General features: G+C 43.5%; 1 protein-coding gene across 1 annotated transcript; it reads left to right on the forward strand.

The window, feature by feature from the left end:
• Positions 1 to 69,902: 69,902 nt before the first annotated feature.
• Positions 69,903 to 229,004, forward strand: LOC140209487 (protogenin-like). The gene is made up of 20 exons (XM_072277734.1): positions 69,903 to 69,987; positions 73,322 to 73,624; positions 140,443 to 140,587; positions 142,723 to 142,856; positions 148,482 to 148,619; positions 148,928 to 149,086; positions 150,521 to 150,683; positions 152,431 to 152,678; positions 153,773 to 153,937; positions 155,006 to 155,311; positions 162,878 to 163,066; positions 211,080 to 211,175; positions 213,774 to 213,960; positions 215,447 to 215,574; positions 217,180 to 217,350; positions 224,332 to 224,523; positions 225,443 to 225,566; positions 225,909 to 226,074; positions 227,737 to 227,847; positions 228,468 to 229,004. The coding sequence occupies exons 1-20, from the start codon at positions 69,921 to 69,923 to the stop codon at positions 228,870 to 228,872; spliced, it is 3,597 nt and encodes a 1,198-aa protein (XP_072133835.1). The 5' UTR covers positions 69,903 to 69,920; the 3' UTR covers positions 228,873 to 229,004.
• The last annotated feature ends 59,354 nt before the right edge of the window (positions 229,005 to 288,358 follow it).

Raw genomic sequence — 288,358 nt, forward strand, 5'->3', positions numbered from 1 at the left:
ATTGAGCCAATGTCTAATCCAATTTACCACCTCTCCATGTATACCTAGCGACTGAATTTTCCTAACTAACCTCCCATGCGGGACCTTGTCAAAGGCCTTACTGAAGTCCATGTAGACAATATCCACTGCCTTCCCTTCATCCACTTTCCTGGTAACCTCCCCAAAAAACTCCAATAGATTGGTCAAACATGACCTACCACGCACAAAGCCATGTTGACTCTCCCTAATGAGTCCCTGTCTATCCAAATGCTTGTAGATTCTGCCTCTTAGTACTCCCTCCAATAACTTACCTACTACCGACATTAAATTTACTGGCCTATAATTTCCCGGATTACTTTTCGATCCTTTTTTAAACAATGGAACAACATGAGCCACTCTCCAATCCTCCGGCACCTCACCTGCAGACAGCGACATTTTAAATATTTCTGCCAGGGCCCCCGCAATTTCAACACTAGTCTCCTTCAAGGTCCGAGGGAACACCCTGTCAGATCCCAGGGATTTATCCACTTTAATTTTCCTTAAGACAGCAAGCATCTCCTCCTTTTCAATCTGTACGGTTTCCATGATCTCACTACTTGATTCCCTTAATTCCATAGACTTCATGTCAGTTTCCTTAGTAAATACAGACGCAAAAAACCTATTTAAGATCTCCCCCATTTCCTTTGGTTCCGCACATAGCTGATAACTCTGATCTTCAAGAGGACCAATTTTATCCCTTACAATCCTCTTGCTCTTAATATACATGTAAAAGCTCTTTGGATTATCCTTCACTTTGACTGCCAAGGCAACCTCATGTCTTCTTTTAGCCCTCCTGATTTCTTTCTTAAGTATTTTCTTGCACTTCTTATACTCCTCAAGCACCTGATTTACTCCCTGTTTCCTATACATTTCATACAACTCCCTCTTCTTCTTTATCAGAGTTGCAATATCCCTTGAGAACCAAGGTTCCTTATTCCTATTCATTTTGCCTTTAATCCTGACAGGAACATACAAACTCTGCACTCTCAAAATTTCTCCTTTGAAGGCTTCCCACCTACCAATCACATCTTTGCCAGAGAACAACCTGTCCCAATCCACACCCTTTAGATCCCTTCTCATTTCTTCAAATTTGGCCTTCTTCCAGTTCAGAACCTCAACCCTAGGACCAGATCTATCCTTATGATCAAGTTGAAACTAATGGTGTTATGATCACTGGAACCAAAGTGCTCCCCTACACAGACTTCCAATCCTTGTCCTAACTCGTTTCCTAACAGGAGATCCAATATTGCATCCCCTCTAGTTGGTCCCTCTATATATTGATTTAGAAAACTTTCCTGAACACATTTTACAAACTCTAAACCATCTAGACCCCTAATAGTATGGGAGTCCCAATCAATATATGGAAAATTAAAATCCCCTACCACCACAACTTTATGTTTCCTGCAGTTGCCTGCTATCTCTCTGCAGATTTGCTCTTCCAAGTCTCGTTTTCTATTGGGTGGTCTGTAATACAATCCCACTAATGTGGCCATACCTTTCCTGTTTCTCAGCTCCACCCATAAGGACTCAGTAGACAAGCCCGCTAATCTGTCCTGCCTGAGCACTGCTGTAATATTTTCCCTAACAAGCAATGCTACTCCCCCACCTTTCATTCCTCTGCCTCGATCACATCTGAAACATCGGAACCCTGGAATATTAAGCTGCCAGTCCTGCCCGTCCTGTAGCCAAGTTTCACTAATTGCTATAACGTCATAATTCCACGTGTCAATCCACGCCCTCAACTCATCCGCCTTCCCCGTAATACTCCTAGCATTGAAATATATACACCTCAGAAGATTTTACCACCACTCACAACCTTTCTATTAGCGGATTTCTTGAACTTTTAACATCATTTATTTTCACCCCAGCCACACTGTCAGCTCTGGCACTCTGGTTCCCATCCCCCTGCAAATCTAGTTTAAAGCCTCCCCAATAGCACTAACAAACCTCCCTGAAAGGATATTGGTCCCCCTGTGGTTCAAGTGTAACCCGTCTCTCTTGTACAGGTCCCACCTGCCCCAGAAGAGGTCTCAATGATCCTGAAATCTGAAACTCTGCCCCCTACACCAGTTCCTCAGCCATTTGTTCATCTTCCAGAGCATCCTATTCCTACCCTCACTGACATGTAGCACAGGTAGCAATCCTGAGATTACCATCCTCGAGGTCCTGCTTTTCAACTTCCTACCAAGCTCTCTATACTCACTGTCCAGGACCTCCTCACTCTTCCTTGCTATGTCATTGGTACTGATGTGCACTACTTCACTTTTTTGTTTTTGCACTATTTTAATCTATTCAATATACATATATTTACATACTGCAATTGATTTACTTATTTTTTTATCTCTCTATATTATCATGTATTGCATTGAACTGCTGCTGCTAAGTTAGCAAATTTCATGACACATGACGGTGATAATAAACCTGATTCTGGTTTTACCTTGTACCTCTGCAATGCACTATGTAATGATTTGATCAGGTGAACAGTATGCAATATAAAGACCAGCTTTTTATTGTATTTTAGCACATGTGACAATAATAAATCAATTTCAATTCCAATTCCAGTAGAACTCTCTACATTTTGAAAAAGGATCTAGTGCTTTCCGGGCTTCCAGCCAGGCACAGGTATTGATTTTAACTTACGTTTCAATGACAAACTCTGCCACTTTCATCAGGGTTGATGCCTGGTCATGTCTAGTCTGGTGGTGTATATATACACACACACGTGTGTGTATGTGTATATATTATATATATATATATATATATATATATATCCCTGACATCTATCCCTCCTGATTGGTTAGTCCTCGTCCAATTGAATTCCAGTTCTTAATCAGAGCGTCTTCATTAAAAGTTTTTTTCTCTAGTTTTATTTCAATGCTTCCTTCACCAGGCAGTCCCAAAAGCCATTGGCATGGCACAGTAGTTCTGTGCCGTTGAAGTCAATCCTATGGCCAATGTTTTGCTTCCGCCAATTTCTCAATATTGGGAAAGTTAAAATCCCCCTGTGTTATAACCCTATTGCCCTGAAATCTTTCTGTGATTTGCTTCTATATTTATTCTACTAATTCCTGCTAACTGGTGGGAAGCTATTGTATGACCCCAGCAAAATGATCTCTTATTCCATATGGCTTCAATGGATCATCCATCCAGAATATTTCCTAAGTACTGCTGTTATGTTCTTCCTAATCAGCAGTGTGACTCTCCTTCCTCTTTTGCATTTCTCTCTGTCATGTCTGAAACATCTATTCCCTGGAACATTAAGCTGATGGTCCACCCCTACCCTACGCTCAATATCAGTGTGATTGAAATATAATCTTACATGCAAATCATGCTCTAAGTTCATCTCAAAGATTCAAATTACAGTACATTTATTATCAAACAATCTATAAATTTTACAATCTTGAGATTTGTTTGCTTACAGGTAGCCACAAAACAGGAATCCTGAAAGGACCCAATTAAAGAAAAAATAATTAAAATAAAAGACCAACACCCAATTCGCAAGAGGAAGAAGAACACTATTGAACCATTTGTGTATTTTCCCTTTCCTTGCACATTGGGTGTTAGTCTTTTATTTTTATTACTTTTTCACCTAACTGACCTATGAGGTTCCTTGCATTAAGTAAATGTATTTGAACCTACCAGCCCTCTCACTCAAGTTCTCTAACCTGCCTCTGCCTGCTCTGCTCAATCTATCCCCTACATTGTTCTCCCCAAGCCCTCTGCCAAATATTGGATAATGAAAGGGTGACTCTTTGTTTTTTGTCTTCTTCATTTAGGCAAAGACACCACTGAACAGGAGAAGGCCCAACTGGATGGGAATGGAGCTTCTTTAATTTTTATTTTTTCAGCAGGCTGGAGGAAAAGGTACTCCTTGTCGGCTGAGGTGTCAAAGAGGCTAAACGAGCACTTGAGTAGAGGATTAGCAATTTGTCAAGAGCAACACACACAAAATGCTGGAGAAACTCAGCAGATTAGGAAGCATCCAGGGGAATCAGTATTTTGGGGTGAGACCAAGGAAGGGGGAAGGAACCAGAATAAAATGATAGGGGAAGGGAAAGGAGTGCAAGCTGGCAGGAGATTGATAAGTGAAACCAGGTAAGGGGAAGGTGTGTGGGTGGGGGATAGAGGGATCTACATTTGCCACTAGCCCAGGCAGTGCTTTCCAAGCACCCACCACTCTCTGTGTAAAAAAAAAACTTACTCCTCACTTCTCCTTTGAACTTATCCCCTCTGACCTCAAATGCATGCCCTCTGGTATTATGTCACCTTTCACCCTTAACCCATAACCTCTAGTCATAGTCTCGCCCAACCTCAGTGGAAAAAAGCCTGCTTGCATTTACTCTATCTATACCCTCATTATTTTGTAAATCTCTATCAAATCTCCTCTCAATCTTCTACATTCCAGGGAATAAAGTTCTAACTTATTCAGTCTTTCCTTATAACTCAGGTCCCCCCGTCCTGGCAATATCCTTGTAAATTTTCTCTGTATTATTTCAATCTTATTTATACCTTTCCTATAGATAAGTGACTAAAACTGCACAAACAATACTCCAAATCAGGCCTCATCAATGTCTTATACAACTTCAACATAACATTTCAACTCCTGTACTCAGTACTTTGATTTTTTAAGACCAATGTGCTAAAAGCTTTCTTTACAACCCAAACAACCTGTGACACAACTCTTAATGAATTATGGATCTGTATTCCCAGATCCCTTTGTTCTACCACACTCTTCAGTGCCCAATTATTCACTGCGTAAAACCTACCCTGGTCGGTCCTCCCAAAGTGCAACACCTCACAGTTCTCTGCATTAAATTCCATCTGCCATTTTCCAGCCCATTTTTCCAGCTGATTCAGATCCCACTGCAAGCTTTGATAGTCTTCTTCACTGTCCATTATCCCCAATCTTGGTGTCATCTGCAAATTTGCTGATCTAGTTAACCATATTATCATCCAGATTGTTGATATAGATGACCTACAACATTGGACCCAGCACCGATCCCTGCGGCACACCACTAGTCACAAGCCTCTATTCAGAGAGGCAATCCTCCACTACCACTCTCTGCCTTCTCCCACAAAGCCAATGTCTAATCCAGTTTGGACCCCCCACAATTCACCTACTGACACAATTGATCAACAGATGACACAGTAGCCACTGCTCTACACACCATCCTTACACATCTGGAGAAGAAGGATGCTTATGTGAGCATGTTGTTCTTGGACTACAGTTCAGCATTCAACACCATAATTCCCTCCAGGCTCGACAAGAAGCTCAGAGACCTACCTTGTGTAGCTGGATCCTGGACTTCCTGTCAGATCGTCAGCAGGTGGTAAGAGTGGGCTCCCTCACCTCTACTCCTCTGACTCTCAACACCGGTGCCCCTCAGGGCTCTGTCCTAAGCCCCCTCCTTTACTCTCTGTATACCTATGACTGTGTCATCACTCACAGCTCCAATCTGCTAATTAAATTCGCTGATAATACTATATTAATTGGCCTAATCTCAAATAGTAATGAGGCTGCCTACAGAGAAGAAGTCATCACCCTGACACAGTGGTGTCAAGAAGACAACCTCTCCCTCAATGTCACAAAAACAAAGGAGCTGGTTGTGGACTACAAGAGGAATGGAGACAGGCTAGCCCCTATTGATATCAATGGATCTGGGATTAGGTTCCTCGGCATAAACATCATCGAGGATCTCACGTGGTCTGTACATAATGGCTGTGTGGTGAAAATAGCACAACAGTGCCTCTCTCACCTCAGACGGTGGAAGAAGTTTGGTATAGACCCCCAAATCCTAAGAACTTTCTCTACAGGGACACGATCGAGAGCAACCTGACTGGCTGCATCACTGCCTGGTATGGGAACTATACTTCCCTCAATTGCAGGACTCTGCAGAAAGTGGTGCAGACAGCCCAGTGCATCTATAGATGTGAACTTCCCACTATTCAGGACATTCACAAAGACAGGTGTGTAAAAAGGGCCTGAAGGATCATTGGGGACCCGAGTCACCTCAATCACAAACTGTTCCAACTACTACCATCTGGGAAATGGTACCGCAGCATAAAAGCCAGGACCAGCAGACTCCGGGACAGCTTCTTCCACCAGGCCATCAGACTGATTAATTCATGCTGATACAATTGTATTTCTATGTTATATTGACTTCCTGTTGTACATACTATTTATTACAAATTACTATAAATTGCACATTTAAACAGAGACATATGTAAAGATTTTTACTCCTCATGTAATAAAGTCAATTCAGTTCAATAACTACCTCACCTTGAATGCCAAGCTACTGAATCTCCTTGACTACCCTTCCATGCAGGACCTTGTCAAAGGCCTTGCTGAAGTCCACGCAGACAACATTCACTGTCTTGACATCATCAACGTTCCTGGTAACTTCCTCAAAAATCTCTGTAAGATTGTTTAGATGTGACCTACTATGCACAAAGCTATGCTGACCATCCCTGTCTATCTAAATACTCATAAATCCAGTCCCTAATAGTGATGTCAAGTTCACTGGCCATAATTTCCTGGTTTATTCTTAGAGCCTTTCTTAAAAAGTGGAAGAACATTGGCTATACTCCAATCATCCAGTACCTCACCTGCTGCTAAGGATGATTTAAATATCTCTCCTGGGCCCCTGTACTTTCAGCATTTGCCTCCCACTGGATCTGTCAGACCCTGGGGATTTGTCCGCCCTAATTTGCCTTAAGGCAGCAAACTGTCCCAATACACACTTGCCTGATTGTTTCTAATACCATCAAAGTAGGCCCTTCTCCAATTTAGAGAACCACACCCATTCATTTCCATAAGGACTAATTGCAGAGTTCCCCTACATTAACTTTTGTCACCTGCCCTGTCTCATTCCCTAATAGGAGATCAAGTATTGCACAGTCTCTCATTGGGACTTCTATGTACGACTAAGGAAACTTTCCTGAACTCAATTAACAAACCCTGTCCCATCTAGTCCTTTTACAGTATGGGAGTCCCAGTCAATATAAAATCAACTACTGTCACAGCCTTGTTCATGATGGCAGCAGCAGGAGAAGGCATGGCCCGGGTGTTACATCTAGGGTATTATTTGAATGAGTATGCAGCAGCTAAGCAGTGATACAGACACACTTTGATGGCTTCAATAATTTTTAATCATTTCACAAAGCACTCGGTGAGATCTTCTACAGTCAACAAAATGAGAAAATGAGAATTTAGTTGTCCTGAGACTGTTACATGTTGGCAGTTCTCTGGGTTGAAATGTGGAGTGTATGATTATTGATGTAATTGTGAATGTACCTATTGTGAGGAAAGCAACTGGCATGCTAACTTGCATGACAGTACCTGATTCAGTTTCATGGTTCATGCAATTTCTTACAATTGATTTTTGGATCAAGCAGTGCTGAAGTGAAGTGTGTTTAGTGATCCAATTTCAATGCAGTGACCCTAACTTGTGATGCACATCCTACAAATTCATAAGCTATTGTTTGAGCTGACTCTCCATACAACTCCTTGCAACTATCTGACCGGTGTTTTACTGGGTGTCGTGGATTTCGAGTTCTCCTCTGCTCTGAAGGTTATGGGTTCAAGTCCCTCTTCAGTCTTCACTAATGTCCTAATGTGAGACCCTAAAGTGATCAAAAAAAAATTTAGAGCGCAGTTGTAAAAAATTGGGGAGTGTCCCAGCCAACATTCATCGCTCTATCAACATCATAAGATATATAATTTAGTTGTTATCACACTGCTGCTTGTGGTCCTTTCTATGTGCAAAATTGTTTTCTACAACAGTGATGGTAGTATTTTGATGCCTATAAAATGACAGAATGACATGTAAATACTAACCTTTTTTCATATTCAATTTTTATTCTTCATGGTTTGAATGGCAACAGGAACCATCTTATATAACGTATTAAAATGTGGTATTATAGTATCTGTGTCAAGTGAGAGGATTTGCCATAATTTTAGAATAGGGAACAGTACAGCATGTTGTGCTGACCTTTTGACCTGCTCTAAGATCAATCTAAACTTTCCCTCCCTTTTTTTTTGTGCCTATCTGAGAGTTGCTTAAATGTCCCTAATATATCTGCCTCTATCACCACCCCTGGCAGGGCGTTCCACACACCCACCACTCTCTGTGTAAAAAAAACTTACTTCTGCTATCCTCCTATACTTTCCCCAAACACCTTAAAATTATGCTTTTAGCTATTAGTTTTAACAATAAGATTCTGAGGAGAACAGCTTGGAGGTAGAGGGAATGGGGGGAAAAAAATCACATTGTAGATCTCAAGCCCTAGACTGTTCCTGTAGAAACAGCATCATCACTCTAACACAAAGCACCTCATGTGAAAAAATACCTCATCTTGTAATTAAGTGGAAACTAGATATATTTTACAGTGAAGTAATGTTGCAAAATACGTGCTCTTCAATCTCTTCAACTGTAATAATCCTAAAATGGCTAAATCTAGTAGTAGTGGACAAAGCATTTAAATTACTCCACTTAAATATTTCCTGGGGCTCTTCAACCAACTGCAGCTTTTGTCACTATATCTTCTGCAGATGTCCAAGCTACTTAATCATATGTTGACACTAAAATTACTTTTGATTCAAGCTCCTTGCATCCGTTTTAAGACATGAAGAACTGAAGGGATATATTAATTGAAAGCTATAATTAATGATGTAAAATAACCCCAGTATTTAATAAAGGTCATTCTATACTTCTAATTTGTAACTTTAAAAAGTTAAATATTCTATTTAAAGTAAGATCTTTGTTTTCAATACACCCAAAATCCTATTAAAATAGTGTAGTATTTAACATCAATGTATTTGAATCTTTGAATTGATTTCACTGAATATGTATTTTAAATGAAATGTTACTTGAGAAAAGTAGTTGTATATATTGATAATGTTAAAGTTTCTGTTCATTGAATGCAGCTTTGCTGCAGTGGACAGCTGTTTCCACTGACTTTTTCCCTGATTTAATTCAATAGCAAACTACATCCTACTCCACTTAAGTGCAAACAATAAATGTACAATTCTGAAGTGGTGGGGCTACCAGAACTTATTCAAAATAGAATAACATTTATTCTTATTCAGCCACCTGCCTCTTGAAGGCACCAGGAAACAACACTGCATATGGTCACTTAAGGGAACACATCAGCTTTAAAGCCTGAATGGGTTCTCTTTTAAATGCTGTAGGTTATTGTGCAGCTGCTGCATGTTTTTATTGTTAATTATCAAATGTTAATTAAAAATCCTGAAACCTGTGCAGAGTGGTTTCTAAAGTTTCCACTTTAATTGTCCAGTCAACTTTGAAGCCGCTATGCTTGGTTGATTAAGTGGTGTGGCAGGCAGTGTAATTATAACCTGCGTCTGTGGAAACAGTTGCAATGGAATTTTTCTGTGGGCAGGCGTGAGGGCTTACTGATGAGGGAATTAGTTCTGGTCACCAGGACACCAAGACACTACTTAACTTGTTGAGAAACAAATTAAGTTAAAGAGCTTAATTTTGACCTAACTATTTGTTATCTATTATCATCTTCAGTGTCACCAGAATTTATGCTAAAATATACATCAGATCCAGAAGGAAATTATACAAAGTAGCAAAGAATTAATGAACGCTTGATGCAGTAAGTTAACACACAGGCCTTTCACCTCTGTGACCTATGAACAGATCCAGCCTAGACTGAAATTACTAAACCTCTCCTCTCTCTGCTGGCTGTTTAGCTGCTATGCGAAGCAAATTTAAATGAAACCAATTGTGGCAATCTAATTCGGAAGAACAAAACAAATCTCTGCTGTAGGAATGAAAACAATTTGCAGCAACATACCAAAGGAGATTTTTTTTAAATTTTTGAATGAGGCTAATTTGTTGAATTGGAGAAGAGGGAGCTGACCTGGGATTAATCATAATGCTATTAAGAGCCAAAGATGGAAAAATCTCCATTCATAAGTCCTGACCCTCCTTGAGCTCAACATTTCATACAGCATGCATATATATTCATAACAATTCTGTCTGATTATTCCCCTTTGAAGCACTTTGGAATGCTTTTAATTTTTAAGGATGCAATAGAAATACATCCTCCTTCGTGTTGCTGCATGAGAGGTGTTGGATAACACAAGTTTTAAGATACCAGTGATGTCAACCCCTCTAATGTGGAATGCAATATTTTAATCAAAAGCCCATTAAAAGGTCATGCATTTAAAACAATATGTAACCCAGTCCGTAAATCACATTAGGAAATTTTATAGTCCACAAATGTTATCCAATTTTGTGAAAATTTAAATAAATGATCTTGGGATTCTAGTATTATTGAACATGTGTTTAAGCATTTCCTTTGGGGCACATATTGAATAATGTTCACAATGAGCCGGTTCACAAGGCTGTTTGAAAAGGCAATCTAAGGATATGTTTTATATCCATCGGCTGCACTGTTTGTTCCATCGATATAACCCAACTGGATGATGTGCCTCTGCTGTCTATCTAGCACCTCCTGGACAGTGGGCACATTGGTGGAAAGTAATGTGACAAATGGATATCTGTGGGAGTGCCCTTGAAGCACTGATAGCTTACACAATTAGTCAAAAATTAGAATTCAGTTTAGAGAAGAAGGTGATATAATGGGGTATTTCTAGCATTTAAGTCAAATAGTCAACAGTGACAGAGCTACAATGGCGCTAGAGTGGTCATCTGTGGAAACAGCTTAATTTCTACCTTTAATGTCTCTTTTTTTTCCCTTTTCAAGGTGGATGGGTTCTGTCAGTGCCCTTAGAACATAGAAATCTACAGCACATTTCAGGCCCTTCAGCCCACAATGTTGTGCCGACCATGTAACCTACTCTAGAAACTGCCTAGAATTTCCCTACTGCATAACCCTCCATTTTCTAAACTCCACATACCCACCTAAGAGTCTGATAAAAGACCCTATTCTATCCGCCCTTGACCTGCAGCTGCACTCAAACTGTGGCTCTTTACGGTGATGGTTCTTGTTCCCGGGGCTCAGCCACCACCTGTTTTTCGGCATCCCAAGGGCGTGGCCTGGAAGACAAGTGCGCCTTGCTGAGGCTTTGTGGTCCTGTGGACAAGCGATTCCTGGCCAGTGTCGCTGACTGAAGTGTTGTGGGAGGAAACGGAGTATCAGGAATGAATCAGCTGTTGGAGGTCTCAGTACTCGGTGAATCGCTCGCGCGCTCTCTCTCTCTCTCTCTCTCTCCCCCCCTCCTTCCCCCTCCCCCCCCTTTCTTTTGTTGGTGGGGAAGATTTTGCTGTTGATTCTCAAGTCGTAGAACTTGTAAGAATGCGATGTGGCAGACTTTAACACCGCAATCAGTGAGTTGTTCTGTTTTTGTTGGTCTCCCCTGTTTGGGAGAGATGGAGTCTGTGGCATGTTGAATCGTTGAGTGAACGATTAGTTTTTGTTGGACTGCAGACATGATCTCTCTTTGGGGGCTTTGGTGGGTGGTGGGTGCTGATGCTTTTTGCTGAAGTAAGTGGGGGAGGGGGAGGGTTGATGCCTTGCTGCTGCTTGTGCGGGGGAGGAGGGGAGAGTGGGGGGGAGTGGGGGTGCTTTCAGGTTCTAATGTTTTTACTGTCAGTCATTCTTTGGAGCAATCTTCTGTTTTCATGGATGAGTGCAAAGAGCAAGAACTTCAGGTTGTACGTAGCATGCATTCTCTGATATTAAGTAAAACTATTGGACTATTGAACTATTTCTGAATGAAATCAACAACCTAGCTGGTGTCAGAAGATGGTCACAATACCACAGTCCAAACTCATTTCACTAGTCATCTTAGTATGCTTCAAAATACAGTACCTGATCATCACAAAAAAAATTAAAATGTGACTGTACTATTCAGATTAGTTTATCTGCATAATCTGTACATTAAGGTGCAATGAAATTCCTTGTTTACTCTAAGCTCAGAGTAAATGGTACGCATGGTAACAATAAATACAATGGTGAGCATAAAACAATGAAATAGTGCAAAGACAGTAGGGTAAAAAGAAATGCTAAAGTGACAACAATGGAACCGTTTGAGAACATGACAATTTCCAGGAAGGGGATGTGGAAGAGGTACTTGGTCCACAAGTCAGGCCAAAGAAAGAAATATGTAAGGAAAATAGCTCAGCATTGGACACAATCATTCCGACAGTCCTGATCGAAAAGCTACAGAACCTGGGGTGCTCTACCTCCTTCTGCAACTGGATCCTCAACTTCCTACTGGAAGACCATGATCTGTGCGGATTGGTAATAACATCTCCATCTCGCTGACAATCAACAATTGCACACCTCAGGGATGTGTGCTTCACCCACTGCTCTATTCTCTCTAACCCATGACTATGTGGCTAGGCACAGCTCAAACGCCACCTATAAATTTGTTGATAATAATTGGCAGAATCTCTGATGGTGACGAGAGGGTGTACAGGAGCAAGATGTACCAGCTAGTGGAGTGGTGTCGCAACAACCTTGCACTCAACGCCAGTAAGACCAAAGAGCTGATTGTGGACTTCAAAAAGGGTAAGACGAGGGAACGGACACCAGTCCTTAACAGAGGGAGAAGTGGAAAGACTGAGCAATTTCAAGTTCTTGGGTGTCAATATCTCTGAACACCTAACCTGATCCCAGCATATCGTTGGAGCTATAAGGAAAGCAAGGCAGTGGCTAGATTTCATCAGGAGTTTGAGGAGATTTGGAATGGCACCAAAAACACATGAAAATTTCTACAGATATACCATGGAGAGCATTCTGACTGGCTGCATCACCATCTGGTATGGGGGGATGGGGATGGCTACACAGGATCGAAACAAGCTGCAGAGGGTGGTAAAGTCAGTCAGCTCAGTCATGGGTACTTGCCTCCGTGGTGTCCAAGACATTTTCAAGGAGTGATGCCTCAGAAAGGCGGACCCCACCAACCAGGACATGCTGTTTCATCACTGTTACGTCAGGAAGGAGGTACGGAAGTTGAAAGCAAACACTCAGTGATTCAGGAAGTTTCTTCTCAGCCATCCGATTTCTAAATGGACATTGAACTCATGAACACTGCCTCGCTACGTTTTTATTCCTGCTTTTGAACTACTTATTTAATTTAACAATGATATTCATATCTATATACTTACGGTAATTTGCAGCTTCTTCTGTTATATTATCATGTATTGCATTGTACTGCTGCTGCAAAATCAACAAATTTCATGACATACTCCAGTGATAATAAACCTGATTCTGAAATCAATATTTTTCACTAGCATTGAATACAGAATTCTATTGTGTTTTAGCAATTTGTATAATTTAAATATTCCTGTGATAATGTGCTATTTTTCATAATTTTTATAGAAAGAGAAAAAAAACAATAAATAAATAAATTACAGTATACATGTATTGAATAAACTAAACTCGTGCAAAAAACAGAAATAATATATTTAAAAACTGAGGTAGTGTTCATGGGTTCAATGTCCATTTAGGAATCGGATGGCAGAGGGGAAGAAGCTGTTTCTGAATCATTGAGTGTGTGCTTTCAGGCTTCTGTACCTCCAACGTGATGGCAACAGTGAGAAAAAGGCATGCTCTGGGCGCTGGAGGTCCTTAATAATGGACGCTGCCTTTCTGACACACCACTCCTTGAAGATGTCCTGGGTACTTTGGCTAGTACCCAAGATGGAGCCGACTAAATTTACAACTCTCTGCAGCTTCTTTCTGTCCTGTGCAGTAGCCCCCCACCCCCAGTCAGTGATGCAGCCTGTCAGAATGCTGTCCACGGTACATCTATAGAAGTTTTTGAGTGTATTTGTTGACATACCAAATCTCTTCAAACTGCTAATGAAGTATAGTCACTGTCTTGCCTTCTTTATAGCTGCATCGATATATTGGGACCAGGTTAGGTCCTCAGAGATCTTGACACCCAGGAACTTGAAGCTGCTCACTCTCTCCACTTCTGATCCCTCTATGAGGATTGGTATGTGTTCCTTCATCTTACCCTTCCTGAACTCCACAATCAGCTCTTTCATCTTACTGACATTGAGTGCCAGGTTGTTGCTGCGACACCACTCCACTAGTTGGCATATCTCGCTCCTGTCCGCCCGCTTGTCACCACCTGAGATTCTACCAACAACGGTTGTATCATCAGCAAATTTATAGATGGTACTTGAGCTTTGTCTAGCCACACAGTCATGGGTATGGAGAGAGTAGAGCAGTGGGCTAAGCACACACCCCTGAGGTGTACCAGTGTTGATCGTCAGCGAGGAGGAGATATTATAATCAATCCACACAGATTGTGGTCTTCTGGTTAGGAAGTCGAGGATCTGATTGCAGAGGGAGGTACAGAGGCCCAGATTCTGCAACTTCTCAATCAGGATTGTGGGAATGATGGTATTAAATGCTGAGCTATAGTCGATGGACGGCATCCTGACATAGGTGCTTGTGTTGTCCAGGGGGTCTAAGGCCATGCAAGAAGCCTTTGCGATTGCATCTGCTGTTAACCTGTTGTGGCAAAAGGCAAATTGCAATGGGTCCAGTTTCTTCCTGAGGCTGAAGCCTCAGTGATAAATACAGAAGGTTAGAGGATCAATTAAATTAACGATAGATAATTGATCAAATAAAAACCCATTTGCTCCAATCTGTGAGTTTAAGAATAGGACCATAGTTTAAAAACTAGAACCAATCTACTCAATAATGAAATTATGAAGATAGAACACAGAAGAGTACAGCACAGGAACAGGCCAGTCAGCCCACAATGTTGCACCAAGCCAGCTAAAAAACAAATCAAAAACACCCGAACAATAATCCCTCCTTCCCACACAAACAAGAGAAAATCTACAGAAGCTGGAAATCCAAGCAACACACACAAAACTCTGCAGGAACTCAGGAGGCTAGAGAGCATCTATGGAAAAGAGTACAGTCAATGTTTTGGACCAAGACTCCAGCCTACACCATGTCCATATTCCTTCACCTTCTTTCATCTGTATGCCTATCCAAATATCTCTTAAAAGCCTCTAATATATTTGCCTCTACCACCACAACAGGCAGTGCATTCCAGGCATCCACCACTCTCTGAGTAAAGAACTCACTCCTCACATCCCCCTTGAAACTACCTCCTCTCACCTTCAGTGCATGCCACCTGGTATTAGACATTTCAACCCTGGGAAACAGGTACTGTCTACTCTATGGCTCTCATAATCTTGTAAAGCTCAATTAGATCTTCACTCAGCCTCCGACGCTCCAGAGAAAACAATCCAAGTTTATCCAGCCTTTCATGATAGCACATGCCCCCTAAACCCAGCAACAGCCTGATAAACCTCTTCTGCACCCTCTCCAAAGCCTCAACATCCTTCCTGTAGTGAGGCAATCAGAACTGTGTGAAGCACAGCTTCAGCCAAATGCGGTTCGAAGTTTGGAACTCTATCACAAATGACAATTGATGTTAAACAAGCTGCTTAGTTCAAACATAAAATGCCTATAGTCATTGTTTAACAAAAATATCGGTTATGTGTTCCCACAACCACTGGTCTCACTTTAAGAACTCTATCTTGTTATTTCACACTCATTATTTATTGATTTTTATTTATATCTGCATTTGCACAGTTTGTTGTTCATTAATCCTGTTTACAGTTATTGTTCTGTAGATTTGCTAAGTATGCCCACATTGTATGTGGTGAACTTTTGAACTTTGAAGAAATTGGGGAAAAGATAATGATAGGTTTAGGCCAGGGAGTCCCAACCTGAGGAACATGGACCCTTTAGTTAATGGTAGTGGTCCATGGCACAGTAAAAGGTTGGGGCCCTTGATTTAGGCAGTATATCAAAGTGGAAGAGGAGCTTGGTGGGGCTAAATGTTCTCCTGTTCGTAAAAGCATGATTAAAGTGGATAGATTACTCATGAGGACATATCATAAGCATTAGTTCCAATTCCCTCCATTAAGAAGCTTGATTTGCCACAGTGGATCTACATAGAATCAAAGAAGGGGTGGGTGTGTGTGTACACACAATAATCAATGGCATTTAAGATACTAATGGAAATAAAAACACTCTGCCTATGGTCCACTGTCTGATTTTGTAAAAAGAATGTGGCTTCAAAATTGGACCACTAGTATGTTTTTTTTTGGAGCTAGACACATTTCTAGTGTGATGGGCTAGTGGCTAAATTGTTTAGCACCATAGCATAGGAAGTGTGAAGAGTAAGCAGTTAGTGTTACCAATCCTTGTGCAACAATGCAGCTAAGTTGTTGTGATGATCTAGATAACACACTGTGTTAATCACACCTGGGAAGTTTGGACTGGTCAGCAGGAAGGACCCAATTCCCAACCCTTCTGTTCCACCTATTGCTGTTTAGTGGCATACCTAGTGGGACGGGTGGAGACTGATTAAAATGTTGCCATGTTTGTGAACACTGTGCTGTCTGAGTGCTTAAAGAAGCTGAGATCGAGCTCATGGAAGCCCTTTGTTGAAGAAACAGGAGCATGTATGGCAATCTTCTTCATGCTTCTGAAGACCTAGCTACAACAGAATGCAAAAAGGAGAACGACTCTGGTCAACATCCGGTCATCCTCGAATATACAAGGAGCACAGATCCAATTTGAGGAGCATTAGATACACCAGCTAAAGTTCACCAATGGGACTTCCCTGAAATAATTCAGGTAACAATGGACCATAATTTATCTCCATCCTGCCATACTTCCCAGTCTGCAGCAAACCAGAAGAGAAGGGAGGGGACAAATGCTCTTTACCCAAGGGAATTTCTTAGAGTAGAGGGCAGGAGGCAACATGGGCATGTAATTTTAACAGCTATAACAGGCTGAATATATGATTCAGACCATGCATGTGTTTTTTTTAAATGTTCCACAAAGGAACTGAAAAAGGTTTCACATTTTTAATATTCTAATAATAGGAAAACATCCACATCCATTTACAAATTTGCTGACGATACAACCATTGTGGGTAGAATCTCAGGTGGTGACAAGAGGGCGCACAGGAGTGAGATGGGTCAACTAGTGGCATGTTACAGCACGATTGAGCCAATCTGAACCCAGCAGAGTATGGATCTGGAAACTGCATTGGCTTACAAGGAACCAACTCTGGCAGACATGACAATATGCTTCAGGAAATCCTCACCACTCTCCAGAAATTTTCCGTGTCTGGTAGACAGGATCTGAGTTTGGCCAGAGTGGCTGCCAGTTGTGGGTATGCTCAAGCTGTGGAGTCTGTCAATACTCGTGAGGGATCACTGCAGTTACTGGCTCCTGAATGGTATGAGAGTAACCACAAAGTATGCTGAGGATTCCTGGTACAGTGCTCCTTGGCCTCTGTTACAGCCATCTACGTTTCTGTGGGAATGCAGTAAGGTAGCCTTTATCATCTCACTCCTTATTGGTCAAGCCCTTACCTGGGCCACTGCACTCTGGGAGAACAATTCAACTGTTTTGCCAATACAGATCTCTTTTCAGAGACTTTGAGGGTGTTCTATCACCCCTCTGAAGGACATGAATCTGTGATAAAGTTCCTCAGCTTGTGCCGTGGAGGACTACATCCACAGAGCTCTGGCCACATCTCCCACTGGGGCTGGGTTCTTCTTTGCCACAAAGTAGTATGGTGAACTAAGGCCCTGCATTGACAATAGGGGGCTAAATAAGATCACTGTTAAAAGCCAGTACCCGCTTCTTCTCGTGAACATGGTCTTTGAGATCTTCCAGGGAGCTACAATATTTACCAAATTAGATTTCTGTATTGCCTACAACATAATCTGCATTTATGAGGGAGATGATTGGAAAAAGCATTTAACATATCTATGTGCTACTATGAATATGGGGCATCCCTTTCTGGTTGGCAAATGCTCCAATGGTATTTCAAGCCTTCATCAATGGCATGTTCTGGGAGATGCTATACCAGTTCACCTTTGTCTATTTAGATGTATTCGTTTTCTCTTTGGCCACTCAACAACACATGCACCATGTTCAGCAGCTTCTGAAACAGCTTCTCAAGAATAAACCATCTGTCAAGCTTGAAGAAAGAATTCCACGTATCCACAGTCTCCTCCCTTGGGTGTGTTATATCTAATGGCACCCTACAAATGGACCCTGATAAGACCCAGACCATGCAGGATTGGTCATAATCCACCTCCATGAAACAATTCCAGCAGTTTCTAGGTTTTGCCAACTTCTACAGGTGGTTCATCCATAAATTCAGTTCAGTGTTGGCACCACTCAATCTTTCCAAGAAATCTAGATAATTAGACCATAAGATATAGGAGCAGAATTAGGCCATTTAGACCATTGAGGCTGCTTCGCTATTCAATCATGGCTGATCCTTTTTCTTTCCCCCATCCTTAGCGCCAGTTCCTGGCCTTCTCCCTGTAACCTTTGATGCTGTGTCCAATCAAGAGCCTATCAATCTCTGCCTTAAATACGCCCAGTGACCTGGCCTCCACAGCTGCCTGTGGCAATAAATTCCACAAATTCACCACCCTCCGGCTGAAGAAATATCTCCACATCTTTGTTTGAAATCTACCAGGCCCTTCTGCTGGACACTGGAAGCCAAGGCTGCTTTTGTACGTCTAAAACAAAGGTTCACATCTGTACCTATACTAGTTCCACCAGAATTGGACTTGGCTTTCATAATGGAGGCTGATGTGTAGAAAATGTGAGTAGAGAACATTTTGTCCCAATGACCCGTCTTGGACCACAAACTGCATCCCTGTGCCTTCTACTCAAGATGTCTTTCTCCTGCAAAATAACCTATGACATCGGGAATTGTTGGCCGTTAGATTGGCACTGGAGGAGAGGAGGCAGTGGTTGGAGGGGTCCAAAAATCCAATTATGGTATGGACTGATCCTGAAAACTGAGCCTACATCCAGGATGCAATGAAGCTGAATTCTAAGGCACGTTGGTCCTTATTCTTTAATGGGTTCAACTTCCTTGTGCCTTTCTGCCCAGGATCAAAGAATCAAAAACCAGATACTGCCTCTCAACCAATTGAAGCACCTAAAGGGGAAGGGAACCTTTCAACTATAATTCCCAGCTCCAAAGTGGTGACACATCCACTGCAAAATAGACTTGATAGTGGGCTGAGCCCAAGAGTAACAAGGGGCAGATCTGGGTAATGATCCCCCTGGGTGTCACAATGGGATGCTGGAAATGGACCCAAATGCAAGACACAGACACTGAAGTACAAGGAACAGGACTTGACTAGAGTAGGGACGTGACAGGATTCAGGCAAGGAACAGGGACAAGAACACAGACTTGGGCTAGGGAAAGCGGAACCAGGACTAGGAACCATGGACTAGGAGACAAGGCTTGGACTCAGAGCCCAAGACTGGACAAGGACACAGAACCTGGGTCTTGCCTCGGGCTTGGACCCCAGAACCAGGCAAGGGCATGACATGGCTTCAGGACAGGACATGGCTGGGGTCCAGAGGCCTGAGCTTGGAGACAGGCTGGGGTCTTTGCTCTTGAGGCTTGGGTTCTTGAGTCTGGGGCTTGGCCGCAGGATCCTTGAGGCTTGGGTTCTTGAGTCTGGGGCTTGGCCGCGGGATCGTCCAGGCTGGGGTTCTTGGGGCTTGGCCGCGGGATCGTCCAGGCTGGGGTTCTTGGGGCTTGGCCGCGGGATCGTCCAGGCTGGGGTTCTTGGGGCTCAGAGACAGACTGGGAACCAAACATCAACATAGAGCCAGGACTTATCCTTCAACAAGCTGGGACTCATCTTTAACATGACACTAACATGAGACATGACAGAACAGAGACATAGAGCTGGGACTTATCCTAAGACAAACCAGGACTTAACTTCTCCACACCAAGGTGGGACAGGTCCACCTGTTGGGTAAAGGCAGGACAGCCAGATTTACCCAGAGGCAAAGACAAGACATGTCCCCGCCACAGGGTAATAGCAAGACATCCTGACTTACCCCATGGAGGTGAGGACAAGACAAGACATGACCACCCCCCCCCCCCACAGGGCAACGGCAAAATGGCCTGACTTACCCACAGAGGCAAGGACAAGAGACAAACACCAAAGAACGACAGACAGATCCATCTCTGCTTCAGGGTTGCTCAGAGTCACAGTTACAGCCAGCAACCTCCACTGGCTACAGAAACAGCCAGATTCCCACCTAGCTCAGAGTGGCTGACGGCCACTCAGCTGGCCCGGGAAGCAGCCAAATCCATACCATAAAGACTACTCCAATGAGTGGCAACAAGGCCCCATGAACCAGTGGTCCTACAACCACATCTAGAGATCACAAATGGTTTCACTAGCCTTCCATCAGCAAGTTACTCCAAGAGGGACTGACAAGACAAACCAACAGCCCATACTTAATCCCAAGGCTACTTATATTGCAAGCCCAAAGAATGGGAATCAGGTGCCTATGATTAACTCAAACAAGGGACAGCTGGAAGACCTGGAGTCCTGAGTCCACGGACCGGACCATGAACCGGAATGCAGACTTCACGGACCGGACCATGACAGCAGGTGTATCTTTATTCCCAAGCCTGTTTGTTCAGAGGTGCTCAACCGGGGATATGCTTCAAACCTGGCTGGGCATCTGGGGTGGCTCGCACTCCAGAGCTTATCAAATGTTACAGGTGTTCAGGCATGATGAAAGGTGTCCATGAATACGTCTTAGCACGTGATGTCTGTGCACAGAATAAAGAACCTTAAGCAGAGCCTGGGTCTGCTTCAGCCTCTCCCCACTCCCACTCACCCTTGGTCCCACAGTTCTACGGATTTTTTCTCTAGCCTTTCAGCATTTTGAGGTAATTCAGTAACCCTGGTGTTGTAGACTGATTCTCCAAGGCCTGTCATGTCGTAACCATTCCCAAACTACTACTGGCTTCAGAGACCTTGTGAGCTCTTCGGGGGCCTCTGTCCTTCTGTTGTCAGAGTTCCATCCACAGACCGATGGGCAAATGGAGAGGGTCAACCAGGACCTAGGGAACACTCAGATGTCTAGCTTTGGGGAATCCTACCACCTAGGGTGACAACCTGATCTGGGAAGGTCTTGCTCACAACACACTTCAACATTTGTCCATTGGAATGCCAATTTGGGTAACATCCTCTGCCATTCCCAGAACAAGAAATGGAGGTGGGGGCTCTGTCAGCGGACTAACTGGTGCAGAGATGTCACCAGAAATTGGTTAAAGCAACAGATGATGTTGGCCAATTCACAGCAACGAAACCTGGCCAACTGCTGGAGAAGACAGGGATCAGCACTTTTTATTCCCCAGCCAGTGGGGCTGGCTCTCGACCAGAAATTTCCCAATGCAGGTTGAATCCAGAAAACCGGTCCCTTGTTACATTGGTCAATTCAAAATCCTGCAACGTGTCAACCCAGATACTTAACTTTTCCCAAGGACCGTGCCGATTCTCCCCACGTTCTCGTGAGTGCCAACCTCTCGGCTCCAGTTCCCAAACCTCCTCCACCTCCCAGAATTGTTGAGGGAATACCTCTGGTGACTTTTGGACATCCACATTGTCCGAGGTAAAAAGCAGTACTTCGCAGATTGAGAGAAGATATGGCCCAGAAGGAAGAAGCTGGATTCCTTCACGGGATATCCTGTACTCTACCTTGAAAGAAGACTTTCACCTGCACCATTCTGATCACCCTGGGCGGTCAGGAGCCAGCTGCAGGGGGTGGGGAGGGGGCTGGATCTGGTTCTGAAATGTACCTGCCTCTACCATTTCCTCTGGTAACTCATCCCATGTGTCTCCCCACCTCCCCCGCCATACCCTTACCCATTGTGAGAAAAAGTTGCGCTTTAGTTCCTTTCTAAATCTTTGCCCTTTCACCCTAAACCTATGCCTTCCAGTTTTATATACCCTGTTCTGAGAAAAGGGCCATTCACTTTATCTATGTCCTGCATGATTTTATAAACCCCTATGAAGTCACCCCTTAGCACCCTCCACTCCTGGGAAAGAATTCCAGCCTTTCCAGTCTCTCCTGATCACTCAAGTCCTTGAGTTACTGCAACTTCTGTTGAGCCTTTTCTGCACAGTCCTGAGCTTAATCACATCCTTCCTGTAGTACAGCGACAAAAGATTCCAGTTGTGCTCTCACCAACATCTTGTACTGATGCCTGAACTCTTGTGCTCTGGTGAAGATAAGCATGCTTCACCATCTTCACCACCTGGTCTACCCGTGTCAAACTGACATCTGCATTACACAAGTGCCAAGCAATATCCATCTGTAACAAGTGGAAGTCTAATAATTTCCACAGCCAATGCTTTAATGCTATAAACATCCTGGAGCTGGGGAGATGTCATCGCTGACTAGAAGCTTACTTGGATGAAATTTTATCTACCCTACTGTATGGAAAGAGTTAACCGATTCCTCCTTGGTACATGCCAAAATAAAATGGGTATCAAAAGGAACACTTTCTCTGTGCAGTAGGAGATTTTTGGTCTTGGGCTTGGTCCGGTGTTAGCGCTCAGAAGATAGGGACAAGTATATCGAGAGAGTTATAGTATGTCAATCCAGATAGAGAGAGAGAAAACAGGCTGTGCGTAAGATTGTCGGATTTGTGGCTCTCCTCTGACATTACTGAGATTGGCTTGTCCAGTGGATGATACAGTGCCTTATAAAAAGTATTCACTCCCTCCCCCCCGGAAGTGTTCACATTTTATTGTTTTACAACATTGAATCACAGTGGATTTAATGTGTGTCAAAGTGAAAACAGATCTCTACGGTGATCTAAATTAATTACAAATATAAAACACAAAATGATTGACTGCATAAGTATTCAGCCCCTTTAATATGACACACCAAATCATCACTGGTGCAGCCAATTGGTTTTAGAAGTCACATAATTAGTAAACTGGAGATCACCTGTGTGCAGTCAAGGTGTTTCAATTGATTATGGTAAAAATATACTTGTATCTGGAAGGTCCAACTGCTGGCGAGTCAGTATCCTGGCAAAAATTATACCATGAAGACAAATAAACACTTCAAGCAACTCTGCGAAAAGCTTACTGAAAAACACAAGTCAGGAAATGGATATAAGAAACAAGTCACTGAATATCTCCTGGAATACAGTCAAGTCAATCATCAAGAACTGGAAGGAATATGGAACAGCTGTAAATCTGCCTAGAGCAGGCCATCCTCAAAAACTGAGTGACTATGCTAGAAGGGGTCCAGTGAGGGAGGCCACCAAGAGACCTATGACAACTCTGGAGGAGTTACAAGCTTCAGTGGCTGAGATGGGAGATACTGTGCATATAACCACTGTTCCCAGGTGCTTTACCAGTCACAGCTTTATGGAAGAGTGGCATAGAGAAAGCCACTGATGAAAAAAGTTCACATGAAATCTTGCCTAGAGTTAGCCAGAAGGCATGTGGGAGACTCTGAAGTCAGTTGGAAGAAGGTTCTATGGTCTGATGGAACCAAAGTTGAGCTTTTGCTTTTCTTTCTGTATTGCAATTGTGTTCCTTCCAATAGTGTTTTCTTGTGGCCTTGAATGCAGGGTCTCCTTTGTTTGTGAATGAATACGTGAATATCCTCAGCTGAATTAAAAAAATACATAACAAATTTTAAGATAATTCTTATTACACCTCTTATAACCATATATACCCCTAAGAAGGGGTGCAGTTTTGGGCTCCGTATTTAAGAAAGGTTGTGCTGACATTGGAGAGGGTTCAGAGAAGATTCACTAGAATGAATCCAGAAATGAGAGGGTTAACATATGAGGAATGTTTGACCGCTCTTAGAACATACAATAGTACAGCACAGTACAGGCCCTTTGGCCCACTATGTTGTGCCAACCCTCAAACCCTGCCTCCCATACAAGCCCCCACCTTAAATTCCTCCATACACCTGTCTAGTAGTCTCCTAAATTTCACTAGTGTATCTGCCTCCACCACTGACTCAGGCAGTGCATTCCACACACCAACCACTCTGAGTAAAAAATCTTCCTCTAATATCCCCCTTGAACCTTAAAGCCATGTCCTCTTGTATTGAGCAGTGGTGCCCTGGGGAAGAGGCGCAGGCTATCCACTCCATCTATTCCTCTTAATATCTTGTACACCTCTATCATGTCTCCTCTCATCCTCCTTCTCTCCAAAGACTAAAGCCCCAGCTCCCTTAATCTCTGATCATAATGCATACTCTCTAAACCAGGCAGTATCCTGGTAAATCTCCTCTGTACCCTTTCCAATGCTTCCACATCCTTCCTATAGTGAGGCGACCAGAACTGGACACAGTACTCCAAGTGTGGCCTAACCAGAGTTTTATAGAGCTGCATCATTACCTCGCAACTCTTAAACTCTATCCCTCGACTTATGAAAGCTAACACCCTTTAAGCTTTCTTAACTACCCTATCTACCTGTGAGACAACTTTCAGGGATTTGTAGACATGTACTCCCAGATCCCTCTGCTCCTCCACACTACCAAGTATCCTGCCATTTACTTTGTACTCTGCCTTGGAGTTTGTCCTTCCAAAGTGTACCACCCCACACTTCTCCAGGTTGAACTCCATCTGCCACTTCTCAGCCCACTTCTGCATCTTATCAATGTCTCTCTGCAATCTTCGACAATCCTCTACACTATTTACAACACCGTCAACCTTTGTGTCGTCTGCAAACTTGCCAACCCACCCTTCTATCCCCACATCCAGGTTGTTAATAAAAATCACGAGAAGTAGAGGTCCCAGAACAGATCCTTGTGGGACACCACTAGTGACAACTCTCCAATCTGAATGTACTCCCTCCACCATGACCCTCTGCCTTCTGCAGGCAAGCCAATTCAGAATCCATCTGGCCAAACTTCCCTGGATCCCATGCCTTCTAACTTTCTGAATAAGCCTACCATGTGGAACCTTGTCAAATGCCTTACTAAAATCCATATAGATCACATCCACTGCTCTACCGTCATCTATATGCTTGGTCATCTCCTCAAAGAACTCTATCAGGCTTGTTAGACATGATCTGCCCTTCACAAAGCCATGCTGACTGTCCCTGATCAGACCATGATTCTCTAAATGCCCGTAGATCCTATCTCTAAGGATCTTTTCCAACAGCTTTCCCATCACAGACGTAAGGCTCTCTGGTCTATAATTACCCGGACTATCCCTACTACCTTTTTTGAACAAAGGGACAACATTCGCCTCCCTCCAATCCTCCGGTACCATTCCCGTGGACAACGAGGGTATAAAGATCCTAGCCAGAGGCTCAGCAATCTCTTCCCTCACTTCGTGGAGCAGCCTGGGGAATAATCCTTCAGGCCCCGGGGACTTATCTGTCCTAATGTATTTTAACAACTCCAACACCTCCTCTCCCTTAATATCAACATGCTCCAGAACATCAACCTCACTCATATTGTCCTCGCCACCATCAAGTTCCCTCTCATTAGTGAATATCGAAGAGAAGTATTCATTGAGGACCTCACTCACTTCCACAGCCTACAGGCACATCTTCCCATCTTAACTCTAATCAGTCCTATCTTCACTCCTGTCATCCTTTTGTTCTTCACATAATTGAAGAATGCCTTGGAGTTTTCCTTTACCCTACTTGCCAAGGCCTTCTCATGCCCCCTTCTTGCTCTCCTCAGCCCCTTTTTAAGCTTCTTTCTTGCTACCCTATATTCCTCAATAGACCCATCTGATCCTTGCTTCCTAAATCTCATGTATGCTGCCTTCTTCCACCTGACTAGATTTTCCACCTCACTTGTCACCCATGGTTCCTTCACCCTACCATTCTTTATTTTCCTCACTGAGCCAAATGTATCCCTAACATCCTGCAAGAGATCCCTAAACATCAACCACATGTCCATAGTACATTTCCCTGCAAAAACATCATCCCAATTCACACCCACAAGTTCTAGCCTTATAGCCTCATAATTTGCCCTTCCCCAACTAAAAATTTTCCTGTCCTCTCTGATTCTATCCTTTTCCATGATAATGGAGAAGGCCAGAGAGTAGTGGTCACTGTCCCCCAGATGCTCACCCACTGAGAGATCTGTGACCTGACCAGGTTTGTTACCTAATACTAGATCTGGTGTGGTATTCCCCCTAGTCGGTCTGTCAGCATACTGTGACAGGAATCCGTCCTGGACACACTTAACAAACTCTGCCCCATCTAAACCATTGGAACTAATCAGGTGCCAATCAATATTAGGGAAGTTAAAGTCACCCATGATAACAACCCTGTTATTTTTGCACCTTTCCAAAATCTGCCTCCCAATCTGCTCCTCAGTATCTCTGCTGCTACCAGGGGACCTATAGAATACCCCCAATAGAGTAACTGCTCCCTTCCTGTTCTGGACTTCCACCCATACTGACTCAAAAGAGGATCCTGCTACATTACCACCCTTTCTGTAGCTGTAATAGTATCCCTGACCAGCCCCCTCCCCGTTTCCCCCCCCCATCCCTTTTAAAGCACTGAAATCCAGGAATATTGAGAATCCATTCCAGCCCTGGTGCCAGCCAAGTCTCTGTAATGGCCACTACATCACAATTCCATGTATGTATCCAAGCTCTCAGTTCATCACCTTTGTTCCTGATGCTTCTTGCATTGAAGTACCTGCACTTTAGCCCTTCTACCTTATTACCTTTACACCCTTTATTCTGTTTCTCTTTCCTCAAAGCCTCTCTATATGTTAGATCTGGCTTTACTCCAAGCACTTCTTTCACTGCTCTATCGCTCTGGGTCCCATCCCCATTGCAAGTTAGTTTAAACCCTCCCAAACCAGGCCAGCAACCCTACCTGCAAGGATATTGCTCCCCCTCGAGTTCAGGTACAACCCATCCAATCTGTACAGGTCCCACCTTCCCCAGAAGAGATCCCAATGATCCAAAACTCTAAAACCCTGCTCCCTGCACCAACTCCTCAGCCACGCACTCAGCTGCCATCTCCTCCAATTCTTACCATCTCTGTCACATAGCACTGGCAGCAATCCTGAGAACGTCACCCTTGAGGTCCTGTTGTTCAGCCTTCTGCCTAGTTCCCAAAACTCACACTTCAGGACCTCATCCCTCTTCCTGCCTATGTCATTGGTGCCAACATGTATCACGACTTCTGGTTGCTTTCCCTCTCGTACCAGGATGTCGTGCACCCGGTCAGAGACATCCCGGACCCTGGCACCCCGGAGGAAACAAACCATGCGGGTGTCCTTCTCACGTCCACAAAATCTCCTGTCTGCTCCCCTGACTATAGAGTCTCCAATGACGAGAGCTCTCCTCTTCTCCGTCCCACCCTTCTGCACCACCAGGTCAGACTCAGTGCCGGAGGACCTGCCACCATGGCTCACACCTGGTCAGTTGTCCCCACCAACAGTATCCAGGACCGTAAACTTATTATTCAGGGGAATGGCTACAGGGGTGCTCTGCATCACCTGTCTGTTCACCTTCGCTTTCCCCCCTCTGACTGTCACCCAACAACCTGCTTCCGACAGCCTAGGTGTGACTACCTCCCTGTAGCTCTCATCTATGACTGCCTCATTCTCCCTTATGAGTCAAAGGTCATCCAGCTGCTGCTCCAGATTCCTTACACGGTCTTCCAGATCACCCAGCCGTATGCACTTCTGGCAGATGTGACTCTGTGGGAGAGGGGAGATTCTCCCAAGACCACCACATCTCACACGAGAGGCACATCACCGTCTCAGGAGGCATTGTAAAGACTAACTGGGAATAAGCTCATTCTCCACCTCTTCTCATCAAAACCTCACAACTCAAAGCTCCACTCCTTCACAGGCTGCTCTGCTTGAGCTACCCCTCTATTTATTTGTTTGAGCTTTTCAAACTACTTGGTCACATGACCTCGACCGACTGCCCAATCAGCTGCTTTCTGCTGAGTCTGAGCTATTCAAATCTTGATTGTCTAATCAACGGCTTTCTGCTGAGCTATTCAAATCTTGATTGACTTGATTGCACAGTCCAACTGCCAAAACTGCCAGAATCTCTCGAGTCAAAGCCTCAAAGTGTCACTCCTTCACTAGCCCACTCACGCACTGACTGCTCTTGGACTGTAGTCCTTGGAGTTTAGAAGAATGAGGGGAGACCTCATAGAAACATTTTGAATGTTGAAAGGCATAGACAGGGTGGATGTGGCAAAGTTGTTTCCCATGGTGGGGGTGTCTAGTACAAGAGGGCATGACTTAAGGATTGAAAGGTGCCCATTCAGAACAGAGATGCGAAGAATTTTTTTTTGCCAGAGGGTGGTGAATCTGTGGAATTTGTTGCAATGGGCGGCAGTGGAGGCCAAGTCATTGGGTGTATTTAAGGCAGAGATTGATCGGTATCTGAGTAGCCAGGGCATCAAAGGTTATGGTGAGAAAGCGGGGTAGTGGGATAAATGGGAGAATGGATCAGCTCATGATAAAATAGCGGAACAGACTCGATGGGCCAAATGGCCAACTTCTGCTCCTTTGTCTTATGGTCTTATGGAAGTCACCACTCAGCCTCCTGCTTTCTATGGAAAACAAGACCAGCCAATCTGCTGTCCTCTCTTTGAACAATGGCATTCTTCTTGCTCTTCCTGTCATTCAGTTCTTACTATATTACAGCCACTAATGGTGAGTTCTGCCATCTAAGCACTGATACTCTAAGCCATAGCAGATGCGCATTCTAAAGGAACCGCCTTTCCATGGCTTATTGTCAGTCCCTTGGGGAGCACTGTGTAGGAGCAGTGGAACAGGCAATGGTATGTGGAAATCAGGCACAAAGGGTAAGCACAAACATTATTCATTCTTGTTGGTCTGGCTTGTGACCCCAATGTTCACCTATGAGGAGTGATTGATAAGTTCATGGACTAAGGTAGAAGGAGTCAATTTTAGAAAACCTAGCACATTTATTTTTCCTACATGTACACACTTAGTCCAGCGGTCGTGGAGCATACGGATCCCTTCTTTGTAGATGTCGGCGTCTTGGACCTCCAGAAGTGGTCCACAGCAGGGGTGATTGATAAGTTCATGGCCTAAGGCAGAAGGAGATGAATTATTAACTTCAAACTTTCTGCATTTTCACTCAAAGAGTTGAACTGCATGTGCATATAACGAGAGCTGTATAACTCATCGATCCACGATTGCTGGACTAAGTGTGTACATGTAGGAGGGGACTATGTTGAAAAATAAATGTGCTAGGTTTTCTAAAGTTGACTCCTTCTACCCGAGGCCACAAACTCACAAATTTATCAATCACCCCTCATGTGTGTGTGTGTATGTGTGAGTGTATATATATATATATATATATACTTGTCAGGTTGATCAGGCCTGATTTGGTCAGGTGTTGCATTAAGAATTGAGGTCAAGTGAAAACTTGGATGATTGGCGATGGAACCAAAGTAAGATGGATTTAACGTTGTCGGGGGAATTTTACAGCTGTTGGTACTTAGTCATGGAATGGGGTGCTGGTGGCAAGTTAGCACTTACTGGTCTTCCCTAATTCACCTTAAAAACAGTCAGAGAACTTCCTTCTTCACCTTTTCTAAAGCATCAGGCCTACCTACTCTCACGGTTTTGTTTGGTCAGGAACTGCAAAGTTTTGATAGAGATAAAGAAGGCAGAGGTATCTTGCAATGTTGCAATGGTGTATGCTTTGCCAGCAATTTTGTAGTTGATGTGTATCCATGCAGTTACTGCTATAGACATTTCAGGTTTGTTATGTGTTCAAAAAGTCTTAGCCTACTTTCTTCTAGATCATCTACAACACCCAGGAGGCTGAGGGAGAGAGATGTTAATATTTGGTGGAAACAGTGAGCTGTGTTGTATTTGCTTTAGGTATTGAGTTTTTTCAATGTTGTTGCAATTGTACTCCTCCAGGCCAGTAGGAAATATTCCGTCACACACCTGATATGCCTTGAGGATCAAGATAAGGATTTAGGAATCAGGAAGTGAGAGTCTTGCAACACAATAATCTCTGATGTGCTTGAGCAGGTATGGAAGAGCCTGTTTCTGTGCTGTATAACTCTATGACTTTACCCAAGGGATTGAGCATAGTTTTGGTCTTCACACTTGGAGAAGCATGTACTTGGATTAGAGGTAGAGGAGAGAGGTTCCACTGGATTGATTCTTAGAATAAAGTGACACGTGTATGAAGAAAGAGTGAGCAGGATTGGTCTATACTCATTGGAGGACAGAAGGATGAGTGGCAATCATCTCGAAGCATATAAGATTCTGAAGAGGATTGAAAGGGTGAATGCTCAGAAAAGGTTTTCCTCAGTGAGGAAATCTAACAACAGGCATTGTTTTGGAATAGGAAATAAGGTATCTCATGGAAATGAAGGGAAATTTCTCTTCTAAGAACCTTTGGAGTTTGTAGATGTGAAGTTGTGGCAGAGACAAACAGACATTTAACATACAAGGGATTTGAGGGCTGTTGGATTGGAATATATAATTGTTATTTTCCTTGAGAAACAGTTTCTTCCCTCAGGCCTTTAGGCTTCTGAACTCCCTGCCGCATCGCATTCGAAGTGTCACCGGTTAATCTGTTCCTTATCCTACAATATTTAATTTATGTACTTTACTTTGTTTAGTTTTGTGTAATTCATCTGTTTATTTTAACCTTAGTTTCATACATTATTGTGTGTTATATATATGTTATGTGTACAACTGTGCTTTACACCCTGGTTCAGAGAAATGTTGCCCCATTTGATGGTGTATGTGTACATGTTTAAATGACAATAAGCTTGATTTGACATGAATTGACTAATGCTTGTTTGTATTTTTATATAGTTACGTATGTAATTGTTCAGTAGGTTTTCTAGTGGTTACAGTTACTCTGTATTTTTTTCCCTGGAAATGTCTTGGTTTTGGTGGTTAGTATCATCATGTTACTTGAATTGGTTAACTGTTAACTGTGGAAATTCAATGGAATAAGCAAACTGGTGCGAGGGTCTCACCCGAACTGTCAACTGTTTACTCATTTGCATAGGTGCTGAGTTCCTCCAGCATGTTGTGTGTATTGCTTTGGATTTCCAACATCTGCAGACTTTCTCATGTTTTTAAGAAGAGCAGATCACATTGGATCGGTCTCTTTGTCTTTTGTCTTTGTTCCTTTCTCTGCTGCTAGGGTTTTTATGTTCCCTGCTATCTGTCCCTTCCTTGTTTCTTCTTTGTTCTTGTAACGCTTAATAAATGATTGTAAGTAACAAGTTTCATGCCTCAGTCTTGATTTCCAAAAAATCTTGAATCAAAGACATCAGGATCCAACAGGGACAGGGTTACAAAGGTGATACAGCCAAGATTGGATCACCCATGCTTCTCCTGAATGAAACATGCTTGAGAGTCTAACTAACCTCATTGTTCTTATTCCTTAAACTCCTGTGTCCTTGTGAGGTGTTTTGAAATATTTTGCTAGATTAGAGATTCTACTTAAAGAAAAGTTGTTGATGTTGTTGTTATCCAGTGATTCATTCTGGGAAATATGTATCTTAATTCTGGGTGAAGACAACACCTGGTTCATCTATTATGTTCCCTGTCAGGATTGTGAATACTTATTATCTAAATGGATTTTGAAGGGCAAGGTGTCAGTGGTCAACCCACACACTCCATATACAGTATATTTTCACCTATCAGTAATAATGCATCTTTTATGTCGTTCTGTAAGCTGATAGGCTATGAGCAGTGTGCTCTTAATTGCTGAACAAGGAATAATCAGCTTATATCATAAACTATTGAAAATCAAAAAAACTGGAAACGTGGATTACCCTAAACATAAACAAAAGTCACATGGTAGATCAATCAGCATTTGTTGAGAAAAGAGAAAAAGAAGCAATGAAAGGCTGCATATCTGAAGCACACTTTATTTGTTACTTTGACTGATGCTAATTGATTTGCTATGCATTTCCAGCATGTATTCTTTATCTTTAGTCTTAAAGAAACAACAAGACTGGTTGAAGACACAACATGATGACAGGTAAATACTGTAAAACTAAGAATAGTATTAAAGTTGTTTATCTCAGGGATGTTAGAGCAAATTCAGAAGTTTAATAAAATGAAAACGTTCATCTGGAAAGATCTAAGATGTTTTTCTCTCTCCACATATACATAATATCAGACTGTACCATTGTTACAAAATCAGTGCGGATTTCCTTGATCTGATTGGTCTTTTTTAAACAGAAAACAACCTTATCATTCTCCAAGCATTGTTGTAGATTCAGCAAAGGTGTGTGAATAGTTTTTATCTCTTGTAAGAACATTTGGGCTGTTACTATTCTATCAGTAATGCTTGGTCCATTAATTGGATATCTATGTCACTGGTTTTGTGCAGTTTGTCTGGGATGTGCTACAGAAATGTTGATTTGAACAGCAGTGAATCTGAGGATTTGTACTGGCCTAAGAGATTACATTTACTTTTCGTTTGAGGACAAGCTTCTGCAGAAATTGGTGTGAAAATAAATCAAGCTAATTTTATATTGCTGTAATTTGAGTCTGACTCAAAGAATAGACAGAGTCCCTGGAACTTTGTATGCATTCTTCTGCAGGACATTTGATCCACTTCAGATACTTCAACCTATTAAACAACAGTTTAGTCTTGCTTGCTTTTGGAGGCTTTGTTGGTAATCAACACAAACCTCAGCAAAGTCAGGAAATATCATTAGTGGGTTTCTCAACAATTTTGCTAGCTCCAAAACCACATAAAAATGGTGAGCAACACACATCAAAGTTGCTGATGAACGCAGCAGGCCAGGCAGCATCTCTAGGAAGAAGTACAGTCGACGTTTCAGGCCGAGACCCTTCGTCAGGACTAACTGAAGGAAGAGTGAGTAAGAGATTTGAAAGTTGGAGGGGGAGGAGGAGATCCAAAATGATAGGAGAAGACAGGAGGGGGAGGGATGGAGCCAAGAGCTGGACAGGTGATTGGCAAGGGGGATATGAGAGGATCATGGGACGGGAGGCCCAGGGAGAAAGACAAGGGGGGGGAACCCAGAGGATGGGCAAGGGGTATATTCAGAGGGACAGAGGGAGAAAAAGGAGAGTGAGAGAAAGAATGTGTGTATAAAAATAAATAACGGATGGGGTATGAGGGGGAGGTGGGGCATCTTAAGATGAAGATGAAGCCACACTCAGGTTGGAGGAACAACACCTTATATTCCGTCTGGGTCACCTCCAACCTGATGGCATGAACATTGACTTCTCTAACTTCTGCTAATGCCCCACTTCTCCTTCTCCCTGGGCCTCTTGTCTCATGATCCTCTCATATCCCCTTTGCCAATCACCTGTCCAGCTGTTGGCTCCATCCCTCCCCCTCCTGTCTTCTCCTATCATTTTGGATCTCCCCCTCCCCCTCCCACTTTCAAATCTCTTACTAACTCTTCCTTCAGTTAGTCCTGACGAAGGGTCTCGGCCTGAAACGTTGACTGTACCTCTTCCTAGAGATGCTGCCTGGCCTACTGTGTTCACCAGCAACTTTGATGTGTGTTGCTTGAATTTCCAGCATCTGCAGAATTCCTGTTGTTTGCGTTTTTAAAAATGGCGAGGCTACTTTGCTTTTTAAGATGCAAGTCACCAATTTCACAAACATGTTTTCATTCTAATAGTGAATCAAAATGTTGACCTTTTCACTAAAAACTTGCTCTTAATTTTCCTTGGTAGGTTATTAGTAATTTTTCTAACAGAGTATAAATATTGTGAGAATTTTAGTTCAATTCTTTTCCTACAGTACCTTTGTTGTTAGAAGCAATATATTTTGAGTGAAATTGCTTTGTGATTAACACAAAATATTACACACAGTAATAGTTCCCTCATGAGGAAGCTTCCATCGATTGCCCCAAGCCTGAAAACCCCATGGATCATTTTTCTAACAGTAGCCCCTGTGCAATGTTTAGGAGCAAGATCTCAAGACCATCACTGCCAATCGTAGGATTCCTGTTTGTCCTGCAATTCAAGTCTTACACCCTTAATACTGAATTCGGCAACTTCAGATATTCAGCTTTCCTAACCTTGTATCTCACACCTCACATTCTTTGAGCAGCCATTATTTTGAGTGTGCCAGTCTTTAGAGCGGCTTTGGTTCATCAGGCTTGGGTGAGGTAAATTGTCTTGTAAGTTACTCTCTCTCTGTTTTTATTTGTTCATTCCTCATCTATTAGTGCCTAGAGGGGGAGTGTTCTGTACTGTGTGTGGGGTGTGGGAAGTCTGCTTGCTGCAGCTCCTGAGAGAACATATTAAGGAACTGGCGCTGCAGCTCGATGACCTTTGACTCATATGGGAGAATGAGGAGGTGATAGACAGGAGTTACAGGGAGGTAGTCACCCCTAGGTTCCAGGAGAAGGTAACTGGATGACTGTCAGGAGAAGGAGGGGAAATGCACAACCTGTGCAGAGTACACCTGTGGCCATTCTCCTCAATAATAAGTACAGTATACAACTTTAGATAATATTGAGGGGGATGATCTATCAGGGGAACCACGGTGACCAGGTCTCTGGCATCGAATCTGGTGCTGCGGCTCAGCAGAGAGGTGAAGAGGACTGCAGTGCTGATAGGAGATTCCTTAGTCAGAGGAACAGAGATGAGGTTCTGTGGGCACGATAGAGATACCCAGATGGTATGTTGCCTTCCTGGTGCCAGGATGAGGGATGTCTTGGATCGTGTCCATGGCATTCTTAAGGACGAGGGTGAGCAGAAGTAGTCTTGGTATATATTGGCACCAGTGACAATGACAAGGTGGGGCAGTCCTGAAAAGGGAGATTTTAAGGAGCTAGGTAGAAAGTAGAGAAACAGGACTTCCAGGGTAGTAATTTCGGGATTGCTGCCTGTGCCATGTGCCAGTGAGGGTAAGAATAGGATGATTTGGCAGGTCAATGCCTGGCTGAGGAACTGGTGCAGGGGGGCGGGGGTTCAAATTTATGGATCGTTGAGATCTCTTCTGGGAAAGGTATGATCTGTACAAAAGGGATGAACCCAACTGGGTCCAATATCCTTATGGGCAAATTGGCTAGAGTTGTTCAGATGGGTTTTAACTAATTTGGCAGGGGGATGGGAACCAGAGTGATTGTGGTAAAGATGAGGTAGTTGGTTTACAAACAGAGAAACAGAGGCAATGTTTATTGAGACTCCTAGCAAGGAGATGCTGATGATGGGTCAAAATTTCAATCAACAGGATGATTCGCAATATAAAAGGCAGACAAAATCAAAAAAGGTGAATACAGGACTAGAGGTGTTATATTTACACAGTGCGCAGTATACGGAATAAGGTCGATAAACCTGTAGCACAGTTACAGATTGGCATGTGTGATGTTGTAGGTATCAATGAATCATGTCTGAAAGAAGATTTTAGCTGGGAGCTTAATGCCCAAGGATACACATTGTAGTAGAAACAAGAGAAAATCTGCAGGTGCTGGAAATCCAAGCAACACACACAAATTGCTGGAGGAACTCAGCAGGATAGGCAGCATCTATGGAAAAAAGTGCAGTTGACGTTTCGGGCCGAGACCCTTCGGCAGGACTGAAACATTGACTGTACTGTTTTCCATGGATGCTGCCTGGCCTGCTGAGTTCCTCCAGCATTTTGTGTGTGTTGTTGCACATCATATTGAAAGCATAGGCAGGAAGGCAGAGGGGGTGCCATGGCTCTGTTGGTAAAATATAAAATTAAATCATTAGAAAGAGGTGACGTAGGGTCAGAAGGTGTTGAATCATTGTGGATACAGCTAAGGAACTGCAATGGTAAAAAGACGCTGATGGAAGTTATATACAGATCCCCAAACAGTAGTAAGGATGTGGTCTACAAGTTACAATGAGAGATAGAACATGAATGCCCATAGGGCAATATTACAATAGTCATGGGGGGATTTCAATATAAGGGTAAATTGGGAAAATCAGGTTGATGCGGGATTCCAAGAGGGGTATCTTTTAGAATGCCTACGAGATGGCTTTTTAGAGCAGCTCATGGTTGAGCCCACTAGGGGATCAACTATTCTGGATTGGATGTTGTGAAATGAACTAGAATTGATTGGAGAGTTGAAGATAAAAGAGCCCTTAGGGAAAAGTGATCGTAATATTGAATTCACCCTGAAAGTTGAGAAGGAGAAGCTAAAGTCTGTTGTCTCTTACTTCTAGTAAGATGGCAGCGTGTATACACGCAACGGCCACTCAGGGGCCAAACAAAAGTGCTTTTTTCCTTGTTAACTGAGTTTTTATAGATAGTAAGACTATTCTTTACTCCAATAACTACCTGTACAGTAGGTCCATTGCACCAGTAAGCTGTTCATTGTTTGGATAGCCGGCCGAGGTATCGTAAGAGCCAGCCGGCAGTTCAGACAAGGTGAGTTGGCCTGTCAGGCATGGGATGTCCAATTGGGCTAGTGGCCTATTGGGCCATTGGGCCGTCGGATCTGAGGATGTTGAGCCGGGCGGTTGGACCGGGGAATTCGAGCTGGGCTGTCGAGCTGCAGGAGAAGCCGGACTGGGTTCAGAAGAGTTAACCTGGGTGCAGACCATGCTGCTGCCTGCTACTCGGAGGCACCGCAGTCGGTGCCTTCAAGATGGCACAAAGGCGGTGTGTAGTGAAACCATGAGTGACTGTCCTGGAGGTTTCTTTTGCAATCACAAAACCCCATCGGACATTGATTGCTGCAGGCCTACTTCCCTTGTTTGGTGGTGCAACAGCTGAAGCTAGGACCAGGCGTCAGTGTTCAGGCTTGCATTGAGGCATGGCGTCCGGGCTCAGTTAGCAGTGACCTCTCCTGAGGTAAATCGGTATAATTACAGGCTGGACTGTCGAGAACGATCAATTTGTGGGACTCTGGAACTCTAAAAATTTGTTTGTCAGCATGGTTTCCTCAAGGACAACTCTTGCCTAACAATCTGTTGGAATTCTTTGAAGAAATAACAAGCGGGATAGACAAAGGAGAATCACTTGATGTTGTGTATTTGGATTTTCAGAAGGCCTTTGACAAGTTGCCACACATAAGGCTGCTTAATAAGTTATGAACCCATGGTATTACAGGAAAGATTCTGGCATGGACAAAGTAGTGGCTGATTGGCAGGAAGCAAAGAGTGCAAATAAAGGGAGCTTTTTCTGGTTGGTTGCTGCTGGCTAGCAGTGTTCCATAGGGGTCTATGTGGGGCCTGATTCTTCTTATGTTAAATGTCAATGAATTGGATGATGGAACTGATGGCTTTGTTGCAAAGTTTTCAGACAATACAAAGATAGGTTGGGGGGGGGAGTAGTCTTGAAGAAATAGGGAGGCTACAGAAGGATTTAGATTAGGAGAATGGGCAAAGAAGTGACAGATGGAATATAGTCAGGAAGAGTAGTGTCATGCACTTTGGTAGAAGAATTGAAAGGTTTGACTGTTTTCTAATTGGGGAGAAAATACAAACATCTGAGGCACAAGGGGATTTGGGAGTCCTTGTGCAGGATTCCCCAAAGGTTAATATGCAGGTCGAGTCTGTGGTGAAAAAGGCAAATATGATGTTAGCATTCATTTCAAGAGGACTAGAGTATATAAAAGCAAGGATATAATGTTGAGACGTTATAAAGCACTGGTGAGGCCTCACTTGGAGTACTGTCAGCAGTTTTGGGCTCCACCTCTTAGAAAGCATGTGGTAAAACTGGAGAAAGTTAAAAGCAGGTTCATAAAAATGATTCCAAAATTGAATGGTTTGTCATATGAAGAACGTTTGATGGCTCTGGGCCTGTACTTGCTGGAATTTAGAAGAATGAGCGGTGACCTAATTGAAACCTACCAAATGGTGAAAGTCCTTGATGGCATGGATGTGGAGAGGATGATTCCTGTGGGGGGAGAGTCTAAGACCAGAGGACAGCCTCAGAATAGAGCGGCATCCTTTTAGAATGAGAAGAGGAGGAATTCCTTTAGCTATAGAGTGTGGTGAATCTGTGGATTTCGTTGCAACAGGCAGCTGAGGAGGCCAGGTTTTTATGTATATTTAAGGCAGAGATTGATAGATTCTTGATTGGTCAGGGCATGAAGGGATACAGGGGGGGGAGGCACAGAAGACAGGAGATTGGGGCTGAGAGGAAAAATGGATCAGCCATGATGAAAAATGGCAGAGTAGACTCGATGGGTCAAATGACCTAATTCTGCTCCTATATCTTATGGTCTTATCTCCAAACTTGAGTTTTTTTTCTCTACTGGTATTTTCAGATTTCTTAGTACACCACTTACAGACAAATGCTTGTTCTTCATGAGCCTTTATTCCTCTTTCAGTAGGCACCACCCCCTCCTGCAGGGTTCATTCTCTCCTGGCCGTCATCCAGTTTCCCATTTGTTCCTTCCACCTCTTTATTGACCTGAAAAGTAATCCCCATTTCTCCCTCCACAGATGCAGCCTGATCTGCTGGGATCTTCCAGCATATTTGTTTTTCATTTGCCTTCAGTAATAGAGAACTACCAATCCTTTTAAATCTAGAGGTTCCAAGTCCCTCACTGGTGTATGTTAACTGCTCGGCCAAGGTACCAATGGGAATCCTACAAATCAAAAGTAAAATAGAGTAAATGATAATCCATTATCCGACTACTTAGAAATCCCTGTGGTTCAATATCTGGTTAATCAGGTGATATTCTCTGCACTCACCAGGGCATTAGTAGAACACTCTCTTTAAAATGATCAGTGTCCTGTTTCCTTGCTCCTTGTAACCCTACCACTTGCACTGGAAAATTATTATAATATCATGTAAAATCTAATAAAACAAAATAAAGAAGTGTTCCTTCAGCATTTGCTGAGGTCCTCCAGGGATGTGTGTATGTTGCTAAAGGCATGTTGCGGTATTAATGGGAATAACATCCAGAAAATCTGATAGTCTGGCATCACTAAAGTCCTAAATGTGCTGGATTATGAAAGTTTTGCTTCTAAATCTGAAATTAAAGCAAAACAGGAGACAAATTCTACATCATTACACATAAAGAAATGACAAAAAAGCTGCAAATGTTGGAAATCTGAAATAAAAACAAAAAATCTTTGAAAAACTCATTGATGGGCAGTATCTGTGGGAAGAGAAACAGTTAATGTTTTGGGAGCCAAAGAAATACAGTGCAGAACTTCATGACACTTTGTCAAATAATTTTTTAAATTGTTAAAATGAACTCACACACTCATTGTAGTTGAAGATAAACAATGTGCCAGGTAGTAGACCATAATAAGACCATGAGATATAGGAGTAGAATTAGTTAATTAAAGGATTTAATAACTAATTCCTTCAAAACAGAAATTACTTGATCAAGTGAATCTTAAAATATTATTTTGCTATTCAGCAATAACAAAGTTAACTTATGTTTTAAAATGTCTTCATTTGTGATAGAATGAAACAGGAAGAAGGTTTGTCCAGACTCTCATAATAGCACATGCTCTTTAAACCAGGTAGCATCCTGATAAACCTCTTCTGCACTCCCTCCTTCCTATAGTGAGGCACCCAGAACTGCATGCAATATTCCAGATGTGGCCTGACCAGAGTTTTATAAAGTTGCAAAATAACCTCTTGACTTTTGAACTCAATGCCTCAACTAATAAAAGTAAGCATCCTATAAGCCTTCTTAACCACCCCATCGACTTGTGCAGCCACATTCATGGAGCCATGAACTTGGTTCCCAAGAGCTGTCTGCTCCACAAAACTGCTAAGTGTCTGCTTGCATTTGCCCTACCTAGGTGCAGCACCTCACAATTATCTGGATTAACCTCCATCTGCTACTTCTCTGCCCATATCTGCATTTATATTGCACTGTATTCTTTACCAGTCTTCTACACTATCCACAACTCCAACAATTTTGGTATTATCTGCAAACTTACTAACCCACCCATCTACAGTACATTTTCATCCAGGTCATTTATATACATCACAAACAGCAGAGGTCCCAACACAGATCCCTGCAAAACTCCACTAATTATGGACCTCCTGCTCGAATAAGTCTCCATGACCACTACCCTCTGTCTTCCACGTGCAAGCCAGTTCTGAATCCAAACAGACAATTCACCGCAGACCCCATGCATCTTAATCTTCTGGATTAGCCTCCCATAAGGGACTTTGTCAAACACCTTACTGAAATCCACGTAGACAACATCTACTGCCCTACCCTCATCAATCTCTCTTGTCACCTTGTCAAAAAACTCAATCAACTTGGTAGGACATGAGCTTCCCCCCACAAAGCCATGCTGGCTCTCAAGGCCATGGATTTCCAAATAATCATATATCCTATCCCTAAGAATTTTCTCCAGCAATTTCCCTACAACTGACATGAGCCCCAGCTGTCTGTGGTTCCAAGGATTTTCCCTTGCTCCCTTCTTAAGTAGAGGTGCAACATTAGTCAGTCGCCACTCCTCCGGGACCTGGCCTGTGCCTAGAGAGGACATGAAGATACTAGTTAAGGACCCAGCAATCTCATCTCTTGCCCCCTTCAATAAATCCCATCAAGCCCTGGGGACTTATCACCTTAATACTCATTAGGTGGCCCAAAAATTCCTCTTCCTTGACCACTAAACACCCTAAAATATTTATAAACTCAGCACAGATCTCTTGGTCCTCCATGTCCTTTTCCTTGCTAAATACTGAAGGAAAATACTCATTAAGTACCTCACTCATATTCTCTGCTCCAAGCAAATGTTCCCCCCACTTTATCCTTGAGTGGTTCCACCCTCTCAATAGTTACCCCTTACTCTTGATGTGTCTATAGAATGCCTTGGGATTCACCTTAATCCTACTTGCTAAGGATTTTTCATGGCCCCTCCTTGCCGTCCTCATTCCATTCTTTAGCTCTTTTCTGGCTTCTTTATATTCTTCACATGCCACTTTTGATCCTAACTTTGGAAGCTTTCCATACCTTCCTTTTTCTTCTTGACTAAATTCATCATTCATCACCTTGCTGGACATCCAAGTTTCTCTAATCTTTCCACCCTTATCCTTCCTTCTAACAGGAACATAACTTTCCTGTACTCTGTGCAATTGGTCTTTAAATATCTTCCACATGTCTGATATTGAAGATGCTTGAAAAAAGTGTTCCCAATTAACTCTTCTTCGCTGGTGCCTAATAACCTCGCAATTTGCCCTGCTCCAATGTAAAGCTCTCCTGCAAGGACCATATCTGTTCTGTAACTGTTCAGCCACTGAAAGGTCAGTCTCCTGGCCAGGCTCATCACCCAACACCAGATCCACTATAGCCCTCCCTCTCATTGGACTGTCCACATATAATTTAATAAATCTTCCTTGATACACTTAACAAATTCTGCCCCATCTAAACCCCCTGCACGAAGAGGGTCTCAGTTTCTATTACGGAAGTTGAAATCTCCCATGACAACAACCATATTATTTTTACACATTTTCTTAATCTGTTTACACATCTGTTCCTCAATGTCCCAGTGGCTATTGGGGGGATAGGGTTGTAGTACAATCCCATCAGTGCTTTTGCACCTTTCCTATTCCTGATTTCCACTCAAATGGGCTCAGTGTCTAAAAGCTCCATCATGTCTCCCCTGAGAGCAGCTGTGATATGGTCCCTGATTAGTAGTGCAACTGCCCCCCCACCCCATTTACCTCCTTTTCTTTTTTGTCTCAAACTTTGAAAACCTGGTACATTAACCATCCATTCCTGCCCCCTCTCAACCAAGTTTCATTAATGGCCACAACATCATAGTTCCATGTCCTGATCCATGCCCTAAGTTGATCACCCTTACCCATAATACTCAGTGCTAAAATATACACACTTCAATCTATCCAACCCATCATACCTGTTATTTTGATTTTGCCTTTCAATACTTTCCCTGATATCTACCTTCCTGTCCAATCCTTCACTTACTGACCTGGTGTTCTGGTTCCCAGCCTCCTGGAAAACTAGTTTAAACCCTCCCGAGCAGCATCAGCAAAGCTTTCGGCCAGGATATTGGTTCACCTCCAGTTCAGGTGCAGCCCATCCTTCATGTATGAGTCACCCCTTCCTAGGAAAAGGTTCCAATGATCCAAGAACTTAAATCCCTGCCCCCTGCACCATCTCTTCAGCCACTCATTCATCCATGCTATCATCCCATTCCTACCTGCACTTGCCCATGGCACAGGGAGTAATCCAGAGATACTACCTTGGAGGTCCTTCTCTTCAGCCTCTTTCCGAACCCTATATACTCGCTGCGTAAGATCTCTTCCCCTTTTTAGCCTATGTCATTGATACCAATATGCACCATGACCTCTGCCTGTTCCCCCTCTCCCTTGAGAATATCCTGCAGCTGCTCCGATACATTCTGGACCCTAGCACCCAGGAAGCAACAAACCATCCTGGTGTCTCTTTTGCAGCCACAGAATCTCCCGTCTGTCCCCTGAAGCCCCTTCAATAACTCCAAAAGACTGAAGTAGAGTAAATACTGAAAGGCTTTTATTTGCTGTACAATACGACTTTCATGGTGAGTGTCTGCCCCCAGACTGAGGGGAAGGGGCAAGGCAAAATCACCTTTATTCAGGGATCTGTGGGAGGAGCCACGGGGCAGTCAGCAGAGGGGCATGTCCAGACAGTTAACCCAGTTACAACATATATATGGTTTACTACATCCCTCAAACTATTAAGTCTCCTATCACTACCACACTGCCTGACTTTACCCTTCCCTGATGAGTCCCAGACCTGGCCACAGTGCCACTGGTCTGGCTGCTGCTGCTGATGATGGCTTTTCTGAAATAAGAGGGTCCGTGTTTTCCAAAGTTTCATGATGTGTGTTGCAGTGGATGGAGGTTGGCAGAGGTTCAAAGTAAGTTGGTGTCTAGGTGCAACTTGAGTAGCAGCAGTATTCTCAATGAATACGATTAAATATTCCTGTTTCAGCCTGAGACAGCTGAAAAGCACTACTGCTTCCAAGGTCAGTACAGTTAACAAAGATGTCTTAATGCGTTTAAGTGAACTATCGCTGCTTAAAACCGACGGAAACAACACCGATTGTGGTCGGAAGTGCCCACGTAGGACATCTCGGAGGAAGCGCAGGTGTAGGTCTGGGTCACAAGTCCGTTTAAGGAAATGGGGTTTTAAACTTCCTTTACCGACTTGCAGCAGTCTCTGGTGAATAAAATCAATGATCTCAGAGGTAGGGTGCTGAATCAGAAGGACATTAGGACCACGTGTGTCCTTTGTTTCACAGAATCCTAGTTAACCCCTTCCATACCGGATGCAGCAATTCAGATCGACGGGTTTACTATACACCATCAGGATAGATCTATAGAGTCTCTCAAAAGCAGAGATTGAGGAGTATGCCTCATGATCAGCTCTTCTTGGTGCACAAATATATCAGTGCTGTCCCAATTCTGCTCACCAGACCTGGAATATCTAGCAGTAAAGTGCCGTCCTTTTTACCTACCACAGATGTTCTCTGGGGTCATTTTGGTAGCAGTTTACATTCCACCTCAGGCCAATGTCAGGCAGGCTTTTGATGACCTGAGTAATGGGATCAACATGCACGAAACAGCGCACCCTAACACCTTCACCATCATTTTGGGAGATTTAACCAGGCCAGTCTGAAAAAATCACTAAACAGCTACCATCAACATATCACTTTCAATACCAGAGGAAACAACACACTGGACCATTGCTACACCAGCATTAAGAATGCCTACTGTGCTATTCCATGCCCTCACTTTGGGAAGTCTGATCACCTAGCTGTACTTCTACCCCTTGAGACTGAGGACTGCAGCACTAGCAGTGAGGACCAAGAAGGTTTGGACAAGGAAACCACAGGAGCACCTACAGGACTGCTTTGAATTGTTGGACTGGACTGTATTCTGGGATTCATCTTCGAACCTGGATGAGAATGCTGCAGTTGTTACTGACTTCATTAAAACCTGTGTGGATGAGTGTGTGCCCACAAAGACTTTCTGTACATTCCCAAACCAAAAGCCGTGGATAAACCAGGAGGTACGCCGTCTGCTGAAGGCTAGATCTGTGGCATTCAAGTTTGGCGACATAGGCCTGTACCAAAAAAACCAGGTATGATTTGCGGAGGGCTATTTCAAGGGTGAAGAGACAATTTTGAATGAGGTTGGAGGAGACATCGAATGAACGGCAACTCTGGCAGGGTCTGCAAGACATTACTTCCTACAAAGTGAAACCCAATAGTATGAAACGCAGCCAACAACAGGAATTCTGCAGATGCTGGAAATTCAAGCAACACACATCAAAGTTGCTGGTGAACGCAGCAGGCCAGGCAGCATCTCTAGGAAGAGGTACAGTCAACGTTTCAGGCCGAGACCCTTTGTCAGGACTACAGTCGAAGACGAAGTAGTCCTGACGAAGGGTCTTGGCCTGAAACGTTGACTGTACCTCTTCCTAGAGATGCTGCCTGGCCTGCTGCGTTCACCAGCAACTTTGATGTTAGTATGAATGGCAGTGATGTTTCACTACCAGATGAACTCAATGCCTTCTATGCACGCTTTGAAAGGGAGGACACAACTACAGCTGTGAAGATCCTGCTGCACCTGATGACCCTGTGACCTCCATCTCAGAGGCCGGTGTTAGGCTGTCATTAAAGGGAGTGAACTCTTGCAAGGCAGGAGGTCCCGATGGAGTACCTGGTAAGGCTCTGAAAGCCTGTGGCCAACCAACTAGCGGGAGTATTCAAAGACATTTTCAACCTCTCACTGCAGTGGGCGGAAGTTCCCACTTGCTTCAAAAAGGCAACAATTGTACCAGTGCCTGAAAAGAATAGTGTAAACTGCCTTAATGACTTCTGCCCAGTAGCACTCATACCTACAGTGATGAAATGCTTTGAGAGGTTGGTCTTGACTAGACTGAACTCCTGCCTCAGCAAAGACCTGAACCCATTGCAGTTTGCCTATCGCCACAATAGGTCAATGGCAGGCGAAATCTCCATGGCTCTTCACATGGCTTTAGACCACCTGGACAACACAAACACCTACATCAGGATGCTGTTCATCAAATATAGCTCAGCATTTAATACCATCATTCCCACAACCCTGATTGAGAAGCTGCAGAACCTGGGCCTCTGTACCCACCTCTGTAAGTGGACCCTCAACTTCCTAACCGGAAGACCAGTCTGTGCGGATCGGTGATAACATACCCTCCTCACTGACGATCAACACTGGCGCACCTCACGGGTGTGTGCTTAGCCCACTGCTCTACTCTCTGTATACACATGACTGTGTGGCTGGGCATAGCCCAAATACCATCTATAAATTTGCTGATGATACAACCATTGTTGGTAGAATATCAGGTGGTGACAAGAGGACGTACAGGAGTGAGATATGCCAACTAGTGGAGTGATGCCACAGCAACAACCTGGCACTCAACATCAGTAAGATGAAAGAGCTGATTGTGGAGTTCAGGAAGGGTAAGATGAAGGAACACATACCAATCTTCACAGAGGGATCAGAAGTGGAGAGAGTGAGCAGTTTCAAGTTCCTTGGTGTCAAGATATCTGAGGATCTTACCTGGTCCCAACATATAGATGTAGTTATAAAGAAGACAAGACAGTAACTATTCTTTATTAGGAGTTTGAAGAGATTTGCCATGACAACAAATACACTCAAAAACTTCTATAGTTGTACTGTGGAGAGCATTCTGACCGGCTGTATCACTCCCTGGTATGGAGGGGCTACTGCACAGGACTGAAAGAAACTGCAGAAGGTTGTAAATCTAGTCAGCTCCATCTTGGGTACTAGCCTGCAAAGTACCCAGGACATCTTTAGGGAGCAATGTCTAGGAAAGGCAATGTCCATTATTAAGGACCTCCAGCACCCAGGACATGCCTTTTTCTCACTGTTACCATCAGGTAGGAGGTATAGAAGCCTGAAGGCACACACTCAGTGATTCAGGAACAGCTTCTTCCCCTCCGCTATCCAATTCCTAAATGGACATTGAATCTTTGGACACTATCTAACTTTTTAAAAAATATACAGTATTTCTGTTTTTGCACTTTTTAAAATCTATTAAATATACGCAATTAATTTACTTGTTTATTATTTTTTTTCTCTGCTAGATTATGTATTGCGCTGAACTGCTGCTGCTAAGTTAACAAATTTCATGTCACATGCCAGTGATAATAAACCTGATTCTGATTCTGAAAGACGTACATGTCACCATATACAACCCTGAGATTCAGTTTCTTGCAGGCATTCTCAATAAATCCAACAACCATAACAGAATTATTGAAAGTCCACACCAACAGCGCATAAAGCCAGTGTGCAAATACTAATGAAAGAAATAATAATAAATAAATAAGCAATAAAATATCCAGAATATGAGATGAAGAGTCCTTGAGGGTGACTCCAGAGGCTGTGGGAACATTTCAGTGATAAGGCAAGTAAAACTGAGTGAAGTTACCACCTTTAGTTCAAGAGCCTGATGGTTGAGACTAAACCTGGTGGTGTGAGTCCCGAGACTCCTGTACCTTCTTCCTGATGGCAGCAATGAGAAGAGAGCATGGCCTGGATAGTGGGAATCCTTGATGATGGATGCTAATTTCCTGGGACAACGCTCGTGCAGATGTGCTCAACAGTGGGGAGGGCTTTATTCGTGATGGATTGGGATGAACCCACTAATTTTTATAGGATTTTCCATTCAAGGACATCGATTTTTCCATACCTGACTGTGATGCAGCCAGTCAATATACTCTCCACCAGAAGTCTATAGAGGTTTGCCAAAGTTTTACATGTCATGCGGATATTTTGCAAATTCCTAAGGAAGTAGAGAAAATGCTGTGCTTTCTTCGTAATTGCACTTATATGCTGGCCCCAGAAAAGGTCCTTTAATGACAACACCAAGGAATTTAAAGTTGCTGACCCTCTCCACCTCTGATCCCCTGATGAGGACTGGCTCATGGATATCTGGTTTCCTCCTCCTAATCAATAATCAGCTCCTTGGTCTTGCTGACATTGAGAGAGAGGTTGTTGTTGTTGTTGTTGTTGTATGACTCAGTCAGAATTTCAATCCCCCCCCCCATATGCTGATTTGTCACCATCTCTGATTCCGCTAACAACAGCGGTGTCATCAGCAAACTTGAATATGGCATTGGATCTGTGCTTGGCCACACAGTATAATGCGTAGAGCAGGAGGTTAATTGCATAGCCTGTGCTGATGGAGATTGTGTAGGAGATGTTGTTGCCAATCCGAACTGACTGAGGCTTCAAGTGAGAAAATCAAGGATCCAGTTGCACAAAGAGGTATTGAGGCCAAGGTCTTGAAGCTTATTGATTAGTTTTGAGGGGATGATGGTATTGAATGCCGAGAATAAAGAGCATCTTGGCTGTCCAGAATTTCCAAGGCTGAGTGAAGAGCCAATGAGATGGCATTCGTTTTGGATCTGTTGTGCTGGTAGGCAAATTGGAGCAGATCCAAGTCACTTCTCAGTCAGGAGTTGATAGGTTTCATCACCAACCTCTCAAAATACTTCATCATGGTGTATGTAAGTAACTACTGGATAATAATCATTGAGGCAGGTTACCACATTCTTCTTGGGCACCGGTGTAATTGAAGCCTGTTTGAAGCAGGTGGGTACCTCAGACTGCCGAAGCAAGAGTTTAAAGATCTCAGTGAACAATCCAGCCAGTTGATCGGCACCGGTCTTTAGTACTTGGCAAGGTACACATCAGTCTCAGAGACTGAAATCACAGGATCATCAGGGGCTGTAGGAGTTTGTGATGGTTCCGAAATGTTTTGATGATCAAAGCGAGCATAGAAGGCATTGAGCTAATATGGAAGCGAAGACCTGTTGTCACCTATGTCACTTGATTTTACTTTATCAGAGGTGATACTATTCAAGCCCTGTCACAATTATTGAGCATCCTTCATTGATTCAAATTTAGTCTGGATAGATTCCACCTGGACCTCCTGTAATTTTCTTGGTCACCAGACTTGATTGCCTCTGATCTGGCCTTCAGCAGATTATGGATCTCATGGTTCATCCAGGGCTTTTGGTTGGTGAAGACTCTGATGTGTGAAAGACCTATCCACATTTAAGCCTCATTAAACTAATTAACAATGGTTTGGACTTCGGCCTCTGGCTGAACATAAATACCAGTATCATCAGGACTCTGCCTCTTGGCTTATCTTTATTGGCAGTTCTTCAGGACTAAAGCAGACACCATTCCTGATCTATCTGTGATAAGATTTGCAAAGGAAGGAAAAAGAAAAAGGAAGCTTTTGTAAGGTTTAGAAATCTGAAATAAAGGATGGGACCTTTGAGGAATATAAAGAAAGCAAAAAAGAAATCATCAACACCAACAAGGGGATATCTGCTGATACTAGAAATCTGAAGAACACATGCAAAATGCTTACTGGAGGGTTTCGGCCCAAAACCTCGACTGTACTTTTTTCCATAGATGCTGCCTGGCCTGCTGAGTTTCTCCAGCATTTTGTGTGTGTTGAAAAAGAAATCAAGAAAGGAATCAGGAGGCCCAAAATGGGATATGAAATGCCCTTGGCTGGTAGTATTAAAGAGAACCTAAAGATTTTTTACATGCATTAAAAACAAAAGAGTAACTAGGGATAAGCTAGGCTTACTGACGGATAACAGAGGGAATTTATGCTTGGAGTCTAAGGATGCCAGCAAAGTACTGAATGAGTACTTGGCATCAGTTTTCAGTAATAAAAAGATACAGAGGATAGCAAGATCAGTGTTAGGTATTCTAATATGCTAGACCAATTTGACATCATGAAGGAGATGGTGCAACGTACACAAATACTGAAAATGTCATGGTCTGGTCCATGAAGTCCGTATTCCGGTTCATGGTCCAGTCCATCGACCCTTGCTCCAGGTTTTCCTGTCTACCCTGTTTCTGTTCTTGTTGAGCTCTAATTGAGCCAGCTGATGCTCGTTGGGGCTGGCTGCATAAATACCTTCAGAGACCAGGGCGTGGCTGCTGGATTGTTCCAGTCTTTACTCCTTGTATCCCTTCCTCTGCCTTCTGTTTCCTCGCCTGAAGCCTCGCCTTGTCTTGCTGGTAACTCTCGCCTTGCCTGAAGTTCTCATTTCGCCTTGCATTGCCTGAAGCCTTGCCTTGTCTTGCTGCTAACTCTCGCCTCGTCTCGCCTGCAGTCTTGTCCTGGAGCCACCCCGTACCTAGCTCCCTTCCTGTCCCTTGCCTCCGCCGGGTAAGTCAGGCCGTCTTGCCATTACCCTGCAGTTGGTTCTGTCCCTTCCTGTCCCTTGCCTCTGTTGGGTAAGCCAGGCCGTCTTGCCATTACCTGCGGTTGGTTCTGTCCCTTCCTGTCCCTTGCTTCTGTCGGGTAAGCCAGGCCGTATTGCCGTTACCTACGGTTAGTTCTGTCCCTTCCTGTCGCTTGCCTCCGTTGGGTGGAATACTGCGCCCTGCCCAGGAGGAGCTTCCAGTCTCCTGCTTCCAGCCTCACCTCAGCTCAAGTCTCCTGCCTCCAGCCTCGCCTCGCCTCAAGTCTCCTGCCTCCAGCCTCCAGCCTTGCCTCGCCTCAAGTCTCCTGCCTCCAGCCTTGCCTCGCCTCAAGTCTCCTGCCTCCAGCCTCCTGCCAAGCCTCACCTCAAGTCTCTAGCATCTAGCCTCAAGCCTGAAGGCTCCAGCCTCCTGCCTCCTGGCAAGCCTCACCTCTAGTCTCTAGCCTCTAGCCTGAAGCCTGAAGACTCCAGCCTCCTGCTGCCTGCCAAGCCTCATGTCAAGTCTCCAGCCTCAAGCCTGAAGACTCCAGTCTCATCCTGCCTGCCAGCCAAGCCTCGTCCTTGCCTAATTCTGGGGTCCGAGCCAGAGGCAAGACCCAGGTACTGGGTCCTTGTCCAGTCTCTGGCTCAGAGACGAAGCCTGGGCTCCTAGCTCTCTTGTCCAGTCCTGTTCCGGGTTCCCGGTTTTCATGTCCATGTCCTTGCCCTCACCCTGTATCCTAGTCCTGTCCCTAGTACTTCAGTGTCTGTGTCTTGCACTTGGGTCAGTTCCCAGCCACCTCCTTATGACAGAAAAGCCCCATCCTGAGATGACAGTATAGATACCTGGACTATACCTCGTCCCACCCTGCTATTTGTAAAAATGCCATCCCCTTCTCTCAATTCCTCCGTCTCCACTGCATCTGCTTTCAGGTTGAGGCTTTTCATTCTAGAATGAAAAAATTCTCTTTCTTTTTCAAAGAAAAAGGATTCCCTTCCTCCACCATCAACGCTGCCCTCAACCACATCTCTTTCATTTCACGCACGTCTGCTCTTACCCTATCCTCCCACCACAGGGTTCCTCTTGTTTTCAGCTACCACCCCACCAGCCTCTGAATCTAGCGCATAATTGTCCGAAAACTCCTTCAACTGGATTCCACCACCAAACTCACCTTTCCTTCCCCCTTTCTGTTTTTCACAGGGATCGCTCCCTATGTGACTCCCTTGAACATTCATTCCTCCCCACTGATCTCCCTCCTGGCACTTACCCTTGCAAGCCGAATAAGTGCTTCACCTGCCCCAACACTTCCTTCCTCACTACCATTCAGGGCCCCAAACAGTCCCTCCTGGTGAGGTGACTCTTCACCTGTGAATCTGTTGGGGTCACTTACTGTGTCCAGTGCTCCTGGTGTGGTCTCCTGTATATCAGTGAGACCTGACATCAATTGGGAGATCGCTTCACCAAGCATCTACAATCCGTCTGCCACAACAAGTGGGATCTCCCAGTGGTCACCCATTTTAATTCCACTTCCCATTCCCATATGTCCATCCATGGCCTCCTCCACTGTAGGGATAAGGCCACACTTAGGTTGGAGGAACAACATCTTTTGGGTAGCCCCCAACCTGATGGCATAAACATTGATTTCTCAAACTTCCAGTAATGTCTCCACCACCCCCCTTCACCATTTCCTATCCCCTTGTCCATCTCTCATGTTATCTCCTTGTCCACCCATCGCCTCCTTCTGGTGCTCCCCCACCTTTCATCTTTCTTCCATGGCCTTCACCAATCAACTTCCTAGTTCTTTGCTTCATCCCACCCCCTCCAAGATTCACCTATCACCTGGTGACCAAGAAAATTACAGGAGGTCCAGGTAGGATCTATCCAAACTAAATTTGAATCAATGAAGGATGCTCGATAATTGTGACCGGACTTGAATAGTATCACCTGTAATAAAGTAAAGTCAAGTGACGTAGGTGACAACAGGTCTTTACTTCCAGATTAACTCAATGCCTTCTATGCTCGCTTTGATCATCAAAACATTTCGGAGCCATCACAAACTCCTACAGCCCCTGATGATCCTGTGATTTCAGTCTCTGAGACTGATGTGCGAGCATCCTTCATGAGGGTGAACCCATGAAAAGCATCCGGCCCAGATGGTGTACCTTGCCAAGTACTAAAGACCGGTGCCGATCAACTGGCTGGATTGTTCATTGAAATCTTTAAACTCTTGCTTCGGCAGTCTGAGGTACCCACCTGTTTCAAACAGGCTTCAATTACACCGGTGCCCAAGAAGAATGTGGTAACCTGCCTCAATGATTATCATCCAGTAGTTACTTACATACACCATGATGAAGTATTTTGAAAGGTTGGTGATGAAACCTATCAACTCCTGACTGAGAAGTGACTTGGATCTGCTCCAATTTGCCTACCAGCACAACAGATCCAAAACGAATGCCATCTCATTGGCTCTTCACTCAGCCTTGGAAATTCTAGACAGCCAAGATGCTCTTTATTGACTACAGCTCGGCATTCATCCTCTCAAAACTGACCAATAAGCTTCAAGACCTTGGCCTCAATACCTCCTTGTGGAACTGGATCCTTGAATTTCTCACTTGCAGACCTCAGTCAGTTCGAATTGGCAACAACATCTCCTACACAATCTCCATCAGCACAAGTGCACTGCGAGGCTATGTGATTAATCTGCTGCTCTTTACACTTATGACTGTGTGGCCAAGCACAGATCCAATGTTATATTCAAGTTTGCTGATGACACCACTGTTGTTAGCAAAATCAAAGTTGGTGACAAATCAGCATATGGGGGGGGGGGTGGGATTGAAAATCTGCTGAGTTTCTCCAGCATTTTTGTGTGTGTTGCTCAATTTTCAGCATCTGCAGACTTTCTCTCATTTGTGATGAAGGAGATGGTTTTGGGTCTCTCAAACAGCATAAGGTAGATAGCTTCCCAGGGCCTGATGAGATTTATCCCACATTAGTGAGACAGAAAATGGAGGAGATTGCTAGGGCTTTGTATCCACACTAGTGGCAGGTCCTGTTCCAGAGGATTGGAGAGAAGCTAATGTTGTGTAAGAAGGTAAATAGGGATAATCCAGGAAATTATAGACCAGTGAGCCTCACATCAGAGGTTGGGAAACTATTAGAGAGGACACTTAGGAATAGGATTTTCTCTCTATCATACGAGGGGACCCAAATGCAAGACACAGATATTGAAGTACTAGGAACAGGATGAGATGAGTCAAGCAAGCAAGGGAAATGGGGAAGAAACAATGCTGGACAAGACACAGGCTATGGACGAGGCTAGGATACAGGGCTTGGGCTAGGACTAGACTAGGGAAGTGGGACCTGGATGAGGAACAAGGAACTTGGAACCTGGACAAGGACTCCGAGCCAGAGACTGGACAAGGATCCAGAACCTGGGTCTTGACTCGGGCTCGGACCCTGGATCTTGGTGAGGACAAGATGTGGCTACAGGATAAGGAGTGGCAACAGGACTGGACGTGAGACTCCTGGACAGGACGAGGGAACCCCAGCACAGGGCTGGGCGAGGCACATGGACAGGATGAGAACATGAAGCCTTGACTTGGTCCAGGGAGAACAGGAACGCAGAGCTTTGGTCGAGCAAGAACAGGAACATGGAACACAGAGCCAGGACCCCTCCTTGGGAGCAGGACGTAGGGCCGGGACTCATACACAGAAAACTGAGAGACAGATCTCTGCTGAAGGTAGCTGCAAAGGGCAGACCTACCCAGCGGAGGCGAGGGCACAAAGAGACGGCTCCCAACACAAGGTAGTGGCAAACAGCCGGACCTACCTAGCGAAGGCATGGACACAGAGACGGTTCTTAACTCAAGGTAGCGGCAAACGGCCAGACCTACCTAGCGAAGGCGTGGAAACCGGCTAGTTCCCAACTGAAGGTAGCGGCAAATGGCCAGACCTACCTAGCAAAGGTGTGGACACAGAGACAGTTCCCAACTGAAGGTAGCGACAAACAGCCGGACCTACCTAGCGAAGACGTGGACACAGAGACAGTTCGCAACTCAAGGTAGCGGTAAATGACTGGACCTACCTAACGAAGGTGAGGACACAAAGAGACAGTTCCAAACAATGAAAGACAGTTCCTTATCTAGACACAGCAAAGCCCCGATCTTGCCCTGGTGGTTGAACCTGATGGCATTACAGGCGAGGACACAGGTGGAGGTAGCAGGCAAGGCTTCAGGCGAAGGTAGCAGGCAAGACTTCAGGCGAAGGTAGCAGGCGAGGCTTCATAAGGAAGGGGTAGGGGAGGGAACAGTCCCGCAACTGAAGCTGAACCCAGGAGCTGTTTATGTAGCCAGCCCAAAATGGGAACCATGTGCCTCAATTAAGGCACACAACAGGACAAGGGAAAACTGGAAAAACCTGGAATAAGGATCGATGGACTTCACCATGAACCGGAATGCAGACTTCACAGACCTGACTATGACACTTTCATTTGGAAGAAGATGGTCTAATTAGGGATAGTCAACATGGTTTTGTGTCAGGCAAGTCATGTCTTACCAACTTGATTGAGATTTTTGCGGAGCTACTTAATGAGGGTAAGACAGTAGATGTTGTTTACATGGAATTTAGTAAGGTGTTTGACTAGGTCCTTTATGGTAGGTTGATCAGGAAGAATAAGTTGCACAGGATCTATGGTAAATTGTTAGCTTAGATTCATAATTGGCTTGCCCACAGAAGACAGAGGGTAGTGGTGGAAGGGTGTGATTCTGGCTAGAAGCCTGTGAGCAGTGGTGTTCTGGAGGGATCAGTGCTGGAACCTCAGTTATTTGTGACATACGTAAATGACTCGGATGAAAATATAGCTGGTTTGCTTAGTAATTTGCAGGTGATACAAAAATAGTGGAATTAGGCCCGCTCAAGAAGTTCAATAGAGGATACAGCCATTATAGCTGGAGTGGAGTGCTCAAGGACTTGGAACCATAGAACCATAGAACATTACAGCACAGAAACAGGCCTTTTGGCCCTTCTTGGCTGTGCCAAACCATATTTCTGCCTAGTCCCACTGACCTGCACCTGGACCATATCCCTCCATACACCTCTCATCCATGTACCTGTCCAAGTTTTTCTTAAATGCTAAAAGTGAGCCCGCATTTACCACTTCATCTGGCAGCTCATTCCACACTCCCACCACTCTCTATGCGAAGAAGCCCCCCCCCCAATGTTCCCTTTAAACTTTTCCACCTTCACCCTTAACCCATGTCCTCTGGTTTTTTTCTCCCCTAGCCTCAGTGGAAAAAGCCTGCTTGCATTCACTCTATCCATACCCACATAATTTTATATACCTCTATCAAATCTCCCCTCACTCTTCTACACTCCAGGGAATAAAGTCCTAACCTATTCAACCTTTCTCTGTAACTGAATTTCTCAAGTCCTGGCAACATCCTTGTAAACCTTCTCTGCACTCTTTCAACCTTATTAATATCCTTCCTGTAATTTGGTGACCAAAACTGAACACAATACTCCAGATCCGGCCTCACCAATGCCTTATACAACCTCACCATAACATTCCAACTCTTATACTCAATACTTTGATTTATAAAGGCCAATGTACCAAAAGCTCTCTTTACGATCCTATCTACCTGTGACACCACTTTTAGGGAATTTTGTATCTGTATTCCCAGATCCCTCTGCTCTACTGCACTCCTCAGTGCCTTACCATTTACCCTGTATGTTCTACCTTGTATTAAACTCCATCTGCTATTTTTCAGCCCATTTTTCCAGCTGGTCCAAATCCCTCTGCAGGCTTTGAAAACCTTCCTCACTGTCTACTACACCTCCAATCTTCGTATCATCAGCAAATTTGCTGATCCAATTTACCACATTATCATCCAGATCATTGATATAGATGACAAATAACAATGGACCCAGCACTGATCCCTGTGGCACACCACTAGTCACAGGCCTCCACTCAGAGAAGCAATCCTCCACTACCACTCTCTGGCTTCTTCCACTGAGCCAATAACTAATCCAACTTACTACCTCTCCATGTATACCTAGTGACTGAATCTTTCTAACTAACCTCCCATGCAGGACCTTGTCAAAGGCCTTACTGAAATCCATGTAGACAACATCCACTGCCTTCCTTTCATCCACTTTCCTGGTAACCTCCTTGAAAAACTCTAATAGATTGGTTAAACATGACCTACCACGCACAAAGCCATGTTGACTCTCCCTAATGAGTCCCTGTCTATCCAAATACTTGTAGATCCTATCTCCCAATACTCCTTCCAATAATTTACCTACTACCGACGTCAAACTTACCAGCCTATAAATTCCCAGATTACTTTTAGAGCCTTTTTTAAACAACGGAACAACAGGAACTATCCTCCTATCCTCTGGCACCTCACCTGTAGATACCAGCATTTTAAATATATCTGCCAGGGCCCCTGCAATTTCAACACTGGTCTCCTTCAAGGTCCAAGGGAATACCCTGTCAGGTCCTGGGAATTTATCTACTCTGATTTGCCTCAAGACATCTTCAATCTCTTGCTGCTGCAGTCAGAGGTTCCCACCTGCTTCAAAAGGGCATCAATTATACTAGTGCCCAAGAAGAGCTGGGTGAGTTACACGATGATTATCCCCTAGATGTACTCATATCTACTGTGATGAATTGCTTTGAGAGTTTTGTCATAAGACCATATGGCACAGGAGCTGAATTAGGCATTGTGTCTGCTCTATCATGGCTTATTTAGGTCAAGGACAATGTCTCATTACTCCAAAATACTGTCAATAGAAAAAAATACATTAAGTAATGTCAATTTTGCAGATTTTATCCAAAGTGATCTAAGTTAAACATCTGATAAGCCCCTAGCTCAAACATATATACAGCTATTATATTGAAATTGTATGGAAGAACCTTCTGGAACGATTCACCTAAATAACCCAGTTGGAAATATTCACCATTTTTTATAGATACCTGGTACCATTTCTTCTATTTTATTCATGTCTAGAATTAACTCCTGCCTAAGCAAGGACCTGGACCTGTTGCAATTTGCCTATCACCACAATAGGTCTACAGCAGATTCAATCTCACTGGCTCTCGACTTGGCCTTCGATCAACTAGACAACAGCAATACCTACGTGAGGCTACTGTTCATTGGTGACAGCTCAGTGTTCAACACCATCATACCCACAGCACTAATCAACATGCTTCAAAAACTGGGCCTCTGTACCTGGATCCTTGACTTCCTCATCAGGAGATCAGAGTCAGTGCAGATCAGAAACAGCATCTCTTCCTCATTGACAACATCAATGTGTCTCAAGGATTCATGCTTACCCTGCTGCTCTACTCTCTCCATACCCATGACAGTGTGGCTAGGCACAGCTCAAATGCCATCTATAAATTTGCTAATGACACAACTGTTGTTGGCAGAATCTCGGATGGTGATGAGGAAGTGTACAGGAGTGAGATGGATTTGCTGGTTGAGTGGTGTTGCAACAACAACCTTACTCTCGACATCAGTAAGACAATTGATTGTGTATTTCAGGAAGTAAACATATACTAGTCCTCATCGGGTGTCAGCAGTGGAATGGGGGAACACCCTGGGTGTCAACATTTCTGAAGATTGATCCCAAGCCCAACATTTGATGTAATTATGTCAGTGGCTATGTTCCATTAGGAATTTAAGAAGATTTGGTATGTCACCAAAGACGCTAACAAATTTCTGTAGATGTACCATGGAGAGCATTCTAACTGGTTGCATCATCACCTGGTATGGAGGGGCCATTGCAAAGGTTCAGAAAAAGGTGCAGAGAGTTGCAAACTCATCCAGTTCTATTACCAGCACTAGTCTCCTCAGCTTCGGGGACATCTTCAAAAGGTGATACCTCAACAAGGCAGCCTCTATAATTAAGGACCCCTGTCAACCAGGACATGCTCTCGTTTTATTACTACTATCAGAGAGGAGCTACGGGAGCTTGAAAACACACACTCAACATTTTCCCTCTGCCATCAGATTTCTGAATGGAAAATGAGCCAATCCTTTAACACCGCCTCACTCACTATTTTTTGCTCTCTTTTTGCACTACTTAATTTAATTTTTTATATACAGTATATTTCTACTTGTAATTTATAGTATTTTCTACATATTGCACTGTAGTGCTGTTACAAAACAACAAATTTCATGACATACTGATATTAAACCTGATTCTAATTAATAGCAGGACCCTCAACAGCATAATGTACAGAGGGACCTTGGGGTCCCAGTCCATAGCTCCCTGAAATGCAAGTAGATAGAGAGGTAAGGAAGGCATATGGCATGCTTGCCTTTATTGCTAGGGGCATAAAATACTACAGCAAGGAAGTTATGTTGCAGTTATATGAAACTTTGGTTAGGCAGCACTTGGGAGCATTGTGTGCCATTCTTGTTACCCCATTACAGGAAGGATATTAAGGCTTTGGAGAAGTTCAGAAAAGGTTTACCAGGATGCTCCCTGGATTAGAGGTACTAGCTACAAGGGAAGGGTGGGCTTGGATTGTTTCCTCTGAGGTGGCAGAGGCTGCAGGGAGACCTGATAGAAATATACAGTATAAAATTGAGAGTCTAAGATAGGGTAGAAATCCAGAATCTTCTTCCCATAGTAGAAAGGTCAGATCCCAGAGGGCATAGATTTAAGGTGAGGGGGGAAAGTTTATAGACAATAGGTGCAGGAGTAAGCCATTCAGCCCTTCGAGCCAGCACTGCCATTCATTGTGATCATGGCTGATCGTCCACAATCAATATCCAGTTCCTGCCTTATCCCCATAACCTTTCATTCCACTATCTTTAAGAGCTCTATCCATCTCTTTCTTGAAAGCATCCAGAGACTTGGCCTCCACTGTTTTCTGGGGCAGATCATTCCACATATCCACCACTCTCTGGTGAAAAAGTTTTTCCTCAGCTCCTTTCTAAATGGCCTACCCCTTATTCTTAAACTGTGGCCTCTGGTTCTGGACTCACCCATCAGTGGGAACATGCTTCCTGCCTCCAACATGTCCAATCCCTTAATAATCTTATATGTTTCAATGAGATCCCCTCTCATCCTTCTAAATCCCAGTTTAAAATGGAGATGTTCAAGGCAAGTTATTTTCCCAGAGTGTGCTGTCACAGATTGTGGAGGAAGCAGGTACTCTGATGGTGATGAAAAGGCTTTGAGATAAGCACATTAAAATGCAGGAATGGAGGGATATCAATCAGAATGAGAATCAGGTTTAATGTCATTGGCATATGTTCTGAAATTTGTTGTTATGAGGCAATACATAATGATAAAAAACAGTAAATTACAGGTAATATACAAGTTAAATATAATTAGGTAGTGCAAAAAGAGACAAGAAAGTAATGAGGTATTGTTCATGGGTTCAATGTCCATTCAGAAATCTGATGGAATCTATTGCTGAGTCATTGAATGTATGTCTTCAGACTCCTGTACTTCCTTCCTGATTGGAGAAGAGAGCACGCCCTAGGTGATTAGGGTCCTTAATGATAAATGTGGCCTTTTTAAGGCATTGCTTCCTGAAGATGTTCTGGATGCTGGGGAGGCTAGTGCCCATGATGGAGCTGAGTGAGTTTACAACTTTCTGCAGCTAATTTTGATTCTGTGCAGTGCCTCCTCCCCATACTGTATGGTGATGATGCTCTCCATGGCACATGTGTAGAAATTTGCAAGTGTCTTTGGTGACATCCCAGGAGAGGAGAAGATGGCAGCGTGATGCAACACGCAGCGGCCACTCCGGTGATGAATATCTGTTATTTGTCAAGTAGGGTGCCATGCACAATCCTGATTTGATGGAGGTAGACATGAGAGCACCGAGAAACATCTGGTGAAACTTCCGAAATGCCTGTTTCGCTGCCACTGCTACTGTGTGATCCAGAATCTCCGGAGGGGAAGACCCCGAGTCCTCGGCTTTGCTTGTTGCTTGGCAGCCAGGGCGGGATCGAAGCGTTTGGCAGAGATGGTGCTCGGTGTCAGAGGCTCGAAGTTTTCGGACGGACTCAGAGTTGGCTGTGGTCGGGTGCTTCCAGGGTGCTGCATCGGCGAGTTTGCGGCACTGGAGGTTCATAGCAGGGAGAGTTTCTCCCTTCTACCGTCTGTGTGAGATGATGGGCTATATCGGGACTTTGAGACTTTTTTTACTGTGCCCATGGTCTGCTCTTTATCAAACTACGGCATTGCTTTGCACTGTTGTTAACTATATGTTATAATTATGTAGTTTTTGTCAGTTTTAGTCTGTGTTTCTGTGATATCATACTGGAGGAACATTGTATCATTTCTTATGCATTTCTAAATGACAATAAACGAGGGCTGAGTGTCCTCATAATCTAATCTAATCTAATCTGCTCAAACTCCTAATGAAGAATAGCCGCAATTGTGCCTTCCTTGTAACTGCATTGATATGCTGAGCTCAGAATAGGCCCTCAGAGATGTTGACACACAGGAACTTGAAATTTATCATCCTTTCCACTTCTGTTCCCTTGTGAGGACTGGTGTGTGTTCCCTTGTTTTACCCTTTCTGAAGTCCATCATCAATTCTTTGGTCTTACTGATGTTGAGTGCAAGGTTGTTGCTGTGACACCACTCAACTAGCTGATCTATCTCGCTCCTGTCTGCCTTCTTGTCACCACCTAAGATTCTGCCAACAATAGATGGGTCATCAGAAAAATTAATAGGTGGAAATTGAGCTGTTAACTACACAGTCATAGGTGTAGAAAGAATAGACCAGTGGGCAAAACACATGTCCTGGAGGTGCGCCGGTGTTGATCATCAGCAAGACGGGCATGTTATTTCCAATTCTCACAGACTATGGCCTTCTGATGAAAAAGTCAAGGATCTGGTTGCAGAGGGAGGTACAGGGGCCCAGGTTTTGGAGCTTTTTATGTTAAATGCTGAGCTTTAGTCAATAAACAGCAGCTGGACATAAGCATTAGTATTGTCCAGGCTGTATAAGAGCCAATGAGATCGCATTCACTGTAGACTTATTGTGAAGATGGGCAAATTAAGTGAGTCCAGGTGCTTGCTTAGGCAGGAGTTGATTCTAGCCATAACCACCCTCTCAAAGCATTTCACCACCGTAGATGTGAATGCTACTGGACGAGTCGTTAAGCAGCTTACCCTACTGTTCTTGGACACTGGTATGAATGTTGCCCTTTTGAAACAGGTTGGAAATTGTGACTGTAGCAATGAGAGATTGAAAATGTCTTTGAACAACCCAGCCAGTTGTTGGCACAGGTTTTCAGAGCCCTACCAGGTATATCATCAGGGTCTGTCGTCTTGTGAGAGTTCACCCTATTGAAAGACATTCTGATGTCGGCCTCTGAGATGGAGATCAGAGAGTCACTGGATTCTGTTAGGATCCTCATAGCTCTAGTTTTATTCTCCCTTTCAAAGCGTGCATAAGAGGCGTTAAACTCACCTGGGAGTGACACAACCCAGTCATTCGTGATGTTAGAGTTCGCTTTATAGGAAGCAATGGCCTGCAAACCCTGCCAGACTTGTCACTGTGCTTTTGCTCTTGAGCTAGCCCTCTGAAAGTCGTACCTGGCCTTCTTGTACAGTCCTCAATCACCAGACTTGAATGCCACAGATCTAGCCCTCAGCAAACTACAAATCTCCTGGTTCATGTACAGTTTTTAATTTGAGTATGTATGGTATACTTTTGTAGGCACACACTCATCCACATAGGCTTTAATGAAGTCAGTGACAACTGTAGCGTATTCATTCAGACTTGAAGATGAATCCCTGAATACTGTTGAGTCCAGTTATTTTGGCAAAATGCCCAGCCCAGATATTGTGGCCAAATGGACTTGCCATGCTGTACTCTTCTATATGAGGGTGTAGCAAGTACTAGAAAAGTGCCATAATTGTGTCCATCTTCAGGAAATGAGACTTGTCCAACTGTGATAACTACACAGGGGTTCCCTATGGTTTATCTGCCAGAGTTCTTTTCAGCAACCTCCTCCCAGTAGCTGAAAAGCTGCTCCCTATATCTTGGAGTTGTTGAGTAGTGAAGATTTTCTGTAAATTTGCATTAGATTTCATTTTCCTCCCCTGTTGCCTTTGGATCTTTTGCCAGTTTTTTCCATGTATGTCCCCATTCAAACATTATACTTATTGCTTTTTGATGCAATAAATCTTGTAGTTTCATGATATTTTTTCACTTGCTAAGAAATATATGTTCTATCTTCTTACTTGGTAATTCTTTTCCACTCCAAATTTCTACAACTGTCATTTTTCATACCGGATTGAAGGTGTGGTCAACGTCAAATACTTCTTAGAGAGGCTGTATGTATTATTATCTGACTACATGAACTCAATAAGTAAGCACCTTACCAATTATCTAGCAATACTCAGCATTTAAATCCATTCCAAAAGTAACTAGCTTCTACTTCAGGATTAAAATTGCAACACAACCACACTTCAATCCAATTCTTATTTTTATTGGTATTTTAATTGTATTTCATTATGCTATATTTGTGATCATTTGGCTGACTTTGTTCCTTTGCCACGAACCCTTCATCCTCTTTTTCCATTTCCCCACTAGTTTTGTATCTCTTCTCCTGTGTTCAGATGCCTACGCAGACAAATATCCAGTAAACAAAATGATAAAGATTAATTTGTCATGTGTACACCGTAAAATGCGCCGTCTGCCTCAATTGTGCTACACAGCCCGCAACTGTCGCCAACAGAGGATGCCCGCAACTCACTAACCCTGACTGTACTCTCTGAACTGTGGGAGGAAACCGGATCACCCGGAGCAAACCCATGTGGTCACAGGGAGAACGTACAAACCTTTACATGTGGTCACAGGGAGAATGTAAAAACTCCTTTTACATGTGGTCACAGGGTCAATATACAAACTCCTTTTACATGTGGTCACAGGGATAACGTACAAACTCCTTTTACATGTAGTCACAGGGACGATGTACAAACTCCTTTTACATGTGGTCACAGGGAGAACATACAAACTCCTTTTACATGTGGTCACAGGGAGAATGTACAAACTCCTTTTACATGTGGTCACAGGGAGAATGTACAAACTCCTTTTACATGTGGTCACAGGGACAACGTACAAACTCCTTTTACATGTGGTCACAGGGAGAACGTACAAACTCCTTTTGCATGTGGTCACAGGGACAACGTACAAACTCCTTACAAGCAGCGGCAAGAATGGAACCGCAACCGGTGATGACTGGCACTGCGATATTCAAAGAGGATAATGGAAGCAATAGTGCATGGATGGCAATAAGAAAGAATTGAAGAAAATTAGTGGTACTGCAATGGAGAGATCATTAACAAATAGAGGCACCACAATTTCACCCAATTTTATGCTAAACTGAGTTTTTGAAGTGTTGTATTCCTTTTTTGGTTGTCATCAGGTGGAGGTCAGTGAGAACACGGTCTAACTATATCCCCCACTGTTGGCAGAACATACCTAGATCAGCACATTATAGAAATCCAATGTGTGTCTATTCTGAATTGGTTAAAAATGACACAGAGTAACACTAAGGACAAGACAAAACCAGCAACTTTTAGATCACCATCTAGAAAGTAAATGTTCAATTAAAAGATGCAACTCATCTGAACCCTGCAAGGCAGAAAGTGGAAATGGGTGAGATGTTCTAGATATCTCAATACAACTTTCAGATGAGGTGTTAAACCGAAGCCTATCTGACAGCAGAAAAGATTCAATGGCACTATTTTGGAAAGTGGGGTGGTCTTAACTATTTCCTGGGCCAATGTGAATCCTTCAAACAAAATATCAAAACCATGTCACCTCACTGTTTGTTCAAAGTAAAACTTGTTATCAGAATACACACATGCCACCACATACAATCCTGAGATTCTTTTTCCTGCGGGCATGCACAGCAAATCTATAGAAATAGTAACTGTAAATAGGATCAATGAAAGAGCAAGGACATAGAAGAAAACAAACGGGAGGAGAGAGAGCAGCGTACCGCGCATGCGCAGACCTCCGGTGAAACATGATATTGTATCTGTTAAATAGGGGTCGTGGACAATTCTGATTTGATGGAGAGGGACGTGAAAATACAGAGGAACATCCAGAGAAATTTCTGAAACGATTGTTTGCTGCTGTCGTTACTGCATGGTCCAGAATCTTTTGGAGGGTAGGCCTCAAAATCCCCGGCTTTGCTTGCTGTTGGCAACCGAGATTGAGGTCAAATCGTTCGGACAGAGATGGTGCTCAGTAATTGGTGTCGGAGAGCTGATCAGTGCTCGAAGTTTTCGGATGACTCAGAGTCGGACTGTGGTTGGCATGGCAGGGAGAGTTCTTCCTTCTCCCATCTGCATGAGATGTGGGACATTTGAGAGCCTTTGAACTTTTACTGTGCTCATGGACTTCTTCATCAAGTTATGGTATTGTTGCACTGTTGTAACTATATGTTATAATTATGTGGTTTTGTCAGTTTTTTCAGTCTTGGTCTGTCCTGTGTTTTGTGATATCACACCAGAGGAAATATTGTATCATTTCTTAATGCAGGCCTTACTAAATGACAATAAAAAAGGACTGCGTGTCTTCATAATCTAACTGTTGAAATGCAACTATAAATAAATAGCAATAAATAACGAGGGCATGAAATAACAAAATAATGAGTTCTTAAAGTGAGATCATTGGTTGTGGGAACATCTCAATAGATGAGTTCAGCCATCCTCTTTTGTTCAAAAGCCTGATGGTTGAGGGGTAGTAACTGTTCTTGAACCTGTTGGCGCAAGTCCTATGGCTCTTGTTCCTTCTACCTGATGGCAGCAGTGAGAAAAGAGTATGGCCTGGGGCCTGGGTAGTGAGGATCTTTGATGATGGATGTGCTCAATGGTTGGGAGGGCTTTATCTGTTATATACTGGGCCAAATCCATTACTTTTATAGGATTTTCCATTCAAATGCTCCCATACCAAGCCGTAATGCAGCTAGTCAATACACTTTCCACTAAAGGTTTCTCAAGGATTTTGTTGTCATGCCGAATCTCTGTAGCCCTTTAAGGAAGCAGAGGTGCTGTTGTGCTTTCTTTGCAATTACATTTATATGATGAGTCCAGGACAGGTTCTCTGAGATAGTGACACCCAGTAATTTAAAGTTACTGACCCACTCTACCTTCGATGAGGATTGGCTCATTGATCTCTGGTTTCCCTCTCCTGAAGTCTGCAGTTAGTTCTTTGGTTACAATGCCAACATTGACTGAGAGGTTGTTGTTATGACACCTCTTAACAAATTTTTAATCTCCCTCCTGTATGCTGGTACGTCACCACCTTCGATATGGCCCGCATGTTGTCAGCTGACATCTGTGACTGCATTTCAGACATGTTGTTGTTGTTCGTCCTTCGTAGTCGAAGATGACCATGGCTTCAGAGTCAAATGGGAGATTGGTGGCTGTGGGTCCAGAGGTGACTGATGAGGCCAATCCGGGCCCTGAAGGCTCGCCCACATGTGGGACAGAAGTGGGTGGGTGCTGTCGTGGCAGTGGATGCTGCTCGGGCCTTGCGCACAGCACGCTTTCGTTGCGCCTCGATGATGCGCCTGACTTCAGCTGCACGGGCTCCTGTGGTGATCTTGCTGCGCCAAGCTGGACGGTCAAGGGCAAGCGTCTCCCACGTGTTGATATCGACACCCAGGCCTTTGAGGGACGCTTTCAGGCAGTCTTTGTAACGTTTCTTCTGCCCCCCCCGACTGAGCGCTTGCCCTGACACAATTCTCCGTACAGCAGCTGCTTAGACAATCGGCTGTCTGGCATTCTGACCACATGTCCAGTCCACCTGGCATGGGCTTTCAGCAGGAGGGTGCAGACGCTGCAGAGCCCAGCTCGTTCCAGGATTTCCGTGTCGGGGACTTTGTCCTGCCACCTGATGTGGAGGAGTCTGAGGAGACAGCTCAGGTGAAAGTGGTTGAGCTGTCTGGCGTGTCTGCTGTAGACAGTCCAGGTCTCACTGGCGTAAAGGAGGGTGGTAAGGACCACTGCACAGTAGACCTTCAGCTTGGTGGTAAGGCTGAGTCCTCTCCGCTCCCAGACGTTCTCACGGAGTCTCCCAAAGGCGGCGCTGGCTTTGGCAATCCTGTTGTTGACCTCAGCGTCTATGTTCACTGTGCGAGAGAGTATGTTGCCCAGGTGGGTGAAGTTATCGACTGCCTGGAGGTTCTGGCCCTCCACCGTGATGTGCGGCTCCTGGTATGGCTTTCCTGGGGCAGGCTGGTACATAACTTCGGTCTTTTTGGTGCTGATAGTGAGACAGAAGTTGTCGCAGGCTTGTGAGAAGCAGTCCATTTCACGCTGCATCTCCTGCTCTGTGCTGGCGTTGAGTGCACAGTCATTAGCAAACAAGAAGTCTCTGATGACAGTCTCTTGCACCTTTGTAACTGCCTAAGGTTGAACAACCTACCGTCAGTCCTGTACCTGACGTGGATTCCTTCTTTGTAGTTACGGAAGGCATCTGTCAGCATGGCAGAGAATACCATACTGAACAGAGTCGGGGCAAGAACGCAGCCTTGTTTGACGCCATTTGTCACTGGGAAGGCCTCCGACTCATCGCCGTCATCCAGAACTTTCACCATCATACCGTCGTGGAACTGCCGGATGATTGTGATGAACTTGCTGGGGCAGCCAAACTTCTCCATGATCTTCCACAAGCCTTCTCTGCTGACCGTATCAAAAGCCTTGGTTAGATCGACAAAGGTCACGAAGAGGTTGCTGTGTTGCTCCTGGCATTTTTCCTGGAGTTGGCGCACAGCAAAAATCATGTCCGCGGTCCCACGTTCAGCACGGAAGCCGCATTGGCTTTCTGGGAGCAGACCTTGCTCAAGATGTTGGAGAAGGCGGTTGAGCAGGACGCGGGCCAGAATCATCCCCACAATGGACAAGAGGGAGATGCCTCGGTGGTTGTCGCAAGACTGGCAGTTGCCTTTCCTCTTGTAGATGTGAACTATGCTGGCATCTTTCAGCTGTTGCGTGACCTGTCCCTTTTTCCACATGGACTGGAAGAGTACAGTCAGCTTTTGCATCATGACAGGGCTTCCTGCTTTGTATACCTCAGCAGGGATTGCATCGGGTCCTGGCGCTTTGCCACAGGAGGGTTGCTTCACTGCCTTCCTGACTTCATCTACTGTGGGGAGGGTGTCGAGATTCTTGTTGACCTCCACCTGGGGCAGGCGGGCAATGGCCTCGTCGTTGATGTTGGCAGGGCGGTTAAGGACATTGTTAAAGTGCTCAGCCCACCAATCCAGAATCTGCTTCTTCTCTGTCAGCAGCTGCGTCTCGTCTGCGTTGAGGAGGGGTGAGGAGCCGGAGGATTGGGGTCCGTATACAGCCTTAAGTGCATCGTAGAAGTGCTTAATGTCGTGGCTGTCTGCATAGCCCTGGATTTCATTGGCCTTCTTGCTGAACCAGCTGTCCTGCATCTCGCGAAGTTTTTTCTGCACCTTTTTTCTTGCGTTGGTAAAGGCATCTTTCTTGGCTAGCGACGTGGGGTCATTCTGATGCGCTCTGTAATGTTGATGTTTCTCCGTTAGTAGTACTTGTATTTCTTCATCATTCTCACCGAACCAGTCTTGGTTTCTTCAGGTTGTGGTCCGAGATGTTCGAGGGCGGTAGTGTAGACAGCGTCTCTGAAGGTTGTCCACTGTTCCTCAACTCTGGTCCCGTCATCCTGTGGTGTGTCTGGCAGTCTGCCTTCAAGGTCATCGACGAATTTTTCTGCAACCCTGCTGCTTTTCAGCTTAGAGTCATTCAGCCTTTTTGCAGTCTTCTGCCCTTGGGGTCTTCTCATGGGCAGAATGCGAAGCCTGAACTTGGACACAATGAGGCGGTGGTCGGTCCAGCAGTCGGCACCACACATGGCTCTCGTCACTCTAACATCCATCCTGTCCCTCTTCCTGGTGATGATGTAGTCAATCAGATGCCAGTGCTTCGAGCGTGGGTGCATCCATGACGTCTTCTTATGGGTGGGTAGGCGGAACAGGGTGTTGGTGATGACAAGGTTGTGTGTGGCACATGTCTTGAGGAGCAGAAGGCCGTTGTTGTTACACTTGCCAGTGCCGTGTCTTCCAATGATCCCTTCCCAGGTTTGGTAGTCTGTCCCTACTCTGGCATTGAAGTCCCCGAGAACGATGAGCTTCTCTGACTGTGGGATTGCTGAGATGAGGGCGTCGAGTCCTTCATAGAACTTGTCTTTAATGTCATCTGGGTTGGTCATGGTGGGAGCGTAGGCACTAATCAGCGTAGCACTCTTCTTGTTTGCAAGTAGGAGCTGAAGTGTCATCAGGCGGTCGTTGATGCTCTCTGGGTGCTTGGTGAGTTTACGGGCGAGGTTAGAATTGATGGCAAATCCCACGCCTGCTTCTCGTCGTTCAGCGCTGCTGCGACTGCTCCAGAAGAACGTGTATCCACCACTACGTTCTGTCAGCTGGCCCTTGTCTGCTAAGCGCGTTTCACTGAGAGCTGCTATGTCCACGTTGTAGTGAGCTAGCTCTTTTGTAACCAGTGCAGTTCTTCTCTCTGGTCTGTCTGCCTTGATGTTATCTCGCAGAGTTCTCATGTTCCATGTGCCAAGGTTGAGCACCATCACTTTCTTCTTCACTGTTGTAGGTCGACCGCTATGAGGGATCCCCACCAGCCGCGGTAAGCTGGCCAGGGTGAAGTGAAGCAGACTATGTTTGAGTCACCTTTTCCAGCCCCTTCCTCCATGGAGGTGAGCAGAGCGATCCTAAAGAGGGCTGCTCAGATACCCAGGGGGCTGCCGAACTCAACTGTTGCCTCGGTCCAGTAGAGAGCGACCCTATGCCCTGGGCCGCCTGTGTGCAGGTTTGTGACTACAGCTTCCAGTGTATCCGTACCTGCTGCTTCGCCGCTCCCCCATCGCCACAGGACTTTAGGCTGCATGTTGGGTTTGAAGTCATGACTTGTGCTTGACTTAGATTAAAGTGAGGGAGAGTTGCGCAGGTCGTCAGCCTCACTCTCTCGTCCCGGCCTATCTGGACCCAGTGGCAAGACATAGTCGAGATGGCTGGAGATAGGTCAGGATGCAGTGGATGGCCAGCAGTGTTCTGTGTGTCTCACTGTGCCCTCTTAGTGCTCCACGACGCATTGCTGAGAATCGCCTTTCTGCCCGTTGAACCAGTGATGGTTTCTTTCGCGCAGTCCGCCGAATCTGGGCTTCACATGCTAAGTAGACAAGCCCTGAGTGTTGTGGGTCTACGGCAGTTCTTGCGGCGTGCTCGCAAGCCTCCCTACCCATTGTTGGGCATCCTCATCCGCCTTTGCAGCCGTTGGGAGATGTCTCCTCTTCTGCCTGCTCCGCCGTTGGGATGATCACCTTGGTTATTGGCCTATGGAAGTGGGCTCGCAGCTCACCGCTGCGCTGGCCGTACTAGGCGGTGGGGGTGGTCGCGACGAGCAGCAGGCCAGCTCCAGGCCTTGGGCCTCGCCCCTTCCGCCCGCCGCCGCCTCACACTGGCTGCAGGCAGCTGACGGTGCGGTGGCAGCGGGCTGCCCGGGGCCCACCAAGAGGCGGCATCGCGCCTCCCCGCACCGCGGTGGCCGAAAGACGCACTGGCCCAGCCTGCTGCACCAGCTGCACCATCACCGGCACCACCAGTTGAAGACTACCCAGATGAAATATGACATGTTGTCTCCAACCTGCATTTGGTCTCATTGTGGCAGCGGAGGTGGCCATGGACAAACATGGGAAAGGAAATCAGTTGAAATGGGTAGCCGCTGGGAAATCCCACTATTTGCAGTGTACAGAGTGAAGGCGCTTAATGATGCATACTCCAAGCTGCGCCGGATCTCACCAATGTAGAGACATAAGGGAATGTCGGTAGCATTCAGCAGGCCAGGCAACATCCATGGAAGATGGAATAACAATCAGTGTTTCAAGTGGAAGTTTTGATGAAGGGTCTTTCACTTGGAACATTAAAACTGTTTCTCCCCCCACAAGTGCTGCCTGACTACTGAGTATTTTTAGCATTTTCTGTTTTTCTTTCAGATGTCTGGCACCTGCAGTTGTTTAAGAAGTACTTTGTCGGATGGAGAGAGTATCAGATGGGCCAAAAGCCATTTCCTCAGCACTATAACTAGTCCTGAGCACTGCAGGGCTTGTTACTGGACTCTGGTGACAACTGACCATGAGAAATTGTAGTTATGGACACAGCTCAGCACATCACAGGACCTTGCCTGCCTTCCATGGTCTCTACTCTTCTCACTGCCTTGGTAAAGCAGCCAGTATAGTCAAAGACCCCACCTACCAGGAACATTCTCTCCTCTCCCATGGGGCAGAAGCTGCTAACAGCTGAAAGTACCTACCACCAGGCTCAAGGACATCTTCTACCCCCCCCCATATGACTATTGAACCATCCTGTAGCACATGATGGACCCTTGACTTCACCTTCTATTTTGCTATGGCCTCCAACCTTATGGTCTACCTGCACTGCACTTTTTCTGCAATTATCAGATTTTATAATGCCCTGATACTGTTTCACCACATTATCTCAATGCACTGTTATAATGAAATGATCTGTATGGATGGAAGGCAAGGCAAGTTTTTCACTGCCGGTGAAGCAGTTTAGCTGAGGCCCGAAAGTTTTCCTGTTTTTCTCCAGTCAGCTCGTTTGGTGGGTCCCTCACAGGCCCAGGCCGAGGCTGACTCCGACTCCGGCTCCTCGTCCCCAGGGCTCATCCCATCAGTAAGGACTCGCTCACCTGGAGCTCCCGCTCAACTCTCTGGCGGAAAGTAGAGCGCGCGCCGCTGCAGCAGAGTCCTGTGCTTCGGTTGGCCGGAGCACTGCCGCGCATGTGCATGCACCGCCAGGAAAGAGTCCGCGCTGAGTGAAGGCAGAGGCATCTGGAGCCGCTGCAGATCAGAGCTGGGAGTTTGTGTAGGGGCGGGTGGGGGAGACTAGTATGAGTGAAGAAAGAGGATTAAATGGCGATTTTTAAACGGAGGACTTGTGCTGGGACAGTGCTGATAGTTTTACTGCTCCATTTTTCAGGTGAGTGGGTATTTTCTCTTTTTTGTGGCTCACGAAAAATAAGTGTTGGATAAAGAGCTTTGATGTCCGCGCTGTGTTTGAGTGACCACTGCAGTGTCCTACCTGGCCCTAACCTTTCCAGCCATTGTGGCCGGGCTCAACTACTCCATGGAAAACTCCAGATGTAGATCGTGGGGTCGATACCCGGTAGGGTGGGGGGGGGTTGCTTGTCGGTGCAAAAATGTGTTGGCGGTGTACTCAGAGAAAGGGGGGGGGGTTACTCATCTCTGCAGACACTTAATGGCCGGCAGTGTCCGCACAGACGAGCTTTTGTGTCGTCCGCCGCATTCATGCGCACCTTCAGTTACATTGTTGTAAAAGTTGAGTTGAGTTGCTCGCTACAACGTTTGTTACAAACGCATTGGTGCCGCGTCTGACCCACGTGTATTTATTTATTTCGCTTTCCTTCTCCCATTCACTTAGTGAGATAAGAGCGAATGCCCCTCCCCACCCCCTCCGACACAGCGTGGGGTCTCTGGCCACGCCGACTCCTTTTTATTAAGTTGATTCCTTTTTCCCACCATGGAGCGATTCAGCATCTTGTTTTGGATATTTGCTCCCCTGAAATTATATGGTGAATTGATCCCAACTGCAGGAGTTAATGAGGTGTCTTACTGATGTGGCGCACACGTTCGGTATTAGTAAACATTGTTGAGGGTCGCTTTAAATACAAGCCAAACGTTAATGAGATAAATTTATTCCAAAGCGAAAAGTTATCTTTTTAGTTTCAAAAATGTTTGAGGTTCTTGGCAAACTTTCTTTTGAAGACGCGAGAAATTGTCCTGGTGAAAGAAGCGAGGTGTTTTTTCCCTTTTCAACTGCGCTGTGTGATCTCCTGTCGCGTTAACGGAAGGATTCATTTGCATCCCAGAACCTGAACTGATTAATTCAAGTCGGGGAGGGAGTATTGGAGAGAATTGATCAGTTGATATGAGCTCTTCTCGATCACGTATGTTCAAATCCACTCGAGACCTGTAACTGATTTCCAACTGCTGTCACCTTAATGCTGACAAATACACGACAAATTAAAAATACGTTATATCTCAAAACGTTTTTACCCCTTCTGAGGTCACTACACCCCCCTCCCAGACGTGTACTTTGATCTCTGCGAAATTAGGCTGACTGCAGCATAACGGCTAGATTTGCAAAACTGCGTTGTTAAAATAAACAACAAACAACAGAAATTTTTAAAAATCGCAGTACTGAACTCTTTGGAGGAGCGGGCAGTCTGAGCGTGTTTAATGAAAATAAATGGCAGGGCTTGATCGCATGCACATAACACAGTCAGTCAGCACCCTTGAGTTGATGGTCGGTTTTAAGAACTGTTTGAAAGCCTTTCAAGTTGCATCGTCAGGCCGAAGTGGCGCTTATGTAGAGATGACTGTCCTTGGATGTTTGTGCTTGAAGAGTTGTGTCCAAAGTAGAGGTACTCAGTTCTTTACACGTGGTTAGTTGAGATGAGCTTAGAAAGAGTGGGAAACTTAAAAAAAACAGGCGACGAGAGCTTATTGATACACACGGGCTAATGTTGCTAATGATTTCTCGTAAAATCAGACTTTTACGACTTCGCCTGTTCAAACTCCTTTTTGACAAGCTTGTAAAATTAGCAAACATCTTGTGCGAAGTCCTGCCTGTATGGCAACCGGTGGCGACTTCAGGTTGGACCAAGTCTCTTCCACGGACATGGTGTTTAGAATCAAAATAATAACACGATTTTTACAAGTGTTGTCCTTTTAATTTCTGATTTTAATTGAGTTTTCTGCCCGCCTATAAAAGCTCAATGAAAGGTTACCGCCATTGTAGTGCGCCCCTGCAGTGATTTTATATCGGTTCTCCGGTGCTGTGGCTGTGTGATTTTGTTTGTACTTTGCATTGCCCTTTTGTCGCCTGTGGAAGTTGTGGTTGTAGGGATTCGGCGCTTGGTACCTTCAGCGCTCATGGTTGCTTGCGATACTGATTTCCCCATCACCCATATTTGAAGATTTGTTTTAAAATTAAAGTTTTAAATGAGTGATCCTGAATCTTGGAGGAATTGAGGCTTTGTTTGGTTCGTACCTGTGTGTGCTGTGACACCAAAATAACTGAAAACGCTGGAAATACTGGGCAAGTTGGGCTGTATCTATGGGAGGAGAAACAGCTAAAGTTTCAGTTCAAAGAGCCTTCCCCAGTACTGGGAAGGAGAGAGAAGTTCCTCAAGTTGCTGGGAGCGTGGGGGAGGGGATAGCTCCGATATTAAGTGTTTAACTCCGTACAACGCATGGAGACTTTGTGTCTCCGTTAATATAACAAAATTAAACAAATTCATTATTTGGTCTATTAAATTAATCGCAGCAACAGAATTTTACAGCTCATTGTAGTGGGAAGGTGTAAGGGAAGAGAAGAATAAAAACTCAAAGTATGTATCACTTGTTTAGTAATTGTAAAATAGGCAGATTTGGGGTTAGTGAATTATGACATAATCACCAGATTGCCCCATACCAGATGGGGCGACATGGTAGCATAGCACGTGTTAGCACAACACTTCACGACCCCAGCGACCTGGGTCTGCAGATTTCCTCGTGTTTGCGACCTGGGTTCAGTTCCTGCCGCTACTTGTAAGGAATTTGAACGTCCTCCTGTGTGCTCCAGCTTCCTCCCACAGTCCAAAAACGTACTGGTTGGTAGATTGAAAGTTGTCCTGTGATTAGGCTTGGATTAAATCGGGGGATTGCTAGGTGGCCTGGCTAAAAAGGCCTGTTCCCCACTACATCGCAATAAATAAATTTGTGGTCAGTAGCATTATTCAGCAAGAGATGAACAGACATGGGATTTCATTATTGTTCTGATGGAGATGTAATTGAGGTAAAAGCAAGATACTGGAGCTAATTAGGAACTATGACGTGATAGATTTTAATCTATTTAACTAGGACAAAGTTTCCAAACTGGAGGATCTAGGATGAGGAGAAATGGGGCAAATATTGGATTTAAGGTGACACTTGGATTCCAGATTCTTCAGAGTATCCGGTTAAGGTGAAATTCCCAATATTTAGCAACAATGGCTCCATTTAATATCAGAGAATGTATACAGTATACAACCTGAAATTCTTACTCTTCACAGACATCCACGAAACAGGAGAAAAATAAAGAATTTATCAAAACACTGTCAAACATTTTTGCCATGTTCCATTTTTCATTAGTGCGCATGATCAATGTGTTGCTGTAGGGAAGTTTTTTCTCTTGCCAAACACAATAAATATTGATACCTTGTTTTATTAATCTGTGAAAGGCTTTATTTTTGTGTTTTATTTCTCCCCAGGTATTTGGTGCTTCACTGAGCTTTTTTTCATGAGGGAACCACATGATGTTATTGCTCTGCGGAAAGACCCTGTGGTTCTTGATTGCCAGGCTCATGGAGAGTTTCCAATTACTATCGTGTGGCTAAAAAATGGGCAGAGGTTGGTGGATAGTGAGCGGACGTACGTTTTATCAAATGGATCACTTTACATCACTGAGGTTGAACATCGTAGAGGAGAACGATCAGATGAAGGCTACTATGAATGTTTAGCCCAAAATAAATATGGAGCCATTCTGAGTCAGAAATCCCACCTCTCCGTGGCCAGTAAGTACTTTCCTTGGATTCTGCTAATTAAAAACATCCTAACTGAGTTACTGTATACATTTGTCTCTCACATAGGCACATTTATGAACAATAAAACTGAATAGAATAGAGTTGAGGCAGGTATATCAAATTGTTACTGGAATTACATCTTCAATTGAACATGGATTATAAAGATAATGTTACTTGTCAAACATGTCATTCTACTTGAATTGAATGGAAATTGTTTAACCTTTGAAATATAAGGGGATTGTGATTTATTTGCTTTCACATTGAAGAAGTGTAGGTGTTTTCCTCCGGTTAGCACTGGTTTATAAGATGTGCAAACATACTTGGAATTGGTGAAGTGATTTTTTTTTTGTTTGTTTGCTTTACCCAACTAACAGAGTAAAGCATGTTACATCTTAAGTCCTGTTTTTTTTTTAAAAATAGCACCTTTTAATGAGGGTGGTGTTAAAGTCTGCCTCTCATTTCTCAAAGTTTGGAGCCTTTTGTATGACACTCAAGTAGTCTTGTTTTAATCTATAAGATGTATGTTTAATTATAGACAATAGATCTAAAACAGAATTTTGTAAGACAGTGATAAGATACTTGGATGTGCTATAAACAGATTACATTTATGTTTCCAGTCATGGTAGTGTTACTAGTATTAATATTCAGAGTGTGGTATATCTGGGCAAATTCAATGTGCAAAGGCAGTAATTGCTTAAATACGAGAGGGGAAATGGGAACGTGGCCATGTAGATTTCTAAAGTTTAATGTCATAGTCATCTTGAACTTTATTCTGGAACACATTTAATAGAATGAGATTTTAAAATGTTTGAACAAGTAGAATTCACCTCTGGTCCTTGTAACCCTGTTGAGTAATTTCTAGTTGATACGAATAACATTAATTTAGTTGGCAGTGACAACCATGTCACATGATTTTAAAGCTATCATAGGTTTTTTAAAGTATTTTTATAATTGTCCACTAAAGTCTAAGAAGTCTCTTCAATTTAAATGATCAAAGATGTCATAGAGCAGGAAAGTTCTGGATTTGATTGTTCTCACTGAATTTATCTCGGGTAGGTTAAGGTATTTAGAAATTCTAGTGAGGGGGTAAAATTGGGATGGTTTGAATGAGTTCAATATCCTAGTTTTGTTCAGCTTTTACATGAAGATTGTCAGCTGTAGAGTTATTTACACCTGTAAAACTCTTAACACAGCATCAACTTTACCAAGTATTGAGGGCCAAGTTTGGCTGCTGTGTTTTTTATATGATATTGCTGTGGTAACTCTTGTTATTCAGACTCAGATTGAAAAAATAATCTGTTTAAAACAGTTCCTATCCTATTGTACTTTGCTTTCAGTTAACAGGGTAAAAATTCAATAAGGTGAGCACTAAGGTACACGTATAGTACTTAAATCTGTATTTCCAGCCTCCTGTGACAAGGATATGACCTTAATTATTAAATTGAGATTGCAGTCATGCAGAAAGCACTTATGGCAAACTGTGAAATTGCAAGTTTTTAATCTGGGAGGGAAAAAGTGCATTCCAAGCTAAAGTTGGCAGTGAGGTATATGAATAGCTTCTTAAAGCGTTGCAGAAAAGGTTATCCTTTATCACAGATGTATAATGTCTGGTAAAGCATTTAAAACTTTTAATTAGTTCACCCAAGAAGTGTTAGACCTGAACACACAGGAAGGTGTCACTTATTCCAAAGTTTGAAGCTGTTATTTGCACCATGGTTGAGAAATTGATTATTCATGTGCAAATTAAGAATTCTTTGGGTTAAAAGGTTATAGGCTATGCAGGATGAGGTTTAGCCCTGTGATAAAGAGCAGATGACCCTTATTCATTGTCTGTAGCTTTCATGTTGTTCCTCCACAAAGTTTGTGATTGCCAGGAATTGTTCTTAAGGAATGCGGCGAATCGTATGGCTCGCCTTTAGTGTTACTGTGGAGTCTTATCATATAAGGACATCACAGCAGGTCTTTAGGGACAGTTTCTAGCTCCAAAGCCCTTAAGGCTCTGCTTTCTGTTGTTCACCCATGCGTAGAAGAATTTAACTAATTTTTGCTTTCTAGATTTCCCTTGAAGGAATTTTGAGTACAGTATTTAGGAAACTATAAGAGATATAAAGAGACAATTGTTTACTTAATAGATTTTCTTCTCGTAGCTAGGAGACAAAAGAAAGTTATTTTTCACTGCTGTTCTGTTCTTGGTGAGGCACCCAGCTGGGGAAAATGTCAACTGAACAATCGAGTTCCCAAATGGCTTGCTTCAGGTCTGAATAAGATTACAAGTGAACAGTCCTTTGCTATTGATAAGGAATATGTTTGCAGGGAAGGAGAGTTTCATTTTATTGTAAATAATTCTTGCTGTGATTTTGGAGAATATTATGATTTTTTTCTAAATGACAGAAAATTAAAATGGCCACGTGCAGTGCAAATCATAAATGCCACCTTGTTCTTTTGCTGAAGGAGTTTATTGTTGTTCCCTTAACACTGCAAGTTTTGGAAAGGAATATTATGAAGATTTGATTTGTAAAAAGTACAGTTATTTTTGAAAACAATTAAATTTAAGTATGTTTAAATTGACTTCTACAGAGAGTATCTTTTTTTTCATTAACCAAAGTTGATGATGTCAGGTTCATTAGTTTACTGTTGCAGCTTTGTACACTCTAGTTTTGCTTTTCACTGGTAATGAAAACATTTTGTCTGTTATGTTGCATAAGCATTTTTGTAGACTGGGTATTGACATGTATTTCGGAATTGACACATTCATACTCCTAACTCTCTATGAGAGTGCACATGCAAAATTTTCTTTCCATTACCCGTGAATGTTGAACTGGCTCATGTTAGAGTCGAATTATAGCGCTTATCGTGCCTTGAGAAGTATTCAGCCCCCAGTGCTTTGTTCAAATAAATGAGGGTTACAACCAGTGATTATTTTCAAATTAACGGAGAATTTTTATTCGTGAATTGCATGCTCCTTTTTCTCATGGATTCCCCCCCCCCAAAAAAAGAGAAATTTGTGAAGTATGAAAAACTAAAAATTCAAAAGCAAATATCAGCAGTTCAAAAGTATTCATCCTCCTTTGCTCAGTGCTTAGCTGAACTACCTCTCACAGCTATTACAGCCAGTAATCTTTTTGGATAAGTCTCTGTTAGCTTTGCACAACATGATGGAGTAAGATTTGCCCATTTCTCCTTGCAGAATTGCTCAAGCTCTGCTGGGTTAGTTGGAGAACATGGGGGAGAGCAATCTTGCCAGAGATTGGGTTAAGGGCAAGACTCGGGGCCACTGAAGGACATCAACTTTCTTCATCTGAAGCCACTCCACGGTTGCTCTGGCAGTGTGCTTTGGGTTGTCCCGTTGAAAGGTGAACTTCCTCCCCAGTTTCAGCTTTCTGGCAGAGACTTAACAGGTTTTTATCCAAGATCTCTCTATTTAGCAGTATTCACCTTCCCATCAATCCTGACCAGTGTTTCAGTCCCTGCTGCTGAAAAGCATCCCCATAGCACGAAGCTACCTCCACCTACTTTATGGTAGGGATGGTGTTACCTGGCTGATGTGTAGCATTAGATTTATACCACGTGTACCACTTGGTGTTGAGGCCAAAAAGTTCCGCTTTAGTCTCATCCATCCACAAGACCTTCTTCCACATCTTTACAATATCTTCTAAGTGACACTTTGTAAAGACTTTACAGACAGGGATATGCTTTTTTTAGCCAGGGCTTCTTCCTTGCCACTCTTTCATAAATACCATTTTTGTGCAAGGCCTTAGATTGTGGAGCCCTAAGATTCATCTTCAGTTGCAGCCACTGACTTCCACCACTCACTCAAGGGTATCTGTTGGTGTCACTGTAGTCTCTCTCACAAGTGCCATTCTTCTCTAGCAACTAAGTTTAGAGGGGCAACCTAACGTAGGCAGTGTGGCTGTGCTGTCATATTTTTACCACTTTTTCACCTGAGCTCTGAGGTATGTTCAGTGCCTTTGAGATGTTCTTGTACCCTTCCCCAGATTTGTGCTTCACTATTATTGTTTCCTTAAGTCTTGAATGCTTTTGCCTTCATTTTGGTTTGATCTGTTGAAAATCTACCATAGTGGTGGATCTTTGAAAGAGGAGGTATTTATTCTTACAGATTCATTGAAAACAGGTGATCCTTCAATTTTCTACATCAACAAATTGGGTGAGTTGGTAAGGTAATATTCAGTATTGCACCTGAGGAAAGTTAGCAAAGGGGATGAATTCTTTTCCAGTTTCTCAATTTTGGTTTTTAATTTTTTAGTAATTTTCAGAATTTTTATTTTGATTTGACATGAACAATGTTTTGTAGAGTAGCTCAAATATCCTACTTCAGTATGTTTTAATTTTAGAAAATGCGACAGTAGATATGAAAATAGTTGCGGGGGCTGAATGCTTTTCTAAGGCATTGTAGTTGCTATTCACTGCAATGTAGTCGTCACTGTATTCTTCAACATGTACTTCTATATATTATTGGTAGTGTTTGGTTTGGGGAATGCTTAACGTTCAACCTAACGGTGTTACAGGCATCTTTGCTTCTTCTGTCTAAAACCATTGAAATTTACAAGTACTCGAGAAATGCAGAGAGGGCAGAGTGTCTAATGTGTGTATCTTCCAGCTATATTACCACTGTTACATGTGGCTCGCTGTCCTGCCAAAAGTCGGTGTGTGACTAAGTGTCTAAATTGCCCTTCTTTATTGTGTGGCAGCTTACTGAAGACTGCCGTGGTTGTGCTGCTGCAATTGTTTTGCACTCTAATACTCCAGCAGTCTAGAGAAAAGAATTTGTTCTGGCCCCTTTGTCTCTCTGATAATACTAAATAAAAGCAATAGTTTGACTTTTGGTTGTGTTTGTGCAGGGGTTCTAAGAACTTGATAATTTAACAACTTGATCTATTGATTTTAAAGAGATACTTGGAAATTTTATGGGAAGAATTGAGATAAAATGATTTTAATTATTTAGGAAATGCAGAGTTTGAAGAAAATCAGATTGGAATAAACTCAATGTGAAATGTAAAGTTATGCACATGTAGGTTTTTTTGGCACTAATTTGGGCTCAATCTCTTAATTATGTAATGAGGGAATATGGATGCCTGGTGTCTAGTATATAAGGTAGATTCCAACAAGGGGTTCTACCCTCATTGTTACTGGTATACTTGCTGTTTGGTACTGATAAGCCGTGTGCTAGTGTTTGGGGTACAGATCTTCGTGTATTTCATTCAAAAGCAGTGTTCACTCATTTGAAGAGTTTGGAAACAATCCAGTTTGGCAATGGGTTTAATCTTTTGCTATTAAAGTGGCAAGAGTTGTAGGAGAATTGTGTGAAATGAAATCCAATTTGTTAGGTTTGAAATATAACACAACACACACTAGGTCTGTTTACACTCTGTTGTGTATCAAGGGTTGTGTGTGAAATGCACTTCTGCAATTGGAACTTAGTCATTTGGAAATGGATGCAAAGCACAAAATTGTTCCAGTTATGGTAAATCCATAAAGTAACATTGGCGTTCTTATTCATGGGGAGTTTTATGGATAGAGGAAATTGAAAAATGTGATGCAGTTTCAAATATAGAGACCAAAGTAACCAGTACGTGACATCTAGTCAGTTAAATAGACCACTCCCTACTGAGGTTACTTACCTTAATGGACACCTCATTTACAAAATAAAACAGGATTATATTTCTGACTGCATATTAAAGGTCAATTTTTAATGTTCCAGTAAAGGATTGGTATTTGGAGATTGTGAAGGGTATCCACTGTTGAAGTCAATCGACAGAGTTACTGAAGGGCTGTTGAGATAGCAAGAAAATCTGACAAATGAGAATTGGTTGGAAGAAATTACTGAATAGAGGTTGCATTTTCTGATGGAGATGAGACTGTAGTTGTTGGTATCTGGAGCAACACAAAGGAAGGCACTGGAGGAAGTTGGTGAGGCAGGCAGCATCTTCGGAGGGAAATAGATAGGTAGTATTTCAGGTTGAGACTCTTCATCTGGACATCAGTGAACCTTGAGTTGCTCCAGTGTCCTTTGATTTGTCTTTTCTCATTGTTTTGCAATTTGACTTATTAAAGAAGTTGTACTTGTAAACTGCAGGGAGCAATTGTATTGTTTATTTTGCTATAGTTAATGCTGTCTTCCATTTGATCCTAATGAAGGTGCTGTGCTGTGAAATAGGACAGCAAAGTGACACTGATTTTGAATTGCTGAGTTTTTTTTTATCTTCATTGGTTTGAAACTAGAAGCATAAGATGCTGATTGATTTTCTTTTTGGACTGATCTATTTACAGTGGGGTAACCATTGTCGCCGTTTATGCAGTGCATTTTAATTTAAAAGAACTGTAATCTTGTACTGCAAACTGAATTAGTAGCTGCCGTCTAGATTGAGTTATTAGATTAAATGTGAAGATGAGTCCGAAGCACTTGCTTGTTGTAATAACAAATCTAATTTCCTCTTGGATGGTATGGTGCCTGTTGGGATTTAAAACTTTTGCCTCTTTTGTGGTGATTCACAGCAAAGCATGATTACCAACCACATTTCCCTTCTTGATTTTCATTGTCACATGTGCATTGCAGTGAAACGCGTTGTTTGTTTCAAATCAAATCAGATGCGGACAGCCTGCAAGTGTTACTGTGCTTCTGGAGCCAACATAGCATACCCACGGTTCATTATCCCAGTCGTATGGCTTCGGAATGTGAGACGAAACTGTAGCATCCGGAGGGAAAAATCACACACTTCCGTGGAGAAAACATGCAGACTGCTTACGGACAGTGGCAGGGATTGAACCTCAGATAGTGGTCACTGGCCCTGTGAAGAGATTGCACTAACTGCTATGGTGCCATGCTGCCCTGGACAGCCGGGCAGCTGCTGCTGTTCCAATGAGTACAGAACCTAATTTCAGCACCGTTTTCAAAGAATAGCCTTTACATTAAATACACAGCAAAGATATGCCTATCAGCTGAACCAGTGTACATTCTGCATTTGAACCTTTTTCTATCCTCATCAGCATAACCTCGGCAGTTTTACAATTTTCTACGTCAGCTAGGGATTGGGTTGGAATGCTAGATATACTCAGTACGTTCAATGATCATGTATTACCTTTCTAATGAAAAGTTACTCACCTGAAATTTTCCTCTTTACTGATGTAGCTCTTTCTGTTCGGAAGCTAGATTCCCAGCATAGGCAGCTGGCTTCCTTTTGAGCAGTTCTAATCCAGGGTTGCGATCACTTCATTTTAAACTCTGGAACCACCTGATAGTGGAGACCTTCATTGAACTCAGTTTAAACCCAAGAGATAAAAACCAAGTGAATATCTGCAGTACAATCATACCTCTACCCCTGCTCCAGTCGTCAAATGTAGATAAATGAGTTTGTTCAGCCACCATCTGCTATGGATCCGAAATAAAATGTTTCTTGGAGAACATGGCTCTGTTTCTGGATTAGTGGCCAGAGAAAGATAAAAAGCAGTGAGTGTTTCAGATGGATAATAAACTACATTGACGTTAACTCTGCTAAATGTGAGATTCCCCATTCATTCACCTGGCCCCCTCTTCCATAACTTTGCAATGCCTTAGGTTTTTATAATCATTTGTGTGCTATTATAAATACAATTAATGCTTTTTTTAAATCTGCACTTGCTTGGGATGAAAGCAAAGTCTACTTGTGACCTTTTGTGTTAATTTTGGCTACTTTTTTTGGTAGGAGACAGAAATATTTTTGAAATTGAGGAAAACACATGAAGGGGGTTTCCTGTTAATTATTCAACACGTTTTCATTTACAAATGGCTTTGTGTTAATTTGCAAGATATTTTAAGAGCTGGAGTGTCAGAGGTATCCACTCTTGGAAGCTCATTTTAGCTAAATAATTATGGATGGTTTTAATCCTTTTAGTGAGACAGTGTTCAAAGACTGGCCAAAGTGATGTGTAATGTTCTTGAATGATGGCTTATTCTGGTTGAATCGTATTAGATATAACAGTATAATGCTCCATCAGTTAAAGGAATGGAGGGGAGTATTGCCAGAGCTGTGGAATGATACCAAAAGTCTCATTCTGTTTGAAACCCTTCCATGAATTGATGAATCCTGTCCTCATTTACTCCACTGTTTTGGAAAATGAACTGTTGATTTGAATTAGAATTCTTCTATATAAAAACTGATCCTTCTTAAAATACTGTCAACTGCGCTCAATAACCTAGAACAGGAACAAGAGAAGTTAGTATCTCCTATACCTTTCTTCCCCCATTGAAATTTTGGGTGAGCATTATGAATCATAGAGGCACGCAGAATAGAAAGTGGCTCTTTGGCTATGTAGGTATGGATCAAAGCTATTACTTTATACGCCTTACCTGAAGGAGAGCGGTTTGTGAAAGGTACTTCAGCCTGTCCCAGCTCAGTTCAGCAGCACGGAATGTTGGAAACTTGTTCGAAGAGTTGGTTTGACTTTGAAATCCAGCTTCTTAAAAAAAAAAACAGGGAAACAACATATAGGGAAAAAACCTCATTTATGTTTATGTATTTATTTTATTTATCAAAATTTTATTTGTAAAAATTATTTACAATTGTAATCTATACAATGCCTTTTCATTTTTACGTCATAAACAATGCATTAAGTAGCATTCAATTAAATTTCTTAAAATGGCCCCTTGGGTTTGTACACTACTATAATAATTGAGAGGCTTTGTCACCCTGTCCAGTAGTGGAAGAACCTTATACTGCAGTCCTTCCTCAGTAAACCCTTGTGGCTGCACCAAGCTTCTGTGTGTCCCACAGCGTGTAGTCCTGCAGCCTGAAAAGTGCTGGTAGGCAGCGTTCCTCCGCAGTCATCTCGATATGCTGGCAGACCAACAATATTCGGCCAAAAGGCATCTTTCACTGAGCTGATGATCTTCCATCAGCACTTGATGTTGTGTGTGTGTGTGTGTGTGTGTGTGTGTGTGTGTGTGTGTGTGTGTGTGTGTGTGTGTGTGTGTGTGTGTGTGTGTGTCTGACCCTGGGAACAGCCCATAGATCAGAGAGTCCACTGGTTTGCAGCTGCTTGGGATGAACTGTGAAACAAGTCCTTGCATTTTTCTCCACACCTTCTTTGCAAGCATAATCTGCAGAGTCTGGGAGTGCTTGTCTCCCAGCTACAGTCAGCACCTGGTTAGAGTGATGCTTCGGGTATGCAGGAAAATTTGACTGGGTGGGTCCCTCTCACTAACTGCCAGTCAAGGTCTAGGTGCTTGTTGGTGAGGTCTGGCAAAGAGGCACTCTGCCTGATAGTCTGCTCAGGGAACCACCCCACTGTGTCCATCGAGTCCTTCTGCACTTTCTGCATGATGTTCTGTGCTGACCACTTCCTGATGGACTTGTGTATTTGTCCAGAAGAACTTCTCCACGAAGGATAGGTAGTGTGGTAACATCCAGCCAACTGGAATGTTGTGTAGCAACAGAGCTAGACCCATCCTTTGCAACTCTGGGTACAGTTAGAACCCGGCACAGTGGCGTTTCCAAGACTAAGATAATGAAAGTTTCCTGACTGTGGTGGCTAAAAATGGTCAGTGAGCTGAATCTCAGCACTGAACCCACGTACTCTGGTGCATCTTTGAGTGTAACTGTCCAATTTCGATGTGAGTGTGGCTGCAGGTTTATGATTGAGGCCTAGGTGAATAGAGTAGGTAATGGAAATTTTAAACTGATTTGGTAAATATGTCTAGTTAGATTGTTTTACCTGACGTGAGAGTGTTATTACTGTAGGTAATCAGCTTGCTTTCAGAAAGGTTGAAAAAAAATCATTATCACCAGTCGTGACAAAATTCGTTGAGAGTTTACTTGGTTTTGGACCAGTGAGTATACTATCAATCTTGTAAGTTTTTGACAGCAAAAACAAAAATCATACTTCTCCTGTTTTCATTCAGTGCATAGATTCTAGCTAAGTTCTACTGGCAATGTCATGTCTGTTTGTGGGGGGGAGGGGGAGATTTTTTTCATTTATTTCCAGCTGGGTAATTATCTCTTAGTTTATCTGCTCGCCAAAGAGCTTGAAGCCATTTAGTGAATTATGCGGATAAGTGAACCAGATTTTTCACCTTTAGTTGGCTTTGTTAAGTTAGTTACAAAATCTATAACATTTTAGCTTTAGTCATTTGGTGAACTGTTTCCTGTACCGATCTTCATAAGACTAAAACAGTTAGATGACAGGATACCTAGCTTGAATTTTTCATAGCCTTGGGCTATCAGGTTACTTTGAATTTTGAGCACTCATAGGGTCATTGACACTTAATCAGTGTAACCTTTTGCCCTCCCCAGGAAAAATGGCTTCCGTTTAGAATGCTGACACTTTTGCAAAAGTATGAGACATTTGAAGTTGAAGTTGGGTGTAAAAAGCAAAGCATGGCAGCAGTGGTATATTTCCTAACTAGCTTTTGTGCTAGCATCACTATCATTCTTGAGCTGCATAACATTGACTTAACACACATAATTTGAGTTACTGTACTCATTTTTAAATTGTTTTTTTCCTTTGAAAACTCTCTCATCTTTGTTGGCTTAATAAGTGTAACATAGCCTGTAGGCTAAAACTTGTGTTATCGCTGTTTCGCCTCTATAGCAGTCATTGAGTTTATCCACACAATGACAAGCATTCATCAAATTATGTATAAAGCTTATGTATGTCATTCAGCCATGGGCAAAAACTGGAACCGTCAAGCTTTGTTAAATCATTCATCAGACCATCAAACTACGCTGTGGTAATATTCTCCCTGCATTTTTGAAATCTGGATACAAATGAATTCAATGAAAAAACATTAAGCTGTAATTCTGTCATTCACTGTAAACATGCAAACTATTGAAATGAAACCTCTTATTTAAAGGCAAAAGCTGGTCTGATGTGAACAAGGATGGTACAGCATTAATGAATGTTATATAGCTCCCTTTCTGCTTTGTGCTGGAGTCCAATCTCAACCCATTACTTAAAGTAATATTGTTCCTGATGTGTTGTCTATAGCTAGTGCAGTCTTTGTGCAAAATCTACATTACTGTTACATTAATAACAATTAATGTCAATTAGGCAGAAATAGGCATCGCATGGTGTGAATATTTTGAACAAATACTTGACTCCAGAAAGTTAAGTCTGTCTCTATTACCTTCCTTGTCACTGCTGAGGACAGACCCACGGGCACTGTACTTCAATGGGTGCATTAGTGGATTGCCTTTTTGAATACATTTCTAGGCTAGGTAGCTGTGACATGTCCAGATCCCCAGGACTTTATACCAAGGCATACCTTTGTCCCTGTACAGCAGTCAACTTTGTATCTATCTTGACTTGAATACAATCAATGAACAGACACATGGAGACAGTGTGATTCTCTGGTGTACAGAGCAGAGTTCTAGAGGGTCTGTTGCATATGCTGTATTTCATCTGTATGATTTTGTATAACAAAGAATCATTTTTAAAATGCACTAATGCTAGATGGCAAACAACAGGAATTCTGCAGATGCCTGACTGACGAAGGGTCTCTGCCTGAAACGTCAACTGTACCTCTTCCTAGAGATGCTGCCTGGACTGCTGCGTTCACTAATTCTAGATGGGATGGTTTAGAGAATTTGTGGAAGGAGAAATACCAATTTCAGAACTCAGGCTCTTTGTCAGAAAAGTTTTTTTTCTTCCACGGGTACTGTCTGACCAGCATTTCTTGTTTTTTGTCACAAACGAGAAAATCTGTAGATGCTGGAAATCCAAGCAGTGCACACAAGGAACTCAGAAGGCCAGGCAGTATCTATGGGGGGTGGGGGGGGGGGAAGCAGTCGACATTTCGCAGGACTGAATGACTCGGCCCGAAACGTCGCCTGTACTTTTTTCCATAGATGCTGCCTGGTCTGTTGAGTTCCTTCAGCATTTTACCTGTGTTGTTTTGTGTTTTAGTTTCAGATTTCCAGCCTCTGCAGTCTTGTTTGGTTTTGCTGTGGAGATCTGTTTTGTATGTAGCAGAAATAGTTGAAGATACTGGTTATATGATGGTAAATTATCCTGAGAATATTTTGGGTTAAACGTGTCTGACAGCTGGGAGAAGAGAGTTTTGTTTTGTTAAAATGTTTTTCTGGAGGCTGTTAAAGCTGACTGTGGCCTAAGATTTTATCACAACTTTACAGAGATGAAATTAAATAATGTAATAATTATTCTTCATAGCCAATTACTTCTACAATTTGATATCAATGAGGTGATAAGTTGTAGGACACTAAAAGTGGGAAAATATGCATTGCTCAGCGTTAAATTAACGATTAGTTAATTTTAGCATCCTTTTGATAAAATGTGTGTCCCTGATGTGATTTCTACCAAGTTCTGGAAACCTTTTCTTCTGAACAAAAGAGTTGAGGGAAAGTCAGTGCCTTGTCTCTGTGGCAGAGCATTGACATTTTAAAATGATAGGATGGTCAACACAATAACTTGAAAATTTAGAAGCTGCCACAAAGCCTTTGTGGGGCTACCCCAGTGACCCTAGATTCTGGGGCCAGGCTATTCATTGGAGAATTGGCTTTGTTATCTTTTGGCAGTGGTCAGTGAACTCTAGCAGGCTTTTGCTGGCCACCTTAGCAACAAATGATCAGCTGCATCTTTCTTTGATTAAATTAGTTTATTCTATTAGCACAGTCATGAATTCGAGCACTTTATATTGGATCTGTTTTTGAGAAACATCCATGTTGAACAAAAATAGTTTGATTAAATGATTTCTTTTCCTAGGTGCTGAAATTTTAAACTGTTATTAATTCTTTGCTAATCAGAAAGGCCTATTGTTAAAGGGGCAAAAAGTCTTTCCTTGGGGTAGTTTGTGTTTGCTCAGAACGATTGTCGTTGTATTGACGGTTAAGGTTAGATGGAATTTACCAAGTCACTAACCAGCCAAAAGACATCCTGCCTGCTTGTCATGTAGTATGTGTTCTCTGTCTGCTTGGCACTCTCTATTTCCCTTGATCACAGCATGTCGTAGGTTTATGGCAATTTGCATATGAAGTGATAAAATGATCCTTTTGAATCTGCTCTGATTTGTGGAGGAGCAGGCAGCATTCCACTGCAAAATGAACTCCGGTGGAGTCGGAAAAAGGCAGTAGCCTTAGCTTTTGCAGTGCTCGTGCTGAACTTTAGATTGTGGTGTTCATAAAGGAAGCAGGGTGCCAAGAGTCAGCATTCTGGTCTTTGTCCACTCTGGAATTTGATCAGAGCCATTCAAAAGTGTGAACCAAAGTACCGGACTACTGGACTGCTCCTGTGGAAAACTATTTTGTCGATTTGGGTGAATAGAATAAAAATGTTTAGGAATGATTAGGGGATCATTTGCAAAGAAAAGTAAGTTTTTCTGAATATTTTAACTTTGAAAAAGCCTAACATTGGCATTATAATTAAAATTGATAAATAACATTTGAAAGCTATTGCTTTCTTTGTGTGGATTTAACACTGAATTTGTTTAAAATTGGATCATCATTGTTCTTGTATTTGATTACTAAATTGTAATTCTGGAAAATGAAAGGTCATCCAAAACATTACCTGTCTCACACTAAATCTTCTCACCCAACATCTCTTCTTGCCATCATATTGGCTCGTGGTTGAGCAGCATTTAAGTTCTAAATTATCATTTCGATTTTAATCTCTTCAGTGCATGAAGAATCTGGGGAGTTGATGAGGATAAGGATATGGATTAATACACAACTGGGTGGTGGAAGGATCTGCTTCCTTTCTGTAACCCTGACCCCTCATTCCTCTCCAACATAAAACACAAACCAAGATACTGGAAGTATTCAGCAAGTCAGGCAGCTTCTGTGGAAAAGAGTTAATGGGTCAATGCCCTTCGTCAGACATTGAGGAAAGGACACAATCTAATGTCAGTTTCTCTTTACAGAGGCACTGACTGTCTGAGAGCATTTTCTGGTTTTAATTTTTTAAAGTTCAGATTTCCAGCGTTTGCACCTTTTCTGATTTTCATTTGTTCTTCCCTGTCTGCTCTTGGCAGAAAATCAGCTGAAGTATCCCCAGTAAGATCTGTGCTTCTGCAGGCAAGCACCGCAGTTTTGAATGTGCTGCTGCTGGTGGCTGTGCCATCAGCTGCCTGAACTCTAAGCACTGGAGTTCCTTCCCTTAACCACGTCCCCTTTTACCTGGCCTTTATTAAGAGGAAAAACCCCTTAAAGTATGTCATTGCGTCTTGAGGCTTGCAATCAAGTTTTCATTGAATTTTGCAGTGCTTTTATTCAGTAAGGGTGCCATACATAAATGTAAATTCTTGTATGGAGAAGATACTCCTTGCATTTTGCAGAAATGTTTATTTGTAAAACCCTTCAATAGCATTATTATCAAGTGTTTGGTTTACTTCAGGATGGTACCAAGTGGCTCAAGATGAAACCCTTGGTTTTTGCTTGCTTTGTTGATCTCAGCTGAGGAACCCTAAGACGTTACAAATGGCCTCAATCTTCCCAGTTGTCTGGATGTCAGAGCCTGAGGCAGCAACTCCTACATGTTCTGTTCCTACTTAGTGATCTGTAGTAATAAAGAACACACAAAAACAATTGGTAGAAACCAGTGTTCATCCCTGGCAATGTGTGTTGAACACTCAATGTAGAAGGGTGTGTTTGTTGAAATCTGCTTCTGAAATGCAGTTCCATTAACTTAAGTGGAATGAATTTTTGGAAACTGACTACTACACATTTATGCCTTTTATTTTGTGAATTGAGGCTGGAATGTAGTGGCTTTCATCACAAAGTTGCTCACAGATACTCACTTTGTAAGAGAAGAAATGACTACATTGGCAAATCACTGGAGGGCCACCTCTGCATAAAACACCATAGCTAGCTTGATTTGCCACTTTCAGTGGTGAAGAAATATCTTGACCAATGCCTGTGTTTCCATATAAGCAGAATCATAGGTAGCATAGTGGTTAACAAAGCACTTTACAGTACCAGTGGAAGGGCCCACTCTGCATTGTGTCTCAATAAATAAATAAAAGAATGCAATCAATGAAATAGTCATAAAAATAGCCATTAAGTTTGATGTCCTTAATTATGACGTACATGATCACAGAATAAATAAAAATCTCTCAATTAATTTTTTTAAAAAAGCTAACTCAATATAATCCAATTGGGTAAAAATTTATAATTTAATTAACTTAGATTGAGTAAAGCTTGTTAGGAAATGCTGTAGGTAACACTTTCTTTGGAAGCGAAATGATCTGTGGTTAAAGCCAAATTATATTGTTCTTTCATGTAGATAGATGTGGGCTGTAGATAAACCATTTCATTTTCATTTCAGTTTTTCCTCGGAAACCTGTGTTGAATGATCACAAATGTGGTTTTGTATAGCACTAAGAAAGCTGATGTTTTGCTTGGTGCCCAATCTAATGCTGATGTGTATTGATTTTCACAGATGGCAGATAAGCAACTAGCTTCCCCCCCCCCCCCTCCCCTTTTGTTAAGCCTGAATAAACGCCAATGGCACTATGCTACTTATTCACTGGTTAGAAATGGACAGTTGTCAATGATTAATTTCTCATTTAAGTGCTTTTTAATCTAAAGAGAAACTTTTAAAATTGAATAACACTTGCTAGGTATTTTTGAATGGAGTGCTTTTGAGTATGTGCAATTTATAAGACTTTTGAAAATCTAAGTATTCACTGTCAGAGTAAATTGCTTATTTTGAGGATCCCATTTCCTGCCACTTGCTTGTCCAATTGTTTTCCATTTTCCAGGGGGCCTGACATATCACTGCTGAGAGCACTGGTTTTGGATTTAAGGAACAATCCATCAGCAGTGTCATTTGTCAGCTATGAAGTGCTGTGGCAGCAGATAGTTTCTTTCTCTCTGATGTAGGTTTCACTCAAGCAAAACTTATGAGCTGCTGAAGAAAGAGAAGCTGGGTTTTCCATCTAGTGGACTTAATGAACATTAAAAGGCAGATCTAACCAGTTAACCTGCATTTCATTGAGTGAACATGACAGGCAACTCTGGATGAATTGTGATCTATGAGATGTTCTTTTGCTCCAACTTCATATAAGCAATTACTTTATTTAAGGCCATAAGATATAGGAGCAGAATTGGGCCTTTTGGCCAATCGGGTCTGCTTCGCCATTTCGTTATGGTTGATCCAGTTTTGCTCTTGCCCCAATCTCCTGCCCCCCCCCCATATCCCTTCTCATCCTGACCAATCAAGAATATATATCAGCCTCTGCCTAAATATGCACAAAGACTTTTCCTCCACAGCTGCCTGTGGGAGAGAATTCCACAGATTCACCACTGCCTGCCTAAAGCAATTCTTCCTCATCACTATTCCAAAAGGGCACCCCTCTATTCTGAGGCTGTGCCCTCTGGTCTTAGACTCTCCCACTATAGGAAACATCCTCTCCACATCCACTCTATCAAGGCCTTTCACCATTCGATAGGTTTCAATGAAGTCACTCCTCATTCTTCTAAGCCCCAGCAAGTACAGGCCCAAAGCCATCAAATCTCTTCATATGACAGATCATTCAATCCTTGAATCATTTTTGTGAACCTCCTTTGAACCTTCTCCAGTTTCAGCACATCTTTTCTAAGATAAGGGGCCCAAACTTGCTCACAATACTCCAAGTGAGGCCTCACCAGTGCTTCATAAAGTTTCAACATTACATCCTTGCTTTTATATTCTAGTCCTCTTGAAATGAATGCAAACATTGCATTTGCCTTCCTCATCACAGGTCCAACCTGCAAAATAACCTTTAGGGAATCCTGTACAAGGTATCCCAAGTCAGTTTGCAGTTTCTCAGTTTTTTGTATTTTCTCTACATTTGGAAAATAGTCTCCACTTTTATTCCTTCTAACAAGGTGCGTGACCATACACTTCCTGACACTGTATTCCACTGGCCAATTCTTTGCCCATTCTCCTAATCAAAGTGATTTTGTAGCCTCTCTACTTCCTCAAAACTACCTGCCCCTCATATGTCTTCATATTGTGTGCAAAGTTTGCAACAAAGCCATCAATTCCATCATCAAAATCATTGACATAAAACGTAAAAAATATTAATCCCACGTCAGACCGCTGTGGAACACCACTAATCACTGGCAGCCAACCAGAAAAGGCTCCCTTTATTCCCACTCTTTGCCTCCTGCCAATCACCCACTGCTTTATCCATGCTAGAATCTTTCTTGTAATACCATGGGCTTATAGCTTGTTAAGCAGCCTCATGGGTGGCACCTTATCAAAGGCCTTCTGAAAATCCAAGTACACAACATCAGGTGATTCTCCTTTATCCATCCTGCTTGTTGTTTCTTCAAAGAATTCCAACAGATTTGTCAGGCAAGATTTTTCCTCGAGGAAACTATGCTGACTATGGCCTATTTTATTGTGTGCCTCCAAGTTCCCTGACACCTCATCCTTAATAATCAACTCCAACATTTTCCCAACCACTGAGGTCGGACTAACTGGCCTATAGTTTCCTTTCTTCTGCCCCTCTCCCTTCTTGGAGTGACATTTGCAATTTTCCAGTCTTCTGGAGCTATTCCAGAATCTAGTGATTCTTGAAAGATCATTACTAATGCCTCCACAAGCTCTTCAGCCACCTCTTTCAGAACTCTGGAGTGTACACCATCAAGCCCAGATGACTTGCCTACCCTTCGGCTTCCGAAGAACCTTCTCTCTAGTAATGTTAACTTCACACACTTCATTATCCCTGACACCTGGAACTTCCATCATACTGCTAGTGTCTTCCACAGTGGAGATTGATGCAAAATACTTATTCAGATCGTCCACCATTTCCTTGCGCCCCCACCCCATGGCTAACTCTCCAGCATGGTTTTCCAGTGGTCTGATATCCACTCTCGTCTCTCTTTTACATTTTATGTATCTGAAGAAACTTTTGGTATTCTCTTTTAATATTATTGGCTAGCTTGCGTTCGTATTCCACCTTTACCTTCCTAATGACTTTTTTAGTTGCCATCTGTTGATATTTTTTAAAAAGCTTCCTAATCCTCCAACTTCCCATTAGTTTTTCCCCTATTATACATCCTCTCTTTGGTTTTGACTTCTCTTATTAGCCACGGTTGTGTCATCTTTTCTTTAGAATACTACTTCCTCTTTGGGATGTGTATATATCCTGTGCCTTCTGAATTGCTTTCAGAAATTTTAGCCATTGCTGCTCTGCCATCATCCCTGCCAGTGTTCTTTTTCAATCATTTCTGGCCAGCTCCTCTCTCATGTCTCTGTAAATCCCTTTACTCCACTGTAATACTACAGGTGCACATTCCTTTATCCGAAATTCTGAAATCCGAAAAGCTCCAAAAATTGAAGTTTTTTTGCCAACAGCTGACGTCACTCTGGTGTGACGTGGCAGCACTAGCAGAGGCCGCCAGACGTCAGTTGTGGTTCAGCGCTCGTACTGGTTACACGTGCATTTGCTGTTCGCTGATATTTTGTGTTCACCGTTGACTTTGTGTTTAATTTCACTGTGAAAATGTCAAAAAGAACTGCAGATACCCCTATGGGTAACAATGAGAAAAAGAGAAGGAAGCATCTATCATTATCAATAATGCAGAAAGTGGAGTTATTGCAGAAGTTTGATCATGGTGTGTCTGCAGCGTCTTACTAAAGAAAATAGTGTTGGAACTACCACTGTATATGATTTAAATAAACAGAAAGACAAGTTACTGAAGTTTTATAGTAACAATGACGTTCTACATTTGTTCCAATAAGTCATTTACCATGTGGTTGATTCGGTTCATTTGAAGCTGTATATTTTTATGTTTTATTGAATGTTTTTGTTGGAAATAAAAAATTCTTCTTGTCATTATTCCCTAAACAATGCAGTATAACAACTATTTACATAGCATTTACATTGTATTAGCTATTATAAGTAATCTAGAGATGATTTAAAGTATATGGGAGGATGTGCGTAGGTTTGGTGCGCCGCTGGTTCCTAAAGTCCACAGCACTGAGCCAGGTTAAATAAGGGACTTGAGCATACATGTTTTTTTGGTATCGGGGGGGGGGGGGGGGTTGGTCTGAAATCCGAAAAGTTCTGAATTCCGAAATGCAACTGGCCCCAAGGATTTCAGATAAGGGATTGTGGACCTGTAATACATTAGACTTTAGCTTCTCCTTCTCAAATTTCAGGGTGAATTTGATCAATTTATCACTTTCCCCAAAAGGTTCTTTTACCTTAAGCATTCTAATCAATTCTGGTTCATTGAACAGTACCCAATCCAGAACAGCTGATCTCTTGGGGGCTCAAGCACAAGCTGCTCTAAAAAGCCATCTCGAGGGCATTCTAGAAAATCCCCCTCATGATATCCTGCACCAACCTGATTTTCCAAAAATACCTGCATATTGAAATCCCCCTTGACTATTGTAACACTGCCTTTTGGCATGCATTTTCTATCTCTCGTTGTATTTTGTAGACTACATCTTTACTACTATTTGGGGGTCTGCCCTTGCAGTTCCTTAGCTCTATCCACAACGATTCAACACCTTCCAACTCTATGTCATCTCTTTCTAATGATCTGATTTTTTTCTAACAGAGCAATGCCACCCCTTCTGCCTGTCCTTTCAGTACAATATGTATCCTTGTACATTAAGCTCCCATTAATTTTATTTCAGCCATGATTCAGTGATGCCTACAACATCATACCTGCCAATCTGCAACTGTGCTGCGAATTTGTCTACCTTATTCTATATACTGCACACATTCAAATATAACACCTTCAGTCCTGTATTCACCCTTTTCGATTTTTGTCTCCCTTTTCGATTATGTTGCAACTCATCCTGTTGACTGCAATTTTGCCCTATCATCAGCCTCTCCTCACTACACATAGCCCCTGTTTGTAAACCAGCTACCTCATCTTCAGCACTATTATCCACCTTTCCTATGATTTTTCTTGCATTGAAATATGGCAGCTCAGGACATGTCGCACCATGCCCAACCTTTTGATTCCTAACTTTGTCTGGGGTCTTGCCAAAATCTGCCTCCACAATCTCTCCACCAGTTGTACTGACACTGGTTCCCATTTGGCTCACTTTAACGTGTTCATCAATAATTGCTGCAGCTGATTAACAAAAATGCTTAAAACATTCAAGAGTCTTGTTATGGGGCAGCTGTTGAGGGGAGGATATTAGGATATCTTTTGGTTTAAGTTTGATAGAATTGTCTGGCAAAACAAAATATAGCAATATAGTGTAGAGTAGGCCTTTGAGCCATGCCAAGCCAGTGACCCACAACCCCGATTACCCCCCAGCCTAATCTTGGGACAATTTGTATTGACCAATTAACCTACTCGGTTCTTTGGACTGTGGGAAGAAACTGGAGGACTCGTGGGGGGGGGGGGGTGGAGATATTCCATGGGGAGCATGTACACAGACTCCTTCCTTACAAAATGGTGCTGGAATTGAACTCAGAATTCTGGAACGTCTTGAGCTGGAAGAGTATTATGCTAACTGCTACACTACAGTGGGACCCAAGTTTACTTCCTCATTTTCCTGGGGTGCGGTTCTTTATTGGCTCTGGGACATACGGCCAAAACTTCACCGCTGTGTGTGTAGTTCCAATTACCATGGCAGATATTGCATAATATTGGGCTGGAATAAATACAGGCTCTTCTTTCCATCCCCAGAATCCTTACTCGGCTGTTATATTAGGTAATAGCACAAGCAGGAAATTAGGTGTTAATTTCTCTTAAATTTACTTTGTAGTTAGTTGGTTGATGAGTAACTATGGCTAGTGAAAGTGAGGGGGAGGAAGAACTGAAGGCTAAATATGTTTTAATGTCAGCTAGCACTGGGAGTTAATTTTTAAAAATTGGTTGCATGCAGTTTTTCAGTTACAAATGAAATTCCAACACATTTTCAAACCTTCTGCTAATTGTAGCATGTTTCCAAATGTCATTGCTTTTTGATGGAGGATTGAGTGAATGTTGCATTTTGTATATGAACTAGACAACGGGGTGACTCATTGGAGCACCCTTTGAGAGAAGGGTAGTGCAGTCTGATGTGACCAGAATGAATATTAAATTTTCTTGAATGCTATTGCTATCTCTTTGACTTGGAAATTAAAAGAAAAAAACTTAGCTTATTAAAGAAGAAAGACGCATAGCAAGACAAATATGTGACCAGAATGAACATTAAATATCCATGAAGTAAATTTGAAGGAATCGGGCTTGCTGGGTCGGGTCTGGAATCAAATGTAATGATGGATTTGGTCTTGAATATTCACAGGAGGATTCCATCGATTCCTAGTTGGAATGACTTCTTTGGCACCAAAAGATGTCATTTGGAAGAGGCAATTATATTGTCTGATGTTCTTCCTGAACTCGTTTGCAATAGGTTCATCATTGCTGTACAAATTGAGGAGTTCATTAGGTAGAGGCTGCAAATTGCCTATCCTGACCTTTCCCTTCATACAGCAGAAATGTGCGGTTTCTCCAGTGAATAGGAAGGCACGACAGTGAGGGCATACTCTAGTCATCGAACCAACATCAGCAGAAATGTGACTGTATGCGAGTCATGCATTTTCCCTTGCACTTTCTCTGTCGAGATATTGTCATCGAAAGCGGCCATTGTCGTCTTCAGCAACTCTCGCAATAATTACTCTGTGCCGCATATTCTCAAGTTGATCTTTCCTTTTCTCCTCTGTCTCTTCCTCTCTCCTCCTTCTCTGCCTGTTTTTGTCATTTTGGAGACGCGCAGCCCTTTCATCCTTCGTCTGTTCATCTCTTCTACCATTTGTTCTTTCTCTCTGATCCTGGAGTCGTGCGGCCCTGGCCTGATCGGATTCTTGTTCTCTCCTCCGTCTGTGCCTATTGTTGTCATTTTGGAGATTGCATGCCTGTCCTCCTCTGTCTCATCTTCTCTCACCTTTTTTGTCCTGACTCTTTGATCCTGGAGTCGTGCGGCCCTGGCTTCATCCGATTGTTGTTCTCTCCCTCTCCTTGCCGCTTCCCGACGACGTTTGGCGTCATCTCTTGACCATAATGTCCCTCTTTTCTTTCCACGCGGCATAATTAGGCTATCCATATATTTTTAGCCTAATGCTTCATAGAAGATAGGAAGCAGTAACACCAAAGCCTCCAAGCTGCTGAGGCTGGCTGTGCGCATGCGTCGGGCTGTGGCGTCCTGATTTCCATGATGGCCGATCGGGTCTCGGGTGAAAGGCAGCCTGTTGATTTATATTTATACTTTATTGTCGCCAAAAAATTGATACTAGAACGTACAATCATCACAGCGATATTTGATTCTGTGCTTCCCACTCCCTGGATTACAAATATTAAATATTAAAAGTAGTAAAAATTAGTAAATATTAAAAATTTAAATTATAAATCATAAATAGAAAGTAGAAAAAAATGGAAAGTAAGGTAGTGCAAAAAAATCGAGAGGCAGGTCCGGATATTTGGAGGGTACGGCTCAGATCCGGGTCAGGATCCGTTCAGCAGACTTATCACAGTTGGAAAGAAGCTGTTCCCAAATCTGGCCATACGAGTCTTCAAGCTCCTCAGCCTTCTCCCAGAGGGAAGAGGGACGAAAAGTGTGTTGGCTGGGTGGGTCGTGTTGTTGATTATCCTGAGGGTTTTGGGTGAATGAGCAATTTTATACGAATATATAATCCTGAACTTTGCCTACATTCTGTAAGTTAGTGCTTTTTAATTCGATTTGACCAAAAAAATGTGCTGCTGTAATGCACCGTTTGCGCTAATTGGAGGTCACAGACAGACACAGAGCATGAGAGTTTTAGTAGTATGTAGATGATGCAAACCTCCAGTTCATTGATTAAAGCATTCTGCCATTTATTAGCACAGTGTATCTTAGTACCTTAATTCGAGAGTTGTTGCACTAAGTTATTTTCATCCATTGTGATTATGAGAATCAACTTGGTCTGTTTGAACAAGTTGAATCTCAAATAAAAATTCTATACTATTGAGTCAGAAATGAGAGAGGAAAGAAGTTTTAAAAAGCTCAGTTTAAAAAGCAAATAGCTGGCCAAATTATGGAATTGTTCAGCATGTCACGCAGCATCTTCTGAGAATAAAAACATATAACTTTCATCAGAACTGGAAAAGTGAGAGAACAGGCAAATTTTATGTTGCAGTGTTGGGGAGGGGTAGAGAAGAGCTGTACAGGAAAGAGGACATAGTTGTCCAGGTGCCACCTCTGAGTGCCAAGTATTTTATTAATCATAATGTTCACCTTGAAGACCAAGTTGTCATGCTTTTGGATGCTGTAAAGAGATTTTCCTTTTGGTTAATCCCGTTTTGTGTCCTTTCAGGATATGTTAAACACTTAACAGCCAATGAAGTTCCTTTAAACTATAATCACTGTCATATTGTAGAAAACACATCAGCCAGTTTCACTCAGCAAGCTCCCAGGAAAAAAGCTGTGCAGTAATTACCAGCTTTGCTGACTTTGTGATGTTGATTGAGAAACACTAGGGAATAATTCCCCTTCTTCAAAGTAATAGCACAGGATCTGTTCCAACTTCAGTATAAGACAACCTCTGAAAGGCAGCATTCCTAACATTGCAGTACAGTAAAAGTCGGTTAATCTGGCATGCTTGGTCTGGATTGGCACATTTTCCAAGTTATCGGATGTACCCCATCACCTTTAGACACTACACACTTTTATGTTGGGTTTTCTAGTGTGTTGTGTAAGATTAAAGAGAACACAGGAGCTGGGGCTTGAGTGAGTAAAAAGGGAGTATGACAAACAACAGTTGTGAGCCCTGTGCCGAAACATAAGGGTGATGGATTATTAGATTTTTTTACTCTGCTGCATTCATACCATACTGAAGTTCAATCTACATTTTTGTGGACTTTGACCCCAAAGCCTTCTGATACAGGTAGGCAAATGTTCCCAGTGGAACATAACCAGCATTATTTACAAACCAGTTTACAATTGTTTGGATTTGAAACACTAGAAATCACTTGCCTTGCTATTTATTAATCTGAATTTTGTAAGGATCTTCAAATAACTTTGAATCCTTAGTACCTTAATCACCTGAAGGAGTGAATTTGAAGGGCTGGGGAAGTAGAAATAATTGGGTAACTCCTTGAAATGATGCCTTGTGCGTTATATCATTGTAGAATTCAGTGATACAGAAGGAATTGGGAGTTCCAGTTCTATGTAATGTAAAGTTGTTTTTTTTGGTTTCTGATTTAAGGGATGCTTTTTATACAAGAATGGACGAACTATTTTTGTTCATTTTTTTTCTATAATCCATCCTCTCCTATTCAGAAATATAACAGAAAGCATTAATTGCAAATATAAAGTGCTTTTCCCTTCCTCTTGTTTCTGAAGGCTCCATCTCCATGCTGATGTGCAATTTCATGGGTGCCAAATACACTCTCTGCTCTGGCCAGTGTCAACGGGCTGTTTGAATTCAGCCGATGTAATGACTCAGGCAGATGTTGTCTTGCTCAGTGCCCATGCTTTTCTGATGAGGTTTGCTGGACAACAAAGGAAGTTTGAGTTGCCAATTCCAAGCACTAAAAGCAGAATCAGAATCACTTTATTGCCAGTATGTGAAACTTACCAGAATTGATTGTGGTTCAGTACCAAGCATAAAACACAGGACAAATACCATAACAAACAACATAGTAGCAACCAACAGTTTACAAGAGAAGTGCAAACCGCCGTGAGCAATCAACAATGAGAACAGTCACATGCAGAAATGTCAATAATCAAACTTAAATGTGAACATATGAACAGACTCAATAATTATCAACAGAACAAGGAGAGCAGGAAGGACTATTCAATGGATGCCGTGCAGGCATAGTTACAGTAGTACACCTGAGTGAGTTTTGTTCAGAAGCTGGATAGCTACAGGGAGGAGCTTCAGAGATGATGTGTAGTCCGGGTGCTGATGGACTTGCAGTGTCTCCCTGATGGCTATTTGGTGAATAGGTCCTGCTAACGTGGGGTGGAGTCAGCAGTAATTTTTTCAGCTCCTCTTTGCTCCGGTGATGAACGGGTTTTCTAATGTTGGTAGCTGACAGCCAGTGGCCCTCTCCCCTGAGTGGACCACTCACTGCAACCTAGACTTCGAATGGGAGAAGGTGGTCTTCATGTTGGCTGAGTAAAGATTCACCAGGATTGACCCTGAGATGCTATGTTTCCTAAACTGGCGTAGAAAGAACAATTTCTGCTGTGCTTTTTTAGTGATGAGCGTAAAGTGCTTGTCCCACTTCAATGTATTGGTAATAATAGTCGCTGGGAACTTGAATGATTCGATCACAGACACAGCCTAACCATTAATTTCCAAGCGGGGTGTGGGTAGGAGGCTATCAGCACGTTAATCCTCATTTCCACTACCTTGATAGCATTAAGCTCCAAGTTGCTATGAGCACACCAAGACAGTCTACCCCTCTTTAGCAGCAGGTCACGTCATTATTAGAGATGAGACCAGCTGCAGTTGTGTCATCCGTGAACTTAAGGATTTTAATAGATTTGCCGTTTTTATGAAGTGAGGATGGTTGTAGTGTTATTGTTGGGTGTACCCTGTTTCTGCAGCATCTAGGGTTGGAAAAATTGATGGTCTATTATAAAAGAGACCTGGTAAGGAAATATAATTTTAAATATGGATGAGGTTCTCCATAAAATGTTTCCTTCTCTCGTATTATTTATTAACAGTGGCGTGTTTTCATGCAATTGCTCAAGTAATGTAGTTCTCCATTAGCTGACCCACCTGACCACCGTGTGAGCAGAGACACTCAATACAGTGACTCTAACTATGGAAGTATTGCAACTGATTTCTTTACCAGCAGATGTCACTGGTTAGTGGCCAGGAGCAGGGAATTTACTGGTTACCACGCTTGTCTACCTTTCTACCTTATTGTCAGACTCATTAAGCAGACTCCCTGAAATTGGGAGATAGGTAGGCAGTTGGTCTTGCTGTCTGTTTGATCAAGCAGAAGGCCTTCCCCATATTCCATTACATTCCACTAAAGATTGTTAAGTCCTGACGAAGGGTCTCGGCCTGAAATGTCAACCGCACCTCTTCCTACAGATGCTGCCTGGCCTGCTGCGTTCACCAGCAACTTTGATGTGTGTTGCAAAGATTGTTAAGTGATGATTTTTTTCATGTTTTCCTTAATACATTTTTTAAAAATTCAGAATCAGGAATAGAATATGTAAATTTTCCAATTTCAGGTAACCCAACTCCCAGTGTTCTCTCACACATACACATCTGTCCATGTAGTTTTCTCCCCGTCTGTTGACCTTTCCCATTTCCTCTCCACATCTGGTCCTTCTCACAACTGGGTCTGCCCATTGTATACTTCCAGCTTCCCCTTGGTCCCGATGCTGGGTCTCCTCCTGGAGGACTGACTCGCACCTTTTGCCTCCACAGACGCTGCTTGACCTGCTGAGTTCTTTGATTGTCCTGTTTTGTTTCAGATTCTAGCATCTGTAGACTCCAAGAGAAATACTTAGTAAAACCTTGCGTATTAAATTTTAAGCCTGTGATGTTTACTGCACCTATGCAGGACTGCAGAGTGTGGTTTATATGTGGAGGTATCCCCCACCTCAATTTTCCCTGAATAGAATTGACTCACTTTATGCACTTTTCTTGACATGCTTTTGAAGATGTTCAAATGGGATTGGGGTGAACTGTGGCATGGGGGCCAAGGGGAATTGTATTTGCTGGGGGGAGTCAGGGCAATCTGAGACTGGTTGCCAATGAAGAAGAATGGAGGTGGAGAGCCCGGTTAATTTGGGAGATGGGTTGCAGACAAAGGAGTAGGGAATAGGGTCTTTGCTAAGCTGATGGGCACTGAGGTGAATGGATGAAGCACATGGAGAGACTGGGAGAGGTCCTGCCTCCCTTCCCTTCCCTTGCACTATCATGTATCCAGAGCCCAGTGAGGGCACGTACACCTCCCAGTGCCTGACCATAGCAAGCAGGAAAGTCTGGAACTGATGTCTAAGCAATGCAGTCCAAGCTCCAATTGCTTTGCAGTGGAACTCACACTGAGACGGTCTACTGGAAATCACCCTCGCCCACTGGTCATGCTCCTGGTGTAGATGGGGCCTATCAAAAGGAGTCATAATATTAAAATCTGCTGGGGAGATCTTTCCCTGTGTCTTGAGGAGGGCACTCCTGGAAGAGGATCTGGCTGTTCAGTTCATTGTTAATGGATTAGATAAGCGACTTTTGTGTTTTACATTTTGAAGAGCTGCCTGCAGATGTTATTCTTGTGCAGTTTGCAAATGATGGAAGAGAATTTTATGTAGGCAACACCATTGTTGTGTTAAACGGCTTTTGAATCTCCGGGTGATTCCATGCACAGGAAAGACCCAAAAATGTAATTTTTACATTTGTAGAATTACACAGTAAGTAAGCTCAATCTGATTTAAAATGTTTTTAAAATTGTGTGTAACCTCCCCAAAAAAGTTGTACTATACAAAATTAATTACTGGAACAAACTTCACATTTAACATTGGGATGAGAGATCTTTCTAATCCTCAATATGCCGAGAATCTCGCCAGTTGTGCATTCTGCATTGTGACGATATTCTTGAACGACAAAAATGTGTTGATTGTTAAGCATATTCTTATACTTATAAAAATATCGAGAAGTCTTAATTATCCATTTTGAAATCTGTATGTTGGCCATCAAATGATTAAGCATGTTAGAGTCATAGCTAAGTGAAAACAAATTGCTCAATGGATTTGGCTTCATTGTAGTATTGTGGAGATTCTGATGAAACCATTATTAACATTGAATTATCGTTACAAACCCTTGTCACATGAGCAGCTCCAGCAATAACTTAAAGGCCCTGCTAAACAGACCAGACTGAATAAAAGCATGTGCTTTTTCTTGAATGAGTGAGCAGCAGCCACACAAGTAGAACTGCTTTGATGCAGCTGAATGTGGCTTATTGGGTGCCACCCTGGCTACTTCCTGCTTTCACAGGGAAGGAAAGAGCCAAAGGAATTCTTGATTAGTGTGTTAGTTTTATTGGCATACTAAGTGCCAAGATATGAATGTTTATTTGATGGACAGTAGTGAAGGAAAACAGTCAGATCAGGTATCTAAACTTTTATGGTTGTCATTTGTATCAAACTGTAGAAAGATTTGTTTCTTGCTATGTGTGGGAATATTATATGTAAAACTTCCTTTGGCACTTGTAAACCTCTTTTCCTTGTACAGCAACAGTGTAATCAGCTTGATATTGATGGCCATATCTAAATTTTCTTTAATGTAGGAGAAAAATGTGGGGAAAAGTTTAGTTCTTTTATGATTAACCAGCAAGGATGAGAAGTGTTCCTTGTGGTTGTGTGCTACTTGTCCTTTTTGGGTTCAGTACTGAGTATTTTTCTTCAGGCAGTACCTTTTGAGAGCTACTGAAGCAAGAACTTTCGAGAAATAGGCACGATGGCCAACCATTGAAAGAAGAATAATGAGATTGCATGTGACATATCTGAGGAAATCTTTGTTACATGCTGACCTGGTAACTGACCTCTTGTTTACTCTGTTGCTTTGCTTAGTATTACAGCTTCTCCGGTTACAGAACAGTTCAGCAAATTAGCAGTAGAGTTTCAATGGTGGAAAAATAACTGTTTTCTGTGTGAAAGTCTTAAAACCTGCCTCTTGCCATTTTCAAATCATGCAACCAATCAAAAAATTATGTTCAGCTGAATGTAACCAATTTGGATAGCTTGGCAAGACAACTTTTGATGATGCTTTTCTGTGGAGAAAAGGAAGGGAAACTTGTGATATGGACAGTGTGCTTAAGAATTCCAGTGGAGCTGGGGCCCTGCTTGTGACTGATTGGCAGGTATTTGGAAGCAAGGAAGCCTGCTGTAATAAGGCCTGCAAAACAACTCTGCCTGTGGTTTACTAAGCATCGCTTTGGCTAGGATTTGTAGAGGGCAGAGGTGATAGGGCAGGAGCAGCGGAAGGGGCAGATGGTTAAACCCTCTTTCATTGCAGATGGAATTTGCTAAATGATTACCTCTGAAAGGTTTCTGTAAAATATTTCTCAAAACCATGCTCACTTTGACCTTCTAATAGCTTTGAAATTAAACAAAATGCAAAACGTGTCATTACCCACCAAGTAGATATTTTAAATTTTACTTATTTGAAATAAACCTCATCTTGGAGAGTTTTCCACCCCTCAGCCACCCCTTTATCTGGTGGAAAATACTAGTTGCTGGAAGATTTTGAAGAAAATAGAATACGCAAACAGCTGAGTTAGTGGTTAGCCATAGAGAGAAAACATGTATTTTTCAAAGATACATCTCAGGACTTTAATTAGATTTCAGATTGTTTGATAATACAGCACACAAACATATCTAGCTCTTGCTCTGATTGTGGTTGTTTAGGCTGCTATCTTTCATTAGTGTGAATCTTCATCCTGTCTTGTATCTGTGAAGTTGTTCTGTAATAACATCCTTCTGTTACCCTCAGGGTCTATGCTGATTTGATACCTGCCTCGTGAGAATCTGTAGTTGTGCAGTAGCAAGGAATTTTCTTTGAAGTTGATTAAGGGTCTCTACCCGGTGCTTTACACAGAGGGATGGACTTGGGGGGCGGGGGGGATAGTCTTCTGTATATACTCTCCACAGTTACAATTTCAGGGTGCTGAGAGAAATGTAGGGCTTCAAAGATCACTGACAATTAGATGACGGATGACATTCAGAAAATCCAAAATGGCAGAAAAGTGACTTAATGCTTGACTGGCAGAGAACAGGCCATATGTCATCAATACGGCAGATACAGTGCCAGTCCAATTAGAGAGCATCCGTGAACTGGAACCAGAGCTTTCACCACAAAGTCATATCTTTATGTTTATCTTGCAATAGAAGTAGCATTTTTTTTTGGCTTTTGTTTAAGTAATGATATAGTAAACACAAATATGTGCTTTAATCATGTCATTGGACCTCCCAAACTCCAGCAAAGCTTTGCATAATACAGCATGGGAAGGAACAAAAGTGACTAGGGATCCTCCTAGCTTGCAGTAGCATTGATCTGAAGTCTCCGTACTTCAGTAGATATTGGTTCAAGTGTGAGGAATGTTACATAGTGTGGAGGGTTTTGTTCTGACAGTTTGTAAAAGAGATTATCTTACACGTACTTTAAACTGTAGAGCTGGTGAGTTTTTAATCTTCAGTGTTGCAATTATGGTTTAAATACACCTTGCATCTCCATTCGGGGCTCAAACTTGTATCGAGACAAAGACTTGTTCAGGGTTGGCATTGCTGCTGAGAGTCGTGCTTACTGTCAGTCCTTTATCACACTGGAGAATGTGATGCCTTGCTGTTAAACCATTGCATTCCCGAGTGAAGATGCTCCTAAACATAGGGACAGGACTGTTCAGAACTCCGATTCAGTGAAACTAAAGGAATTGTGATAGTTTCCGAATCAAGACGGTGACAGTACTGCCCTTGATTTTCCAGGTGGTAAGGTTAGATGCCAGTGAAACCTGGGTGAACTGCTGTGCTGTATTTTTTTTTCATTCCCATGGATCCCACAAAGTTGCCCTACAAGTTGATAGGGTGTTCAAGAAGTTGTAGTTAGTTGGGGAGTTGAGTCAAGAGTGGTGTTGCAGCTCCATAAAACTCTGGTTAAACCACACTTGGAGTATTGTGTTCAGTTCTGGTCACCAAGCTTCAGAGAGGGTGCAGAGGAGATTTGCCAATCTGCTGCTAGGATTAGAGGGCATGTCTTATGAGAAAAAGGTTGACTGAGCTGAGGCTTTTCTCTTTAGATTGAAGGAAGATGGGAGGTGACGTAACAGGTGTATAAGATGATAAGAGTCCTTAAGGAAGTCCTACATTGAGTTCAATGCTGACTGGCAACTCCTGTGATGCTGCTGGTACCAAACTGTACCAGTCTCTGCCGTTCCTTTGGGTTCATCAGATGCATGTAGAGGGGGAGCTTGCCATGTGTGCAACAGCTTGCTCTCCCTCTTGTACTGCCCAGGCTTGCATATCTAGACAGTTAGGACACACTATCCATGGTTACCTCTGCCGGAGGCCCTCGCTCATCAGTCAAGATGATAAGAGGCATAGCTTGATTGGACAGCTAGAGACATTTTCCCAGGAGAAAAATGGTTAATATGAGGGGGTATAATTTTAAGCTGATTGGTGGTAAATACAGGGGGAATATCAGAGGAATGCGTTGTACACAGAAGCTGGTGAGTGCTTGAAAAGCCCCGCTAGAGATGGTGGTAGAACTAGCTCCCTTTTCCCAGGCTGGAAAAGGCTAATATGAGAGGGGATTATTTTAGGTTGACGATTGAAAGATAGTAGAGAGCAGATGTTGGAGGTAATTTTTTTTACATAGAGTTGTGTGTGCATGGAGCGCGCTGCTAAAGATGGTGATGGAGGCAGATTCATTTAAGAGACTCTTAGATAGGCACATGGATGTTCAATCAGTTCAATGGGTTCATTTAATGTCAGAGAAATGTATACAATATACATTCTGAAATTCTTTTTCTTTGCAAACATCCACGAAAACAGAGGAGTGCCCCAAAGGATGAATGACAGTTAAACATTAGAACCGGAAAGCCCTTCCCCTCCCACGCACAAGCAGCAGCAAAACAGCGACCCCCCCCCCCCCCCCAGTTAAAAGAAAAGCACTGGAGCACTCAAGCGTGCAGCAAAGCATCAATAAAGACACAGACTTGCACAACCCCAAAGACTACTCATTCATCCAGTAATTCGACATCCTATAGGCGCACTCTCTCCCTAATAAGCAAAAAAGAGGTGTCCCCATTTCACAGTGAGAGAGGAGACATAACAAAAACAACTCGCTGATTTTATGGTGTTTAAAGTCTGTGGTGTCACTTATTCCGAGCTTTGCACCCAGTGAATCGGCCCCAAGGCTCATGTCTCTGGACACTCAGCTGGCAGCTAACCAGCTGCTTCCAGTGCATTGTGTTCTCCCACGATGCCTCTGTCAGGGGCACTGGCCTTCAATCGGCCTGCTTTCAGAGCCAGGAAAATCCGGCACTCTAAGGTGTGCTAATCTTCCAGGCCGCGTCATTGAGATATCTGGTCGTGAGGCCCTGAGAGCAGGTCCCATTCTCGCAAAGAACCAAAGTTAGAGTGTAACTCCAGGTCAGGGTCTTCAAAAGAGCCTTGAAAAGGAATAAAAGGGATATCAAAGACAGAAATAAAGCTGTTTCCAAAGAAGAAGGAAAGGAGTCGACGTTAAGTGCCATCTTGACTTTGCTCCGCCCTCCTTGGGGTGTGAGGGGTGTTAGAAGGATTGTAGAGTGTAACCTCATGGCCAAAGGTCCCGTACTGTCCTTTATTCCATGCACAGCCACCTATACATACTAATGGTGGGACAGGTGCCAATCTGTTGTGTGACTTCATTCTCAATGTTTTTGAGGTTCAGAATTCTTTGAGCCCCTCTCTTTCATTTAACTTGTTTCATATTCTGTCAACTTTAGTGATGGAAAGGATTTGGAGAGTAAGAAGAATATCCCAGTCCCTAACCTGTTATGCTGCTGGGACTATTAATGGGCTGGTCCATTTAGTTTAGTTACCATAGCATTTTGTTAGTGGGTGACTTCACAATGGTATTATCATGAAAAATCAAGCAGATACGTTAATACTTCCTAGTTTTGGAGAATGTCAAAATCTTCTTTGCACTAAATGTTATTTTCCACTTTCCACTCATGTCTGAATGTTGTCTTATTGTATGTAGCCGTGGAGTATGTAATTATCTGCAGAGTAGAACAGAATATGGTGCAATTATCTCACCTCTGATCTGATGGAGGAAACAGTTATTGATAAAATTGCTGAGGATGGTTGGCCCTGGAACATTTTGTTTAGGAACTCTGCATTGATAGGTAGGGGCAAGATGATTGACATGTTTCGTTGTGCAATGTATAACAAGCTAGCTGAGATTTAAAAAAATTTACTCACCCAGCTCATTTGCTTCTTGATTTCAGTATCACCAAGACTCCTTGATACCACAGAGTCAAATGTTTCTTCATTGATTCTCACATCTGCTCTGGAATTACGATGTACTTGCAACCTTGAAATACTGAAGAAAAGTGCTTGCAGCGTATGCCTATACTTTGTGTATAGTTTCCATTGTGACAGATTTTTAACTGAATTTCAGATTAACATCAGCTATTAAGAGACAAAACCATATTCTCTGGAGAAAAAAGTGCTGATTTATATTAGAGGTTATAATTTTGGTTAGCAGGTAGGAACAATCAGTTAACACACACACACAAATGCTGGAGGAACTCAGCAGGCCAGGCAGCATCTATGGAAAAGTGTAAATAGTTGATGTTTTGAGCTGAGTCTGATCAGCATCAGTTGTTTGCTATTTGATAGCCTACAGGTTTATGTATAAAGTGCACGTCCTGCGCAGTCTCATCATTCACCTTTTGATTGGTCTCTCTGAAAAATGATGAAAGACTGTTGAAAACATTAGAATTATTTAAACCCATGTGGGAAGATTATTAACTCAGCTGATTATTCCACATACCACCCATTTTTTTCTAGCTGAACGGAATTTGATTTGATGTACCAGCATCACCCGTAGTACACTAAACAGCAGGACCTTTAGCACAAAAGTTCAAAGTAAATATATGGCACTGTATACCACCCTGCGATTTCATTTTCTGTGGACATTCACAGTATATGCAAAGACACGCAATAAAATAATGGAAAACTGCACACAAGATGGATAAGCAGCAAATGTGCAAAAGACTGTAAACACGAAAAGAAATAAAATAATAAATAAGCAATAAATATTGAGAACATGAATGAAGAGTCCTTGAAAGTGAGTCTATAGGTTGTGGGAACATAGGGAGTGTAGGGGGCTATCTCTTCTGGTTCAGGAGCCTGATGGTTAAGAGGTAATAACTGTTCCTGAACCTGGTGGTGTGGGTCTTGAGGCTCCTGTACCACCTTCCTGATGGCAGCAGCAAGAGAAGAGTGCATGGCCTGTATGGTGGGGTTCCTTGATGATGGATGCAGCTTTCCTGCAACAGATCTCCATGCAGATGTGCTCAGTGGTGGGGTGGGTTTTACCCGTGATGAACTGGTCTGCACTGACTACTTTACCTAGACATTTTCCATTCAAGGGCATTGGTGTTTCCATACCAGGCCGAGATGCAACCAGTCAGTATGCTCTCCACCGTGCATCTATAGAACTTTATTATGACATGCAAAATCTTTGCAAACTTCAAAGAAAGAGGAGCTGCCATCCTTTTTGTAAAGCGGATCAGCTGCTTAAAAAAAAAACTCCTAAATATTTCATGGATGTGCCTTTCCTTGATAATGGAATGTGACTGACCTGTATTGATCTACAAAACAATTCTTATTATCACAACTTTCTGGATCATGACCAGGAGAAAGATACTGGGTTCTCTCCTTTTTAAACTGGATTTTGATGCTCCATATGCTCTGATTGTACTTATTTAGCCAAGATAGACCCTGAACAAAGAGCACCTTTATTTGAGAATCCCCTCAAAACTAATGAAAAAGTTCCTCGACTTTGGCTTCAATACATCCTTGTGCAGTTGGATTCTCGATTTCCTCACTTGCAGACCTGAGTCAGTTCAGATTGGCAACATCTCCACCATGATCCCCACCAGCACAGGTGTACCACAAAGCTGTGTGCATAGATCCTGCTTTACTGGCTTTACACTTATGACTGTGTGACTAAGCACAGCTCCAGTCCCGTAGTAAAATTTGCTAACAACACCACTGTTGTAGGCCCAATCATAGGTGGTGATGAGTCAGCATATAGGAGGGAGATTGAAGTGGTGCCATAAAACCAACCTCTTATTCAATGTCAGCAACACCAAAGAGGTGATTATTGTCTTGAGGAGAAGGAAGCTGGAGGTCCATGAGCCCGTCCGGACTGGATGCAGAATTGGTTCAGTGGTTGTGAAGGGTTTTTCCTGATTGGAGGCCTGTGGCCAGAGCTGTGTAGCAGGGAATGGTGCTGGGTCCCCTATTTGTCATTTGTAGTAGTGATTTGGATGAGAATGTAGGTAGCTGAATTAGGAACGTGGCAGGTGACATCAAAATTGGTGGACAGTGGAGATTACACCAAGTGGGCAAGAGAACAGCTGATGGAATTTAACTCAGAGAAGTGTGAAATTATGTAGTTTGGAAAGTTGAACCTGGCCAGGGTCCTGGTGGGTGTTGCTCTATAGAGAGGCCTTGCATACAAGAAAGTAGCTCCTTGAAAATGAGACAAGGCAGTGAGAAAGACATTCGGTATGTTTTCCTTCATCAGCTAAGGCATTGCGTTTGAATTGAGATGTTGTGTACAGTTGTACAAGACATTGAATAGATGGCACTTGTGCTACCGAGGGCAGTTCTAGACACCACACTATAGGCAGGCTGTGATTAAGCTGTACAATTGTGGACAGTTCTAGATACCATGATAATCTCTTACTAGCTCTTCCTTCAGTTAGTCCTGACGAAGGGTCTCGGCCCGAAACGTCGACTGTACCTCTTCCTAGAGATGCTGCCTGGCCTGCTGCGTTCACCAGCAACTTTGATATGACAGGAGTAGATAGTTTTCCCTGTGGTAGAAATACCTGAAGCTACAAAGCATAGGTTTAAGGTGAGAGGGAAGAAGGTTAAAGAACTTTTGTGAGTAAATTCTTCAGAGTAGATGATATCAAGAATGAGCTACCAAAACTGGTGGTGGAAGCAGGAACAATAACAGGATTTAATAGGCATCTGAACAAATGCATGATTTGCATGGGGGTATGGAGCTAATGTGGGTAGACAAAATTGAATTGAATGATCTTTATTGTCATTATACATGGGTGCAATGAAACTCTGTTTGGCTTCCTGTCAGGCAATTAAATAAAGTGGTAGATAAAAACAGGACAGTAATAGAAAAACAGTATTAAATAGATAAGTAGCAGAAAATAAGTTGCAGCAGCACCAGAATATCACAGTAATGCCTAAGTGCTGTTAGTGGAAGTATTTGAGTCCCTGTGTATGCATGTGTGTCCTCACAGTTTCAGTCATTGTTCTGTGGGAGAGGTGTGATGGAGGCCACAGCTCTGGGATAGAAGCTGTTCCTCAGTCTATTTGTTCTGGCTTTTAGTGTCCTGAACCTTTCGTTGGACGGCAGCGGGTCAAACAGGGAGTGGCTGGGGTGTGTGGTGTCTCTGGTTATGCTGATTGCTTTCCTCCTGAGTCTGCTGGAATAGATGGTGTCCAGTCCTGGGAGCTCCAACCTGACAATTGGCTGGGCCGCCTTCACCATGCGAGGCAATTGCGTTGGTGTGTGTGCGTGTATGTGTGTATGTATGTGTGTGTGTATATATATATATATATATATACACACACACATATATATGTATATATGTATGTGTGTGTATATGTGTGTGTGTGTATATGTGTGTGTGTGTATATGTGTGTGTGTGTATATGTGTGTGTGTGTATATGTGTGTGTGTGTATATGTGTGTGTGTATATGTATGTATATGTGTGTGTGTATATGTATGTATATGTGTGTGTGTATATGTATATATGTGTGTGTGTGTGTATATGTATATATATATATATATAATATATACACACACTCCCTGGCTTTCTCCCCGTAACCTTTGATACTGTGTCCAATCATTGGACCTTAAATACACCCAATGACCTGGCCTCCACAGCTGCCTGTGGTAATATATTCCACAACTTCACCACCCTCTGGCTGAAGAAATTTCTCCGCATATATTTTAAGTGGACACCCCTCTATCCTGAGGCTGTGCGCTCTTGTCCTAGACTCCTTCACCATGGGAAATATCCTTTCCACATTAGCTCTGTCTAGGCTTTTCAATATTCAAAATGTTTCAATGAGATCATCCTTCATCCTTCTAAATTCCAGTGAGTGCAGACCAGAGCTATCAAACATTCCTTGTATGATAATCCTTTCTCTCCTGGAATCATCCTCGTGAACCTCCTCTGAACCTTCTCCAATGCCAGCATATCTTTTAGATAAGGAGCCCAAAACTGTACACAATACTCAAGGTAAGTCCTGACTTGTGTCTATAAAGCCTCAGCATCACATTCCTGCTCTTATATTCTAGGCCTCTTGAAATGAATGCTAACATTGCATTTGCCTTCCTCACCACTGACTTGACCTGCAAGTTAACCTTTGGGTTGTTCCGCACAAAGACTCCCAAGTCCCTTTGCATCTCAGATAAGCATCTACTTATTCTGGCAGTGGATTTTGAGTACTTTGCAGGGACACTATTGGTGGAATCTATCAAGCTCTTTGAGGTGCCTGTTGTAAGTCGTCCAAGTTTCGGGGAGAGTTCAGAAGAATGAGGATCATTGTTTCCCTGTAGGCCATAAATTTCAGCTGGCTTTGAGGTCTAGATCTTTAACCACATTTTTCCTTGGATGATGGCACATTGAAGGCCCTGGAGAATTTCATCTGCTTGCTGGGAAGTAGCTTCTGAGATGTGGGATGTGGTTTGTGATTTCTATAGAGACCAATGTTGAATGGATGTTGAGTGTAAGGACTGTCCTCTCCTGGGCTTAAGTGAGTGAGTTGATTAAGTCTGAGAGTTTAACCACAGAATGCATGCACACAAAAACACCTACAAGCTGCAGCCTGGGAATGGCCTGACCTTGGCTGTGGAGTGGGGCTGAACATTTCCCCATTAGTTCTTGTAAAGTGGTTCCATTCCAGTCTGAGCTTTGTTGGTTGTGAGCTATAGACAGATAGTTACTTCATTGATCCCAGAGGAAATTACAGTGTCACAGTTGCATTACAGGTGCACAGATTTAAATATTAGAAGAGAAGTAGAAAGAATAAAAAAAGTTGGCACAGGCAGTTTAACAGCAGGGGATCATCACTTCCCCGGCTACAGGTTGACTCATTATAGAGCCTAATGGCTCTATGATGGTGAGAGAGCTGGAAGAGTGTTAGTGTTAGTAACTTGGACTGGCGCTGTTCATCTGTTGGGTCACATCACAGCTGTGTACCATCATTAAGCAAGGGAAGAGGGAAAACAGTTACTGGCCTGCCTCCCAGGTTTGAAAGGATGCTGCACAGTGGTGAATTGTTTGGTTTGGTGAGATTAGTGATTAGACTTGCTCTGAAAAGTTCTGTGCAGAATTGTTTCAGCTTCACTTGTAAGGTTGGTGTACTTGTCAGTACTTGCCACTATTATACCATAACATTGGCGTACATGTGTGCATTTAAATGGAGAACTTGTGCAGTAGAATAAAAAATCATGGAAACAGGTCATTGCTAAACAAGACACCCATCTAAGGTAGTCTCATTTGCCCATGACTGTCCTATATCCCTCTATTCCTATTCAGAGGCCTTTCAAATGTTAGTGTACCTGCCTCTGTCAAGCAGCTCATATATGTATACCTAGGGTGCCTAAGACTTTTGCACAGTACTGTTTTACCAGATGTGTACATTAGGGTTGATAAATGTTCTGCCTCAAACCTTCTCACTGCTATTCATGAGATTAAAGGAGTTGGCTGGACAAACGTGGAGGACTATACCTACAGGAATGATTTTGTAAGTGAATGGTTTAACTCAGGCTTCAATAGGAGCAGCAATTGACTAGATTAAATATTTGCAGGACTCTGCTGTAAGATATTACATAATCTATATTTTAGTCCTGTGACTTAATCAGTCTGTACTTTTAGCCTCTGATGTGAAACGGGCATTTTTGCTGCTCAGGTTTACTTTTGGTAGCAGTGCTGCTGACATTTACCAAGTCTGGCCTGTGTTTTTTAAGGTGCTGGGGAGTAGGCACAGAGGAGATGTCGGGGCAAGTTTTTTACACAGAGAGTGGTGAGTGTGTGGAATGGGCTGTCGGCGACAGTTGTGGAGGCAGATACGATAGGGTCTTTTAAAAGACTCCTGGACAGGTACATGGAACTCAGAAAAATAGAGGGCTATGGGTAATTTCTAAAGTAAGTATGTGTTCAGCACAGCATTGTGGGCTGAAGGGCTTGTATTCTGCTGTAGGTTTTCTATGTTTCTATGAAATTGTGGGAAGGGTGAGATGCAGGAAAATAAGATGTGGTCAGACACACCTTACAGGAATGAAACTGATAACTGACCAGAGTATGTTGGAAGATTGACACAACTCCTAAAGTCAAGCATGCAACAGGTCTGGTATTAAGACTGTTTTGTGGTGTTGACATCAACCAATTTCATTGTATTTCTTTTCTTATACTAAGTATAGAGAAGGGACCAAAATCTAAAAATTCTAGATAGCATGAAATTATTTAGTCATTTAAAAATGCAGTAAATCTTTCAATCCCTCTTCTGGAACCAAGCTATATATTCAGTACAAATGTGAATTAGAGATTTCAATAAACAAAAATGAAATAGGAAATTGGGAAGTGGAAAGGAAATTTATAAAAATATTAAATGGAAGAAAAAGCAGAAAGGAAATAAAGATTTTTTTCAAAATGGCAATTTAAATCAAAGTAAACATTCAAATATAGATCTATCAAAACTGAGTGTTGATGGATTTCTGTAAAGGTTTCAGATTCATGTAAGGTATGTGTAATGTGAAGGCTTTTGCTATTCCTGCTTCCTTCAGTTTTAGGATCCTTGTGTAACTGTCCTGTGGCAGGAAGTTCTTGCATTCCCAATTCCTAAGTGCTGGTTGGTCAGGACAGTTACAAAGTGTTCTCAGATGCAGAAGGCTTTTCTTTTAATTGAGCTGCCACAGCTGAACAATCAGACTAGATAAGACAAAATTAGCTTACCTTTTCATGCATGTGAAACTCAGAAGCTCTTTAATCCTCTCCTTGTCTGGCTTATTTTTTTCCATTTGCTTCCTTCTATTTCACATGTGATGAACAGTTACCTTTGCATGGCTGCAAAATGCACACACCATTGAATGTTTTACATTTTTAGCACAGATTCCATATGTCTCAACTGAGCATAGAATAGAGAATATTTCTGATCAATTGAGCAGATAGTTTCTCCAGACTTTGTCTTGGGCTTTTTCAATTGTTTTTTTAATGCTTCTGAGCTGACTGCTTGCTAATCCGACTGGTGCCACTGGATAGCAGGAAACCACAGTAGAAAATTTCAAAGATATTGGTCCTGTTTGAGGATAAAAGATAAAGCTCCTAAAGATGGGCTGATCTGATGAACAATGAAAGAGTCACCAATCCGTGGGTAGCTCTTTGTGTTGCTGCCTCTCGTGATGAAGGGTATACATTTACTTGCTAATATCCATGGTAAAAGCCATTAATCTGCCATCTTGTTTTCCAAGAGCGTTAGACTGCCTGTAGCAACAAGCCTGTATATGCAGTCATTTGAGAGAGAATCTGCTTGTTGCATTTGAACAGATGCAGGCTACCCTCTGCCCTCTATGTAAACTCTGTGATGTAATACTAAATGATACTCCCTTTCTTGTATCCAACCAATTTGATGCTAAACTGTTGACAACTTCCTGCCAAGACTTTTTTTGTTATCTATCAAGATAATCGTTGTGGAAGTGGCATGCCATGGTAAAACTATTGAGTTTAATTATTCTGTTTATACCTTCGTGATCATCATATGGAAATAAAAAGTAGGTTGTGGAAAATATTCAACTCTAATAAATGCATATTCAAAATGGGGTATTGTGGATAGAAAAGTAGTAGGCAGCTATTATGAACGCAAACAACAGGAATTCTGCAGATGCTGGAAATTCAAGCAACACACACAAAAGTTGCTGGTGAACGCAGCAGGACAGGCAGCACCTCTTCCTAGAGATGCTGCCTGGCCTGCTGTGTTCACCAGCAACTTTTGTGTGGGCAGCTATTATGATTTCGGTAGGAGAAAGATTGGAGCTGTATATGTAATGTTAAGGAAAATTCTACGTGGATTGAGTCTTGAGTGAACTACAGCAGTGTCTGGTACAAGTCAGAGGGAATTACAGTTAAATATCAGACGTTAGGCTTGCTCACTTAGAACACAAATTATGCAATTTAAGGAAGTTAAGGAAAAAACACAAGAAGTTAGTAGCAATTTTGCTTTGAATTTGAACTGGCTTAAAACTATTGCTCCCTTCCCTTGAGAACAAAGCAAAGTGTCCTTTTACATTCCAGCATTTTTGCTTTGAAACGTTCGGTGTTTCCTATTCAAGGAGAATCTAGCTTGGAGAAGTAAATAGTGTTAGAAATACAAAACATGATAATGCTAAATGCACAGGATATATTGCTTTGCAAAGTAGGTTTTCCAGCTATCATGAGAAATTTAAAACTGGATAGAAATATTTGCTTGCAGAAGTGTAAGCATTTTAGGGGAAATGCATTTATTGAGGAAATCAAGAGAACAAGTTTGCTTTATCAAGTTTTAAATTGAAATGCATTTTTTCCAAATCAGCCTTTTATAATTCCTGTTGCTGCTTCTGAGAGCAGGAGGGTTTCATTTAAGAAATCGTCAGCTTCAATTATACACATATCAAAAGCAACTATATTACTACACCTTTAAAGTTTCACTTACTTTTGTGAATGGTTTTCTGGAAATTTATGTCAATATTTGTAAAAGTAAAAGTGAAATTGAATCCCCCTTTATAGCTGTAATTTTGTCCCCTCTTCTGTGTAGGACAGAGAATCCTGAAAGAACTAACTAGCACAGTAATAGATTTTGACAGCTGTAGGAAGTAACGAATGTGTTTTAACTGTTTTGATTTGTAAACCACAAAGTGGATTACTTTGTTGATTGAAGGGTTATGTCTTGGAAATGAAATCCATTATAGAGGTTTAACCAGAGGTTTGGGTCAGTGAAATTTTTGGCACCATTCCAAGCTGTCAGTTGAATGATTGTGGTTTTGCCAATGTGTTCAGCTTTGGTTTTCCAGCTACTGGTTATTTAAATAATGTTCTACTATGGATCCTGAATTAGCTGGAGTCAGGACAGTTTGTAACTGTGGCAAGAAATACTTCAGGAATTAGTGGTGGTAATCAATTGTATAATTGCCACGATAGCAGTAGAATGCTTAATCAATCAACTTGAGTATGTTAGGGTATTTGCCTTGTCTAAGGTCCCTGCCTAATAGAGTTGGTGAACATGCACAGTACTGTATTTGTCAATGTGGAGCAGAGAGTGAGTTTGTAAATCTGGCAGGAGCAAAGGATGTTGGGAATGGCAAGGGTGGAGCACCATGGGAGGGATGTGAGACAGGTGGCAGAGAAGGTGTGCCAGGGGCAGAGAGTGGCGTGGGTACAGACGCACCCAGCCCTGAGACACCAAGCCAGGTCATTTGAATCCAAACAATTAGTTTATTGATCATTATAGAATGTCTCTCTGATGCTTTCCACTTCCTCCCCTCTCTCTTCACCTTTTTTCAACCATGATTCCCCTCTCCTTGTCTCCTTTCCACTTCCAGTCCACAATAGAGACCCAAATCAGAATCGGGTTTATCATCACTCACATGTTCACGCCTTCAGAAAGAACACTTCAAGCAACTCCATGAAAAGGCTATTGAAAGCACAAGCAGGAGTTGGATACAAGAACATTTCCAAGTCACTGAATATCCCTCGGAGTACAGTTAAGTCAATCATCAAGAAATGGAAAGAATACGGCACAGCTGTAAATCTGCCTAGAGCAGTCCGTCCTCAAAAACTGAGTGACCGTGCAAGAAGGTGATTAGTGAGGGAGGCCACCAAGAGACCTATGACAACTCTGGAGGAGCTACAAGCTTCAGTGGCTGAGATGGGAGAGACTGTGCATACAACTGTCGCCTGGGTGCTTCACCAGTTGCAGCTTTAGGGGAGTTGTAAAGGGAAAGCCACAGTTGGAAAAAAAACTCTCATGAAATCTTGGCTAGAGTTTGCCAGAAGGCCTGTGGGAGACTCTGAAGTCAGCTGGAAGAACGTTCTATGGTCTAATGAAAGCAAAATTGAGCTTTTTGGCCATCGGACTAAACAGTATGTTTGGTGTAAGACAAGCACTGCACACCACACCATCAAAAACACATCGTCCTTACCGAGAAGCATGGTAGTGCCTGCATCATACTGTGGGGATGCTTCACTGCAGCAGGCCCTGGAAGGCTTGTGAAGGTAGAGGGTAAAATGAATGCAGCAAAATATAGGGAAATTCTGGAGGAAAACCTGATGCAGTCAGCAAGGAATTGCAGTCTGGGAGAAGATGTGCTTTCCAGCAAATCAATGACCCCAAGCATAAAGCCAAATCCAAAATGACTTAAAAACAACAAAGTTAAGTTCCTGGAGTGGTTAATTCAGATTCCAGACCACAACCCAATTGACAATTTGTGGCTGGACATGAAAAAGTCTGTTCACTCTATCCCCATGCAATCTAACTAAGTTTGAGCAATTTTGTAAAGAAGAATAGGAGAAAATTGCAGTGTCCAGATGTACAAAGCTGATAGAGCCCCTATCCACACAGGCTCGAGGCTGTAATTGCTGCCAAAGGTGCATCTGCTAAATACTGACTTGAAGGGGGTGAAAACCTATTCAATCAGTTATTTTGTGTTTTATATTTGTAATCAGTTTAGATCACTTTGTAGAGATCTGTTCTCACTTTGACGCGAAAGAGTCTGTTTCTGTTGATCAGTGTCAAAAAAGCCAAATTAAATCCACTGAGATTCAAAGTTGTAAAAACAATAAAACATGAAAATTTCCATCCAAAAACTTTGTATGGGCTCTATATGTGTGTGTCCCTAAGACTTTTGCTGAGTGCTGTAAGTTCAAGTGTTATCCAGGCATATAGATTTGTCTTAAAAATCCACTGTGTCGTGTATAATTTTTATTCTGTAAGGTACTATAGTGTGTAAGGTATGGAAAATTTTGAGGTAGTATAGCAAGAGAAATCAAAAGGTGTCTTTAATAATGTGAGAATACGTTGCAGGGAAACATGGAGTATGGGATCGATAAGGATTGCTCTGAAAGGTGATGGTCCAAAATGGCTTTTCCCTATGTCACAAGGAAATATGAGCTTCCCTTTTCATTCAGTGGTGTCAGATAGTCACTTGTTGCATAATATTAAACTTGCTTTGATTTGCCTGTTTCTGGTGGTAACTGAACCATCCATTTACACAAATTCTACATCAATCCCATTGGTTATTCTCCCCAGTACTCCTGTCAATTCCCCTTGATTCTGCTGCTTTCTACACACTAGTGGCTAATTAACTACAAGTCCGATCGAGGAATGTGTTTGCAGACCGGATATTGAACTTTTTACTGTTGGACTTCGGCCATATTCCACCGAGATGCAACACTGGGCGTCATGGGAGGTGGTTCCTGCCTGTGGCCATCGAACTTGCAGCTCCTCCCGTGGAGGTTCAGACACCCTGAGCCAATAGGCTTGTCCTGGATTTATTTTCCATCTGGCATAGTTTGCATTCTGTTGTTTGATTGTTCGTGGTTTTTGTTTTGCTATATTTATGCTCTATTCTTGGTTGGTGCGGCTGTAACTAAACCCAATTTCCCTCGGGATCAATAAAGTGTATCTATCTATCTATCTATCTATCTATCTATCTATCCTTGGAGTTCAGAAAGATTCTCATTGGCCAACAATCCTTGTCCAACATTCCAAAAATACATTAGTTTTATGAATGGTGATAATGAATCACATTAACTTATAAATAAACATTCCACTTCAAAATTGGTCCAATTGTGATGTAAATACAAATAGCTTATCGGATTCTTCAACAAAGTATTTCCTTTGGTGGAAGATGTTTCTTTTTCATTCTTGTCTTGTCGTAATGGTACTTGTCTCAATTATATTTGAACTGAAAAAACATCTGAGAATCACTCACCTGCAAAAGATGCCTTTCAGCCTCATGATTGGGAACACGTTTCTGTCCCTCCAGTTTGGTTAATTAAGAGGAATTTGTAAATGAAGTTCAGAAGTTCATCAATTCTAGCCAATGTGACAATTAGCAACAGGTTAATATTTTCCTGATTACCTGTTACATCCTCCTCATTGACACGAGACTTCTCCCTATCAAGTTATAGTTTTAAAATAAATCAATCAAATACTTGCAACCTTTAAAATAAAGTTTTTCTCACTCAACATACACAAAATGTTGGAGAAACTCAGCAGGGCAGGCAGCATCTATGGAAAAGAGCATAGTCGATGTTTCGGGCCAAAACCCTCTGACAGGACTGCAGAAAAAAAGCCGAGGAGTAGATTTTAAGGATGGGGGTGGGGAGAGAGAAACAAGTTGATAGGTGAAACCTTAAGGGGAAGGGATGAAGTAAAGAGCTGGGAAGTTGATTAGTGAAAGAGATACAGGACTGGAGAAGGGGGAGACCGATAGAAGAGGAGAGGAGGCCATGGAAGAAAGAAAAGGGGGAATGGATGGGCAAGGAGATAAGGTAAGAGGGGGTAAAGAGGATGGGGAATGGTGAAGGAGGGGATGTCACTGTAAGTTTGAGAAATCGATGTTCATGCCATCAGGTTGGAGGCTACCCAGACGGAATACAAGGTGTTGTTCCTCCAACCCAAGTGTGGCCGCATTATGACAGTGGAGGAGGCCATGGACAGACATATGGGAATGGGAAGTGGAATTAAAATGGGTGGTCACTGGGAGATCCTGCTTTTTCTGGCAGACGGTAAGTGTTCGGTGAAGTGGTTTCCCAATCTCCATTGGGTCTTGCCGATATACAGTTGAGGCCAGTTCATTGGCTATATTTGAGAGGGAGTTAGATATTGCCCTTGTGGCCAAAGGGATCAGGGGGCGTGGAGAGACGGCAGGTACTGGGTTCTGAGTTGGATGATCAGCCATGATCATACTGAATGGCGGTGCAGGCTCGAAGGGCCGAATGGCCTACTGCACCTATTTTCTATGTTTCTATATACAGGAAGCCACACCGGGAGCACTATATAACTCCAACAGACTTGCAGCTGAAGTGTCGCTTCACCTGGAAGGACTATTTAGGGCCCCGAATGGTTAAAACTCAGTTAGTTTGTCTCATTTTTAAGAGACTGCCTGCGTAGGGGAGTGTCCTTGCAATCAACAACTCAAATTTGATGTTTTCAAGGGAAAAAAATGCACGAACCTGCACATTGTTGATGGGTGGAACCTGTTGACACTGAGTGTCTAATTATAGCTTAGTGTATGCATGCAGCAACACATCTGGAGTGGGTGGGCCTGAATGATTTGGTGAAGCTTTTTAAGACTGGATATGAAGGTTCTCGATGCTGGCTGTCCATTTCCCTCCATTGGTCCTGCCTGACCTGTTAAGTTCTCCCATTGCTTTGGCTGTTAATCCAGATTCCAGCATCTGCAATCTCATGTGTCTACAATCTATATACTACTAAAACTCTCAAGCTCTGTCTGTCTGTTTGTGACTCCAATTAGAGCAAACGGCACATTACAGCGGCACTTTTTTTGGCTAAGTCGAATTAAAATGCGCTAACCTACAGAATGCAGGCAAAGTTCAGGGTTATGTATTCATATAAAATTGCTCATTTATCAATAATTAACAGGCTGGCTTTCACCCGAGAGCCGATCAGCCATCATGGAAATCGGGACGCGACAGCCCGACGCCTGCGCACAGGCAGCCTCAGCAGCGACACCTACCGGAGCAAAAGGGCAGGGCAGCTGTATTTCGAGGGGTCACATTCTGCTAATCACCATCAGCATGAGCAGGATTGGGACAGACCTAACTGCCACCCATCAATAAGAGATGTTTAAATCTTATTGTAATGACGTACTTCGAGACAACCATAAAACCCTTTGCTGCAGTCAAAGGACAGCAGTGACTATATCACGTCCGCTTAGGAGAGCGCCAACCACATCATCAAGAATAATCAGCATCCTTTGGTGTTAGTGCTTCGTATTTTCTATCCAGCATTAGGGTAAAAAAAAATGGTCAGCCTAATTATGCAGCGTGGAAAGGGAAGGGGGACATTATGGGCAAGAGATGACGCCAAACGTCGTCGGGAAGTGGCAAGGAGAGGGAGAGAACAGAATTGGATGAGGCCAGGGCCGCAAGACCCCAGGATCAAAGAGTCAGGACAAAAAAAGATGAGAGAAGAAGAGACAAGAGGAGAGGCATGCACATCTCCAGGATTAGAGACAAACAACAAACAGCAGAAAACATAAAGAGACGGGGGATGAAAGGACTGCATATCTCCAGAATGACAATGAGAGGCACAAGGGTGGCAGATAAACCAGAAATGATGCCATCAAAAGTGTCCTTTGTTTAACGAGGAGTAGCTATATTTGCTTTGCTATGCGTCGTGTTTCTTTAATAAACTGAGGTTTTCCACTTCAGTTTCCAAAGCAAAGTGATACCAATAGCTTTCAGGAAAATTTAATGTTCGTTCTGGTCACATTAGACTGCACTACCCTTCTCTCAAAGGGTGCCCCAACGGGTCACCCCGTTGTCTAGTAAATACAAACGTTTGTATTACAAACTTGCTTTCTGAAGGTTAGCACATGATGTTTAGTGGGTACAAGGGGGGAGAGGTGTATACCAGAAGCTTCTATCTCTGTTTGACTTTAAAATAATCAGCTGACTGGTGATGTAAAACATTCCACAGAAAGAATTATATTTTGATGTGGAAATAGGAACTGGAATTTGTCAGTCAGCAGAAAGGTTTTATTATAGCAAAGTGCATTTGTAAGGAAGGATGTACTGTTAAGCAAGAAAACATATTTCTGTGAACTAGAAATAATCTGCACAAACTTTTTTTCCATACGTTACTCCTATAAAATCTTAATGAGTCTACTAATCATGTAGCACAATATTTATTCTTTCATTTTCTGTTCCATTTCCTCTTCTAACCCAAGAGAACCGCACTTGGCAAGCATTGCAGTCAGTAGTGAAAAGGGGTAATGCAGAACTTTCTTTGGATGGTTTTAAAGTTCAGCTTATGCAGGCCAACAGAGAAGTACTTTCAAGGGGTTTTTTTTTGCCTTTTTAACAAACAAGAGCCCAAAAGGGTTCCGTAAGTCATGTAACCTATATTTAAGTTTGTAGTGTTTGTCTTGGATAGCTTTGGAGACACTTATTCTTATCGACATCCTGCTTCCAACTACTTAGCTTCGTAAGCATTTAGCTGTGCATAGCATCCATCAAACCGTGTGCACTAGTGGTAAATAGATACAACAATACAGTATGAACACAGTAATTTTTGAAATCTGCTATTTTGTTTGTCTGTACTTTAACGGATTGAAAGTTTTCTTTGCTTTTGTAATGAACATCGAGCTCGGCGGTGAAAGCTACATTTTCTTGAGGGTAGACAGAGAAATAGAACTGTACTAAGACATCATTTGTACCAGGGGTTCCCAACCTTTCTCATGCCATGGAATGTTACCATTAACCAAAGGATCCGTGGTCCCTCGCATTGGGAACCCGTGCTCTATACAACCACTGGAAATCCAAATGGACCAGCAGCCCAACTGTCTAGTACTGAGGTTAGTGACTTTGTGGCCCATCACGTCCCACATTCCCAACAAGCTGCACCTGCTTCATGGCGAGTACAGCAGGATGTTCTCAGAGGGGCATCAAGCATCAAAACCCGCAATGTGTAGAGTACTTCCTGCACACCTGCAGCATAGCTCTATAAATAGCAAAATTAGTATGCAGATCAAAGGATTTGCAGAAGCAATGGACCAGATCAAAATTCTGCTTTCCTGCCCCATCTAATAGTGGATGGTGATGGACAAGTAAAGACTGAGGGTAGGAGAAGGAAGCTCCAAGAACCTCAGTTACAGATCCTCTACCTCATCTTTGCACCTCAAGAATCACTATGTTCATTTAATTTTAGACCATGTGGCTGAAGAAGCAGTTGTAGAGCATTAGATACAACATGAGCTTTGGGACCAACATCATTGCTATAGGAATTAAGACCTACACTTCAGAGCTGCCCCATACCACTAGCCAAGTTTTTCCAATGTAGTAAAACTACATTTTTGTAAAGAACAAATCCAATCACATTCATTACCACCAAATAGGTCTACTCTTAATGGAAATTGTTCATTGATACTGCTATCAAGCAACAACTATTCACCAATACTGTGCCCAACTTCATTCAATCTCGGTTCTGTCACAGCCACTTGATGAAAGACTTCATTGTAGTTAAGATCCGGAAGTGAGTGGAAGGGTTGAATTCTATAGGATGAAGTGTGAGTCACATCCAGAAACCTGATGGGCATCAAGAGGGAAGCTGTACAATAACTGGAATGATAAACATTTTCCTTTGTGCAGTGTTAAAACTGTTGGAGCTTATTTGCTACTCCTTTACATCACTTCAGGAGATCCTCAAGGAACCATCCTAAACCAAAATTACTTTAGCTACTTTGACAATCTTCCAACATAGCATCAGTAGAGGAACATTTGCTGATGATTGCACATTCTGTTTGGAAGTTCCTCTGAAAACGAAGCAGTCCAAGGCTTCACGCATCAAGACTCGACTCAATGTCCAGGCATGAACTGGTAAGTGATAGATAGCATGAATGCCAAATGTGCTAGGGAAAGACAATCCAACAGGAGTTCACCACTTAACTTTGGCCTTCACTGGCATTATCAGTGCCAGTGCTGGGTCCCTTGCTATTAACATTTCCAGTAGCACTATTGACCCGAAACTCAACTGGATTAGTCACAATAGTAGTGTGACCATGACAGAAAGTCGGGGATTGACTATCTGTAGCAGATGACTTGCTTCCTGGCTTTCCTTCATCTACAAGGCACAAGTCCAGAGAACGCTGGAATTCTCACCACTTGCCTGGTGAAACACCTTCAATAATGTGAAGGAGATGAAGACCCACCCTGATCAGTGTAGTCTGATTGCTTGGTGTTCTGTCCACCATCCCATAATTATACATTCTGTCCATCTTCAGCACATCCTAGTCACTTGTGTCACTCCATTTACTTGTTAAAGCTATTGTGATGGAACCTTCCAAGGACAAAGGAAACACTTGTGTGGGACAGCAGGGAACAAGCTTGTCCCTTTGTAATATGCCAAGTGGGGCACTGAATTCATAATTCCATCAAGTTTAGTCTCAATGCGACATGTGATTAAAAGATGGTTCAGATTGTGTGTAATTTAAAAATGTAGTCCTCACTACCTTAAGCGTCTAGATTACCTTGAAATTCAGTGTGATTTCATTTACTTATACCATCTGTTACCTTTAATAGCTGTTTATTCTCTTGTATTGTAATATCAAAATGAAAGGAAAAATAGCTCGGACTCAATTTCTAAAAAAAAAACTTTATTTTCTTGCTTTCACAAGATTTTGCTTCCCATTGTTTAGAACACATCATGATTGGGGGAAAAATAAAATCACTCCTATATATATAAAATTGTGCATTGTTAAGTTATCTGTTTTTGGACTACTGTAGAGTTTTTTTAATGTTGATCATTCTGTTGCCTTTTGCATGTTTTTGCTTGTATTCCAGAGAAGTAATGTGAGTGAACAAGAGAGAAACACTATCTGCATTTGATTTGCCGAAACGGGGAACCTTGTGGTAGATCTGTTCCTTGCGCACCCTGTATTTACCAATAGCAAGAACCTTGTGTTTCTGCTTTACAATAATTGGAATCTGATGTAATTTGCTTAAAGTGCATTAGTAAGTTTCTGAAAATGTAATTGTAAATGTAATTACACCTGATTTGGAGTAACAGAAGAATTCATGTAATCTTTTGTGAGAGCATCTTTTTAAAGTAAGGTCCTTCTCTAGGACATTGATTGTCACTAGAGTGGGCTTATCTTTTTGTACAAAGTTTTAATGAGTTCTTGTGTGGATGTGCGTGAGTATGTGCTTGACTACAGAAGAGGAACGGATTCAGTGTGAAGGGCTTCTTATTGAGTTTGTTGCACCTATTTATAACATCAAATAAAAAGGTCAAACTCAAAAAGGTTAAAAAGTTGAATAAGCTTTGACTGTAGAGCCTACTGAAGAGTGCTTGGTGGCATCTTTATTTAAGAACCTGAGTTGCGTGTTTTGTTTTCCCTCCAAATATATCTTGCATATCAGTGCAGAGAACATGGAAAAAAGCCTTCTCCCCAGTTGATGATGTGTAGTGTAAGTTGCTTTGTATCAATCATGGTTAAAAATGTTTCTTGTATTGAATACCCATACCTGGAGAACTAGGCTCTCCTATGAATTGGCAAGGTTTTCAGGTTGTAATTAAAGGACAATGGTAGCGTGTGTTGTTCAGGATAGGGGAGCAGATGTAAGGTATCAGAAATCAAATTCTGGTTTATGATTTCCTCTGTATATTGTGATGGTAATCACACGGTAATCTACTTTGCCACTAGCAGAGCTTTTCAGAAATAATTCAATAGTCATTCTATTTTACTCTCCCATTATAAAGCTTTATTGTATTGGTTTCAGTTCTTCCTCTTTTATTCTTAACTGATTGTCGACTTGAGGATTAGTCTTACATTAAGCTAATTCTCGGGTCCACAATCAGTAACTTGAGGAGCAATTTGCAACTTGCAGCATTCATAATGTTACTCTGTTAGTTTTATGAGGTATGTTTCTTTCATGTATATTCCTATCAGAGCAAGAATGTTTCCCTGTGCTGTCTAATTACTGTATCTTGTGAAATTAATGTCTAAAATAAAAGGAAAAAAAATACTGGAGATGATCATCTGTGGAGAGGAGAAATAACAGCCAGTGTATTGGATCAATAACTTTGCTTCGCATATTTTTGGCTTTAGGGATAAGTCGAATTTGTGGAATTTGAAGCCTTCACACAGCAAGGGATACCTTGAATTAGACCATATGACTTAGGAACATAATTAGGCCATTCAGTCCATTGAGTCTTCTCTGCCGTTCTATCTTGGCTGATTTATTTTCCTTTTTGACCCCATTCAACTGCCTTCTGACTCTAACCTTTAATGCCTCTGCTGAGAAGTTTGTTTAAATTCAGTATGTCATCTAAAACTTTGACAAAGATCTACAGATCTATGTTGGAGACTGTATTGACTGTTTGCATCATGGCCTGATACGGAAATATCAAATCCCTCGAATGGAATATCCTACAAAAAGTAGTAGATATAGTCCAGTCTATCAAGGGTAAAGCCTTCCGCACCATTGAGCATATCTGCATGCAGCGTTGTCCCAGGAAAGCAGCATATATCATCTGGGATCCATCACCACCCAGGACATGTTCTCCTCTTGCTGTTGCCATCAGGAGGAAGGTACAGGAGCTTCAAGATTCACACCACCAGATTCAGGAACAGTTATTACCCCTCAACTATTAGGCTCTTGAACCAGAGGGGATAACTTCACTCAACTTCACTTTCCCCATCATTGAAATGTTCACACAACCTATGGACTTGCTTTCAAGGACTCTTCATCTCATGTTCTCGATGTTTATTATTCTTATTTTATTTTGTATTTGCACAGTTTGTTGTCTTTTGCACACTGTTCGTCTTGTTGGGATAGTCTTTCATTAATTCTATTTTGTTTCTTGTATTTACTGTGAATGCCTGCAAGAAAATTAATCTCAGGGTTGCATATAGTGACATGTATGTATTTTGACAATAAGTTTATTTACTAATCAAGAGCCTGTCAATCTCTGCTTTAAATATACCCAATGACATGGCCTCCTCATCCATATGTGGTAAGGAATCTCAAAGATTCACCACACCCTGGCTAAAGAAATTCCTCCTTGTATCTCTCCTAAAGAGATGTCCTTCTATTGAGATTGTGCCCTCTGGTTGTTTGACTTTCCCACTATGGAAACTTCCTCTCTATGTGCACTCTATCCAGACATTTCATATTCCGCAGGATTCAATGATATACCACCATGCCCACCCCCCCATACTTCTAAACTCCAGTTTGATGGGCCATAGCCATCAAACGCTCCTTGTACATTAACCTTTTCATCCCCAGGGTCAATCTCTTGATCCTCCTCTGGGCCCTCTCCCCAGCACATCCTTCCTCGAATATGGTGCCCAGAACTGCTCATAATAATGTAGGTGTGATCTGACCAACAGCTTAAAACCTCAGCATTACAGCTTTGCTTTTATAATCTAGTCCTCTCAAAATAAGTGCTAACGTTGCATTTCCTTACTACTGACTCAACCTGCAAGTTAACCTTTAGGGAATTCTGCACTCGGCCTCCCAAATCCCTTTGCATCTTTGAATTCTGAAGTTGCTCTATGTTTACTCATTTATTCCTTCCACCAAAGTGCGTGACCATGCACTTGCCCACACCATTCCATCTGCCACTTCTTTGCCCATTCTCCTAATCTGTTCAAGCCCTTTTGCAGACTCCCTGCTTCCTCAACACTACCTGCCCCTTTGTGTATCTTTGTATTATCTGCAAACTTGGCCACAAAGGCGTGAATTCTACATCCAGATCATTAACATATCTGGCTTGCAGACTTCCTTGAACTAAGTAATTTAATCAGTTTCTCTTTTGAAACAAGCCAGATTAAATAACCCATTATCTTGTACTATACTCTTGAGGAATAGTAAAACGGGTATTGTGAGGTGCATTCTACTTCCCACAGATACAGCATCTGTATATACAGAACTTGTTTACAAAGCTGCTTTAATAGGCAGTGTTTGTTTTAACTTCAAGCTGATTACTGCTTTCCATTCTCATTTTTTTAACTAAATATTAACTTACATTCACAACCAGAAACTATACAAAGTATATTAGTTGGAAGTTTGCAGCTGCTGTGCTTTTAAAAGCGAGTTTAGCAAAGACGAGCCCAGGAAGCGAATATCCATCACAATTTGAATCTCTATTAATGAAATGGATGTTCTAAATTTGCACCCGACTTAAATCCTGTCAGTGTTGTAAACTGTGAAGAGAATGCTGATAGATTACAGCAAAATACAGGCCAGGCTGATGAAATTTAATATAAAGAAATGTAACATACCAGATATTGTCATTAAGAATGAGGAGAGACAATAAAGAAGAAAGGAAGCTTCTTAACAAGGTGCAAGAGCAGAGCATATTTCTTGACACAATATGTAGATAAGCCCACAAGAGGAGAGACTATACTTGATTTGGTATTGGGAAATGAACCTGGTCAGGTGTCAGATCTCTCAGTGGGAGAGCATTTTGGTGATAGTGATCATAATTCTATCTCCTTTACAATAGCATTGGAGAGAGATAGGAACAGACAAGTTAGAAAAGTGTTTAATTGGAGTAAGGGGAATTATGAGGCTATCAGGCAGGAAATTGGAAGCTTAAATTGGGAACAGATGTTCTCAGGGAAAAGTACAGAAGAAATGTGGCAAATGTTCAGGGGATATTTGTGTGGAGTTCTGCATAGGTATGTTCCAATGAGACAGGGACATTATGGTAGGGTACAGGAACCGTGGTGTACAAAAGCTGTAATAAATCAAGTCACGAAGAAAAGAAAAGCTTACAAAAGCTTCAGAGAGCTAGGTAATGTTGGAGATCTAGAAAATTATAAGGCTAACAGGAAGGAGCTTAAAAAGGAAATTAAAGAGAGCCAGAAGGGGCCATGAGAAGGCCTTGGCAGGCAGGATTAAGGAAAACCCCAAGGCATTCTGCAAGTATGTGAAGAGCAAGAGGATGAGACGTGAAAGAATAGAACCTATCAAGTGTGACAGTGAGAAAGTGTGTATGGAACTGGAGGAAATAGCAGAGGTACTTAATGAATACTTTACTTCAGTATTCACTACGGAAAAGGATGTTGGTGATTGTAGTGCAGACTTACAGCAGACTGAAAAGCTTGAGCATGTAGATGTTAAGAAAGAGGATGTGCTGGAGATTTGGAAAGCATCAAGCTGGATAAGTCGCTGGGACTGGAAGGAATGTACCCCAGGCTACTGTGAGAAGCGAGGGAGGAGATTGCTGAGCCTCTGGCAATGATCTTTGAATCATCAATGGGGATGGGAAAGGTTCTGGAGGATTGGAGGGTTGCAGATGTTGTTCCTTTATTCAAGAAAGAGAGTAGAGATAGCCCAGGAAATTATAGACCAGTGAGTCTTACTTCAGTGGTTGGTAAGTTGATGGAAAAGATCCTGAGAGGCAGGATTTATGAACATTTGGAGAGGCATAATATGATCTAGGAATAGTCAGCATGGCTTTGTTAAGGGCAGGTCGTGCCTTACGAGCCTGACTAAATTTTTTGAGGATGTGACTAAACATGTTGATGGTAGAGCAGTAGATGCAGTGTATATGGGTTTCAGCAAGGCATTTGGTAAGGTACCCTATGAAGGCTTATTAAGAAAGTAAGGAGGCATGGGATCCATGGGGACATTGTTTTGTGGATCCAGAACTGACTTGCCCACAGAAGGCAAAGAGTGGTTGTAGACGGCTCATATTCTGCATGGAGGTCAGTCACCAGTGGTGTGCCTCGGGGATTGTTCCAGGACCCTTACTCTTTGTGATTTTTATAAATGACCTGGATGAGGAATTGGAGGGATGGGTAAGTTTGCTGATGACACAAAGGTTGGAGGTGTTGTGGATAGTGTGGAGGGCTGTCAGAGGTTACAGCGGGACATTGATAGGATGCAACACATGGACTGAGAAGTTGCAGATGGAGTTCAATCCAGATAGTGTGAAGTAGTTCATTTTGGTAGGTCAAATATGATGGCAGAATATAGTATTAATGGTAAGACTCTTGGCAGTGTGGAGGATCAGAGGGATCTTGGGGTCCAAGTCCATAGGATACTCAAAGCAGCTGTGCAGGTTGACTCTGTGGTTAAGATGGCATACGGTGTATTGGCCTTCATTAATAATGGAATTGAATTTAGGAGCCGAGAGGTGATATTGCAGCTATATAGGACCCTGGTCAGACCCCACTTGGAGTACTGTGCTCATTTCTGGTTGCCTCACTACAGGAAGGGTGTGGGAGCCATAGAAAAGGTGCAGAGGAGATTTACAAGGAATGTTGCCTGGATTGGGGAGCATGCCTTATGAAAACAGGTTGAGTGAACCCAACCTTTTCTCCTTGGAGTGACGGAGGATGAGAGGTGACCTGATAGAGGTGTATAAGATGACGAGAGGCATTGATCGTGTGGATAGTCAGAGGCTTTTTCCCAGGGCTGAAATGGGTGGCATGAGAGGGCACGGTTTTAAGGTGCTTGGAAGTAGATACAGAGGAGATGTCAGGGGTAAGTTTTTTATGCAGAGAGTGGTGAGTGCGTGGAATGGGCTGCTGGCGATGGTGGTGGAGGTGGATACGATAGGATCTTTTAAGAGACTCCTGGACGGGTACAAGGAGCTCAGAAAAATAGAGGGCTATGGGTAACCCTAGTAACTTCTAAGGTAGGGACATGTTCGGCACAGCTTTGAGAGCCGAGGTCCCTGTATTGTGCTGTAGGCTTTCTATGTTTCTATCTCTCTTGGTACCTGAAGAATAGTTGCACAAGTTGTTGAAAGTGGCATGGTAGAACCTTTATAAAACATTGGAGTTTTGTTTTCACTTTTAGTTGCCACTTTTAGAGGGCTAAGGAGGCATTAGGGATGGTCTGTGAAAGTACCACAGGGTGGTGGATCTGGAACTCATCGCCACAGACAGCCGTGGAGGCCAAGTCATTGGGTGTAAAGCAGAGGCTGGTAGGTTCTTGATTAGTCAGGGCATCTAAGGTTATGGGAAGAAGACAGGAGAATGTGTTCAAGAGGGAAAACGTATCAACCACGATCGAATGGTGGAGCAGACTCGATTGACTGAATAGTCTAATTCTTGTTTCTATGTCTTATGGTCTACATCCTTATGGACTAGCTAAATTTATGGAGCTTTAATACTTGGAGCTCTCCAGCATGTGGTGGTGCCACAGGGAGATTAGTTCAGTGTGCGTTTAGTACAGCAAGTTCTCATCCACTGGAAGAATTATCACTGCTAAACTCTCAAATGCACTGAAATACAAAAGAATTAATTTGATTTTGCTCAAAATCTCCAGTTACCACCATTTCTGTAATAGTGTTGTTTATTGGGAAAACACTGCCCAATCAATCCCATCCTCATCCTTCCACCCCGTGCTATAATTTGATGAAACCTCATGAATTTTCTGTACAACAGGATTACATGAATGGATGATCTATTGTCAGAAACCTGCCCCTTTTTTCCTTTGACAAAGTTTCTCCAGGCGAATAGTGCATTTTTTTAATTCTCAGCAAGCCACTCCATCTGCTTTACTGCATATTTTGTGGACTTTGTTTAAATCAGAAGTGTAGGTGCAAATATATATGATTCATGGCAGTTTACGAGGGCTGATTGATAAGTTCATGGCCTAAGGTAGAAGGAGTCAATTTTAGAAAACCTAGCACATTTATTTTTCAACATAGTCCCTCCTACACTTACACACTTAGTTCAGTGGTCGTGGAGTGTACGGATCTTGAACCTCCAGAAAGTGCCCACAGCAGGGTTGATTGAGAAGTTCGTGGCCTACCTATTTATGGTTCTATTACTATTTATTACTTGTGGTGCAACTGTAACAAAAACCACTTTCCCCCGGGATCAATAAAGTATGACTATGACTATTAACTTCCAGCTTTTTGTATAATCACTCAAAGAGTTGATCTGCATGTGCATGTAACGAGAGCCGTATAACTCATCTCCTTCTACCCCAGGCCACGAACTTATCAATCACCCCTTGTAAAAAAAAAGTTAATTTGTAAGCATCATCCTGATTTCCCATTCTAAACTTTTGAGGCATTTGTTAGGCAACTATTTAGTGTGGTAAAGTTAAAGCATTTTGACAAGTTGGTTTTAGAATGAAATGGCTCCACAAGTCAGTTTTTAAACTGGTTATAGGAATGTGACCGCCTGATCTGGGTTAAGGCGTTTGACATTAGAACTGAAGTCAATGAAGTAAATTTATTATCTATGTATGTATGTCACTATATACTACCTTGAGATTCATTTTCTTGCAGGCATTTACAGTAAAAAGTATAATACAAATTGATGGGCAGCGTGATAATGTAGTGGTTAGCATAACATTATTACAGTGCCATCAGCCCTAGTTCAAATCCCACTGCTGTCTGTCGTGAGTTTGGTACATTTTTTCCATGACCGCGTGGATTTTCTCCAGGTGCTCAGGCTTCCTTTCACATTCCAAAGACATGCGGGATACAGTAGTAGGTTGAACGGTCACATGGGTGCCTGTTGCCATGTTGTATCTCTAAAATAAAAGTTAATACAATTTATGAAATCTACATCACTAAAGACTGACAAATAACCAGTGTGCAAAAGAGAACAAACTGCAAATAAAATAATACTAAGAACTTGAGTTGTAGAGAACTGTAGGTTGTAGAATCAGTTCAAAGTAGTGATTGAAGTTTTTCTAATGAGCTTGATGGTTTTAGGGTAATAACTGTTCCTGAACCTATTGGTGTGTGGCCTAAAGGCTTCAGTATCTCCTCCCAATGGTAATGGTGACAAGAGGGCATGGTCTGGATGGTAGGTGTTTTTGATCCTGCTTTCTTGTGTCATTGCTCTATGAAAATACTGTTGGGGAGGGCTTCACCTGTGCTGCACTGTGCTGCATGCTTTCACTTTGAATTTAATGTGAATATTCTAAATTTTATTACCAGTTTTAAATGCTCTTAAGCAATATCAATGGTGGGTAACATCAGCCATGCATTCATGATGGAGTTCAATAGAAAATTGATTTTATCTTGTCGCTAAGAATTTTTGTTTGCTTTCATTGCATCTAAGGAATGATAACTGAGGGGAAAGATTTAAGATAACTGCTAAAACCACATGAGGAATAAAAGCATGTATTCTCTGTTTAAAATCTTGAACGTTCTGCGTCACCTGATTGAATAGTAGAAGCAAATTGAATGATTACATTCAAAACTTTTAGCTGAGGGGGGAGAATTAGGAGGGCTGGGAGTGAGGGTGATGTGATTGGTCAGTGTATTGCCAGTGGCCAGACACATGGCTTTGTTTGTCACTCTGATCTCCATAGGAGTGTGTCTGGTTCCCATAAATTAAGATGTAAATTATTTGTACTAAATAGCATTTTAAAGCCATGTTTTGATGATCTTACTGTGTGGTAGAAAGAATTCCTCAGATGAAAGTGTTAAATAATGTAGTTAATGCACAGCCTCAGTCTAGTTCAGAACTTTGCTTCCGTTGAAATCAACGAACTGAGTTTGGACTTTACTGCATGCACATTACCACGTCATACTCTCCACTCCCCCCCCCCCCCCCCCCGGTGATGTAACCTTTCCACCAAAAAGCTGGTAGTCACCCAATCATTGCTGCACCATCCCCATCTGTTTCGGAGCACTGTGTACATTTCACAAAGGGATCTGATTATCGACAAAGCCAAGAGATATGATCCAAATCACTCACTGTTTGCTTTGTGTTTTTTTAAAATCATGCATAGGACTTCTTTAAAAATTGCTGTATTGCAGAAAGATAACTGATAGGTTTCAGGTGTTTTCCTTGAGATTTTAGTGTTTTCTTTAGCTTTATTCTCATTCAGTTGAAAATTGACTCAGTACATCTGGAAGAGTCCTTGTATTGAGTTGTCAGTTCTACACTTTGCTGTGCTGTCTTTTGTTGCCTTGTTTAATAGACTATTCAATTTCATCACCACAGTGAAGACTATAGAAGCTAATTTAGTGATACATTAAATTAGCTTGAGTTTAAACATTGTATTGAAACTTGCTGCCTTGAAGATTTTTAAAGCTCAATTTTTCTCAGTTGTATCTAAAAGGGAACTTTCAGAGCAAAAAAAACTTTGTGTTTATGAGAGGTGTTTAGATTATGAGAACAGTCAGTCCTCTTTTATTGTCATTTAGAAATGCATACATGCATTAAGAAATGATATAACGTTTCTCCGGAGTGATATCACAGAAAACAGGACAGACCAAAGACTAACACTGACAGAACCACATAATTATAACATAATTATTACAGCAGTGCAAAACAATACCATAATTTGATGAAGAACAGACCCTAGGCACAGTAAAAAAAAGTCTCAAAGTCCTGAGTCGATCGACTCCCGAGTCCCCGATAGCAGGCGGTAAAAGGGAGAAACTCCCTGCCATAAACCTCCAGGCACCGTCAACTTTCTGATACCTAGTACTGTCTCTTGATCCACTGCAATTGAATTGCAATTGATGAGTGTGTATCACTCTTATCTAATCTCCATCGGATGTATGGTGAGTTTTTCCAGATGTTAGGATATACACTGGCCTATGCTGAACCTAACAATTCAGGTAAATCTTCACCTGCCCTGTTATAGTTTGCATCCATTTTACAAAATTAATATGCGCCAAGCAATTTATACATTCATGGTTGATTTTTGTTTCTTGCACTGTGGTTTTCTAGTTTAAATGGTAACTGGCTGGGTCACGTTAGCTGTCACACAAACTGCCTCCTGCCAAATTCCAGTGTGTTTCTCCTTCTGAATGAGGAAATCATTTGGAGAAACCAAGAAAAAAATATGGGAGGGAGGGCTTAGGCAGGGGGAATGAAGGATAAGGTAGCCTGTCTAACTTTGGTAACAAGGTAACATCTACTTTCAGATTTATCTTTTACAGCAAGATGCATTCTTTTTGGCAAAGTCTTCCTTTCCTAAGTATAGATGGGAACCTTCCATTCTGCACAGTTTGAGCTGGTATTGCCAAATTATTCATAGCTTGTTGAATGGGAGCAGGCCCTGTCTTACTAGTTCCACTGCCTGTTCTATTCACCTTGTGTAGCTTTGTGTAGTTTCTGATTGCTGTAGACTACTCTTCTACAGACAAGTTCCTCATACGTAGATTTTGAAATTTGTAACCATCCCAGCCTGAAATTGGAACCTTCAGGCATGCAGAAAATGTTTTAGTGGTGATTGTTTAACCAAGCTGTTTAATTTTCAAAAATATTATGGTGCAGGATGGTTTTAGTTTACATGATTTTCTTTCAGATTATTTTCTCCTTAACATTATTTTCTGTTATTGCAGTGTCTCCTTTTGCTTATGAACAGAGTCATAATCTATCTACGACCTTTTGAAATGCCAGCTCATAGACAATTATACCTCTATGATGGCATTCTTTACTGAAGTCCTACTTGTGGTCTCAGCTTAAACACCAGTCACTGTCAAAACATTACAACAAAATATATTTTACAATTTTCTGTTCTAAGTTTTCCTGATTTACTAAAATTTCTTTACATTTGTTTCTGATAAGCGCTTGATAAATTTTTCTGTCAGACTGCAGGAAAATTTCTTTTTTGCATTTGGCCCACTTAATAGATTATTGCTAAATTGAGGACAAAGAACTGTATCATATAATTTGTATGCATATTACGAATGCCTTGTGCCTGATACACAGCACCCTGGCAAAATTGAAGCATTTTCTTTCCTAAATGCAAAATAATTACAGCTAGAGCTGCTCAAATTACCTACTGCAATAATGACTATTACTAATATCTGTTAATGTCCCAGTGCCATATATTAATGTCCTAATTTGGAATGTTTGTTGTGAAAGTGAAAAGTACTCCATTCCTCACTGAAATCCTTGTATTGATTTCTGCGCTGTACATCTGTTCTGGAGCATGTGCGTAAACCCTGTAATGGATAGAGCTATCTAAGCACGGACCTTTCACAGTGCTGCTACATATGGACAACGTTAACTGATTGTAAATCTGATTAGTATTGGCTAGTTCTTGGCTTTTATCTCACAGGAAGCTAATTGTGCTATATAAGGGAATCTGACAAGAGACTTGTTGTTTAAGCAATAGTGCTTCAATGGCATTGTGCTAAGACAAAAGCAGATTGCATTTTACATTCACAGTAAAATCGGGTGCATTAGCAACCCTAAAATTGTGAAAACCCATTAAGTTTCCAACATAAATTATCTGTTAAAATATATATTTTTAAAAAATTGAGCCTTAGTTTTCAACTTTGGTTCTGGCAAGTTTCCTTTGAATAGGTTAGTATGTTCCTGATACAGTTATTTTGCACTGGTCTTGTTGAATTCAATAAACACAAAGTGGTTCTTGGGATTATTTAGTAGATTTGGGAATGATGTTTTGGTCAGTGCAGCTTCATCTGTTTATCAATAACCAGTATTCCATATTTGGCATAAAAGTTTTTCAAAAGGTGTTCACCCTCCTGTACCTCAACCAAAGAGGCCACTGTTCATGTGTGTTTTTACAGTGAATGTCAGTAAACTCTTTAGCATTTGAGGCATTATGGATACTTCTGCATCAGCATTTATTCTGTCGATATGGATCCAGGAGGATCACTGCATGGAAACTGTGAATATGAATCCTGGCCTAACTTCTTTCTGTTTTAACACAGAAGTATTGAGTTTAATTATATTGGCTAATTATTGCCCCCCTCAAATTTACCATGTACTGAGGACCTTTGAGTTTTTATTGGTGTGGGTCCTTGCAGGGTGAACTCTCTTGTGCCATTGAGAGAAGTGCCATACGCAAGCTGCTCTAACTGTATTTCTGTTAAAATTGTGAATTTTTTGGAGTGCTGATTGAGGAGGGATTGGTATTTTCTTTCTCTGGTAAATTGTGTGCACCTTTTCACCCAGACCGATGATTGATCTCTGACATTTATTGCACCCCCTACGGGCTGGTTGATTATTAACTGGTCACAATCTGCATTTTTTACCCATTGATTAGATTTTGGTTTTCTTTAATCCTTAGAAGTTTGTATTATTTTATAAACGTGCCTTTCTTGTTTATACTGGACCTTAAAATTAATTCCTCTGTACTTATTGATGAGTTACAAATTTTCCAGAGGTGTGAAATTTTTATGAGCCCTAATGTTCTCATTGTTAGCAAAGCTTGTATTGGCTGCATAGTAAAGTCCAGTGATCATTTATCCTGGGGGAAGTTTTGTCATTTGTAACTCTGCAATCCTGAAAGAGTCTGGAGTTCCTTTCAGGTCTTGGAGTGTGAGAAATGACTCTCCTCACCAGGATCCTTTCAATTGCTGCTGGCGAAAACATCTGTCAGATGGTAACTGCTTGTATTGGAAAAGCCAGTTTCACATGAGTGCAGTCCATCATGTCAACCAAACTAGTAACCTACTGCAGGATTTATTTACATTTCACAGCAAGCTTATCTCAAAGTTCAAAGTAAACTTATTATCAAAGTACATATGTGTCACCTTATACAATTCTGAGATTTGTTTTCTTGCGGGTGTACACTGTAGATCCAAGAAACACAATAGGATCAAGATCGCACTCAACAGGGCAGACGAGCAACCACTGTACAAAACACAGCAAACTGTGCAAATAACAAAGAAAAATAAATAAGCAATAAATATCGAGAACATGAGATGACAGGTCCATAGGTTGTGGGAACGGTTCAGTGATGGGGTGAGGGAAGTTATCCCCACTGATTCAAGAGCCTGATGGTTGAAGGATAATAACTGTTCCTGAACCTGGTGGTGTGAGTCCTGAGGTTCCAGTACCACATTCCTGATGGCAGCAGCAAGAAGAGAGCATGACCTGAGTGATGGATGCTGCTTTCCTGCGACAGTGCTCCATGTGGATGTGCTCAGTGATGGGGAGGGCTTTACCCGTGATAGACTGCATCCACTACCTTTTGTAGGACTTCCTGTTCAAGGACATTGGTGTTCCCATACCAGGCTGTGATGTAAGCAGTCAATATACTCTCCACCACTCATCCATAGAAGTTTGTCAGTTTTCAATGTTATGCCAAATCTTCACAAACCTCTAAGGAAGTAGAGGCACTGCCATGTTTTCTTCATAATGTCACTTGTGTGCTGGGCTCAGGTCAGATCCACTGAAATGATAACACTGAGGAATTTAAGCTGATAACCCTGTTGGTGGACTGGCTCATGGACCTCCAGTTTCCTCCTCCTGAAGTCAACAATCATCTCCTTGGTCTTGCTGACGTTGAGTAGGAGCTTGCTGTTGTTGCACCACTCAGACAGATCTTCAATTTCCCTCCTATATGCTGATTCGTCACTGCCTTTGATTTGGCCTATGGTAGTGCTGTTGTCAGCAAACTGAAATATGGCATTGGAGCTGTGCTTAGCCTCATGGTCATAGGTGTAAAGCAAGTAGAGCAGGGGGCTAAGCACACAGCCTTGTGGTACACCTGGGCTGATGGAAATTGTGGCGATGTTGTTGCCGATCCAAACTGACTAGGCTCTTCAAATGAGGAAATTGAGGATCCAATTGCATAAGGAGGTATTGAGGCCAAGGTCTGGAAGCTTGTTGATTAGTTTGGAGGAGATGATTGTATTGAATGCTGAGCTGCAGTCAATGAAGAGAATACTGATGTATGCATCTTCGCTGCCTAGATATTGCAGGCTAGAGTGAAGACCCAAAGAAATGGCATCTGCTCTGGACCTGTTGTGATGGTAGGCAAATTGGAGGGGATCTAATTGGCTTTCATCTAAGTGGCTTTTCTGGCAGGAGTTAGCGCATGGTGTGAGCAGAATTATCTGCAGCTTAATGTGAAAAAGACTAAGGAGCTGGTGGTAGACCTGAGGAGAGCTAAGGCACCGATGACCCCTGTTTCCATCCAGGGGGTCAGTGTGGACATGGTGGAGGATTACAAATACCTGGGGATATGAACGGACAATAAACTGGACTGGTCCAAGAACGCTGAGGCTGTCTACAAGAAGGGTCAGAGCTGTCTCTATTTCCTGAGGAGACTGAGGTCCTTTAACATCTGTTGGATGATGCTGAGGATGTTCTACGAGTCTGTGGTGGCCAGTGCGATCATGTTTGCTGTTGTGTGCTGGGGCAGCAGGCTGAGGGTAGCAGACAGAATCAACAAACTCATTCGTAAGGCCAGTGATGTGGGGATGGAACTGGACTCTCTGACGGTGGTGTCTGAAAAGAGGATGCTGTCCAAGTTGCATGCCATCTTGGACAATGTCTCCCATCTGCTACATAATGTACTGGGTGGGCACAGGAGTACATTCAGCCAGAGACTCATTCCACCGAGATGCAGCACAGAGCATCATAGGAAGTCATTCCTGCCTGTTGCCATCAAACTTACAACTCCTCCCTTGGAGGGTCAGACACTCTGAGCCAATAGGCTGGTCCTGGACTTATTTCCTGGCATAATTTACATAGTACTATTTAATTATTTATGGTTTTATTACTATTTAATTATTTATGTGCAACTGTAACGAAAACCAGTTTCCCCCAGCATCAGTAAAGTATGACTATGACTAGGAGTTGATCACCAATCTCTCATAGCACTTCATCACAGTGTTACTGGGTGATGGTCATTGAGGAAAGTTACCACGTTCTTGGGCACTGGTATAATTGAATCCTGCTTGAAGCAAGTGGGTACCTCAGACTACCGAAGTGAGTGGTTAAAGATATTGGTGAACACACCAGCCAGCCAATCAGCACAAGTCTTTGGTACTCTGCCACGTACCCCATCTGGGCCAGATGCTTTACGGGCTTCACCATCTTGAAGGATACTTTCATGTCGGCCTCAAAGATTGAAGTCTCAGGGTTATTGAGCTCTGTGGGAGTTCATGAAGTTTCCTCCATGCTGTGACGGTCACAGGGAGCATAGAATGCATTGAGCTCATCTGGGAGCAGAGCCTTGTTGGCACCTGTGTCACCTGATTTCTCTTTGTAAGAGATGATGGCATTCAAGCCCCACCACAGCTGTCCAGCATCCTTAAGTCATTCAGAGAAACATACTTTACATCCATTTGGTTATAGTGGTGGATCATCTTACAGCACTATTGTTTGTTGTTCTACAAAACATCTATAATTAGAGTGGTAGACAAATGTTACATGTCCTGGCTTCAGAGTGGTGTTATTGATGAAAGCTCACAGATTGGGAATTTATTCTGACTTGGAGTGGGGGTGGTGGGGAGTGGCATGGGTGCCTTTCATAGAGCAGTTGTGTATCAATGCATAATTTGGTGTTTAAGCTTGAAATTTAAATTTAATAGAATAATTAACTTAATTCATATAGTGTTCCTCAGGAATACATAGACAATTGGGATGCAACATCCATGGTAGTCTCAACTAATGGGAGGCCTGTCTCTCTGCAGGAATCTTTGAGCAAATCATTTGTTTAAAACAAATTCTTGGGTATCACAGCATTTCGGAAAGGAATCCTCTTGGTTTTTTAACTGTTTTTGGAAACGCTTCCCAGTTCTCCCTTTATTTTAAAAGAATAATTCACCTTAAACACTTGCTTTGATTAGCTTAACCATGTAACCAGCTGTAAACCTAGTTTCAGAGTTGAAGGGAGGGGACAAGAGTGTTTTACTTAAAAAGGAGTGCAAAAAAATTTACGTGGATGTTGGCTAGACTCAAGGAGCTGAGTTTCTAGGGAGAGGTTGTACAGGCTAGAATTGGAGTGTTGGAGACTGAGAGGTGATTGTATCAAAGTGTATGAAATCATGAAGGCTGTAGATAAGATGAACACACTCAGTCTCTTTCCCAGGGTGGGGGAATCAAGAAAAAGAGGGGAAAGATTAAATAGGAACTTGAGGGGCAACTTTTTCTTTACAGAAGAGTATGTAGCTGCCAGAGGAAGTGTTTAATACAGCTACAATTAAAAAAAAACAGGTAGGGTTACAGATAAGAAAGGTTTGGGGAGATGGGCCAAACACAGGCAAGTAGGGCTATCTTTATGGGTGTCTTGGTCAGCATGGACCAGTTGGGCTGGAGAGCCTGTGTCTGTGCTGTTGAAATACAACTGAAACGTCTCAAATTCAACTTTTAGTTTGCAATGTAATTTGATCTGTTTTAGCAGTGTTAGCCTTAATCATTTGTAGAAAGCATGTCAGTAGCTTCTCCTTCAATATTTGGAGACATTTTTCACCCAAGGGTTATTTCTAGTTGTGTCCTAATAACTAAGCAAAATTTCTAAACAACACACACAAAGTGCTGAGCAAAATCTACTCCTCAGCCCTTTTTCTCCAATCCTGCCAAAGGGTTTCGGCCCAAAACGTTGACTGTACCTTTTTCCATAGGTGCTGCCTGGCCTGCTGAGTCCTTCCAGCATTTTGTGTGTGTTGCTCAGATTTCCAGCATCTGCAGATATTCTCTTGTTTCTAAATTTCTAAATCTAATTTTGTTCCTTTCACTTCAGGTATGTCTCCATTTGAGGTCCAGCCAGTTCACACAGTGGTAAGAGAAGGGGAAGTAGCACGATTTATCTGCAAGATACATGCAAATCCTCCACCAATCATCACCTGGGAATTCAACCGGACAGCACTGCCCCTAGCTACTGACAGGTATTATATACAAGAGGGACACTTGTAAAAACAAAACTCTGCCTAGTTAGAATGCTGTTTTATTCTATAAAACTTCAGTAATCTCATTACCTTATGATGTTGGGCTAACTAATTTTCTGGACTATTGAATGTTACTTGTATTAAGCAACACACATCAAAGTTGCTGGTGAACGCAGCAGGCCAGGCAGCATCTCTAGGAAGAAGTACGGTCGACGTTTCGGGCCCAGACCCTTCGTCAGGACTAACTGAAGGAAGAGCTAGTAAGAGATTTGAAAGTGGGAGGGGGAAGGGGGAGATCCAAAATGATAGGAGAAGACAGGAGGGGGAGGGATGGAGCCAAGAGCTGGACAGGTGATTGGCAAAAGGGATATGAGAAGATCATGGGACAGGAGGCCCAGGAAGAAGGAAAAGGGAGAGGGGGGGGGAAACCCAGAGGATGGGCAAGGGGAATAGTCAGAGGGACAGAGGGAAAAAAAGGAGAGAGAGAGAAAGAATGTGTGTGTGTGTGTGTATAAAAATAAATAACGGATGGGGTACAAGGGGGAGGTGGAGCATTAGCAGAAGTTAGAGAAGTTAATGTTCATGCCATCAGGTTGGAGGCTACCCAGACGGAATATAAGGTGTTGTTTCTCCAACCTGAGTGTGGCTTCATCTTTACAGTGGAGGAGACCGTGGATAGACATAATCGGAATGGGATGTGGAATTAAAATGTGTGGCCACTGGGAGATCCTGCTTTCTCTGGTGGACAGAGCGTAGATGTTCAGTGAAACTATCTCCCAGTCTGCGTCGGGACTCGCCAATATATAGGAGGCCACATCGGGAGCACCAGACACAGTATATCAGCCAATATATAGAAGGCCAAATCGTTTTTGCTACCCGACGCAGACTGGGAGATGGTTTTGCTACCCGACGCAGACTGGGAGATCGTTTTGCCGAGACCCGGCGCAGACTGGGAGATCATTTTGCTGAACACCTACGCTCTGTCCACCAGAGAAAGCAGGATCTCCCAGTGGCCACACATTTTAATTCCGCATCCCATTCCCATTCTGACATGTCTATCCACGGCCTCCTCTACTGTAAAGATGACGCCACACTCAGGTTGGAGGAACAACACCTTATATTCCGTCTGGGTAGCCTCCAACCTGATGACATGAACATTGACTTCTCTAACTTCTGCTAATTCCCCACCTCCCCCCGTACCCCATCCGTTATTTATTTATATACACACATTCATTCTCATTCTCTCCCTCTCCCTCTCCCTCTCCCTCTCCCTCTCCCTCTCCCTCTCCCTCTCCCTCTCCCTCTCCCTCTCCCTCTCCCTCTCCCTCTCCCTCTCCCTCTCCCTCTCCCTCTCCCTCTCCCTCTCCCTCTCCCTCTCCCTCTCCCTCACCTCTCCCTCTCCCTCTCCCTCTCCCTCTCCCTCTCCCTCCCCCTCCCCCTCTCCCTCCCCCTCTCCCTCTCCCTCCCCCTCCCCCTCCCCTCCCCCTCCCCCTCCCCCTCCCCCTCCCCTCCCCCTCCCCCTCCCCCTCCCCCTCCCCCTCCCCCTCCCCCTCCCCCTCCCCCCCCTTGTCCTCTCTTCTTCTTCTTCATCTTCTCTCTCTCTCTCCTCCTCTCTTCCCCTCCCCCCCCCCCCGACTATACCCCTTGCCCATCCTCTGGGTTTTCTCCCCCCCTCCCCCTCCCCCTTTTCCTTCTCCCTGGGCCTCCTGTCCCATGATCCTGTCATATCCCTTTTGCCAATCACCTGTCCAGCTCTTGGCTCCATCCCAACCCCTCATGTCTTCTCCTATCATTTTGGATCTCCCCCTCCCCCTCCCACTTTCAAATCTCTTACTAGCTCTTCCTTCATTTAGTCCTGACGAAGGGTCTCGGCCCTAAACGTCGACTATACCTCTTCCTAGAGATGCTGCCTGGCCTGCTGCGTTCACCAGCAACTTTGATGTGTGTTGCTTGAATTTCCAGCATCTGCAGAATTCCTCGTGGTTACTTGTATTAATGCTCCAACGTTTTTATTCATTGATTTTTTTTGTTTGAATTTGTTGTGATGCCCTGAAGGTTGCAATGTATCACGATGTTGTGTAAGTCTACAAATTCAGCTGGTTTTTATTAGAAGACAAAATTCTTTTCCTCCTCAGGATAACTGCTCTACCGACAGGAATCCTTCAGATCTATGGTGTTGAGAGACAACATGCTGGACTGTATCGTTGTGTTGCCACCAACATTGCAAACAGACGCAGGAGTGCAGAAGCCAGTTTAACTGTTGTTACAGGTAAGCAATTGGGGTGTCTGTCTTCCTGGACAATTTCCAGTGATGGTTCAGTTAGGCTCCCATTAAACTTTAGAGCTGAAGATGCATTCAATCTGAAAGTCTGCCCATGCATTCTCTGCCTAGAATTGATTCAATAGATAGGTCCAAAGTCATAGAACACTACAGCAGAGAAACGGGCCCTTCAGACCATTGAGTTCATGTCAAGCTATGAATCTGCCTTGGCCTATCGGCCTGCACCTGGACCAAAGCCCTCCGTACCCCTCCCCTTCACGTACCAATCCAAATTTCTCTTAACTGTTGATATCAAACCTGTATCTACCATTTGTGCCGGCAGCTCATTCCACACACTCACCACTTCTAAGTAAAGAAGTTCCCCTCCTGTCCCTTTTAACATGTCATCTTTCGCCCTTAACCCATGCTGTAGTCCCACCCAACCACAGTGAGAAAAGCCTGCTTGCATTTACCCTATCTCTATCCCTCATTATTTTGTATACATTTACCAAATCTCCTCTCATCTGCTATGTTCTAGGGAATACAGTCCGAACCTATTCAACCTTTCCATATAACTCATGTCCTCAAGTCCTGGCAACATCCTTGTAAATTTTCTCTGCACTTTTTCAATCTTATTTGCATCTTTCTTGTAGGTAGGTGACCAAAACTGCTTCACCAATGTCTTACACAATTTCAACATAACATCCCAGCTCCTGTCCTCAATACTTTGTTTTTTTATAGGCCAGTGTCCCAAAAGTTTTCTTTATGATCCTATCTTTACACCTGGGAGATAACATACTATCCAGAATCTTGTTCTTGCCCACAGAACCTCCTTTATGTTCCCTTAAGCAATGAATCCCCAATCACCACAGCGTGCCTCTTCTCTCTCCCCCCCCCCCCTTCCCCCACTTTGCTGCTGAGCCATGGAACCAGACTCCTGTCCACTGTGGCTTTCCACTGCTAGGTCATTCCTTCCCAAACAGCATCCAAAGCAGTCTACCCATTGTTGAGAGGGAACGGCCATCGGGATACTCTGCACTGGCTGCCTATCGTGCTTCCCCCTTGTGATGGTAATTCAGTTGCCTGTGACCTGTACTTTGGGTATAACTATCTCCCTCTATCAACCTCTCAGCCCAGAATAGTCCAGAGTTCATCCATTTCCAGCTGCAACTCAACATGGATTGTTAGAAGCTGCAGCTGGATGCACTTCTTGCAGGTGTAGTCATCTTCCTGCCTTCCCATATCCCATAAGAGGAGCATTCCACTTTCCTGCCTGGCATCCCCACTGCTCTAAATGTGCAAAAAAAAAAATAAATAATATATAATGGGGGAAAAAAATCTGCCTGCACCTCTCCTCGCTAAAGCCTCAATCAGCCAAAGCCTCCACTTCTTACTCTAACGCTGGTCCACTCACACAATGGCCACTGCAGTTCAACCTAACTACTTCTTGTTCAACCTTGTTAAGTGCCTGGTTATGCACAATCCAATGTCCCCTCAGGAACTGTGGTGTGCAAAATATGCCAACTACCCCGGCTCACTTTAAATCTGTCTGTCTCCCTCTCCCTAAACCAGTGTCTCCTCGGGAACTATGTGCTTACACTGGCACCAAAAATGTGCCAACCACTAGTTAAACTATGAAAGTGTGCATGTGAGGTAGTTGGGCTTATCAGCATTTCTTTAACTTCCTGGAGCAAAAGAAATTTAAGTTGTTTTGATTAGGGCAGCATGGTAGCATAATGGTTAGCGCAACACTGTTACTCTTCTGGCACCTGGGGTCCGGGATGCTGTTACTCTGCTGGCACCTGGGGTCCGGGATGCTGTTACTGCGCTGGCACCTGGGGTTCGGGATGCTGTTACTCTGCTGGCACCTGGGGTCCGGGATGCTGTTACTCTGCTGGCACCTGGGGTCCGGGATGCTGTTACTCTGCTGGCACCTGGGGTCCGGGATGCTGTTACTGCGCTGGCACCTGGGGTCCGGGATGCTGTTACTGCGCTGGCACCTGGGGTCCGGGATGCTGTTACTGCGCTGGCACCTGGGGTCCGGGATGCTGTTACTGCGCTGGCACCTGGGGTGCGGGATGCTGTTACTGCGCTGGCACCTGGGGTCCGGGATGCTGTTACTGCGCTGGCACCTGGGGTCCGGGATGCTGTTACTCTGCTGGCACCTGGGGTCCGGGATGCTGTTACTGCGCTGGCACCTGGGGTCCGGGATGCTGTTACTCTGCTGACACCTGGGGTCCGGGATGCTGTTACTCTGCTGACACCTGGGGTCCGGGATGCTGTTACTGCGCTGGCACCTGGGGTCCGGGATGCTGTTACTCTGCTGGCACTTGGGGTCCGGGATGCTGTTACTCTGCTGGCACCTGGGGTCCGGGATGCTGTTACTCTGCTGGCACTTGGGGTCCGGGATGCTGTTACTCTGCTGGCGACTGGGGCCTGGGTTTGACTTCAACTGCTGGCTGTAAAAGGTTTGTATGTTCTCCCCATGACTGTGTGGGTATCCTCTGGGTGCCCCTGTTTCCTCCCACATTCCAAAGAAGTACCGGTTAATGGGGTACATTGGTGTAATTGTGTGTTGGATGATCTTTGGGCAGGAAGATGCCGGTGACCTAAAGTACTGGTGTCATTCAAAGCCTTCTTTAACCAGAGTCCTGGATAAGCCATGAGATCCACAACTGGCCGATAACTAGAGTAGTGGCATTCAGTTCTCATGCGAGGTGATAATTCTGAACCAGATTTGGATCCTGACCCGGATCTGGGCCGTACCCTCTAAATATCTGGACCTGCCTCTTAGTTTTTTTGCACTGCCTTACTTTCCATTTTTCTATTTTCTATTTATGGTCTATATTTAATTTTTTATATTTACTAATTTTTACTATTTTAATATTTTTAATATTTAATATTTGTAATCCAGGGAGCGGGAAGCGCAGAATGAGATATCGCTGTGATGTTTGTACGTTCTAGTATCAATTGTTTAGCGACAATAAAGTATGAAGTATAAAGAATCGCTGAAGGTTGTTGAACAGCTGTGGCAGGGCTTGAGTGCCACCACTTCCTATGAAGTGAAACTAAACAAAGTGGCTGACAACAAGGCTTTGCTCCAGGCGAGCTCAATGTCTTTTATGCTGGCTTCGACTGGAGGTACTTTCATGAACTCCCCAGTGACCTTGTGATTTCAGGCTGATGTGGGGGCATCCTTCAGGAGGGTGAACCCAAGGAAAACATCCAGCCCAGGTGAGGTAGACCTGGCTGAGCACTAAAGACCTGTGCTGCTCAACTGGCTGGAGTGTTCACTGATCTCTTTAGCCTTTCGCTTCTGCAGTCTGAGATACCCACCTGCCTAAGTTCACTTCAATTATACCAGTGGTATCCTGCCTCGATGACTGTCGTCCATTCAAATTTGCATCCACTGTGATGAAGTGTTTTGGCAGGTTGACGCTGAAGCATGTCAACTTCTGTCTGAGAAGCAACTTGGATCTGCTCCAATTTGCCTACCATCACAACAAGTCCACAGCAGATGCCGTTTTCATTGGCTCTTCACTCAACCCTGGAGCATCTGGACTGTAAAGATGCATACATCAGAATGCTCTTCATTGATTACAGCTCAGCAGTCCACACTATCATACCCTCACAAGTAATCAATAAGCTTCAAGTTCTTGTCCCCAATACCTCCTTGTGCAACTGGATCCTCTATTTCCTCTTGCAGATTCCAGTCAGTTTGGATTGGCAACATCATCTCCACAATCTCCATCAGCTCAGATGCTTACTACCCATTAGCATTTAGGGCAGTAATGAAGGCCCTCCATCTCTGTTCAGAGCTTCCTTCATCAGGTCACTGGCTTCCTCCTGGTTTTCACTACAGTCAGTCATGCAAGTCCCGGGTGGAGACTCAGGAATGGTGTTGCACTTAGATATAGAAGGATTCTTCATTGTTATTTCCATAACTATTTTGTTTTACAAATCGGTTAGCCCTGAGCTGAACCCCCAAACCTGCAGGATCGGTGGACCACTCTCATTTTGGCCTCCACCCTTTGACCTGTGTAGCATGGGTGACCTTACCAAGAGCCAGAGCATAAAGCTGTTACTCCAGTCAATGTAGCTGTCTGGGTCATTGAGGCACACGACAAGGTTATGATCCTCTTGGAGGATCGCTCAAGTGCACCACAAAGCTATGTACTTAGCCCCTGGCACACTTAATGTCTACTCACTTCATACTTAAACTGTGAGGCTAAACATAGCTTCAGTGATGACGCAGCTGCCATCAGCTGAATCAAAGGTGGTGAAAAATCAGCATATAGGAGGGAGATTGAAAATCTGGCTGAACAGTGTCACAACAATAACCTCACACAATGTCAGGAAGACTAAGGAGCTGAGTATTGACTTCAGGAGAAGGAAACTGGAGGTCTGAGCCAGTCCTCCTCATCAGAGGTGGAAGGGTCAGCAACTTTAAATATCTCGCGTTATTATTTCGGAGGACCTGTCTTGGGTCCACCACTTAAGTGCCATTGCAAAGAAAGCACGGCAATGCTTCTACCTTCTTAGATATTTGCTTGGCATGACATCTAAAACTTTGTCAGATTTCTATAGATGTGTGGTGGAGAGTATATTGACTGGTTGCATCACAGCCTGGTATGGAAACACCAACGCCCTAGAACCGAAATGCCTACAAAAAGTAGTGGATACAGCCAAGTCCATCATGGGTATAGTCCTCCGCACCATTGGACACACCTACATGGAGAGCTGTCGAAGGAAAACAGCATTCATCATCAAGGACCCCTACCATCTGGGCCGTGGTCTCTTGCTGCTGCAATCAGAAAGAAGAGATACAGGAGCCACCAGATTCAGGAACAATTATTACCCCTCAACCATCAGGCTGCTCAACCAGAGGGGATAACTTCATTCACCCGAACACTGAACTGTTCCCACAGCCCATGGACTCCCTTTAAGGACTCTTCATCTCATGTTCTCAATATTTATTGCCTATTTACTTATTAAATCTTTTTTCATTTCATCTTGCATAGTTTGTTGTTATTTTCAGACTGTTGTTTGTCCATCCTGTTGGGTGCAGTCTTTATTGATTCTATTGTGTTTATTGTATTTACTGTGAATGTTTGCATGAAGATGAATCTCAAGGGTGTATATGGTGACATTATATGTACTTTGAAAATAAAGTTACTTTGAACTATTGTGGTATTTAATGATTAGGATGGAGTTGGCCCCCTTTGGTTTGCAAGAGAGTAACAGAGATTCTTCGCAGGGGTGTTCCTTACACTACAGAAGTCGTAGGTTTTTCATAGCTATAATCTGTTTGGCAACAGAGTGCAGTCAGTACTTGAAATGTGATGATATTACCTGTTGCTAGCTGCACATAGATACTTTTTTTTGAACATATGGGGTTTCTTAGGTTGTCATAACATTAGCTTCATTTCAATATAATGTTTTTTCACTTTTTTGGTGGGGATCTTCATGGAATTTACCAACTTTCATGTAAAGTTCCTATTTTTCTCTAACTGGAAAACTTACACCAATTTATTATGCTCTTTTGATTTTTCTGGTTCTTTACTTTTTTAAAGGATTCCTTAATGGAAGTCATTGCTATTTATTAATGATTTTTAAATGATTTGTTATTGACAGCATGGGAACCAAAGACATTGCAAAAGCCAGTGATAATTGCAGGCCCCCAAAATATCACCGTGCCTGTGCATCAGACTGCTATGCTGGAGTGTGTTGCCATTGGTTCCCCTAAACCTCTTGTTTCCTGGAGTCGTTTAGGTGAGTTCCCATTTCCTCCCTCCCTCTATCGGTATTTAGAAATTACACAGCAATGGTTAAACTAGTTTAAAATATTGTGACTTTCGAGGAAAAACCATGTAACCGCAAACCAATATGTAGAACGCAGTGATATTAAACGCTCAGCAAAGTACTTCTATTAGAGATGTATTATATTTCCTGCTTTTTTAATACTGATAAACATAAATGTAGTTATTAATTACTGCATAACTGTTACTGGAGTTTGCTTCTCCTTATAAAAGTTCTAATTTTGATGGTTTGTTGGTTTATAAACTTCTCTTCCCAAACAGATCACAGATCTATTGATGTTTTCAATACACGTGTTCTGGGGAATGGGAATCTGATGATATCTGATGTGAAGGTTCAACATGCTGGAATATATGTGTGTCGGGCCACCACACCAGGCACGCGCAATTACACTGTTGCAACGGCTATGCTTACAGTGTTGGGTAAGATAACAAATATTTTAAGCTAAGATTGACACAAGTTGGTACATTTTGAGGGTATTTATAGTGTTCTCTGACATTGCTGGTAGGCTCATTATTTTTCAATAGTGTGTGGAGTAGGCCCACCTCAGCCACCCCATAACTCTGATTAACCCTAACTTAAAAATGGGACAAATTTGCAATGATGCATCAATCCACCCAGTACATCTTTGGACTGTGGCAGTAAGCTAGAGCACCCGGGGAAAACCCACACAATCCACGGTGAGCACATCCTTGGGGAACAGCGCTGGAATTGAACTCTGAACGCCCCGAGCTGCAGTAACAGCATGCTAACTGCTACATTACTGTTGCGCCCAATGTATTAAAGTAAATAAAAAGCTTAGCACTTGGACCTCTCTCAGAAATGTCTGTTTACACATTATGAATTAGTTTGTCATGCAGTCACCATCTTATGGATAAATGCACTAAAATAACTCAGAACTTCATTAAGGATGACAAATTAGTCTTCTGTTGGGATGATTGGTTGAGGGAGAAATATTGGCCTGGCAGAGCTTTCCTGTTCATTTCGGATAGTGTTATGGGCTTACTACATGTGCTTCTTGTGTGATGCATTAATGCTTTGGCCTAGATTATGTGCTCAGATTCAGAAAGGAGGGTACAACCAACTAAGCTAAGATGACAGGGATGGTATTTTCTTTACTGTTATTTACAAAAAGGGCAAAGCTTTTAAAAGGTAATGAAATAGAACTGCGATCCTTGAAAGAATGTAGATGAACACAGTAGGCATTGTCTAAGTGACTGGTGAACAGTGGGATGATAACTTATCAAGCTACTGAATTACTTTTGGTTTTAGTGAAAAGCTTCAGTGGATAAGGGGGGGAGAGAGAAAGGAGACTAAACCTGCACTTAAAAAAGCTCTATCCTGTGTAATTGCATTGTACTTTGTTGAATCTTTAGCTGCTCGCAGGTTCCATTTTGTTTTTGATCCATTTATGTTTTGTTTGGGTGTAAAATGGGAGTGATTAAGACATGTTAAACTTGTATTGATCGTATTCTTTGGTTAAATAGAAGCAAAATGACTGCTGATACTGAAAGATGAAACACTTCTCTATTTTGGGCACAGGATGATGGCATTAACATTCCGGTGTTGTTTAGCATACTGGGTGAACAGTAATGACCAGGTGACAGTATGTTTGTCCACATGGGCATTTCTTGCTATTCAGACGTCCTGTCTCATTTAAGAAATTTACTTCCTTGCATTGGTATTTTCACATGTCAGTCCATTACTGAATTTTTTATACTTGAGAGATTTATTCCACATTGATTTCCCCCCACCCCCCCCATTGTGTAGCGTTGATCTATTGAGTTAGGTATGTGGCACTCGTTCAGAACAGAATAAAAATCTGGTGCTAGAGATATTTTCCATGTTGCTTTCAGCACCACCGTCCTTTGTTGAGTGGCCTGAGAGTCTCACCCGTCCTCGAGCTGGTACAGCCAGGTTCATGTGTCAGGCAGAAGGTATTCCTACACCGAAAATTAGTTGGCTGAAGAATGGACAAAGGATTCACTCCAATGGACGTATCAAAGTCCAGTATAGTAGGTAATGTTGACTTTTTAGTTTTACTTTGAAAACCTTGATTCCTGTCTGCTGGTGGAATTAAGAGAGAAATTATTGTTAAATGCACTTTAATTCTGATATTTGCCCATGGTGTGGCTGCTTTGGCAACAGTTGTTTAAACTACGTGGTGAGCACCAGTTGAACCAGTCAGTCAACTTTGCCTATTAGAACACTCCTGGGATGTAAAATTAAAACCCCTGACTCAAACTTGAGTGGTGGTAATATTTGCCAGACCCAGTATGACCACCACGATAAATATAACTGTCTGAGGCATGTTCTTCAGACGTCTACAACAACCTCCTATGAGGTTGTTCCATCCAGCCCGAGCACAAATGTTTAATTGAAAGAGACACCAGATTAAACCTGATACACATAGATGGACCCGCATGGACTCTGCTTGGTAGTGATGTTGATACTTTTAAAAAAAAACACACAATGCCATGTTGTTATCTTCAGCTGGAATTTTTCAGCTTGGTTTGCAGTAATCATATTCCACCTGTACAGTGCAATTTTTTTTCAATAGATCCACAAATGAATAATTCAAAACTTCATCTTTAGCTTTGTGAAAACTGCAAAGAAAACTAAATATAGTTGTGCTCACGGTCTGGAATTTCAGCAAGTCATGAATATTTTACTTGGTAAACATGCTGGATGTTATTTTGTGGAGAGCCACAGCCATCAGAGGGATCTAGGTACAATCACTCAATGTCTGCTGATGAGGTGTAGTTGGCCATACCTTTTGAGGTAGAATGAAAGGGTTGTCTGCACTTCCTTCTTTTGTGTTTTGAAAGTGTGATGATGTTTAATGGTGGAAGTTTCAAAACCTGACTAGCATCATTGTAGGACTGGGGGGTATGTGCCAAGCTTTGCGTACCAGTCCCTGACTTGAACCTTTATTTTCAGTTTAGAAAATGAAAGTTGATTGAAATGTGAAGTTCTCTTTTTAAAAGATTTTAATTCTGGAAAAAAAGAGTTTGCACTGCCTGGACGGTGCTCTGGTTCAGCTCATATTGACAGATTCTTGTGGCACTGACAAATCATAACCAAGATTTTGAGAACTTCCCAAGTGTGGATTTTAGAAGTTCTGCAGAAAGGTAGCAAATCTCAGAGTAATAACCAACAAAGAAATCTTCCTGGGTCTTGAGTTTTTAGTCCTAATTATGGTATCAAACTGCCACATTAAAGAGCTATTTTATGGCTTTGTTAGCCAGGCATGCTGATGCAAGCCTGACTCTGGTACAAAGCACATAATCAACGACAGTCTGAAGAACTTCAGATGGAGCCACTTATCTGCATTTTACAGATAAACCATTCAGTAACCTGATCTAACACATTTTGTAACCTGTAGATCATTGTCACAAACTCACAAGTACAGTATTATCGTCCTGGGCAGGAAAGCTGTCGCACTGTGAGGCATTGCAGTTGACTTGGTGAATTCCTGCACTAAAAGACAAAAGTTTGAAAGGCCTTGATTTACAACTGTTGCGTGAACTGAATTCAATCAGATTAGCAGTGAAATTGTTTGTGAATGAATGAAGTTCTCGTGGTTAGAAACCTTTTTTTTGGAATAGTAAATCAAACACATTCTTATCACTTGTACACATTTTATAAGTATTAATATCCAAGGTTCACAAAAATAAATTGTTAGAGACAGACCTTGTACAGATTATGCACCAGCTTTCTTATCATGTTAACTTTATTAATAAGACAACTTATTTTTATTTTTAAGCAAATTGGTGATAAACCAGATCATTCCTGAAGATGATGCCATTTACCAGTGTGTGGCTGAAAACGAACAAGGATCTGTTCTTTCAGTGGCCCGATTGATTGTTGTAATGTCTGAAGACAGACCGAGTGCACCTCGAAATATCCAGGCTGAAACTGTGTCAAGCTCAGGGATTCTTTTGTCTTGGCAAAGGCCCATGTATAATTCTGATAAAGTAATTGCATATTCTGTTCATTACATGAAAGCTGAAGGTGAGACTTTAATTTGAAGCTGACTTGTTTTCCTCCTTTAACCAGTAGAGTATAACATTTTTAAATAACTATAAAATGCCACTTGTTAAAATTTAATGCTGCAAACTGACAAAGTGCATCCTAACTAGAATTTAAGAAGAAGCATTTGTTTGTACATAACTTTAAGTAGTGTGTTTTAAAGTTAATCCACAGTCATCAATTTTTTTGGGTTGTTTGTGGTTGGACATTCCCTGTTTCTGATGTCTAATTGGAATGTGAGAAGATGACCATCTGTTGTTAATATTCTGTTGCTGGGCAAAGGTCACAAAAAGAGAATAGCAGTCTTCTCTGCACAAACAATGTGGTCTGTTGAGATGATTAAAATCGGGTGGAAGGTTTACCTTCTCAAGGGAAAGGTGTTTATTATGAGTTCATAGAACAGAGTATAGAAATGCAGAAGGTATAATTAAAGTGTATGGTGAAGTGTGTTCAGGCAGCACTATCAGTCTTCTGAAGGCATTAGAGTGTGGGCTACAGAGGGAAGCTTGCAGTCGAATGGTTGCTTTGTGTTCCATTATAGTTATTTCGTTAAGCCCCAGCATGAGTTCTGTTGGAGCATTCAGCGGGGTAACAAGACTCTTTAATTTTCCATCAAGGATTTTGTTCTCTAGGTCAGAAATCAGGACTTTTCAAATTCATTATTAGCCAGTAATTACTACTTGTGTATAGGGCTCCTGGGTTTCACAAATTAAGTGGCTTTCAAGCTTATTCATGAATGTGGGAAAATGTAATTGGGAATAATTTTGCTTTTGGCTGTATTAAAATGCACTGCCTTGCTTTAAGAGCAAAGTAATGATGAAGTTGATTGTGGGAAGATCAGCCTGTAATAAACAATAAACATTGCATTATCATTGTGTCAATGGGGAAAAAGTGTTATTTGCAGCAAAATTAGATCAAAGACTGAAAAATCTAACTAATTTTCAGATTATTTAGGCAGATCTGCATATTATTTTTCATTCTTGTGCATCCCACCGAAGAAATTGTGGCACAATAGGTTGCCAAGATTAATTATTCCTGGCTCTCAAATTGACAGGGTTTTTTTGTTCTTTCTCCAGGTTTAAATAATGAGGAATATCAAGTGGTTATTGGGAATGATACAACTCGTTATATTATTGATGATTTAGAACCAGCCAGCAACTACACATTTTATATTGTTGCATACATGCCTATGGGAGCCAGTCGAATGTCGGAGCACGTGACCCAGCACACTTTGGAAGATGGTATATAAAGTTATTCCAAGATCCTGCTGTTAGATGTTGGCTTCTGTGCCAAACTGAAATCTTGTCTTTTTTTTAATCTCCCAGAAAAACTTGGTGATTTGATATCTGTTTGAATTGTACCCCTGGTTTATTCTGCTTTTGAGGCATAGTATATTTAACACACATTCCAGAGTCATCCGTTCTTGAAATGTGGATGACTCAAGTAAAGAATTGTTTTTAACTAATTCATACTTTTATTATAATTGCAATTTCATTTATCCATTCATATCTGAGATAACAGAATTGTGTAGATACTAATTTACAGTAATTCACTGTTAAATGCATGTATGTTCCCTCTTCAAATCACACTTTCGCCAGGGATAATTAAAATAGTATATCTGAGATCAGCAGCTATGGCATGCATCAGTTGTCTAGTCGTTACATAATGAGTGAATAACATTATTCTGAATCGCAACTTGTTCCTTCTGTTACTCTCGCTGGCTTTTTTAAAAAATTATCTCATCAGTTGTATCCAACATGATATCTGAGTGACTTCTGTGTACAATATGAAAACAAAGTTCAAAGTAAGTATACTACCCTGCGGATTTTTTTTTGTGGACATTCAAGAGTAATTGAAAAGAAGCACAATAGAATCAATGAAAAAATGGACAGGCAAACAATGTGCAAAAGACAACCAACTGCAAATACAAAAAGTAAAACAAAATAATATTAAATAAATAAGCAATAAATGTTGAGAGATAAATCCAGGAGATAAAAAGTTAATTTAAAATGCTATGTTAAATTATCTTTATTCAGTACACTGTGGTAAAGATAAATTCTGCTGCGTGTTATACATGCAGAATAATAAAGTATAACTGTTTCATTCTGCATCTAAAGTTCAGTTCCAGTACTATGTGAAAATGGATTATAGTATGTCTCTGCTACTGGAGTTCATAGTTACCGATTATCTGAGATGTGTCAATCGGTGATTGTAGTTGAAGTAATTGCTTTCTCTTGCCACTTCAGTTACTGAAAAATGTGATCACCTGTTTAAAATATAATTTACTTTCTCAATTCTTCTTTATTCAGTCCCCCTGAGAGTTCCAGAAATCAGTTTGACCAGCCTTAGCCCAACCAACATCCTGATCTCATGGCTCCCTATTCCAGCAAAATTCAGGAGAGGTCGTATCATTGCGTATCGCATTTACTATCGAAAAAGCACAGAGCGTGCTGTCCACTTGGTGGAGCTTCCAGGAACCAAATTGGAACACCTGCTAGAAGATGTAGAATCTGACAGCAGTTACCTTGTTCGGATCTCCGCGGCGACCAGAGTGGGGTGGGGAGAATCTTCAGTCTGGACATCCCACAGAACCCCAAAAGCTACCAGTGTCAAAGGTAATCCATTATCTTGGAGAAAGTGAAGTGAAATGTCAAACATCCTAGCTGATCTTATTAACATCTTATTAGCAAACACGTGATAATCTTTGTAATCCAGAGGAATGGATGGTGATCAGATGAAACTAGAATTATAACATTCAGGTGTATGAGGATTACACACTGCAGGAATCTGTGATCCTGTGTACCAATTGGATGTTTGACAGCTGTCCAAATTTAGAATGGTCTTTCCTGTTCAGATCTGATTGTGAAAAAGATATTTGAACTAAAACTTCAAATTTGGTACAAATCAGGTGTGGACCATTGCACCAATAGGTTTGTGTACAACAAATGCAACTGCTCAGCAATGGAAAAACATTATCTAATTCTCAAACTTTTTGATTCTCATACACATTAATTGTCTTCATTATGAATGTGACTTCAAGTCCCAGCTACTTTGATAGCTTTTTCTGTGAGATTTTTGCATGATGGCCATCTTAAACCCTAGTGTGTTGACTTTCAGTAAATTAAATTGAATAATATGAAACTCTCTCTCTTCAGCTGAGATAATAGTTTGCTATTGTTGAAGCTGAACAATTTAGAAAAAACATTTGCCAGGGAGTGAACACAATCATTTCTTTTAAATTCTAAATGCCATCCCTCAGGGCAGGGGCTGATCCAGAAATTAAGATGCATGAGCTCCACAGCAAACTGCATTCAGAACTGGCTTGTCTGTTGAGACAGAGAGCAGTGGGGGAATGATGTTAATCATTCTGGCTGAAGTTCCATCACCAGTGATCGCAGAGATCCATATTAGGGCCTCCATGATGTCATTATATGGCCTGAGTGAAAATTATAGATTGGTGAGTTAGTAAGTTTGCAGCTGACACCATAATTGGTGGAGTTGTGGACAGTGTAGAAGCTGTCAGAGTATATCACAGTATTTAGATAAGAATGTGGATGGAGAAATGGCAGATGGAGTTAATCCTGACAAGTGTGAAGTGCTATGTTTTGGGAGCACTAGTGTAAGGCGGGGCGGGGGGGGGCGGCGGAGAGAATGTATACTGGATCCTTAACCCTACATGGCAGGATCCTTAACATTATTGATATACAGAGGGATCTTGGGGTCCAAGTCCATAGCTCAATGAAATTGGCCACACAAGTAGATAAAAGTTGTCAAAGAAGGTGTATGGCTTGCTTGCCTTCATTGACCAGAGCATATAATTAGGAAATAGTATTGCAGCTACATAAAGCTTTGGTTAGGCTGCACTTGGAGTATTGTGTGGTTGTTTGGACTGTCCCATTACAGGAACGATGTGGAAGCTTTGGAAAGGGTGTAGAAGAGGGTTAACGGGGAGCTACCTGAAAGTATGAGCTGCAAGGAGAGTTTGGACAAAGTTGGGTTTTTCTGGAGTTTCAGAGGTTAACAGGTAACCTGATACAAATAGTCATAGTCATACTTTATTGATCCTGGGGGAAATTGGTTTTCGTTACAATTGCACCAAAAATTATTAATAATAAAACCATAAATAATTAAATAGTAATATGTAAATTATGCCAGGAAATAAGTCCAGGACCAGCCTTTTGACTCAGGGTGTCTGAAACTCCAAGGGAGGAGTTGTAAAGTTTGATGGCCACAGGCAGGAATGACTTCCTGTGACGCTCTGTGTTTCATCTTGGTGGAATGAGTCTCTGGCTGAATCTACTCCTGTGCCCAATCAGTACATTATGTAGTGGATGGGAGACATTGTCCAAGATCGCATGCAACTTGGATAGCATCCTCTTTTCAGACACCACCGTGAGAGAGTCCAGTTTCATCCCCACAACATCACTGGCCTTACGAATGAGTTTGTTGATTCTGTTGGTGTCTGCTACCCTCAGCCTGCTGCCCCAGCACACAACAGCAAACATGATTGCACTGGCCACCACAGACTCGTAGAACATCCTCAGCATCGTCCGGCAGATGTTAAAAGACCTCAGTCTCCTCAGGAAGTAGAGACGGCTCTGACCTTTCTTGTAGACAGCCTCAGTGTTCTTTGATCAGTCCAGTTTATTGTCAATTCGTATCCCCAGGTATTTGTAATCCTTATTATAAGATTCAGAGGCATAGATATAATAGATGGTCAGAAGCTAATACCCAAGATGTTGGAGTAACTCAGCAGGTCAGGCAGCGTCATTGGAGGTAAATGAACAGTCAACCTTGGGCCAAGACCCTTCATCAGGACTGGAAAGGAAGAGGGCAGAAGCCAGAATAAAAAAGTAGGGATGGAGCACAAGCTGGTAGGAAATGGGTGAGCCTACATGAGGGTGTGAAAGGGAATGAGGTAAGTAGCTAGGAGGTGATAGGTGGAAGAGGCAAGGGGCTGAAGAAGGAGAGGATAGTAAGCCATGGACTGAGAGAAGGTAGTGGGGAACCAGAAGGAAATGATTGATAGAGAAGAGAAAATAGTGACAGGGTGAGAAGAGAGGTAATTGTGAGAGTTGGTGGGTGTTTGATAATCTGTCTCTGGATATGGAGACAAATCAAGAAAGGAGGGAGAGGTATCAGCAATGGAACAAGTAAGCTTTCTAGGAGGATGGAAGTTGATGGCAAGGTTGATAAAATTGACGAGCTCAGCATGGTGCAGGAAACAGCATCAATGTAGTGGAGAAGGAGTTAGAGAGTGTAACCAGTGTAAGCTTGGACTGTTCCACATAACCCGTTAAAAGGCAGGCCAAGCTGGAACTGATGGCAATATCTTCGGTTTGTAGAAAGTGAGAGGAGCCAAAAGAGAACTGGTTAAGAGTGAAAACAAGTTTTGCTAGACAGAGGAGGTGCTAAAGGGGAACTCGTTAGGTCTGTTGCCAAGAAAGATCTGGAGAATCTTAAGGAGTTGAGAAGAATATGCGAATTCAGTGGGTCAGGAGCAAGGGTTCAAAGGTCAAAGATCCAATTTAATGTCAGAGTAATGTATACGATATACATCCTGAAATGCTTTTTCATTGCAACCATCCATGAAAACAGGAGTGCCCCTAAGAATGAATGACAGTTAAATGTTAGAACCCCAAAGTACCCCCCCCCCAAGCTCCCCTCCAGTGCGTAAGCAGCAACAAGCAACAATCCCCTTCCCCCCCACCAGCAAAAAAAAAGCATTGGCACCCGCCACCAAGCACTCAAACATACAGCAAAGCAACAGACTTGCAGTTACCCCAAAGACTTTGCATTTCACCCGGTATGCAACATACCACAGGCATGCGCGCTCCCTCTCACTGTCTCTGTCTCCCCCCACCAATAAGGGAGAAAGAGGTGTCTCTGTTTTCCCAGCGAGCGGGGAGACATAACAAACAACTCGCTGGTTCACTATATTAAGAGTCCATTACATCGCTTTTTTTGAGCTCTGTACCCCAAAAAACTGGGCACACAACTGCAGATATTCCGACTTCCTTGATGACACACGGGTCTCCTACCCTGACACCGACCCTTGATCCGCCCGACTCCAGAGCCCTGAGATCCTAGGCTTGCAAATCCGAGCTGGACTCTTAAGCTGAGCCCTTGGCGTGCCAAACAACAGCCAGTTGTAAAACCCCGAGAGTGGGTCCCATTCCCACAAAGGACCAAAGTCAGCGTGTAACTCCAGGCCAGGGTCTTCAAAAGGACCTTGAAAGGGAAAAATAAAGATATTAAAGATGGAAATAGAGCTGTTTCCAAAGGTGCAAGCAAAGGAATCGCCGTTTAGCACCATTGTTACTCCGCTCCATCTCCAGAAGCAGAAACAATGAGCCTACTGGGGCAGTTGGGTGGTCAGAATCATTTTCCCAGGAAAGGTATGTCAAGGAGTAAAGGATACTCACTTATGGTCAGAGCAGAAAGTTTAAAGGAGATGTACAGGGCAAGTTGTTCTTTTCAGTAACAAGTGTCTGTCGGGATGGAGGTGGAGACATGCAATAGTGATACGTTAGATGACACGTGAATGTAGCTCGTGCAGAAAGAGGATTAAATTAATTAAATTAATTTGGCATGTTTGGTGCAGAGATCATGGGCTGAAGAGTCTGCTCCTGTCCTGTACTGTTCTATTTTATTGGTAGGGTTAAGGGAGAATACATTATTTCACACTCACTTCCGTAAAGTATGCCATTTATAGAAAAAAACATAAAGGTATGGATTCACTGGGTTCTGGAACTGTGTTTGACCTTAATCCAGAAAGTAGGTAAAGTCAGAGTTTTTATCCCCACTTGACAACTCCAGCAGCCTGTCTTCTAATATTGGCCCCATGGAGAGCTTGATACCTACCAAAGGGAGTGAGTAATAAACCCATGGCTAACTGGTGAATCTGTTTCCCAAATGGAAATGCAATTTTAGTCTCATCTCCATTGCAGTCTGTTGTCTGGGTTTACTCATCTGTTTTCCAATCCCATTTGTAAAATTCCAGTTTTAATTCTACATATAATCAACTTGTAGGATAAATCTTGAATCTTTTTGATCAGCTTTGTGGAAAGCTTCATAACCTGCTATACTCCAGAATCCTACTAGTGCATGAAGACATCCTCTAATGGCTGAGCCACTGCGGCAACATGATTTTTGGGGGGTACTCATCAGAAAATTGCAGGTTCTATTGGCATTTGTGTGCCTTCTGGGTTAGAAGGGAAAAGTAAGGTCAGATTTCCCCAATTCTGGTTAATGGATTTGATGCATATGCATTGCATACATTGAGCAAACTATTTTGACCTTGGCTGAGTACCCTCAGTACTTTAGAAGTGGTTACCATCTCAGCTGGACAGTGACTATTCACTACAGTTCAGATAAAGGGTCTCAACCCAAAATGCTCCCTCCACAGATGCTGCCTGATATGTGGCATCTTTGTTTATTATTCCAGATTTTAGCATTTGTAGTCTCTTATGTCCCCAGTGACTCTCCAGTTCACTCTCCTTTGCTTCCTCATCTGATCTTTGTCTTTGGGAAGAGAAGAGTAGAAACCAAAATTAGATTCTTCTTATCAAATGTGGAGTTTGGGTTCCTCCTGAGGGATGGTGTTTTGCCTTCTGTAAGAACCTGTTGGAACATCATGCTCTGGGATGAATGTCCTCTGAAGGAGCCCAAAAGCCACTCCATTTAATTTGATTGTAAATGCATGGTTGTTTCTGCTGGTACACTAAATTATTACAGAATAATCCTGGTGCTTTCCATCTATTTTCTTTTCCTCAGTGTAAATTCAATTCAATTAATCCAATTCTTAATTAATTTGATGTCTTTGGAAGATGCATACTAGTGAAGGAAAAATCTTGAGTTCCAAACCAAAACTCTTTTCCTTCCCCTCAAAGTACAAGATACTTATTTTTTATTTGTTAAATTAAGAAGTTATCTCCTAATCATTGTTTTGTAGTAAATTCTGATATTGTGCTTCATTCATCACCACTCATTGCATCCCCCACAGCACACTGAGGACCATGCTAGAATCATAATTCTCACCACAATCCATCAATGCCATTTTGTGATCACTGCACAAAGGAATTTCAGTTCTGTTGACTTATCTCTATGCAAATGTGTCCTGGGGAACTGTGAAGAAATCCTGCTAGGACTTACTGAGAAATAAGAGCACTTTGAACTACATACATGAAACAGATTCAATGTGTGCAGGGCCCTTCAGTCTGGGGGCAGGGAGAGGAAGGGGGTTGCAGGTGGTTTTGGCTCTGACTCAGAACCTAGTTTATTTTTGATTTTTTTAATGACTTTTAATTTTTGATGAAATGTAAAATGAATACTTGTATGCAGATGCATCCAGAAGTACTTCCATTGTGTTGAATATGTTTAAAGAGGAGTTGGTCCTAAAAGGACACCTGGGGCACATTTCTCCTTTCCTTTAGACCTAAGTCAGTAGGTCATTTTCAGTTAAAATGATCGGGGGTTCACACTCAAAGTGTGTCCAACCTTGGAGCATTGAAATTGTTGGTACGTAACTGACAACATGAATAGTTGTTAGCACTTCAAATTTATTTCCCTGTAAGCAACTTAGATTAGGAATTATGAGTGCCTTTTTAATTGGAAAGGTGAGCCCTAAATATTAAATTCTTACTGTAAAGCATTTGAGAATGATTGTGCAGAGTACTTCAGGGGAATGTGGTAGAAAAGACCTGTCAGTGACTGCACTGTATGAGTAGTCATAACTCGACAACACTCATTTTAAAATGGTACAAATAATGCAGCTGTAGGACTCAGCATTTCAGTGCAGAACATGTTCGCAGTTGGTTATGAAGTGCATGAGGAAGGAAGTAACTTTGATTTGTTGCTAGTATGAGGGCTGCTAAGTGGAGTTATTTTAGCACAGTGCCTGTTTGTAACCAAGATGGCAAATGTTGCTGTGTTATGATTTTGTGGTGGAAAATGTAGAATCTCCAATCCAAGGCAACGCATCTGGTGATCTGCCTGTTGTTCATAAGAGATTGTCAGAATAATCTTGTTAAGATGTTGCTTCTGTTACCCTAGTGACCTTTGTCCTTATGCCAGTAACTTTAGGATTGCCCCCAAATCAATGGATCATCAGGGTTTACAGTAGCCTGCTATCCCTCATTATAAAGATGAGCTTGTGTTTAATGGGAAGTGTGATGATGGGAGAGAGAATATCTTGCTGTTTACTTTTGATTTTGGTAAATCATATCCATCCTAGGATAATTCAGTTTGGCCTCAAACAAAGAGGTGGTGTGTTTATGTTTGCTGATACAGCCAAATAAACAGTCAAAGCACCAGTATTTCACTCCAGTGCCTGCTATCTGAACCCATCAATCTTGGGGCTGTCAGGCAAGGAGCAGGACATGTCCCTGTGGGGCTCCAGCCCTGTTGTTTTCATCAGATTAGGGGAGTCAGCAGCAGGGTGGATAGCATTCCTTCCCTTAAAAGAAGAAAAATGAGACTTGGGAAAAGTACATCCTGAGTTTTGCTTACACTTGTGTTTTTTGTCTTGCCTTTGTATAGCCTCCTGTCTGTCAATCCTGGCCTTTACATTATCACTCTTTCATCTCCTTTTTGAGCTTCTTCTCAGCGCAGAAACCACAACGTGTCCAGAAACCGAAGCAGAAATCCATGATTTTAAAATAAATACATATTATAATGGAAGTAGACAATTTAAAAATTTCCTGAAGCTTCAGATTTAGAGAACAAGCTTGGCTCTTTATAATGTACCATTTTAAGTTAATTGAAGAAATAACTTCATTTTAAAATCCAATTTTTACTGCAACTAAAATTTTAATATCGGTGAAGAAAACAAAAAATTGATATCAGATTTCCTTTATTATTGAATCCTGTGAAAAGTGTGCACTAAACCCAGTTAAACTTATTTTAATCCCTGTCAGTAAACCTTTCTTGCCAAAATAATGATGCTCGGGTTTATCCGTAGCATTCTAAAACAAAAGGAAATCGCGATGCATCATGAAACTTGAATTATGGATATTTTGTTTAAATGAGCAAATTTGTCATGTAGTTTTGTCTGTATCACATGGGTTGTTGAGAAGGAGAGGGGGCAGAAGAGGAGGGTATTGGTACTAAGTACCATTTAATGCATGGAGGATAAAGGGAGCCATAAAAACTTAACTGTTTATAATTTCCCATTTCTGCAGTCCCCTTGGCTCCAGAGCTGCGTTTGGAGCCATTGAATTGCACAACGATTGTGGTAAGATGGAAACAAGCAGAGGAAAACGATGTGCAAATCCAGGGATACAGACTCTTCTACAGGGAGGAGAGCCAGCAGGAAACTGGGCCAATCGAACTCGGCATGCGGGATACCCAGTATACCATCAGCGGGCTAGGTATGTAATGTTCAAACACTTCACTTGGGCTCGGTAATTTGTGGAGTCTCTGTGTAAAAGTTTTATGTTGGTGCTTTTGATTCCAAGTTTTCCCTTTTTGCTGTTAAAAGAAAGGAAAAGATTAAACCTGACTTTTTCAAGGAATCAGTGTTTTAGGTTTTGCTTTATACACACTACAGGTTCTCAATGCTTTTCTTCATCTCTACAGCCTGTTACTCTGTTTATAGTATCTTTTCCTTCATTGTATACTTGTACTAGGCTTCACTTGTGTGGGAAATCCCCAAGGGTGGGGGAAGGGTGAAATTTAATTTTCCCCATGCATCAGCTGCACAGTAAAGTTTATTAACACCAAGCAAGTTGCCCGACACAGTACTCGAAAGGTCTGAGAGGAAAAAAAAATCTTGGTATTTTTGTTCTGGGAAACCTATCCAATGTTTATAGAAGGAAAATTTAATTTTTTAAGTTAGTCGAAGAAGTAAAAAAATCTTTATTGAAATGCCTAGCTTCCTGCAAGTGAGTGGAACTGAATGTAAATATCTTGTTTATATTCTGAAAGTACAAACATATTCTGAATAATTCACTTGCATAATATTGTACGGCTGGTGTACAATTATAAAAGCTAAAAGTTTCAATTTTTGCATACTTTTCAGAATAAGTAGTTTTGAATTTGCCTGGAACTTCTAATTCCTTTCCTTTGGATCAATTAATAGCAACAGGATTTGAGTTGGGACATTGTGTCCATTCTTTTATGCGGTACAAGTATTTGCCACCACAGTAACAGGCATAGAGTTGTATTTAATAAAAAATACCACAGTTGGGAATTTCTACTTTCTTCTGTGCCTTTCTTTCACCTTTTTAAATATTGAAATTGCGATGGGAAGTAAATCACTTTCTCTTTGAATTTAGCACCTCAAAAATATAGCTTATAAAAGAGACTCCTATATTTATTTAGAGAGGGAGTATTTTTGAGCTGCATCGCCCAGCGAGCCCCAAATTTATCCTTGCCTAATTATGGGACAATTTATAATGACCAATTAACCTATTAACCTGTACATCTTCAGACTGTGGGAGGAAACCGGATCAGCTGGAGAAAACCCATGCATTCCATGGGGAGGACATAGGAACTCCTTACAGGGGATGCCGGGATCGTTGTACTATTCTTATGTTAGTCCTTTTGAAAAGATTTTTCTTTCCGTTGTGAATTACTGACGCAACTTGCTCTGTCAATGCAATCCCTTAACCAGTAGTTGTACATTTTTGCCTCCAGACTACATGAAGTTATCTGAAATCTGCTTTATGCAAGGCCCTGTAACTCCCAGCCTTCTGTCAACTGTGCAACTAAAATGTGGTTCTGCACAAGCAGGGCAGCACCAATTGGAGTGTACTAACCAATACTTCGTATCCTTGTAAATTATACCATTTCCAAAAGAATGTTCAAGGATTTGGAAATGGAAACTATGCAAAAAAAAAAATAAAATTAGGACTTAATATTTGGTGTATCAGGTAGATCTGCTCAACTGCTTTTACTCACAATTTGCTTGGTAATGGAAGCTAGGATTAACTAGGTTCAGAAGCTTTTGCAATTTGATAACTTCAGAAACTCTTGTTTCAGTGATGAACATCTGATTTTTTTTCAGTGCGTTTCAATCTATGTTGAATATTGTTAGAGCTGCTTTTATTATGACTTTTTATCCTACGTAGTTAGGACTTGTAAATGTTTTCCTTTAGCAAAAAAGACAATGCCCAGATGTTACTATATTGGAAAGCCTTGGTGTAAGTCGTTGCAGAATTACTAAGACTGACCTTGGTCACTGTTTGGCTGTGGTCCCTGACGGTTGCCTGGTGATGAGCTCAGATTCACGTATCACGTATCCCCGTCAATGGCCCCAATCTCTATGTGATGTGAGAACAGCAGCACATTCTTAACTACTAACTGGACAACTGACCATCTGTGGCCATTCCAGCCAGAGCAGGTGGCTGGCAGCTGACCATTTAACCAGGCAAAATACTGTCCAGGGTAATGAAAGGAGAGTGTAGGACGAAACCTACCTATTGATTGGCTTCTGTTTCTATTCAAGCATCCTTTGTTATTTTTTCCCTGTTGATGTCGGTTTTGTAACGAGAGCAAAACAGCTACATGTTTCATTTCACATTACAGGCTGTAATAAATGTAGACCTTATTTCACGTGTCCCACTTTCACCTCATTCATGGTTAATGATCACATTGTTTCAAATCAAAATTAATTAAAGCAAAAAACGTCAAAAAATGACTGCTAAATTCAAACTGTATCCCTTTGTGTGTTAACTTTGAAATTTGTCAAATTTCAAAATATGGAAGATAAAGGCTTTGTAATCGAAGTGGACTGGCCCCATGCTGGTGCTCTTGTACATGTTATTACGCTAAAGCATAATTATGAAAACAAAAATCAGATAAGAATGTAAAAGCAGTGCAGGAGTATAATAATAGATTTCTTTTTACTTCCTTGCCTCCTTCTCTCATAACCACGGGTCAAAGTTGATGTTCATTTGGATTCTGCTTTTGTTACTCAGACTGGTCACTGGAACTTGGTGCATCAGTACATTTTTAGTTAACTGGTTAAATTGTCTTTTGAATTTATTTGGACACCTTATTCTTATCATTGTTACTTAGATTGTGGTTTACTTTTTTAAATTATGTTGAACGTTTTATTGAGAACCAGTATTTATTCAGTGTGGGGAAAAATATAAGCTAGTTTATTGTCTCAGTCTTTTCACAAAATTGCAATTTGGCTTAAATGGGAATAGTTTGCTTAAGGCACTTGCTCCAGTCACAGCCTTTTGACCTCCTGAACCCCAGGATTTTATCTCTTCCTGGTGGTTGGTGATAAGTTCTCTCTCTTCTGACAGACTATGCCCATTTATAAATTGAGCCATTTTCAGCTCTGACCTATTTAATGTATAATTTTTAATCAGTCAGGGCATTTACAATAATAGCGTTCATTGTAGCAAGTATAATTGCAGCCCCTCAGCAAAAAGGGTCCATCACAGATGTGCTATAGACTCAATGTCCAACAGAGTGGACTACAGCCAGATTTGGATGTGAGGTTGTGTTTGTATTCAATGGGACTTACAAAAATGTGGAAATAGTAACTGCTGTGGAATTGTATTGAAAATTGATATAAGTGTAGGGGGTTTCTTCTTTTATGTTACTGCGAAGGCTAACAAAATGGCTTCTTTGTTATGTTATAATTAAAATGGCTTTTCTGTAATAATAACTGTGATGTAAGGAGTCCCCTCTCCCCCCTCTCCCCCCTCTCCCCCCTCTCCCCCCTCTCCCCCCTCTCCCCCCTCTCCCCCCTCTCCCCCCTCTCCCCCCTCTCCCCCCTCTCCCCCCTCTCCCCCCTCTCCCCCCTCTCCCCCCTCTCCCCCCTCTCCCCCCTCTCCCCCCTCTCCCCCCTCTCCCCCCTCTCCCCCCTCTCCCCCCGTTTGGGTTATATTATTGATAAGAGAGGGAATTAACCAATGTTATTCTTTCTTGTGTGCCTGTAAGCTGTTGTTTCGTGGGGTTTGGGGGCAGAAGGCGGATGGGGACAGAATGAGGAGATGTGATGCTGTAAACTGGGCGGTGGGATGGAGTCCGAGGCCCAGGATCTTTAGTGAGGAGAGGAGATGAAGACAGACTCGTGTGGAGCGTCTGGTTGACCACCCTGGTTGGTCCCAGGCGGTGGGTCGAGGGGGTCGGAGGAGATTGAGTGGTGGAACGAAGACTCTGTCACTTGAGCTCCAACTGTTGTGCACAAAGTGGTTGAACCTTGATAAGTTTGGCACCTTTTATTTTTCTTTTATATTTTATCTCTATTAATTACATAGTTCCAGTGATCTATAAAGTGTAATCATTTAATGGCATATGGTGTATTGTCTGTTATTTGGCATGGAGGGGTACATCACACAGCATCCACACAAACTTGATTACCCACTTTGGCAGGGCCGAAGGCTGCTCCCCCAGGCGAAAGTGAGCTGTGCGAGCCTGAGGCTTACCAGGGGGCTACATTTGGTGGCTTCATCCGAGATTTGATTCAGTGGTGTACTTACCCTGTTTAAATCAGTGCTGTTGTGTCTCTGGGACTGCAGTTAGTAATGTGTGTTTCTGTGGGATTGCTGGTTATTACTGCATACATTTTGAATGAGGCGGGACCATGGGCTGTCCATACTGTTAGGAGAGAGAGGAAAGAGTGGTCTGATTCGGAGGTAATGTCTGTGAATAAATGTTCCAGCTATGGCAGACTCCACCTGGCTTTTGGGGTAGTGTCCATCCCTAAAGGGGCGGAGGTGTACGAGACGTGGGCGGAGCGGATCTCTCAGTTGTTAGATGAATGGCAGTGCTCGGTGGAGGGAGAGTGACAGGGATTGGTTGAAGGTTTGAGTAGGCGGGCTGTTGACGGTGTTAGAGCTGTCAGGTTCAATTACCCCGTAGTGACATCCACCAGTTATCTGAAAGTGGGGGAAAATGCGTCTGGTTCGACTGGAAGTAAAATGCAATGCCTGGGGGGCTTTCCATACCTGTGTCAGGAGATTGGGGAAAAGCTTTCAGTGTATCTTCTCCGGCTAGGAGGGCAGCTAAATTGCTTGCAGTGCCAGGGGGATCATTTAAGGGGATCAGCCCCTCCCTCAGTTGTTCAGCTGATCAGAGAGGTGTCCGGAAACTTAGTGGAGGCCCAGTGAGGGAACGGCTTGGGGTCTCTGGGGGAGTACATTCCCAGCAATGTACCAAGGAACTTCCGAAAGGAAAAGACCCTATTCCCGAAGGTAGAACGGATAGATAGAAACTATCCATTTTGGGGTACCAGTGCCAGTGATTATCCAGAAGACAATTATTGGTCAGTGACACTGGAGTTCATGGGGGCATTGTCTGTGCACCCAGTGTTTCGAGCTGCTTGTGAGGACATGTGTAGCAGCCTTGGGCCGGTACCGAATTTAAACGAGAGCCGATTGTGGTACGGCCTGGAGGAAGTATCTGAGGGTGAGACCGTCTTAGTGGAGGCTCCGAAATACCACGAGGGAGGGGAGTTGACCGCTGAAGACACCTCGGTGAGAGAGAGGTCGCAGCGACTGGACCCTGTAGCCGTGGAAGACGTAGGCAACGTGTGTGTGGGTTATAGGACTCTGAATAGGTGCACTGTCATTGACCAGAATACGGCCCTGAGGGCCGAAGACGCTATGGTCTGTTTGTATGGCACGACGTGGTTTAATGTGCTGGATCTGAGGAGTGGATGTTGCCAAATCCCGATGAGTGAGACCAACAAGGAGAAGATGGCCGTTATAGGTTCCCTAGGATTCTTCCGATCCGAAAAGATGCCACAGGGCATATCCGGAGCCCCTACAACCTTCCAGCGGGGCATGAGGAAGACCATGGGGGATGTGAAGGTGTTTGGAGTTTTGGTGTATGTGGATGATCGCCTAGAGTTTGGATTCGCCTTGGGGGATGATGATGTGAGGCGAGTGCCAGAGCCCCAGACAACCATTGTAGAATTGGAGTACACGCTCGTCAAAGTGGAGATGGGGAAACGGAATTCCGATCTGAAACTGTGGTCATTTACGGATGAATTAATCCAGAGAGACGAAGCAATGACCAACCTTCGAAAGGATCAGCAGAAACTCAAGACATCGATCCAGAACAGATTGGAAGAAGCTAGTGGTGTAATTGCGTCCCAGATGGAGATGGACATGAAGCGTGAGTCAGAACTGCTGAAACTAGGGTGAGAGTTGGAAGAGTCCAAGAAGAATCTGACGTCTCGACTGCAGGAGGCTGAAGAGGCTGCAGAGGCAGCCCAGGCTAAGTGCTTCAGTTTGGGGAAAATCAAACAGCAGCTACCGATTGAGGGAATGAGGAAGAATACGGCTTCGAAGGATGATGTGCTGGATGTGTGGTACATGCTGCCTTTCACTAACTAGAGATTGAGAGAGGAGTTGGCAAGCAGACCCGAGGTATCCCCAGTAGTGTCTGAACTTTAAGGGTTTAGGTGAGGGGCTACGGAGGTCTCGGAAGATTAGGAAACTCCCAGATAGGTTGGTCTATGTAGCGCCGGTGGAACAGGGCGTAAGGTCTACTGTTTAGGGAGCAATGTGACTGTTTGTACCTGGATTGTGTTTTTCTGTCTGCGGGAATGGTTGATGAGTTATTTAGAAGTCATTTGGTGGGGGGAGAGTGTAAGGGGTTTCTTCTTTTATGTTACTGCGAAGGCTAACAAAATGGCTTCTTTGTTATGTTATAATTAAAATGGCTTTTCTGTAATAATAACCGTGATGTAAGGAGTTCCCCCCCCCCTCCCCCCCCCCCCCCCCCCCCCCCCGGTTCGGTTATATTATTGATAAGAGAGCGAACGAACCAATTGGGATAGATGTTATTCTTTCTTGTGTGTCCGTGAGCTATTGTTTCACGGGGTTTTGGGGCAGAAGGCGGATGGGGACAGAGTGAGGAGACGCGACGCTGTGAGCTGGGTGGCGGGATGGACCCCAAACGGGAGTCCGAGGCCCAGGGTCTTCGGCAAGGAGAGGAGACGAAGACAAACTCATGTGGAGTGTCTGGTCGACCACCGTGGTTGGTCCCAGGCAGTGGGTCGAGGGGGTCGGAGGGGATCGAATGGTAGAAAGAAGACTCCGTTACTTGAGCTCCAACTGTTGTGCACAAAGTGGTTGAATTTGATAAGTTTGGCGCCTTTTATTTTCCTTTTATATTTTATCTCTATTAATTACATAGTTCCAGTAAGATCTATAAACTGTAATCATTTAATCACATATAGTGTACTGTCTGTTATTTGGGCGGGGTGGGGTACATCACACAGCATCCACACAAACTATTATCCAGTTTGACGGGGCCGAAGGCTGCTCCCCCTAGACAAAGGCAAGTTGAGCGAGCCTGAGGCTTACCGGGGGCTACATAAGGAAAATAAAATCAAAGTTTTTTGGGGGCAAGATTTGCACCTTTGAGAAATTAGTTATATTATTAAGAAGTGGTTTTCGATGGTCTTGTTTCAACGCACTTCACCTGGTGACATTTACTGAAGAGCAAAGATGTTAGATGATGAAAACCATGCTAACTAAAAACATTAATATGCTGCTACTTCACTGCCAAGTTTTATATTATCAAAGTGGAAACCTTGCCCACAAATATCAAAATCCAATTTGTAATTTGCAGAAATGACCGGTTTACTGAAAGCAGAGAATGTTTCAGTAAATCAGACCCCATCTTTGGAGAGAAACACAAGCAGCTTTTCAGGTTCATGACTTTTCGATACCTGAAGCATTCTGGTTTTCTCTCACCAAAGAAGCTACCTGAACAGCAGAGCATTACTGGTATTATCTGTTTTTGTTTCTGATATGTTAACATCTCCTGTAATTTGCTTCCAGGAAACTAATCTTTTGTTGGTGTTACCTGTATGGATAAGTATACTGGGCCCAGGTTGGACTGGTTGATGGGTGGATGCAGATTGTTTCGTTAAACTAGCAGAATTCAGTTTTAGAGTTAAAGTACCCATCATTTGGATGGTAGTTGAACCTCCTTGAAGTGTATTGTTCGTTGTTAAACAAGCAAGTAAAATATAAAGTTTTTTTTGAAAAAGTCATTATTCCACTACTCTTTATGATTCCTTCTGTACAAATTAACAGTCAGAGTTCATAAATTACAACAGAGGTTATGCTTCAAAGTTCTATTTCAATGACGGTGTAAGGCACTTTCAAAATATACTGAAGTCATGAAAGCTGCCATTACCCCAAACATTGTGTGGTCAAGTAGTATCAGCTGTACTTGGAGAAACCTGACGCGAGGGCAGGTATCACTGCGGATTGTGGGGGTTTGTAGAATCAAAGCTCCTTTCTTTGAAAAGGAAGCTACAGCTTATAAATCCAAGGGTGCAGTGGTTAATAAAGGAAGATCTGCAAAGTAATACTCAAAGACTTTATCACTTTTGTACTGAATTCAAACAGGATTTACGTTTCTGGGTCTATGACACTGGGTACTGACCACACGCGTGTGCGTTTGGTCATTGAGAGTGAAGGTGACCCATGACTGAACTCCTATACTTGTCACACGTACATCAAAACCATGAAGCATGGGGTGAAATGCGTCATTTGCATCAACGACCAACACCATTTGAGGATGTGCTGAGGGCATCCTGCAGGTATCACCAACTGAGCATGCCCACGATTTACTAACCCTGACCTGTCCATCTTTGTAACCCTGACCTGTACATCATGCCCACAGTTTATTAATCCTGACCTGTACATCTTTAAAATGTGAGAGGAATCTAGAGTGACATGAGCAAATTCTTGCAGTTAGGGGGAGAACATACAAACTCTGCAGACAGGAGCGGGAATATTTTATGCGCCGCCTAAATCGGGTTGTAAGAGCTCCGTCTTTAACTAGTGGAGTGGTGTCGCTGCAACAACCTGGCACTCAACGTCAGTAAGAACGAAAGAGCTGGTTGTGGACTTCAGGAAGGGTAAGATGAAGGAACACACACCAATCCTCTTAGAGGGATCAGAAGTGGAGAGAGTGAGCAGTTTCAGGTTCTGGGTGTCAAGATCTCTGAGGGTCTTACCTGGTTCCAACATATCGATGCAGTTATAAAGAAGGCAAGGCAGTGACTATACTTCATTAGGAGTTTGAAGAGATTTGGTATGTCAACAAATGCACTCAAAAACTTCTGTAGTTGTACTGTGCAGAGCATTCTGACAGGCTGCATCACTGTCTGGTATGGGGGTGGTGGTGGGTGCAGTGGCTACTGCACAGGACTGGAAGAAGCTGCAGAGGGTTGTAAGTCTAGTCAGCTCCATCCTGGGTACTAACCTACAAAGTACCCAGGACATCTTTAGGGAGCAGTGTCTCAGAAAGGCAGCGTCCATTATTAAGAACCTCCAGCACCAGGGGGTGCCCTTTTCTCACTGTTACCATCAGTTAGGAGATACAGAAGCCTGAAGGCACACGCTCAGCGATTCAGGAACAACTTCTTGCCCTCTGCCATCCGATTACTAAATGAACATTGAACCCTTGAACACTACCTCACTTTTTAAATATATATTAATTTTGTTTTTTGCACAATTTTTAATCTATTCAATATACGTATACTGTAATTGATCTATTAATTTTTCTTCTATATGATATATTGCATTGAATTGCTGCTGCTAAATTAACAAATTTCATGACATGTTGGTGATAATAATCCGGATTTTGATACACTGAAATCTGTTACTTGGTTTGCTGTGTAGTGACCTCTGCTGGAAGAATTTGGTGTCAGCTCTCAAGCCCCCAGATTGAATAGGAAAACAATACTCAAATGAATAACAAGCAACACGCATCAAAGTTGCTGGTGAATGCAGCAGGCCAGGCAGCATCTCTAGGAAGAGGTACAGTTGACGTTTCGGGCCGAGACCCTTCGTCTCAAAGAGTCTCGGCCCGAAACGTCAACTGTACCTCTTCCTGAGATGCTGCCTGGCCTGCTGCGTTCACCAGCAACTTTGATGTGTGTTGCTTGAACTTCTAGCATCTGCAGAATTCCTCGTGTTTACGTACTCAAATGAATAACATCACTTAACATTGAAACAGTTCTAACTGTCCAAATGTGAGCTATTACCAATGTGGACAGTACGGACAAGGCAGAAAACAGCACTGAGAACTATGCTTTAACAGTTAACAGTTCAAGACACTAAATTTTGGTTCATATTTAGTTAGCTGGTGTAGAGTTAGTTTGTGCTCTTGTTTTCAGTGGGATGAAACAGGAGCTGAGTATGAGTTGGGGTAAAGCTAATTTTTTTTTAGTATTTTCTGCCTATGCAATGAAAGGCTGTTTTAACGATGATCTCCCAGGGTGCCATAAAATTATACAGGCCAAAGTGGGCCTGAAAGACAACACAAATTGGACTAAGTACTTTGAAAAGGTGATGCAGATTAGTAGGAAATGGAGAGTTTTACTAGCTGTTTGTGTTTAAATAGTTGCTGTGTGTTAACAAGGTGTGAAAGCATAAATAAATTTAAAAACACCTATACAGAAGTGTGCCATCCTACAATGAGACACAAGCACTCTGGTAGGTTTTGAAAAGCTAAGTATTGAGGAGTATGTGGGTTCCATGGTGTGTTGTGGATATTTATTAGAGTGTGAGCTGCACAATGTGTTCTGCATTTTTAAATTAATTGAACAAAAAGCTGCTGGTTAGTGTTTGTGTTCTTTTGGGTAGTTAAAGAAATGGTTGCACTATTGAAGTAACTGAACTAATTAATCATGATTTTAAATATTAATCTTGAACTGAAATAATTCATTGCTTCAGCATTTTTCATTAATACCATGTTTATTCTATCTGTAAAAGTATTTAGGTTATTGCTAAGATACTAATTCTCTGTGAAAGAGTATGCGTTGCACAGATATCTTACATATTTCATCTGGATATTGCAGTAAACCAGAGAAGGAGTAATCATTTCCTAAATCTAAATAAAGATAAAACTGAAATGCTGTTGGTTGGTCCCAAAGCCAAAAGAGGTAAACTTATTGATGTATTTGCGAACTTGGCTCCCCTTGTAAAATCAGAAGTAATAAGCCTGGGTGTTATCCTTGGTGCATACTTAAATTTTAAACCCCACATAAAGAAAGTGACCAGAGCAGAATTTCTACACTTAAGAAATATTGCAAAGGTATATCCGTTTCTGTCACGTAACGACACTGAAAAATTAATTCATATTGAATAGACTAGATTACTGTAATGCTCTTTTCCCTAGCCTTCCAAAGCAATCCATTGACAAACTTCAAACTTGTTCAGAATGCAGCTGCAAGAATTTAAACTAAAATCAGGATGAGGGAGCATATCACTCCCATCCTAGCTACTCTGTATCGGCTTCCAGTTTTTTGGAATTCTTTTTAATATTCTCTTGGTTTTAAAGCTCTCAATGATCTGGGGCTGGAGTAGATCACAGAATCAAATTTGCTTTATAAACCTGCTTGAGCTCTCGGGTCCTTTTCTGCTAGTGTCTGAAATTTAAACAATTTCCCTCAAAAGATAATTAGCATTTTTGAACTATACTCCTAAATCAGCTTTTTTGACCTACACTCCTAAACAGTGGAATTCAATACCTATAACTATTAGGGGATGCAGACCCAGTTGACACATTTACATGTCAGCTTAAGACCTAATTATTTGCTTTTAACTAACATTTTCTATTATTTTCATATTTGAACTTTATCCTGTTGTAAAGCACTTTGAACTAGATTGTTTCTATGAAAGATGCTCTATAAATTAGATAATATTTTAATATACACAAACTAGGCACAATGCTTAATCAACAATGAGTGTGTGTTTAGTCATCGTTCTCACATTTCTTTGTGAAACAGACTTGATGGAAAGTCATGGCTGCTTTCTGTGCTCTCTGGAGCAAACTTATTCTCCCGCAGATTTTCCCTTTTACCTATTCTTCACATATTCTCATCAGATTTGCTCAGATTCTGCCATTCACTTCACACCAGGGACAATTACAGCAGTCACTTAACTTCCCAACCTGCATGTGGTTAGAGTTTGGCAGAAAGTTAGAGGATCAGGGCAAAGCCCATGCCGTCACACAGTAGCAGCAGAGTCATTGAAGCCAAGTCACTGGAGCTGTGAAGAAGTGGTTCTAAGAGATGTAACTGTTTGTGTTTTCGATAAAAAAATAATATTGAGTTTCTGCACTTTTCAAACAAAATTTTAAACACAGGATGGTGCAGATGCTGGAAATTTAGAGCAACACACACAAAATGCTGGAGGAACTCTGCAGGTCAGGCAGCGTCTATGGAAACGAATAAACAGTTGGTGTTTCGGGTCAATGCCCTTCTTCAGGACTGGAAGGGGATTAACGAGGTGGTGGAGGGGAAGGATGCCCGCTAGAAGGTGATAGGTGAAGCCAGGTGTGTTGAAATACTAAAGAGCATTAGAAGAAGGAATCTGATAGGAGAGGAGAGCAGATTATAGGAGAAAGGAGAGGAGGAGGGGAAACAGGCGATGGTGATAGGCAGGTGGGGAGAGGAGGTAAGAGACCAGAGTGGGGAATAAAAGAGAAGGGGGAGGGGGAAATTACCAGAAGGGGAGGTTTATGTTCATGCCATTAGGTTTATTCCACCCAGACAGAATGTAAGGCATTGCTCCTCCACCTGGAGAGTGGCCTCATCATGGCGGAAGAGGAGGCCATGAACTAACATGACAGAAGGGGAAAGGGATTCAGAATTAAAATGGTTGACCAGTTAGAAAATCCACTTTTGGCATATGGAGCAGAGGCACTCAACAAAGCGGTCCCCCAATTTACCAATGTAGAGGAGGCCAATCTGGGAGGACCAGATATAATAGACAACTCCAACAGATTTGCAGGTGAAGCATTGCCTCACCTGGAAGGACTGTTTAGGGCCCTGAATGGAGGTGAGGGAGGAGGTGAATGGGCAGGTGTAGCACTTTGGCTGTTTGCAGGGATATATGCCGGGAGGGAGATCGGTAAGGAGGGATGAACAAGCAAGAGCATTGTGGAACAAGAGATTCCTGCAGAAAGCAGAGTCGGGGGTGGGGGTGGTAAAGATGTTTGATAGATCTCATTGAAAATGGTGGAAGTTGTGGAGAATGATGTGCTGGATGTGGAGGCTCGTGGGTGGTAGGTGAGGACAAGAGGAGCTCTATCCCTGTTAATCTGGCGGGAAGATAAAGTGATGCAGATGTCTGGGAGATGGTGGAGATGTGGGTGAGGGTAGCATCAAACAAGATCTTCCCTGCTTTTGGGTGTGGGGGGGAGGTGGAGAGAGAAAGAACTGCCTTAAGTGTAGAATGACTTGGATCAAAATTCTCTACTCTTTCAAAGGAAGAATCGATGCACAGAAATGTAACCTCTTGGAGGGAGGGGGCAGAGGAAATAAACATGAATAACTGATTAAAGTGAAGTACATAGAGTTGTAAACTCAGTCAACTCCAGCATCTAAAACACTCAAATTTCTGCAGATGTACCTACCGTGGCTAGCTGCCTCACTGTCTGTTATATGGGAGCGAGGGCAACTGTGCAGGATCAAAGTAAAGTGCAGAAAGTTGTAAAATCAGTCAGCTCCATCATGGGCACTAGCCTCCGTCGTATCCAGTACATCTTCAAAGAGTGGTACCTCAGGAAGGCAGCGGCCATCATTAAGGACCCCCACCTCCCAAGTCATGCCTCCATCAGGAGGGAGGTACAGAAGCCTGAAGGCGCGTACGCTCAGGAACAGCTTCTTCCCCTCTGCCATCTAATTTCTAAATGGGCATTGAACCCATGAACACTACCTCACTTTTTAAAAAATTTCTGTTTTTGTATTACTTATTTTAACGTAACTATTTGATGTGTATGTGTGTATATTAACTGTAATTCATTATACTATTTTTATCATGTATTGCATTGTACTACTGCTGCAAAGTTAACAAATTTAATGACATATGGCAGTGATATTAAACCTGATTCTGATCATGTTTAACTGTTTTTGCAGTAGCAGTAGGAAACTTGTTTATGGGATTAATTGAACAATAGATGTCCAAGTTCACATTGCCTTGTTTACTGTATAAGGAACTTCAATTTTTCTTTAATTGCTGAAAAGGCATATAGCATTCTTTTTATAGACAGAGTGCTTGCTATGTTAGAGTTAAAGAGAAAGCCATTAGAGAATCTTAGGGGAGCACTAAATTTTCATGGAATGACAACTCTTAAATACAATCTGTTATCATAGGACCATGAGCTAAAAGGTTAAGGCTAAAGAGGAACAAATAATGGTAAACATGATGTATTTGTTGCACTAAGCCTAGAGATCTCAGCATTGGAATGTTTGTGATGCTCTATATTCAGTGTAATTCACCTCTTATTTTTAACTACTACCAATAGCAGCCTCAATTGATTTATTACAGTTTTATCTTATACAAAATTGAAAATTTTAATTTTATAGTGCAATTGGTTATGGAGTAAAGTATGAATAAGTAGCAATTTTGTTGAGATTCACTAAGGCACATTATTGTTGCATTGGGCTTGTTGCTAGGTTCTTTTCAGCTAGAATGTGCCAGAAAGATAGGGAATGGCTTCACAAAATGGGAATAAGCTCTTCTTAAAAGTTTTCAAAAAGCATTATTAAATCAGAATGCTTCCATTGTCACAGAGAATTTAAGTCACTTTGCCATTTTTAAATGCTATTGATCTTAAAGCCCATAAAATACAATATTAAAATTATTTTATATTCCTTTTTTCTGTACAAATTATATATCTTGCATGTACCACTATCTAAAGAGTTAAATAAAATGTAAACTCTGTATATAGATATTGAAGTTAAATTTAAAATATCTGACTTTACCCTGGGAATATTTTTAATGAAATTATTATTTGTTTACAAATAGAAACCTGAAGGAACAAATACAGGTTCAATGATTTAAAGAAAGCTTTATCAGCAATGTTATATTTAAAATTATTTTATATATATATATATATATATATATATATATATAGATTATTGTTCTGTTAGTGATATCCTTTGATTTACCATTCATCCTCCAAGTATCAGCCTTAGCAGAGTCGAGACTGCCAAAGTGTCAGTCTTAGCAGAGAGAAAGCACTTTCCATCAAAAGATTGTGTGTCCATTTGTCCAATTCCCAGTCCTGAAACTTGAGTTCATAGTCTAGGTTGCCATTGCAATGCTGTGTGTGGTGTCTGTGGATGTCGATGTTGGATGTAGACCCATGAGGCATAGAGGTTACATAGAGAAGAGGAATTTTCCCTATTGTCCAAATCAATAATTTATTTCTCCTTTAACGTTTCGGGCCGAGACCGTTCATCATGACACATGAATCCTGATGGCCCGAAACATCGACTGTACTCTTTTCCATAGGTGCTACCTGGCCTGCCAAGTTCCTCCAGCATTTTGTCTTGTTTTGGATTTCCAGCATCAGTTTATTTCTCCCTTTTTTTTTGGTGGGGGGTGGGGTTGGGAAATAACTCATTATTTTTGTTTGTGGAATTCTGTTGTGAACAAATTAACTGTAAATTACAAAATGAGTAATGCTACAAAAGTTCTACCTCGTAGGGTGTAAGGTAATTTTGGAGAACCCCAAGTTTTGATTGCCATCAACAGAGTTTGTGTGGCAAAATCATAGCAACCACACTTTTAAAAAATATACTGCAGGACCTGTAATCATTATCATTTGCAGATGCAAATAAGTGCAGCAGCAAAACTCTTTTCTTCAAAAGTCCAAAGAGTTAGTTAAAGAAGGAAAATCTATAAATGAATGCTCTTCAATTCAAGGCTTTATCATAGTGGAGCGGGATCAAAAAAGGGCAAATTTTATCTGATTAATTATCAGTAAAATGTTCAATTCTGTTTGAATAAATGAAAGATAAGACCTGCAGATGAGCAAGTAATGAGATAAGTAAATATTAGAATGGCTTTGTAAACATGGTTAATAGCTTGCCATATTTATCTTTTGTAAATCATTAGTTCAATGCACTTTTCTTTGGAGTGGTTTAAATGCCAATTGGCTAATGTATGTTAGTGCCCTTCAAGTGCTCATGTTATTCTAAACCTTCAGTAACTGCCCGCATGTTTTGCATATTACTTTATGAATGAAAGTGAATAGTTAACCTCAGTGTAGAAATGTCGACATTATCAGAAAATTGCATCATAGTTTTGGCTAAGCTTTTTGTAGCTTTAAGGCACAGCTATGCAAATCCCTTTAAGATTTTAGTGAGTGCTGTTTATAATCTATCAGTGCTGGGTAATCAGAAGAAATAAATAGTTTCCAAGACAGAGTCAGATAATGAAAATGGAAATCATCATTTTGGAGATTCATCTTCTCTGCTCTGTTCGTGTCTTGCTTTATGAAGACAAAACACCGGAAGAAGAAAGCACTGTTGCTTTGGATGTTTTGGGTAGAATTTCACCCTCTGTTATTGATGCTGAATGCATGATATAGTTGCAGCTGCTCTTTGAGTTTGCCTTCCCCAAATTATTTTCATTTGGATCCAAATTTCAGAAACAAAGTGCAGCTTGCAGCTGCTGTGCCTTTAGCATCGTGTAAGGAGCATGATTCTCCGTTTGATTGGAATTTCAGAAAGTTTCGTTGTTCCTTTATCTGGAACCTGTAAATATGTGCACTCAGCGCACAGGGCTAGCTATTGTTGAGCTTCTCAAATTAATTGTATAGAACTCATCAGGAGCATTGAGAATGAAATTTAAATAAAATTATTTCAACCATTGCACATAATGAAAGGTCACGTAAATATGAATCTTGAACTGATTTTATCTTCATGGAATCAAATTGCAAAGGTGGATGCATCTTTTTGTTGATTATTTTCAGAAGAGAAGGACTTCCTCAGCTTCAGAAGGTCCTTTTAGGGCGCAAATAAGTCAAAGCTGAAAAGCCATACGAGTTTTTTTTTCAAATGTATGGAGTTGTATAGCAGAGAAACGCCCACTGTGTTCATGCTACCTGTTGTATTGATTAACACAAATCCCATTTACCCATTCTACAGATGTAGGCTTCTATATGTTAGTGACTGAAGAGCTGATCGAGTGTGAGAGTATCACTCTCTACTGCCTCTTCAGGTAGCACAACCCAGACTCCATACACCCTCTATCTGAAAATATCCCTCTTCAGGGACCCTTAAATTTGCCCTCTCTCGGGTGGAGGGTGTTTTTTTTTACCATCTACCCATGGCAATCTGCCTCATTATTTTGTATGCCATTTTATCAAGTCTCCGCTCAACCTTCCCTGCTCCAGGGTAAACAGACATCTTTCCCATGTCTGAATATAACCAGTTGGCAATCCAGGCAATATCGCAGCACATTTTTTCTGCACACTTCCCTGAATTATCACATCCTTCCTCTTAATTTAGATGCATTTATAAAAGATAACTAAAAGGGACATTAAAGCAACTTTATTCTTATAAATTTAGTAATAATTTGAAATTATGTATTTTTATCCCCCTTAAAATGTCACCAATATTGCTGCCAGAGAAATTTAGTAAGTAGAGACTGATTGTAGCATGACTTTAATACACTCAAACAGCCTGTGGGATGTCAGAACATAACAACATTTAATGGCAATCATCGTTAAATCGAGCATGTCTTTCTAAAGGTGAAAATCTTAATTGGCACCAATGGGAGATTTTTGTCCTTGCCATTTGCAAAATATTTAAACAGCCATCCTGCTCCCTCTCCTATTGAAGGTGGGTGCTCTGTTGTGACTGCAATCAATGTCACCAGAGAGACACTGAAGCTGGTGATGTAAAAGCATTATTCATCGATACAAGCAAGGATTCTTCTGAAGATCTTCCAGGTAGAGTCCCACAAACTTAAAGGTACATCACGCAAACACAAGGAATTCTGTGGATGCTGGAAATTCAAGCAACACACATCAAAGTTGCTAGTGAACGCAGCAGGCCAGACAGCATCTCTAGGAAGAGGCACAGTCCACGTTTTGGGCCGAGACCCTTCGTCAGGACTAACTGAAAGAAGAGCTAGTAAGAGATTTGAGAGGGGGAGGGGGGAGATCTGAAATGATAGGAGAAAACAGGAGGGGGAGGGATGGAGCCAAGAGCTGGACAGGGCCCTCCCCCTTTCTCCCTGGGCCTCCTGTTCCATGATCCTCTCATATCCCTTTCGCCAACCAACTGTCCAGCTCTTGGCTCCATCCCTCCCCCTCCTGTCTTCTCCTATCATTTCGGATCTCCCCCTTCCCCTCCCCCTTTCAAATCTCTTACTAACTCTTCCTTCAGTTAGTCCTGACAAAGGGTCTCGGCCTGAAACGTGGACTGTACTCTTCCTAGAGATGCTGCCTGGCCTGCTGTGTTCACCAGCAACTTTGATGTGTGTTAAAAGTACATCATTTTGATACCCTTAAGATAAATAGGTGATTCAGTGCAATTTCAGTAGTTACAATGACATTGTTTACTTCAGTGCTTTGGGTTGACAATGCCTCCATTGAATTGCATATCTTTAGTGGGAGACATCTCTAAACGTTCAAATAGCTTTGCTGGGACAATTTTGCTGATGTAATATCAGTCTGGTCCTAAAACAAGTCACAATGGCGCAAATAACTTAAACCTAGAGTTGCCTGAATTGATGCAGGCCAATTAACACAACCCCATTGTCTTAACGTTTGGCTGATGCACATGCAAACATCTTTTCACCATTTTACAAAACACATCTCAGTCTGTGGGCCAGCCTGTGCTTTAAACTGCAATTTACAATAAGAACTGAAGATTGGTTCTTGTTTGAATGAAATTTGCTATATCCATATTGTAGCGGCTACTCAAATACTGCTTAGAGACTAAGCATGGGTCGGGAATTGATCCTGTATGACATGCTTTCCATTCCAGTGACAAGTCTCCATAGTCAAAAGAATGCATTCGATCCTTTATTAACAAACTAGGAAAGCAAACAATCTTGAAGCAATTTAAAAACAAAAGAAACTGAAACTAGGGATATAACAAAATAAACAGTATTAGCACATTAATCATGCTTGAGCCTTCTTCAACATAATTAAGCTGACTTAAGTGTGTTAAATGAGTTTAAATGTAATTAAAGAGGTCAACAAAAAAGATGTCACCCTGGCTCATTCCCTAGGTCTAACTGAACATCAAAGACAAAAGCATGAATACTTAATTAAACTCAGCTTTTACCATGCCCCCACCTGCATGACCAACTACCGTAATAAACGGCAACACAGTGTACAATGCAGACAGACAAGATATACACGTCCCAGCCCCTTAATTATTAAACTATAAGAATTACAACTGCATTTGAACAAGAAAGCAGGACTCCTGAAATCATAACGTTCATACAAGTGTCCTCTTTCTTCTTCCAGACAAGTCGTGTAGCAGTCATCTAGGCCAGAGGTAGAATTGAGAATCTTCCTTACTGACTTGCTCAATCTCTCCTATGTTCCTCCATGATGTAAGCCAGCGAGGGGCGGTTAAAAATCCACTTAATGTTTTTCTGAAAAACGTCTTTGATCTGTAGATGATTCCTCTTCTCAGTGGCTTCTCTCAACTTGCACTCAGCTTCCACAAAGTTTGTTGCATTATCAGAGCGCGGTTCCTGAACCTGTCCTCGTATTACTATAAAGCGTTAAAGTGCATTAACAAAGGAATCTGTGTCTAAAGAAGATGCTACTTTAATGTGAACAGCTCATACCTAGACAAGTAAATATAACCCCAAATGTCTTCACTGTATGCCTCTGCTCTCCACCTCAAAAGGTCCAAAGTAGTCCACTCCTACATAACGTTCATCTGGAGAGACACTGTCCAGAGGTAGATCTGCCATGTACTGGCACCCTGGAGCTATGTGCATCCGTCGACAAACAACACACTTGGATAGGATTATTGTAGCTATACTAGCACTGAGAAAGCAGTATTTTTGACACAACCTAGATAACGTGGTTATGGCCACCATGTCACACTACTTGATATACTGTACGTGGCTCCGAATGAGGTTTGAGATATGAAGATTGTTTGCCAGTATAACAGGATGCTTAGACTCTTCAGACATGGCTGCCCTACTAAGCCATCGACAAGCTCTTGGGACACCTCTTCAAATACTGGATTGAGCTTGAAAATATGACTGTTCCTTTTCACACCTCCCCCTTTTGCAAACTTGAGAATTCATCTGGAAATCTCTTACTTTGACAAAAACCAACTATCTCTAATTCAACCTTTCTGACCTCCTCCACTGAGAGACAATCTTGGCCAATCTGATCTTTGGCCTTCTCCATCTCTCTCCCCAAAGATACCCTTGTTCTTCATCCAAGTCAGACTTGAGAATAAACAATATTCAACTGCTTCTTCTTCAGACTAAGAAATAAGAGCAGATTCTTTGTAAGGGGGTTTCATCTCTTAAGTTACTGTGTAGGCTAATTAAAATGGCTTCTTTGTTATGTTATAATCGGGAATGCTTCTTTGTTATGTTAAATGCTGAGAAAGTCTCTAGCTAGACATTTGCTTGGGTTAGTACAGACAGCAGTGTGCTATTAACCAATTGGGATAGTTGTTATGATTTTGGTGTATCTAGGAGATTTGTATGCGTGGGGTTTTGAGGCAGAAGGCAGGAGAGAGACAGAGGATGGACCACGTGCTGTGATGTCCGCTAACGAGGTTGGACCCCGAGGAGGGCGTTCGGTGAGGAGACGGACTCATGTGAAGCGTCTGGTTGACCACTGTTGTTGGTCCCAGGCAGCCGGTTGAGGTGGTCCGAGGGGTCGCAGGGTGAAGAAGGTGGTTCCTGAGCTCCAACTGTTTTGTGCACGAGAGATTGAACTTTGATAAGTGTGGCACCTTTTATTTTCCTTTTATATTTTATTCTCTCTTAATTATATAGTTCCAGTAATATCTATAAACTGTAAATCATTTAATCGTATCTGGTGTATTGTCTGTTATTTGGGTGGGATGGGGTACATCACACAGCAGCCACACAAACTAATTACCCAGTTTAGCGGGGCTGAGGCTGTTTCCCTAGACAGCAGTGAGCCAAGTGACCCTGAGGGTGGCCAGGGGGGCTACATCTTAAATCTAAGAATCCAGGCCACTGTCTTCCTCAATTAGGTCGAAGAGGAGAAGTGATGGACTATACACATTACCACATCCACCTTGGCAATCAGCATGACACTCATTGTAACACATCCCTTAACTTCTGGATCATCAAGCGGAAGTTCTCCAGAACAATCGCGTTTCACAGACTTTTACTTTCAGGCTGAAGAAGATACTGAGGTCCTGACACCCAAGTCCTTTTCTTCAGAAAAGCTTTCACTTTAACACTCTAGAGGCCATATCTGCTGGGTTGGTTGATGTATTTACTACATACTTCCATTGATATGCCTGTGAGATCTTAAGAAGGTTCGGAACCTTGAAGTTTCATTCTTGATGTACTTCAGCACAGAAGTGCTATCAGTGCAAAATTCTGAGTCCTGAAGCTGCAAATGCCACTCTTTCCTCCACCACGTGTCCGTACAGATTGCCATCATAGCAGCGAGGGATGGAAACCGACTTTAACGGAGCTACCTCAGACTTTCCCATTATAAGAGCACTGTGCATCTGAGAACACACATTGTGCAACAACAGGCAGGTCACTGCTCCATAGCTATCTTTGCTTCTGTAAAGTGGTGTAACTGTGCAGCAGTTTTTCTCCGGTGGTTTCAAACACCTAAAAACCATGACATCTTCTAACTGGCAGTTCTTCCAACCACCTTGTCCATTCATGAGCAACTGCTGTTGGTATAGCCTCATCCCTTTCTTACACATATCTTGTAGGGTTTTCTTAGCTGATAGTACCACCACACTCAAATTTCTAAGGGAGCATAGATGGAACTAAATGGAGAGGAACCCCCTTCTGGTGAATGATCTGTCTTGGATTGCGATCTTAAACTTGAAAGTATCAGACTGAATTCACCATTACACACACAGTACTGTCCCCACTGAAGGAATATGGTAATCCAAATCCTTCATGTCTTTTGCTCTTTTCTCTTCAGGTATTACACACCTGATGTCTGTTGCTTATCCACTTTGAGAGTCGAAAGCTGCCTTCAGCAGAAATGGGTACAAGGTCATGATAGAGAGAGACACAGTTCTTCATGATAGAGAGGACACTGCCACAAGGCAGTCTTCAACATAGAAAAGGAAAGGTACGTTGCATCCGGTTTCTCCGATTAGCGGGCGATTTCCCTCCACGCCTCTCTGACGTAGTGGGGAACCGTGTACGAGGCAAGTTACAGCAGTGGTTTGCCATTGTCTTCTGCCGGGTGAGTTTCCAAAGAGATCACCAGCTCATATCCCAGCACGGATGGAAGGCATGCAGGGGAGCTGGCTGGATTCAAACTCGGGACCTTTCATCCTGCAGTCAGGCACTGATGCCACTACGCCACCAGCTGGGTCTTCAACATAAAAGCAATTCAAAATCTTATCCACCGCCTTGTGGCTGAACTGCTCTTCATCGGCTTTTGAGCATTTCCTAAGAGCGAAATCGGTGCAGCTTGGTGATGAAGTTGCACTATTCTAAAGCCCGCCATATCTTGGCTGAGATCATCATCAGGCCACCAGAGAACCCTCAGCCTCTGTTCAAATGTGTGCTGAGGAGGTATCAGATGCACGGGACCCTCTGCTAGCAATAGAGCTTGCACCAAACACATTTGTTGCACTATCATCCTGTAAATCCTCAGCTTTATACATAGTCAAAGCATGCCCTGGACTTAAGAAACATTTTCACTTGTTTTGGCAACATGACCTTCATCATCACATTTTTTTCCAGCCATTGTTCAGCCTTTGGTGTGACTGTATTAGAATCTCAATATTTGCAAAGCCTTCAATCTGTCTATCTTGATCTAAGATAGGAATTAAAGTCAAAAACATGTTATATTGCTTAGCAACAGCTTCATGGAGGCTATTCCAGCCTTTAAAATTGCACTTGTAGGATTTTCATTTTCTTGCATAAGACTGCTAATTGATGATATTATACCTTTAATCTTGCTCACAATGTTCTTGTATTCCTTTTGAGAGGTTTCCATTCTACTCAATAAAGCTTTCTTAATAGGTTTGATTTCTCTTTTAGTCCCAGCTCCAAGGTCACAGCTATTATTCTATGGATTTATTTAGTGTGCGTGCCAGAAGATGACTCTCAGGGTTGTCTTTGTGACATATATGTACTTGGATAATAAAAAGTTTGAAACTCAAAGTAAATTTATGCTGCATCGGATCCAGAGTAACAACCATTTCTTTCTCTGTACACAAATAGCATACTGAAGAGTGACAATAAACATTCTTAAATCTTGAGGACTCCAACATATCAGTATTAATAAAAAGCACATCACATCCTGAACCATATTCATACCTATTGCCAAGTTCAATTTACCTTCTACAGTTCTGAAAAAAACAACGTGCTCTTCTCCCCCCTCCCCCCCCCCACCTCTTCATGGTTCATATTTTGCCCTTCAGAACTATTTAATGGCCAGTATCCTGGTCAGTGTTTTAGCTTTTTAAAGGAAGCAACAACTTACTTAATTGGTAGACTTGGAAAGTCACAAAGTAGCCTCAGTAGCTGCTCCGATAACTCTAGTGGCCACACTTAAAGGAGAGTTCTATTTTATGTGAAATGCCTTCCAGTGAATGTTAAAGGCACTAAAGATTTCTTTTCCTCTTGTGTGTAATTAATAACTTTTTGAACCACAGCATGTAGCCATAAAATCTGGACATGAATGTAACATTTCAATATCTACTTAAATTAACTGTATTTTAAACTTTGGGTTGTTGACACAGATGCCCAAAATGAGCTTCTCTTAACTATTCTCATCTTCTTGTTTGGGACTGTGCTACCAATAATGATACTTTTTGGATTTCCTTTATTTTTTGTGAGGAAGTTTCTTGTTTGCAGTTTTAAGTCTTCACACTATATCATGATTAGTGTTTCCCGCCAAAATCTTGACCATTACCCAAATTCAAAAATTTGAGATGAAGTTGTCATTAGATCTTCCATTTATTTCTCTAGGATTTCTTTTAAAATTGTAAATATGAGGTAAATATGTCCACCCCAATTAGAACTAAAGGGAATAATTTAATCCATGCAGTCAAATTTGAAAGCATGACCTGTTTCTTTATCGATCTTAATTTTCTGAAACAAAATGAAGTTTTGATACATATATAATTGTCTTGAATACTGGATTACAGAGTAAAATCATAAAATTTGCTAATGATTCCAGACTTGGAGGAGTGGTAAGCAATGAATAGTGTGAATCAATTAAAGTTGGTCTGAATGAGCAATCAGTGGCAGATGTAGAGAGGTGTGAGGTGATGCATTTAGGGAGAGAGCTATGGGCAGGGATTTTAATGTCATGTTGTTGAAGTATACATGACCATGGAGCCTGGAGATTTGGAGTGAGTCTTTCAAGGTGGATAAGTATTTAGGTGTTTTCAAAATTCATGAGAGCTTGAGAGAGCATGAGAAGTAGATGTTTGGAGTACAAAAGCAGAAAAAAAATTCTCTAATTTTTCCCACGATCCTCTCATATCCCTTTTGCCAATCACCTGTCCAGCTCTTGGCTCCATCCCTCCCCCTCCTGTCTTCTCCTATCATTTTGGATCTCCCCCTCCCCCTCCAACTTTCAAATCTCTTACTCACTCTTCCTTCAGTTAGTCCTGACAAAGGGTCTCGGCCTGAAACGTCGACTGTACCTCTTCCTACAGATGCTGCCTGGCCTGCTGCGTTCACCAGCAACTTTGATGTGTGTTTTTCTAATTTTTTAAAGCTTTGGTGGTACCAGGCAAAACTGGAATATTGTATCCAATGCTGGTCACCTCATTTTAAGAAGGAAATGGAAGTCCTTAAAATAGTCTATAGGACATTTACTAGAAAGTTTTTTTTTTGGTGATGAAGCATTGTAAATGTGATTAGCTTGTTTGTCTAGGAGCAGTTATGATAAAGAGATTTAAAAGGGCTAAGCAAAATTCAGACAGGTTTAGATAAGGTCAACAGAGGAAAGTTTTTCTCATAAAGAGGTGCCTGATTCTGTGCTGTATTACTGACTATTACTTCTGTGGACACAGATTTAAGGCAAAAAAAATGTACATGAGGTAGAATGGAAATGTGGGGAAGGAAGTTTTTATGTAATGAGTGATAATGCCCTAGAACATGTTACCAATTGGGGTGGTGAAAATGGAGATAGTTTAATAATTTGAAATCAAAATTGGCAAACACTTCTGAAGTAATAAACGTCCAGAGATAGGGATAGAGCAAGACAATGGATCTGACAGGATTGCTTTACAGTGAGGGGTAGGGAGTTGGTGGCCTCCTGTTGTTTATGATTATAATTTGCTGTATCGGTTGGCTATTCTGCTGGTGCTAGAAATCATGAGCAACATACACGAAATGATTTCAGCAGATCAGGCAGCATCTGTGGAGGGAAATAAACAGGCCATGTTCTGGGCCAGGACCCTTCATCCAGGCTAGAAAGGAAGGGGGCTGACATCAGAATAAGAAAGTGAGGTGGAGGGGGTCAGTAATGAGTGCAAGCAAGCTCACAGGTGATAGGTGAGACCATGTGTGGGGGAGGGTAGATGATGTAAGAAGCTAGGAAGTGATAGGTGGAAGAGGTAAAGAGCTGGAGAAGGAATATAAAAGGCGAGGACAGTGGACCATGGAACAAAGGGAAAGGAGGAGGAGAACCAGAGGGAGGTGATGTGGAGGTCATGTGGCTGGTGTGAAAGGATATCTAGAATGGGGTGGAAAAAGAGAGAAGAGGATGGGGATAAAGAGAGGAAAGTGATTACTGAAAGCTGGAGAAATTGGTGTTCATGCCATCAGGTTGAAGGTACCCAAACTGAATATGAGGAGATGTTCCTCTAACTTGAGTGTGGCCTTATTGTGGCAGTAGAGGAGGCCTTAGACTGGTGTGTCAGTATAGGTGTGGGAAGTGAAATTGAAGTGGATGGACACTGGCTGTGCGGAAGGTGCTTGACATTGGTCGATCAACTGAAATTCAGAATGCAAATCTTTTGGGTTTTATTTAAAAGTTTAATACAGCAACTTGATTAATTTTGTAGAACATATTGTAGAGAACTGTTGATTGTTCTTTCAGAGTAATTTGTCCCCCATCAACGCACACAAAATGCTGGTGGGATGCAGCAGGCCAGGCAGCATCTTTAGGAAGAGGTACAGTCGACGTTTCAGGCCGAGACCCTTTGTCAGGGCTAAATGAAAGAAGAGATAGTAAGAGATTTGAAAGGGGGAGGGGGAGATCCGAAATGATAGGAGAAGACAGGAGGGGGAGGGATGGAGCTAAGAGCTGGAAAGTTGATTGGCAAAAGGGATATGAGGCTGGAGAAGGGAGAGGATCATGGGACGGGAGGCCTAGGGAGAAAGAAAGGGGAGGGGACCATCAGAGGAAGGTATAGTGAGAGGGACAGAGGGAGAAAAAAAAGGAGGAAAAAAATTAAGAAACTAAATAAGGGATGGGGTAAGAAGGGGAGGAGGGGCATTAACGGAAGTTAGAGAAATCAATATTCATGCCATCAGGTTGGATGCTACCCAGACGGAATATAAGGTGTTGTTCCTCCAACCTGAGCGTGGCTTCATCTTTACAGTAGAGGAGGCCGTGGATAGACATGTCAGAATGGGAATGGGATGTGGAATTAAAATGTGTGGCCACTGGGAGATCCTGCTTTCTCTGGCGGACAGAGCGTAGGTGTTCAGCAAAGCGGTCTCCCAGTCTGCGTCGGGTCTCACCAATATATAAAAGGCCACATCGGGAGCACCAGACGCAGTCTATCACCCCAGCCAACTCACAGGTGAAGTGTCGCCTCACCTGGAAGGACAGTCTGGGGCCCTGAATGGTGGTAAGGGAGGAAGTGTAAGGGCATGTGTAGCACTTGTTCCACTTACAAGGATAAGTGCTGGGAGGGAGATCGGTGGGAAGGGATTTGGGGGGGTTGGGGACAAGGGAGTCGCCTAGGGAGTGATCCCTGCGGAAAACAGAAAGGGGGGGGAGGGAAAGATGTGCTTGGTGGTGGGATCCCATTGGAGGTGGCGGAAGTTACGGAGAATTATATGTTGGACCCAGAGGCTGGTGGGGTGGTAGGTGAGGACAAGGAGAACCCTATTCCTGGTGGGGTGGCAGGAGGATGGAGTGAGAGCAAATGTACATGAAATGGGGGAGATGCGTGTGAGAGCAGGGTTGATGGTGGATGAAGGGAAACCCCTTTCTTTAAAAAAGAAAGACATCTCCTTTGTCCTGGAATGAAAAGCCTCATCCTGAGCGCCAATGCGGCGGAGATGGAGGAATTGCGAGAAGGGGATGGCATTTTTGCAAGAGACAGGGTGGGAAGAGGAATAGTCCAGGTAGCTGTGAGAGTCTGTAGGCTTATAGTAGACATCAGTAGATAAGCTGTCTCCAGAGATAGAGACAGAAAGATCAAGAAAGGGGAGGGAGGTGTCAGAAATGGACCAGGTAAATTTGAAGGCAGGGTGAAAGTTGGAGGCAAAGTTAATGAAGTTAACGAGTTCTGCATGCATGCAGGAAGCAGCGACAATGCAGTTGTCGATGTAGCGAAGGAAAAGTGGGGGGCAGATACCAGAATAGGTTTGGAACATGGATTGTTCCACAAAGCCAACAAAAAGGCAGGCATAGCTAGGACCCATACGGGTGCCCATAGCTACACCTTTAGTTTGGAGGAAGTGGGAGGAGCCAAAGGAGAAATTATTAAGAGTAAGGACTAATTCTGCTAGATGGAGGAGAGTGGTGGTCAGAGGGGAACTGGTTAGGTCTGGAATCCAAAAAGAAGTGGAGAGCTTTGAGACCTTCCTGGTGGGGGATAAAGGTATATAGGGACTGGACATCCATGGTGAAAATAAGACAGTGGGGCCAGGGAACTTAAAATCATTGAAAAAATTCAGTGCGTGACAAGTGTCACGAACATAGGTGGGAAGGGATTGAACAAGGGGGGATAAAACAGTGTCGAGGTATGCAGACAGGCATTCGGTGGGGCAGGAGCAAGCTGAGACAATGGGTCTACCTGGACAGGCAGGTTTGTGGATCTTGGGTGGGAGGTAGAAATGGGAAGTGTGGGGTGTGGGAACTATAAGGTTGGTGGCAGTGGATGGGAGATCCCCTGACCGGATAAAGTCGGTGATGGTGTGGGAGACAATGGCCTGGTGCTCCTTAGTGGGGTCACGATCGAGGGGTAAATAAGAGGAGGTATCCGCGAGTTGTCGCTATGCCTCAACAAGGTAGAGGTCAGTACGCCAGACTACAACAGCACCCCCCTTATTGGTGGGTTTTATAGTAAGGTTAGGATTAGTGCAGAGGGTGTGGAGAGCAGAGCGTTCAAAAGGAGTGAGGTTGGAATGGGAACTAGGTGCAGTGAAGTTGAGACGGTTGATGTCCTGTCGGCAGTTAGCAATAAAGAGGTGCAGAGCAGGCAGAAGACCAGAGCTGTGTATCCATGAAGAGGAGGAGGGTTGAAGACAGGAAAAGGGGTCCATCGGTGGGAGTGGGAGAGTCCTTGCCGAAGAAATAGGCTCGAAGACGGAGCCAGTGGAAGAAGAGTTCAGCGTCATGGCACACGCAGAATTCGCAGAGGCGTGGGCGAAGGGGGACAAAGGTAAGGCCCTTACTGTGGACAGAGCGCTCTGCCTCAGAGAGTTGAAGGTTGGAGGGGATGGTAAAGACCAGGTGCGGATGAGAGCTGGGATCAGAGGGAGGGAGGGTGGTAGTGTCAGTGGAGAGGCGAGGGTTGGAGTGAGAGGAAGATGGAGCCTCTGAGGGCCCAGGAACTGACAGTGGTATCTGAGGGAGATGGGGTTGCAGAGTGGTGGTGGGGGAAGGGGAGACAGGAGTCACAATAGCAGCACGTGAAGACCCGGCCTGGAGTTCAAGGCTGGAGTTGCAGTTGGTGGTTGTGCAGTCGCTTTGAAGGTGTCCATGGTCGTTGGAGCCTGCGTTGATGGTGCTGGAGTCCGGCTTTTGAATATGCCCTGGGTTGGTGGAGCTGCCGAGATCGATGGTGGGCGCCGCGATCTGAAGTTTATGTCTGCTAGTGTCGGGGCCAGCAGGCTCTGGGGTCTGCAGATGGAAGATCTTGTGATCCTTGCCTAACATGACAAAGTCAAAGAAATGGCAATTGCAAGCATGGATGCAACGGAGGATGAAATAACGGGCAGATCCCCTATCACTTTGTTTTTATTATAAGGAATGTTTGAGCTACAGCCCAGTAATCAGTCCATGTTTCCTCTCTTCCATCAAGATCTGTACTAATGTACAAATGAAATGGAAAATGTCATATAGTAGAGGGTATAGCTGTAAGATAGGTTGGAGGAAGTTTTAAAGCTATTTTCAAGTTTTAATTTTACACAAAGCAGTGAGTGCTCAGACTGTTTTGCTAGAAGAAGATAGGTGAAGCAAATGCACTAACCATGTTTAAGAGGCATTGGGCAGAGACTGTGTGAAGCAAATGGGATTAATTCAAATTGCCATCAATGTATGCTGAGGGATCTGTACCTGTGCTGTTAAAGAATATGTAAAAATGAATGAAAAGTACTTCCCACCCCAGTGCTCTGCCAAACTACTCCCTTAAATCCATGTTCTTGTAGAGCTGAATCTCAATGAATGATGGGCAATGGACCTTGAAGGCCTTGGAAATATGAACCACACTTGGGTTGCTGAAACAATTGGAGAATGTCACCACCCAGCCACCACTGCAGAGACGGGAGAGAGAAACACAAGGTGACAGTTGAAACCTGGAGGGGGAGGAATGAAGTAAAGAGCTGAGAAGTTGGAAAGGAGATGGGAAATGGAGAGGGAAGGGGGGGGGTGGCATTACCAGAAGTTTGAGAAATCGATGTTCATGCCATCAGGTTGGAGCCTACCCAGATGGAACATAAGGTGTTGTTCCTCCAACCGAAGTGCAGCGTCCTCACGACGGTGAATGGACATACTGGAATAGGAACTAAAATGGGTGGCCACTGGGAGATCCCGCTTGTTCTGGTGGATGGAGCATAGATGCTTGGCAAAGCAGTCTCCCAATTTACGTCAGGTCTCACCGATTATACAGGAGGCCACACTGGGAGCGCAAAGCACAGTAAATTACCCCAACGAACTCACAGGTGAAGTGTCACCTCACCTGGAAGAACTGTTTGGAGCCGTGGATGGTGGTGAGGGAGGAGGTGTAGGAGCACATGTAGCACTTGTTCAGCTTGCAAGGATAAGTGCCAGGAGGGAGATCAGTGGGGAGGGACGAATGGACAAGAATAGTGTAGGGAGTGATCCCTGCGGAAAGCCGAAAGTGAGGAGGAGGGAAAGATGTGCTTTATGGTGGGATCCCATTTGGGGTTGGCAGAAGTTTCGGAAAATTATGTGCTGGACACCTTGTATTCCATTTGGGTAACCTCCAACCTGATGGCATGAACATCCATTTCTCAAACTTCTGGTAATGCCACCCCCCCCCCCACTTTCCCTCTCTCACCAATCAACTTCCCATCTCTTTACTTCATCCCTCCCCCTCCAGGTTTCACCTATCACCTGGTAGTTCTCTCTTCCCTCCCCTCACCTTTTAAATCTACTCTGCAGCCTTTTTTCTTCAATCCTATTGAAGGGTTTCGGTCTGAAACATCGACTGTACTTTTTTCCATAGATGCTGGCTGGCCTGCTGAGTTCCTCCAGCATTTTGTGTGTATTGCTTGGATTTCCAGCATCTGCAGATTTTGTCTTGTTTGTGACTTACAAGACAATTTTTCTCATGTTGTAGTTAACCTAATACCACGGTGAGAGCTGATATCTCTATTGAATCACGTCATTTAAAGGCAGTATTGCAGAAGCAAATGTTTGTAAGAATGTACAGTGTGTTTGAAGTCTGTCCACTTGTACCACTTCAAAGGTCACTTTTTGGTAAGCAGAACACATAATGAGAAGTTGATGGTAGAAACATGCTTGACAGGGCCGGCTGGTGGCGCAATGACATCGGCGCTGGACCTGGGAGCGGAGGCTCCCGGGTTCAAATCCAGTTGGGTCTGCTCCCGAGTACGCTTTCCATCCATGCCGGGTTGAGTGTTGAGATCGCAACTCGACCTCGTGAAAATAAAGGGAAAAATACTGCGAAAATGTCTGTGTGAGGAGTGGCGCGCCACACAGTCTCTCTCTCTCTTGCTCTGCACCTTGTAAAAGCCATGAAAAAGACACCATCATGGATGCACACGCTGAAAAAAAAAGAAGCATGCTTGACAGATTCTGAAAATCAGAAATAAAAATTCTAACTGTGAAATCATTATTATGGAATTATTGAGTCTCAGTTACACAGAAGGAACAGTACCATTAGGAGAGCTTTTACAATTAATGAAGTTGTATTATTGAGTCTGAATACTTGTCCTATAGTCGTGTTCTTTGTATCAGATCAAAGTTGTTGTCTTAATTTATAAATGTAACTTTTCATTCTATTACAAGGTCACAATGATAGTTAACCCATGGGAAACTAATAGACCATGTATATTCTAGAAGAATGTGTATTTTGAGGCCTGATGGCATGTTCTACATAAAGCACTTTCAGTTAGAATATTTTATGTTGCGTTCTGAAGCTGATCAACCGTTTCCATACATTAAGTAACATTACTTGTTTCCTTGCAAATTATTACGTCATTCCTCGACCACCCTTAATGATTTTTAGTGTTACAGTCTTGATTATCTTTTCTCTCCAGTAAAGAACCCTACTCAGTAGACAGGGAACCATTTTTGGGAGATGGGGGTGGGGCTGGGGCAGTGTTTGACCTGAAGGCCTTCTAAAGGGCAGAACAAAGGCTTGAGATAGTCAGGATTACACAAATAAATCATAAACATCAGGTTACCATGAAGAAGTAAAAGGATTTACAATAGACGCTTCAATTAAGGTTTACACTATGATTGCAAATAATCAGTTTGTTGATCCAGGATAAATGATGTAGCCAGGAGTTTGGTTTGCAGTTGTGAAGCTGCAGACCTGAGACTTGCACCATTAAGGAATTTGCACATCTGTTTCTTTTATCTTAACTGCAAATACAGTTTGTGTCACAGCGATCATTACGTATTGAGTGTAGGCAGTAGTTAATGTGGACTGAATGTGAGTTTAAAATGTAACCAGCTATGAGTGTTCCCTCATGTTTGCAGCTATGAGTTTCAAGTTTTAGGCACCCTTGCAATATTAACACTGCTCTAAGATGTGGAAAGTGTTTGCTTCTTTCAAATGAGTGATGTAAGGATTTGCTTTGCTTGTGTAGTGGTGGTCAGCTCCTAAATGGTTTCTCAAACGCAACAATATCAGTAATCTGGTTGTTAATGAGTAGGAAAACTAACCTTTTCGAAGGTTTCTGTAACATCATATTGCCTGCTTTTGACTTTGTGTCACCACTCCCTTTACAGTCCCCCAGACCTCAGTCTCCCAATTGCTGCAAAAGCAGGCTTTAGTCAAGGCAGATTCTAAGTGTGTCAAAGGGCATGGCCCAGATGTCACTATCTAGCATGGTTGGATTCTTTCCTGCATAATTGCTGCAGCTTTATTGTATTCTGAGAATGAGCTTGGGGCACTTACTCACTCCAACAGACTAGCCACTACTGCTGCTGCATGGTGAGTTCACTTGAAATGGCACCACATAGAAGGCATTAACTTTTTGCTTTCAATCAAAACTTTATCCTGGATTACGGACTTCAATTTTGCATACCTAACTAGGATAAACCCCAACTTGTATTAAGTACTCAAACCTAAAGACAGTGGCAGTAAATTTTCTGTGTAGACACTGTTTTTGTCTTGTCTAGCCAACCCTTATCTGTTGCTTGGTCCCAGAGGGGACCTTTTTAGAATTGAGAGGTCTGGTTTTTCAGAAAGTTTGCCTTTGTCTTTATCACCACTAAATGAAGGTTAGGACAAATGGAATGACCCTTCAGGAAAAAAAACATTTTCTCCATGGTTTTGACCCCGGATTCATCCCCCCTCCCCTCCTCCTGCCCTCACCGATGACCTGCCAGCTCAGTTCTTTTGAAGAACTTCTGAGATTTGCAAATATTTTTAACAGAAGAGGGATTCGCCTTCCTTTTGAAGCAAAGCTATTTACAGCTTGTCAATGAAAATAAATGGTTAGCAAACATTGCCGGGAATAATGCATTTGGCAAGTAGCCAGCTTTACTGACATATTGGTGCAACTTTTAAATGATGAATTGTTCTTAGTTGTCCCCTGGATGTTCCTGGGCAATGTCCAAAGTGAAATGTTGACTATACTGGCATTTATATCACCACTTGGAACTCCCATTCACACCATTACAGTTTGTGAATGATTGGAGTGTTAAGGTGGAAGGTTTGCTAATTAAAAAGAATAATCTTTATACTTATACTTTATTGTCGCCAAACAGTTGGTACTAGAACGTACAATCATCACAGCGATATTTGATTCTGCACTTCCCGCTCCCTGGATTACAAATATTAAGTACTAAAAATAGTCAAAATTACTAAATATTAAGAATTTAAATTATAAATCATAAATAGAAAATAGAAAAATGGGAAGTAAGGTAGTGCAAAAAAAAAACCCAGAGGCAGGTCCGGATATTTGGAGGGTACGGCCCAGATCCGGGTGAGGATCCGTTCAGCAGTCTTATCACAGTTGGAAAGAAGCTGTTCCCAAATCTGGCTGTAGGAGTCTTCAAGCTCCTGAGCCTTTTCCCGGAGGGAAGAGGGACGAAAAGTGTGTTGGCTGGGTGGGTCATGTCCTTGATTATCCTGGCAGCACTGCTCCGACAGCGTGCGGTGTAAAGTCAGTCCACGGACGGAAGATTGGTTTGTGTGATGTTCACAATCTTCTGCAGCTTCTTTCGGTCTTGGACAGGACAACTTCCATACCAGGCTGTGATGCGCCCTTGAAGAATGCTTTCTGCGGTGCATCTATAAAAATTAGTGAGGGTTTTAGGGGACAGGCCAAATTTCTTTAGTTTTCTCAGAAAGTAAAGGCACTGGTGGGCCTTCTTGGCAGTGAACTCTGCTTGGTTGGACCAAGTGAGGTCATTTGTGATATTGACCCTGAGGAACTTAAAGCTTTTGACCTGTTCCACTTGCGCACCACTGATGTAAATTAGGTTGTGCGGTCCGCTACTCCTTCTGAAGTCAACAACCAATTCCTTCGTCTTGCTGACATTGAGGGATAGGTTATTGTCTTCGCACCATGCCACCAGGTTCTTAATTTCCTCTCTGTACTCAAACTCATCATTACCCGAGATACGGCCTACAATTGTTGTGTCATCAGCAAACTTTGATGGAAACTGGGCTATACAATCATGAGTGTACGGTGAGTACAGCAGAGGGCTGAGTACACAGCCTTGTGGGGCACCGGTGCTCAGAGTGATTGTAGAGGAGAGTGTGTCCCCTATTTTTACAGCCTGGGTCCTGACTGTGAGGAAGTTGAAGATCCACCTGCGGATCTGAGTGCTAAGGCCCAGGTTCTGGAGCTTAGGAATCAGTTTATTTGGAATGATGGTATTAAAGGCAGAGCTGTAGTCAATGAAAAGGAGCCTTACGTATGCGTCTTTACTCTCCAGGTGTTCTTAGGAGGAATGTAGGGCCAGAGAGATGGCATCTGCCGTTGACCTGTTGCTCCGGTAGGCGAATTGCAAAGTGTCAAGGTTGACCGGTCAGCTGCGGTTGATGTGTGCCATAACCAATCTCTCGAAGCACTTCATAGTAATTGATGTCAGAGCCACAGGTCGATAGTCATTCAGGCATGGCACCTTGCTCTTCTTCGGCACTGGGATTATCGTTGCCTTCTTAAACCATGAGGGGATCTTAGACTGAAGGAAGGAGCAGCTGAAGATGTCAGCAAACACTCCAACTAGCTCGCTTGCATGGGCCCGGAGAACCCGTCCCGGGATGCCATCTGGGCCCGTCGCCTTCCTTGGATTTATCTTCAGGAAGGCCCTTCTAACGTCCTCCTCGGTGACGATGAATCTCGATGCCACCAGGTCCGGTTCATCCGGAGGGAGTGGGACGCTCCTCTTCTGTTCGAATCTTGCATAGAATACGTTAAGTTCGTCAGGAAGAGAAGTGCCACAGTTATTGATATTCCCAGCCTTTTCTTTGCACCCAGTGATCTCATTTAGACCCTGCCATAGTCTACTGGCATCCCTTTGGTTAGCCTGGGCTTCCAACTTGGCTCGATATTGCTTCTTGGTGCCCTTAATGGCTTTCCGGAGTTCACGCCTGGATTCTGTGTAGCGACTGGTATCCGCGGACCTAAAAGCCGCAGCTCTAGCCTTTAAAAGGGACTTGACCTCATAATTCATCCAAGGTTTCCGGTTAGGGAATACAAATGAGATTGTGCTCATGGTATTAGATTCTGATATCCGGTGGTTATTTGGCTTCAGTGTCTCTGGGCTAGGAACAAGAGAGGTCAGAATTCTGCTTTTGAGTATGTGTGGGTATTTTAGTTTCATTACTACGATGGAAATACCAGCCATTCTCCAGTCCCTTGCCACATTTGGCAGATAGAGGGTAAAGAAGTGTGAGGTCACAGAGTCAACCTGTTCTCTGTCCAGCACTAAAATATCCGAACTATCAAACACAAGTCGGAGTGATTATCAGTATTCGGTATTTACATATGCTGTGTTTGATGAGTTACTGGCTGGTCAATAACAATCCTTGCATAAGATGGGAACTGCTGGGTTTCGGAGTAGGAAGAAATCCGAGTCAGTGGTTCAGGCACAAACACAATATTAGAGTAAACACACGAGGACCATTAGTTGTGAAAACACAATTGCACACTCACATTCAATACTGCTGCAGTTGATGTGTTTCACCTCTCCAAGTCCCGTGGGTCTTGCTGACTTCAGTAGGTGCCAGTCATTCCCCAGTCCTCTGCCAAATTAACCCTTCTTTATTTTTTAGATAGAGGATAGAGATGTGTGAGGTCACACAGGTCAGATCTGTTCTCTGTCCAGCATTAAAATATCTGAAGAATCAAACAAGTCAAGGAGTGATTATCAGTAAAGGAAACTGTGACCAGTATGTTCCTGATTTCTCTTCTACTCCCAATGTATTCCCTCACCCAATCCAAAAAAAACTCCCCCTATCCAGACCAAGATGTGCTTTGAATTCTGAAATTATGCAAACCTCTGCTCTGACTCACATCAGGAACTCTATAAGTTAAAGGGATGCATTTATGCAGTGCTTCTTCCATTCCTTTCAGGACCCCTCACAGCTGCTGGAATGTGTGACTGAGGTTGTAATGGAGAAACTGTAGTGCACAGTGTACCTCTGAGCTCCTCAGTCTATATTGCCCGGGATAGCTGTGACTGGTATATCTCACACAATGGGTAAGATGGATTTCTTCCAAACAAGTCTTTGCACTTGCAATCTGCCATAGTAATACCATGACCTCTTTGATCACTAAAATGGACTGCTTGGACTGGCTTTTTTGGTCTAATTGTGTTCATTCATGTATGATTTACTGTGTATTTAGTCTGCTTTTGTGAATGCAGTATATCTGATGTAAGTTTTTCATTGCACCTGCGTGTACATGTACTTCTGCACATGACAGTAAATTTGATAATATAGTTCAGTGTGTGTTACCATGGGACACTGTTAAGTTAATTAAAGGCCAATAATGAAATGTGTCTTATTGAATAAGACTTTTTAAAATCTATATGCTAAGGACTTTTTAAACTAAAAGCAAATCCTAAGATTCATTTTTTCTTGGTTTCTTCTTTGATCATATTTGTTCCAATGAGGCCTGCCACCCTTGTCCCTCTGAAAAGTCCTCCTTCCCAAATTGTTTCTTCCCATCCCTCATAGTGGGCTGAACTTTCATCTTCATGGTGAAGCTCTCAACTGCATTTTCTATACTTCCCGCTCTTGTCCACTGGTCGGAATAGATTGTATTCCCCTGGTCCTCACCCTCAACCCATCAGCCTTCTCAAGTCAATGTCTTATCATTTCTACCTGCTCCATTGTGTCGCCATCACCAAACAACATGCTGCTGTCAGGACTCTGAAGTTGGGCAACATATTTGGTAGAAGAGGGGTGGTTTATCTGTTGAATATAGATGGAAGGTATAGGAGAGGGGAATGCTGAAGCAGGAGCCAATGGCTGATGAGCTATATTGGGGGGGGGAGGGATTATGGGCAGATGGAGGAGGGGAGTTTTGAGACACATTAACTGGAAATAGTGAGCAAAATATTGGTGGCAGATGGACCTGGGGTGGGGGGGGGAGGTGACAGGTGGAACCAAGTAGGAGAATAATGATTGACAGACAGTACTAGATGAGGAAGGATAAATAGTCTGGATATTGTTCACCTTTTACCAGGCCTCTTCCCCCACCTACCAGTTAGGGATTGAGGGAGGGGAGACGAATGATAAAGGTGAACAAAGCGGACGGAACATGGGGTATGGATTACCTGACATTGGAAAACTTGATGTTCCCACCATTGGGTTTTTAGCTACCTGAGTGGAATAAGATGTTCTTCTGCTCTACATCTGGCCTCACCATGGCATTGGAGAAAGCAGAGGATGGATAAGTTGGTGTGGAAATGGGAAGTGACTGGAATGGCATGTAACTGCATGCTCAGGGTGGCTCTTGCTCTCACTATTGTAGTTCCACACTGGGAGCAGTGGAAGCAGTAGAATGGGCTGGAGGGGTTGCATGTGAACCTCTTGACTCATCTGGAAGGGATGTTTTGGTCTCCGAAAGTTGGTGAGGGGAGAGGTGTAGGAAGAGATTTTGCACCTTCAGTGATTGCACAGAGGAGTGGGAAGAGAGAGACAGATCCGGCAGGCACAGAGAGAGTGGATTCTCTAGAAGGTAAGGGTGGAGTGTGGGGAGGGAATCTGATGATGAGATTCTGTTGTAGCCAGTGGAGATCTTTCCTTGCAACACACACCATTCAGCAGTCCTGCAGCGAGAAGTTAACTAAAGCAACATCTACCTGAGCATGTTGCAGCCTTCTGGAATGAGCACCAAATTTTCCACTTTTCCTGTAAAACGCCCCTTCGTTGTTTCCCTCTCTTGTCCTTTCTATAAAGCGCCTCCATAACCGTCAGTCAGTGCTCCTGCTACTTGTCAGCTGGTCTGTCATAGCGTACCTCCATCTGTCCTGAAATTCTTCCAGCAGTTCTGTTTCTGTTTCGTATTTGAGAATCTGTCATTTTAGTTTCCAATTTGGTGATTTTTTTTTTCCATTGATTGTTATCACCTTAAGGAGTAAGTTTGCAATGTTCAGGGTTGTTAAAACAGGGTTGATACATTGGTTTAGAGATACAAATCTGATTTTCCCACTGCCTAGATTCACACACTACCCCTTCATTGAATTTGAATTTATTTAAATCTTGCATCTGTCCTACAACGTGAGGGAGTAAAAATCTTTGCGTTATGTCTCAGTTGCAATGTACAGACATGGGAAAAGTCTAATGGCTTGTAGAGAGAAGCTGTCCAATAGCCTGTTATTCCTGGCTGTTGTGCTGTGGTACCGTTTGCCAGACTGAAGCTGCTGAAACAGTTTATGTTTGGGGTGACTGGTGTCCCCAATGATCTTCCAGGCCTTCTTTCTGCACCTGGTGCTGTAAATATCCTCAATGGAGGGGAAATTCACAATTGCAGATGCACTGGGCTGTCCGTACCATTCTCTGCAGTGCCCAGCGATCAAGGTTGATGCAGTTCCCGTACCAGGCGGTGACACAGCCCGTCAGTATGCTCTCAATGGTGCTCCTGTAGGAGGTCTTGAGGAGGTGGAAGAGATGCTGTTGTGCTTTTTTTTTTGCCACACAGCCGGTGTGTACAGTCCAGGGGAGATCATCGGTGATGTGTATAACAGGGAACTTGAAACTACTCAGCCTGTCTCCATTCCTCCTGTAATCCATGTTCCTCTCTCTTGTTTTTTTTTGACATTGAGGGAGAGGTTGTTATCCTGGCACCTCTGTGTCAGGGTGTCAACCTCTCCTCAGTGGGCTGTCTCATTACCACTGGAAATAAAGGCTGATCAAAGTTGTATCATCTGTGAATTTGATCAGCAGATTGGAGCTGTGTGTGGCAGCACAATCATGGGTGTAAAGGGAGTAGTGAAGGGGATTTGGGACACAACCCTGGGGGGCACCTGTGTTGAGGGGCTGAGGTGCGGGAGCCCATCCTTATCACCCATCGGCGATCTGATAGGAAGTCCAGGATCCAGCTGCATGTTTCTTTCCTCTGTTCAACAATGTCCTGCTATAATCTTGATAATCCTTCCTGTCTGGGTGTTCTTTACATAATGGTGTATTTGTTTCAACCATTTATTCAGGATGAAATTGTGCCATTTTGAAAGAGATACAAAACTTTTGAAAAACCGGTCATTTGGGAATGGATAGATGACTACAGGGGCTGATGAAACTTGGTAGATCAGAATATAAAAATGATTTTTATAGAATTTGGAGATGCCAGGATAAATTATCCTCTTTGAATCAAGTTGGATTGCAAATAGATATAGAAAAGATGGGATTTTTTTTGGGTTTGAATTTAAATAGAATGGAAAGGAAAGATAAATAAAGAATATTATTTGAATTGAGTTGGGTATCTCAATATGAGAAGGATGATAGTGCCATGGGAATGATGCAGTTTGGAAATGTTTGAAAAGGAAATTAGCGAAAAATTATTTCTTATCATAAGAGGTATAAATTTAAGACTGATATTGAATTCATAAATCTAAAAATATTGATAGAAAGATTTGGTAAAATGTTTGAATGCAATACCACATGGCTGTTGAAAGATTTCCATGTTTGAGCAGGGGGTGGGTAAATTGAAGATGATAGTCACAAGTGCACAGAAAATTGTGGTAATTCATTCTAGTGTGGAGTTGGCAGGCCACTGGGTCAAAACTATTTCACATATTATATTTCTATTAATATTTCTACTCTAATTTACATTAATTTGGGTTTTAGAGTTTTGGGAATAGTGTGTTTGTTACTATGATCCATTGTCTTGTCTGAATTTATTCAAGTTGTTTTTAAATGTTAGTAGTCCCCAAGGCTTCTCTTACAAAATGTACCATCAATTAAATTTTGCCCTGCTACACTGATATTTTAGATTGTATCTGGATGATTTGTTTCATGTGTAAGATTGTGCCTTACGAACGGTGACATGCATGAAAATATTAAAGGCTCTTCAAAAATCCTTTGAGACATTGTCTCATTAGTTTGAGAGATTCAGCTTGTCCAACAATGTCTCAGGAGTGAAGAGGCAAGCATATCTGTTCTGCATTTCTAGAACCTTCTATTTCATTACAAGATCACCCTGCACAGTCTGGTATTGTCTCTAAGAATCCACATTAACAAGTTCTTTATTTTAAAGAAAGAAAACAAAGTGTTTTTCCTCAAATGGTTTGTCCATTTGGCCAAGTTAAAAGAAATATTACATAATTAACAATTTGTGATTCAGTAGGTAGAAATAATGGGCAAAAACCCTCAGATGGTGATTTGATTAAATGGTGCTTTCATTACACACCTAATTGGTGTATCTATTGCACATGCTTTCGCTGTATAGACTGAGCATGTAGATATGCTGGTGATTGTCTTGCTCTGAGTAAGGAATTGTAGTGTTCGCACTAACAGTGGCAAAGTTCTGATGGGGTTTATTATGTTGTTAACCAGATGCTGGATCTTGCAGGGGTTTGATCTGACAGGCCAACTGCCTTATTATTGATTAACGCCTTAAAATAGATAATGTTTTTACTAACATAACAAAGGCAGTTGTTCAATCTTTGTAACTTGTGCCCCCAAAAAAAATAACTTTTAAGCAACTATAGCTCATTCATGTTAACTAATGGTAATTTGTTTATGGCATTTACTCCCTCCTTTTTTAAAATGGCATTGCCAACTTTTTGGAGTGTAGATGTATTTTTCCAATGGCTTTTTGGATGTCTGGTTAGGAACATAAATTGTGATGAGGTGCAGTTTGCTGCCACTCTATCCTGAGAGAGTTGGCTCCAATTCAATCACCCTTTGTACCTCGGGGCAAAACTGAGGAGAAAATTAATAGCTCCAGAGCTCCAAGCAATTGCCAGTGCTGGCACACTACCAGCAATGTTCACTTGGTATTCTGCCTGTTAGTGGGGGAATATTTATTGCTTGGGTGAAGAGTCAGATTGATGGCCAATCCATAACTGTGTCTTCGGTATAGTTGTCCCTCAGGAACTGAGGGGTAAGGACAAATTATAATTTGAGTATAAAACTGAAAATGTCGGAAATGCTCAGCAGGCTGGGCAGCATTTGTGGAGAGAGAAAGAATTAATGTTTTAGGTCCAAAAATTTTTATGAATACTTCTACAAAATTGTAAGTTTTCTGAATTGTGCAGTGGGCTCACTCCAGTAATAAACCACTGCACTTTTATTTAAAAATATATTATTCATAAAAATTATACTAAGGAAATAGAAAACAGTGTAAAGCTTTCTTTACATGTTTGTAGATTCGAAGTGTTGACCCGTTCATAAATTCTACATACAAAGCACTAATGCTGCTCGGGGCCTCTGAACAAAACACCCTTCAGATATCTGAAGGTTGTTACACAGGGCACAGCCCCTCAGTAGAGCTGAGGCAAGACCTTAGCTTGTAGTTCTTTCCCAGCTAATGATCTTCCATCAGCATTTGGTCTCGGTCTTGGTATGTGTCCCTGGGGAACAGCCCACAGACCAGAGTGGCCTATAACACAGCTGCTTGGAATAGGCAAGGGCACTTGCATTCTTTCCTAGACCACTTCGTAACTATACAGTTCAACAAAGAGGTGGATGGTTGTCTTGTTTCAGCCATCCTGAGGGCAAGGAATGAGACTCTCCGTTGGAAGGATCTGATGGAGAGAACCCCTTGCACTGCCAGCCAGACAAGGTTCTGGTGCTTATGAGGAGGCCTCGTCTGCCAAATGGTGAGAAACCCATCCCACAAGATCTATTTTACCACAAGACCCAAAGGACATTTTGTGCTGACCATGAATGAAGCACAAGTTTTGCAAGCAGGTCCAAGGGGGAGAAAAAAAACTGCATTTTGGCCTTCATTGCAAAGGGGTTGCAATTGTACAGGGTGTTGGTGAGGCCCCACCTGGAATATTACACGTGGTTTTGGTCCCCTTTCCTAAATGGATATAGTAACATTAAAGGCACTATAAAGGAGATGCACCAGGGGAATTGCTGGGTTCAGAGGATTCTTTCTCTACGAGAGTAAATAGTTGGGGTCTGCATTCAGGGAGTTCAGAAGAATGACAGCTGGCCTTATTCAAACATATAACTTCCTAAAGGAGTTTGACAGAGTAGATGGTGAGATGACTTCATCAGTGGGACAGTCTCGAACAATACTGGATAGGGCCTCTGCACCTTCCCTCTTCAGTCCTGATGAAGGGTTCTGGCCCAAAACGTTGACTGATCGTTTCCACGGATGCTGCCCGACCTGCTGAGTTCCTCCAGCGTGTTGTGAGTGTTGCTTTGACCCCAGCATCTGCAGAGTATTTTGCGTTTACTGGATAAGGGTTGGTCATTTAATTCTGAGGAATGTAGAAATTTCTTCTCAGAGGTAGGTGAATCTCTGGAACTCTCTGCCCTGGCAGGTGGTGAAAGCTGGATCGTTGGAACTATTTAAAATGGGGGCGATTAAGTATGTGATAGAGGGAGGAATGTAGGAATGTGAGGAACTGGCACGGGGAAGGGCTGATGCCAGTAAAGATCAGCTACCATAACATTAAATGCTGGAACAGGCTTGAGAGACCTAGTTGTCTTGTATTTACAGCCAAGTGAATATGGTTAAAGATGTTTTTCTGCAGAATATTTTCTATAGGGAACAAGTATTGTGACAAAGTCCAACTAGTGCACTAAACCATCCACATTTGTCCGTTGTTTGTTATTCCTGCTGCTTGAAACGACTCCCTCGTAACTTTGAGCCTCTGTCTTATTTTGGCTGCACTCTTCTTTGTTAGCATGTGGCATCTGTATCTGAACCAACTTTGTTCTAATAATTGCTATTTGAATCCCTCTGTGTTCATGCTTCAAAGATTCAGGCAAAAAGTAAAACTATCCCGGAGTATAAATTCCAATAAGGCTGTTATCACCTCTCAAATTTATTTCATTTCAAAGTCTGTCCTCAAACTGAAAGAATGAAACTGTTTATCATTAAAGATGATCTGTGACATGAAAAGTAAATGTCAAACTGCATATTTTTCACCTTCATTTAGAGTTTTTCTAACCTGCCTTTCATGCTGAAACACTGTACATATTCCACTGGTTACTTGGTGCTTATTTTTTTTAAAAAAAGCTATTGGAGCAGTTGAGATCGTGTCAAGTAATGTTCATTCCATTGAGCGTTTAAATAAAACAAAAGGTCAAATCACCTCCAGCAAGAAAGAGATAACAATGGTCAGTTCAGTGATGGTGGAGACACTAATGGGGCAATGCTTAATTCTGTGGTTCTCCAGTCAAGGTTCTTATTTTAATATGCAGATTTTTTTCCCACTTTTAAATGGTACACAATAAATAATGATCTGCAGTGGATCTCCTGATAAGTGGTAGCTCTCGACTTTTATGGGGATTATTTAAACGCATTACAAGTGTTCTGCAACTAAGCCTCCTGCAAGTTATCTGGTTACCAAAAAACCATTAAAACTGCAGAAGATGTGCTTTTGTTTTAGATGATCCATTAGCAGCAGCAGCAGAAAAGTGCTGTGAAATAGGAGCTCCAGCACCCTGGGTGGAAATCACTTGCTTTATCTGATTTTGATTTTATTTTTTAATTTCTTTTCAATTTTACATTCTTTTGTTACTGTATCTGGGGGATGTTAAAGTAAGAAATCTGGTACTTTTGTTGAAGCGTAGAATGAAAATTGCTTAATGTTGGTTTGGTATTTTTTTTAATCTCAGTAAATTGAATGTTCTGTTGCTTTCTTCAATGGTGCACTACCAATCACTTCACAAACCATTAACCCTTTTATTTACCTTAAAGCTAAGTACAAGTACTTTGCATTAAAGAATTTATAATTTGTCAGTATAATTATTTAATCTTTTCACTAAAGGGAGTCTGGAGGCACGAACTTTAAGATTTTACTAACATTTGCCCTCTTTAAGACATTTTGATTCTATGTGTAAAGTAAGAGTTTTGTCCTACTGAAACAGTTAGCAGCTCACTGGCTTTTCTCTCCTTGCACAGTGGAAATGTTTATTAATAATTCACACCTTGTTCACTTGTAAAAATTGTAGCTGAAATCCTTCATGGGGTGGGCAAGTTATAAGGTCAGATAGCTTCAGAAATTAGTTTATAATTGATTGCAAGTTAATCCTGCTTTTCATTCTGATAACCACAAGTTCTTTATTCGATTACTGGTAAGTGTATGATAGAATTCAAACTAAAGTTTCTGCAGTGGGATGGGCTGAGCCAAACAGACTGTACTACTATTGGCTTATCTTGAATGAGAATGGAGTGGTCGTATGGGGGGGTGGGGGGTGGGATGGTTGCCTGACTACAATTATCCTCAGTGCCCGTGGCTAGGGAGCAGAAACATTCAAGAATTGTGCTCCTGGTTACTCGCTAGTGACCTCTGCTGGAAAATGTTCATGCATGGGTATTCCCATGGAAAAAGTTCCCTTTGTTTATTCTCTTGTTATAATCCATTACTGGTTTAATCTTTTTTATTATACATATATATCCAGATATATAATAATGGCCATTAATAACCTGTAAACAATATTTGCCAACTGTAATGTAAACAAAAAGTTTAAGCCTGTAACGAATTATAAATCAGTTACACAAATAATACAAATAATTCTCTCTTCACCACCACCTCCTCCAACCAAAGCATAAATTTATCCCATTCTCTTCTGACGTGCAGGATTGTCAAAGTGGCTTTTACCAATCATGTTTGGTAAATGAGATTGACTTTTTTGTGGTCTCTCCATTTTGAGTTTTTTAAAATGGATATTGTATTGGCTTAAGTTCATACAGATTTCATTCATGTGGGAGTGTGAAGGCACTTAAAATCCAAATAATGTTGCTTTTCAGTTTTGGATAAGAAAATCCTAAACTTCTTATGCTATCGAGTGAATTATTTGCACTTACAAAGAGACCTCCTGTGTTAAATTGTATTGTGTAAACTATTGCTTTAAGCAATATCTCACTGAGGAGGGGCAATTCTATGTTGACATTAGACCTTCACTTGTCTCCATTTAATGGAATGATGACCGATTCAGGGTAACCACTCAGCAGGCCAGCAGACATTTTAAACTCTTTGACAGTATGATAAATGGTTAGTGTGGTCATCCTCTGGTATTCAGCGGGTCAGTAGGGGTCCCATGTAAATAAGTTGTTTTGTTAAACCGGTCACTGCAGTCTTTTACTCTGGTTTATTTTGTACTTTTTTTCTGGAAGCATGGTACTGTAAGTTATAGACAAGTATGTAGAGGCTAAGCACAGTTTGTTAATTTGATGTTGGTTACTGTGAATAGCATTTGGCTTTGTTATCTGAAAACAGAAGGCTGACTTTCTTCAAAATCCAAGAATCTCTCAAAAGTGTATTAAGCTCAGAGAAGGATTACTTGCAGAAGCATCTGACCAAATACTTCTAGAGGCAAATGGATTCCACCAACCCCAAAAATACTGCCTCTGCTTGCTACAATAAATAGCCTGTGTCCTATCAGCAAATTATAATGGGCGCGGTGCTGAAGTGGACATGTCATGTTGAACAGGCAGGCTTTAGTGTGGCTGGTGATTTATAGACAGACTTTGTGCATTCCAAATGCAGTATCCAATTCTGTCAACACACATCAAAGTTGCTGGTGAACGCAGCAGGCCAGGCAACATCTCTAAGAAGAGGTACAGTCAACGTTTCAGGCCGAGACCCTCTGTGTCCACATTTTCTTTTTAAAAACAAGGTTGAATAATTTGACTGGGAGCACAAATTGGATGTATAGAGAGCTTGCCACTCGTATGGGAGGGGGGGGAGATAGCAGGCTTTGTTTTGAGGAGGTCATGCAAATAATGGTGGGATTGGTGAGGATGTTGACAGTGAAGTTGTGAGGAGTGGGCTGTGTGGTTGTGGTTAGGGATGTTCCTAGTTGAAAGCCCGATCTGGAGGGGAACGGACATAGAGTGCCTGCAAAGGCCCGGATAGGGCTGGGTCCTTTGATTGGTACTGAAGGAAGCCTTAGCCTTCAGGTTTAAACTGCAACAGTATATTTCAGGGTCTTGTGCAACTATGTTGTGGCATGATTTGCACAATGTCCATACCATCATCCAGTCATTTCTCGTGCAGTGTGCACAGAGGCAATACTTTTCCAACTTGGGAACCATCTCGCACCTGGAAAGACCGCACAACCTTAGCTGGTGGTAACAAAGCCTATATGGTATCTATGTAGTATCCATATAGTAACAAAGCCCCCAGTTTCCAGTTTTTATCTGAAATTGGCAAGTCGAACTACATTAATGCAAAAAAAAAACCACGTTCAGTGTTGGGATGATCGGAATGGAATTAATCATAATGATGCAGAATCAGTTGTTCTTGCAGTTAGATGACTAAATCTAACTAGTAAACATCGAGAAAGCAGACAAGATGTTAAGAGAGCTAACCAGCTAGGTGGATTTTTATAATCTTGTATAAAGAGCTGGCCCATCATTATAGAACAGAATTCCATATATTGTACTAAAATTCATGAAGAAAAGGCCAAAAAATAACTGAAATTTGGTTGGCCATATAACATTGAGGTGACACTACATATAGTTGACTAGATCACAAGTTTTATTTTGGGTTGCAAAGGAAGATGAATATGTAGAAGGTTCCACATGGTCGATGTGTTGGAAAATACAGATCGGGGCTGGGTTAACATTGGGTCTGATTGAACTTTTCAATGGCAGTTAATTCTAACTTGGGATGTCTAATTCCTTGGGATGATGCCAAGAAGTACAGGGCTTGATAATATTGAGCAAGTTTAAATAGAAGGTTTATTTGAAAAGTAAAGCTGCATCTGATGCACCAGCTCCCTCAACAGTGAGGCTGCTAGAAGCCCTCGGACAGTGCGAGCTCCTTTGAAAGAAGTGACCTGTGATTTCACCAGGTGTTTATGAGGAGGGGTTTTTTGGTTACATATTTAACCAAGTGTTAATAATTGGTGCTTTCTTTTAGAAAGATTAGCAGGCATTGGTTTTAAAATTGTTCTTGATAAATTGGGCCCCAGACAGTCCTTCCAGGTGAGGCGACACATCACCTGTGAGTCGGCTGGGGTGATATACTGCGTCCGGTACTCCCGATGTGGCCTTCTATATATTGGCGGGACCCAACGCAGACTGGGAGATCGTTTCGCTGAACACCTATGCTCTGTCCGCCAGAGAAAGCAGGATCTCCCAGTGGCCACACATTTTAATTCCGTATCCCATTCCCATTCTGATACGTTTATCCACAGCCTCCTCTACTGTAAAGATGAAGTCACACTCAGGTTGGAGGAACAACACCTTATATTCCGTCTGGGTAGCCTCCAACCTGATGGCATGGATACTGACTTCTCAAACTTCTGCTAACGCCCCACCTCCCCCTCGTATCCCATCTGTTATTTATTTATATACACGCATTCTTTTTCTCTCTCTCCTTTTTCTCCCTCTGTCCCCCTCACTATACCCCTTGCCCATCCTCTGGGTTTTTCCCCCCTCCCCATTTTCTTTCTCCCTAGGCCTTCTGTCCCATGATCCTCTCATATCCCTTTTGCCAATCAACTGTCCAGCTCTTGGCTCCATCCCTCTCCCTCCTGTTTTCTCCTATCATTTCAGATCTCCTCCTCCCCCTCCCACTTTCAAATCTCTTACTAGCTCGTCTTTCAGTTAGTCCTGAGGAGGGGTCTCGGCCCGAAACGTTGACTGTACCTCTTCCTAGAGGTGCTGCCTGGTCTGCTGCGTTCACCGGCAACTTTTATGTGTGTTGCTTGATAAATTGTACTTTTCTTGGGATTTTTTTGTGTCAGCTTAAAATATTTCAGGAATCGTGGTACTCTTGCTGACTGTGAATTAGATCCATTCTGCTATTGGAAAATGTTGGGAAAGGCAAAAGTTGATTGGAAAGTGTCCACTGTAACTATAACAAAATTAGTACACAGCTCCTAAAGCTGACTTGATTAGGAAAATTGCATACTGAATTACGATTCGGTAGCAGAATCACAACCAATTAGATTTGCAATAAAGTCTCAGACAAAGGGGAAAGTAACTGGCTGCAGATGTTTGGAGGACATTACTGAATGTTATTGAATTTGGGATTTTATTTGCAACCTTGCTTGTGTTCAGGGTCCCCCTGTGTTCAGGGAGATTTGTTCAAATTATTACAAATTCCGTCTTATTTTTCAAAGAAGACATTTGTTAGTAAATGCTTCACATTTGCCTTGGTTTAGTATATATTTGAGTAAAACAGTTTGCAATTTAAATGGTAGACCATTTTTCATCTGTGAAAGTGTGGAAACAGTTTCAGTATCACAAATGTCATTGCTATTTGGATATTCAGTGTTTTATGTTATTATTTCCCTCAATTTAGACCCTCGAAGGAAGTACCACATGCGCTTACTGGCATACAATTACATGGGTGAAGGTTACCAGGCAGATCAGACTGTGAGCACCCCTGGATGTGTGTGTAAGTGACTGATAATGTTCAGTTCTTACTGATAACTGGAGAAAATCAGCTTCTCCATCTGAGACTTTATAATTTAAGTAAATCTTCCTAGAATACTACCTCCACTCCTAAATCTTTAGCTAATATAACAAACAATAAATAGTAATAGATGATGTGGCTATTTTTAAAAAACTAAGGCATCCTGTCAGAAACAACTGCAGCATCAGAAATTTCACAGTCATGGGTTCCCATAAATCATTAGAGGTTGACTGGGATTGAGATCATAGTTTCTTACAGGTCTTATAAATGATTTTCTCACTGTCAAGATTGTGCACAGCAGATAAAGGCAAACAAGTACCGTAAAAGGCTGATAATCCGGTATCTGATTGTTTAGCACCTGTCTCACCCATTAGAGGTGTGATTCCAGAGGGTGGTGAGGAGAGGGATCTGGATCTGCTGGAGTTGAGGTCAGGAGCAGAGGTAGGTTTGCATCTAGAGTTCACAGGAGAATGTATTGTGTTACTGTGTAAAATTGCTTGTAGAAAAAATGAGGTAGAAAAGGTTGTTTTATGTTTAATAGGAGTAACATGCATTGGTCCAGAGAATTACTAGTCTAACATCAAAGTTCCTAGAAGTTTAGATTATTGGAATTTTATTAACATAGTGTACATGATAAGGAAAATTAGGAACAGTTATCCTCCAAGAAGTGAAGCTTATTGCAAAATTCCAAATGAATGCTGTGAATGTTAAGGAATGCACGTTAGTGAAGTACTCAATTTATGGGTGCATTCAGAAGATTAAGACGAGGAATCCATGGAGACTTGATTCCAAATGGGCTTAGCCATGGAGTGGTTTTATTTTTAACTGGAGGTCTGTGACCTGTGGTGTTCCCCAGGGGCCTATGCCAGGAACTCTGTTCGTGAACAGTGGTTTGGGTGAAAGTGTAAGTAGGCTGATTAATTAGTAAGTTTGCAGACAACACAAAAATTGCTGGAGTTGTGGGTATTTGAGAAGATTCTAAAAAATTACAGCAGAACATTGACCAGTTAGAAGTTTGGGCAGAGAAATGGCGGATGGAATTTAATCCAGAGAATTGTGAGGTGTTGTACTTTGGGGACAAATATTCAGATGAAATGTACAATAAATACAAGTCGACCTTCACTAATCCGGCACCATTGGGACCTGAGGAGTGCCGGATTAGTGAAAATGCTGAATTACAGAAGGATCACATTAAGCATAATCAGTGCCGGATTATCGAAAGAACCGGATTACAGGTAGTCAGATTAGTGAAGGTCGATTTGTAGCAGGGCTGCGAAATGTATCAATGTAGAGAGGAATCTGAGTGCCATTAAGGTGGGAAGACGAGTAGCTGGGCTGGTAAAGGTGGTGTATGGTGTACTTGCCTTTATTTTGCAGTTTGGGCATTGAGTCTAAGAGTTGGAAAGTCGTGCTGCAGCTGTATAAAACTTCATTTAGGCCACGTTTGCAGTAAAGTGTGTTGTTCTGAAACAACAGTGTGTTGTTGTGTGTTCAGTGTGTTGCACACTGAAAGACTGATAAGAGATTCACCAGGATGGATGAGAGAGCAATAGGTATAACAACAGTTCAGGCACACTAGATTATTCTCTCTGTAAGAGGCTTTGGGAAGATCAGGAAGAACATATGTAAGGGCATGGGAGGCATAGGTAAAGTAGATGGTCTCCCCCCCCAGAATGGGAGTGTCAATTACTATAGGACATAGATTTAAGTGAGAGAAGGAAAGTTTAAAGTAGATTTACAAGACAGTGATAGATGTGATATAGGTATCCGAGTAGCCAGGGCGTTGAAGGTTATGGTGAGAAGGCAGGGAAGTGGGGCTAAATGGGAGAATGGATCAGCTCGTGATAAAATGGTGGAGCGGACTCGATGGGCCGAATGGCTGACTTCTGCTCCTTTGTCTTATGGTCTTATGTGTGGAATGTGCTGCTGTGGGGTGGTGGAAGCAGATGTGATGGAAATGTTTGGGGCATTATGACAGACATGAGCAGGTAGATGTATCTTGCGCAGGTATGTGGGTTCAGTTTAGGCTGGTACCGTAGTTGGTACAGGCATGATGGGCCAAAGAGCTGAGAGTTGGATTTGTATAGAATGCTCAGTCTGTACATTGGGTCATTCGGTAAATTGGATCGAACTGCGGTCAGTTAGCTGATAAAATACTAGAATTGTCTCAAATTGTTCCCTGTCTTTTTCAATTCTCCAACGCGGTATCTAAATAAGTTGCTTCTACTGCAGACCTTGGGTATATATCCTTGGAGTTCAACAAGCCTGTAAAGGGAATAATCAACATGCTGACAAAAATGTACGTGATTCATCTTCAGAAGCTTTGAAGATCAGTTTTGTTCAGGTTATTTTGGTGGTTTTGCACACTTTTTAAAGTGTCTTCTCCCTAACTACTGAATTCGCATGCAGCTGGTAACCATCCTAAATCCTTCCTTTTACCATTGTGATTAAAAACCTAGGCAATACATATCTTTGTGATATCTGCCTTCAAATAAAAATTCAAACATGATTTTTTATTTCACAACATTGTTGCTCTTTAAAACTTAATAACAATGAATAATGTGTGTTCTTATTGACCAGCTGTTCGGGATCGCATGGTGCCTCCTCCACCCCCTCCTCACCACTTGTATGCAAAAGCCAACAGTTCATCTTCTATCTCATTACGATGGGGGAAGCCAGCCTTTACTGCAGCACCAGTGATCAACTATACTGTCCGCTGTAACCCTGTGGGGCTGCAGAATGCATCTCTTGTCATGTATCTTCAAACGTAAGTTGACTTCTCTCTCTCTAAAGTATTTATTAATTTGTAGGACTTTGTTAGCAGTTGCAAGATTGCTTCTTTTGTTTGTCAGTTCTTTTGTATGGTGGAAAATATGCACTTTTTGCATCTCAGTGACCTTCAGATTTAAACTGTATCTCTGTACTTGAAGTGAAACCTTTTCACAGAACCATTTAATATTTACATTGGCAAATCAAAGTGCAGCGCAGCTTGGATTTCTTTCCAGTTGACTCTGATCTTTGCTAATATGTCCACTTGTTACACCTTGTGAGTATTTACGTCTGCTGTGGTCAGACCAATACATCGTCGTGAGTCTTTCTAAGCTAATCTCAAGGTAAATAGGGTGTCAGATAGCAAAAATCCTGGTATCTTTCTTCCTGGTATCTGCTGTTGTCTGGCAACATGAAACAAATTTCTCATTCAAAAGAGCTGCGATCAGATACTCGTTTACACTTTGAAATTTAGGCAGTGGGAGCTGCAGCCAGGCTGGAGCTTTTAACTAAACAGGTTTAACGGAGCAGCACTATAAACCTGTACATAAGATTTTCATGATATGTGGCACTAAACCATGTTTTGTTTAACAATTCCAAACTATTCTGCTGTATTGCAACTTGGTCTCCTTTTCCCTCACCCTTGTACTATCCTGACTGAAGTGGCTTGGGTCAGCGTCATATCATATTGGTAAACCTGTGGTAGAGCTGATTGTTGCCCAAAGTATTTAGATATTGATCTAGATTGAATGTTATCTCCATTTGTTTATAGAACATAGAACAGTATGGCAGAAGAACAGGCCCATCAACCTGCAATGTCTGTGATGACATGTTGCCAATTCAAACTCGTCCTATTTGTCTGCACGTGGTCCATATCCCACTGTTTGCTGCCAGTTCATGTGCCTTCCTAGGTGCCTCTTAAATGTTGCTAATATATCTGTTCCCATCACTTCTGTTGGCAGCGCGTCCCTGGCACTTTGTGTAAAACACAGGGTAGTTACCGTAGGCCAGAGTAAATTTCAACCTGCATTGATCATTGTCAGTGTAACTAGGAACATACTGCAGGATGCTTGAAAATAAACTTAACCAGCAAACACTTTGAAAATGTTATAAATTTATATCAGGAGCTAATGGTTTCAATGCAGTCATGATTGGGTTATTTTTGCTTTTTCCAGGGGTTTCCACTTTTGAGAAAATTTCTTTCAGAGCTGAATACAAAATTTTGTCATCAGTTATCATAATCTGTAATTATCAGATTGGTGCTTTTGTTTTTACTTGGGCAAAGTAGTTGGATGGCTCCCTGGTCCAAGAACAGACCCAGACTACACTGGACCAAATTATTTAATATTTACCTAACATGCAACTAGAAAGGAACAAGCTAATACATTTTAGTTGATGCTGTTACAAATATGCAGTGCACATTGCTCAGCTATGAAATCAGTCCTCAGTAGGTTTTGCTTCTGATAATTCCTGTTATTTTACAGGTCTGAAACACACATGCTTGTGAGTGGTCTACAGCCCTTCACCAAGTATGAGTTTGCAGTGCGTCTTCATGCTGACCAGCTGTCCAGCCCCTGGAGCCCAGTGGTTTATCAGTTGACATTGCCCGAAGGTAAGGTCTATGTCAGACTATTCACATCCCAGGGCCTGTTTCTTTAAAAAAAAACAACTGGCACTTATTTAAGAAATAAATATTTACCTGAATTTAAGCCTTTTGTTTCTTGTTTTTGGCATAATCCATGACTGAAGAGACTCCATGAAGTAGTATGATTTTATAGTAGTGTTTTATATTGTTCACATTTGAAGTATTTTGTTAACAATGGGTCATTCCTAAGGGAGTTGAGTTCTATCTGAAGGACATGGTTAATTGCAGGGTAAACTGGGATAGAAATATATTGCATTAAACTAGATTGGACAGTAAAGCTTGATAAGACAAAGCGGGGGATGGTGATGGGCTTTTGGAAGACTAAGCCTACATTGCTCCCTGTTACTATTGATGGTGAGGATGTGGATGTGGTGAGGACCTACGAGTACCTGGGGGAGCACCGGGATGACAGACTTGAATGGAGCACCAACACAGAGGCTGTGTACAAGAAGGGCCAGAGTCGCCTCTACTTCCTGAGGAGACTGAGGTCCTTTGGAGCATGCAGGCCAGCCCTTTGCATGTTCCACCAGTCTGGTGTCAACTGTACAATCTTCTATGCGGTGGTGTTTTGGGACAATGATATCAGTACAGGTGATGCCAACAGGCTCAATAAACTGAATAGAAAGGCTGGTTCTGTTATAGGAGTCAAACTGGACACACTGGAGGCTGTGGTCAAAGAAAGGACCTACGGAAAATCCTGATATTTTTGGACAATGTTTCTCACCCTCTGCATGCTCCCTCGGCTGAACAGAGCACTTTTAGTAATAGATTAAGACAACTGCGCTGCCCCAAAGAGCGCTATATGAGGTCATTCTTACCCTCGGCCATTAGGCTTTATAATGAGTCAGCCTATAGCCGGGGAAGTGATAATCCCTCCTGTTAGACTGTGGTAAGATTTTTGTTATTCTTTCTACTGCTCTTCTAATATTTATATCTGTGCATTTGTAATGCTACTGTGACACTAACTCTAACCTAAAAAAAGAAGTTATTTTGTAGAGGGAATGCTGTGAAGACTCATCAGACTCTTTCATGGAATATGTGAAGATATATTGAGCTAGCTAGGCCTCTGTTCTCTAGTTTAGAAGAATGAAGAGGTGATCTCACTGAGGCATAGAAAATAGTTAAAGGACTCAGCAGAGTAGATGAGAGGAAGAAGTTTCTGCTGGTTACTGTTCAGAATTGGGGGATAGAGTCTCAAAAATCATGGTCTGCATTGAGAAATGCTCACCCAGAAAATCATTGAAATTCTCCATCCTAGAGGGCTAGAGGTTGTCATTGTTTGCATTCAAAACAAAAATGGGTGGATTTTTTTTTTTGGAAACTAGTGAGCATGAAATGTTAAAACTCTTCAAAAGTGCTAAATCTTGTGCAGGCCTAATCACTCTTGTGATAACATCATGAAGGACTCTGTGGAGACATCATGCTGCTCGATCCACTGAGTTCCTCCAGAAGATTATGCGTTGCTCTAGATTCCAACATCTGTGGTCTTTCCTGTCTCAGAAGTGTTAATTTCTCCAGTGTTGGCCAGTCACTGTATCTGTTGCTTGTAACTTCTATTAATTTCTTTTGCAGCTCCAACCAAGCCACCGTCAGGAGTCAAAGCCACTTTGATAGAAGAAGGAACTGCTCTGGTTTCTTGGAAGCCCCCAGAAGACACGCAAATGGCTGTCACTCGTTACACCATCCTGTATGCTTCCAGGAAGGCCTGGATCGCAGGCGACTGGCAAGTGCTCCACAGGGAAGGTGAGCTTTGCTCAGCATGCGTGATGTCTGTATATCTTTTCAGGTTTAAATCTGGGAGTTGCAACCCTCCTTGACTATAGTATCCAGAAAAATGGTGAAGTTGAAAATTATGTAAAAATAACAGCTAAAATGGATTCAGGACAGAAGACCTTCATGAATCTTGCTTCCTACAATATTTTGTGAAGTAATATCCATGTGAACACTGAATGATTACACTGGTGGCCTGATGAGTATAGATGAACTAGGTTCACTCAGACATTAAACTGATGATCATGAATGAACTAGATTCACTCATGCATTGAACTCGTGATAATTATGAATGACACAAACACCAGGAAATCTACAGATGCTGGAATTTCAAGCAACACACATAAAAGTTGCTGGTGAACGCAGCAGGCCAGGCAGCATCTCTAGGAAGCGGTACAGTTGACGTTTCGGGCCGAGACCCTTCGTCAGGACTAACTGAAAGAAGAGCTAGTAATCTCTTACCCTTTGTGCACTATGAGCCTTGAGCATATTTTCTTGTGTTAGACCATAAGACCATATGACACAGGAGCAGAATCAGGTTATTTGGCCCATCGAGTCTGCTCCACCATTTCATCATGGCTGATCCATTTTTCCTCTCCGCCTCAATCTCCTGCCCCCTCCCCATATCCCTTCATGCCCTGTCTAATCGAGGTGTTAACCTCTGCCTTAAATATACATAAAGACTTGGCCTCCACAGCTGCCTGTGGCAGCAAAATCCACAGACTCACCACTCTCTGCCTAAAGAAACTCCTCCTCATCTCCATTCTAAAAGGACGTCCCTCTATTCTGAGGTTCTGTCCTCTGGTCTTAGACACTCCCACCATAGGAAATATTCTCTCCACATCCACTCTATCAAGGCCTTTCACCATTCGATAGGTTTCAATGAGGTCACCCCTCATTCTTCTAAATTCCAGTGAATGCAGGCCCCGGCCATCAAACACTCTTCATTTGACAAGCCTTATAATTGAAGTTGTGTTTATCATAATACAATTTAATTGATATTTACAATGTGTAGTGTGGATGAAATGCCTGATTTGAAAAGGTCACAAACCTGGTTTTATTGCACCTCAAGCAGTAAACCAAGGGTAACTCTAGATGAAACAGTTATTTGAATGTTGGCTTTACTTGTTTGGTAATATACCCTGACTTTGTGTCTTATTCGGGTGTTGAGAGTTGTATTCAGCTTACTTAGTCCCATCTGGCCTGTAATTGAAACTAGAAATATTTATTTTTGTTGTCAATGTTGTTGCATTTAATAGATCGGAAAAATAGATCTATATTGTTATCAGAACTGTTTGGATGTGTCAAATGTATCTAATAGGTAGACCTTGACTGTCATATATATTTTAATAATCTTGGCATATGCTGACACTGCTTCTACAATTGTTGCTTATGAGATGGTGGTAGGGATTTGTTGTTCAGTTGTTAATTCGAGTCCGACTCTTGGTGACCTCATCGACCATAGGCTCCATGAGGTTTTCGTGGCAGGATGCGGAAGTAGATTTGCAGGCCTGCCTTCCATGCAGATACTGCTGCTGCTCAGATTGGGACCCAGCTGGCTTTGAACTTGGGACCGTCTGCCTTGAAGTCCAGTGTTGATGCCACTGCACCACCAGCCGGCCCATGGAAGGGGATACAGATTGCAAATTGATGACAATACATTCACTGAGCAGCTGGGCTGAGAGCCAGGACTGGACAATTGATGTTGAAGGAATGATGGCAAATTTCCAAATTGGGGTGCTGTGACTCAGGAATACTCCCATGCAACTGTTGACCTTTGCTGGCAGAGATTGTGAAATTAGGAGGTACTATTAAAGAAGATCTAGCAAGTGGCTGTGCTGCAGATTGTAGATGATAAGTATTGTAATTGTACTGTTCTAGTGTTGGAGGAAATGTTTACATGGGGATAGGGGTGAAACATTGGCTCCCTTACCATGGAAGGCTTCGTCACGTGAGGAGAGGTCAAGACCTGTTTTCAATTCAGTTTAGAATGATGATCATCATATATCATCTTCTCACAGATGTACACAAAGGTCTTACAGGGTTTGATGTTTCCCTTGGCTGGGTTGCCCAGAGTCTCTAGATTTAGGTCCATTGTCTCAAAATTAGAGGTCAACCCTTTTGTAGCCTTTTGGGTAATGGAGCAGGATCCTCTTTTGAGTCAATATGGGTGGAAATCAGGAACAGGAAGGGAGCAGTTACTCTACTGAGGGTGTTCTATAGGCCCCCTGGTAGCAGCAGAGATACAGAGGAGCAGATTGGGAGGCAGATTTTGGAAAGGTGCAAAAATAACAGGGTTGTTATCATGGGTGACTTTAACTTCCCTAATATTGATTGGCACCTGATTAGTTCCAAGGGTTTAGATCAGCGGTCCCCAACCGCTGGGCCGCGGACCGGTACTGGGCCACAGAGCATTTGCTACCGGGCCGCGAGGAAACGATATGATTTGGCGATATGAGTCAGCTGCACCTTTCCTCATTCCCTGTCACGCCCACTGTTGAGCTTGAACGCACGTGAGCTCATTACCCGCACGTCATCCATGTCAGCGCGGGAAGAAGATCAACTCCTCGAGCTTGCAAATGACGGCGGGCTGAAAAGTATGTTTGACATAACATCTCTGCTGGCATTCCGGATCAAAGTCAAGGCTAAATATCCTGAGATAGCCACGAAAGAACTGAAAATGTTGCTTCCATTTCCAACATATCTCTGCAATGAATGCGACGAAAACTAAATAGACTGGACATAAGGAACCTCCTTCGAGTATCGCTGTCTCCCATCACCCCTCGATGGGACCGTCTTGCTGCAGGGAAACAAGCCCAGGGCTCCCACTGATTCAGGGATATTGGTCTGTTGCAATTTATATGATTTTATATGTTCATACGGGGAAAATATTCGCTGTGTGTTTAATATCCAAACGTTACTTAAAATGTTATGCTATTATAAGTGACTTATATAACCATATAACAATTACAGCATGGAAATAGACGATCTCGGCCCTTCTAGTCCGTGCCGAAAGCTACTCTCACCTAGTCCCACCGACCTGCACTCAGCCCATACCCCTCCATTCCTTTCCTGTCCATATACCTATCCAATTTTTCTTTAAGTGATAATATTGAACCTGCCTCTACCACTTCTCCCGGAAGTTCTTTCAACACATACTTCAAGCTCCCCTGTCCTCCCCTGATTATTGACTTATCACTATATTCTTGCGAGGAAAATATGCGCTGTGTATTTAATATTAAATTCGTTAGATAAACCCTTTTAGAAACGAAATTGAGTGTATTAGCCCCATATTACCAATATTTCGGTCGTGATGAACACCCCCCTGAACAGAATCGCCAAAAACGCTTTGTAGAGAATAATATCGGCAGGTACACGCATGGACAGGTCACGCATGCGCACTGGTGCCCACGCAAGGCTTCATGGTCATTGTAGTCTTACTTTGACTGCTAGTCTTGTCCATTGGCAGCCCCCCCCCCCCCGGGTCGGCCGGTCCGCAAGAATATTGTCAATATTAAACCGGTCCGCAGCGCAACAAAGGTTGGGGACCCCTGGTTTAGATGGGGCAGAATTTGATAAGTGTGTCCAGGATGGATTCCTGTCACAGTATGTGGACAGGCCGACCAGGGGGAATGCCATACTAGGTCTAGTACTAGGTAATGAACTGGGTCAGGTCACAGATCTCTCAGTGGGTGAGCATCTGGGGGACAGTGACCACCGCTCCCTGGCCCTTATAATTATCATGGAAAAGGATAGAATCAAAGAGGACAGGAAAATTTTTAATTGGGGAAAGGCAAATTATGAGGCTATAAGGCTAGAACTTGCGGGTGTGAATTGGGATGATGTTTTTGCGGGGAAATGTTCTATGGACATGTGGTCGATGTTTAGGGATCTGTTGCAGGATGTAAGGGATAAATTTGTCCCAGTGAGGAAGATAAAGAATGGTAGGGTGAAGGAACCATGGGTGACAAGTGAGGTGGAAAATCTAGTCAGGTGGAAGAAGGCAGCATACATGAGGTTTAGGAAGCAAGGATCAGATGGGTCTATTGAGGAATATAGGGAAGCGAGAAAGGAGCTTAAGAAGGGGCTGAGAAGAGCAAGAAAGGGGCATGAGAAGGCCTTGGCGAGTAGGGTAACGGAAAACCCTAAGGCATTCTTCAATTATGTGAAGAAAAAAAGGATGACAGGAGTGAAGGTAGGACCGATTAGAGTTAAAGGTGGGAAGATGTGCCTGGAGGCTGTGGAAGTGAGCGAGGTCCTCAATGAATACTTCTCTTCGGTATTCACCAATGAGAGGGATCTTGATGATGGTGAGGACAATATGAGTGAGGATGATGTTCTGGAGCATGTTGATATTAAGGGAGAGGAGGCGTTGGAGTTGTTAAAATACATTAGGACAGATAAGTCCCCGGGGCCTGAAGGAATATTCCCCAGGCTGCTCCACGAGGCGAGGGGAGAGATTGCTGAGCCTCTGGCTAGGATCCTTATGCCTCGTTGTCCACGGGAATGGTACTGGAGGATTGGAGGGACGCGAATGTTGTTCCCTTGTTCAAAAAAGGTAGTAGGGATAGTCTGGGTAATTATAGACCAGTGAGCCTTACGTCTGTGGTGGGAAAGCTGTTGGAAAAGATTCTTAGAGATAGGATCTATAGGCATTTAGAGAATCATGGTCTGATCAGGGACAGTCAGCATGGCTTTGTGAAGGGCAGATCATGTCTAACAAGCCTGATAGAGTTCTTTGAGGAGGTGACCAGGCATATAGATGAGGGTAGTGCAGTGGATGTGATCTATATGGATTTTAGTAAGGCATTTGACAAGGTTCCACACGGTAGGCTTATTCAGAAAGTTAGAAGGCATGGGATCCAGGGAAGTTTGGCCAGGTGGATTCAGAATTGACTTGCCTGCAGAAGGCAGAGGGTGGTGGTGGAGGGAGTACATTCAGATTGGAGGATTGTGACTAGTGGTGTCCCACAAGTATCTGTTCTGGGACCTCTACTTTTCGTGATTTTTATTAACGAACTGGATGTGGGGGTAGAAGGGTGGGTTGGCAAGTTTGCAGACAACACAAAGGTTGGTGGTGGCATGGGATAGTGTAGAGGATTGTCAAAGATTGCAGAGAGACATTGATAGGATGCAGAAGTGGGCTGAGAAGTGGCAGATGGAGTTCAACCCGGAGAAGTGTGAGGTGCTACACTTTGGAAGGACAAACTCCAAGGCAGAGTACAAAGTAAATGGCAGGATACTTGGTAGTGTGGAGGAGCAGAGGGATCTCGGGGTACATGTCCACAGATCCCTGAAAGTTGCCTCACAGGTGGATAGGGTAGTTAAGAAAGCTTATGGGGCGTTAGCTTTCATAAGTCGAGGGATAGAGTTTAAGAGTCGCGATGTAATGATGCAGCTCTATAAAACTCTGGTTAGGCCACACTTGGAGTACTGTGTCCAGTTCTGGTCACCTCACTATAGGAAGGATGTGGAAGCACTGGAAAGCGTACAGAGGAGATTTACCAGGATGCTGCCTGGTTTAGAGAGTATGCATTATGATCAGAGATTAAGGGAGCTAGGGCTTTACTCTTTGGAGAGAAGGAGGATGAGAGGAGACATGATAGAGGTCTACAAGATAATAAGAGGAGTAGATAGAGTGGATAGCCAGCGCCTCTTCCCCAGAGCACCACTGCTCAATACAAGAGGACATGGCTTTAAGGTAAGGGATAGGAAGTTGAAGGGGGGATATTAGAGCAAGGTTTCTTACTCAGAGAGTGGTTGGTGCGTGGAATGCACTGCCTGAGTCAGTGGTGGAGGCAGATACACTAGTGAAATTTAAGAGACTACTAGACAAGTATATGGAGAAATTTAAGGTGGGGGCTTATATGGGAGGCAGGGTTTGAGGGTTGGCACAACATTGTGGGCTGAAAAAGCCTGTACTGTGCTGTACTATTCTATGTTCTATGAATAAAGATGATAAAACTGTCTTCAGCTAGAGGACAGTGAACTTTGGAATTCTCTGCCTAAGAGGTTAGTGAGTCTTCAAGTGAGATTTCTTTTCTTTCTGATATAAAGGGAATCGAGGGCTATGGGGTGAATGCTGAGGGTGTTGTTGAGGTAAGAGTTTAGCTGTATTTTATCGAATGACAGAGGTTGAATGGCGTGCTTCTGCTTTACAAATGAGTGAAGAATACTCTTATCTTTCCTGCAATCTGAACAGAAACTCTCAAATTTGTCATGTTCCCTCTCCTCGATCTTTTCCATAACTTTTAAGTGTCCTGTTGCCACTTCCTAATCAATTCTAGCATTTTCCTTTCACTGGTCAGGAGACTGGTTTGAGATGGTTTGCCCTTCTCACTGCAAACCTTTATGGAATAAAGGAGGTGCAACTACTGGACAAACCTCTGTATAGTTAGGGTGCCAAAGGTTATGGAGAGAAGGCGGGGGAATGGGGTTGAGAAGGAAATTAAATCGCCATAATAAATAGTGGAGCTTACTTGATGGGCCGAATGGCCTAATTCTTGTTTTTGATCTTGTGGTCTATTGGTCTTAAACATTTCTGGCTTCTTTGTAGATTATGAGAATGGTTTTGGGATGGAATGCTTCTGGTCCAATTAGATTTTCTGGTGAATGGTCAAGTTAATGGCAGCCACGTTGTTGAGTATCATGGGGAAGTGAAAGATCTCTCTTGTTGAAGGTGTTTGTTGCCTTGTGTGAATATTGCTTGTCCGGGTTTTGCTACTTGTAGGCACAAAATGTATGGAACCAGCTGGGCCAGGCCTGGTCGACCAACACACACACGCACGCACGCACGCACACGCACGCACACAATCCATTTCTTTACACCAGAGTGCTAACACTGTACCAGGTGCATGTTGATCTGCTAGATATATTCATTCCTATGATCTAAAGAGTCATTGTGCTTTTAGAGATCTTTAGCCTTTGATTCACTGTTATTATGGTTCTTTTTAGGAACGATTACTATGGCTTTGCTGGAGAACCTTGTTCCTGGAAGTGTCTACCTCATTCAAATATCTGCATCAAATGAAGTAGGAGAGGGGCCATTTTCAAATGTTGTAGAACTGGTGGTCCCTGCTACGGAGACAGTATATTTTAGTCAAGGGGCAAAGTGGTCTGATTCTGTCAATGGTGCAGATGGCAAAGGTACGGTCCTGAGTGTAAAATTAAAGTGTACGCTAAACCTTTCCTACCAGATCTGTTACAGATAAATTAACTGGACATAGTTGTCAGTGAAATGCTGATCATGAGAGTTACAGCAAAAGGTAAAGTAGGCAAATCAAACCATGGCTAAAATTACTTTAATAATATTCCACTTCAAATGGACAGTTATGCCTAATATTATGTCACTCTGCAATAGTTTCAGCTATTGCTTTCGAAGATCCACATAATACAGGCCATCTAACTCTGAAGAATGGAGATGGTGAACATACCGGAATTGTCTAAATGGAAACTGACAGGGACACTCTGGGAGGAAAATGAGAGAAAACCCAGAGAAATATTGATCATTCAAAAATCAGCAGATGGACTATGCTGGAAATCTGAAATATAACCAGAAAATGCTAGAAACACTCAGGTCAGTCAGCATCTGTGAAAAGAGGGTTGCAGACTGCCACTTTTGATGAAGCGTCTATGATCTGAAACATAAACAATGAGTGTTCCCAGCATTTTCTACTTTATCTCAGTGTCATCTGCTTCAACATTAGCCTGTCATGTATTCACTTTCACTCAAAACAAACTGCCTGTTCACATACACAAAGTAGATTACTGTGGCTGGCAGCACAAAAGCCTTTGTGAAAAATAATATTATTATTTGAATAGCATTCATTCAAAGATTCACCATTTTGTGTATGAAAATAGTATTTGATCTATTTTGATGCTATTGTCTGTGTCTGTAATGTGTCGTGATGAATTAGGAACATAAGAAATGTACCACACTGCAATAAGTTCAATTGTAGAAACTTTTAATAAGGTAATTATGGAAACTTTTAATAAGGTGACAGCAAAAGCTGAAGTGATTTTAATGCTTTTGTTGTGTTCTAATATCACTTCCTTTATACCATAGCTAACTCCGATGTGTTTTACCACCTGGACCAAAAGTCAATGACTGGGATCATCGTTGGAGTCTGCATTGCCCTGACTTGTATTATCATCTGCATCCTTATCCTCCTTTATAGAAGCAAAGCAAGGTATTATGTGGACAGAATACAGAGCATTAATGATAGGCAAAGGTTTATATTAAAACCTGCTCTAAATATTTTGAATCTAATCGTTGGCAGTGCGAGAAATTCTACTAACCAAAGTATTGAATGTGCTGCAAATCTTCACCCGCACCCCAGCCCAGCCCACAACCAGATTATTGCTTCTGAGAACAGTTCTTACTGAAATGTCATATTTTGTGAAACACAACATTTACTAGAATTGCCTAATTTGCAGTGGCATCAATGGATTAACAGTGGGGTTTTACAGCACCAGCACTACCAGTATTGTTGCCGAGGTTTCCTTTAAATGGTGAACTTTTGTTTATCCAGGAAATCCAATGGAGTCAAGGCTGATCAACCAGGAAGTGTTCAGTTGGCACATGTGACGAGGCCACTTGTCAGTGGGAACCATCTGGCCAAGAGCAAGGATGAACCGTGGGAAAACATGGAAACCTTGATGCCAATGATGGCTGAGAATGTCTACTTGGATACCAAGGTAACTTTGTTTTTGTTGTAATTATTACCTTATTAATATTTTACCTGCTTTCATTTTCTTAAAAAAGGCTTATGCCTGGTAACAGTGAAGTTATTTACTATCTTAGCACAGTAACAATGCCTTCAGCACCCAGGGCATGCCCTTTTCTCACTGCTACCGTCAGGCAGGAGGTATTGCATGGAATTGCTGCTGCTAAGTTAACAAATTCCACATCACATGCTGGTGATAATAAACCTGATTCTGATTTAGATTCAAGCCCACTGTATCTATGCTGACCATCAAGTGCCTCTCTATACCGTCCCCGTTCAGCAGCACTTGGTCCACAGCCTTCTACATTTTGGGCAATTGAAGTGCTCATCAGTTGCTGCTCAAGAATTGAGAGACTACCTGCCTCCCCCAGCTTCTCTGACGCTCTGATCCAATTTGCCGTAACCTCTGGGTGGAAAAGTTCTTCCTCAGGACCCTCAAAATATTTTACTCACCTTAAACCTCTGCCAAGGTGTAAAATTTACTGCTTTCCTTGTCTTTGCCTTTCACAGTATCGTGTACCCCTCAGTTTTCTCTGCTCCAAGGAAGACAACCCAGTCCGTCCAGTCTCTCCTCATAACTGAAACATTCCAGACAGGCAACATCCTGGAGCAGGGTTCCCAACCTGCGGTCCATGGATCCCACGCTTAATGGTATTGGCCCATGGCATAAAAATGGTTGGGAACCCCTGTCCTAGCAAATCTTTACACCCTCTCCAGTGCAATCCATGTCCTTAATGTTGTGTGGTGAGAAGAAACGCACACAGTGTTTCAGCTGTGGCCTGGCTAGGACCTCCCTGCACTTGTATTCTGTGCTCTGGCTAATGTAGGCAAGAATCCCATCTGACTTTTTCACCACTCCTGTCTACCTGTGCAGATGCCTTGGGGATCCTTGCCCTTATACACAAGGTGTACAACATTCCCTAGGGCCGTACCATTCATTGTAAACGTCCTACCCCATCCCCAAATGCATCACCTCACACTGTGAACGTTTCAATATTGTCTGCACATTCTGAGGACATCCAAAAGGGTTTTCAACCATGTAGTGTATTAGCTAACTCTAATTCTCCACTCCACTACCTGTTGCTTCAGCCTATGCTAACCAGGGACTTTCCTGCTTGTAACGTTCTCTGAAGAGAGCAGCTACCCTGGAACACATCAATGACTTGGAGATGCACTGAGCATCTAAAGGGAAAGAATAAAACCCATTAGAAATGGAGAGCAGGAAAAAGAATTTTGAAAAGCAATCTGAAATCTTAAGCTATAAATTTCTTGAGTTGAAGAAAACACAAAGACAATCTGGGGCAACACACAAAATGGTGGAGGAACTCCCTAGGACAGACAGCAACTATGGAGTCACCATTTGGAGTCAGGTGATCTGGGAGTACTTTTATTAAATGAGTTATATTTAAGAAGGGGAGAAGTAATGTAAAGAATGCTTTAATCTTGATAGGGGAACACTGTTAATACAAATTGCAGAGCTCTAATAGTGAAAATCTAGAAGTCCTTTGGCTTGAGTGAGCTGAAAGGAATTAAAATTGAAACCAGCAATGAAAAGTGCAATTGGAACAGCTTCTGCACAGCAGTTCTGAGCAGAGAGTAACCCTTATGATTCCAATGCTCTTGTATCCAACAGGGTGGATCTGATTTGATTATTAGCGGCTCTGGTCACAGAAAAGAAAAGACCAAAAAGTGCTTATTTTTTGGAACAAAAAAGAGATCAACAAGCACGTCCAAGGAGAATCAGGTATGATTTGGAACTTGAATGTTAAAGTGGTTATGGCCATTGAAGGGACTGTAGATTTGCTGATGGGGTGAGATTAGGTCAGATAGAAGTAGGATTAAACACCAACTCCACTGGTTGAGCTGGCATGTCCGTGTGATATAAACTGTGACAACTTCTCATCGGCTAATGTTCGGTAGAGTTTCTATAATTAGAGCTATTGCTGCCAGAAGTTGGATTGGAATTTGTTGGGCTTGGGTTTACTAATCAATTAGAATCAATTTTATATTCAGTAACCTTTAGTGAGGGCCGTCTGCTTGACCTGATTAACTCAACATGTTAATAAATCATGCACTTGTAGTTTTAAACAGTTGGTCACAGTCCCTCATCGAATGATGGCACTAAGTGATTTAATTATTCCCCATCAGCAACCACTTGTATTTTTTTTATTGGAAGCACAGTTACCAAAGTTTACTCACTGCCCCTCTTTAAATGATTTTGGATAAAGTCCAACAATATGGTCCTGGATTTCCAACGGAATTCTTTTGGCTTGTGGTGGAGTAGATTCATACAGTGTTCACTCAGACCAGAGCAATTGTCTAGACCTGTGTGCCTTTATTAAACTACCATTCTTTTGCTTGCAGCCAGTCAGAAGAAATGGGTTTGGTGTGACTGGGCTGACCTGTGAAGAATTGAGTGGCCCAGTGCTGGCTCCCCCCACAACCTTGCCATCTGTGTTTACTGCCATGGGAGATACAGAATATTCACACAATAGTGATGGAAGCCATGAAACTGGAGATTCGGGAAGATATTCCCATGATTCCAGAGAGGAGATGGAAATGTCGCACCTTTCTTCTACACCTGTCTTCCTGGGATCATCTGTCCAGGCAGAAACTGCCAGCATTCCTGCCTTGTCTACCTCAGAGGAAGACCAATCCCTGTTGGTTGTTTCTCATTCCACTACCAATGACCTGCTGGCACTGCCTCGACCAAGCCAAATGCCGTCAAGGCCAACCAGTGAAAACACCAACAACCAATTTCCAATCTAAGTAACCTGATCCAGTTTCGCCATAATTTATCTGTACGATGGACAAATGTGCAGGAAGCCAAAGAACACTTTGGGGAGAAAGTCTGGGTCATTTTTTAGTCACTCCAGGTTCTTACACAACTTTGCTTTATGAATGTTCCATTTGTTTTTTTTATTTTACCCACCATGAATGTCTGTATGTCAAAAAATGTGAAAAGGACCATTACCATTTCTTTTGATTTTATTTTGAAAGGTATATCATGGAGCAGAAATAATATTTCAGGCTTTCTGCTGAAAATCTACCTCAATCTTACCCAATAATGAACTCCCAGTATTTAACAGGTATTTGACTCCATTGCCTACTAGTTGATATTTCCGTGTTTTGATAAAAGAAGTGTTTGTTGGTGTTGTTCTGCTGTGACATAGGAGTTGTGAGGGCTTTGCCGTGAGAGTGTTTGACTAAAGATCTGTTTACATGGGCAGGTGAGATTCTAAAATGGGGCCACGCACAACACCTTTAAGCTGAAGTTGCCTTAATTATTTTCCGATTTAAAGCAGAAGGTCCAGACGGATTATTGAAGATTTTGATTTGTAATCTCAATCTATGAAATGTTAAGATTACTTTCCACAACTGCTGTATTTGTACTGCACACTGACATTAAGCACTGGGGGAGAAAATATAGAGCTGGTCTGATCAGAGGAAATCAGAAATACTTTAGATTCTGTAGAAGTTTAGTACTTCATTGTTCTCGCCTATAAACATATCCAAACTGTGCACTACTAGCAGTGTCAACGTATTCCCAGTGAATTTGAACCTGAACTGCTCTGAGTACATCTACTTAGTGGAATATCTGTTGGGAGGCACCGCAGACTAATTGAAGCAGGCCAGGGTTAACTGAAATGATTACCTAGATGCTTCCCGTTCTAGAAACTGGAAAATACAATGCAGGTGCAGACATTAGGGAAAACGTGCCTCATGCATTGACCCCTATCACAGCAGCCCTGTGCTGTCCTGGTTGAGTTCTGATTTCATGCATTCTAACAGATGCTTCTGAAGCTGTCTGGTCCTTTTCAGCCTAAGTATTACATTCAGTGGGATGATGCTTCTGCACTCCACTTTACTGGATATATTAATACTAACTTTTGTGTTTTTGAAGGGGAATTTTGTAGCATGTATTAGTAAGTTTTGTTAATTTTAAGTGTGATATCTAGAAACTCAAGTAAAATGCTATCTAAGTATTCCAAGGGAATTTCTACTGACACTTTAGTGATCTGTTTCAATGAGTATGTGGTCTCCTAGTCCAATATATTTTGCAGCTTTGTTCCCAAGCCAGTACTGCCAAATGTCTAACAGAAAATCTCAACCAGAAATGTTCAGCTATCATAGTAGATTAAATACATTAAGTACAAGAGTTCCTCTCTAATAAGTTCTCCATTGTTGTCTTTTCAATTAATTAGCAATACTCTTTTAAACTTGAAGACAAAGCCGATCTATTCCCCTTCAGAACTCATCAAATTCCTTTTAACCTTCTGATTCTCCTGACAAATGCATTCACTCCATTTAACAAACTGCCAAATGAAAAAGTATAGCAATATGATTGTTGGAATGAATTGATCTAATTAATTTGTGAGTCCTAGAATATAAGAGTAGAGAAGAGTTCTAAAATATTTGATTAAATTATTGAAGGAATTCATGTTCTAAATAATAGGAATTCATATTCTAAATAATTGGTATTCTAAATACCAAGTTGAAAAGGATACCAAGCTACTTATAAAATAAAAGAATTTGTGCATAGCTATTCAATAACTGCATTTCTACCATAGATTCTACAAGTGATCTTTCTTCTGGCAACTTCAGTTTATTGGTATTGAATCATGATGCTCGTTAAGAGTTACAATCCAAAGAACACCATTCAGTGCCTCGTGTGTATTTGTTTTTGGAATTGCTTGTAATAAACAGAGCTTTACGATACCAAAAATGTTTAGAAGCTGCTACTCTCATGTGCCTGTAGCCTTGCATCTCCTGTTTGATACTACCTCTTTTTAAAAACCTATTTTAGTGTTATTCCTTATCTAACCTCAGGGATCAAGTATTTGTTACATTTGAACTGCCACACATATGTGTGTGTGTGGTGTACTGACAGGGTATCTTGTTTGAATTATTGCTTTTAAAATCGTTACTGTGTAGCTTTTAAGAGTTAGAACAGATCACTAGAATTGTGTGCCAGTAAATGTTCATGCCAATGTGATGCCGATATAGCAAAACTACTTTAAAATAAGCTTACCAAAGAAAATGTACATAACTTTTTTTCTAGGATTTTTTGGGCCATTTAACTGTTGAATCTTTTAATTTTATGATAGTTTCTAATCATTTATAAGATTTGTATGTGTTTTGAATTGAAATTGATTTTCTTATACATTATTACACTAGAATAATTGGAAACCTAATTTAGGGAATGAGTAATATTGATGTGACAATGCCCAAATGCTATTAAATCCCATTCCTTATTGGAAACAAATCAAATTATAATAAATAGATATCCAGTGATTTATTGTCTAAAATTACTTAAAAGCTAATTTTTTGTCCTGTACAAAGGCTTTAATGTTCTAATATCGGCTCAATGAAAGATCCTTAGTACTAACTACTGAGTACGACTTCTGGTTAGCTGCACTCTGCTCTTTATAGTGTAGATCAGATTTATAGCCAGTTTAGCACTTGTCTTTCAGATTAGTGTCATCCATTGTATTGATGGTAAAGACGGTATACAAAGGTAAACTCTATCCAAAGATTTGATGTTGATAGGGCACTGTGTCTATGCAGTATCTGAATTCCAGACGTAAGAACTGTGTCACTTTTCATTAAAGCTGCAGTCGAGTTATGAATGAAATGAAGAGAGTTCTCTTGTATAAGATATAATTTTATAAATGTACATTCATCTCCAATGGCAATAATTGTTTAATATCATTTATTACGAGAGGATTCCTCAGCTGTAGAACTTCAGTGAACACTGAAGTCATTACTCATTATTTGCCATTTTTAGAGGCCTGGTGAACCTGACGTGAATTCTAATGTTTTGAAATATTCCATTTTTCTACACAAAGTAAAATATTCCAATATTTCCTTCTAGAATTCACTTGACTTGCTATCATGTGATTGGCTGAGCCTTTCACTAAAGATAACTGCGAATTTTTGTGTCTCAGTCATACAGTTTGCATTACCTACTTAACAATAAAAGACTGCAAAAGAAAAGGCAATTGTAATAGCTTTAAATAGTGTAATCAATGTTGAGCAATAAATGTTCTATCTCTTGCTTTGACAAATTTAAGGGAGCAGAGGAGAGCAGAAAAAGATATTTTAAAAAAGACAATAAATTCAGTATTAATTTTTTGATTTCAAATACAGCTAGATCAGCCGTCCGTGAAAACCAAAGATTTATTTTTTGTTCACCTTTGTGTTTCAAAAGTAGATTAGTTCTTCATTCCTGAGTTGTCTTTAAAGTAATGTTGTTTGATTGCTTGCTTTTTTTATTTTGATGCAGCAACAAATGTTCATGACTAACATTCCAAATCAAAATTGGCATCTTTTCATTATATACAGCAGCCATTTTGAAATACTGTACACAAAAGTGATTACCCACCATAGAATAATTATTGTAGACATTGTCTGATGTTTGTTTAGAATGCTGTTTATGATCCTGCATCTTCATTCCCACAGAATTCAGGTACAAGTTGTTACAGTACAACTGTAATAACACCTGAGTATCTATTACTCACCTTGGATGTGTCTGAATTGTCTGGTGTTCAGTTTGAGCTGTTGAACAGTTTGAAAGTGTATGTTGTTCATGGGATCAATTTTTAAGAAGTTCTGCCCATTTGTCCTACCTTATGATGTGGGTCCATCATTAATTGATTATTTAAAATTTCCTGACAATTGCAAACCTAAGGTCCTGGAGACCAACTCATCCTCTCTTCACTGTCCAGCTTTGTGCACTAGTTGTCAGTCCTCAGACAGGATAAGCTGAACAATAGAAAATATATTTGATATCATTGTCATTTCCTAGGACCCTGGATCGGGAAACAGTGGAACAATGTCTCAGAAAATGCATGCTGACATCTTATGTACAGTATTTCAGTGAGAGCTGCTGTTTTGAACCACCAGCATTTTTTCCAAACTCTTCAAACCTACTTCAGATGTAATGCAGGCTGATTGCTGGTGTTATATAACCTTATTAATGGTACAATATTTATTATCAATGAAGGTTCTCACTTGTGGTTGCTGGGGAAACTTGTCATTGATCTCTGACATATCAAGTTTTAGTGAATGCATTAATTGAAGCAACTGCCTTTTAAATGTATTAGGGGGACCTGATAACATCATTGCAGTTGGAGATGTAAGCACAGTTTTAGGACTCACTCTGCCTTTTCAGAAAGTAAAAGCAGAGTCTGGAAAATATGCTGGTTAGCTGATGAGATTTTGCTGGATTTTTTTAAGATTGGAGATGTTAATTGAAATATACTTGGAAACTACTGCCTCCTTTTTTAAGTTAAGTATTTGTTGATGCACATTAATCTGGAATTGTGTGTTAAACTGTCTGAAATTGTATTTTTGTTTTGATTATGTATTAAACTTATGCGGCTGATGTAATGGGTACTTGTGTGACATTCACACATACCTGTGCGGGTGCTGGTGTATGTCATGTGACCACTTGTTACAACAGTTGGGAAAGGTGGGAGAAAAGTAATTGTTACTGCTTTTTTGATTAGTGTGTTTTACTCCTTTGTGATGAGAACAAGTAATGTGTTAGTTTTTTTTATTTTAGAGCATATTGTTAAGATGTGAACTAAAGGGACGAAGTGGAGGGTGCAGTCTGATTATACCTCAGGTGTTCTGAACCTTCTGTCTTCAATTGCCAATTATCTTGTAAAGGCAGTGTTTGTGATCCTGGTTTTGGAGGGTGAACCTGCATTATATCAAATCTTATGTCTCAGGGGATCAGCTTCACTTGATATCCAGTGCTACAGGAGAGTAAACGCTTGCCTTGATTTCTGAATGTACCTCATTTATGTCTTTAACTACTTTTACTGAGAAACTGTGTGTTGCTATTTTATACTAGCGTTACAGTGAGTGCTGCCTAGAATTCAGGTGCCTGATCTGTAATTTTGCTAACTCATGCCAAAAAATATAACTAGTCTAAAAGCCAAAATGTTTTAAAACTGTTGTAAAATAGTCTGCATTTTGAATGATTGCACAGTTTAAATAAAGTTTTCCATAAAATTATATTATTGTCACACATTTAATGGGTGTGGAGAATTCATAATATTTCAAAGATATTTGATTTATTTCATTAACATGAGAAAATCTACAGATGCAGGAAATCGGAGAAACACCCACAAACTGCTGGAGGAACTCAGCAGGCCAGGCAGCATCTATGGGAAAGAGTGAACAGTCGCCATTTTGGGCAAGACCCTTCAGCAGGACTGGAAAGTGGGGGGGGGAGGGGAGGAAGAAGTAGAAGGTGAGAGGTGAAACCTGAAGAGGGGGAGGGGTGAAGTAAAGAGCTGGGAATTTGATTGATGAAAGATAAAGGACGGGAACAGGGGGAATCTGATGGGAGAGGACAGAAGACCATGGAAGAAAAGGAAGAGGGATGAGCACCAAAGGGATGTGATGGGCCGGTAAGAAGATATGGTGAAAGAGGGGAAACAGGAATGGGAAATGGTGAATGGGGGGGGGGGTGGAGTTTGAGAAATCAATGTTCATGCCATCAAATTGGAGATTACTCAGATGTTGCTCTTTCAACCCAAGTGTGGCCTTGTGGCAGTAGAGGAGGCCGAGGACTGACATGTCGGAATAGGAAGTAGAATTGAAATGGGTGGCCACCAGGAGATCTCAATTTTTCTGGCGGACCAAGTGAAGGTACTTGATGAAGCAGTCTCCCAGTCGACGTTAGGTCTCACCAAAATACAGGAGCCCACACTGGAAGTATCAGATACAGTAAATGACCCCATGGATTTGCAGGTGAAGTGTCCCCTCACCTGGGGCCCTGAATGGTAGTGAGGGAGGAGGTGTAGGGGCAGTGTGTACTTGTTCAGCTTGTAAGGATAAATGCCAGGAGGGAAATGAGTGGGGAGGGACAAATGGATAAGGGAGTTGTGCAGGGAGCGATCCTTGCAGAAAGTGGGGGGAAGGGAAACGTGTGCTTGGTCGTGGGATTCCTTTGGAGATGGCGGAAGTTGGAAAATTATGTGCTGTAGAGGGGTGGTAGGTGAGGACAAGGTGACGGGAGGATGGGATGAGGGCTGATGTGCGTGAAATGGGAGAGATGTGGGTAAGGGTTGAACGCTTTCTCTCCAGTTGTCACGTTTCTTTCTTCATGCAGACCTCTTGTGAACAATTGCAGTTTTGATTTTCTAAATAATATCGACAACTGATTTGGTTGTATGAATGGTTATTGCAGTGAGAGGCCACTTTAACAAAGATACTTGGATGTTGTCTCAGTATAATTAACAAACTAAAAATCCTCAACAATTATCACAAACCACAGAAAATAAGTAGTCTGTGTTCACAACACAATTACTCATTTACCTTTTTTTAAGCTATGCTTTCTGACAGATCTGAATGAGGGTGGGATGGTGAATCAGACTGACAGACAACAGGAAGCTCAGACTTGCAGTCAGAGTCACAGAAAAGTACAGCACAGAAACACCCTTTGGCCCATCTAGTCAGTGCTGAGCCATTTAAACTGCCTACTTCCATTGACTTGCACCTGGACCATAGTCCTCCATATCCCTACCATCCATGTACCTATCCAAGCTGCAATTAAACATTGAAATCGAGCTCACATGCACCACTTGTGTTGGCAGCTTGTTCCACACTCTCATAGTTCTCTGGAGAAGTTTCCTCTCATTTTCCTTTAAATTTTTCACCTTTCACCCTTAATCCATGAACTCTACTTGTCTCACCCAACTTCAGTGGAAAATGCTTGCTTGCATTTACCCTATCTATACTCTTCATTTCTTTGTATACCTCTGTCAAATCTCCTCTCAATCTTTATATTCCAAGCCCAAACCTATTCAGCCTTTCCAGAGAACTTGACTGACCCAGTAACATCCTTGCAAATTTTCTCTGTACCCTTTCAACCCTATTTACATCTTAACTGTAGGTAGGTAACCAAAACTGCACACAATGCTCCAAATTGGACTTCATCAATGTCTTGTACAACTTCAATATATCATCCCAACCTCCTGTACTCAATATTTTGACTTACGAAGGCCAATGTGCCAAAAGCTTTCTTTATGACCCTATCTACCATTCACTGTGTAAGACTTACTGAGGTTGGTCCTCTCAAGGTGCAACAGCTCGCATTTGTCTGCATTAAATTCCATCTGCCAGTTTTCAGCCCATTTTGCCAGCTGGTCCAGATCCTGCCACAAGTCATGATGGTTTTCCTTGTTGTCTACTACTCCCCAGTCTTGGTGTCATCTGCAAATTTGTTCATCCAGTTAACCACATTATCATCCAGATTGTTGATTTAGATGACAAGCAACAATGGATCTGGCACTGATCTCTGTGGCACTCTACTAGTTGCAGGCCTTCAATCAGAGAAGCAATCATCTGCTACCACTCTTTGGCTTCTTCCAGAAAGCCAATGTCTACTCCAATTTACTACCCTATCTTGAATGCTAAGCGACTGAACCTTCTTGACTAACCTCCCATACAGGACCTTGTCAAATACCTGGCTAAGTCCATGTAGACAACATCCACTGCCTTGCCTTCATCTACCTTCCTGGTAACTTACTTGCATCAAAAATGGTATGTCCAAAGTTACACGTTATATTGGAGGGATAGGAAAGTAGGCAGAGGGGGGTGATACAGCTCTAATGGTAAAGAATGGCATCAAATCAGTAGAAAGATGTGACATAGGATCAGAAGATGTTGAATCCTTGTGGGTTGAGTTAAGAAAGTACAAGGGTAAAAGGACGTAGATGGCAGTTTTATACAGGCCTCCCAACAATGGCTGGGAGGTGGAACACAGTTTACAACAGGAAATAGAAATGGCATGTCAAAAGGGCAATGTTATGGTAGTCATGCAGGTCGATTGGGAAAATTGGGTTGGTAATGGATCTCAAGAGAGCGAGTTTGTTGAATGTGTAAGAGAGAGTTTTTTAGAACAGTTTGCCATTGAGCCTGCTAGGGGATCAGCTGTACTGGATTGGGTGTTATTTAATGAACCAGAGGTGATTAGGGAGCTTAAGGTAAAAGAACCCTTTGGAACCAGTGATCACAATATGACTGTTCAACTTGAAATTTGGTAGGGAGGGAGAAAGTAAGATTAGATTAGATTCAGCTTTATTGTCATTGTGCCGAGTACAGATACAAAGCCAATGAAATGTAGTTAGCATCTGACCAGAAATGCAAAGAATAGTGTTATTTACAAAATAACTGCAAATAAAAAGTAAGTGCTACAGCACACAAATATAAAAGTACTGAGACAGTACAATATGGGTGCAATACTGCTTATCGCTGTGATGTGAGGTTCAGCAGGGTCACAGCCTCAGGGAAGAAGCTCTTCCTGTGCCTGCTGGTGTGGGAGCGGAGGCTCCTGTAGCGCCTACCGGATGGGAGGAGAGTAAAAGGTCCATGGTTAGGGTGAGATGCATCCTTGATGATGCTTTTCACCCTGCCCAGGCAGCATTTATGGTAGAAGTTCTCTATAGTGGACAATTGGGTGCCAGTAATCCGCTGGGCAGTTTTCACCACACGCTGGAGTGCTTTGCAGTCCGATACGGGACAATTGCCATACTACACTGAGATGCAGTTGGTGAGTATGCTCTCAATGGTACAGCGGTAAAAATCCGCCAGTATCCTGGGACAGAGGTGAGCTTTCTTGATGCTCTGCAGGAAATAAAGGTGAGTATTTCATAGAACATAGAATAGTACAGCACATTACAGGCCCTTTGGCCCACAATGTTGTGCCAACCCTCAAACCCTGCCTCCCATATAACCCCCCACCTTAAATTCCTCCATATACCTGTCTAGTAGTCTCTTAAACTTCACGAGTGTATCTACCTCCACCACTGACTCAGGCAGTGCATTCCACGCACCAACCATTCTCTGAGTAAAAAACCTTCCTCTAATATCCCCCTTGAACTTCCCACCCCTTACCTTAAAGCCATGTCCTCTTGTATAGAGCAGTGGTTCCCTGGTGAAGAGGCGCTGGCTATCCACTCTATCTATTCCTCTTATTATTTTGTACACTTCTATCATGTCTCCTCTCATCCTCCTCCTCTCCAAAGAGTAAAGCCCTAGCTCCCTTAATCTCTGATCATAGTGCATACTCTCCAAACCAGGCAGCATCCTGGTAAATCTCCTCTGTATCCTTTCCAATGCTTCCACATCCATTTCAGTGGAGTAAGGGAAATTACAGTGGTGTGAGAGAGGAGTTGGCCAAAGTAAATTGTAAGGAGCTGCTGGCAGGGATGTCAGCAGAGCAGCAATGGCGTGTTTCTGGGAAAAATGAGGAAGGTGCAGGACATGTGTATTCAAAAAATGAAGAAATACTCAAATGGTAAAATAGTACAACCGTGGCTGACGGGGAAGTCAAAGCTACTGTAAAAGCAAAAGAATGGGCATACAACAAAGTAAAAATTAGTGGTAAGGATTGGGAAGTTTTTAAAAACCTACAGAGAGCAACTAAAAAAAATCATTAGAAGTGAAAAGATGTAATATTGAAAGCAAGCTAGCAAATAATATCAAAGTGAATAGTAAAAGTTTTTTGAAGTATGTTGAAAATAAAAGAGAAATGAGGGTGGACATATGACCACTAGAAAATGAGGCAGGAGAAATAATAGCGGGGGTCAAGAGATGGCTGATGAACTGAGTATTTTACATTAGTCTTCACTGTGGAAGACGCTAGCAGTATGCCTGATGTTGTTGTGTGTGAAGGAAGAGAAGTGGGTGCAGTTACTGTTACAAGAGAGAAGGTGCTCAAAAAGCTGAAAGACGTAAAATTACATAAGTCACCCAGACCAGAGGAACTGTACCCTCAGGTTCTGAAAGAGGTAGCATTAGAAATTATCTTTCAAAAGATGAAAGATAATTGCGCGGAACCAAAGGAAATGGGGGAGATCTTAAATAGGTTTTTTGCGTCTATATTTACTAAGGAAACTGGCATGAAGTCTGGAATTAAGGGAATCAAGTAGTGAGATCATGGAAACTGTACAGATCGAAAAGGAGGAGGTGCTTGCTGTCTTGAGGAAAATTAAAGTGGATAAATCCCCGGGACCTGACAGGGTGTTCCCTCGGACCTTGGAGGAGACTAATGTTGAAATTGCAGGGGCCCTGGCAGAAATATTTAAAATGTCGCTGTCTACAGGTGAGGTGCCGGAGGATTGGAGAGTGGCTCATGTTGTTCCTGTTGTTTAAAAAAGGATCAAAAAGTAATCAGGAAATTATAGGCCGGTAAGTTTAACGTCGGTAGTGGGTAAGTTATTGGAGGGAGTACTAAGAGACAGAATCTACAAGCATTTGGATAGACAGGAACTTATTAGGGAGAGTCAACATGGCTTTGTGCGTGGTAGGTCATGTTTGACCAATTTATTGGAGTTTTTCGAAGAGGTTACCAGGAAAGTGGATGAAGGGAAGGCAGTGGATATTGTCTACATGGACTTCAGTAAGGCCTTTGACAAGGTCCCGCATGGGAGGTTAGTTAGGAAAATTCATTCGCTAGGTATACATGGAGAGGTGGTAAATTGGATTAGACATTGGCTCAATGGAAGAAGCCAAAGAGTGGTAGTAGAGAATTGCTTCTCCGAGTGGAGGCCTGTGACTAGTGGTGTGCCACAAGGATCAGTGCTGGGTTCATTGTTATTTATCATCTATATCAATAATCTGGATGATAATGTGGTAACTTGGATCAGCAAATTTGCTGATGATACAAAGATTGGAGGTGTAGTAGACAGTGAGAAAGGTTTTCAGAGCCTGCAGAGGGACTTGGACCAGCTGGAAAAATGGGCTGAAAAATGGCAGATGGAGTTTAATACTGACAAGTGTGAGGTATTGCACGTTGGAAGGACAAACCAACGTAGAACATACAGGGTTAATAGTAAGGCACTGAGGAGTGCAGTAGAACAGAGGGATCTGGGAATACAGATACATAATTTCCTAAAAGTGGCGTCACAGGTAGATAGGGTCGTAAAGGGAGCTTTTGGTACATTGGCCTTTATTAATCAAAGTATTGAGTATAAGAGCTGGAATGTTAGAATGAGGTTGTATAAGGCATTGGTGAGGCCGAATCTGGAGTATCGTGTTCAGTTTTGGTCACCAAATTACAGGAAGGATATAAATAAGGTTGAAAGAGTGCAGAGAAGGTTTACAAGGATGTTGCCAGGACTTGAGAAACTCAGTTACAGAGAAAGGTTGAATAGGTTAGGACTTTATTCCCTGGAGAGTAGAAGAATGAGGGGAGATTTGATAGAGGTATGTAAAATTATGATAGAGTGAATGCAAGCAGGCTTTTTCCACTGAGGCAAGGGGAGGAAAAAAACCAGAGGACATGGGTTAAGGGTGAGGGGGGAAAAGTTTAAAGGGAACATTAAGGGGGGGCTTCTTCACACAGAGAGTGGTGGGAGTATAGAATGAGCTGCCAGATGAAGTGGTAAATGTGGGTTCTTTTTTAACATTTAAGAATAAATTGGACAGATACATGGATGGGAGGTGTATGGAGGGATATGGTCCATGTGCAGGTCAGTGGGACTAGGCAGAAAATGGTTCGGCACAGCCAAGAAGGGCCAAAAGGCCTGTTTCTGTGCTGTAGTTTTTCTATGGTTAAAAATTATTGGACTCTGTCATGTTGCCAGAGAACTGGAAAATTGCAAATGTTACTCCACACTTTAAGAAAGGAGGAAGGCAGCCAAAAGGAAATTATAGACCAGTTAGCCTGACCTCAGTGGTTGGGAAATGTTAGGGTCACTTGTTAAGGATGAGGTGATGGAGTACTTCGTAATACAGGACAAGATAGTACAAAGAGAGCATGGTTTCCTTCAGGGAAAATCCTGCCTGATGAACCTGTTTGAATTCTTTGAGGAGATTACAAGTAGGATAGGTAAAGAGGATGCAGTGGACGTTGTATATTTGGACTTTCAGAAGGCCTTTGACAAGGTGCCACACATGAGGTTGCTTACCAATTTGAGGGCCCGTAGTATTAAGGGAAAGTTACTAACATGGTTAGAGCATTGGCTGATTGGTAGGAGGCAGCGAGTGGGAATAAAAGGATCCTTTTCTGGTTGGCTGCCAGTGATTAGTGGTGTTCCACAGGGGTTGATGTTGGGACCTCTTCTTTTTATACAGTATATAAATGATTTAGATGATGGAATAGATGGCTTTGTTGCCAATTTTGCAGATGATACGAAGATTGGTGGAAGGGCAGGTAGTGTTGAGGAAACAGGTAGGATACAGAAGGTCTTAGACAGATTAGAAGAATAGGCATGAAAGTGGTAAATGAAATACAATGTTGGAAAATCCATGATCATGCACAGTAGAAATAACTGTGTGGGCTATTTTCTAAACAGGGAGAAAATCCAGGAATCGGAGATTCAAAGGGATTCAGGAGTCCTTGTACAGAACACCCTGAAGGTTAATTTGCAGGTTGTGTCTGTGGTGAGGAAGGCAAATGCCATGTTAGCATTCATTTCAAGAGGTCTAGAATACAAGTGCAGGGATGTGATGCTGAGGCTTTATAAGGCACTGGTGAGGCCTCACCTTGAGTAATGTGAACAGTTTTGGGCCTCTCATCTTATAAAAGATGTGCTGGCGTTAGAGAGGGTCCAGAGGAGGTTCACAAGGATGACTCTGGGAATGAAAGGGTTATCATACGAGGAATGTTTGATGGCTCTGGGTCTGTACTCGCTGGAATTCAGAAGGATGGGGGGGGGGGGATCTCATTGAAACCTTTCAAATGTTGAAAGGCCTAGACAGAGTAGATGTGGAAAGGATGTTTCCCATGGTGGGAGAGTCTAGGACAAGAGGGCACAGCCTCAGGATAGAGGGGCGTCTATTTAAAACAGATGTGGAGAAATTTCTTTAGCCAAAGGTCAGTGAATTTGTTGCCACATGCAGCTGTGGAGGTCAGGTCATTGGGTGTATTTAAGGCAGAGATTGATAGGTTCTTGATTGGACATGGCATCAAAGGTTACGGGGAGAAGGCCGGGAACTGGGGTTGAGGAGGAGATTTTAAAAAAAAGGATCAGCCATGATTGTATGGTGGAGCAGACTTGATGGGCCAAATGGCCTAATTCTGCTCCTATGTCTTATGGACTTAACGCATATGAAGTCATGCTGACTATCCTTAATCAGTCCATGTCTACCCAAATGCTCATTTATTCAGACCTTTCGAATAATTTCTAATAACTTTCCCACTACTGATAGCAGGCTTGCTGGCCTATAATTTCCTGGTTTATTCTTACAGCCTTTCTTAAACAGTGGAACAACACTGGCTGTATTCCAATCCTCTGGCACCTCACCCTGTTGCTAAGGATGATTTAAATATCTACGCTAGGGCCATGGCAATTTCTGCACTTGCCTCCCACGCGGTCTGAGGGAGCATCTTGTCAGGCCCTATCCACCCTAATTTGGTACGTAGGGAAATACCCGCCCTTAAAGCACTCACTCCACCAGGGCTATTGAGGCCCACATCTCTTAAGGCTGTTACCATACTCATGCCAGGGTTTGGCTGGAAGACTACTCCCTTCCAGCTCCACTAAAACAGAATACCAAAACCCGAGAAGCCAGTTAGCTCCCTCCCCCCACCCACCCCACAGCCTTTTCCTCGTCAAAGGGATCAGTATCAGTGACATCCCTTCTGCGATGCTGTGAAGAGTCTTCATACAATTTCAGCAATCTGAGCCGTTGGTCCACAGTGCAAATTCAAATGCCATCCACAGGAATATATCACGGGATCTCCCACCACAAGTTGGCATCTATCACTTTTCCATTCTGTAATGCAGGGAGATACAAATGCACTGGCTTCTGCTTAGTCACTAGGTATTTAGAAAACTCAAAAGCAACAGAACTACCAGAATTGCTCCCCAATTCCCTCTGAAATGTGGGCATCTGATATCCAGAATAAAATTGCCCAAATTTCTACCAAATATCAACTCCAATTTCATATGGCCACTATGAAAAATGAGTCATCCCTAAAACCAATTACAAAACCCTGGGGAAACAAGTAACAATGTAACATATGAAGACATAATAAACACAAAACAGATTTAGAAAACAAGAAATAAAGTAACTGATTGAACAAAAACAAGAAACAGAGTAAGAGATTAAACACAAAGCACAAAGCCCGAGCTGTACTCCTCTTCTTTGTTTAGGACATGACCATTGGGAAGGTATACTCTACGCACTCTTTTTACTAAGTATCTTTGTTGAATATTCAGCTTTGTGGTTAATGTGACTTGGGGAAGATGAATGTTTGGCCAAATTTTTACTGTTTGTACATGAATAATTAATATACCTATTTGTAGAGAGTGCTTTCTTTATCACTTGCCTGTCCACAAACCTGATTGAACACTACAAAGCCATAATAGCACCTTAGTGCATTCAGTGCTAAGTGAAAAAAGAGCAAAAGCTGCCCAAAAGTTGTGAAGAAAAAAGTATTTACAAATAGACACATGAAAATAAATGTGTATGTACAAAAATTTACAAATATACACAGGCTTTTTCCACAACACACTTTGTCTTTAACTTTCCAATATAACTACTCACCAATGTCAAATCAGACCTCCACACCTCTAGCAAAGCCAGACTGAAGATTTCAATCTACCTCCGCCTGGCCTAGAAAATGTAGAGCTGGTCTGATCAGAGGAAAGCAGGAATACTAAATTATCTGTTTACATGGGCAGGTGAGATTCTAAAATGGGGCCACGCACAACACCTTTAAGCTGAAGTTGCCTTAATTATTTTCCAATTTAAAGCAGAAGGTCCAGATGGATTATTGAAGATTTTGATTTGTAATCTCAATCCATGAAATGCTAAGATTACTTTCCACAACTGCTGTATTTGTACTGCACACTGACATTAAGCACTGGGGGAGAAAATGTAGAGCTGGTCTGGGAGGGTGGGGGGTTATCACAGGACCAGGGCATAGTAATTATTTCAGATGCAGAAATGGAACATTTTAAACAGGGATTCTAAATTCCTACAGTTTTATTCCACAAAAAAAGCCTTCGTTAAACCCATAGATCAGTGTCCACATGCTCAAATGAATATAAAAGAATAATGCCTCCCCACCTGTGGTGTTGCCTGCGTAGGGTGTAATGCACCTGTTCCCACTAACTCAGGCATTTTTTTAGGACATCTCAAACTGTCCCTCAAGTCTTTTGGGGCCATTCTGCAGTCTACAAACCGATGTGACAGTGTGAGTGAAAATAAATGAAACTGCTTGGAATGGCTGTGACTATAATCCTCATTTTGATGAGTTGTAAACCAGTGTAGCACGTTAGCTGAATGGAGAGTTTTGATTAGCCCAGCTAGCGATTGTCTTACTGTTGGGGCATGGAAATAGTGAACTCCCAAGAACTGTAAAATGGGAGGGTAAAGTGTGTGAACTACTGGGGAACGAGACTAGGTACAGAATGAGGAAGAGTGACTAATCGGGCAAAGGGACAAAGGTGTTGCTTGGATTGGAGGGCATGCCTTATGAGAATAGGTGGAGTGAACTTGGCCTTTTCTCCTTGGAGCGACGAAGGATGAGAGGTGACCTGACAGAGGTGTGTAAGACGATGAGAGGCGTTGATCGCCAAAGTCTTTTTCCCTGGGGGCTGAGATGGCTAACATGAGGGGGCATAGTTTTAAGATGCTTGGAAATAGGTACCGAGGAGATGTCAAGGGTAAGTTTTTCACACAGAGAGTGGTGGGTGCGTGGAATGCCACCATCAGTGACGGTGGTGAAGGCAGATACAATAGGGTCTTTTAAAAGTATCTTAGATTGGTACATAGAGATTAGAAATATAGAGGGCTATGCACTAGGGAAATTCTAGGCAGTTTCTAGAGTAGGTTACATGGCCAGCACAACGTTGTGGGCCAAAGGGCCTGTAATGTGCTGTAGATTTCTATGTTAGCAGGAGAATTAGTATTGGCAACCTGTTCTGTCACATCACCCCCACCTCCTCTGGATTGCACAAGGTGGGCAATTCGGAGAGACAGTTTGCCATGAGTTTGTTCTATCCTGCCTTGAGATGGATGTTGAGATGGAACAGTTGAAGAGCAAGGTACCATCTTATGATGCATGCATTGTGGTCTTTCAAGGAGAGGGGCCAAGTGAGTGCTTTGTGGTCGGTCTCCAGAACTAATTCTCTGCCTAGCAGATAATACCGGAGGCTCTCCAAGGCCCATTTTATGCCAAGAGCTCCCTCCTCAACGGTGGAATACCTTGTTTCCGGTGGTAGCAGCTTCTGACTGGGTACAATACCGGTTGTTCTTCTCCCTATTTTCCATGGTTTTCCATTCTTCTCCGGTGGTAGCAGCTTCCGAATGGGGTACAATACCGGCTGCTGCTCTCCCTCTTTCCCCGGGCCAGGACTGCTCCAATCCCCATTGCTGAGCTATTGCCTTGCATGCTGAATGGTTGGGTGAAATGAGGACTGGCCGGGAGCACAAAGCCTCCTTCAGAGTCACAAAGGCTTCTTCACATTCCTTAGTTCACCAGACCAGATTCGTTGCAGACTTCAGCATCAGTTCCCTCAATGGGACTGTCAAGGTGGCAAACTGAAGGATAAAATGGCGACACCACCCGATTAGTCCAAGGAAGGACCAGACCTGTTTTTTTGTGCACCCCAAAGATGATTTCTGATGGCCTTGACCTTATTGGCCAGTGGCTGAACTAGTCCTCACCCTAGCAGGTAGCCCAGGTACGGTGTCTCAGTGCAGATCCACTCAAACTTCTGGATTTCAGTGTCAAGGCAGCAGCTGCGATCATTTTCAGGACATCCTCAAGGTGCTTGAGGTGGTCCTCCCGGCTGGTGCTGAAGATGACCACGTCATCCAGGTAGGCTGCACAATTCTTCCCGCATCTCCTCAGCACATGGCCAGTCAGCCATGTTGGAAGGTCCCTGGGGCTCCATGAAGCCCAAATGGCATGACTGTGAGATGAAAGAAACCCAGGGGAGTGCTGAACACAGTGTACTCATGAGAGTCCTTTGCCAGCGGGATCTGCCAAGAACCCTTGCAGAGGTCAAGGGTTATTATAAACTTGGCATAGCCCAACCTTCTCAGCAGCTTGGAGATGACGTTGATTTTTCAAAAGTCCATGCAAACCGTCAGGAACCCATCACGCCTTGGCACACTCACCGTCAGGGCACACTAACCGTCAGGGCACACACACCCTCAGGGTACACTCACTGTCAGGCCTTGGCACACTCACCGTCAGGGCACACTCACTGTTAGGGTACAATCACCGTCAGGGCACACTCACAGTCAGGGTAGACTCACCGTCAGGCCTTAGCACACTCACCGTTACGGCACACTCACCGTCAGGCCTTGGTACACTCACTGTCAGGGCACACTCACCGTCAGGCTGCACCACTCACCGTCAGGGCACACTTACCATCAGGCCTTGGCACACTCACTGTCAGGCTGCACCACCTACCATCAGGGCACACTCAACGACTGTGTACACTCACCGTCAGGGCACACTCACCGTCAGGCCTTTGCACACTCACTGTCAGTGCACACACACCGCCAGGGTACACTCACTGTCAGGGTACACTCACGGTCAGGGCTCACTCACCGTCAGGCTCCACCACTCACTGTCAGGGTACACTAACCGTCAGGGTACACTCACCGTCAGGGCACACTCACTGTCAGGCTGCAGCACTCACCGTCAGGGCACACTCACCGTCAGGGCACACTCACCATCAGGGACACTCACAGTCAGACAACACTCACCATCAGGGCACACTCACTGTCAGGCTGCACAACTCACCGTCAGGGTACACTGCCAGGTCACACTCACAGTCAGGGCACACTCACCATCAGGGTACACTCAAAGTCAGGGATACTCACCGTCCGGGCACACTCACTGTTAGGCTGCACCTCTCACCATCAGGGCACACTCACAGTCAGGGCACACTCACAGTCAGGCTGCAACACTCACCGTCAGGGCACACTCACCGTCAGGTCTTGGCACACTCACCGTTATGACACACTCACCAACAGGCCTTGGTACACTCACTGTCAGAGCACACCCACCATCAGGCTGCACCACTCACCGTCAGGGCACACACACCATCAGGGTACACTCACTGTCAGGGCACACTCACCGTCAGGGCACACTCATCATCAGAGACACTCACCGTCAGGGTACACTCACCGTCAGACAACACTCACCATCAGGGCACACTCACTGTCAGGCTGCACAACTCACCGTCAGGGTACACTGCCAGGTCACACTCACAGTCAGGGCACACTCACCATCAGGGTACACTCAAAGTCAGGGATACTCACCGTCAGGGCACACTCACAGTCAGGCTGCACCACTCACCATCAGGGCACACTCACCGTCAGGGTAGACTCACCGTCAGTCCTTGGCACACTCACCGTTATGACACACTCACCAACAGGCCTTGGTACACTCACTGTCAGGGCACACCCACCGTCAGGCTGCACCACTCACCGTCAGGGCACACTCACCGTCAGGCGTTTGCACACTCACTGTCAGGGCACACTCACCGTCAGGGCACACTCACCATCAGGGACACTCACCGTCAGACAACACTCACCATCAGGGCACACTCACTGTCAGGCTGCACAACTCACCATCAGGGTACACTGCCAGGTCACACTCACAGTCAGGGCACACTCACCATCAGGGTACACTCAAAGTCAGGGATACTCACCGTCAGGGCACACTCACTGTCAGGCTGCACCACTCACGGTCAGGGCACACTCACCGTCAGGCTTCACCACTCACCATCAGGGCACACTCACTGTCAGGCCTTGGCACACTCACCGTCAGGCTGCACCACCCACCGGCAGAGCAAACTCACCGTCAGGGTACACTCACCGTCAGGGCACACTCACCGTCAGGGCACACTCACCATCAGGGCACACTCACAGTCAGGCTGCAACACTCACCGTCAGGATACATGACTCACCGTCAGGGCACACTCACCGTCTGGGTAGACTCACCGTCAGGACACACTCATCGTCAGGGTACACTCACTGTCAGGGTACACTCACCGTCAGGCCTTGGCACATTCACTGCCAGAACACATTCACCGTCAGGGCACACTCACAGTCAGGGTAGACTCACCGTCAGGCCTTGGTACACTCACTGTCAGGCTGCACAACTCACCGTCAGGGTACACTGCCAGGTCACACTCACAGTCAGGGCACACTCACCATCAGGGTACACTCAAAGTCAGGGATACTCACCGTCAGGGCACACTCACTGTCAGGCTGCACCACTCACCATCAGGTCACACTCACAGTCAGGCTGCAACATTCACCGTCAGGGCACACTCACCGTTATGACACACTCACCAACAGGCCTTGGTACACTCACTGTCAGGGCACACCCACCGTCAGGCTGCACCACTCACTGTCAGGCCTTTGCACACTCACTGTCAGGGCACACTCACCATCAGGGTACACTCACCGTCAGGGCACACTCACCGCCAGGGTACACTCACCGTCAGGGCACACTCACCGTCAGGGTACACTCACCGTCAGGACACACTCACCGTCAGGGCACACTCACCATCAGGGACACTCACCGTCAGACAACACTCACCATCAGGGCACACTCACTGTCAGGCTGCACAATTCACCGTCAGGGTACACTCACCGTCAGGGTACACTAACTGCCAAGTCACACTCACAGTCAGGGCACACTCAGCATCAGGGTACACTCACAGTCAGGGCACACTCACCATCAGGGCACACTCACTATCAGGCCTTTGCACACTCACTGTCAGGGCACACACACCATCAAGGTACACTCACCGTCAGGGTACACTCACGGTCAGGCTGCACCACTCACTGTCAAGGTACACTCACCGTCAGGGTACACCCACCGTCAGGGCACACTCACTGTCAGGCTGCAGCACTCACCGTCAGGGCACACTCACCGTCAGGACACACTCACCGTCAGACAACACTCACCATCAGAGCACACTCACTGTCAGGCTGCACAACTCACCGTCAGGGTACACTGTCAGGTCACACTCACAGTCAGGGCACACTCACCATCAGGGTACACTCAAAGTCAGGGATACTCACCGTCAGGGCACACTCACAGTCAGGCTGCTCCACTCACCATCAGGGCACACTCACCGTCAGTCCTTGGCACACTCACCATTATGACACACTCACCAACAGGCCTTGGTACGCTCACTGTCAGGGCACACCCACCGTCAGGCTGCACCACTCACCATCAGGGCACACTCACCGTCAGGCGTTTGCACACTTACTGTCAGGGCACACTCACCATCAGGGCACACTCACCATCAGGGACACTCACCGTCAGACAACACTCACCATCAGGGCACACTCACTGTCAGGCTGCACAACTCACCGTCAGGGTACACTGCCAGGTCACACTCACAGTCAGGGCACACTCACCATCAGGGTACACTCAAAGTCAGGGATACTCACCGTCAGGGCACACTCACTGTCAGGCTGCACCACTCACGGTCAGGGCACACTCACCGTCAGGCTTCACCACTCACCGGCAGGGCAAACTCACCGTCAGGGTACACTCACCGTCAGGGTACACTCACCATCAGGGCACACTTACCGTCAGGCTGCAACACTCACCGTCAGGCCTTGGCACACTCACTGTCAGGGCACACTCAATAGCAGGTTACACTCACCTTCAGGGCACAAGCACCGTCAGTCCTCTGCACACTCACTGCCAGAACACATTCACCGTCAGGGCACACTCACGGTCAGGGTAGACTCACCGTCAGGCCTTGGCACACTCACTGTCAGGGCACAGTCACCGTCAGGGTACACTCACTGTCAGGGAACACTCACTGTCAGGTCACACTCACCGTCAGGGCACACTCACCATCAGAGAACACTCACTGTCAGGTCACACTCAACGTCAGGGCACAATCATCGTCAGGACACACTCACCATCAGGGCACACTCACTGTCAGGTCTTGGCACAGTCACCGTCAGGCCTTGGCACGCTCACTGTCAGGGGACACTCACTTTCAGGCCTTGGCACACTCACTATCAGGTCTTGGCACACTCACCGTCAGGCCTTGGCTCAATCACCATCAGCGTACACTCACTGTAAGCGCAAATCACCGTCAGGCTAAACCACTCACAGTCAAGTCACACTCACCGTCAGGGGCCACTTACCGTCAGGCCTTGGCACGCTCACTGTCAGTGCACACTCACCATCAGGCCTTGGCTCACTCACAGTCAGGGCACACTCACTGTCAGGCTGCACAACTCACTGTCAGGGTACACTCACCGTCAGGCTGCAACACTCACTGTCAGGGTACACTCACTGTCAGGGCACACTCACCGTCAGGGCACACTCACCATTAGGGAACACTCACTGTCAGGCTGCACTACTCACCATCAGGGCAAAATCACCGTCAGGTGGCAACACTCACCGTCAGGCCTTGGCACGCTCACCGTCAGGGCACACTTACCATCAGGGCACACTCACCGTCAGGCTGCACCACCTACCATCAGGGCACACTCAACAACAGTGTACACTCACCGTCAGGGCACACTCACTGACAGGCCTTTGCACACTCACTGTCAGTGCACAAACAGTGCCAGGGTACACTCACCATCAGGGCACACTCACCGTCAGGGTACACTCACCGTCAGGGTACACTCACGTTCAGGGCACACTCACCGTCAGGCTGCACCACTCACTGTCAGGGTACACTCACCGTCAGGGTACACCCACCGTCAGGGCACACCCACCGTCAGGGCACACTCACCGTCAGGCTGCAGCACTCACCGTCAGGGCACACTCACCATCAGGGACACTCACCATCAGGTCACACTCACTGTCAGGCTGCACAACTCACTGTCAGGGTAAACTAACTGCCAGGTCACACTCACAGTCAGGGCACACTCACCATCAGGGATACTCACCGTCAGGGCACACTCACTGTCAGGCTGCACCACCCTCCGTTAGGGCACACTCACCATCAGGCCTTTGAACACTGACTGTCAGTGCACACACACCGTCAGGGTACACTCACTGTCAGGGCACACACCGTCAGGGCACACTCACCATTAGGACACACTCACTGTCAGGCTGCACCACCCACCGTCAGGGCACACTCAACGTCAGGCCTTTGCACACTCACTGTCAGTGCACACTCACCGTCAGGCTGCACCACTCACTGCCAGGGTACACTCACCATCAGGGCACACTCACCGTCATGCCTTGCCACACTCACTGTCAGGTCACACTCATTGTCAGGCTGCAACACTCACTGTCAGGGCACACTCACCGTCAGGCCTTGGCACACTCACCATCAGGGCACAATCACCGACAGGGCACACCTACCGTCAGGCCTTTGCACACTCACCGTCAGTGCACACACACCGTCAGGGTACACTCACTGTCAGGGCACACACCGTCAGGGCACACTCACCATTAGGACATACTCACTGTCAGGCTGCACCACCCACCGTCAGGGCACACTCAACGTCAGGCCTTTGCACACTCACTGTCAGTGCACACTCACCGTCAGGCTGCACCACTCACTGCCAGGGTACACTCAACGTCAGGCCTTTGCACACTCACTGTCAGTGCACACTCACCGTCAGGCTGCACCACTCACTGCCAGGGTACACTCACCGTCAGGGCACACTCACCGTCATGCCTTGCCACACTCACTGTCAGGTCATACTCATTGTCAGGCTGCAACACTCACTGTCAAGGCACACTCACCGTCAGGCCTTGGCACACTCACCATCAGGGCACAATCACCGACAGGGCACACTCACTGTCAGGGCACACCTACCATCAGGCCTTGGCACACTCACCATCAGGGCACACTCACTGTCAGGGCACACACACCCTCAGGGTACACTCACCGTCAGGCCTTTGCACACTCACCGTCAGTGCACACACACCGTCAGGGTACACTCAATGTCAGGGCACACTCACCGTCAGGGCACACTCACCATCAGGGCACACTCACCGTCAGGCTGCACCATCCACTGTCAGGGCACACTCAATATCAGGCCTTTGCACACTCACCCGCAGGGTATACCACTCACTGTCAGGGTACACTCACCATCAGGGCACACTCACCGTGAGGGCACACTCACCATCAGGGTACACGCACAGTCTGGACACACTCATAGCCAGGCTTTGGCACACTCACTGTCAGGGCACACTCACTATCAGGTCTTGGCACACACACTATCAGGGTACACTCACCGTCAGGCCTTGGCACACTCACTGTCAGGGCAGACTCACTGTCAGGTCTTGGCTCACTCACTGTCAGGTCTTGGCTCACTCACTGTCAGGGCACACTCACTATCAGGTCTTGGCACACTCACCGTCAAGCCTTGGCTCAATCACTGTCAGCATACACTCACTGTAAGCGCACAATCACCATCAGGCTAAACCACTCACAGTCAGGGCACACTCACCATCAGGGGCCACTCACCGTCAGGGCACACTCACCGTCAGGCCTTGGCACGCTCTCTGTCAGGGCACACTCACCATCAGGGCACACTCACCGTCAGGCTGCACCACTCACCGTCAGGGCACACTCACTGTCAGGGTACAATCACCGTCAGGGTACACGCAGTGTCAGGGCACACTCACCATCAGGGCATACTCAGTCAGAGTAGACTCATTGTCAGGGCATACTCACTGTCAGGGCACGCTCACTGTCAGGGTACACCACTCACTGTCAGGGCACGCTCACCGTCAGGGTACACCACTCACTGTCAGGGCACACTCACCGTCAGGGTACACCACTCACTGTCAGGGCACGCTCACTGTCAGGGTACAGTCACCGTCAGGGCACACTCACCGTCAGGCCGTGGCACACTCACTGTCAGGGCACACACGCCTTCAGGCTGAACCACACATCGTCAGGGCACACTCACCGTCAGGGTACACTCACTGTCAGGGAACACTCACCATCAGGGCACACTCACTGTCAGGCTGCACCACTCACCGTCAGGGCACACTCACCGTCAGGGTACACACTCCTTCAGGGCCTGGCACACTCACTGTCAGGGCATACTCACCATCAGGGCACACTCACTGTCAGGGTACAATCACCGTCAGGCCTTGGCACACTCACCGTCAGGGTAGACTCACCGTCAGGGCACACTTACTGTCAGGGCACACTCACTGTCAGGGTACACTCACTGTCAGGCCTTGGCACACTCACCATCAGGGTAGACTCACCCTCAGGGTACACTTACCGTCAGGGCACACTCACTGTCAGGTTACACTCACCGTCAGGCCTTGGCACACTCACCATCAGGTTAGACTCACTGTCAGGGTACACTCACCGTCAGGGCGCACACGACATCAGGGCACACTGACTATCAGTCCTTGGCACACTCAACGTCAGCACACTCACCATCAGAGCTTGGCACACTCACCGTCTGTGCACACTCATCTTCAGGCTGCACCACCCACTGTCAGGGCACACTCAACGTCAGGTTACAGTCACCGTCAGGGCACACACACCATCAGGGTATATTCACCGTCAGGCCTTGGCACAATCACCATCAGGGCGCACACATCATCAGGGCACACTCACCACCAGTCCTTGGCACACTCAACATCAGGGCGCACTCACCATCAGAGCTTGGCACACTCACCATCAGGGCACACTCACCATCAGGGCACACTCACCGTCAGGGTACACTCACCGTCAGGGCACACTCACCATCATGCCTTGGCACACTCATGGTCAGGGCACACTCACCGTCAGGGCACACTCACCATCAGGCTACACTCGCCGTCAGGGCACACTCGCCGTCAGGATGCACGACTCACCATCAGGGCACACTCTCTGTCAGGGTACAATCACCATCAGGGCACACTCTCTGTCAGGGTACAATCACCATCAGGGTACACGCACCGTCAGGGTAGACTCACCGTCAGGGCACACTCAACGTCAGGCCTTTGCACACTCACTGTCAGTTCACACACACCGTCAGGGTACACACACCTTCAGGGCTTGGCACACTCACTGTCAGGGCACACCTACTGTCAGAGCACACTCACCATCAGGGCACACTCGCCGTCAGGATGCACGACTCACCATCAAGGTACACTCACTGTCAGGGCACACTCACCGTCAGGGTACACACACCGTCAGGGCTCAGCCACAGTCAGACCTTGGCACACTCACTGTCAGGGTACACTCGCCGTCAGGGCACACTCGCCGTCAGGATGCACGACTCACCGTCAGGGTACACTCACTGTCAGGGTACACTCACCGTCAGGCCTTGGCGCACTCACCATCAGGTTAGACTCACCGTCAGGGTACACTCACCGTCAGAATACACCACTCACTGTCCCGGTACACTCACTGTCAGAATACACCACTCACTGTCAGGGTACACTCACTGTCAGAATACACCACTCACTGTCAGGGTACACTCACTGTCAGGGTACACTCACCGTCAGGGCACACTCACCGTCATGTCTTGGCACACTCATGGTCAGGGCACACTCACTGTTAGGGCACACTCACCGTCAGGGTACACTCACCGTCAGGCCTTGGCACACTCACCATCAGGTAAGACTCACAGTCAGGGTACACTCACCGTCAGAATACACCACTCACTGTCAGGGTACACTCACTGTCAGGGCACACACCGTCAGGGCACACTCACCATTAGGACACACTCACTGTCAGGCTGCACCACCCACCGTCAGGGTACACTCAACGTCAGGCCTTTGCACACTCACTGTCAGTGCACACTCACCGTCAGGCTGCACCACTCACTGCCAGGGTACACTCACCGTCAGGGCACACTCATCGTCATGCCTTGCCACACTCACTGTCAGGTCACACTCATTGTCAGGCTGCAACACTCACTGTCAGGGCACACTCACCGTCAGGGTACACTCACCGTCAGGGCACACTCACCGTCATGTCTTGGCACACTCATGGTCAGGGCACACTCACTGTTAGGGCACACTCACCGTCAGGGTACACTCACCGTCAGAATACACCACTCACTGTCAGGGCACACACCGTCAGGGCACACTCACCATTAGGACACACTCACTGTCAGGCTGCACCACCCACCGTCAGGGTACACTCAACGTCAGGCCTTGGCACACTCACTGTCAGGGCACACTCACTGTCAGGACACACTCACAGTCAGGGCACACTCACTGTCAGGCCTTGGCACACTCACTGTCAGGGTACACTCACTGTCAGGGCACCACTCACCGTCAGGGTACACTCACCGTCAGGGCACACTGACCGTCAGGCCTGGCACACTCACCATCAGGGCACACTAACTGTGAGGGTACACTCACCGTCAGGGCAAACTCACCGTCAAGGCACACTCACTGTCAGGCTGCACCACTCACCATCAGGGCACACTAACTGTGAGGGTACACTCACCGTCAGGGCAAACTCACCGTCAAGGCACACTCACTGTCAGGCTGCACCACTCACCATCAGGGTGCACTCACAGTCAGGGTACACTCACCGTCAGGGTACACTCACTGTCAGCGCACACTCACAGTCAGGGTATACTAACCATCAGGGCAAACTCACCGTCAGGGCACACTCACTGTCAGTGCACACTCACCGTCAGGGTACACTCACTGTCAGGGCACACTCACCGTCAGGGTACACTCACCGTCAGGGCAAGGGCACCATCAGGCTGCAGCACTCACCTTCAGGGCACACTCACCGTCAGGGTACACTCACCGTCAGGACACACTCATTGTCAGGGTACGCTCACTGTCAGGACAAACTCACTGTCAGGGTACACTCACTGTCAGGGCACACTCACCATCAGGACACACTCATTGTCAGGGTAAACTCACCGTCAGGGCACACTCACTGTCAGGGTACGCTCACTGTCAGGGTACACTCACCATCAGGACACACTCATTGTCAGGGTAAACTCACCGTCAGGGCACACTCACTGTCAGGGTACGCTCACTGTCAGGGCACACTCACTGTCAGGGTACACTCACCGTCAGGGCACACTCACTGTCAGAGCACACTCACAGTCAGGGCACACTCACCGTCAGGGTTCACTCACCATCAGGGGCCACTCACCGTCAGGGCACACTCACCGTCAGGCCTTGGCACGCTCTCTGTCAGGGCACACTCACCATCAGGGCACACTCACCGTCAGGCTGCACCACTCACCGTCAGGGCACACTCACTGTCAGGGTACAATCACCGTCAGGGTACACGCAGTGTCAGGGCACACTCACCATCAGGGCATACTCAGTCAGAGTAGACTCATTGTCAGGGCACACTCAGCATCAGGCCTTGGCACACTCACTGTCAGGGCATACTCACTGTCAGCGCACACTCACCGTCAGGGTACACCACTCACTGTCAGGGCACGCTCACCGTCAGGGTACAGTCACCGTCAGGGCACACTCACCGTCAGGCCGTGGCACACTCACCGTCAGGGCACACACGCCTTCAGGCTGAACCACACATCGTCAGGGCACACTCACCGTCAGGGTACACTCACTGTCAGGGAACACTCACCATCAGGGCACACTCACTGTCAGGCTGCACCACTCACCGTCAGGGCACACTCACCGTCAGGGTACACACTCCTTCAGGGCCTGGCACACTCACTGTCAGGGCATACTCACCATCAGGGCACACTCACTGTCAGGGTACAATCACCGTCAGGCCTTGGCACACTCACCGTCAGGGTAGACTCACCGTCAGGGCACACTTACTGTCAGGGCACACTCACTGTCAGGGTACACTCACTGTCAGGCCTTGGCACACTCACCATCAGGGTAGACTCACCCTCAGGGTACACTTACCGTCAGGGCACACTCACTGTCAGGGTACACTCACCGTCAGGCCTTGGCACACTCGCCGTCAGGTTAGACTCACTGTCAGGGTACACTCACCGTCAGGGCGCACACGACATCAGGGCACACTGACTATCAGTCCTTGGCACACTCAACGTCAGGGCACACTCACCATCAGAGCTTGGCACACTCACCGTCTGTGCACACTCATCTTCAGGCTGCACCACCCACTGTCAGGGCACACTCAACGTCAGGTTACAGTCACCGTCAGGGCACACACACCATCAGGGTATATTCACCGTCAGGCCTTGGCACAATCACCATCAGGGCGCACACATCATCAGGGCACACTCACCACCAGTTCTTGGCACACTCAACATCAGGGCGCACTCACCATCAGAGCTTGGCACACTCACCATCAGGGCACACTCACCATCAGGGCACACTCACCGTCAGGGTACACTCACCGTCAGGGCACACTCACCATCATGCCTTGGCACACTCATGGTCAGGGCACACTCACCGTCAGGGCACACTCACCATCAGGCTACACTCGCCGTCAGGGCACACTCGCCGTCAGGATGCACGACTCACCATCAGGGCACACTCTCTGTCAGGGTACAATCACCATCAGGGCACACTCTCTGTCAGGGTACAATCACCATCAGGGTACACGCACCGTCAGGGTAGACTCACCGTCAGGGCACACTCAACGTCAGGCCTTTGCACACTCACTGTCAGTTCACACACACCGTCAGGGTACACACACCTTCAGGGCTTGGCACACTCACTGTCAGGGCACACTTACCATCAGGGCACACTCACCATCAGGGTACACTCGCCGTCAGGGCACATTCGCCGTCAGGATGCACGACTCACCATCAGGGTACACTCACTGTCAGGGCACACTCACCGTCAGGGTACACACACCGTCAGGGCTCACCCACAGTCAGACCTTGGCACACTCACTGTCAGGGTACACTCGCCGTCAGAATACACCACTCACTGTCAGGGTACACTCACTGTCAGGGCACACATCGTCAGGGCACACTCACCATTAGGACACACTCACTGTCAGACTGCACCACCCACCGTCAGGGTACACTCAACGTCAGGCCTTTGCACACTCACTGTCAGGGCACACTCACTATCAAGTCTTGGCACACACACTATCAGGGTACACTCACCGTCAGGCCTTGGCACACTCACTGTCAGGGCAGACTCCCTGTCAGGTATTGGCACAATCACCATCAGGGCGCACACACCATCAGGGCACACTCACCACCAGTCCTTGGCACACTCAACATCAGGGCGCACTCACCATCAGAGCTTGGCACACTCACCATCAGGGCACACTCACTGTCAGGGCACACTCACCGTCATGCCTTGGCACACTCATGGTCAGGGCACACTCACTGTCAGGGCACACTCACCATCAGGGTACACTCGCCGTCAGGGCACACTCGCCGTCAGGATGCACGACTCACCATCAGGGCACACTCTCTGTCAGGGTACAATCACCATCAGGGTACACGCACTGTCAGGGTAGACTCACCGTCAGGGCACACTCAATGTCAGGCCTTTGCACACTCACTGTCAGTTCACACACACCGTCAGGGTACACACACCTTCAGGGCTTGGCACACTCACTGTCAGGGCACACCTACTGTCAGAGCACACTCACTGTCAGGGTACATGCACCGTCAGGCCTTGGCACACTCACCGTCAGGGTAGACTCACCGTCAGGGTACACTTACCGTCAGGGCACACTCACTGTCAGGGTACACTCACCGTCAGGTCTTGGCACACTCACCATCAGATTAGACTCACCGTCAGGGTACACTCACCGTCAGAATACACCACTCACTGTCAGGGTACACTCACTGTCAGGGCGCACACAACATCAGGGCACACTGACTACCAGTCCTTGGCACACTCACCAACAGGGTGCACTCACCATCAGAGCTTGGCACACTCACCGTCAGGGCACACTCACCTTCAGGCTGCACCACCCACCGTCAGGGCACACTCAACGTCAGGGTACACTCACCGTCAGGGCACACTCACCGTCATGTCTTGGCACACTCATGGTCAGGGCACACTCCCTGTCAGGGCACACTCACCATCAGGCCTTTGCACACTCACTGTCAGGGCACACTCACCGTCAGGGTACACTCACCATCAGGGCACACTCACCATCAGGCCTTGGCACACTCACCATCAGGTCTTTGCACACTCACTGTCAGGACACACTCACCATCAGGGCACACTCACCGTCAGGCTGCACAATTCACCGTCAGGGTACACTCACCATTAGGGTACACTCACTGTTAGGGTACACTCACCGTCAGGCCTTGGCACACTCACCGTCAGGGCACACTCACCATCAGGGGACACTCACTGACAGGGCACACTCATCGTGACGCCTTCGCACACTCACCGTCAGAACGCTCACTGTCAGGGCACACTCACTATCAGGCCTTGGTACACTCACCGTCAGGGCACACTTATTGTTATGGCACACTCACCATCAGGGCACACTCACCGTCAGGTCTTGGCACACTCACCGTCAGGGTACACTCACCGTCAGGCTGCACCACTCACCGTCAGGGCACACTCACTGTCAGAGCACACTCACTGTCAGGGCACACTCACCATCAGGCCTTGGCACACTCACTTTCAGGGTACACTCACTGTCAGGGTACACTCACCATCAGGACACACTCATTGTCAGGGTACACTCACCGTCAGGGCACACTCACTGTCAGAGGACGCTCACTGTCAGGACAAACTCACTGTCAGGGCAAACTCACCATCAGGGCAGACTCACTGCCAGGCCTTGGCTCACTCACCACCAGTGCACACTCACTGTCAGGCTACACCAGTCACTGTCAGGGTACACTCAGTGTAAGGGCACACTCACTGTCAGGGTACACTCACTATCAGGGACAGTCACCATCAAGCTGCACCACTCACTGATAGGGCACACTCACCGTCAGGGCACACTCACCATCAGGGTACACACACCTTCAGGCCCTGGCTCACTCACCGTCAGCATACACTCACTGTAAGGGCACAATCACCGTCAGGCTGCACCACTCACCATCAGGGCACACTCACCGTCAGTCCTTGGCACACTCACTGTCAGGGCACACTCACCGACAGGCCTTGGCACACTCACCGTCATGGCATACTCACCGTCAGCGCACACTCACCGTCAGGGCACACTCACTGTCAGGCCTTGGCACACTCACCATCAGAGCACAGTCAACATCAGGCTGCAGCCCTCACCTTCAGGGCACACTCACCATCAGGGTACACCCACCTTCAGGGCACACTCACTGTCAGGGTACGCTCACCGTCAGGGCACGCTCACTGTCAGAGTACGCTCACCATCAGGGCAAACTCACCGTCAGGGCAAACTCACCGTCAGGGCACACTCATTGTCAGGGCACACTCACTGTCAGGCTGCACCACTCATCCTCAGGGCACACTCACCGTCAGGGCACACTCACCGTCAGGCCTTATCACACTCACTATCAGGGTGCACTCACAGTCAGCACACACATGTTCAAGGTACACTCAACGTCAGCGCACACTCACGGTCAGGGCACACTCACTGTCAGGGCAAACTCACCGTCAGCGGACACTCACTGTCAGGGTACACTAGCATCAGGGCACACTCACCGTCAGGCTATACCACTCACCATGAGGGCACACTCACTGTCAGGACACACTCACAGTCAGGGCACACTCACTGTCAGGCCTTGGCACACTCACTGTCAGGGTACACTCACTGTCAGGGCACCACTCACCGTCAGGGTACACTCACCGTCAGGGCACACTGACCGTCAGGCCTGGCACACTCACCATCAGGGCACACTAACTGTCAGGGTACACTCACCGTCAGGGTACATTCACTGTCAGCGCACACTCACAGTCAGGGTATACTAACCATCAGGGCACACTCACTGTCAGAGCACACTCACTGTCAGGGTACACCAACCGTCAGGGCACACTCACCATCAGGCCTTGGCACACTCACTATCAAGGTGCACTCACTGTCAGGGTACAGTCACCGTCAGGACACACTCATTGTCAGGGTACACTCACCGTCAGGGTACACTCACTGTCAGCGCACACTCACAGTCAGGGTATACTAACCATCAGGGCAAACTCACCGTCAGGGCACACTCACTGTCAGTGCACACTCACCGTCAGGGTACACTCACTGTCAGGGCACACTCACCGTCAGGGTACACTCACCGTCAGGGCAAGGGCACCATCAGGCTGCAGCACTCACCTTCAGGGCACACTCACCGTCAGGGTACACTCACCGTCAGGACACACTCATTGTCAGGGTACGCTCACTGTCAGGACAAACTCACTGTCAGGGTACACTCACTGTCAGGGCACACTCACCATCAGGACACACTCATTGTCAGGGTAAACTCACCGTCAGGGCACACTCACTGTCAGGGTACGCTCACTGTCAGGGTACACTCACCATCAGGACACACTCATTGTCAGGGTAAACTCACCGTCAGGGCACACTCACTGTCAGGGTACGCTCACTGTCAGGGCACACTCACTGTCAGGGTACACTCACCGTCAGGGCACACTCACTGTCAGAGCACACTCACAGTCAGGGCACACTCACCGTCAGGACACACTCATTGTCAGGGTACGCTCACTGTCAGGACAAACTCACTGTCAGGGCACACTCACTGTCAGGGCACACTCACTGTCAGGGTACACTCACCGTCAGGACACACTCATTGTCAGGGTACGCTCACTGTCAGGACAAACTCACTGTCAGGGCACACTCACTGTCAGGGCACACTCACTGTCAGGGTACACTCACCATCAGGACACACTCATTGTCAGGGTAAACTCACCGTCAGGGCACACTCACTGTCAGGGTACGCTCACTGTCAGGGCACACTCACTGTCAGGGCACACTCACTGTCAGGGTACACTCACCGTCAGGGCACACTCACTGTCAGAGCACACTCACTGTCAGGGTACACTCACCGTCAGGGCACACTCACTGTCAGAGCACACTCACTGTCAGGGTACACTCACCGTCAGGGCACACTCACTGTCAGAGCACACTCACTGTCAGGGTACACCAACCGTCAGGGCACACTCACCATCAGGCCTTGGCACACTCACTATCAAGGTGCACTCACTGTCAGGGTACACTCACCGTCAGGGCACACTCACTGTCAGGGTACGCTCACTGTCAGGACAAACTCACTGTCAGGGCAAACTCACCCTCAGGGCAGACTCACTGCCAGGCCTTGGCTCACTCACCATCAGCGTGCACTCATTGTAAGGGCACAATCACCGTCAGGGTACACTCACCATCAGGGCACACTCACCTCAGGGCACTCTCACTGTCAGGCCTTGGCACACTCACCGTCAGGGCACACTCACTGTCAGGGTACACTCACCATAAGTGGACACTCACTGTCAGGGCACACTAACCATCAGGGCACACTCAACGTCAGGCTGCACCACTCACCGTCAGGGCACACTCACCGTCAGGGTACACTCACCATCAGGCCTTGGCACACTCATTGTCAGGGCACATTCACAGTCAGGACACACTCACTGTCAGGCCTTAGCACACTCACTATCAGGCTGCACCACTCACCATCAGGGCACACTCACCTCAGGGCACACTCACCGTCAGGGTACACTCACCGTCAGGGATACTCACTGTCAGGGCACACTCACCGTCAGGGTTCACTCACCGTCAGCGCACACTCAGTGTCAGGGTACCCTCACCGTTAGGGTACACTAACCGTCAGGACTTGGCACAGTCACCATCAGGGCACACTCACCATCTGGGCACACTCACCGTCAGGCCTTGGCACACTCACCATCAGGGCAGGCTCACCATCAGGCTGCACCACTTACTGTCATGGCACACTCACTGTCATGGTACACTCACCGTCAGGGTACACTCACCGTCAGGGTACACTCACTGTCAGGCTGCACCACTCACTGTCAGGCTGCACCACTCACCGTCAGGGCACACTCACCGTCAGGCCTTGGTATACTCACAGTCAGGGCACACTTACCATCAGGGCACACTCACCGTCAGGCTGCACCACTCACCGTCAGTGTACACTCACTGTCAGGGTACACTCACCGTCAGGGCACACTCACTATCAGGGCACACCGATCATCAGTCTGCACCACTCACTCTCAGAGGGCTCGATCACTCCCAGTTCCAACGTGATGCAGATCTCAGCTTTGTGTCGTTCCACCAACCTCTCTGGGTTCAGTAAGGTTGTTGCTGGGTGGGGGTGCTGTCTTCAAGGAACCGGTGTGCGCTGCCATTGCTGTGCCATCCACACATTACAGGAAGAGAGGGAGTACTGCTGGAAGACTTGGTTCAGCCTCTCCTTCCTGTTGTTGGGGGTCAGGTGGCCCAAGCTGGGCTTTGAGAAGCACTCCAAGACTGCAGGCCTTCAGTCATCTGTCCCCTGACTTCCTCCACCCGTTGGACCATCACAGAAAGCTTTGGGCCCTCTTTCCTTCCTCGCCCTCAGCAAGTTGACATGATATGTCTGGGCAGCCTTTCCTTTCCCCAGATGAGCCCTTCATATGTGACTGGGCCTTGCTTCATCAGGAGTTCAAAAGGCCGCTGCCGCTTGGCCAAGAATTTGTTGGTGGAGGTGAGAAGTTGCAGAAGGACCTTCTGACCAGGGGTGAATTCATGTTGCCATGCCTTACAGTCATACCAACTCTTCTGGTTCTGCTGTGCCCTCTCCAGATTGCCCCGAGCCTCCTCTCCGTAGGCCTCCAGACAATCCCTCATCTGTAAGACGTAAGAGACAACACCCACATCTGTGCTGCCTTGGGGCTTGTCCTCCCACTGGTGCCAGAGGAAATTGAGGGGGTCCTTGGACATCCTGCCATACAGAAGCTCAAACGGGGAGAAGCTAGTTGATGCCTAGTGAGCCTCCTGATATGCAAAAAGGAGGAAAGGCAGTCACTTATCCCAGTCTCTTTTTGTGTCAGACACAAACTCCCTCAGCATGTTCTTGAGGGGTTGGTTAAACCTTCCAACAAGGCCGTGAGCTTGGGGGTGGTAGGGTGTGGTGCGGATACCTGGAATCTGGGTATAGATGATGATGTAATTGAAGCATGAGACACGAAGTGAAATGGTCAGTTTGTCCATTAACCGAAGGAATTGTTTTGATTAACCAAGGAAGCGATTGTGTTACTGTTGGAGTATGTATACGGTGAACTCCCAAGAACTGCAGAATGGCACAGTAAAGGGTGTGAACTAGACAGGGAGAGAATGAGGAGTGACTCACCAGGCAAAGGGGCAAGGTTAGCATTGCCGAGAATTAGCATTGCCAACCTGTTCTGTCACATCCAGAAAACAGCTTGTTCCAATGCACACTTGCCAGATGCTGTCTGATACCATCAAAATTCACCTTTCTCTAATTTAGAATTTTAACCCTGACACCCAGGAAGCAACATAACATCCAGGAATCTTGTTCTTGTCCACAGAAACTCCTTTCTCTTCCCCAAACTAATGATTCCCCTATCAGCACAGCTCGCCTCTTCTTCCCCAATCTGTTATGAGTTTCAGAGCCAGGGGCTCGACCACTGTGGCTCTCCCCTGCTAGGTCATCCCCTGTCCCCCCCCACCACAGTATCCAAAGTGGTGTACCTGTTGTTGAGGGATGCCGCAGGGGTACTCTGTGCTGGCTGTTTAACTCATTTCCCTTTCCTGACTGTCACCCAGTCTCCTGTGTCCTGCACCTTGGGTGTAACTACCTCTCTATGTGTCCTACCTATCACCCCCTCAGTCTCCCGAATGACCCAGAGTTCATCCAGTTCTAGTTCCAACTCTTTAATGCGGATTGTTAGAAGCTGCGGCTGGATGCGCTTCTCACAGTTATGTTCGTCAGGGACACTGGATGTCTCCCTGCCTTCCCACATCCCGCAAGAGGAGCATTGCACTATCCTGCCTGGCCCCTCTACTGTCCTAACTAAGCAGATATAAAGAACAATAAATCAACTGTGGGGAAGAAAAATCTTCCTACAGCTTTTTGCTTTCTGTGACTGAAGCCTTAAAATCCCCATTTTACCTATGGCCACTCTGCTTGCCCCTGCCTTAGTTTAATTTTTCTTGCCAATTAGTCTCGATTGCTGATTGACCACCGCTCAAAGACACTGAACTGCGATGAGTTGATACCTTATGTACTGAATTGGCGAACCTGAGTGAGATACGTCTTCTCATGCTTCGGATCTCTGATTCACCACTGCAGTTGATGACATAAGTGAATCTCCTCTTTGAATGGGGATTATGTTGTGAGGCAGAACAATACCGGCCCTTCAGAACCACGATGTTTGACTGACTCTTTAACCTACTCTGAGATCAATCTAACCCTTCTCTCCTACATTGGCCTCCATTTTTCTTTCATCCATAAGCCTATTTAAGAGTCTCTTAAATGTTGCTCTATCACCACCACTGGCAGCACATGCATGTACTGTACCTACCACTCTCTGTGCAAAAACCCTACCTGTGAAATCCTGCCTACACTTTTCTCCAAACACCTTAAAATTATGCCTCCTCATATTAGTCATTTTCACCGTGGAAAAATGTGTCTGTCCACTCTACCTATGCCTCTTATCATCTTGTGCACCTCCAGCCACTCACTTCTCCACCCCCTTCACTCCTAAGTGAAAAGCTTTAGTTCACTCAACCTGTCAGTTGAAGTGGCTGAAGAAATCCCTGAATCAATGCTCCAGTACTACAGCCCATAATCCAAGAGCAAAAGGCCAAAATCCATTTCAGAAGATGCTGTAGATTGGATCCTGAGGAGGAGAAGATGGCGGCTCGACGCAGCTTGCGCAGCCACTCCGGTGAATGATATCTGTAATCTGTCAAGTCGGGTGCCGTGCACAATCCTGATTTGATGGAGACAGACGTGAGAGTACGGAGGAACATCTGGAGAAACTTCTGAAATGCCTTCTTCGTTGCCTCTGCTACTGTGTGATCCAGAATCTCTGGAGGAGAAGGCCCCGAGTCCTCGGCTTTGCTTGTTGCTCAGTGGCCAGGGCGGGGTCGAAGCACTCGGCAGAGATGGTGCTCGGTGTTGGAGACTCAAAGTTTCCAGACAGACTCAGAGTCGGCTGTGGTCGGGTGCTTCCAATGCATCGGCAGTTGTCGGCGCCTGGAGGTTTATGGCAGGGAGAATTTCTCCTTTCTGCTGCCTGCTGTTGGGGACTATCGGGAGTCGATCGGAACTTTGAAACTTTTTTTTACCGTGCCCATGGTCTGCTCTTTATCAAATTATGGTATTGCTTTGCACTGCTGTAACTATATGTTATAATTATGTGGTCTTGTCAGTGTTAGTCTTTGGTTTGTCCTGGGTTTTTTTGTGATATCACTCTGGAGGAACGTTGTATCATTTTTTAATGCATGCATTTCTAAATGACAATAAACGAGGACTGAGTGTCCTCATAATCTAATCTAATATGAACAAAAGTCACAGGTCATTATTAGATCTGGTTTGCTTCTGTCCCTGGGAAATTCCTGTCCTAGATATCTCTTTGACTCACATGAATGAAACTGTGTACAGTACTTGTTGAATGATTCAGTCTGTGATGGGATCTGAACAGGTACTTGAAAGGAGCATCAATTGTTTCATTGTGGACCTGGATCTTTGCAGAAAATATAAAGTAAAGAAATAATCTATGCCCATCATTAATTCCTAGCATCACGTCTACACAAAAAGCTTTCTTGTAGTGCCTGTTTCTATGGCCTAAACACTCACTCATTCCCAAATGCTGAACCAATCTCTCTGGCAAATTACTTACACTTATTTTTAATCCTTTGCCTCAGGCCACACTATTTTTGTCAACTGTGAAGACTGAAACCTTATCTGAGTAACCAGATCTATTGTAGTTCTGAGAAGTGACTTGATGCATCTCCCCATCCCATTATTCCAGTGATTGCAACCATTTAGTACATATATCAGCTCTGATCATTTTATCCTTTTACTCTAACATGCAAAACACAGTTGTTTAAATTATCAGCTGAAATAAAAACAGGATCTGCTGGAAATACTGGGTCAGGCAGCATCAGAGGAGATAGAAACAGTTCAGGCATCAGGAAGATGGCATTTCGTCACTTGTGAAAGGTCAAATTTAATGTATCAGGTTATCAACTTGAAATGTTAATACTAGTTCTGCCTCCACAGTATCTGCAGATCTTTTCTCACTTTTAAATTTGTTAATAATGTGCTTCTGTAGCAGCATTACCAGGAACGACTCCATGTATGTAGGTGGGGATAAAGCCACTGGTGTACAGTTTTGGATTTCACACGACAGGTGGACTACAAGGATTGGTGCTGGGACCATTGTTTGTGATACAAGTGAACTGAATGAGAATGCAGATGGTCTGTTTAGTAAGTTTGCACATGACTGCAAATTGGTGGAGTTATAGAGGTAGAAGAAGTTTGTCTGAGAGTAAAGCAGGGTATAAATCAATGAGAAAGTTGGACAAAGTGGTGGCAGATGAAATTTTACCCAGACAGGAGTGTGGGAAAGAATTTCTGGAAGTCAAATTCTGGGAGGACATTTGTTCTTTTGTTATGTGCTGTGTTAATGTACAGAGAGACCTCGGGGTACATGTCCATACCTAACTGAGTATGTCACTCAGGTTGATAATGTAAGGAAGAATGGTGGGTTTGCTTTCATTGGGCAAGATATTGAGTTGAAACGAGATCATTTTGGAATTGTACAATACATGGGTTAGAATGGGTTGTGTTCATTATTGAGGGATAGTTCAGAGCACACCAGGACACCAGCATGCAGCATACTCAACTCAACTTTATTGACAATCCTGCTTTTACAGTATGTGAACTCCTCCCATGTGGGAGAGGCTAACAGAATGGCTGAGGAATATCATTACATCTCCCCCTTTTGAAAAACAAAGAACTTTCTGTCTATCGAACTGCATTGAAATGACAGTCACTGAAATTGAGTAATTCAGTTCGCTTTACCTATAGCACATAACTTATGCTCTTACATAAGCATAAAAATGAACTGCCAACATTATAACTGTCTTTCTCCTTGTTTTTCATGCTCTCTCTCTCGTTGGCTTTGTCCTTATTTTTCTAAGACCAATCTCATTCTGTGAAATGTTTCCGATATTAGAATGCTTTTTTTTAAAAAAGCACTATATTTAATGAGGTTAGGGCCTGAACACTTTGGGAAAGTGAGAGGATTATTCTACCTCTTTTGTTGCTTGCCCTAGGCTATTAGGCTACTAAGGATATCTCTGTGGTGGGACAGATACACGACCTGATCTGGTATAGGTTACTGGAGGTGTCAAAGCACATGGATAGTGACCATTACTATAAGGCAGCGGTCCCCAACCACCGGGTCGCAAAGCATGTGCTACTGGGCCGCGAGGAAACGATATGATTTGGCGATATGAGTCAGCTGCACCTTTCCTCATTCCCTGTCACACTCACTGTTGAGCTTGAACGCACATGAGCTCATTACCCGCGCGTCATCCATGTCAGCGCGGGAAGATGATCAACTCCTCGAGCTTTCAAATGACGGCAGGCTGAAAAGTATGTTTGACATAACATCTCTGCTGGCATTCTGGATCAAAGTCAAGGCTAAATATCCTGAGATAGCCATGAAAGCACTGAAAATATTGCTTCCATTTCCAACGTCATATCTCTGTGAAGCTGAGGATTTTGGGGCCTTCAGCTCCAGAGATTCCGGTTACCACACAGTAGCAGCGGCAGCGAAGCGGGCATTTCAGAAGTTTTCCAGATGTTCCTCCGTGCTCTCACATCTGTCTCCATCAAATCAGAATTGTGCACGGTCCCCTACTTGACAGATAACAGACATCATCACTGAAGTGGCTGCGCACGCTGCCATTGCGCCACCATCTTCTCCCTCCTCCCGGGAGAATTTTACTGATGATGTTGGTATGTATAGAAGCAGGAATGATGAGTCTGGAGCCCTTTAGCAGAAAACCATCAGAAATGGTGACTGTATCTCTTTGAAGGCAGTGAGGTCTGAGTTGGTGGGCTCCTTTTGGAACAGCTAGTCATCCATGCTCACAGCATTGCATCACCTTGATATGGTCCTTTTTCAACTCAGCGCAAATTCCATCCAGTTTCGTGTGATGCAGGAAAGCTTTCACATACCTGAGCTAAGCAGATGTTGGTATTGTCCACGAGGGTGGAGTCAGCAGCTTCCGTTCTCTCACTTTTGCATGGCATCCTTGACAGAGTGTCTGGTGTTGTGAAGGAAATGGTGGAGGCAAGTTCAATGTCATAACAGTATTGCACAAGCCAGTTCCTGAGGTTGTCACAGCCAGGGCTGGTAATGGGGATAATCTCCCACTACCTATAAAGTGCTCCAAATGGCGTGCGACTCGAACAGCCTCTGACAACAAGTCCAACTCTTGGCCTTCACTTGTGGTAGGCCCAGCGGAACGGTTTCTACCGGCAAGGGAAGGGGCAAAGCCCGACCACTGGCGCCTCAAAACCAGTTGCTTTGGGCAGGTGGGGCTCGTCAGCCTTGGACAGCAGCCCGCCTAGGAGAAGGAAGACTCTGATTTTAAACCTCCGTTTCCTTGCAGCTATATCCACCCTTGGGAAAGACTTCAGGATTAAACCCCGAGGAAGAAATCTGGAGCTGGGGTCCCTAAGGCAGTTTGATTTTGTTTACATCTTCATTCTGGCAACCTCTGTGACGACACTGGTGCCAAGCCACATTGGTACTTGCCTTTCCCTTGGACAACATCAGTGACGTTGAGAGGGGAACCCACAGCATGGGCAACAGCTGGTTCTTCAAATCTTCCTCTCCAGGCTTGTGCCCTGAAGAGGACACAGTCCACCAGGTGCAAACCCGTGATCCTTTGGGTTTGATGGCTGCCTACTAATTACACAAGCCTCATTCTGAATCTTTGCAGACGTGAAGGTAAGTCATCCAGGTGTTTTGAGCTGAGGAGGCTGACAAGTGGCTTGTGTCTGTTTTAAGTAGGAATTTAGTGCCAATCAGGTAGCAGCTGAAATGTTCACAAGCCCACAGTGTCTAGAGTCTCCTTTTCAATTAAGCATAATGCTGTTCAATAGGAGTCAGTGCTCTTGATGCAAATGCCACTGGTTTTCATACACACTGCGGTGCTGCATGAGCACTCCCCCTTGGCCAAAGGAAGAGGCATAAGCTGAGACCTTGGTGGCTTTGTCTGGATCAAAGAACTCCAATGTTGGCTGAGAAATAAGCTCTCCTTTAAGTGATGAAAATGACTTCTCCTGTGGTGTATCCCAGGTCCAAACATTTCTCTGAGAGAGGAGGTCATATGGAGAGGCTTTGTTCTCTCTGCCGAATCTTGAACTTTCCCAGCTGGTTTAGTGTGCCAAGGAAAATGTGGATCTCTGATGCATTCATAGGTTTTTACATGTTCCAAACTCCTGTCAGTTTGTCTGAATCTGGTTGCATCCCTCTGAGGACAGCTGGTGGCCTAAGAACTTCACCTCCAACTTTGCAAATTTGCATTTCTTTCTGTTCAGGGTGATTCCAGCCAGTTTCAGTTTCTCCAAGGCAGCTTCCACTCTTTTTCATGTTCCCCACTTGAGCCTCCAAAGATGAGTATATCATCCATGTGATAGACTACTCCTTCCCATCCCTCCAAAATTTGGTTCATCCTCATTTGAAAGAGTTCAGGGCCTGATGAGATGCCAAAAGGGAGACTCTTGAAGTTATAGTGTTCATATGGTGTGATAAATTCTGTGAGCTTCTGTGACTCAGGAGATCAACGGATCTGCCAGAGCCCCGAGTTTACATCTAGTTTAGTGAAGAACTTTCCTCCACCTAGCATACCCAAATAAATTTCTCCCTCCTCTCTGAATTATTCAGTTTTCTTAGATCAGCACAACACAGATGTTAGTAGGGAAGTGGTGTTAGGTAAATTGAAGGGATTGAAGGCAGATAAATCCCCAGGGCCAGATGGTCTGCATCCTAGGGTGCTTAAGGAAGTAGCCCAAGAAATAGTGGATGCATTAGTGATAATTTTTCAAAACTCGTTAGATTCTGGACTAGTTCCTGAGGATTGGAGGGTGGCTAATGTAACTCCACTTTTTAAAAAAGGAGGGAGAGAGAAACCGGGGAATTATAGACCGGTTAGCCTAACGTCGGTGGTGGGGAAACTGCTGGAGTCAGTTATCAAGGATGTGATAACAGCACATTTGGAAAGCGGTGAAATGATCGGACAAAGTCAGCATGGATTTGTGAAAGGAAAATCATGTCTGATGAATCTCATAGAATTTTTTGAGGATGTAACTAGTAGAGTGGATAGGGGAGAACCAGTGGATGTGGTATATTTGGATTTTCAGAAGGATTTTGACAAGGTCCCACACAGGAGATTAGTGTGCAAACTTAAAGCACACGGTATTGGGGGTAAGGTGTTGGTGTGGGTGGAGAATTGGTTAGCAGACAGGAAGCAAAGAGTGGGAATAAACGGGACCTTTTCAGAATGGCAGGCGGTGACTAGTGGGGTACCGCAAGGCTCAGTGCTGGGACCCCAGTTGTTTACAATATATATTAATGACTTGGATGAGGGAATTAAATGCAGCATCTCCAAGTTTGCGGATGACACAAAGCTGGGTGGCAGTGTTAGCTGTGAGGAGGATGCTAAGAGGATGCAGGGTGACTTGGATAGGTTGGGTGAGTGGGCAAATTCATGGCAGATGCAATTTAATGTGGATAAATGTGAAGTTATCCACTTTGGTGGCAAAAGTAGGAAAACAGATTATTACCTGAATGGTGGCCGATTAGGAAAAGGGGAGGTGCAACAAGACCTGGGTGTCATTATACACCAGTCATTGAAAGTGGGCATGCAGGTACAGCAGGCGGTGAAAAAGGCGAATGGTATGCTGGCATTTATAGCGAGAGGATTCGAGTACAGGAGCAGGGAGGTACTACTGCAGTTGTACAAGGCCTTGGTGAGACCACACCTGGAGTATTGTGTGCAGTTTTGGTCCCCTAATCTGAGGAAAGACATCCTTGCCATAGAGGGAGTACAGAGAAGGTTCACCAGATTGATTCCTGGGATGGCAGGACTTTCATATGAAGAAAGACTGGATGAACTGGGCTTGTACTCGTTAGAATTTAGAAGATTGAGGGGGGATCTGATTGAAACGTATAAGATCCTAAAGGGATTGGACAGGCTAGATGCAGGAAGATTGTTCCTGATGTTGGGGAAGTCCAGAACGAGCGGTCACAGTTTGAGGATACAGGGGAAGCCTTTTAGGACCGAGATTAGGAAAAACTTCTTCACACAGAGAGTGGTGAATCTGTGGAATTCTCTGCCACAGGAAACAGTTGAGGCCAGTTCATTGGCTATATTTAAGAGGGAGTTAGATATGGCCCTTGTGGCTACGGGGGTCAGGGGGTATGGAGGGAAGGCTGGGGCGGGGTTCTGAGTTGGATGATCAGCCATGATCATAATAAATGGCGGTGCAGGCTCGAAGGGCCGAATGGCCTACTCCTGCACCTATTTTCTATGTTTCTATCTATGGCATCTGGCTTGGGAACAGAAACAAGTGCCTGCATCAAGTCGGTAGGTCCATTCACTCTAGTTATGATGTCAAGCACCTCCATTCTCTCAAGTTCAGCTTTGACTTTGTTCATCAATGGAACAGGTATATCCTTTGCTGTGGTCAGAGAGAACAGCATCACTCTTGGCCTCAGTTGGATAAGGTACTCTTCTTTCAGTACTTCCAGACCTGTGAACAACTCCTGGTACTTCTCCTGCCACTAAACCTTGTGAAGCAAATCCAATCTTACAATGAAGTTCAGCTTCTTGATGACATGTCATCCCAGTAGAGATTCTGAATAACAGAGACATCCTCTTGGAACTGTTTCTCATTTTTACAGATGGAAGTAGTAAACAGTCCTCTCACACTGAGCTTCTGCGTCCCTGGCCCCAAGAGCACTTTCTTTGTTGGGTTTGATGAATGTCTGCTTTCTTCACCATTTTTGTGAACAGACATTTGGGGATGGTTGTGGTATCTGCCCCAGTGTTCATTTTAAATGTCTCTGTCTCATTTTGCAACAGAACCATAGTACACCAGCCTTGTCTATTTGAATCTAGAGCCCCAAGAAAGATCTCTGTTTTTCTGAATCATGGTCTTCTTTGACATGAAGAACTGTTTTTGAATGACACTGGCTTTTATTGTGGCCAACTCTATGGTACTGATGGCATTTCACTTCTTTTGCTAGACAGAGCTCTTTGATGTGGAATGGAGACTTGCTGCATCTCCTGCAGTTGGACATTTTAGCTGCTCTTTGTTTTGCTTGTCTGTTTTGTTTGAGCTGAGCTCTACTGTCTCCTCTTTCTGTAGTCTTTTGACTGCACCTTTGTATAATTCTTTTTGCTCAGCTTCTAGCTTTACCACATTTTGATGCCTGAGTACTGCCTGTCGCTCATTCTCTCTCTGCCTGTCAGGACGCTGGAGCAGGGATCCAATCACAGACCCAGTACTGTATACACAGTGATATTGATTGAGTAAAAATCTCAAGGCGCAAACAAAGTCAGCATCAAAGTTCAAGCAGAGATCAAAACATCCAGAGAAATCCAAAAACTAGAATCAAGAAACAGGCAGAGTCAACAAACAGACAGAGATAAATGCTGGAAAGGCTCAGGAAAATTCATTGGCACAATCTAGCAACATACAGGTGAAAACACAGGACTGAGCAATAAACAGAGAGGCAGATGATAGGCGGAGCACAATGAGACACAGGTGGCAGCAATACAGGTAATAACGAGGGACAGGTGAGAGACTCAGATTGAGTACTCAGTAATACAGGGGTCAGAGTAGAGCAGGAGCAGGGACATGAGCACATGGGGCATGAAAACAAACAAGAGCACATGGCAATACAAAACCACAGACTGATGGCTAGAAGGAAAACACACAAAAAGACAGAGTTCAACTGGAGGTACTAACAGTACCATTCCCCCCCCCCCCATTCTATGGACTCCTCCTGGTGTCATGGCAGGTAGAGCTGGGTGCTGGCGATGAAAGTCCCTGATGAGAGAGGGGTCTAGGATGTTAAAGGTGGGGACCCAGTCCCTCTCCTCAGGACCATAGCTCTCCCAGTCCACAAGGTACTGGAGGCCACGGCCCCAGCAACGAACGTCCAGCAGTTGATGCACCGTGAGGGCTTCTGGCCCATCGATGAGACATGGGAGAGGAGGGGGCGGTTTGGGGACAGGACACAGAGGGTAGCTCATGAAAGGCTTGATGCGGGACACATAGAAGGTGGGATGAATGCGGCGGAGAGTGGCAGCAGGGCTGACGACTTTAGCAATGGGAAAGGAGCTGATGAAGCGAGGGGCGAGCTTGCAGGAATCCACCTTGAGGGACAGGTCTCAGGTTGAAAGCCACACACGCTGTTCCTGGTGGTAATGTGGGGCCTTGGAGCCATGGCGGTCAGCTTGACGCTTGATCCGAGCAGAGGCACGGAGAAGGGCAGAGCAAGTGCGCCTCCACATCCACTGACAACAGCGGATGAATCTCTCGGCAGATGGAATGCCAACCTCCTCCTCCTGGGCAGCAAGCAGTGGAGGTTGGTAGCCAAGGCAGCACTCGAAGGGGGACAGACTGGTGGATGAGGATGGATGAGAGTTTATGGCGTGCTCGGCCCAGGGTAGCTGCTGACTCCAAGCAGATGGATTCTGGGAGACCAGACACCACAATACTGTATTGAGCTGTTGGTTGGCCCGCTCAGTCTGGCCATTGGTCTGTGGGTAGAATCCTGAAGACAAACTCATGGAGGCACCCAGAAGATTACTGAATGCCCTCCAGAAGTTGGATGTGAATTGAGAGCCCCTGTCTGACAACATCTACAGGTAAGCCATTTAATTTAAAAACATGCAGTACCAGTAATTTGGCTGTTTCTTTGGCCGAGGGGAGTTTAGGTAAAGGAATGAAGTGTACAGACTTGGAGAAATGATCAACTACTGTGAGAATGGTGGTGTTACCATCCAATGGGGGAAGACTGGTGACAAAATCCAGGGCAATGTGGGACCAGAGACCGTTGGGGATAGACAGGGGTTGTAACAGACCAGCAGGTGATCGGTTAGAGTTCTTGCCTTGAGCACAGATCGAGCAGGCTGAGACGAATTTGCGGATATCATCTCCCATGGAGGACCACCAGAACTGCCAACTGATGAAGTCCTGAGTACGTTTGGTTCCAGGGTGACAGGATAATTGGGAAGAATGACCCCACTGTAATACCTGTGAGCGGATAGAGCTGGGAACATAAACATGGTTAGTGGGGCAATGACTAGGACTGCCTCGCTCTGTTGAGCTGCTTGCACCATTGCTTCAATGTCCCATTGCGTTGCACCCAAGAGACAGTGAGCAGGGAGGATGACATTGGGGACCTCAGGGGTCTCAGAGGAGGGAAATCTTTGTGAAAGGGCATCAGGTTTTTCATTCTTGAAACCAGGGGGGAAGGACAGCAAAATTGAATCTTGAGAAAAACAGGGACCAACAAGCTTGACGGGAGTTGAGACACTTGGCAGTACAGATATATTCCAGATTCTTGTGATCAGAAGTGGAAAGGGGAGGGAGGGAACGTTGACTCAGACCATGAGAGGCCTGCGTCGGGCATTTTCATGCCTTACAAGGCGCAGATTGGAAGCCTGTGTGGGGCGCCACTCCTCGCACAGACTAGAGCAATGTGTGGTTACGTGCCTTGCTCAAGGACACAAACACACTGCCACAGCTGAGGCTCGAACTAGCGACCTTCAGATCACTAGACCAACGCCTTAACCACTTGGCCATGTGATCAGTCCAGACTAAGAATGGCACCTTGGCTCCCTCCAGCCAATGTCTCCACTCCTCCAGAGCTAGCTTCACAGCCAGCAGTTCCCGGTTTCAGACATCGTAATTCCGCTCCGTGGGAGTGAGGCGGTGAGAGGAGGTGGCGCAGGGGCGAACCTTCTCACCCTTGGCCGAGTGCTGAGAGAGAACAGCTCCTACGCCAATATCAGATGCATCCACCTCCACAATGAACTGCCAGTCGGTGTCCAGTTGAATCAGGATGGGGGCAGAGGTGAAACGTTCCTTCAGGTTAGAGAATACTTTTTCAGCAGGGGGGACCAGGAGAATCTGACAGCAGATGAGGTAAGAGCGGTGAGTGGTGCAGCCAGTGTACTGTAATTTCATATGAAGCAGCGATAGAAGTTAGCGAAGCCCAAGGAGCATTGCAACTCCCGACAAGTCAAGGGTTGGGGCCTTGACCTTCTGTTGGTCCATCTGAATGGAACCGCTTGAAATTAGATACCCCAGGAAGGAGACTGTATTGCGATGAAACTCATTTCACAGCCTTGACAAAGAACTGGTTCTCCAGAAAGGGCTGGAGAACTCTGCAGACATGACCTGTGTGTTCAGCAGGGGACTTAGAAAAAAAAAATCAAAATGTCGTTGAGATACAAAAAAAACAAAATGATTCGGCATGTCCCTGAGAATGTTATTTACCAGGGCTTGGAAGACACTGGGAGCATTGGTGAGACTGAACGGCATGATCAGATACTCGTAATGGCCCGAGGTGGTGTTGAAGGCTGTCTTCCACTCGTCCGCTTGGCGGATGTGGACAAGATGGTAGGTGTTACCGAGATCAAGCTTGGTGGCTCCTTGCAGTAGTTCAGATGCCGAGGTCATGAGTGGAAGAGGGTAACTGTTCTTAACAGTGACTTCATTCAGTCCCCAGTAATCAATGCATGGACGCAAGGAGCCATCCCTCTTTTCTTTTTTTTTGACCCTGTGTGCGTGCGAGACTGTGCGTGTGCATCTGCGTGCGTCCATGATGATGTCTTTTTCATGGCTTTTTTTAGAAGGCGCGGAGTGAGAGAGAGACTGCGTGGCACACCACTCCTCACACAGACATTTTCGCAGTATTTTCCCTTTATTTTACAAGGTCAAGTTGCGATCTCGACACTCAACCTGGCACGGATGGAAAGTGTACTTGGGAGCGGATCCGACTAGTTTTGAACCCGGGAACCTCCGCTCCCGGGTCCGGCGCCGATGTCGTTGCGCCACCAGTCGGCCCGCCATCCTGCTTTTCAACAAAGAAAAAACTGGCACCAACAGGGGAGGAAGACAGCTGGATGATGCCTGCAGCCAGAGACTCTCGAATTTACTTACTCATGGCTTCTGTTTCAAGTACAGACAGGGAATACAGGCAGCCCCTTGGGGGAGATGTGCCAGGCAAGAGGTCAATGGTGCAATCACGTTGACGATGAGGCAGTAGGGAAGTGGCCCGCGACTTGCTGAACACAGCCTTGAGGTTCATGTCTTCAGGAGGGATGGCACTAAGGTCTGGAAATTCCTCGGGGGAATCTGGGCTTGGAGACAAGGGGATCTAAGCAAGGGGAGGCAGTGAGAGTGACAGAATGGGCTCCAGCCTACAATTTTGCGACTGAGCCAGTCAACGAGGGGGTTGTGTCTGACTAACCAGGGATGGCCCAGGACAATGGGAGCTTGAGGAAAGTCAATAACATAAAGTGTTAACTGTTCATGATGGTTGCCGGATAAACTGAGACTCACCAGGGCCGTGACACGGGTGATGTTAGCCAGTCTCTGACGGTTAATGTGTTGGCCATTAATGGTGACTGGAGAGCAGTCATGGGTAATCCCCACTGGCAGCCAAGCCGGAATCGATAAAACTCCCCTCCGTACCAGAGTCGCCCAAGATGGAGACTGCTCGCTGTCGGATGCTCCACTCCAGAGAAGCAGGTATGAGAGTGATTGGCGTCAAGGAGGGCCAGTCAGGGGTCATGCTCACCAGTACTCCTTGTCCTACTGGTGAGCGCTGGCTTTTACTGGGCAGGTGGAGATGAAGTGGTCTGGTTGGCCACAGTACAGACAGGAACAGGTGCTGATTCTCCTTTGTCTTTCAGTCGGTGTCAGGCAGGTACGGTCAACCTTCATAGCCTCGGGCTCTGGAACGGGAATTGTAGATGGGGGCAAACAGCAAATGACGAGAAGCTTGGAAATCACCCAGTGCCCTCAGGGACCCTCTGGAACCCCTCCCTCTGCTGTGCTGCTGAAGGCCAACATCAATACAGATGGCCAAATGCACCAGGGCTTCAAAGGTGGCAGGAAGGTCCTGGGTGACCAGCTCATCTTTGATATCTTTGGAGATGCCGTTCAGGAAGGTGTCGTACTGTGTCTCCGTGTTCCAGCCACTGGAGGTGCCTAGGGTCCAGAACTCTATGGCATAATCTGACACAGATCTACACCCCTGGCGCATGTGCAGCATTTCACAGGCAGCCTCTCTCCCATGTTTGGAGCAATCAAACACTTCTCTCATCTCCTCAGAAAATAGCTGAAAACCAACACAGAAAGGTGAGCCTGCCTCCAGACAGCTGTTCCCCATTCTCTCGCCTGACCGGACAGTTGGGTGATGACATAGGCTACCTTGGCTCGATCAGATAGAAAGGTTGTTGGTTGCAATTCAAAACTGAGGGTGCACTGGGAAAGAAAAGAGCGGCAGGTACCGGGCTCACCCGAGTACTTTTCTGGAGGAGGGAGACGTGGTCTTGGACGGGAGGAGCATGCAAGGACGCGGAGGGCAGGGCAGAAGATGTAGTCGCAGGATGTTGGTGGGCAGTCTAGGACAGCTGGAGTGACTGAGTCTATGTCACTCAATCAGCTACTTTGGCAGAAAGCGACTCCACTGCCCTGAACACAGAGTCCAGCTGGTTCTGGTGTCTCCCCAGATTCACTCTTTCTTGTTCCAGGGCAGCTCTCAGACAACCAGGGTCTGCTGGATCCATTCTGACCAGATTGTACTGTCAGGACGCTGGAGCAGGAATCCAATCGCAGGCCCAGTACTGTACACGCAGTGATATTAATTGAGAAACAAATCCCAAGGTGCATACAAAGTCAGCATCAAATTTCAGGCAGAGATCAAAACATTCAGAGAAATCCAAAAACCAGAATCAGGAAACAGGCAGAATCAACAAACAGACAGACACAAATACTGGAAAGGCTCAGGAAAATTCACTGGCACAATCTGGCAACATACAGGTGAAAACACAGGACTGAAATACACTGAGCAATAAACAGAGAGGCAGATGATAGGTGGAGCACAATGAGACACAGGTGGCAGCAATACAGGTGAGAGGCTCAGATTGAGTACTCAGTAATACAGGGGTTGGAGTAGAGCAGGAGCAGGGACAGGAGCACATGGAGCATGATACAAACAAGAGCTCATGCAATACAAAACCACAGACTGATGGCTAGGGGGAAAACACACAAAAAGACAGTTCAACTGGAGGTACTGACACTGCCTGACCATAGTAGTAGCTTCCTCTAGTGTGAAATTTACCTGCAACTGAATTCTCTCAGACAATTTAGTGTCTGGTAGCCCAACAACAATCCTGTCTCTAATGAATTGATCTCTCAGATTTCCATATGCATAGTTGTATGAGAGGGCATACAATGCTCTGATGAAGTCATTTACACTTTCATTGGGCTCCTGTTTTCTGAAGTTGAACTTCACCATCTCATGTATCACATTTCACTTTCCTGTGAAATATTCTTTGAATTTGTCCTGCACTGTTTTGTACTCCTTTTTCTGAGCACCTGTCAGTCCCAATCCACCCATGATGTCATCTGCTTTGTCACTCATGTAGTATATCAGTGTGCTTACTTGATGCTCTTCTGAAGCTTGATTGTTTGCAATCCTAAATCTCTCTAAGTCCCCTCATTTAGAAAAATCAAATGTCTTGGTAGGGGGGGGGGTGCTTTATAAGGTAAGTAGATGAAAGTATTTGCTCCATTTTCCTGTTTGTTTATTTATTAACTAATTTATTTGGACTACAAAAGTCTTCTTTTCTCTCCCTGAGAGTTTGACTGACTTCTCAGCTGTGTCTGTGTCTCTGTGCACTTCCCTACACTAGTGATTAAAAGATCATTACAATGTATCCACTTTTGGGTGTAGCTTCAAGGTGTTGTCTAGTAACCCTGGCCAGCTCTCTGGTGCATACAGTTAGCAAACTAGTCTAGGCAGTTTGTGTAACTACTTTGTGTAAAAATACTTACCCCTCAGATCCCCTTTAAAACTCCTTTGTTCAATTTATGGTCTTATGTTTTTGATATCACTACTATGGGTAAAAGATTCTGACTACCTATCTATTTACCTATACCTCTTATAACTTTATATACTTCTGTCAGGTCACCCCTATACTCCTTTGCTCCAGGAAAACAAGTCTAGACCATTCAATCTGTCCCTGTAACTGAAGTCTTTCAATCCAAGCAACATCCTGGTGAACCTCCTCTGCATACTTTCATGCACAATCACATCCTTCCTATAGAGTCGAGACCAGAACAGCACATGGTATTCCAAATGTGGGCTAACCAGTTCCAGAGGATCTCAATGGGTCGAGCAGCATCTGTGGGAAGAAAGAAACTGTTGATGTTTCGGGTTGAAACTCTGCATTGAGGCTGAGAGCAGAGAGATGAGATGACCAACACAGAGGAGAAGAATGCTGAGAACCTACTCCAGGGTGCTTGGTGGACTGAGGATGGGTATGAGATGGCATTGAGGAAAGGGGAGTGGGGATAGAGTTGGGAGACAATGACAGGGAGATAGATGGAGGCAGGCAGAGACAGAGAGAGAAAGGAAAAAGAGAAAACAGAAGTATTGTGTTTGGGGGTGCTGAGTGTGAAGGTAGAAGATGGCTGCTGGAAACTTGCAGCATAATATTCCAAATCATACATTCTATGCCTGACCCATAAAGGGGTAGGGCAAAAGCTAACAAATTTGAGGAGGTCTGGAATGCCACCAAAGACTCTTACAAACTTCCATAGCTGCAGAGTGGAAAGTATTCTGACTGGTTGCATCACAACCTGGTTTGAAGCCAATGCACAGGAACAAAAGAGGCTGCAGAGACTTGTAAACATGAGGAATTCTGCAGATGCTGGAAATTCAAGCAACACACATCAAAGTTGCTGGTGAACACAGCAGGCCAGGCAGCATCTCTAGGAAGAGGTACAGTCGGCGTTTCAGGCCGAAACCCTTCGTCAGGACTAACTGAAGGAAGAGCTAGTAAGAGATTTGAAAGTGGGAGGGGGAGGGGGTGATCCAAAATGATAGGAGAGGGCAGGAGTGGGAGGGATGGAGCCAAGAGCTCGACAGGTGATTGGCAAAAGGGATATGAGAGGATCATGGGACAGGGGGTCCAGGGAGAAGGCAAAGGGGGAGGGGGGGAAACCCCAGAGGATGGGCAAGGGGGACAGAGGGAGAAAAAGGAGACAGAGAGAGAAAGTATGTGTGTATAAGATGATGCCACACTCAGAATGGAGGAACAACACTTTATATTCCGTTTGGGTAGCCCCCAACCTGACGGCATGAGCATTGACTTCTCCAACTTCTGCTAATGCCCCACCTCCCCCTCATACCCCATCCGTTATTTATTTATATACACACATTCTTTCCTCTCTCTCCTTTTTCTCCCTCTGTCCCTCTGACTATACCCCTTGCATAGAACTCTAACGCTAACCCTTTTCTTTGAACTCTATGCCCAAACACAAGTTCAAAAGGACTAAAACCTAATGATTCCTGCACTGCCTCCCGTACTGCAAAAAGTAGTAAATGTACGCCCTCATCCCAGTTATTTTCATTTTCCACACAATACGTCTTAATCATAGTTTTGAGGGTAGAATGGAAACTCTCCAAGGCTCCTTGCGTTTCTGGATGATATGCAGATGAGGTAATCTGTTTTGCTCCCAGTTTATAAACCATCTGCTGGAACAATCCAGATAGAAAGTTACTACCTTGATCAGATTGTATTTCCTTACGCAACCCAAAATAAGTAAAGAATTTTATAAGACCCTTTATTACAATTTTAGCTGTTATATTGCCTCTGGAAACCTAGACGGTGTGCACATAATGGTCAGCAAATATTGATGTCCAGTTTTGGTTTTTGACAATGGGCCTACACAATCTATAATAAGTTTTGAAAACGGCTCACCAAATGCTGGAATAGGTTACAGTGGGGCCACTGGAGTAACTTGATTAGGTTTACCCACAATCTGACAAGTATGATACATCCTGCAAAATGTCGCTGCATCTTTTCTTAAACAAGGCCAGTAAAAATGTTTAAAAACCTTGTTCATAGTTTTCTTTACATCTTGATGGCCAGCCAAAGGCATACTTTGAGCCATAGTTAAAATCTCATTTCGATAAACTTTAGGAACTACTACCTGGTGATTAATTTCCCATTCCTCACTGGCAGGAATTGTAGGTGATCTCCACTTTCTCATTACTACTCCCTTTTCAAAATAATATCCTGCTGGCACCTTCTCAAATTCACTATCTGGAAGAGCTTGTTCCTTTAATTTGGTAATCTCAGGGTCTCTACTCTGCTCTGCCATCATCTCCTTCTAAGATAAAAACAAATCTTCATGGTCAGACTTACTACAATAACCTTGATCAAATAATGGAGGTAAGAAAGTTTCTGACACTTCCTCAAAATTTGAATACCATCCTGCATGTCAATCTTTTTAGCCATAGCTTGGGTTACAACACAGGAAGAATCCATGTTAGAATCCATCTTTGGTTCCTCAGAAATAGGCTTTATTGTCAAATGCACTTCAGGAAAAACTTGTCCACCTGCTAAGTCATTCCCTAACAACAGAGGAACATCATCCATGGGTAAACTGGGTTGTAGCCCTACTTTAACAGGCCCTGTAACTAACCCTGACCTTAAATTTACTTTATGCAAATGTACTGGCATAAGGGCACTCCCAACTCCTCATACATAGTTTACCTCATCAATGTCAGACTCATCACTAAACTTTAGAAAACTGTCTAATATAAGTGATTGAGAAGCCCCAGTATCCCTAAGTATTTTTATTGGCACAGGAGTGGATCCCTCTTGCAAGGATACAAATCCCTCGGTTATAAATTATGTTCATATCTCCTCTTAACTTGATCAGACTCTGACAAAGCTTCATTTGTATTTATCGAACTCTGTGGATTTACAGATATTTCAATATGTTGCACACAAGCATCTGGGACTGCCTCCTTCTCCTTTTTCAATCAAAAACAGTTAGCTATTACATGACCAGGTTCCCTACAATAATTACAAATAGGACCAAATGTCTTTCCTTCACTTGTCTCCTTTTATCCTTACCTTTCTCACTAACTTCAGATTTAATTTCTGATTTACCTTGACTCTCTGTGCTATTTTTCCTTTTAAAAGTTCTACCTGGAGAAAATTTACTCTTATGAATTAAAGCATATTCATCAGCTAATTTAGCAGACTCCTACAATGAAGCAGTGTCCCTCTCATTTAAGTATGTTCTTACTTCAACAGGAATGCTCCTTTTAAATTCCTCCAATAAATTCAACTCGTTTAATTTATTATACTCCCCATTCACATTTTTAGAGGAAACCCATCTCTCAAAACACACAGATTTCTCGTAGGCAAATTCCATATAAGTTTTTTCCATGGATTTCTTCAAATCTTTGAATCTTTCTCTGTAAGCTTCTGGAACCAGTTCATACGCTTTCAGTATATAATGCTTCACAATATCATAATCAAGTGCTTGGTCAGCAGTTAAAGCTGTATAAACTTGTTGTGCCTTACCTCTAATTATACTTCGTAACATCAATGGCCATTTATCTTTTGGCCACCCTGAACTCAAAGCAACAATTTCAAAATGTTGGAAATATTTGTCCACTTCTGTTTCATTAAATGGAGGAGCCAAAATAACTTCTCAACTGGCAACAAACTGTTTCCTAGAACCAGAGGACTGATTTTCCATCCTTAATTTCTCCATCTCTAGCTCAAATTTCCTCTGGTTATCAGCTTCTCTTTCTTTAAATTCCCTTTGTTTATTTGCCTCTCTTTCTTCAAATTCCCTTATTTTATTTGCCTCTCTTTCAGTCATTTCCACTTTAAATTGTTCAAACTTTATTTGTTCAAGATGTAACTGCATTTCCAGTTTACTCATTGGAAATCTCCCTAACACCTCATCATCAGACTTTCCCGAACTTATATAATGTTCAGCTATTTTCCTCTGAATTACTGGTTTTGTTGTAACGTTCATAATACCTTTAAGGTCCAATCTTCTAGCAATCTCGGACACCTCACCCTTTTTCGCCCTTTTGGTGGGTCCAGGGGAGGAGAGACAGGAGCTGACAGATGATTGGTGGGTCCAGGGGAAGTCGAGATAATGGACAGATGGAATCAGGAGGAGGAGGTGGGGGAACTAGTGACCAAGATTGGGAGCTGATAGTGGAGACAACAGAGTGCTGCAGATGAGGGAATGTGATATGAAAGGAACGTCATGAGTGTGCAAGAAGGGGGTTCGGTAAGCAAGAGGAGCAGGATGGATGAGGAGGAGAGAGAACAGATGGAGGGTGGGCTACCTGGAGAATTCAGTGTTCATGCCACTGAACTGTAGACTACCCAGGCAGAATATGAGGAACTGCTCATCTAGATTGTGTTTGGCCTCATGCTGGCAGTGGGGAGGCTGAGGAGAGACGGGTTGGCATGGAGTTACAACCAGGAACTCAAGATAGTGTACTGCTTGGCAAAGCAGAAGGCCTGGCTGTGCCTGGTCTCGCTGATGTAGAGGAGGTCACATTGAAAGCTCCAAGTACAAGATAGGGTTAGAAGAGCATCTGAAGTCTCTTGTGTCTCGGTCTTAACCTTCTTAGATATTTGCTGGCACAGAGAAATGTCTGACACTGAGCAGAGCCATACTGTTAAGAAATTTAAATTACCTTTATCATTGGTTAATTTATACGTAAGTAACCTTATAAAAGGCTGTTAACCATGCATCATACCATATACGCTCTGTGATCTTTTTGTAAAACCCAAATAGGTGGACTCATAGTTAATGCATACAAATGTTATTATGTTGCATATCTGTCTCCTCCAAAGCCAACTATATGAACAGAAGTTGTTCTACGGTTGTAGTCATTAGGTTTTGATACCATATAAAGTGCTATTTGAGCCACTCTGTTGCACAGACAGAAAGCTAATGACACCAAGAACTCTTCAGAAGGAGCTGATGTGTGAAATGAGCTACTTTTTAATCAAGGCTGCAATTGAGATTTCAAAGATAGAGTTTTGTGGCAGTTTTTCAGAGCTATGGAGCAACAACGAGCCATCATCCTTCAAGCATGGGAGGATGAACCCTGGGTGCCCTCCCAAGACTATGGTCAACACGTTCCTAGAAGACAGCCGAGAGAGAGAGGGAGAAGTGGAGAGTCCGTCATCATGCCCGACGCCGGCCCCCTAGGCCTGAGTCGATGTAGTGGTAGTAAGAGCCATTTATTAGAAAGGGGAAACACAAATAATGCAGGTGCAAGCAGAGCAGCCATTCATTTGAGTGTGCCAGCGTTTAGAGTGGCTTTGGCTCCTCAGTCTTAGGCGAGATCATAAGATCACAAGACAAAGGAGCAGAAGTAGGCCATTCGGCCCCCTTGAGTCTGTTCTGCCACTCCGCCATGAGCTAAACTATTCTCCCATCTAGTTCCAACTTCCGGCTTTTTCCCCATATCCCTTGATACCCCAACTAATTAGATACCTATAAATCTCCTCGTTAAACACCCTCAATGATTGGGCCTCCACAGCTGTATGTGGCAACGAATTCCATAAATCCAGGACCCTCTGGCTACAAAAATTTCTCCTCATCTCTGTTTTAAATGAGTACCCTCTAATTCTAAGACTGTGGTTTCTTGTCCTGGACTCACCCACCAAGGGAAACAACCTTCCCACATCTACTCTGTCCAACCCTTTTAACATTCGAAATGTTTCTATGAGATCCCCTCTCATTCTTCTATACTCTAATGAATACAGTCCAAGAGCCGACAAATGCCCCTCATATGTTAGGCCCTGCATTCCAGGAATCATCCTCGTAAATCTTCTCTGAACTCTCTCCAACATCAGTACATCCCTTCTAAGATGGGAGCCCAAAACTGCACACAGTATTCCAAATGAGATCTCACCAGTGCCCCAAAGAGCCTCATCAACACCTCCTTACTCTTATACATTATTCCTTTTGAAATGAATGCCAACATAGCATTTGCTTTCCTTACTGCCAATCCAACCTGGTGGTTAACCTTTAGGGTATCCTGCACGAGGACACCCCAAGTCCCTTTGCACATCCGATTTTTGAACTTTCTCCCCATCTAAATAATAATCTGCCCAATTATTTCTTCTTCCAAAATGTACAACCGTACATTTCTCAACATTGTATCTCATCTGCCATTTCTTTGCCCACTCTCCTAAACTGACCAAGTCTCTCTGCAACTTTTCCGTTTCTTGAACACTTCCTGCTCCTCCACCTATCTTGGTGTCATCCGCAAACTTAGCCACAGAACCATTTAATCCATAATCTAAATCATCGATATACAATGTAAAAAGAAGCGGCCCCAACACCGACCCCTGTGGAACACCACTAGTAACCGGCAACCAATCAGAATAGGATCCCTTTATTCCCACCCTTTGCTTTCTGCCTATCAGCCAATGCTCCACCCATTTCAATATCTTTCCTGTAATTTCATGGGCTCTCATCTTATTAAGCAGCTTCAGATGTGGCACCTTATCGAAGGCCTTTTGAAAATCCAAATACACAACATCCACAGCCTCCCCCTTGTCAATCTTATTTGAGATTACCTCAAAAAATTCCAATAGGTTGGTAAGGCAGGATCTTTCCTTCATGAAACCATGCTGGCTTGGCCTATCTTGTCATGCACCTCAAGGTATTTCATAACCTCGTCCTTGAGGATCGACTCCAATAACTTTCCAACTACCGATGTCAGACTAATAGGTCTGTAATTTTCATTTTGCTGCCTCCCTGCTTTCTTAAACAGTGGAATTACATTTGCGACCTTCCAGCCCTCCAGAACCATGCCAGAGTCTATTGATTCCTGGAAGATCATTTCCAATGCCTCCACAATCTCCAAAGCCACCTCCTTCAGAACCCGTGAGTGCACCTCATCCAGTCCAGGAGACTTATCTATTCTTAGTCCATTTAGCTTCCCAAGCACTTTCTCTCTAGTAATCTTGACTGTACCTAATTCTATTCCTTGAGACCTCTGGCTATCAGGTATGTTGCTAATGTGAAGACTGATGCAAAATACTCATTTAGTTCCTCTGCCATCTCTTTGTTACCCATTATAATTTATCCAGCATCATTTTCAATCGGTCCTATATCTTCCCATGTCACTCTTTTACTCCTCATATATTAAAAAAACTCTTAGTATCCTTTTTTATGTTAATTGCCAACTTCCTTTCATAATTCATCTTTTCTTTCCTACTGACTTCCTTACTTTCCTTCTGTAAGTTTTTAAAAGTCTTCCAGTCCTCAGTTTTCCCACTAATTTTTCTTCCTTGTACGCCATCTCTTTTGCTTTTACTTTAGCCTTAACCTCTCTCGTTAGCCACATTTGTGCCATTTGTCCATTCATGATTTTCTTTTTTCTTGAAATATATTTTTCCTGCACTTACCTTATTTCTTGTAGGAAGTTCATCCAATTCCGCTCTACCGTCCCTCAATCTAACAACACACATCAAAGTTGCTGGTGAACGCAGCAGGCCAGGCAGCATCTCTAGGAAGAGGTACAGTCGATGTTTCAGGCCGAGACCCTTCGCCAGGACTCACTCCCTCCATCTAGCTTACTTTTCCAATCGACTTGGGCCAGTTCCTCTCTGTAATTTTCTTTGTTCCACTGAAATATCGATACACCTGATACCAGCTTCTCCTTTTCAGATTTGAAACTGAACTCAATCATATTATGATCACTACTTCCAAGGGGTTCCATTACCTCCAGCTCCCTAATCACCTCAGGTTCATTACACAGCACCCAATCCAAAACAGCCGGTCCCCTGGTGGGCTTCTGGACAAGCTGCTCCAAAAAGCCATCCTGTAGGCATTCTACAAACTCCCTCTCCTGAGATCCAGTACCTTCCTGACTTTCCCAATCCACTTTGAACCGAAAAAGCGTGTGTGAGCAAGGAAGCCTACAAACCTGATTCAGTTACACCAGTTCTGTCTGGAGGAATGGAACGAAATTCCAGCAACTTACTGTGAGAAGCTTGTGGAAGGCTACCCAAAACGTTTGACCCAAGATAAACAAGTTAAAGGCAATGCTGCCAAATACTAACAAAGTGTATGTAAACTTCTGACCCACTGGGAAGGTGAAAGAAATAAAAGCTGAAATAAATCATTCTCTCTACTATTGTTCTGACATTTCACATTCTTAAAATAAAGTAGTGATCCTAACTGACCTAAGGTAGGGAATGTTTTCTTGGATTAAATGTCAGGAATTGTGAAAAACTGAATTTAGATGTATTTGGCTAAGGTGTATGTAAACTTCTGACTTCAACTGTAACTTTAGATACTATTGAGGGGGATGAACTACCGGGGGATCCACAGTGACCAGGTCTCTGCCATTGAGTCTGGTGCTG

Source organism: Mobula birostris, chromosome 14, assembly GCF_030028105.1.
Source record: "Mobula birostris isolate sMobBir1 chromosome 14, sMobBir1.hap1, whole genome shotgun sequence".
Classification (NCBI taxonomy): domain Eukaryota; kingdom Metazoa; phylum Chordata; class Chondrichthyes; order Myliobatiformes; family Myliobatidae; genus Mobula; species Mobula birostris.

Excerpts from the sequence above, each read along its gene's own strand:
- LOC140209487 (XM_072277734.1), top strand. The coding sequence starts at position 69,921 with ATGGCGATTTTTAAACGGAGGACTTGTGCTGGGACAGTGCTGATAGTT. Across the intron at positions 217,351-224,331 it reads GCAAGTGCTCCACAGGGAAG|GAACGATTACTATGGCTTTG; the intron begins GTGAGCTTTGCT and ends GGTTCTTTTTAG. Across the intron at positions 227,848-228,467 it reads GCACGTCCAAGGAGAATCAG|CCAGTCAGAAGAAATGGGTT; the intron begins GTATGATTTGGA and ends TTTTGCTTGCAG.